The 282,428-nt window shown below is 45.2% G+C and overlaps 3 protein-coding genes across 5 annotated transcripts; 1 reads left to right on the forward strand and 2 right to left on the reverse strand.

The window, feature by feature from the left end:
* Positions 1-32,130: 32,130 nt before the first annotated feature.
* On the reverse strand, positions 32,131-78,103 carry LOC135908953 (endothelin-converting enzyme 2-like). 3 transcript variants are annotated; one of them, XM_065440817.1, is made up of 7 exons: positions 77,955-78,103; positions 69,977-70,251; positions 57,588-57,927; positions 50,738-51,061; positions 37,724-37,973; positions 34,912-35,058; positions 32,131-33,047 (listed from the first exon to the last, which is right to left on the reverse strand). In XM_065440817.1, exons 2-7 carry the CDS (start codon positions 70,237-70,239, stop codon positions 32,248-32,250), a joined length of 2,124 nt encoding a protein of 707 aa, XP_065296889.1. In that variant the 5' UTR covers positions 70,240-70,251; positions 77,955-78,103; the 3' UTR covers positions 32,131-32,247. The 3 variants fall into 3 exon arrangements, with proteins under 3 accessions (XP_065296889.1, XP_065296893.1, XP_065296886.1); XM_065440821.1 differs by lacking the exon at positions 77,955-78,103 and adding an exon at positions 73,380-73,548 and having other exon boundaries at positions 34,912-34,965; XM_065440814.1 differs by lacking the exon at positions 77,955-78,103 and adding an exon at positions 73,380-73,548.
* Positions 78,104-93,500: 15,397 nt separating this feature from the next.
* LOC135909298 (proton-coupled zinc antiporter SLC30A5-like) lies at positions 93,501-143,480 on the reverse strand. The gene is made up of 16 exons (XM_065441240.1): positions 143,330-143,480; positions 142,866-142,966; positions 142,668-142,790; positions 140,075-140,141; positions 138,661-138,831; positions 130,155-130,242; positions 128,504-128,580; positions 125,745-125,918; positions 120,287-120,566; positions 118,686-118,897; positions 118,196-118,353; positions 114,295-114,424; positions 110,779-110,926; positions 105,877-106,106; positions 96,720-96,848; positions 93,501-93,813 (listed from the first exon to the last, which is right to left on the reverse strand). Exons 2-16 carry the CDS (start codon positions 142,934-142,936, stop codon positions 93,628-93,630), a joined length of 2,244 nt encoding a protein of 747 aa, XP_065297312.1. The 5' UTR covers positions 142,937-142,966; positions 143,330-143,480; the 3' UTR covers positions 93,501-93,627.
* A 39-nt stretch (positions 143,481-143,519) lies between these two features.
* Impbeta11 (importin beta11) lies at positions 143,520-241,739 on the forward strand. Its single transcript, XM_065441228.1, has 26 exons — positions 143,520-143,753; positions 145,194-145,294; positions 147,096-147,168; positions 154,672-154,875; positions 162,694-162,823; positions 164,482-164,589; positions 167,073-167,146; positions 167,270-167,369; positions 175,618-175,710; positions 176,879-177,034; positions 183,961-184,001; positions 185,373-185,511; positions 192,519-192,624; positions 196,773-196,936; positions 201,787-201,827; positions 202,360-202,425; positions 209,018-209,173; positions 209,762-209,963; positions 211,798-211,877; positions 213,793-213,873; positions 218,807-218,902; positions 223,246-223,359; positions 223,766-223,887; positions 232,108-232,200; positions 234,554-234,629; positions 239,867-241,739. The coding sequence occupies exons 1-26, from the start codon at positions 143,619-143,621 to the stop codon at positions 240,128-240,130; spliced, it is 3,015 nt and encodes a 1,004-aa protein (XP_065297300.1). The 5' UTR covers positions 143,520-143,618; the 3' UTR covers positions 240,131-241,739.
* Positions 241,740-282,428: the final 40,689 nt, after the last annotated feature.

Raw genomic sequence — 282,428 nt, forward strand, 5'->3', positions numbered from 1 at the left:
ACACTCCCAAAATGGAACTTCAAATTAAAGGCGACAGCTTTTTTCTACCATCTCGCACGTCGAAAAGAAAGACTGTTCCAACGTATTTATCAACTACAAAAAGAGAGAGAGAGAGGATCGTGTCACCACGGCCACTTCCTGAAATTTAAAACCTTTCACCTAGCTGCTTCATAAATGTACTACGCGAATGGAACCTGCTGAGCACTGTGTACCACATTGGAGGCTACGACGCGCGTATACTGTACGCCCGCGGATGAATCTCGCGAGCCATATGAGGCGTGGCGGCACCCGCCGGCGTGAACTTTCAGCCAAACGACCAAAGCACGCGGTGGCGCGGCGCCCTGTTTACTCTCAGACCATGGAGAGCGGCTTCGTTTCACCTCGTATATGGCGCCGCCAGAGCGGCACGGCTGCCCCTAACGAGCCGTCGTTTGGCTTAAAAGTGGCCAGCTCGAAAATCGAATCGGCGTAAATCAAACGCCAGCTCTCCTGTGACCGGCACAGCTCGGGGGCGCGCGCGAGCGGCGCCCCTTCTCGATCGCGAGACCCCGAGCACGAGATACCGCCACGCGTTCTCCACTACCCGAAGAAAGGGAGTGCGAGGGAAGCGTAAAAGTGCATCGCGCGCAACAAAAGGAATAAGGGGCGATGAAGCAGGAGTGAAAGCGATAACGAAAAACAAGAAGAAGAAATGCCGGAAAACACCGCTACGCGCAAGCTGACGTCGTGGTAGTATAGTTTCCCACCACCAGCGGCGGCACCGTGCCGCATGAAGTGGGCAACACCTGCGATATACGCAAGCGACTATGGATGCTCTGCCCGGCCGACACGAGGCTGCTACGGTTTCCTTCCTTTTTTTTTTGTTCTGTATTGCGCAGCCAGACACTAAATCTTTAAAAGCGACGCTTTAAAACTACAATTCACCGTCGCCTTCTTCCCGGAGACATACTCTTCAGCGCCTACCATATAACTCCAGTAGCATAGATATGGGCAAGGTGCGTCTACACGTGGAAATGGCGGGCCATCTCGCTCCCTCACTCTGACATTCCTCAAAGACGTCCTACATAAAAAGCGATGCAACGAATCGCTCAGACTCAGGGATGGGAAGAAGAAAAATAAAAAGAAGGCACTATCCCGCTAGTGGGAATGAAATACATTCAAGAGGGGTGCGGAGGGTGGGAGGGGTAGGGTGGCACATAATATCAAAATCGCCTAGAGATACTTATTTTTCTTCACGTTTGCTTGTTTGTTGCGTTCAGTGTATACTCGTTTATTCGCGTCGTTTCGCTTTCAGCCAGGCGTAGTTTCACCGCTGCAAAGTGCGCGCTTGTTCTTTATCAGAGAGAAGCGTTGCGGAAGTTACTGCCTTCCACCTCCTCCTCTACTTGCAGTGAAATTTCCCTCCGTAATTTTACTTTTCCTGCGTAAATGAAAAGAAAACAGTAAAGCTTACGCACAAAATATATCGTGCGACGTAGCGATATATTATTCAGTGACTTGGGGGAGCTAGAGGGTCCATTCCTTTGTCCTTTTGTGAAATCCGGCAACAGACAGAGTTTTTGATTTCCGGTTCCGGTTTCGCTTCCGCAGCGCTGGCAAGCGCGACGCTCCAAAGCCGGCGTTGCCGGGGATATTGGGGGAAGCGCCTGGCGGGCCCAGCTCCTCTATCGCGAACAAAGCCGTAGCGAATGTTCCGATGCGTCCCGTGCTGTTTACTGAAAACGCGCGCGCTCGGACCCACGAAAACAGGACACGAAGTCCGCCGTTATCGGTCCGACGGAAGCGCGTTTTTGCCAGACGTCCGTTCGGTCACTCTAAGCTAAGCCGATCGAAATCCCATCGCCAGGATCGTAATGCCACGTGGTCTTTGTTGTGTCCGGACAATGTAAATGCCAGACAGTCTTTATCTGGCAATGCTAGCTGGTACCGCCAAAAAAAAATAAAGAAGCAGTCGAGCAACTAATAGGAGAGGCTTCATTCTTTTCTCCACTCTCTCTCTCTCTCTCTCTCTTTTTTTTTATCCGCTTATTGTAGAAGGAGCGCTTTTATTAACTATCAGTGGCACTCGGGGTCAATCTCCTACAATGCGAGTTTAAATACATGCATGCAATAGCTACCATTTCAGGAGGAGGTTTTCGAAAATACAGCTCTATTCAAGTGTTTCACAAGAACGTGCGTCGTATGATGCTCCATATGGCTGAAACGAATGTGCCTTTTATAGGCGCAATCGCAATTTCCACATGTCACGCTGTAACGTTTCGAAAGTCATATGATGGCGTCAACTTGCGTAGATTCACGACAAAAAGTTTTTCTCCTCAAACGCATTCCCAAGCATTATTGAGCATGCACCAACAGAAATTCACCGACGATCAAACACTACCCAAACGCGTAGTTTGACCACAGCTCTATGCGTGCTTTAATTTCGCGATATACTGGCTGGCTCGGATAAGCTGTCTCGTGTGGCACGTTGCAAATGGAGCGAAGTGTTGCGCGAATGTCTCGCTAATCAGGAGATCCAGGAGATCGCGAGAGCCAGCACGTGGGCGCGATTCCCAGAAGCCGTCGCCGACAGACCTCCCAGACCGCGCGCGCTACTCTGGCGACATCGCGTAGCCATCGTCGCCGCAGTATACGCCTTTCCCCTCACGCTTGCGCCATACCTTCCTCCGCATTCCGCCTCGTGCTTCCGCTCCACCCCCCTCTCCGCTTCCCTCCTCGCGTCTTTCAGCCCCCGGTGCACTCCGCGTTCGCTTTTTATCTTTCGCTGTGCTCGTTAGCACGGCTACGCCTGCAACGCTCCTCACAAGAACGGGCACTATAGGAGCTGAGCTCTAAAAAAATGCATATCGCGTAACACCGTGTTTCATGTCTGAAGATTGCAAGCAAAACATGCGAAACGAGCGTCGCTCTGCGTAAACGAGCACCACCCACGGTTGTCGACGGCGACGACATAAGCGATCTAAATTTATCCAGCCACTTTTCCAAGAAAATTATGCGCGCTTCGTTGCTATCCTTCGCAACTGTCTATTAAAAGGTAATGTGAAGCGACTTTTATACAACGCAGCTAGAGAAACGACCAAAAGAAGTAAAATGAAGAAAGGACCGGCCGTATTCATGGCAGCCCCAAAGCGCGCAGTCTTGTCTTTCTTTACACCCACTCAGCTTCCAGTTTAATCAAAAGCGTGGCGTTTATTTATAACACTCACATCTATTAGTGGCTGCGGCGAGGCTTCAGAACGTCAACTTAATTACTGGGATATCTCGGGAGCTTTCTTTCAAAACAGCCCACGCAAGCTTTCTGAAAACCAGGTCCTTTTTCTAGGTCATTGCTTCGTGCGCGAAGCCAAGTGCCCCGTTGCTTTATCACAAGCATGTACAAAACGAAGCGGTCGCCGGTTTCTACACTTACCATGTACGTGGCGACACTTTCAAACGCTGGTTCATTGGCAATCCCCAAGCTGCGTTTGGTGCGAACGGTAGTGCTTAGAACGTGCTACATCAGGCACGACAAAGAGTTGAGCTGAGATAGCTGAACATCGCGCTCCCAACGTGGAATCACGGGATGTCAGAGTTTTATACGAATGAAGCTTGAACAAAATTTGGCGCCAGTGTCTGCATGCGTTTCAAATGTACACGTGCGTTCCCATTCGTTTCTGGAAGAAATGATCTCTCTATTAAAAAAAAAAACAATTTAACATCTAGCCTTCGCAGAAGAAGACCACGCCATGATAATGGCAAAAATTCAATAAAGGAAAGAAGTTAATCCAGTCGACAGTAGCCACGTGGCTACAACAGAATTTTCATACCATTTTCTCGGAAAGCTTCGTAGCGGAAGACACAATAGTCCTGGTCTGGGGGACAGAACTCGGGACTAACGCCTTTTCGAGACCTGCAGAACCTCCCCTCCCCCCCCCTCCCCTACACCACAGTCACTCCCATTCTCATTCTTCAAATACGAAGATTTCCCTTTGAGAAACCTGTGCAGGTTTCCTTTCCAGATTCGTGATACTCACGGCTGTAGCGCCATTTTTCTCTTTCACGCCGCGAAAGAATATGATTAGTAATAACCGAAAGGTTATTACTAATTTTGGTGGACCTAATTAGGCAATGAGCATTTAGCCTCCCCCTTGAAGTGCCGATTTATGCAGTACTAATTTGTCTGTAAAAGTGAAACCCAGTAAGCTAAATTTTTCTTGCAATTACCCGTAAATAAATAAATAAAATTTGTATATATAATGTTTACACCTATTTTTGTTGCCTTTCATTTCATACTACGTGCATGTGCAAGGTATGTATACAGATAACACATCGCTTTTACATCGTATACAGATGACACATCATAACCATTAGCGGACATAACGCGCCAACACCTGAAGAATGCAGCCGTTTCTTTTGTTATAATTGTTTTGTTTTCAATCTTAATAAATATCCCTGGCACGAATAAATGACATCCTGCACCACAAGTCATTTTTCCCTCGATTAGACAACAGAATGGTTGCTGTCTTCTCGACGTTTGCTTCTTTGCCGTCTACCTCTGCATAGCAACACAATGTGTCGACTGTCTGGCGCAGACAACAACGTAGCTGTCTGCGCCGACGACGAAACTTCCCACCCTGCCCCCAAGCGGGAAAGCTGTAGTATGGGTGGTGATGGCAGCATGTAACGTGCGTTCGTCGAAACTTACTCCGAACATGATCCTGGCTTCCGGCGACGTCGTGCATTTTTGCTCGAACCTGACTTTCTTAAAGCGAACTGGTGATCAAAAATTAGTTGTAAGACAATTGTTAGTTTCTTTTAGTAATTTCAAGAGCTACGCTTTTTAGAACACTGCTATAATCAAAAATGATCCTTTTATCAAAAATAAATACAAATAATGGGCTTCATTTTGCAAGCGTACTCTAGATATAGTGGCATGCATAACGGCATCGCAATTTATTTATATACTGAAAATTATGTATTCAAGTAATTTCGCGGCGAACGTAAAGCACTTGACCGATATAAAAAACACGTTTTTATTAACAGACAGCATAACTTAACCATAAAACACCAAAAAAAAGCCTCCTGGGCCTTCTCAACAAAGGTACTGAATATCATATTAAATGACTGCAGGGTCAGATTTTAAATATTGTTACTATGAAATGAAAACCTGGGGCTCCCGATGACTGTGATAAAACGGGGTGACTGCCAACCTTGGAAATGCTGCGTTTGGATCAAGCGCATCGCGATCGATTTCTTGTGCTTGAAGATAGCTTGGACGCTTAAGCGCTATTGTCTATAATAACAATTTATGAGTTAGATAACTGCGTTTTGTTTCGCGACGTCGCACCTTGGCTATGCAGTTTAACAAGGTGTTGACTGGGGCCAATGTGCTTATGAGTGACGCCGTATAGTGCGGTGGCGGCTGTGGACACATTTCTACTGCACGAGGTTTTCGATAAGCACAAAAACGTGAGACGGTGCATTGTACAATCGTTCCTTGCAATCCGTCCAAACTGGAATACAGAGTGGGCAGCCGACAAACGCATCACAAGTATTGTATGCTTCGCTGAAAAATGTAGCGTTAACAGCACTATAGACAACACTTCGACACCTAATAGGAACATTGCATTGAGTGGCTGTGTGCAAACATCCTTATTGAAAACAACCGGCTAATGTAACGACCATAGTTCCAGTTAGCCGTCGGCGGGAGATTTAAACTTGCGTCATCTTCGTGGAGCGTGATGGTGATTGAGGTAAAAAATAAGACACGGCAGGGCAGGGCAGGAGACCGAAACAGTGAAGAGGAATTCCCTTACTTCATCCGCCAAGCTTTCCGGACTTCGACGTTTGCGAGCAATTACAAATTGTAAGTTCCGGTGCTGAGTAATCTCGCCAGGAATGTCGCTCATCCATATAAAGCATTCCTTTGTTGATCATGGTGGCAGCTCCCCGTGAAAAATACGATAAGCAGAAAGCTCCACTCCGGTTTAATACATAAGAAATTGCTAGCGTGCCTACGTGTTCGTAGCGGGCTCGATACAACGGGTGAGGAAACACATGTACACGGATGGAAAGGAGGAACTGAAGAAGCGTATAACATCTAACAAAAAAAGGAACGCGGAAAGACGCCTCGGCGGAATATATTCTTGAGCTACAGCGCACATTCTTACGAGCTTCCGTCGCTTAAAATTGCGCATAAGTTTATATCTTCAGTGTTTTATATAGACAGCTGTTATACACGAACTTTAAAGCTGCATTTATTTCATTGGCTTTGGAGCCTTGTTTTTCTAGGAACGCTGCGACTTCGTTCTCTGAAGCTTGAATGCTGGAAACAATATATCGAAGCTCTTCGTTGTGTTAACGCTTATTCTAATGTGATTTGGTTGTTTTGTTAGCAAAGGTAGGCTGAAATTAAAATTCCGTGGAGTGAATGCTTTGTCGGCGCTAAATAATGTCGGCATTTCACACACCCTTCCTAATATATATACAGCCTTTCAAGTGACGTAAAGGATATGTGAGCACCAACGCTGTTTATGCCGAGGGGTAAAAAGATGCACGATGTTACTAAAACAGTCGGAATTTTGCCACTGTAACCCCTACCGCCTGATAATCTTTCATTACCATCTTTCGGGAAACTTGCTCTATGGCGTGAGGTGCACATATACACGACTGAGACAGTTACATTGAGTATTATTAACAGTGGTCGAACATGAAATGTCACTGGAGCCTACGTTTCGGCTAGGGGGCCTGTCTTAGGGCAGCGACTGCTTTCCTTAGTAGCGTTTCTGTACGCGTAGCTTGCTCTGTTCCATCGTCAGTGTTAGAGGAAAAGGAGGAGGAGGAGCAGGAGGATAAGCTGGTTAGCAGAGCGGGGTGAGGGAAGTAAGATGTTCAAAAAAAGTGGGAATGAAAAGAGAACGATAAACAAATCGGTGGAGAGAAGGTGAAGTTGTCCTGTGTTAAGTTTATTGTAGAACATATTTCTAAACATCGATAGAAGAGCTGAAATTTGGGTGAGTTTGGAGCATGAATACTTGACTTGAAGCGCAAAAAACGCGGGGAGAGATGAAAGGAAGACCAGACAGGGCGAGCGCTATCTGGGTCTTCTTGTTAGCTGTGTGGTCTTCCTTTCATCTGTCCCCGCGTTCTTGTTTTGTTTTGTTTTGTTTTGCTTCAAGTGAAGTATGCATCGAGAGTTTGTTTGGTATTAGGTGATATAAAGACCATTTGAAAGCTACGTTCTATTATTGACACCGCATGTCAGATTTCATCATTTCTTGTACACCATGTGGTATGAATCAAGATTGAAAACAGATAGTATTCTGTGTAAAGAGAGGCATCGGGAGAAAGAAGAAGAGTGGCGGAGAAAAAATAACACTTAAGAATAAAGGAACAGTACCATAATCATCTATAGGTTGTGGGAAAGTTACGGCCTGGAAGTTTGGCTAGCCGACCCCAGGGGTGCGTACAATGTTCATTCTTGCTTCCTGTCCAAAGAGACACTAAAAAGAAAAATAATTTGAGCTCTTTTGTTTCAAAAATTATTTACCAATACTAAAGAAAACTGCCTCTTACCGTCTAAGAGGCTTGGTAAGCCAAAAAGACTTAAGAACGAGATAAGGGTGGCTACGCCTGCTTCCCGCACCAGGACGTTATGATGTCATATATTTTGACAGTGTCTGCTCGGTTTTAGTTAAATTTATATCGGTATAAAATTAAGATATACTACACTGTATTCTAAAAGAGCTAAAAACTAAGCATAGCAAGTTCATTTACTGACCCACAACGACTCAAATTCGAAAGATAACATGCTTCGAAATCCGTGACGTCACGTTGACGCACGTGCGCTGGAGCTTCGGCACGAAATTCAAGTACAAATCTTGGATATTCATTTCTTTACATAATCAACCTATTGCTGCGTAATTCAGGGACGCAGAGTTTTGATAGTTGATAGTTTCGATAATTTTTTCTCAATTGATCTAGCGGTCAATATTCACAAGGGGCAAAAAATAACAGTGCAGAATAAGGTAGTCTTTAGACTTATTTAGAGGAACGCTAAATGACGGGACGAGGAAAAACAACACAAGGGCACGTACCGTCATTAAATGCTCCTCCAAAGCTCAATTTTCAGCCGTATACTGCAAGATATTCTTGCCCTTGTTATTCAAATAAATCTCTCGAAGGAATGAAAAGAGGAAATTTATAGCTTGTCTTTGCCTTAAATTCTAATTCACGACACTTACTCTTTTTCTCCGCGTTACTGGTTCACGGGAAGTTGAGTCTATGCTGTTCAAATCACTCTTCATATAATCCCATGAGCTTGGCGTTCCAATATAATGCATTCTACTGTTTCGAATGCGCAAGACTCGTCACAGTAAAGACTGACATTCATTCCAAAAAGATGCAAGTTTGGGAATGCGCCATTCAGACAACGTCAATCAATCGCACAAGGAGGATGACGTGTAACTGTTTTATTGAAGAGGTTATGAACTCGTATTCAAACCCTCCAATGCATACAAAACATGAAAAAGCTCGTGGAGCATGTTTGCTAGATGTTCGAATCCGTAAGCAACAATCCTTTATTTCCGCGTTGCTCCGCGCATTCAAAATTAGTCAAGAGAAGGATTATTAAAATGTGTCTATCTAATAGCTTGAACAGGTTGCGAGCACAGCAGGCACTCTATCCTTGCGGTTCTGCTTGAACGCCAACAGATATTCGACGAACTGAGGATCGCCATTCGCGCTGTTACCGTACTATTTATCAGGAAGGTTTGGCGCTCTTAGGCCAGAACTGGTCCTTGTGCCACAAAAACCCTAGAGTTATTCAATCGACTTGTCAACAAAGCCTAGAAAATAAGGAATCTGTAAAACAGCGGCAAAAAAAAAGTTGCGGTTATTTCTAATATTCACTGCACATCGCACAAATTGAAAAAGGTCGGCCAGCGAGTGAACTTTGCGGTTTCTATGACTGCCCCTGTAAAGCTGGCATAGTTGTGTAGAAAAAAAAACTGCCTGCCAAGAAAGGCTCTGCTGCTTGCAATCACCGCAAACGGTATACGTTCAATGTACACGCCGCGTTGTTTACCGAATCACACACTCATGCATGCGAGGGTAATTGCATTGGTCACACGGGTCGATACCTAAACGACCGGCTATAGATCACGATAACCTAGACCGCAAGGGAGGCAATAGAGACATCTCGCTCCGCAGAAGAAGTTGTTGGTGGTAGCTGCTTTTTTATAATTGCACCATTTGCCGAAGCAGAGACAAGAGCACGCAAGAAATCATCGATGCAGCAGAAAATCATTCTCAAGGAAAGGGCACCGTCAGCACTCCATCCTGTTGTTTATACGATGAGACCGCACGAAAATAGGCCACCGAAGGGCCAGCCAGCTAAGTCATAAAATACAAACTCCCGCGTCCTCATCGGGTAAGGATAAATAACTTTGATAACTTGCGCATGCGTCGGGAAGGGGAAGAGGGGGGGGGGGGGGGACCACTTGCTTTTGAGATGAGATTATCTGTTGTGTCTGCTCCTTATCTTCGTTTCTGCTAGGTATATATTCTGCCCATTTTTCAACAAACGTCAGTACGAAGTAACGCTGTGTTGGTTGTGCTTGTACTGTCTGCAGCGCCTTTTTGTTAGTTTAGTGCTGAACTGAAAGCCAAATCAGTCGAGTGGAGAAATTGATTCTGATTAAGTAATGTGTGTATGGTACACAGGAGGTACCTTACAGACCGACAATTCCTATGGCGTGGTTGAGTGTGCGCTAAGCCACTACATAAATAAAGCATGGTTTTTTCCCTTCCGGACGCCACAATATGACTATAAGAGGCGCCGCAGAGGGAAACACCGGATTAATGTTGACCACCTGTGTTCATTTTTGTGCACCAAATCTCGGTGCACGAGAGCTTTTGCAATCTGCGCTCATTGAAATCTTGCCTTCGTAGCAGGCAATTGAAACCGCGACCATGTACTCAGATGGAAAACGCCATGACCCGGTGGTTCGCCCATGAATGCCTCTCCGTGAGCCAGAATTGGTCTGACGGCCACGCCCAGTATCTCCAGTGGGCCGTGCCAACACCACCTAGAAGGTGTTGGCTGGGCCTGGGCCCAGGGCACACGACTTGGGCAACCCGGCAAGTACCGAATGCCATTTTGTTTACACGCTATGAAGGTACCAAAGTAGCTCCGTTGCTTTGTGCCAAGCACCCCCTTTCCCCTATACGCAGAGCAGCAGGCCAAAGACAACGGTCCTCCGCCTGACGGCTGTGCTTTCATCACATTAAAATGTTTTTTTTTTCTCCCTGAATTCAGCCTGGCAGCGAAGCGCCGATGGTTCGCGCACGACCACGATTCTGTAGTGTAAATGTATTATGCAGAACTAAAGTATTGCATTGTAAACGGTACTCTGCAAAACAGTGTGCACGGTCCCCTTATCAAACCACCAAGGAAAGCCTTTTGCTCAATGACGAACTCTTGGCAGTCCATCAACTAATGTTTCATGGCAAATTATTGTGACATAACAAATGTACTGGTAATACTGAAAATCGAACTTTGACCCACCACGGTAGCCCAGTGGCCATAGCATTGCGCTGCTGAGGTCGAGGTCACAGGTCCAATCCCGGCCGTGGCGGCTGCATTCCCATGGTGTTGAAATGAAACAAAAAAAAATAAGTAATAGAGAAAAATAAAGAAAAATACAAAAGGTCGTGTACCGTGCATTGGACGCTAAACAACCCCAGGTGGTCAAAATTATTCCCGAGCCACCTACTATGGAGTGCATCATAATTATATCATGGGTTTGGCATGTAAATTCCTAGAATTTATTTAATTGATAATCGCATTAATAATCATATCGAACTCCTGATTTCGCATTCACCGTGGGTGAATACGACGCAGTATAGAGGCTTCTGATCGGCAGGGTTCTTTGGTCACGCAGGCCTAGCATGGTGGAGACCACAATGAGCAAAAGTGGTTCGTCATAGCAGTTCTTAAATGACGCTGGTTGTCTCCAGATGCTCTCATCGTTTGCCTGCATGCCATAGTTTGTCGATCAAAGAAACCTGCTAGCAGCTTCGTTTCCTTACACACCGATGTGCGAGAGACAGGTGAGTTAACTGCAAGTCTAAGCTGATTCTGAAACCTCGTAGCTGCTTCAAGATACGCAGTTACAGCAACACGTGAATGTTCTGCAGAAATACACGCTGTGATAGCTGCAGTACTGGTTTGCACTTACATAATATTACAGCCGCTTGCGCTAGGCACTATTCAAGTTTCCTCAAGGCAGCTTCAATTCCGGCAATTTCGTTCATCGTAGCATAAAAAAAACGCTGAAGTCGGAGATCTCATGAGGGCTACAGGGATGGTATCACCAACGCCACAGCAACAGCTTCATGTTCCATGTCAACAGAGTCATCAGTAAAAAAATTGAAGGTACTCTTTTCCAATTTCTTAAACACGTTACATCTGCCGCAGCTGCAGAGTGCTATGCAGCAGTGTCAGGAATTTTGAGAGGTTAATCAAATTATTCAAAGAGCCGCGGTGGCTCCAGTCGCTCTCTACTTCGAGGGAAATGAAGGTCAAGTACTGCGAGGCATCTCACAAGCATTTATGAGCCAAGCGAAAAGGCGTAGCCGTCGGGAGCAAATGCCGATGACAACAACTTGTCTATTTATTTTCATTTCAATAAATAAAAAAGAGTAACAAAAGCTCGAAACTCGGTTCTTCGAAGGCGCCAGATCATAGCTATCCCGCTTTCACACTTAAACGAAAAAAAGTTGCGTGAGTAGTCTTTGAAAGGCGAGAAGAAGCCGAAGGGGCGATCAGAACTCATAGATGACCTTTTAATTCGCTGCTGCCTCTCGTACCCAAAAGCAATTACTTTCCTGTGCAGTGACTCTAACTGCGTTTCGGACAGTGCGATAAGAGGAAACTGTTAGTGAAACTTGTTGAAAATAAAGGCTTTGCGCACCTTCACCGGGGAAGTGGGGGGGTGCTTCCAACGGTCACCAGCGGTTTTCACCACATTGACACACGGAACAAGCGATGAAACAATGCATCCATAGCATGCCACTATTGCAGTGTTCTGTAGTCAAGCAAGACACCAAGCAGACGCACTTGTCTGATCTGCTTGCTTGTCAATTTTGCAAGGTTCAGTGTGAATTTCGCTGTTCTTATAGACGCGATCCAGGGAACAGAGCAAAGGGCTGTTTCTTTTCCGAGACAACATTTGACCAATTACATAAATCCCTTAATAGGCCTTCCTAACCTGGTGATCCTCGGGTGAAGATAGCCCTGCCGGCTTTCGCCAGTCTTCTATGTCTTTTTTGCCTTGTATATGCCTGAAAAATGAAGAAGACGTAAGGGCACTTGGAATCGAAGACTTTGAGTAAATAAACCTGATGAACAGCATGCAGTTGGATAACTTAAGGATATTCCGCACATGAAACTACTTCCTTACCCGGACAATCGTCAGTAAACAGAGTTGTTTACGCTTGGAAAGTTAAACCTGAAGATATAAAAAGTGGCGATGCTCGGACTCGAGCCAATTTCGCGCCGACAGTAGAACATCTGTCATATTATTCTTACTTCACAGAGTCCATTCTTATAATGTAACGAAGGCGCTACAAGTACCCAGATAAGCTAGAGGCCCCAAATATAATTGGTACAATGCTGCAATGGTACAACTAAATGACAAACGTCGTGTTCTAGCTTTCCGACGACTCCAATGTCACCAAGCAAGCGTACACGCAACATGGACCTCTCGCAATATCCAAGACCTGTTCGCAGATGGGTGAAGAAAAACTGCCCCGCTCCCTCCTCACCAGCTCGACACCCCTTTACACGGAGCAATTCTTCTCGCCTTTTGGCATGACGCTTGCGAGAGAGCCATGTTTCGTCTTCTCGCGTCACGAACCCTGCAACGCATGGGCAGATTCAAACGTGTGAAAGAGAAAAGAAGGTGGAGAGAGAGGACGAGGCATTGTACAACAGCTCTTACGCTTCCGAGGGCGCGAACTTAAGTGTTTATTAGCTTCAATGGCTCCGGAAAACACAATATGTCCGCGAACTAGGGATCTGGGACAAACTAAAACGATCGCGTGAAGCATGCGGGTGAACGGCCGAGAGAGAGAGAGTGCATCGTACGCTCTCAACGCCGGGCAAAGAGGCCTCGTGGCGGCGAGCATGGGACGAACAGCGGCGGCGGGCAGCAAAACGGACGAAAGGGCGACTGGCCAGTGGCAGCGACTGCTCGCATTTGTAAAAATAAATCACCTTAATGATCTCATTAAACTGTCCCACACGGGCTGACCCTGCAGCGGCACGGTGGTCATTTCTATTTTGCGCCGGCGGCGGCGGCGGCCCCGTTGTATTACCGCTACCGAGACAAGCAAGAAAAGGAAACGCAAAAGAATCTACAGGGTCCGCGCCACGAGCTTATTCTTCTTCCTCTTTTCGTCCAAACCAAGCGCGCTCTCTCGCGCACGCTAGAGGGCGCGCCTTCGTATTCGCTTCTGGCTCGGCGACTTTGTGCCGCGGCCGCCGAGGAGAAAGAGCGAACGCGTCCTGAGAAAACCAGGAAACGCCGAGTCATTTGTCAACTGTCTCCATTTCTCGTCGCTGCTTCGGTATTGGTGGGAGGGGAGGTTGGGGGTGCTGCCCGGTTCTTCTTTCGCTTCCTGCACTTGCATTAGGCGCCCCACACCACCACACGCATCGACCTTTTCTTTTCGTTGTCTCCACTCTACCACCTCCTTTCTCCGTGACTTACGCGTCTCTGCGTGCTCTTTCCTCTCGACTAATACAATGGCGAAGGCGAACGAACCCACGGGCGCTTCCGCGCCCCAGTGAGGGTTATTTGGAGAAAAGGCGTGGTTTCCACCCCTGGAGCAAAGAAAAAAAGGAATTGGGGAAAGAAGAATAAGTGACTTGATTCAAATATTGTCTCCTCCTGAGCGCACTCTCCATGCTTCCCACATTTTCTCTCTCCTTTTTTTCTTTGTTGTTTTGTTTTGAAAGATTTCATTTCTTTCTGTCGCGAAGCCGTCACCATTCACCGCCAGACTTCCCAAGCCCCAACTATGCAGGTTTTCTCAGCTCCTCCCTATTCTATAGCGCCGGTGTCTCGAAAGTTAATCATACCCATTTGAGACAGACGGAATCATTAGGGAAGAATAAGGTGGTGATGTTAGAAACACTCTCTTTTGTGTGAATTCCTTTAGGCTGAATTGGTTGTGCATTTACCTAATTTCCTACTGTAATGCAAACTTTTTCTTTCTTCTTTTTTCAAATTTAAGCACACGTGCTCAAACAAGCACACATGTAAACGCGCAAACTAATGCTGAATCAAACCTTCGGCTCAAGCAAGAGTAAAGGCACCTCAAGCAAAAAAAAAAAAGAACATTTGATGGTCAGCAGCTAGGTTCGAATGCGAACCACCTACTTTGCCCCAGCCATAATTTAGCCAGGTATTAATCTTCGTGAACGCCGACCATGTGTCTTCAAGTGCTGTTTAAATGCGCAGCGATTGATGCCATTAACCTTCAACCGAACACGTGATGAGCAATATAAAAGGCTGTTCCTACGCTATTCAGAAGTATGTCACGACGTTAAGGTGGAAATGCGTTGCTATTTCGTCCAAGGCGCCCTGGAAGAATCCTTTCCTAACCAAATCTGAGCATCACTTTCACTACGCGTGATGTCCGACGCCAGTTTCTTTTCAATAAAAAGCTTTTTAGAGCCCTGCAGCCTAAAAATTATTGTACCCTCTGTGGCTTATCTGGCCTCCCCCAGCCCCAAATAATTATTTACGCGCATTTCCTTTCTTTGACGTTGCGCTCACGAAAGACATCGGCGTATCAGTGCCACATAGACTTCCCAGCAGGAAAGAGAGATACCACAATTGTTTGGAAGCAAGATAAGCACAAACTGACGCAAGAAATTTCAGTGTGCATGCTTGAATAAGGAACCCGAAACTATATAGGGTTCTTTTCCTTTTCTTTAGGTTTCGCAGAATTTTTACGTGTTTCCTACAACAGATATCATAGTTCATGTCCTTGAGCTAGATTATTCTAAGCGGCGGGCATTACTAGCACGAGAAATTGAAACAAATATTCAGCTGATTAACCAAATCACTAAACTTCTTAAATAATTATTTAACGGCACATATTGCAATTTACGAATTGTGCTGCACAAGTAGCGAGAGCTGGGCGAGTTGGAATGTGTTTATGATCTGTCAGCCCAACAACTGAACACGGACGAAAAGGAAGAAACGCACTGGCTACGAATAAAAGAAAAGCAAACTAAACGAAATGTATCTGGAGCGTTTGCAAGACGAATCCACTTGAAATTAATATCGACGAGGATACCAGTTTTCATATATAATTTCCCAAAGTGGGGGACAAAATACATGGACATTTGAGGTACTCTAGCGTTTCAATGCATAAAAGTGAGTCATGTCGGAAAAGTAAGTGGAACAACAGCTCCTTATTATGGCGAGTTTGATGGCGCAAATCTCCAAACTGGTGCCATTGTGGAAATTCTTTCCAAGTGAACACACCTTGCAAACTCATCGGCTACAATTCGTAAATTGTAGTATGTGACGTGAAGTAATTAATTAAGAAGTCAGTTACTAATTTTTTTTTAATTAGCTGAATATGTTTTGCTTTCTTGTGCATGTAATCCCCGCCCCTCTGAATGATCCAGCTGGAGGAGTGGATTTATGTAATCGGCAACAGGGCAACAGGCGCTTTTTAAAAATTCCGGAAAACCTAAACATTATCACGCCGTATAGATCACTTAAAGTTGACTGGAGCTTAATTGAAACATTGATCTTGCTTCAGTAAATTTTGACATGCCCAAGTATGTACTGCCTTTTTTTGAGGAAGTTTAGACCGATGCTGTACGGGAGCGGCTTGGGCTTGCTGTAACAGTCGCCGACGACGCCTTCTTGCTCTTGTGCTGTTTAAGGGACTCACGGCTGCCCAGAATGTGTTGTGAGCCGTTGATGGACATGAAATGACCATTATTTAATAATGGTAAAATCCAGCACGCTATTCGTGATTCAAGTAGAAATTAAAGTTTTAGAGCGGCAAAGAAAGTCTCAAGAACCACTAAGTGGCGCGAACTGGCGGTGGCCTTGGACGTAGAATATGAGATTACTATACGTAAGTCGGTCGTTATTAAGTACCACATACATATTGCTTGAATTGCAGTTCGTACATTGTGCCTTTGTGCAGTTCGTACATTGTGCTTTTGTGCTTTTTTCTATGCGTTTAAGAAGTAAATAAAAAGTTCGTGCTAACGAGCGGCGTGCGCGTGACACAATGCTTGTTAATTTAGTTAGTAAGCGAATGCTTGCAAGTTTATAAGGCCGATTAATCTACTATCTTTATTTTTTATAGCTGTATAATATTTGCTATCGCAATCGATGCTTCGCCTTCCGGGCGAAACCGCAACTTTCTTGGATAAATGATACATTTGTCCCATTTTTTTTTGTCATGTTGTAAACATGTCTGAGTAAACTGAAATCAACATTGGGATTGAAATTGTTGTCACAAACATCATCACCGTCGGCATTTATGAATCAAATGAAAGACAAAGGTGTCTTGCAAACATCTCCAAATACTCCTTCGAGCGTCATCCAAGGCAACCATATGATTCCAAATTTATAATTTCAATTTCTAGTTTTACCTGTACTCAGCCACTCTAGATCGCGTTTTTCATCCCTAACACGCGTATTTTTATTTTCTTTACTCTTTTACATAACCGATTACTTCGTTTACGCATTTATTTCTTCTAGTATCAAATGGAACTTCACCTATAAGCCTCTATCCTTAATCCACACCACCGTCTTTCTATCGTTTTAACCTTACGCCTACCATTTTTCTGTCCATCGCTCATTGAACGGGCGTTAACTTTCTTTAAACTTTATTTATTAGCGTCGGCGCTAGGATGCCTACGAATATCAAATGATAAATACCAACGGACAGCTTTTCCGTTCATGGCACATATTTCACAACCCTCCATAGCAACGGGTACCGCATACTTTCAGCGCCGGCAGGGGAAAACCAGCCGGCTGCCAGTGTTACCGACCAGGTTCCGCGCTTGCATTGCGAGGGCAGACTTCGTATGCAAATGCGTAGCCTCTCACGCAATGCTGTTTTCACCGCATGTTGTTGAACACAGTTGCGAGGTCATTACAGCACTGCAGCGCATTGCATTACAGCATGACCGACAAGTGAGTTGCTTTCCCTCACTGGTCTGACTTGCATTTTATGTATAGCAGAACTACCTCCCCTTCTCCACCCGCTTGCACATTACGCCCACGCTTCCTTCATCGCATTTAGGCGCAAGTTGTTTTGCCCGGTGATAGCGTCGACCACAGCAAAGAAGACAATGGCGCAAGACTTGGTATGCTAGCTAACTTATGTAGATACTCTATAGTCGGGAAGAGCTGCTTCCCATCAAAAACAGTAATATATTCAGCTGATTGCATGAAGTACGCTTCGCGCAGCCTCTTTCGTTAGTTTGACATGTATTTGGTAAGTACATGCTGGTAACGAATAGCCGAAGGACATAGCCCATTTGCACGCTGCTAGGTTTATTAACCAAGTTAGGTTGAAGTTCAGTTGGTGAAAGACGAAGTATTGGCGGCGAGGAATTACGGAGTCGCCAACTGTCGGAAGCGCCTCGCTTGCGTAGTATGAGCGATAACGTGGCGTTCTCCTCATAGGTTTGGATGTCGGCGCTCAATAAAAACACCATGTGGTAGCCCTTCCGGACATTTCTGTAAGTATTCTCGAAACGACAGAGGCTTTTTTTTTTTACTGTCAAAATAATAATCTTGGGCAAACAGAAAGTGCAGAATGGTTTAGAGACGCTATCTCTTTACCGAATACGTACAGTGAATGCGACTGCGTGCGGTCGCCGCGATGGAGTCTCCCGAACCGGTTTCTTCCGTGAAACCTAGGCAATCGTTGAGAGCAAACTATGTGAAATATGTTCATACAGTGGGCTGTCTGTATAACCAAATGCCGCATAACAGAATGAAGCCGCAATGCAGCGATCGCGCGGGTTCGCAGCGACCGGCTGCGCCTCTGCATGCATGTCCGCGCACTATGTTTCGCTTTCGCTGCGAGCGCGTTGTCGCACCGTGCCGTGACCTTTAAGCCGCAGCATATGAGTACTTGACCGTGCACAAGCAACCATTGTTGCGTGAACACTATCAGAGGTGTTCAAAAATAATTTCGTTATAATGACTTCGATGTACAGCGACTTGTGGTGTGCCGTTGTGACGATTTTTTTTTCCTTTTCTGCTGTATTCTTGGACGTTTTAACGTCATTATTTTTCAAGTTGCATCACACTGAATGTCTATCGATCTTCTCAGCGACCAACTTCCCGCCGTTTCTTTTTCTAAATCCAGTACATTCATTGTTTGGTGCTAACACAAACTTGATCATATGCCATGCCTTTCTTTCTTTTTAATGTGCTTCTTACCGTTCGCTTTCCATTCCAATGAACTTGTCAGTATCTCGCATCGACAAGTTCATACATCAAATCTTCACGACATTAGACGGCTAGCTCTCGAGTGCGAGCGTCCCATTGCGCGCTTTCTGCTACTCACCGCGAACCTCGGAACCCCGATGTCGTAGCAGAAGTATTCCTCGCGGAAGTTCTTGGGGCACACCCTAGTTGTAGCCGATGGCTGCTTGCCGACTTCACGCGGCTACTTATCCTCTGAGTACGTGTGAAGGCTGACAGCTAGCTCCGTTGCGTACGTCCGGCACTGCGGCATCGAGCAGTAGCGTACCATGTTGGTCGCCTTCAAAGGCAGCCGCTATCTAGTACTATAGTGCCTTCAAGTGGCTCCAAGCCGACACTGGAAGCGGGAAAACCTCCCCACTTAATCAGAACCACAGCGCAGGTGAGACTTTAAAACTTTCGTCTTCAGCTTGCCTCGGCGCTTCCGAAGCAGCCGACGCGGCCGCTGTGTCATACTACGTCACGTCGATGGCGGCGCCAGCTTTTCCAGTGGTGGAGCTCGCCCCTAATAATTTGCACAGAGGAAAACGATCTTTCATTATGACATTACTCCTCCTTTAAAATCACGTACCAGGGTTCTTGAAGCATTGATTATAAAAGAAATAAGGGAGGAGATCAAGGTTTTCATTTTTTTAATTGAAAGCCTTATTATTATTACGTGCCAGATGTTGCATCTCTAGGTCACAAAGCGAACGGTTTGGGATGGTTGAAGTTATTATAACTGTTGTTGCTCAATGACCTGGCGTATATATCCTGCTTTGGAGGATCGGTCACCACTAGAGCGGTGCAAAGATTAAAAATATGTATAATTGTGAAGAATACAATTTCAATAGAAACAGGTAATTTGAACTTGTGAGAATTAGAATTTATGTGATATATGTATATAAACTCCATTGAATCTACTTATGACATAATACAAAATTTGAATTACAAAAGGAAAATGAAACAACTGGGCCCAGGACGCGTTTAGATGCAGCCAGCTGAACATCGTCTTCTTCCTCTGCTCTGCGTCCAGACGGCCATACATGCTTTGTCTGTGTTCTGCATGAGAGCTCGTAATATTTCCTTCTTAGCAGGCGAAGCTACCGGGTGAATCAGTCACTCGGTAGGAAGGCGATTCGCCTCCCATCGGTGTTAGCAGAGCTTCACCCTGTGAGGCGCGCTATGATGTAGTTTACCGCGTCGAGGCGTACGAGAATAACGTAGGGTCTAAGATAGTGAGCCAGTAACTTCGAGCACAAGCCGCGCTTGCGTAAGGCGCAGAAAACTACACGAGCTCGCCAGGATTGCGGATGCAGACGACGGCCGAGTGAAGCAGATGTTCGACTGGTCCAGCAAAGCGAGGTTGTGCAGCCGAGGGAGACTTTGCACTACTCTTGCTCTACGCAAAATCTTGGCAATACAGTAATCTTCATGAACGAAGCATAAAAGTATGGTGTCGAGCATGAAACAAGGCGGACGAGCATCAATAAAGGTAAAATAAACAGTAGCCAGAAATTTCCTGCCTCGCAGTGTTGAAGGGATTAGTGACGAAGTGCAGAACACTATCCAAATTCCTATGCGCACAAGTGACATACGCGTACGTATATTATAAATGATATTGGCAAGGGTCATGTTCGCACGCCCGACCAGACCATTGCTCCATGTGGATAGTGCGCCGTACAATGCCTGAATCTTCACGACAGCAGGCGAAAAGTCTTTTCGACAACATCAGCGGTGAAGTGGCGTCCATTGTCACTCATTATGACACCAGGAGGTCTACGTCGGACAATTACGGAGCGTGGCAGTATGTAAAGCCAGGGACATTGAAGCGCCACTGGTGACAACCGTAGACCCGCTGTCTAAACCGATATCATATCTCTACAACTTTGATAAAATAATTGCGTCTGCAGGAGAACGTAGCAGAAGCGTCTACCTGTGGCGCTCGTTACAAGAGGGGACGTCAGTGGTTATGTTTCTCAAGCACTGCTTCTTGACAAAAATTCCGTCAGGTCATCTTGCCATGAAGCAGCCAAGAGCGCACGTTTCTTCAATGTACGCTCACCAACAGGCTGTAGCCAATGAAGATTATATTTTCAAAGTATTCGCACAAGAAGAAAAAGAAGAAAAAAAAGAAACTAACCATTACCGAGACAAACGCGCGCGCCCATGAACCAAGCGCTGAGTTCAGCGGCTCGGGCTACGTAGCCTTCTTTCTCTACAGTTCCTTTTCTTTTTCGTCATGTTCTCTCCTCATCGGTTCGCTTTCCTCCCCTTTCTTTCCCCCTTTTTCATGCCCGAGTGGGCGCATGAGAGGTCGCAGCAGCCGTTTAGCAAAAGGCGCGCCTTCAGACGCCAGCGGAGCGCTCCTGCGCTAGAGCAATGGAGAGCGAGATGACGTGCTCAACGTATTGTACCCGGGCGATAGTTTTCGGCATATCGAGAGCAGCACCACCCGAAATTGACCAAAAGAAAAGACGACAAGACCCAGCAGACACGCGTGTGTCCCGTTGTCGGGCTTGTGCCGGTCCGCGCTACACCAGCGGGCCCTCGAAAACGCAGCAGGGTTCGACGTGCGCGGCACGTCCACTTTTGCGCGAGCATCCTCTTGTTCCGATTGTTTTCTGACTCTCGGCTCCGGCACCGCTGCCGCCGGGTAACAACGGGGCTTGTTACTCGCCTGTCCCGCCTTTCGCTCTACGCGCGTGTTTCGCTGTGTTGACTCCTTGTCGCTGCGCTCTGCTGCCTCCTCGGCTGCCTTGACGATGTACAAACAGTCGATAGGAGCGAAGAAGTATTTCGATTCCCTCCTCCTCCTCTTCATGACACTTACGTTGTTCGCAGCCCCTCCCTGCTTCTTCTTCTTTTTTCCCATTACTTTGCACCTAGTTTGTATCTTCTCTCATCTTTAAACCCTGGCGATGGGGCACGAAGCGATCACACCCGTATAGCGGAGCATTTTCCCTGCAAACTCTGGCACGCATATCAGAAAGCAAAAGCGAGAAGCGTCTCCCCCGAATGAACTGAATTTACGCAGCCAGTGACAGTTCTGCTTAGAACGACAGAAAGCTGAGCTAGTTGGTAAGGATTCATAATGCAAAAAAGAGGTGAGGCGTGCAGACAGGACACAAGAGTAGACACGGCGTTCGTGTTGTCCACTTCTCTGCTCTTGTGTGCTGTCTGCACGCCTCACCTCTTTTTTGCATTATGACAGTCCTGCTATAGTGCCTTTTCTCTCATACTTTTTAATGCCGTAATCAGCCTTTTCTTTCTTCTCATTGCACGTGCTGGGATCGTTCGAAAGCAAAACCCACGCAGCTGAATTACCACGGCACGTTATTATATTATTTCATTGCTATTCACCTAAACTGCCATTTGCTGTCTCACTTTACAAAGATGAATGCAGTTCACTGGACGTCCCGTGAACGCAAAAGAATGATCTCTGGTCGTTTAGTACGGTTCTCACGACAAATTCACGTGGAAGTGTTTTCCAGCACAATGACGTGGCCGTGATCCCCCACGAAAACGGCTCACTTGATTCTTAAGTAAGGTTCCAAAACAAACAAGTGTAGCAACGCAGCCACTTTAAGTGCAAGTGCAGCGCCGAAAAACAATTGCTGTCTTCGGGTTCTCGGACCAGCCCGCAGCTTCCGCACCCTATGTGCACTACAGCGTGTCCGCCCCCCTCTTCATTCATCCTGACCACTCTCTTATACTTTTTTGATACTTTGACAATAGTTCTGGTCAGGCACGTACCCAGGGGGGGGCCCGGGGGGGCCCGGGCCCCCCCCCCCCGAAATCAAGCGGCATACCCCCCCCCCCCCCCCCCCAATTCCTCCACGCCCACGGCACCACTCCTCACACATTCCTAAAGCGCCGCCAGATCAATGTTGAGACTTGGCAGCTGTTCATCGGTCAGCATTATGCTGCCTTTTTCACTCCTTTTAGATGGCGGTAGTTATCGGCATCTCTTGTAATGTGAAGGACAGTTTTCTCATAGATTCCGCACCCGCGCGATTAACTCGAGATGCGTTCAATTGTCACCATCTATTCAACCGTCACGCGCATAGCTGTTGCTTTTGTTAGTTCAACCTTCTTTGTTTAGGCTGGTCCTGGGACCAGGAGAGGGATGCGGCTGTTACTCAGCTGGTCTGTACTCTCATGAAACGAGTTGCGGCCGGAGAAAACGCCAATTGCGTTTGACTTTTCCCTTTGCTTCATTATTTCCTTGAGTTACGGCTCGCTGCGACGCTGGCAGATGCCCGGAACCATATACACTTGATATGGGTTAGATAAGGTGGGAAATAAAATAATGTGAAAGAGCGTCCATCATGAAACCCTGCAATAACCCTTAAACACATAAGTAAGATGACTGTCACCCGTTACCTCGTCTGTTTTTCCCTAATTGTATAGCACTTTTCGTGCAAAATTGGCAACTGGAAACAAAAATCGCAAGGAGTTGAGAAATTAAGCGATCTACTAAGGGAGAGAGCCAAGGTAACAACCAAACTGCAAGCAAACGCGAATAATAAATAAGTTAACCGTTGTTTATGAGTATATTTATGGATCAACATATTTTTATTTAAAAAGGAAGTAGAGAAAACGCCGCCGGAAGTGGAGAACAATTACTTGTTTGGAACCGCCTCACGTAGCCACTTCTCTGCTGTGCTTATGTGGGTGTTTTTCTAACCTTTCGCGGTGAGCGCAGTACGTCTAGAATCGCAGAGTCCTGCGCTCTACGCGGTTGTATGGGACTGGAGGCCGTACAGCGTTACGCAATTCGCGGAGCTGTCAAAACTGATCAACAAGGCAAAACAAATAACTGATATTCGAAACTATAACATGAGAAAGACTGAAGAAGCCGTAAAAAATGAATGCAGCCTGCAATCAGTAAAAAAGAAACCTGGCATAGGACAAACAATGATGTATGCACTAAAAGATAAGAAGGATAATATCATCAGCAATCTCGAAGATATAGTAAAAGCAGCGGAAAAATTCTAAGCTGACCTGTATACAGCACCCAGAGGAGTCACGATAGCTCACTTAGAAACAGTAATGAACAGGATACAGAAACTCTCCTATAACTAGCGATGAGGTCAGAAGGGCCCTGCAAGACATGAAACGATGAAGAGCGGGAGAAGAAAGTGGAATAACAGTCCATTTAATCAAAGGTGGAGGAGACATAATGCTTGGAAAACTGGCGGCTCTTTATACGAAGTGTCTATCGACTGCAAGGGTCCCAGAAAACTGGAAGAATGCAGATATTATACTAATCCACAAAAAAAAGGAGACGTTAAAGAATTGAACAACTATGGGACCATTAGCTTGCTCCCAGTATTATAAAAAATATTAACCAAAATAATCTCCAATAGAATAAGGGCAACACTGGATTTTGTCAACCAAGGGAACAGGCTGGCTTCAGGAAGAGATACTTTACACTGGATCACATCCATGTCATCAACCAGGTTATCGCGAAATCTGCAGAGTACAATAAGCCTCGCTATGTGGCTTATATAGATTACGAAAAGGCATTTGATTCAGTAGAGATACCAGCAATCGTAGACGCACTACGTAATCAAGGAGTACAGAACGCTTACGTAAAAAGCTTGGAAAATATTGCTACATGCGTGTGGTATTTGCTTGAACGAGGCGCGTAGGCGCCATAACTCCAGAAAAGAGGAGGAAGAACGAACTGGGCTCGCGCTGTGAATCTTACCGGTCAGCGCTGCAACGTTTTTGTAAATATAATCTGTAAATAGTTTCTCGTCTTACTGACTCGTCCTTCGCGAAATAATATCTACAGAGGTTCTACAGCTACCTTAGTTCTACAAAAGAAAAGCAGGGAGATACCTATAGAGAAAGGGGTCAGACAGGGAGACACAATTTCTCCAAAGTTATTCATTGCGCGCTTAGAAGAATTCAAGCTATTAAACTGGGAAGGCTTAGGAGCAAAGATCGACGGCAAATATTTCAGCAACCTTCGGTTTGCCGATGATATTGTTCTATTCAACAACAATGCAGACGAGTTACAACAAATAATTGGAGACCTTAACAGAGAGAGTGTAAGAGTGGGGTTGAATATTAATATGCAGAAGACGAAGATAATGATAAATAGCCGGGCAAAGGAACAAGAGATCAGGATCGCCAGTCGGCCACTAGAGACTGTGAAGGAGTATGTTTACCTATAGGTCAATTAATCACCGGGAACCCTGATCATAGGAAGGAAATTCACAGAAGAATAAAAATAGGTTGGATCGCATACGGCAGACATTGCCAGCTCCTGACTGGAAGCTTTCCATTATTATTGAAAAGTAAGGTGTGCAATCAGTGCATTTTGCCAGTGCTGACATATGGGGCAGAGACTTGAGAGCAAGTTAAGGACCGCGCAAAGAGCGATCGAACGAAGATTGCTAGGCATAACGTTAAGAGAGAAAGAGAGTGGTTTGGATCAGAGAGCGAACGGGTATAGACGATCTTCTAATTGACATAAAGAGGAAAAAACTGTAGCTGGGCAGGTCATGTAATGCGCCGGTTAGATAACCGTTGGACCATTAGGGTTACAGAATGGGTACCAAGAGAAGGGAAACGCAATCGAGGACGACAAAACACTAGGTGGAGCGATGAAATTAGGAAATTCGCGGGCGCTAGTTGGAATCGGTTGGCGCAGGACAGGGGTAATTGGAGATCGCAGGGAGAGGCCTTCGTCCTGCAGTGGACATAAAACAGGCTGATGATGATGATGATGATGACGACGATGACGACGACAATGATGATGATGATGATGATGGAGGTGGTTGGGCCCCCCCCCGAAAAAAAATCCTGGGTACGTGCCTGGTTCTGGTTCTCCTTCAGAAGGACAATAAAAAGAACAACCACTAATCATAAAGTTGCCCAGGAAATGTCTGCTTTCGAGAACTACCACCCGCCCAAATACGGACAGGCAGGTTACAGCCGGAGTCGAGTACGTTTGTATGTTTGAAAACACTTTTCTCGTGTTTTGTACTGGATACTTCCGTTCTGCCGGAAATAACTGGAAAATGTAATGTCAGAGCACGCGTGCCACGTGTGGGTATGTACCAGAATTTGGCCTGCAGGTTATTTATTCTACGTACACCTTAGTTGCAGAAGCGTGTAAACCCGAATATTCGTAGGAAAACAGCAGTGAGTAGCAGATTACGCTCCCGGTAACCAAATGCGCGCAGCGGAGCGACAGCTACAGGTGACGTATTCGCTAACGAAGAACGAGAACCAGAGTTCATATGCATAGTCCTCGGCTAAGCCTTCGAGGCTCGACTTTGATAGGATAAGAGCTAACGCGCTCTCGTCATTGCCTTCATTGTCGTATTCATTCTAATCGTTGTAGTACGGACAGCTATTGCTGTTCTGGGTCGCACTTAAAGCTCTCTGTTGTGCGACCCTCTAACATTCTTTTTTTTTATGCGAAGCATATTACGAGGGCTCAACCCAGCTCCTCAGGCGCGGCGGTGACCATGAAATCACGTGACACCGTGACGTCACGACAGAGGAGAAGTGGCTTTGGCTCAACTCTTGCAAGACGGGCTGGGTGGGAATCGAACCAGGGTCTCCGGAGTGTGGGACGGAGACGCTACCACTGAGCCACGAGTACAACGCTTCAAAGCGGTACAAAAGCGCCTCTAGTGAATGCGGTGTTGCCTTAGAAACGCGCTGTTTCTAAGGCGTGCGTCTCTTGCTCAGGCGCACATTTCGTTGCCGCGCCGAACGCTGCTTTGCTCGACGCTCACCGCGTCCAATGCGGGGCGCGTAGTCGCTGCCCTGTAGCCCATTGTCTTACACCCCTTGGCGGGTCGACGGGAACGCTGTCGCGTTCCACTCTTGAAGGCGAAGAAGTAATGCATGAGTTGTTTCTTCGTCTAGCCGAACCAAATATAGCCAAGCAACAGCAGTTCACCAGGCTAAACAGTGGTTCAACAACTAAAATAAAGGCTAGTATGCTTCGCATCCTGGGCTTAACCTTACCTAAGCCACAGCCATTTTTTTTTTTCAGACTATGTCGTGTTGTTCAAACTTCTTGCATTGTATATATACAATGCAAGAAGTCTGTCCGTGTTACACGATCTCAGGTAAGCAGGTGCGCTGCTGCGATCTTCAGAGGCCTCGGCGCCAAAAAGTGGTGACCTACCTTGCCCCTTTACTCTCCCAGGTGCGCGAACTTTCTCTCACTTTTGCCTCTCTCGCTTCATCGCTGCGCTCGTGTATCGCCCTAACAAGTTTTCATTCCCTTCCACTCTTTTCTAGCCTTTCCCACTCGCCTTCTCGTTCCTCCGGCAACGTCCGGGCAGGAAGCGAACGGCACCATTGCATCCGGCCAGCGACGCCGATTCCATTGGCGAAAGGTCAGGGATGCGGTATTCTGACGCCCCGTACGGGCCAGACGACCGAATTTCATTACTCGAGGCCGCTATCGTCGACGATATAAAGGTTGGCCAATCAACGCGTTGTCTTCTGAGGCTACCGCTCTTGTCTTTCCCTGTGCTTACTTTTTTCATTAAGCTCCAGATCTCTATCTTACTCTCTTTCCCGATGCCCATCTAGCAAGTGAAATTTCGTCATTCGTTGCTTGTTGCCCCGTTCGCAACTGCTCCGTCGACATCGATGGCCAGGGGCTAGGTTGTTACGCAATGTTCGCTGTCTCTTTCTCTCTCTCTCTTCCTCTCTCTCTCTTCCTCTCTCTCTCTTTCTCTTTCTTTTTTTCTTTCTTTCTTTTTGCTGGTTCGTGCGTGTGCGGACCAGTCCGAAATGGCCTGTAGTAGCCAGCTCCTCTCTGCGGCAATTTTTCTATATCTCGGCTCTTCGATATATATTTTTGTTTTCTTGCAATATTACTACCGTCTGCGGAGTCCACACGTGGCCGATATACCACTGGCGAAGACATAACGTTGCATCAGCAAGGCTCTATTCTTTAACTTTCTTTTCCTCTTGGTCTTCCTTTATTTTCTCGCTTGGTAAAATCACGCGGCTTTCTTTGATTGGAAACCGACTTTCTCCGTCGTAAAAGAGCAGCTAGCAGAAGCTGCCAGTATACGCTTCGCTATATTATATAAGCCCCGTCTCTCCCTCAGTAATGCTATGAACGTCGAGACAGCAGGCGCAGGCGCAGGCGCTGCACAAGAAATCCCGAGCACTGAAGAATGTTTATTTCGGAACTGAATCTCACCCGGGCTCGGGAGACAGGGTAGTAACATGCTGTTGGCAAGCATTCGTCGTACTGTGTGCGTAATGGAGTATGCTGCAAGACGTATAACATTGCATCACTGCATGCAGCTTACAAGACAGAATAAGCACGGATCTTGCACAGTGATACTTATGGTTGTTTTTTTTTCTGTTTGCCTGCTTGTTTTACCACTCTGTAAGACAAAAAAAGGTGGAAGTGTGAGGGGCTATCTCCAGTAACTTTTTTCATGCCTATGCTGATAGTGTTAGTGTTTTACTATATATGTTTGAAATAACCATACGAAACTAACCAATCCTTTAAAAGCATGGCAGCTATTCTGCTTCATTTGTGTTTTATGTTTCCGAAGAATGATAAGTGCAACCTGTCTTCGAGATCTCATGACATAGGTAAAAATGCTTGTTGACAAACGTGACGCATTCATTGCTCGCTAAAGTAACTCATTGGAATCTAAATGAGGAGGACTCACGACAAAAGCGCGAAAGTGCTGGTAGAACCAAGATTGTCGTCGACTCGGTATTCACAAGATGAGGGCGCTCAGGTAGGTGACGTCGAAGACTATAAAAATGAAGGCTTTGATTTTGGTATGGGCAGTGAGGCCTGCTACGTGATCAGGCTCTTGTGAGAATTCGACCACTGCCTGCAAAATTACGCGGTGTCGATGCTCACCTCAAAGGCCATGGTACTATAAGGGATATGTGAAAGATCACATACACATACAGTTGACAGCCGAAGTAGGCCAAGGAGTCCTTGGAAGAGAGGGTATTGCCTTAAAGAAGTCAATGGAGACACGTCCAAAGCAAGCGGTGCGCTATGGCTGCAGCTAACTCGTGTCGCAAATGCCAAAGGTTGTGTCCAGCAAATTGTTGAGGCAAGTAGCTCTTAACGTAGGCATGACGGCCGTGCTGGTGCGCAGACGGTGGAGTGCCACAATAAGTGTTACGAGTGGCACGTACATAGTACTTAAAAGGACACTAAAGAGAAAAAAAAAATTTTCTGTATTAGTAAACTACCCTTCTACACTGTCAAAAACACCACTCTTACCACGATGAGACGTTTTGTAAGCCAGAAAAAAAGCGCAATAACAAAAGACGGGTGGCGATGCCTCATTGAAGTTCCCGTACCAGTTCGCTGTGACGTCACGGATTTTGACAGCGTCTTCTAAGACTTAAGTAACTCCTTATCGGTAAAGATAAACTACACTGTGTTCTAAGATAGCCAAAAAGTGAACATGGCGAGCTTCGTGTACTTTTACTGATCCAACTGCTGCAAAATACGCGCGAAATTCAAGAACTGGAACATTGATTCTAATAATCAACCTTTTTCGAAATTAACGACAACAGAGTTTTCAAAGAACGCTTTATGCGTCTAAACTGCATTACTGTTTTGCTTTAGTGTCCCTTTAACACAAGATTCGAACAAGTAGGTACTCACGAAGCTAATTCAGGCGCCTGGCTGAGGCCATTACTTCCAGTAAACATTCGGCGCTCCTTTGAAACCCACGCCGAGTAGACAAATTTGCTCCAATGTCCAGACATGCTCTGCAGCCTATAATGAGATCGCGTCGAGCGCGGGCGTTTGGTGCCTCAACGTGTCCAACGGGAAGCGTGAGAGAGGATCTCAGCTGCAGTAAACGCTTCAGACATGACACCACTCCACGTGCCTCGTTCGGCGAGCCCTTTTACCATCTCTGTGCATCACCCAAAGAAGCTGCTTACCACTCAGCGGTAGGAACAACGCAAGTTTACCGCCCCGCTGAACCCGCTCGCAGCTTGAAGCAAACGCGGGCGACCTACCGCCAATGTCGCGCCGGCAGTGCGGACGATGAAAGATTACATTATTAGTCGCAACAATATAAAATATATCACAAATTACCTACTCATCGTAAGAAAGTTTGCTCATTGCATTACCTTCGCCAATCATCTCTGAAGGTTGGGTGCACCGGCAATTTTTTTTCATTACGACCATTACACTCGACGAGGACCATAGCCAGCATACGTGTAATCCCGGGTAAGAAAACATAAAAAGCTTCGCTTTCGTAAACCAATTTTGTGATTGAAAGCGGTGATTTGCTGCAGCGATAGCACATGCGGACACCGTTTGCTCTGTTGCGTAACTGTGTGGCGAATAGAGCCGGCCAGCGGCACATTATGAGTGCTGTACTGTGCGTGACCTATCACGCAAGAGAGCAGCAGTAGCAGCCAGCAGCATCAATCACAATCAGCGATGTCCGGGAGAGTTCGCAGAAAAAGCTTCGTTTTGAATGTAGAAGGCCAGGAAGTAAATCAGGATACCTTCCAGCTGAGACACGACACTGAGAGAAGGGGGAAGCAGTGTAAAGGTGCAAAACATTATCCAAGAACAGGGATCGCGCACGCTACGCCATCGCAATGTATAAAAGGCAGAGTTAAATCGCGCCCAGCAGTACGCTAAAGTATCCTGCATGGAGGCCTCCTTGGCAATCCTGACGTTAGACCAAATGCGGTGAGGGCATGTGCGGTCGCAACTGTTGAAGCCACGTGCGGTCTACTTTCACTACAGCTGTTCACACACTTTCCCGTCGTCGAGTGCACGCAAAAAAAAAATGAATTAGAAAACAAGCTAAATGATGTCATTGAAAGCATTCGCTCCTTGCACGCCGCAAAGAAAACATAGCACGCTAAATTAAAATAAATGCAAAATATACAACAATTGACCATGACACAAGAGAACGGCACGTAAGCTTCTTCATAACGTGTGCACACAACATTAAAGGAGTACCGCAGACAGTCTTCGGGCGATAGCAAGGGATAGCGCAGCGACAAGGGTGAGGGGAGTAGATGGTCGGGAGCGAACGAGGCTATAGCCCGCAGGCTAGGCAAGCGCCGGCGCTTCTACCGGCCGAGGAGCGGCATCTCAGATGAAGCACCGCGCCGGAAATGAAAGAAACCAAAGGAAGCAGACGGCAAATTCCGTCATGCTCCGGGCCAAGGCAGATGGAAAGGGCCAAATTGATCACGTTAGTGCTGCCGCAATTTGGATGGAAGTCTCCCGGGTTTCCCGCCGCACCGTTGCCGCGCCTGCAGGCCGCTCTTCTGGCCCACGTCACGAGATGCCCAGAAAATAGACCCGCGGGAAAAGGAGCGCCCAAGGCGTCGCGCGGAGCTCGCCGCAGCTTCGGCTGCTCGCATCCTTCCTTTGCTTCCTTCCGAGTCCCCCGTGCAACCCCCGGCGGGGATGGGGCTGAGGTGAGCTGAAAGCGTCGGAGCAAGAGGGAGAAGGCGCGTGCGCGTCATGGCAGCGAGCAGCTAAAATGTTCTAATGCGCCACTACCTCAGAAGGGGGCTTGTCTCGATGGCCTTGCTCCAAGCGCGCGTATACTGGTACTTGCGAGAGTTCACGCACGTCCTGAAGCATTGAACGGACAAGAAAACACCTTATCCCACTTCGTCGTTAGCTGAGCGGCTTGCGCACAGTTTTGCCTCGCGGATCTAATGTCACCTTACTTTCGGCAGCAAGAGTTAATTCTTGGCAGCTTCCCTTTACCTACCTTGGCGTCTCTCGTGCAACACTAAAAAATATACTCGTAAAATCGGATTTCAAGAACAAGAACCTTCTCTTCCAATACAGAATGTACAGAGCAGACGCATTGGCGTTCAATGTCACACAGTCCGATTTCTGACAGCGCGCGCCGAGCTATGAGGCGCGTAGATGAGCTTGCGTATAAACATGCAGAAACCGTGGACCTGAGACATGATCAGCATTCCCGTTGCCCAAAAAAGAAACGTTTGCTTTTTCAAGTATTGCTGAGCTGATGGGGACGGTGCAATGGCTTGTAGCTCAAGCAATATCTAATGAAGAAACAGATGTGTACAGATGTTGGTCTTTCTTTGCTACTTGAAATTTGCCGCTAAACCAGAAATGTCTTCTTGTTACACGTTAAAAATATCGTACATCGTGCTAAATGTACCAGAAGATGTCTTAGATGACCACTAGCCAAATGGAAAGGGGTTATGGAGTACGTTAATGTTATCGCATAAGGTACTTAGTTTCACGGTTCTAATGAGCTGCCCGTCTTGTGTGAGTGCGCGCGTGCGCGCGCGCGTGTGCGTGAGAGAGGGAGAGAGAAAGAGGCTTGATATTAGTTTCCTTTTGGTTTAAGCCACACCACCACAACTGAAAGATCATGACTTAGCGTAGCGCCAATGCTGCTATACTAACGCAAACTGCTGCTTACGAAACCACTAGCGAAGACAAAGGCCAGCACCTTCATAACAAATTTTAAATAAACCAAAATACGCTAGCTTTTACGTAGCGTCCAGTTTTTTTTCTGTTTCTTTTTCTTTTTTTTTGTAAGTTGTGCTTAGCAGCATAATGCGTTACGCGTAGGGTTTATAGTCTGTTTTCAGTTGTGGTGTGTCCATCATTCCATGGCCAGCACGGACTCATATTTTGCGACGCACCTGTGGGCATGTATCTGCGCATTTATTTCTCGTTATTACGGTTAATAATGAGTGAACCTTGGGTCAGTCGGGGTTTAGAAAGGGCGGTCTACAGGGCGTGCCGGAAGCATCCCTTGCGCTGGCGAGCCATCTTCGAATTGGCGCTGCAGTTGAAGGCCGCCAGGAAACCGGGCTCCTCGGCGACGGGCAGATTGCAGCGCTCGCGGTGCGAGCCCACGGTGCCTTCCACCTCGTTGGTATCGAAAGCGCACCACTTGAAACAGGCGCTCAGGTAGAAAAGCTGCGCACTTGTCCAGTTCTGAAACACCGCTGCATTCTTCAGCGGCCTGTAGCTCGGAGTCGCCGCGCGGAGCGCGCGCATCGCCGCTTGCAGACCCACAACGTCCGCGTACACCTCTTCAATTCTTTGGTACGCTAGCGCTCCTACTTGACGGCGCGTCTGAGATGGCGACGACGACGACGACCGGTGGAGGCAAGTGATGGTGTAGGATACCGCCGCAGCGAAACGCCGGTTGACTAAAAGGCCATTGCGATCCGCGTCCGAAGCTGATAGATGCAACGCGGAGACGAGCTCGCGAGCCACGAGGTGACCCAGGGCCGCGTATGTCGCTTCCGGTGATTCGCGCACCACGATTGGTGGCAACATTGACGCGACGGGCACGAACAGCAGGCTGTAGAAAGGAAGCAGCAGTGGTTTCGCTGCCAGCATGGGCAGCCGATGTGACATGCGGCGCGCCGTCGATACCCGACGGTGCAGCGACGCCTTGGCCCGGTCGGCACGCCCCCTGAGCGCGGACAGGTACGAGCGCACGAAGGGCGACCGGAAGACGGGTAGCGACGCGTAGTGCCGCTCGAGGAGAGCCTCGTCGTACAAGTCATCGGGCACCACTGAAAGTGCACGAACGTCGCTAACTGCGTGATCATCGCCGCGACATCTTTCTCGTCTTTGCAAGCGAACTGAGTGTATCGCGTGAATTAACGGCATCTCTCCTAGTCAGCGGCTAGTACGTACATATATAATAAGGCTGGAAGGACAATGTTTGCTTCCAGACTACACAGGGCGTCCCAACTGTCATGCACCAAGATTTAAAAATATGCAAATGCCACGTAGCTGGACAGAACCAAGGTAACGTTGTTTGCCGTCGCTTAGAGATATACAAAAAGTTTTCACTTGCTGACACGCTCACCATACTTCTGGACTATTCAAATTACCAACAGTGCCGCTGGAAATATGCACATGGTGATGCCGCGCAACTTTTCCCCTCGCTAGCTGCATTACATCTTGTTACGGCGACGACGTAAGTATATAGGCACTAGTATCACTGATGACAGCATGCGACACGACAATATGCTGCTTTGTCTCTCTAGTTACGTTGTTGCACATGCTTCTGGCCCGCGAGCGAAGCGGAGAAAGGAAAATCAGCGCGACTCTAATCAGCCTTTGAAGTCTCTCTCCGTCGCACTACCACACATGCACATGCCCTTCACTGCAAGCCCTTAACGCCCGAATGCTGATGAGCACTAGATGACAGTTCGATTCCCTTCGACTTCCATGCAAGTTAGTAAAAACAAGCCAGCGTAATATTTAGAGTTCGTAGTGCCCCCTTTCCACACCTTCGCTTTTCCACTAACATTGTCTCTTACAGGTTTTGTTGCTTAAGATGTCCGTTCAGATAGCGACAGGTTCGCAGCTCAATACAGAGGCATTCGTACTTTAGCGTTGAAGTTTCAAAAAATCTGACTTAAGGTGCACGGGTACCTTGCTTACATAACTGAGTAGCTTGGCGTCATTAAGTCGCTTGACGACACATACCCGCAGTTCCCCATTCCTTTGGTCTGTCCTTTACGCAGCTTTACGCACGTACGTTATACCTCCTTCACATAAAGGGAGTTTTCATTTGTTCCTTCTATTGCACGTGGGCATACCAAAATGTATCTTTTATTCATCGCAACCATATTCACAAAAGATGAAAACGCGACGTTTTGATTAGGATTACGGAACAACTTTCCCGACTAGCATACAATTAGGAAGGTCAATAAAGTCCTGGGCAAAAGTACCAGTTCTTCCGCACATGCACTACGGACTTTTTTTTTTTGTCATCGAAGACAGACAGCTCTGCTTAAAAGAAAGGATTATTTCGAGCCTGATGCGGTTTCTTTCTGCTTAGCGAGTGCCGAAATACGCCATTAAGACGCTGCTGTGCGAACTAGGACTGAATTAGGCAACTTTAATCGAGTGTCTTTGATTAACAATAGAAACCGGGGCACAAAGAAAATTGAGCTGCAGTGTATAATCACATTTAGAAAGAAAAGCTAATGAAGCCCGTTTACGATGACTTCATTCTTGATATGATGCAACTACGTAACAAAATTGGGCGCTTTTTTCCCCTTAATATCATCATTAAAAGAAAAGCTCACGCTTGGGTTAGTGAGACAGAGTGCAGATGTGCTTACCCTCCAACCAGTTCACGCTTCATTATTACGCACACACACACACACACACACACACACACACACACACACACACACACACACACACACACACACACACACACACACACACACACACACACACACACACGCACGCACGCACACACACGCACACACGCGCACGCACGCGCACGCACGCACGCACACGCACACATGCACACGCACACACGCACACCCACACGCACGCACACGCACGCACACGCACGCACACACACACAAAATGTTGATGCATCCACTCGAAATCGTTGTTCAGAACACTTACGAACAACGTCTTCAATCCCATGGAGTTTCGCCGAAGTATTCTTTCTTTCTGCTTCTGGAAGTATAGCAAGACTTGCTTCCAACACCTTGCGTATGTTGCCAATAACGGAATGAACTATATCTATATTTGACATTGGAACGATGCCTTCTGTAAGTGAAGGAAGGAAAGCAAAATTAATAACAGAGAAATTATTACCTTCATGAGAAAATTGTGGGAACTTACTGGACGGCGGAAATAATTGAAATCATTGTAGGATTAAGATAGTAATCGTGTTAGTAGTAAACTAGTGAGCTTTGAACTATGTGTACTTTTTTAGAAAGCTTAAGGCGGCAACAGAGTCATTGAATGGCTCAGAAGACTAGTTATATATTTTTGAACATGGAATTTTTTCGTTCTTAGCAATTTTTTTATATTAAAACAGCTCCGAAGCTAAAATCAAGTTGGAGTAGCCGCCTGCCACGTTACATTACACGGATAATTCGGAAGTGGAGACTAACTTAAAACAAAGGGGAAATGCAACGGAGGTCACAAAATAATTACAAGCTAACGGGAGAAGATATGCATAAAAAAAAAATATATGATCAATGTTGTTTGCCGAGAGAACGTTTCTCTCTTTTCCTTCTTTCTTTTGTTCTTTCTTTTGCATTCGCACTGAACCATGTATTCGAAGAACACAAATTGGTGTCTTAGAACTTACGCTTTCCTAAGCACGTGCTTCAGCGCTGCTTCAGTCTTCTTAAGTGCGCTAGCACATTGGTTGAAACCTTATTGCCTGAGCACAGACGCTTTCCCTCGTCAGTTTCAGCGACTACCAGTGTCAGTGAAAATACTGGATAAAATTAGTGTAGTATAGCACCGAGGGTAAGAAGTTAAATTCGTTTTCGCGGACACGAACATCCCGGCTGGCCTCCTGAAGACCCCCAGTCGTCTTTATGAACTGGCACTTTAGTCCCCAAGGGCTTCCGCCTTTCCCCCCTTTAAACGTGTCCAGTGAGACGGGAATTCAAACGGCTATCTTGCTGTTTAGTAGAAGAGAGTTCGAAGCACTCTACAATAAACTCCGCAGTCTCTCTTAAAGAAAGCTTTCATTGTTATACAACCCAGTGCACCCTTGCTAGAGTACAACACGAACATTTACCAGCCTGCCATATGGAAATGCGTTGCGGCGAAGTCGGTGAGAGCAAATGCCTACATATACGTAAACCAACATCGCCACGATCATCTGGGAGATTCGACACTTAAAGCGCCTCCCCCGGATTCAAAAAATAAAAATAAAAATAATATTTTGCGGCTTATGTTGCCCCCGAGGGACAATCGCCATTAACATTGCGCGCACTTCCTCTCTTGAACGCTCTGCGCTCTCCACCTTTCTGTCAAGGACGCTATGTCGATCACGCCTATAGGCACCTTGCTCTGACGCTTTTCAGAGTAGACAGCAGCGCCAGAACACACAGCCTAACGAGTTGGAGATGCGAAACAGGAGACGCTGTGTACATTTGTCATGGCATTTAAGATAACTTATCGCGAGGCAAGACTATCCTAGTTGTGAAAAAGTCGAAGTGCGCATGCTGCGCATATGATTGCACATGTTTGCGATCGATGTGAGAAGCATGAAAAATCGTGAGCTTGATCTCGTCGAAGCGCAGGGCATAACATTCAGACGAGTGGCAAAAAGTGGCCGCTATCGTTTGGAATGGCGGATGATTTGCATCCGCTATCTAGCGGCCGGTGTCGGCGACGTTGGGGTGAAAAATGAAAACGTCGTGGCGCCCTCTGAACAGTGCCGGGTGCCCATACGCGAACATGCTGTTTGTGCCCTGGAAATACCACGAAAGTGGGACAAAACTGAATTCCTCGTTGCAACCCGTAATGTTTGTTGCACAGTTTATGCCTGTCGCGAACGGTAGTATATCCGTGCCGGCTTCGTTGCTCTGAATAATGGCCGATACGGCTAGTAGAGACTTCCGAGTGGTCAAGATAACAATCTCGCACATGATGGGCGAGCGCCGTGCTTTCGTGTGAGCATCAACTCTTGCGTATTCAAATGAGGCCCTCCATCACGCAGAGTACAAATGTTACCACTTTCACCCTAGCGTATGCAAAGGGCTTCACGCGTGACAGACCAGGGGCACACAAGGCGTACATGTGCAGAATGCTATATGCACATGCGCGCGGTAGGCCTGCAAGCTTGTTGAGTACAAAAGAATTGCGCGCAAGCCGCGGAAAAACGTTCTACTAAAAATACACTGGAGGTTCGCAGAAGCTAGAGCTAAAGCGAAGGAAATACTAATGCGTAGCGAATAACGTGAGGCTCCGTCTATCCTTGTAAACAAAGAATCGAAAGAACTATGAGAAAGAACAGTATGAAAGGCGATTCAAACCTCTTGTTGAATCCGATTAAAAAAATGTGTTCCTGAGCAGCTTGGTGGTGAGAATCTGGTGGAATCAAGGCGCATGGCACTCTATCGCCACACCCCACGCGTGAGTGTAGGAAGAGGGGCATCGGTTGGCTTAGATTTTCTGACTGCGCTGCCTACGGGACCGTCCAACACTTTCGACAACACATACACCCACAGGAACAGTCCACATGTTTAGTCTGCACTAGCTTTGGGATCGGCCCACATTTTGAGACTACACGTATCCGCAAAAACGGCCCGCATCGTTAAGTAGACCACCTTCAGGATTGGCGCAAATTTTTAAACTGCACTATCTTCGGAATCGGCCCACAAAAAAGGCTAGAAACACCAAATAACCCATACGGAAAAGTAGGCGTAACTACCTAAGGAAGGCATTGTCTTCAAAGGTTACCCACCTGCCAGAAACAGAGACATAGCGTGCGGAGCCACGTCTTGCACCAGCTCGAAACACCTGTACTTCGACATCTGCAGCATGGAAGACAGCTTGGCGGAGGAAGGCACGGCAAGATGTCGCAAAAGCAACGTGCTCACGAAGGCTCCAGCAGCCTCGGCGTCATCGGAGGCCACTTCGGCTGCAAACATGGCTGCCAACCGGAACGCCGACTTACCACCGCCAGTAACGTAGACGTCATCCGTCAGGGTAACCTGTCACAGTTAAGCGAGGAACAATGCCACTGAAACTTCAACCTGCACCATGCGTGCATAGTGAAATAAAAAAGAAACGCAGCCCCATCGATAGCATTTTCCATGCAGGTAAAAATGGCCGTCGTGGCAGCCCATCTGCTATGGCGTTGCGCTGCTGAGCTCAAGGTCGCGCGTTAGATCCCGGCCCCGGCGGCTGCATTTCGATCGCGGCGAAATGCGATAACGCTCGCGTACTTAGATTTATACGCACGTCAAAGGGGACTTCAACCACCCCTCGAGCTAGGAGAAAAAGCATATTCCGTAGATAGCATACGCTGCTGTAAACGTATCAGCCAAGTTTTGCACTCATAGGCGGCGCGTGGGGCTCACAAGCAGAGCGCGAAGTATTCTGAAACACTCTTTTTTCAGCTGAAGCCTCCGCCTCACCGTTTTGGGGCTGCCATATTTCGCCATATAGCAAATTCTCATACACGGCTGCTATTGGCCAATTGCTGACATCGATCAAGAAGCGTAAGCCCACTGTCGTTTTCTCACGCTCGGCCGCGCCCGCCCTCGTATGAATGAAACTTTGGTCGCAATGCTTATGGGACTGTCGTAGCCGTCGGATCTCGCTAATTTCTGTAAGTCCGAAATACTCAACTAGTTTCGGACTACGCGAAACTTAAGCCCAGACCACACGTACGCTACGCTCACGGCGCCTCTCCGTGAATGGCGTTTGGCATCGACAAGAGACGCCACCGCCACTGCGCTCTCACTCCCGGCAGCTGCTGGCTAGATGTGCGTCATATCGCACTCGGTATTGGGCACTACAAAGTGCACTATTTGCCTACTATCTGTGCAGGGCAAAGCCGGTCCGCACCACGTAGCACGGTCAGGCTGGCGCACGAGAGCGCACAATCCAGCCCTGCAATTGCATAATCCTGTTCTATTAGAGTTTGCGCATAGCCACACGTAGCTGCGTCTGCTGCGTAACGTAGATACCGCGGCCGCCACGAGTTGCCGCGACGAGCCCGCTCACCGTAACGCCGTAGGCGAGGTATACTTCGAGAGTGGCCATTAAAGGTACACACAGTGCTTGAAGTATCTACGCTCGCACCAGTTTTGTTTTTCTTCAACTTTATTTCGTTAATATATTTCTAGGAGATACCATACTCGTTCAAAGATGTATTTGTGGTTTCAAAGAAATGTGTTCAGGGCCTCTTTAAAGATCTCCAGGTGCCCAAAATTAATCTTAATTTCCTCACTACAGCATGCCTCAAACTACATCGTTGTTTTAGCACGTAGAACCATAGAACTGTTTTTTTTTTATGTAAGGATGGCGTGATGTAAAACTGCATTTTTTTCGTCATGCGCACAAGGGGCGTATTGTCATGATGCAAATGAGTATGACGATCAGAAATATGCAGAAGCGCCTAGGTATTAAAAGGGGGGTCCACCAAGTGTCGATGCTAAAGATGACAAGGTCGACGTAGTACATGGTGGTTCAAATAATTCGATGATTAAATGCTCATCAGATCACTCTATTCTTTCTCTTTCTGCCTCTTTTTCATCTTTATTATTCCCTCATTTCTTATCTTATTCGTATTGTATTTCACACGCAATTGCGTCGATCTTGTCTTTTTAGCGACGACCCTTAGTTGACCCTCCTTTCTTCCTTTTTATTTTCTTGAAGTTGTTGCAAGATAGCCAGATCCCTATTAAGCCAAACCCTTGTGAAGTCAGCAAAGACTATGTTGTCTTCAAAATATGCAGAGTCAGTGCTCATGTTGCCATCTATGTGAAGTGAAGCTTTGAATTGGATTGAATTATGTGGTTACCTGTGCCAAAACCACAATTTGATTATGAGGCACGCCATAATGGGGACTAATTTTGGCCACCAGGAGATCTTCAACGTGCCCCCAATGCACGGGTCACTGGCGTTTTTGCATTTCGCCCCCACCGAAATGCGGTCGCCGCGGCCTGGATTTGATCCTGGGACATCGCGCTTGGCAGCGCAACACCATTGCCGCTAAGGCACCGCGGCAGGTGAAACGAAGCTTTAGTAAAGCTCGATCTGATTTTTTTTAAGAGACAAAGGACACACATGGCGCCAGTGTGTGTCCTGTGTGTCTTCTTGTGTCCATTCTTAACTCAGATCAAGTTGCCATACCAACAAGCCCACATTACTAGTAAGGTCAACATTAGTAAAACGGCTAAATAAATGTTTTGCAACCAACGGCAATGCGTAAATTTTTGTTTACTTTCATCCTCCGCAAAGTGTAATCGCATGTAATGTTTAAATACATCCGCCACAAATGTCACAGCTTTACTGGCGTGGAATTTTTACGTTTATGCACTGCACCGTTCATAAGATTTACTGAAACGCAACTCCAGTTCAGACGAGTGCTCAGTGTGAGACGTATACGCTGCAATATCACAAGAACGAAAGCGACGTATAGTGCTAGCTGAGCAAAGAATGGTGATGACAGGTGTATGCACAGAAAAGTACGACACGTCTCAAGCAACATCTAAGGATTCTGCACATCATGTGTCACAGTGGTACATATACGTTATGGAGGATTGGCAAAGGACGGGCATTCCCCCACTTGCACATACCGAAAGGCACAAAAAAAATAATAAATAAATAACTTCTATAACATAATTCACCATTCTATTAGCATTTTTTTTATTTACACGATACTGCAGACCTCACGTAGACCAAGCAAGAAGGGCGAAACTGAAACGTACATTATTCGGAACACCAAGAAACTGTAGTGCAAGTAAATAAGATACAGGAACTATCACTAAACAGCAGACAGGCAGAGTATGCAGAACAATTATACAACGTTGGCAACGGCATTTCTAAAGTTTTGCTTTTTAAATACTTCTGATAATAAATACCATTCTGTGAAGGAATTCCAATCGGTGTGCTTTAAAGATATCAGTGAGCTGACTTTATACGTTCAGGTTTTATGTATGAATTGTATTGGGAGATGCCCATCCGGGGGAATTGGTCGAGAAAGGGCACTTACTGAGTGGCTAAATGAAAGAAAATAAAGTAAATCAAAGAATCCGTTAAATATAATTCACCAATTCATTAACAGATGAGTGCCATTCAGAGATGCCAGCGCGCCGACATTGTATGTTCAGGCTTTATGTTCGAAGTTCTTTGTTACGCAGAACAGAGGTACCAGTACTTGGTTAGCATACAAAGTTTGTATAAGCCACTTCGCGGCTAGTTACAAATAACCTTTGCATATATATTCACAAATATTTCCATTGAGACTGCGACCGGTCCAACAGCACCCAGGTAGCCACGCGAATCCCGGGAAAAAAGCGAAAATAGCTTCACTTTGAGAAATTACCAAGCACGCGTGCACCCTCTCCCACACTGTGGGGCACTGTACCCGATTCAGGCTCTTCTTGAGTTCAAAATATTACGAGCACGACGCTCCCTGCCTTTTGCTGCACTTTCTTTGTGTTGCTTGTGGCACTGTCTCCAAAAAGCAACATCGCTAAACGCATATATCAGATTATCATTGCTCAGTTCCTGTGAAGAGCGATTATGAACGAGAGAAAAAGTGTGGGAGCGAGGCAATGTTTTCATCTAAGAGTGGAAGCTCACAACGAAATGCTACTAATAGCGACCAAAAAACAACGCACTGCAAACGTTTGCCATAGGCGTGTACATTCGGCGTATGTACCTGAAAAGTGTGTAAAGTTTCAAGGAATACTGATAAGCAGAAAATAAACTTCCCGTTACGGCCACCGCAATATTTCGCTAATTAACACCAGAAAGTTTTGGTATCGTGTGCATACCCAATTTTCGCGAGAGTAGGTGATCTCTCGAAGTGTTCTATGACGTTTAGAGTGCGCAAGAAAAGGGCGGCGGGCGGTGCCACAGAGAAAGGTGGTGACTATAAATAATGATAGATAATCGCAGAAGGAATTCTTACAAGGTAATTGCTTGTTAACTCCAAGTACAGAAACGATTATCGTTCTAGAAGAGCAACTTTGAACACGGCCCGATAACTAATAAGTTATGACCAATGGCTAACCGATAACTGATGTTTTGTTAATGAGCCAATTAGTCATTACATATCCGTTGACAAGTTTTGTTTTTTTCCCACATTAATCAACCACGAAGACAAAATGGCGCTATGTACCAAAAGCAATCCATTTCAACAAGTGATAAAATATTTTTTAAGGAAAGAAAACAACCAGCGTGCTTACAAAAAAGATCGCACGTCTCTGAATAGTGCATGGCAAACGTGAAGCATATGAGATACCCCAGCAGAAAATTAAGGCGCTGCTTCCTCAAGTTTGGAATATTTTCGAACGATTACAGTTCCCGTAGGTATCTTAAGTCAGCGTAGCTTTGACCAAAGGAGCGAAAAGCTAGATCAAGCAGACGTGAAGCACCAGTTACATTACACCAAAGCATGGACAAAACGAGTTGCACTTAGCTCGAGTAAATGACGGTAAGTTACATGCTATCCATTGGTCATGACACACTTTCTAAAATATAGCTCGCTGTACTTCCATGTCGTGATTATTTTGACCTAGTGCGAAACCTTGAATTCATGTAAAGGGTGCTCTGCCTCAATAACGCTTACTATGCAACAAAACAAGCTTTAGCAAACGCCATTATTACACGCATCACATCCAACAACGGGATGTACACGAAATGATACGTGGTGTTCTGGTGTTGATGTGCATAATTCGCGCAATCATTTGGCGATTTCTTAGACAAGAGCTATCGCAGTTATCCAAGAGAGGCATGGAAACCAGATGGGCCAAAGCAGTCATTAATACACAAAGCAATGTGTAGGAAAGACAGGCCGCACACAAACCAACTCGCTGAATCGCAGTTTTCGAAATTGTATTATTTAGGTCATTTGAAAACTCGCCTGATCCGACCATCAAATGTTCTGTAAGTCACTTTGGGAATCTTTGTTCAAACTATCCGCAACAAACATTGCCACCCAGTTTGCACGCCTGTAAAGCGTGCACCTTGGCAAGCTTAAAACGCATGCAGCAAAGCCACATTTGCTTTTCATAAGACAAGACAATGGTATGCAAATGGAATGTTCTCCACGATGTGACTTCTACTGCCGTCTTCAGTAAAGGTACAAGTTAGAATTCAGTGTTAAAGAACTAAACTTAAAGTTCATCACAAAATAGTTCGAAGGAAATGTAACAGGAAAGTCATTCAGGTCTAAAAGGTATGTCTCTACCAACACACACATTCCTGCATAAATATATATGCGTGCAAGCGCTATAGAAAGCGCAATTGTATTACTAGGCTCACATTCTTGGCCTCGTGTGCTTATCTTTCGCAAGAAACGTGGTGTAAATAGCTGCCATTAGAGTAGATGCCAAAAGAAAACGAGCCCGCTTTGAGTCATCGCTTAGTAGCGATTGCTTGAGGTGGAGTTATCAAATATGTTGTCAAAATACACCACGTTTCATAAGAAGAGTATAAAGAAGTTGTAAAAAGGTGTCGAGCATGCTTTAGAAACCCATTTAGTTCTAAATCATAGTCCATGTCTTTTTTTTTCTTTTCATGATTTATTTAATCTTCTGTCGATAATGCAAAAAACGGTCAGCGATCAACTGCTCGACGTAGCATCATTCGCTGATGAATATACGTGGCAGTCGTGCTTGAGAATACGGACCGCGTATTGCTTTTTTATTGTTTGCAAATATAGGGTACATATAACGCTCTCGAAAGTAAATCAGTAGTTTTCTGTGCTAGTTGGCCTTGTACATCACAGAGAGAAAGAAATGTGGGATCCCACACACTGATTGAGCAGAGGTGTGGAGCACATCATTGCACAAAACGTGGAGTACACAAGCAACATAGCAACTAAGGAGTGTGATGCGAAGCGCCTGTCTTCCGCAAGATCAAATACGGCAGTAGCACAGGTTCGGCATAACAGAAAGTTTGTCTCGTTAAAAGCAACACACTCATGAGCTGCGCACATTACCACCATTGAACCCCGTTTTATTCGCACAAATTCTTACTAGTCAAATATGAAAAATTGGCGAGTTGATATGGACGCATGGCTAAATTCAGAGAGCGAACCACTAGTACACAAGCTAATGAACAAGAAAAGACATGCGCCGTGCCCTGTCTTTTCTTGTTCCTTAGCTTGTGTCCCAGTAGTTCGCGCTCTGAATTTAGCCATGCAAAATTCTCACCATGCAAGTGCATTTAGCTGAGTACAGAACCGGGGAAGGCAATCAAACAAAGTGAAGGCATCATCGTCCCTAACACTGAACAGTCCAGAGACCGTATAATTTTTCACTCATGACAAAACTGAAATGTTCAGTTTTCCACGCCGACTAAAAATTTAGGATCACGGATAAGGAACGCGGCACTGGAATAACTCCGAAGCACTTAAACCATGCTACGTTTCTTAAGCAAGTTAGCAAACTTTAAGTCTGCGGCTTTCCCGTTGGGTTATCCATACGGAGATAAACGACCGTGTTTCAGAGCTGAAACATCTATGCCATGTTCGGCAGCAAAAGTTCTTTATCATCTCGGTACAACGGTGGGTAGAAGACTAGCTAACAATATGATGGAACGGAACCGTTTTATCCCATCCTTTTCATAATATGGCATACGATGTCTACGATGTCATAATATTATAGTTAGGGCAGCGACGGCAGCAACACTATTTAAAAAAATTTGTCCAGAACTGTCAAATTAGGTGTGAAAAAGCGTACGCATGATTAGATGACAAGATAACATGTGTAGGCGTCTAAAGAAAAGGTGCTTGCGTTTTCTTTTGTTCTTTTTATTATCATAGGGCCAAAAACTGCTTGTTAATTTGAGGCATTTACATACGTGGAAGTAAACAAAAGGGCACACCACATTTAGATTTTACCTCCAATGCTGTTGTTGTTGTTGTTGTTGTTTTCTTTCTTGCTTTAGGTCGGCAAATAATAAGCCAGTCCTGTTAACACCACGTACTTTTCTCGCTAGTTCTGCAGCCATTTCCTTTGAAGGGAGACTCATATTGTTCATTGCTCTTCGTCTAACGGCCAAACATTGGTAAGAATACACAAATATCTGCTGATTCACAAAAGTTCAAATGTAGAATGAATCCAAGATCAGCCGGCCTCTTGTACTTTGTTCGGCAGTGATCGCTGCTAAGCTCGTATATATGCTTTTTTATACATTTACAAATAGGTTACAATAGATTTATAGATTGATGTATACATTATGTATAGATTATGTATAGATTTATACATTATAGATTAGATAAATAGATTTATATATTTATAAATAAATAGATTTATGGATTACAAATTTCACGCATACTTAAAATATAAGTCCAAAAACAAGAAAGGGGCTGGCAGATGGAATGGCACACTGTGGTATAAACTTTTTTAAAACAGGGTTGAAGTGCCTCAGACAGGCTGGCCAACGTTTCGATAGGTGGACCTATCTTCGTCAAAGGCGGCCTCGTCATCCTCGGCGTGTTAGTTTTAAAGGGTTAGTGCAGTGACGTCACGTGCGGGTGTTGTTGCTGGCGGCTGGTTTTAAAGAGAGAGATTACAAGAGGGAACAGGCGTTGTCGTCCGACGTCTGTGAGCCTCATTCTCAAGACGAAGGGACAAGAGCGTGAGAGTGGGCACGCGGGGAGGAAAGAAAAGAAATAGAAGCAGAAAAAAGGGGAAAAAAAAAAGCAGGGGGGAGCCATGGCCGTACCAAGACACAACAAAGGGGGGGGGGGGTGAAAGAAAAAGAAAGAGAAAAATGAAATCTTTTAAGAAAGTCCGTCATTCGGAGCGAGAGCACGAGTTCTAGGCATCCGAAAACCCACATCAAGCCAATATATGCCTAGTACTTGATGACGCTTCGAAGAAGCTCAGATCTACGAATAGGAGCAGAAAGCCGTTCGCCATCCTTCGTATGAATCTGCCTGTAGCGTTAACTTGCGCGCCGAATTCCTTTACCTACTGCTATTCATAGATCCGAGCTTCCTTCACCAAAGATGTACCAACTAACTCCAGGAGATATCCTAGTCAAGAAAAACTGTGGCAGAACCTATCTCACGATGACTGTGAATGGTAATGCGTTAGCATTGAACCAATATATAGATACAACGTGTCGCCACCACTGAAACGAGTTGCAGCGGGACTTCTCTTTCGTGCTTTCCTAATAACAATCGGCGCCATCTAGCGCCTGTACCAACTAACTCCAGGAGATATCCTAGTCAAGAAAAACTGTGGCAGAACCTATCTCACGATGACTGTGAATGGTAATGCGTTAGCATTGAACCAATATATAGATACAACGTGTCGCCACCACTGAAACGAGTTGCAGCGGGACTTCTCTTTCGTGCTTTCCTAATAACAATCGGCGCCATCTAGCGCCTGTACCAACTAACTCCAGGAGATATCCTAGTCAAGAAAAACTGTGGCAGAACCTATCTCACGATGACTGTGAATGGTAATGCGTTAGCATTGAACCAATATATAGATACAACGTGTCGCCACCACTGAAACGAGTTGCAGCGGGACTTCTCTTTCGTGCTTTCCTAATAACAATCGGCGCCATCTAGCGCCTGTACCAACTAACTCCAGGAGATATCCTAGTCAAGAAAAACTGTGGCAGAACCTATCTCACGATGACTGTGAATGGTAATGCGTTAGCATTGAACCAATATATAGATACAACGTGTCGCCACCACTGAAACGAGTTGCAGCGGGACTTCTCTTTCGTGCTTTCCTAATAACAATCGGCGCCATCTAGCGCCGCCCCCACAAAGCTTGCGCGTGGCCTCTGAAATGCATGGTGCGCCGGCGAGTTCGAATGCTAAGAAACGCGTCGTGCGGCAACCGGGCTTCTCTCTCGTGCTTCTTTCTGGATATGCTGCGCCATCTATTGGCACTGCCAAAAGTCCGCGCGTGTCCTCCGAGAAAAGAAGCGTGGCGCCCCGGTGCCTGTGAACGCTGGGAATTGTTCCCTCTCTTGCCACCCACTCAGGGGCACATACTTAGCTACCCAAGTTGGCGAGAGGTTCATTCAAGAGAAGCGCATACCCAGTGCATGTGGCGCAGGCTGCTGAAGCATCGGGTCGCTGTCTTGGTTGATCACCGTACTCGCGCAGCGTTCGGGGCGAGCGCTTCACAAATAATCTGGGGATTTGGCACTCTGACAGATGTTGCATGCATATTCGACGTCACCATCCCGCTTATTGTGTTGGTTAGGCGCTTGTCTCTAACAACAGGAAGCAGTGTTTAACGACCAGATGCGAATAATAAATTGTACTCTGCCAAAAAAAAAAGATGACTACAAAGCTGCCGTTGAGATGTTAGACATTCCGATCCGAGGCGGGCGAGATTTCCTAAGTGCCGAGTAAATGCTTACTTTTACAAAAGGCTGGCGCCTTCTTTGATCGCTTTGAAGCGTACACAGCTTTTAAGGATAGTTTCCTTTCTTTTTTTGCTTTTTTTTCAATAGGCGACCATTAACTTTCCTGCTAACTAATGAAAGTTCGGGGACTGGTAAGTAAAGGTATCCTTAGCTGCTACCATCTTGAGGCACATACATACAAGCGCAGTGAACAGAAATTTGAAAGACTGGATGTTTCTTTTGATATAGTATGAACGTCAAGCAACAAAGCAGTTCAAAACGGCAATCACAAGAATTCATATGTGCCGGCACATTCACGTAACGTGATAAAGCTTCAAAAAGCGCATTCATTACCGTGTGCATTCTCTTGCCTTGTGTTCTGCTATTGCGAGGAAATGCAGCCTTGGCATTGCATAGAACGCTGTTAGTGATTTCTTACGATTGTCGTGCGCAACCAACTGGACTAAATCGATTTCTTGTCAGCGCACAGATCAACTCCAATATGCCAGTAGGTGAATTTGTTGAAGCTGAAGCTGTACGTAAACGAGTCTTTCACGCCTGTGATAAATGTCTGCAGTTCATCAGATGGGTGAAGTGCTCCTCCCCTGTCTACTTGCTTAAAAGGGCCCTCACCAGGTCTGGCCATTTTGAGCTGACAAGCGCAGAGCATACATTGCGCGATAACGATCGTGTCTGCAAAGTATTACAACGCTACGCGCCATGGAAAGGTCTGAAATTCCAAACCGAACGCCGTTTTCCCTTCTCCTCGCGGCCGCCGCGCTCCAAGCCTGAGGATGACGGACACGTGCTAGTGCGCCTGCGTGCACGTGTTCGCGCTGTGACGTCGCTCGTGGCGACACGTGACTTCGAGAATTATTCAAGGCAACATATGTTATTTGTGTAATATGTTGCTGGAATAGACGAACTAAAGCTTGGGTAAATAATAAACACACAAACCGAATGTCTGCGTGTTTTTGTTTTACTTTGCACCGCAGCAAGAGAGATGTACTTCCGTTTCGTCTGCTTGTTCCCACGTCGTGTAGTCGCGCGCGCAGAGACCGAAACTATGTCATTTTCTACCGTGTTTTAGAGCGGGATCATGCTCTGCGATCCGCTTGTGTCTGCCTCAGTGTTCGTGTTGCACAGACTTATACCACCAATGAAGTGTCCTCGTGCACAACGTGCAAAATCGTGCGCTGCGCAAAACGATCACAACAGCTCGCGCACGACGTCGTCATCGGAAGTGTGTCACACCGCAAAAAAGTAAGGAGAAAAAAAGAATGAAGGCGGGGACAGTGAGGTATGCGTCACGCGATCCTCGAGGTCCGGTATGGGAGAACGTACGGAAGGAATTTCACTTGTGGAGGCTAGACGGGGCAAGTGGAGATAGTGTATCGCTTGACAGTGGAGCTCGCCTCCTGAAATCATGGCTTCGCGGCAATGAAATATTCCTATCTCCTCTTTTAATAAGCTTATTTGAAAATTTTTGTGGCATAACGCTCCCTGGAGGACACGTGACAACTTCCAGCTTGAAACCGAAGTTTGCAGTGTGCCCTGGCGAGAAACCCTTTAAGCAGGCATCCGCAGGTATTCTAAAACAGTGCTCTCGAGTTCTCGTCAAAAAAGTGAGTGCTCTCTGAAAATGAGTGCTCTCGAGCACTCGTCACGTTTGTGTCTGCTGGTCGTTTCTCGGGTTCACAGCCTGTTACGTGATAAATAATTATTAAATACTTACTACATGACAATTACAAAATTACTAATTATTAATTAGTAACTTAGAATTATTGAACTATTCGAATCCAGCAAGTCAAAAAGAAACCTTCCCCAGGTTATCAGGCATGCGCATATTGAAGACCCTAAATGCGTTCAAACAGAGGTGTCATTGATGACACACATAACCATCCCGACGAATAAAGTAAACCTCTCGCAGCCCGTGTGCGTCATTACTTTTTCTGAGCACCTTAACAGACCTGAACAATGGCTTGCACGAGCTTACACCTAGGTCCAACGCAATGTGTTTGCCGTTTTAATAATTTATCCATTACCGCTTCTGTCTCGAAGGCGCATCGAGGTTGTTCTAAACAAACTGACACGACGGAAGAAGCTACGGAGAACATGAGAGTGTGGCAACGAGACGTTGTTCCAGCACCGGAGCTCAAACTCAATATTTTATTTCCTCGGTTCCCAGCCAACCAAGCTCCCGCGCCGCTCGTAGTATCACCCGACCTCGTCTTCTTTCTTAGGGCGATCGCGTCGATGTCTACGGAGCTACAACGCCAAGGAAGTAGCAGACTCCACGTCGCAACAGCCGGCTACTGCGGTGCCACCCGAAAGAGGCATCTGTTGATGGCTAGGAGGGTAATCCGCTTTGAAATGGGGCGGTGTATTGTGCCATCGAACTCAAGTCTTTTGTTTAAATGTTTATTTTAATATCAGATGTTTATTATTTCCACTTCTTTCTGGATATAATGGCTCGATCTATTCAGCGATTACATACATATTTATATTCCACGTCACTCTTTCTATTTATGCACCACCAATCATTCTATCGTCTCTTACTTACATTTGCAGTGCCAACGTTTATCCCTTCAGTCTTTAAACCCCAGAGCTTCCTGAAGATTGACCCCATTTCTATTTACTATGAGATTTACTACTACTATTTACCGTGGAATTCCAGTGAGATATGTGTAATGGTTTCCAAAGTTTTTCCGCATGCCACACACATCATTTTCTTGGGTAAATCTCATATTGTAACTTCGATTTCTCAGACAGCGCGACCTAGCCTCAAAAAGAAGTGCACTGCCTCCTGAGTTCCTCTATAACCAATGCTCCCATTCCGCCTTTATCTTTAAGCTTTAAATTTTATGTTCTCAACCGGCCCTGTTGTGATCCCGAATCATTACCACATTCAGTGCCGCGCGCTGCCCCCCCCCCTCTCCCCTCCCGTCATACTCCTACCTCCCCTTGTAGCCACGACAGTACGGGCAGACACCCATGACGCATATAACGGTGCGAGCCGCTAGCATCTGCTGTGCCAACACCGTTCGCCCACATCCTAGTGTGCTATTATGGGCGCTATAAACTTTCAGCATATTGTTTGACCCGCCATCTTGTCAGTTTTGATTGGCTCAAGGTGCTGCCACGGCCTCTCTGATTGGCTGAAAACGCCTACATGGCGGAATTTGACTGTCCAGAATTTGCACGCCCCGACTTGAGCTCGCCATGCGTCTGTTATAGTCACTGCCCAATAAATAGTCGCTGCACTTGCGCTGCTCTTATAGCTCCAATTGAGAAGGTAATTCTTGCCGATGTTGACATACATAATTTGACACTTTCTACTGCAGGACGGCGCACCGTATAGCGTCAACGAGCATGCCTCCGTGGAACCTCGTCCAGGGAATGCTGCAATCGTTACCTGGTTCTTTTTCCGGAAGTTGAGATTGATCATGGCCAGCAGAACTTTGGCAGACGGCAGGTGCCTGCTGAAGCTGCCCACGCCTTCCACCGTGGTGTAAAAAGGCGCCTGGTGCTGCGAGCTCTGGTGGAGGGCTGCCGCGGCCAGCGCCACGCGCTGGTACACGCGCTCGAGCCGCTGAGACAGGTCGTCGCGGCCGTATACAGCGGCGAGGAACAACGCACTGGAGACGCTCCGTTTGTCGGCCAGTGACGCCGGCAGCCAGCCCGGCGACAGCGTCAGCACCGTCCGGTTGGGACGTCGAAGGTCCAGCTCGGGAAGAAACTGCGTGTGTGCAGAACCAAGAAAGACGCGTTTAGTCGGAAACGGATGAAGTGCACTGGGCATGCAGCTCTATAACCAGACTGCAACAGGACTACCAGGTAAATCTAGCCTGGCAAATGACCAGGCCACCCAAGTAGGCGACACGACTTGCGTTGCTCTTACGTTTCCATAAGAAAAAAAATAAAAGAATAATTCTGTGACAGTCGGAATATTATATGCTAACAATATGTTCCAAAGCACGGCTCGTCTTAGCAAAGTACATGTTGTACTACATATCATTATTATACCCATTTTGAGTGGAGGATGAATTGACTAAAGCTTTGGGGGAAAATACGATCCCAATCTGGTTGCCGTAATACCAGTATAACGCTACCTTGCGCTAAGCAACTACGGGGATCTGTTTGAGAGTGCGGCTCTCACTTCTGAAGAAATATACAAGTTCAAATACTTCATTTCAGGCCACCTAGAAATTTGGTCTGCTAAGCCACTTGTAAGTGCGAAAATTTGGATCAAATTAATTTTTTATCCGTTGATTTCTTTTAACCGAGAAATAACTAACGCTACATAGCACGAACAACCACGGCAAGTGGCTGAATAATTTATATAAATAAGTAAGGAGTCAAAATCCGCTCACAATAAGTAGAACTGATTGCTCTGGAGCGTACGTTAAACAAGGTAATTCTACAGTAGCAAGAATATATCTAAGGAATGCCTAAAGATGTGCAATTGTTAAGTTTTATGTTCAGGACATTGGTGTGGAAGCCGAAGATGCAGCTATCTCAACGCAGCTGCTGGAAAAATAACTTACTTATACTCTAGTAATAACCACTACTTTAATAACCACTCCCACTACTCATCAATGAGTAGTGGTTAATACTGAGCTTAACGCAAAAAATAAAGGGAACAAGGGCAAAAGCAAAAGAACACGGAGAGCACGGCTTACGCCCTTGTTTTATTTCGCACCGTAGGTATACGCGATATAACCCACCAAACAACCTGAACGTAGCTACAGTTGTAACCGGTATATAAGTCCACAATAAGCGGGATGTTAGAGGGGACCTAAAGTTTTTCTACGAAAGGAATACTGATTAGAGCTCTCATTGTGTTCATGACAACGGTTGGGATGTCCAAGATCCAGTTGAAGAGGAGATTAAGTGAGGGAGATCGCTGGAAGAACGACGGGCTATGTTTCGCAGCAAAAACGGAGTCAGAAAATGTTAGTTTTTCGCTATTTTCAGTGTGTTTACAGAAGTGCCAAAAATTTTTCTCGGGAAGGAACTGAATGCAAAGGTAGCGAGGGGATATAGTCGCTTTAACTCGTCGCTCTGGACATAACTTACTTTGCGTGCTTGCCAGGCCTGATTGGCGTATTTTCCAATTTATGGCTTACAGATCTATCATTGTATGCGTGACTGCGAACTCTGACGGGTCGTGTAACGCGTACCTTGTGGCATTCCCGATAATCGCAAGCTGTCGCGAGATAATCGCAAAAATTAAACCAGGAAAAGTGGGCAATATGACTGACAATCGGGCTAGTTAGTATTGAATCACTTAAAGTATGGTAGTCCAAGACAAGGCGAGGCCAAGGATGCAAGCAGGACTGGCGCTTGTCCTGTTTCCTTCCTTGTCCTTGTCTTGCGCCACTGTACTCATGGTCGTAAAATGTTGCACAGGTTCGCTCAGCAACAGCAACCAAAACCGTTCTTTTGAAGTTGAATAGCATGTCGGCGTGATGCACATGATGCAGATGAAGCACCCACCTTGGTGGCTTCACGGCCTTCATTCACCATTACCACAGTCAATGCCGAATATTATTTGCCACCCGACCGAAAAGTGTATTGTGTCAGTTAATAATGAACTCGCCTTTAGGAAGAGCTGCGGTGTTTCGGTTAATGTAAAGCTTTGCAAGACATTTTGTGAACGTTCTTTAGCGTAATCAATTCTATGTAGTCGCCTTACTGCTTATTTCTTTACGGAATGCAACTTTAGTCATCATTTCTGCATGCGGACTATAAACGCACAATGGTATTTCTCTACTTTCTTTTTTGCTTGATTGCTTGCTTGCTTGCACGGCAAGTTAATACTGGCGTCTCAGGGCCATAGACCGCCCATGCAACTTGAAAAGAAGGACTCCAACTCCTCTCTGACGCTACAGAGTGGGTTGGCTGGAATAGAAGAACTGTATGGCACGGAGTGCAAAATATTCACATCGCACCTTGTGTTCATTTGCATAAGCCACAGGGGTGCCAAAAATAATAAAGGAAATGAAGAAAAAGATGTACCTTCGCGGCTGCAAAGCTTAGGTTTTGCATTTCGTAATGCTCAAATTTGCATTTGCGGCTGGCAGGTTTAGACGTAGTAGCGGAATGCACAAGCCAGCACGGCGCTTTCTTTGTGCGCGGTACAGGTTCATCATGTGAAATCTCCATCCCAATTTTGAGAAAACCAATTGGTATCAAATTTATGCATTCGCTGACCACTCCTCAAAGGTTTCGTAAGTGCCGCGTTGGAGCACAAAGTGCCCTTCCCAGAAATAAAAGCAAAAAATCAAAACCGAGCAAAGTATTACGCTGATAGTCGATCCACAGAGTAGAACGTCTCAGAACCTTAGCAGCGAGGGACGGCCTGTGTATAGAATAGGTTAATTTTGACCAACTCGGTTTTATTAATGCGCAGTGAAGTACCAACACAGTCGAGGCCGTTTCGCGTCATTCCATTCGCATATAAATGCCAGTGGGAATAAACCCTGCAATCACAAATTTTAGCAGAAAACATAGCTACCGGGTCACTATGGCAAGCACACAAATTATTGTGGGGAATTTCGGACCCGTGCGTTTGTTATTAAATGGTGACTAAAAAACGTTGTCATCTCCAGACAATGCTGCCGGGAACACGCGAACCAAATATTGGTCCACTGTTTGCAGCAGGGTTCACGCCGCACTAGCCCACAGTGGTTACAGCGTTGCACTGCAGAGCTCGAGGTCGCGGGTGCGGCCGCAGCAGCTGCATCACGGTGGCAACGAAAACGCTCGCGTACTTAGAGTGGGGTGCACGTTAAATAACATTAAATGGTCAGAATTATTCAGTAGTCCCACACCACGGCGTGCATCCTAACCATATTGTGGTTTTGGCACGTAAAACCCAATCTTTTACTTTAATTTTTTTGCACAATGGAACCGATACATTCGCATAATTTATCGCTTGATCTCTCTTGCGGCTTTTAAAAAGCCCCCACCCCCTTCCTTCTCGCCTAATACAATGTCAGCGATGACGGTACACGGAGCGCCATGGTGCATAGACGCTAGCTACTGACCCCACGCATGCCCTCCTTTCCAAATTTTCAATGGTGAGGGGGAGCGGCAGCTTCTAACGCGTCTCGCCCGTGTGCTCATCGCTCCTTTGCCGCACCCAAGCATTTTTGTCAGACGCGAACCTACACGAGTTACACCGCTAAATCAAGAAAAACAAAAGAAAGCAGTGGTAGACATGACACTGCTACGAGATGGTGCCAATAAGTATTGAGTCTTACCCTAAAAAGCTTCAGCTAAGTAGCTGTAAATGGCATGGCGTAATGACCAATTTAGCTGCATTCAACGGTGCGAAACTAAGCTACCCAAAATACCAGCTTTTTTTTTAGGTCTAAAGTGAACATGACGTCACCTCCATAAAAGTTTCTTGTGGAAGAGCATAGAGCCATATTTTAGCTCCTGCTTCGCCAAGAGAAAGGTGCGAAGCAGATTCCAAATCAAGTGTCACAAACTTTGAGCAACAGTGGCCCTACATAGGCTACCATTAAATGTTGGGTTCTCAATTTTACAACTGGAGATCTCGTTATTGAAAGCATTAAACCCAGTAATAGGCATGTTTCTGATCTGGGCGGGTCGCTAAATATGAACCAAAATTACTGCTACATATCTGGGAAAATCACGTGAGAGAGTTGGTGCCCTTATTCCTGACGACATATATAAATGAGAGAGGTTGCGGCTGAGCGGATCCCAAAACTTTTGACATTTGAACAAAAGTGAAATTCACAGGATCTCTTACGTTATTTCTAAGACGACTTGAAGGCGAAAACCCAAGTGCCGATGGATTAAACGTATATCTGTCTGGGGAGATGGCGTGTAGGCGGGACAAGTGCGTGTATGTGCTTGTTTGCAGGCGGCGCCAGTCCCTAGCCTGGAGTTTATTGAGAGCTTTGTGCGGATTGTGTTCTTTAGAGACGTTGGTCCTGCAGTATTTGTTGACTTGTGGCGAATAGTTATACCTGCAGCTGGAAGAATTTTACTTGCAGAGACTTAAGAAGCTGCAGGACAGATGCCACAAGCGAAATGACTTCCCGGGGAAAGATGTAGCATAATGCGGCAGTTAGTTTCCTAGCTCAATTTTTTTTTTCTGGGTAAGGCTCAATACTTAGTATCAACGCGTATCGACGACGCCTCAGCTGAAAATTACTGATAGGTTGAGAGGCTATTTGATGTTATGTAAACATCGCACTTCTAATATCTTCCTCCCTATTAAGTCCTTTTCCAAAATTCATATGGGAACACATTTACCGAAAAGCATCGCTTTTATTCCAACGTGTTGCTTTGATTGAAGTAAAGGCGTTTCAAGGCCACTTTAATATAACACATGCGAACGGAACAAAAGACGTGTCTCAGTTAAAGATCAGTGCTTTTATGAAACATTATGTTAGATTAGATGAGTAGAAAAAAAGCGTATGCCGCGAGAGAATTCCCAGCGCGGAAACAAAACTTTAGTGCATCTTCGCTTGCATAATGTTCCCACTTAACGGCACAAGGATCCACTTCAGAAGTTCCTTTTTTTTTTAAACCTTGCCGCACTAGACCCTCCAGAAATTGAGAAGAAACTATCTTTTTTAACTTTTGGATCGTAACAATGAAAATGGGTATTCAAAAGAGAATAAGAAAAGCAAGAACGAATTCAAGGTGTGTGGGTGAACGTTCCTAATTTCGCAATGGCCGAGTGCAACACGCGCGAATAATCAGACGCGGCATTTCATTTCCGTTAAAGTTTTAAGCTTGGATGCGTCGTCATGGTCGGGGGGCAAATGGAGAAAGAGGTGAAGTCCGCACAGCTTTCGCCGCAGAAACGCACTACCGCGGTTAATAACTGATTAGCATACAATATTAATTTCAAGCTTGGTGCTTGCGCCTTACGCATGAACGCTCCTCAAGAGCAAGCGAGATACAAAAAATCGAAAGATTCAAGATTAATATTCACCCTTTTCTCTCCTTGATTCTGTTCTCAGACGCTCAACGTCTGTTAGCAGTGAATTTCTTCATCCAATTTATTTTTGGACTCTTGTGGGCTTATTTGCCGATAATTTTTAGTCTGATACCTGCCGTTATTTATCCGAGTTCGGTTTTACCATTCAATGAAGTTTTAATGAGGTGAAGAAATTATCACAAGAGTTATTATTTAATCTAAACGCCACGCAAAATTTATTTTAAATATTTTTGCCTTCGATTAGTTGTAATTTGAAACTTCATCGCATATCTACCAAGGTATCTGGGGAGAGCAGAAAGAAACGATGCTGAGTTCTAACAAAAACAAGCTAGGGCTGTTTCGGCGTGCACGATGTATATACTCCTTCAGAGTCGAAGACGGACATTTTGTAGATATGCACGCATGAGTGACATTCAACCTTATGATGCAGTTTGTGTTCTTCAGTCAAACACGAGAACTCTTTCGCCGTGGGCTTCTTTTGCCCCAGCTTTAGGAGGAACTTTGAGAGCTCACTGAATAACCTAAATCACTTCCATTTAATCTCAAGTCACAGCTGCATAGGTTTTAGAAGACGTTACATGTAGCAGACACAGGCGTATTAGTGCCCCCAAGGTTGGAACTAGCAACTTTGCGAATGCGCAGGGCCTATATGCCCGCTAAATTTACTGCTATTTCTGAAACTGACTGCGCGCTCTCGGACAACGTAAGCCGGAACATTCCTCCATATGGGATCCTATTACACCCTCTGCAAATTCAAGGAAGAGGCGCAATCATCAACGGCGGCAACAGTTAACTGCTTTCTCCTTGCGCATCTTCTAAACAGATGAATTTCATCACTCTAATAGCTCTTTCACTGCCTAGGCTACAGTTTGCCTTGCGGTGAGGTTCAAGCTTGCTCCAAAAGCACGAAGTTTAGGCAAATCCATGCATGTACTTCCCCTAATTCCCATGCTGGTACAACCGCTCTCATTGCAGCTCCCGTAGACACTAGCGCCAGAGTTCCCTCTAGTAATTATTGTATGAAACTCCATGCACGCGGTAGGCATCTAGTAAAAGAGGCATTGCTCGGTGCTACTTGTGGCGCATGCGCAGTAGTGACTAAGGAGCGAGAGAGAGAGAGAAATATCCGCTGCGAGGCGCGCGTTGTGACGTCGTGTGCCTCCTCGGAGCACCGCCACGCCGAAATCGCAAGTTCGCGGCCAGTAAAGCTTTCCCTACAAAATTGTGCCCAGAACGGACGGCAGCACCCGCGAGGCTGCGACGAGCAGCGCACTCCCACCTGGAAGAAGAGGGGCAGACCCATGTTCTGCGACAGCGTGAGGAAGACCTGGAGGAAGTTGAAGGTGCGCGTCCGGTCGGCAACCAGCCTCAGCGAAGGCCAGTCGATGCCCAGCGAGTGCAGCAGCTGTGCCACCACGTTGCTGTGGTCGTGCTCGGACTCGTGCTCGCCCAGGCAGGTGACCAGAGCGCGGCCCACCTTCTCGGTCACCGTCATGTTGACGGCGCCCCAAGCGAGCGCCGCGACGCGCCTCAGCGCCGCCACCCTGACGCGGTTGTCGAGCAGGTGGAACTGGTGCGCCAGCCTCGGGAACGCACGGGGCCAATGGCCGCATACGAACCTGCACGACCATTCAGCAGCCGCGCAGCCGCGCGGTTGTCAATATAAAGGGCAAGACTAACATTTTTTTGCAGTGTGTAGCCGCGTGTCTGCCCTCCCATACACTTTTCCATGTCCGTGCCTCACAGCTCCCGCACCCTCTATGAGAAGGCAAAGCAAACCAGTAAGGCATGCGCTGACACCTTACGTAGCAAGAGGAAAGATAAAAAACCCGCCAATACATACTTCTTTACAATAATTATTATAGGGAGCTCTGGCGCTAGTAGTTCCTACGGGAGCTGCAGCCAGTGCGGTTCAGCTGCCATGGGAGTTATGGGAAGTGCATGCGTTTGCCTAAAGTTCGTCCTTCTGGCTTTAAACGTCTCTTCAACTTTGTAAATTCGTCATTATCAACAAAGTAATGTGTAATAAATAATTAATAAACATTAGCAAAATCATCCGCCGGCAGGATTCGAACAAGGGAGTTCTAGCACAGAAGCCCGCCATTGAAACCATTACGCCAGGGATGCTTTTTTTTTAATTGCCTCGCATGGCACACAGTTTATGAGCCCAGAAGAACAGAATAACAAGATCGTAGTACGGAGAACCGTCAGCTGTTTGCTGGCTACTAGTCAGTATTTCGCATGTGCAACAAAATTTCCAATCTTCGAACACACTCCGGTACATACGTCTGCACCTTCTGCACTTCGACAAAATGGGGCACAGATTGGCAAAAGTGTTCGCGAACGGGTCCAACATCAATATCTGCGTTGTGTAAGCTGTCCGAGTTCGCCATATGCTGCTCAGGCCCAGGAGCATAACAAGAACAAAAGGCACGCCATCGCCGTTTTTAACCTTGAGATATAACGGATTCCATGTGGACCTAATGGCAACTCTGTTTTCAGAGTTCTCTGTTAGATGTCCCAGAAAAACACCCCCTTCGAGCAATCTAAACACAGATTCCCAATGGTCTCTGGTTTTAGAGCGCAGCTCTTAAGCGCCCGTTCCTGCGTTGAGCGTCGTGCCTCGTCGGTGGCATTATACCTCGTAACCGAGCGAACCAGCACAGGTGCAAATTGAAAGCGAACGCGGAGGAAATAACGAAAGAAGAGCTCGCAAGGAGGAAAGTGGAGGAAGAGGCTACAGTGAGAGAGAGAGAGAGAGATAGTGATCTAAGGAAAGGAAGGACGCTTGATCGCATGAGCCAAAAAGTGCAAGAGGAGCGGTGGGGAAACGGCCTGCGCATGTGCTGAGTTGGTGGCCGCGCCATCCGCCGCCGCGAGGGCGCTTCCGAGGGGGAGGGGGGGCTACGCTAGTCGCGGCAGCGCCTCCATGCGCCTTCTATATCTTTCTTCAAAGCTAGCCAGATGCGGTCGATCCGCCCGTTCAACGTCCTCTCTTATGGTTCTTCATACTCTCCCCCGTCAACGGTCGCGGGCGAGAGTACCATCTGCGTGACGCCTCACAACGGAAGTCTGAGGAAGACTGACAGACGCATGATACCATGATAACCTTACAGATGCAGGGACGGAGCACCTACCGCTTCTCCGCCGGAACGGCAGCGACGCGCACTCAGACGCACGCGTGACGCAAGCAGTCGTACCATCTGGGTAGCGTCGCATCGTGGCAACTCTCTGAGCTAAGGCGCACCAACGGCTCCCATTGGGGAGTGAGCGATTGAACTGGCATTGAAAATATAGAGGCGATAACCGCGGCCTCAGCTTCTAAGGTCAGTACGCGGTGCCAGCGCGTGTGACGTGTATCACTGCTCCCGCAAGGGGCGATGGCGAGCGGCTACGAGTAAGGCCCAAACAATGAAACGTTCCTTTCCTTCGAGCGCTTCCTAACCTTACGTGAGGCCTCCTTACAGCGAAGGAGCGATGGAGGAAGCAAGCATACTCTGAAAGCTCCCTTCACCCGTCCTCACGTAAGGAGCGGTTGCCGCCATGCCTGGGTTCGAGATTATCTCTTAAAAGCTTTAGGCGAACACCAGAACACCACTATTCAATAAAAAACGTTGTATCGTCGCACAATCTCTAAGTTGATGAGCTAATATAGAGAAGCGTGGACGCTATTTTTTAGTTTTGTTTACTAAATCTAAAGAAGCAGTGCATTACAGTGCGAAACTTGATGTGCTCCAGCAACGCTGGCACGCCGGCGTCGTGCAACGCCTAGCAACGCCTAGCAACGCTTCCATGCCGCACGCGTGACTGAAACGAACGTGCCTGGCAAAACGTACCGTGCTCGCGCTTCTCCGAAGGTGGGCGACAGCACGCACGCGCAAGCAAACGTCTCGTGGTTAAGCAGTGAGGCGAAGCGCTTGTTCAGGGCCAGGAGCGGCGTAAGGACGCATGAAGGTAGCTTGGCCCAAACAATAAAACGTTCCTTTTAGGGGTGTGCGAATATTGAAATTTTCGATTACGAATCGAATACGAATTAGGCGAAGAACTCTCTTCGAATATCGAATCGAATATTGAATACATGTGTAGTATTAAAAAATTGCAAGAGAGGTAACAATAGCTTTATTACCCTTTTAAAAATAACATTGCATTTTACAAGGTTGCTTCAAATTAAAGAGGTACTCAATTATAGATAACGGACTCAGGTAATGCCCTCAGTCAGGTAAAACGCTTGTTACAGATTGTCGGGAAGGAAAATTAACTGCTCAATATGGCCAGAAAGTGAACGCTCTCTATGCACTGTCACATTTCTACCGGTACAAAAGACTCTTTCACTAGGAACTGAAGTGGCAGGGATCGCCAAGTACTTCCGGGCGAGTGCACTTAAAAGCGGGTACCTGAAGCGGCCAATGGACTGCCACCACTCACAAGGATTCATGCCCCTTTCCAGAAGAGGCTTTTGCGCGTAGTCTATGACTTCCCTCTCAGGGGCAGATGCCAAATGTGTCTTCTCTTTGTTCATCACTAGATCGTCAAAAGCATTCCATACAGTCGATGCCACCAGTGGACACGAAGTCGACGCTGGCACGGCGGTGTCCCCACGGTGTTCCACGATGGCTTCCTGGAGCTCCCTTGTCACAAGGTTCTTCAGCCAGATCATCTGACCAGATGCCTGATGAACTGTGGCCATAAAGCGTGGATCAAGAAACATGCCTAGGCTGGCCACTTCATCAAATTTCCACTCCGCACAAAGAGCCTTGATACATTTTGCAACAATGTTAGCAAACCCTGAGTTGCCTTTGCAACCTTCAAGGCAATGGGGCATTCCAAAAATAATTGGAATTATAAAGCTTGGTGAAAATGAAACCGAAACTGATCATGTCTCAAATGCCTGAAGCAGATAGACTGAAACAGAGCATACAGATAATGAGCGGATCATGCGAAGTTCTCAGTTAATAAACATGTTCTTAGGAGAATGCGGAGCAAGCATACAATTGGTTAATTGCTCAATTATTCGCAGTCTATCCGAATATTCGCCGTTTCCACCGTTATTCGGCCATCCTCGGATATTCGTGAATTTCCGAACATGCATTTCTCGAATCGAATACGCTTTGAATATGGAAAATATTCGATTCGTATTCGAAATTCCGAATATTCGCACACCCCTAGTTCCTTTCCTTCGAGCGCTTCTTACCTTACGTGAGGCCTCCTTACAGCGTAGGACCGATGGAGGAAGCAAGCGTACTCTGAAAGCTCCCTTCACCCGTCCTCACCTAAGGAGCGGTTGCCGCGTGCCTGGGTTCGAGATTATCTCTTCAAATCTTTCCGCGAACACCATTATTCTATTAAAAAATGTTGTATCGTCGCACAATCTTTAAATTGAATAGCTAATATAGAGAAGCGTGGACGCTTTCTTCTAGTTTCGTTTACTAAAGTTAAAAAAAAGTTGCGCATTACAGTGCAAAACTTGATGTGCTCCAGCAACGCTGGCACGCCGGCGTCTTGCAACGCCTAGCAACGCCTAGCAATGCTTGCATGCCGCACGCGTGACTGAAATGAACATGCCTGGCAAGACGTACCGTGCTCGCGCTTCTCCGCAGGTGGGCGACAGTGCGCATGCGCAAGCGAATGCCACGTGGTTAAGCAGTGAGGTGAAGCGCTCGTTCAGGGCCAGGAGCGGCGTAAGGACGCATGAAGGTAGCTTTGGAGCTACCTTATGCTGAGGAAGCACCAAGGAAGCCTTCACCGAGGGCCCCTCAGTAAGGAAGCTTTCAGAGTGACATAAGGTAGCCTCACCCCAATGAAGGCTTCCTTAGTGAGGTAAGGAAGATTTCATTGTTTGGCTTCTTATGCTGAGGAAGTACCAAGGAAGCACCAAGGAAGCCTTCACCGAGGGCGCCTCAGTAAGGAACCTTTCAGAGTGACATAAGGTAGCCTCACTGCAATGAAGGCTTCCTTACTGAGGTAAGGAAGATTTCATTGTCTGGCCCTAAGGCTCGATGTGACGCTCCCTGGCGTGTTGTCGCCGCTGACGCTGGTGGCACGATTTCCCAGCGACGAAGGGCCGCTCTAGTCGTTGGTGGGACGAAAGCGTGAGAAGAAAAGCGCAGTGCTGCGCAAGACGGGCTGTGCAGAGACGATGGCTACGATAGGGCGCCAGAGTAGCAGGCGTCGTCTTTACGGAAACAAAGCGCGCTACTCACAGTGTTCTCTTCCTAATATAAGCCTATATAAACATAATACAAAATATTGGCGCACGAAATGAAAACATGTATAGAGCTGCGCTCAAATTCCGCATTAGGGAGTATCGCAATCGCCGGTGCATGTTTTTCATAATAAACCACGAGTAACCCACGGAGCACATAAACACCCATCCTCTATCTATATTTTGACGGGTAAGGTTCCTGCGTGCACCTTTTAAAAAAAAAAGTTTTAATCCCTGGTGTGACGAGCATTCTCATAACTCGTTTCAAAACATAATTTCCTTGGCCTACTTAGTATAATTTGCTGTACAATGGCACAGTAAACAACATATCAACGAGGTCTTTGTAAAGTTTTTACGTGATAGCTCGGTCAAGTATTGTAAAGAAAAACGCACTGATAAGAAACAGAAAGATGAAACCATTTCCTTTAGATATCCGCGCACTGGTCTTTGCTGACACGCCGCAGACACAACAAATTCCGGTAGCACTTTGCCCAGCTTCAGTTGAATCACAGTTCTAAGAAACGTGTCATCTACACCTCTGAGAAAAACAAATCGACTGACGAAGTGCCTTACTTAAATATGCACTAAACCAAGCCCACCATCACGCTCTTTTAAAAACATTTGTTCGGCTCGTTTTTACAGCGAAGCTGTATATGGCTAGCTGATTTGTCCATCCGCCTGTCTGTCACCTGTACGCTGAAAACTCCTCCGGCGCAACCCCATGCGTATGCGTGGAAAAAAAAAAGAAAGAGAGGCACGCGATTGGCTGCACCAGTAGTGACGTCGTTGATATCCGTTGCAGCCGAGCTCGCGCGCTCCGGCTCTGAAATGGGTAGGCCACGCGTCATACGTGCTCCTGAAGAGCAAGCAGCTTTTAGATCAGCAATGCCGTGAGCAGAACCGGGAACGAGTTCGTCTAACCCGTGCCGATGCTGCAGCCCGAGCCCACGAACAGGCTCGTGCAGCCAAGCGTAAGCAGCAACTGCGAACCAATGATCCGAGAGCCTACCAGGCCGTCGTTTAATGAACCGTCGGGATTAACCTAATGATGAACGCCGTGGCAGCACGTTTCAGCTTCGCTGGTTAACCATCTGTACGCAGTGCTTGGGCGGTGATTTTTTCCCATGCAGAGCTCCAAATAAAAACCGCGACCACTCTGTGCATTTCTTTGTACGTTTCTCCTGCTGCAAAACCTACATTACATACTATAGCTTGCTTACGAGAAATAAGTTGCAAGTCGTGGCCCGCGTGCAAACTGACTTATCCCAGCCTTTCCATTTTTGAACATTTTCACGCAACGCCTGTTTTTTTTTTTTTCAATAAGGCTCGTTTTCATCGTAGTATTGCAGGGACACTCCAACGCATTTTGTTGGTGTTTATTGCCATTTCATGTGTTCATAAACGCTCTTGGTGTGACGTTCCATTACCCCTGCCAAAGCCCAAGACACTTGTCCCAGTTTACTGCACTGCCACTTGCCTGACAAAAGCGTTTGACAGTATTGACAGTATGCATTACACTTTCGTGATAACACATAAAAGTGTGATGCCATCAGCGTAAGCAAGAAGGCTGACCTCGGCTTAATATAATTTAAATCCTCGTATCGCGTTGTTCCTAATTACAAGTAAACAAAAAGTACAGCATATACACAAAGAATCGGTGATAACGGGCACCCATTCCGGACTGAGCGCTGCACTAGTATGCATTCACCTGGTTTGTTTATTATCAGTCTCGTTGTACATCCGGCGTAAGCTATACACACACCTTCGCTGATCACATTGCCTACATTGACATATTCAATTATAGAGAGAAGTAAATCGTGCGGCACGCGGTCGAATGCCTTCTCGAGATCAACTTGCCACATGACGACATCGAGTTGCATTGCGTCACAGCATTAAAGGATTGAGCGTGCTATGTGTATATTTGTAAAAATTTCCCTTCTTTTTATTCCGCGCGTTTGATGTGAACCGACTGCAACCTGTCAGCCAATACTTTCATTAATATTTTATAGTCTATGTTTGTCAGTCTAATCGGTCTATACAATGTAACATTACATAATTTGATTGGGTCTGCAGTTTTTGGTTTAAGACCATGTGTGCTGACAAAAAGGACGGTGGAAGATGTTTTTTTCTCGCAAGTCTCGTTGTATGCTTGTCAAAACAGGTGCGACAGAACCTTTAACGCTTTGTGCAATGGAGTGACGAAGCCATCCGGCCCCAGTGACTTGCCATTATTTAAATGATCAATCGCCTTCTTAACCTCCTCTACTGTTATGGGCACTTCTAATGTTTCCTTGGTTTCATTGTCTAATGTTGGCATCAATGAAATGAAGTCATATTTAAATCGAGCAGTGTCAACTTAACCATGAGAAAACAATACTTTGTAATATTTGAAAAAAAAAGAACTTGATGTTGTTTCTTTGTTGGTAGACAATGACCATTAGGTTATATATCTGTTATTTTATTTTGGGAAGCATACTTTTTTTTCTCACTCTAAAGCAACTTTTGTTGGTATTTCTCCTGTGCACAAGTTCTCAGCTTTGGCTCTAATCAATGCTACCTTGTATCGCTCTTGGTGTATCAACTCATGATTTTGTTTTATACGTCTTCTAAGAAGTAGCCGGTTTGTGTACTTTTAATTTTCTTTTTCATTTCCTTCAGATACCATTTAAGACGGGACTCGAGTTCTTTTTTTTTCTTTTTTTTTTGTCTCAAAACACTGGCCCTTCAAGTGCTTTCAATTTATATGGCTGCTTATAGCTTCCCATTTAGGTCCCCATCTACCTAAGTTTTGAATTACTGTTATATCTATAGTCTTGAAAAACCACTTACAGAACTCATCTTTCAGCAAGTTTGCAGTAAGTTTCCAGAGATCCCTTGAATAGTTTTTTTTATTCCTTCTTTGTTTTCCAACACAGAAAGGAACCAAACAACGGTCACTAAACGCAACAGGTGTGACTGCAATCCCGACACGAAAGAATTAGCTCAGCCGATATGTTTACTCTGTGAAGTCTATCACGGCTTGTACCTTGAAACTGGGTAAAGATGACTGCTTTTCCGCCACAACGACATTCACCTACATCTTCTAGATGAAATTCTGTAATCATATCTTTCAAAACAGCGGTAATTGCGTCATTATGTTCTTTCCCACTAGTTCTGTCACGCCCCGCACAGACACAATTGAAATCTTCCATTAAGATTCGTCTACGCTCACATTTCACGTACGTCTACATTTATTCGAAAAATTCCCTTCGCCTTTGAGCGTTAGCTGGTGCGTGCAGAGAAATTACTTGCCAATTTTCTGATAACAGTGAAAAGTCACATACAATGAAACTGCCGAACAAGTAGTCACCAAGTGCACTACAGCACCGAGGCTCTGCCAAATTAACGAAATGCACCACGAAGACACCTCCATACACGTCATAAAGTCTCGCGAAAGTACGCACCATACGCTCTGTCTGCTCTTCTCCCTCCACTTTGGTCTCCTGAATGGCTACAATATCGATGTCGTACTCTGTTACGAGGCGGTAAAGTTGGTTTTGACGCCTCTTGGCACTAAGCCACCAGACGTTCAGCGTTGCCATTTCTATCGCCCTTTCTAAGGAATTCATATTGGTGAGTGATACCAGACCGAGCCTACGGCGTTCCCCTCGTAAACCTTGCCGTATAGCATCCCACAGTCCAGTCGACGCACAGAGCGTCAACTTGCCGCCACCGCATGTAGGCGACGCTGACTGCTGTTGGCTGGCCACACGAGGCTTCTTGGTCCCAGGCACGTTCCCGCGCCTCTCCGTTGCTCGTAGCCTCGTGTCTTGAGAGGCCGCGTCTGTTTCGTTGAGTCGATGCTTCGAAGGTGTTGCCTCGGCACCCATTGCAGAGTCGTCCGTCGAATCACTGTCTTCCAGCGGCGCGACAACTTCGCTTACTGCGGTCTTGAGTGCATCCATTTTATCATCAGTCCCGGACACGCTTGTTGGCAGCTTTTGCTTTGAAAAGTGTGTTTCAGAAGTGCGTGCCGTCCACCGGTGGTTCTGGCCAAGCTTCTTCCTCTTCGTGCTATCCTGCCGAAGCGTCTGCCACCGTGGCACCTCCTGCCCCCGAACGTCTGTAGCCGTGTTCTCTTGCGAGGCTGCATCGCTATAGTGGACGCCGCCCCTGTGGCCGCGTCGCTAATGGTCGCCACCATTGTAGCCACGCTCCTCATTTCGTCCTCGACCACGAGCATCTCGGTCCAGTCCGCGTCTCCGCCTGTGCTTGCAACTATGGCGTACGAGCGAGTGCAATAGCCTGCTCGTTCCCGAACGCTCGGTAAGCTGCGCACCTGGGCACTCGGCATTCACGTCGGATGTGTCCAGTATTGTGGCAACGAAGGCATAACGGAGCACATCCAGGCACAACCACGAGCACAGCGCCGCTACCAAGACGCATCTTATGCGGGACGCGGTCTGGTGTGACACACTCACGCAGCAAAAGACGTACGAGACGAGTCATTGACTCGGCGCCGTAGAAGTCCTCGGCCTTCCACCGATCACTGATGACCTCCTTTACCTCGACATACTCTCGAAAGGCTCTTCGTATGGTCTCAGAAGTGACGTCGAACGCGACCCACTGTAGCTTATTCCTCTGAGCCCTTTCCGCGCCGGGTCAATAATGGGGCACGGCCGGTTCTTCACCAATAGCAGTTCGGCGTCTAGCAGCGTCTGCTTTGCCTCATTTGTCCTCATGTTCAGCAGCCACACGTGATAAATTTTGTATCCCCCAATGTCCCATACCTGCTGAATTACTCCAGCATCGTTCAAGGGCTTCGGGAAATCGCCGATTCTATACGGGCGTCCAATGACGTCGCAGTGCAATACAACTGCGTGCCTTTGTCCTTCACCTGTTGGTAACGGAGGAAAGATTAGACGGTAACTCTTGGGCACCTCAGAGCACGGGACACCACGGCCAACATAGGGCCCTATCGCAGCTCTCAAGGAGTCCTCCATTCTGTGTGCCGAAGTTTCCACGGCGTCCAGAAACAAAATACTACGCCACAGACGCATGCATCGACAAGCGGCGTAGAATGCCCTTATGAATTTCTTGCGGGCAAGCCTCTATGGGCTAGCCAGCATCTTAGACGCTGGGCGCGTTTCAATTTGGACACCTCGACAGGTTGAGCCGCTATTAGCAGCGATTGTGTGTGTTCGCAAAGTATTCTACAGACGTGGAAAGGAAAAACCCCAAAATAAACTTTTACGTTCAGTGGTGTGCTTTCTCTTTTTTTTTATGCGAAGCATATTACGAGAGCTCAACCCAGCTCCTCAGGCGCGGCGGTGTCGCCATGAAACCACGTGACACCGTGACGTCACGACAAAGGAGAAGTGGCTTTGGCTCAACTCTTGCAAGACGGGCTGGGTGGGAATCGAACCAGGGTCTCCGGAGTGTGGGACGGAGACGCTACCACTGAGCCACGAGTTTTTTTTTTTTTTTTTGTCTTTATTCACAAAATGACATACATAAAAACACGTTGGACTACTTGGACCAACGTGACAAGCTAGAATTTCTTGAAATTCACTAATTCATCAAGATTACCCAACCAGTCAGGCGGATCTGCCTGTACACGATATATCTCACGTATGAAAATAATGCTTTCAACAAAATTTTCTCGCGCTGGGCGCGCATTCACATCGGCGTGCGTTACCGCCATCCGTGTCTTCCAAAGACTATGGAGGCCCAGGAGCATTATCATGTCATACGGAAAGCCCTGATGGCTGTCTACCGGCAGGAAACGTATACCCTGTGCTGTTATCGGCAGTTCCTTTTTAAGCACTGAACAGCTCGTTTCTAAGGCAACACCGCATTCACTAGAGGCGCTTTTGTACCGCTTTGAAGCATCGCACTGAGCCACGAGTACGATGCTTCAAAGCGGTACAAAAGCGCCTCTAGTGAATGCGGTGTTGCCTTAGAAACGAGCTGTTTCTAAGGCGTGCGTCTCTTGCTCAGACGCACATTTCGTTGCCGCGCCGAACGCTGCTTTGCTCGACGCTCACCGCGTCCAATGCGGGGCGCGTAGTCGCTGCCCTGTAGCCCATTGTCTTACACCCTTTGGCGGGTCGACGGGAACGCTGTCGCGTTCCACTCTTGAAGGCGAAGCAGTAATGCATGAGTTGTTTCTTCGTCTAGCCGAACCAAATATAGCCAAGCAACAGCAGTTCACCAGGCTAAACAGTGGTTCAACAACTAAAATAAAGGCTAGTATGCTTCGCATCCTGGGCTTAACCTTACCTAAGCCACAGCCATTTTTAATTTTTTTTATTTTTTTGCTAATTAAAGCTAAAGAAAAGGCAAATCCTGCGGCATTTCCAGACGAATACCGCAACAAAATCGATTACTTTGCTACTCAGTGCGCATTGCAGTAAACTATCGTGCAATAAGGTCCCCCTTGAAAATATCATGTCATTGACGTAAAGGCAGATCCTTGCAGCTCAGCAATAGAGCTGTATCACATTGTAGATGGTCGCGAACACGCCCATGACAATGAAGAACTTCAGCAAAGTGGAGGCGTACTGTAAGGTATACGAAAAGTGTACACGGAAGGCAGTAGCTCCAGTGTAGGCGTCTTGCACCGTTGTGATCCACCATAATGCTTTATGTAAGTATGTTCTTGTGCTGCGCGAACAAGACACAAGGATAGCATTTATGATGACGACGCCGTTCCCAACATGTTTGCGTCAGCAGATTAGTGGAATACAGTTGGACCTTGCAATAAAGCCTCTCTGAGCTTCGGTCAAATGCTGTGTCACAAGTTGCTGTTACCAGCCCTAATGGTCACTTGCACGCAATCCGGTTTTGCGACACAGATATGTGCTAACAAATCACCCCTATAGTATGCAAGTGTGACGCATGCGTGTTGCCGTTACTCTGAAATCGAAGGGGTAGACAGAAACGGCAACGCTAATTGTTAATAAATAATTTAATTACAATCTCAACTAGACCTCACTGGTGATATAGCCCACATTAGGCAAAATACGCCTCTTCTCGTAAGCTAGCAGAAGTTAAACAACAATACGCTTGGTAGGTCTTTCAGAAGGATAACATGAGGATACCACCTAGAGGGCTCTTAGCCTTGGAATGGTTCAAGTGCCCGCCTTCAACGAGATGCGGTGTCTTCTGCAAAACATTGTCCTCGACGTGTTGTAATCAGTTCATCATACATCTGGCCACTAAGCCATGTCATTTCATACTTCGACGCTCGCTCGCTCGCTCGCTCGCTCGCTCACTCACTCACTCACTCACTCACTCACTCACTCACTCACTCACTCACTCACTCACTCACTCACTCACTCACTCACTCACTCACTCACTCACTCACTCACTCACTCAAGCTTGTGCTCAATCGCTTACAGTGGACGCTTAGAAATCTTCAGAAATGCAATTCTCAACCTCTCGGCGTCCGCTACACGCTCAGCTTATAGCTCAGCTATACGTACGCGTAAAAGTCGTCGCAGGGCTTGGCGGCCGCGTAGTCGAGTGAGCGACGCAGCCCATTGCCGAACGAGGAGTTCGTGTCACCGGCGTCAGCGGGCGCGTACCAGGACTCTTCCGACCGGTGACCTGTGGTACGCACCAGCAGCGGGAAGATGACCAGCAGCAGCACGAAGGAGCCCGCCGAAGCCAGCGACAGCGTGACAAGCTTGTACAGCTGGTGCCGGTCACCCGAATAGTCACCGACAAGCGGAGACATGACGGCCATACCGTCCTGGATCTGCATGAAAGTTGCCAGTTGTTCGCTTAGACAGAGAAGTGCTAAGTGAGTGCGAACGACGAAACATTTTCTATCGACACAGCCATTTTCTTAGCTGCGTCATCGGTGAATGTATCCACTCCGATATCTAGACTCGCACGGAAAAGTCGCTCATGTCCTCTACGGTAGGGACGCAGCCTGAAAATGGCACTTTGGTTTTTGAAGCGCGAGCTTGCGCCTTTCCAGACGCCACCGGCGGTCATAAGCAGGGCTGCTATTCTTGGCATTGTCGAATTCAGCCATACTGTCTGTATTCTGTAATGATGGCATTTTGTTCCAATCAAAGAGGCCGTGGGTGGAATCTGGACCATATCAGGGCTGACAAGTTGATGAATTTGACAATATGGAGAAATTTGACAACGTCCGCGATTGCACACCAGGCTGAGAGAACGGCATCGTCAAGCACACGTTAGCGTAAGCTTTCACTTCCTTTCACAATTCTTATCGCGCCCGCCGCGGTTGCTTAGTGGCTATGGTGCTGGGCTGCTAAGCACCATGTCGTGGGATCGAATCCTGGACACGGCAGCCGCATTTCGATGAGGTCAAAATGCTAAAACGCTCGTGTAAGATTTAGGTACACGTTAAAGAACCCCGGGTGGTCCAAATTTCCAGAGTCCCCCACTACGGCGTACGTCATAACCAGATCGTGGTTTTGGCACGTAAAACCCCATAATTTACTTTTAATTTCTTTCACTTGATTATATTTCTTTGTTATCATCTACCAGTCATGGCTGGCCGCGACACCGATGATAAAGAAGACGGAGGGCCGTCTTAGCTGGTGTCGCTGCCATCAGAGATAAAGAACTAGTCGCTGAGCCATATATCCACCAAACTAGCCGCAATAATGAAAAAATGAAAACAAGGTGGCGTTGGTCTTGTCCTGCACCCCTCTGAAATCTTATAGCCTGTGCGCGAAATAAAATAACGTTGCACATTATTTGGCTGTAGTAAACGACGTGGCTGCAACAGAAAGCACCACGACCAGTTTGTGTCATACAAAGGAGTATTTTACTGTAACGCTTTACCTTGCGAGAAAAATAAATATATTGGGCAGACAGGCACATACCTCAATGATCGGGTTACGGGAACAGTGCAACAATGTTAACTGGCAACGATCGGTCATCTAGCCCACTGCGTGCGCTGTGGCTGTAAGTGTTGGTTAGATAGGGCGAAAGTGCTATTCGAGGACACGAATCAGCTGACTGCGGAGATCATAGAGGCATTTGAGGTAGACGGTAATGCGAAAATTGCATGAGCTGCTCATTTGCGTGTGAAAAAAAAAATCCTGCACCTTTCGCGGTAGTATTAGTTAGCAGAGCTGTTTCTTCGTCTTCTCTATCGTTTTGCGTATCCCGCTTGTGCTATTTCACACAGCTATGTGTTCTCTGTTGCCAGAACACAGAACTTTATTATGCTTTTATAGCCGGTGTGCGATGGGTTACAAAATTTTTGGCAGCACAACGTCGAATATTGCGCATACATTATTATGCCTATGCCCCAACTTCATCTACAAAGTTTCATAATTTCACAGGCTGTTTAGTTTACTCATCCTCCACACTATTCGATGAAGGGGTTCCACTATGTGCAACGCGAAAGATAAGCCGGTCTGTCGACATAAAATTTCTCTGCTCCTCCGGCCATGTACTAAATATAGATTTTCCAATATACAGAAGTGTCGTTCTCTACTGCTTCACGCGTTCATTAACAGGAACATCGACCGCCACAGGAAAAAGCAGATTTCCAAATGCTGCATAACTATTTTAATACAAATTCAGCAACCAAAAGAAAAGAAAACAGGTGGTGAAATTCCGTGGCTCTGATTGCAGCGTTGCTACATGAGAAGCACTCACTCAGGCTATTAGCAAATAATGGCAACTGTATGATAGGCAAAAATTTCAAGATTAAATCTGTAACGAAAAATCCATGTTTTTTTCGTACACCCATTATTTGCAAGTTGGTAGTGTACAGGCGCCGTAGACTGGTAAACCTTGGACACAACCTCCTTAAAATTCGCCTTCGAATCAATGACGCTTCACAGTGAAAGAGTGAAATAAGAGGGGTGCAAACGAAAAGAAATGAAGTTAGAGAATTCAAGAAGACTTAGTGCAAATACTGGCGCAATTCTGCGAAGAGTGGCTCTGCGCGGAGTTGCCCCTACGTATGTTAATCGACCATAGCAAGGGCCAATGTTGTATCTCATGAGAACCGTGGGGTGTCGAAAAACGAAGATAACGTCAAACAGAATTCGATACCGAAGGATGGTCGCCATGCAGGTGCATCGGCGATCGTTATCCCATCGTTTGGTAACTCGGTCGCGCATGCATTTGTAATTGGGTTTCTTTGCCGTTTAGTCTGTCGTTGTCGTTTGCTTTTGTAGCAGCGTAGCAGTGAAGAAGATTCCCTAAGGAGGAACGAGTTGCTCTCAAAATCTGTACGTTCCGCGAAAAATCTTTGCATACTGATGTCAAAAAATATATATTAAAAAAAGTTCTTATGCCAGGTGTACACTTCGCACATCACGAGCACACGTGCACAGACGGTCGAATACGTTATCCGTCTTCTTGTGTCGCAACAGTTACCCGCACACGACCTCGCACCCTCCTTGCGCAGTTCCCTCGTGATCGAAAAAAAAAGAAGGTCAGAGAAATGAAGTTTGTGGTTCTCCCAAGGCAACAGCAGGCGAGGTATACGCGACTCGATAGGCTCCTAGGACTTGCGCAAGAAACCTGAGAAGCGATAAGCAAACCTTGCGAGCAATAGCGATCCAGTCTATTTCGACATCGTGCGAGGCAAAGGAGGTAAAGCGGCACGGCACATTGGACGGACAAGTTACGAAAGTTGCGGTATAACGTGGGGTCAAGAGAGCTTTTCACTTTTGCAAGCCGGTCTCGTGGTCGATGAGCAAAATACCCACTTGAATATATATATAGTGTGTCAGGCAAAGTTAAGAGGTGAAGAAATCTTGACGTCGTTACGTTGAGCCAGCAAAGCATTGGCGAGGTTTTGTTAGATGCCCTGGAGTAACATGGCTCAGCCGCATTATCTACGAAGCAGAACTGTGCCACATGCGGCGGGCGCAGATTGCTTACCTGCATTATCTCCGAATCGGTGAGCTTTCGCATCTTCCACGTCGAATGCGCTGAAAACGGGCGTACGCAATATTTCGCCTTTTCGAAGCTTACAGCGCGCACCCGCTCCGATATCCAAGCCTGTGCCGGCTGTACGATATTGAAACATCCACCGAATGCCCCCGCGCGTGACACGTGCGTCTTCTTTCTCAGCTGTCAAGCACCGCTCTTGCGTGTGCGCGCCCCTGTTACTCGATCGCGCGCATTCAGCGACATCGTCGAGTAATAAACCGTAAAGCTTATCAGCTTCAAATGTATTTGCCACTCATTGGGTTCTTTTTTTTTCAGCGTTCGATTGGTGTTTTATCAGCCCCTACGACGGAGTAAGATAGGAGTTCCGGCTCGCCCAGTAAGGTCATCTAACTAGTTTCCTATTCATTCAAAATTGTGGAGCAACACATAGGTGACTTTGCAATTTACTACTGCATGCCTATCGATGGGGGCGAAATGCGAAAACACCCGTGTGCTTAGATTTAGGTGCACGTTAAAGAACCCCAGGTGGTCAAAATTTCCGGAGTCCTCCACTACGGCGTGGCTCATAATCAGAAAGTGGTTTTGGCACGTAAAACCCCAAATATTATTATTACTGCATGCCTAGAGTTACCGTATAAGATTCTGTAGGGAAGATAAGAACACTAACAGCAGCCGCGCAGCGCGGCGCCTGTGCCTCCTCGTAACGCTGACCACACTGTGAGCTCCCAGCGCTACATGTGCTAATTCGGCTTCTTTAAAACGAAGCTTTGTTGCCTACCTCCTCGGAGTACGGCGTGTTGTCCACCGTGCGTCTCGCTGAATAAAGTGAGCCAATCTTGGATAAGGTGCAATCAAAATTTGGCCGATCCCGGAGACTGTGTCTTGAAAGCAGTTGGACCAGTGTATGATATGTGCCCTCGCGCGAGGTTTAATAGTTTGTAACGCAAGACAATCCTGGAGGCAAAGCGCAAAGGTGTGAGTGGATCTATCCTGATAAGGATATTCTATTAAAGGCAATCATGTGTAGAATCAGTTGCCTCTTCTCTGTGTTTGGCGTCGGTTTCTGGCCGAGTAGACGCAGCGAGGAGCCTTTCACAAAGCTGAGGCTCGGAGAGGAAAAACACGAAGAACAGCTCCGACGTTAGCATGGATGAGTTTGGAGAGAAATCAACTTCATTATACAAACGGCTCTTTACTCGAGCCGTCGTTGCTGGTAATACATCACGTGTTCCTTTAGAATTGGGAAATTTCCTGGGTGTGATGGATGTCGCTGCACAAGCAGTCGCCAGAGCATGGGACGGAAGTGTTTGGCGGAGTGGCCCAGCTCACCCACGAGTGAGAAGGAGAGAGGTAGCACTTGCGTAATGGAGCTGGTTTATATGTCTCAAAGGAAGTAAGTATATAGTTTAGTGCAATCCTAAAGATAATTTACTAACTGCTCAACTGGAAGGTGCAATTGATCATGCCTTTGCAATGGGTGTAGACGCGAGATGTCACGCGTTAGTTTTCGTACTTCCCGGTACACATGCCTGGACTTGCAATTATACCTGATCAGTGAGACGAACAGCACATCATTATTAAGATAGCGATGGAAGCAATCGAGCCATCGAAGCCACAGAGCGTGGGAGCCATATTAGTAGAGCACTGCTTCGATGTCACACTTTGACGACGTAAGGCTCACATAATCATCGCCGGGTTTCGCCAACGCCTCCTAGATAGCAGGCCTGTGCACTCCGTCTAATGACGTCATGCTACTTGGAACGACATTTTCATTGCCAAGCCTGCGTGACGAAATCAGTGACGCCAAAATCACCGCGTCGCACTTAGGAGCATCCCCATTAGGTTCTACGACACAGGGTAAACGTAGCATGACGTCATGAATCGAAGTGCACAGGCCTTATGCTATCTAGGAAGCGTTGCTTTCGCCCTGTCCGCACGGGCCCTGTCACCAATGGGCACCTGTCATTTTTGCAGGCAGGTCGTTCTTACTTGCGGCGCGCATATTTGGCGCTAACCCTCCAACCCGCCTTCTATAGGGCGCTGTAGCTTCTCACGACTGCATTCTTATCGGCAACCGTAAACGGCTTCCGGGGCTCACTTTTATAGAGCCTATGGTCACGCGAACGGGCACCACTGCGACTGACGCATTCGGGCTAGCGCGCGTAATACAGAAACGTCGACGTTCCCGTCAATCCACGCAACGCCCGTGACCGTACTGCGTACCACTGGGGGATTCCCAAAATTGCAATCTCCTGATCTTCGGCGAAATCCCCCACGCTTTGTTGCCCCGAGGAGAACCCCAGTGATATCTGTCTGTCCTCACTTCTTTGCCTTGTTCTCGCAAAGCGAGAGAGGAACTTTAGAAACCGGAGCAGCAAAGGCAAGTTATATAGACAGATGAAGTCATGGAGAGAGAGAAAGGAGGACAAAAAGAAGGAGACTCGTCTATATGGATGGGGGCTGGCGATGTGGTGCAGAGCACAACGTCAAATAAACAAATAGAGAGAGAGAGTCAAGCTGGCATCGCATATACCCCGGATTTTCTTTTATGTACACCCACCACAGCAACTTGATAAATGACCAGGACGCCGTGTGTCGATGGCGCCCGCGCCTCCTCTCCCTCCCACGCGCACGTTCGCCACACCAAAGGCGGTCGTGCATGGAGGCCCTCCGTACGGACGCCGTTGCGCCTGTGTCCTCCTCTCCTAAGCTAGATAGCCAGAGAAGGGGCCTTTCCCCAACACACATGATCCCACGCCCACCATGGGCATATGGTGTCAGCTGATAATTTTCCGCGCCCTTGGTCGGTGCGCTACTGCACACAAAAACGACTGTACGACGCCTGATGGGCTCCGTAACGCCGTGTCGCTTACAGCGTGCAGCGCTGCGGAAACGAGGGCTTGCTCCAGCAATCCAAGATAGCGATCTTACCGGTGTTCCGTGCTCTTACGCAGCGTACATTCACTTACCCGCGGCTGTGTCATCTGCTCTCAAAAAATGTCAATGGCACAAGGCGCGCAACGAGATACTGGAGTGTTTTTACCAGTGCGTGCGCCTCGAAGAGCCACAATACCGTGCACGGAAACTGCGCCGCGGAGCGCGTTAAAGCGAACACCAGTGCGCAGAAGGCAATAACACCACGTGCTTCTAGAAATTTCCACTCCATAACGTTGTAAAAACACGACAATGCTTTCTTCTACGCATCGATAGGTGTCTTTAGCCAGCTCCGTGGCTTCCTTAGGGTTGCACGGTTTTGCTCAAACAGAGTCTGGGCACCCGATCCCGCGCCACCTCGACTCGTGTGGAGAATTGTTTGCTCCTCTCCATCCTCTCTCATTCATGGCTTCTAGCTGCATTGGTTTTTCTTCTGTTCTAGAAGACCGAAGCACTTACTTAGCACGTCGGGTTCTTTATTCGGCACGAGGCGGGAGCCCACCACGCTTGTCGGCAGGAACAAGTGATTGTCCCGAAACGCGGCCGTGCCGCGGTATATTGGTCGGGTGGAGGAGAACCCACAACTGCTTCATGAACCCTTCCCCCTCCCTCTTTCACCCCGCAGGCTGCCCTTCATTGGGCTCCCGAAGCACGGCCCGGTGGCGATTGTTTCTCTGCACTCACGCACACACGCACGCACACACGCACAGTACACGAACAAACGTCTAAGCCGCGCTCGCGTCGCTGGGAAAGAACGGGGGTGGCTCAGTGGGCCGAACTAAACTGCACGCCGTCGATTTGTCTCCCAGGCAGCTTCCACGCGACAAGACTAGCAACGTACACCCTTCCCTTTTCTCCACCTGCTCGAGGTGCTACTGCCGTGTAGAGTTCTTTGAGCGCGGTCTGCGGCTGTAACGGCGGCCTATAAGCACGGTTGTTTACAAGGTGGGAGACAAAGGGGCATGCCAAGACAAAAACGGAAATTTTCACCTGTGCCAAAACATCGCACAACAGGCAGCGTTTCTGTAGCTGTGAATTCCCCAACGGTAAATCTACAGAGACACGGGCTGTACTGGACATTCGGCGCACGAGGACTCCGTGATCCGGCTGTGGCAGAGCTGGCAGTTTTCTCTCGCTCATCGTCATAGAGCGATAGAGCGAAGCAGTGCACATCCGCCTAAAATGGAATTTGCGTTTGGGCGTGACTTCTGAACTCTGTAGTTCGATGAGCATTTGGCGGGGCAGAATGACGACACAACAAACCAGCTTATATAGCACGCTAGAAACTAATTCAACCTTCACGAAAAAACGCTGCAAATGCTAAATGTAGCGAAAACAACATGCCAGTCGCAAATAAAAGCATAACGACTATCGTAGCGATAACCATATTACATTTATTCGAAATACAGTCTAATGAAATCCATAAAACAGTCGAACTGCAATCATAGCGACAGCCATAGGGCACTACAAAAATAATCGCAACGACGATCCCAGCGACCGCTCATTCATCGCATACCACTTAGCGAACGCTTTGTTTTTATGTGGATTACAGCATCTGCTTTTGCATGCAGCATGCAGATCTTCATTTTTTTTTTCTTTCTTTTACCGGCGACAGCTCCGAAGACTCACCGTTTTCTTTCTTTTCCAGTCGATGTTGCCGTCATGCTCGTGTGCCGTTATTACTGCCGTCAATATCGTGCTGCATTGCCCTCTATATCATCTTTCTATGGGACACTGCGTTCCTTTGTTCACCCACTAATAACGCAACCTAGTCCTCTCGATGAAGCAGCGTCCATTCAAAGCGCGATATGCCCTGCTATTTTGAAACAGCCTGATAAGACGAGGCACAGCCCGGACCTGTATTGCACACGTAACCACTTGGGCGTAAAACGATGACGTTTGACTATTCGTATGGCTGAAGTTCTGCTCAGTATATACTGCGCAACAAAATCAATTTATGTCAATTTGTCGCGGCGGAATCGGAAACAGTGGCGCAACTGCGCACTATTTCACTCCCTACATCAAGAACCCAAGACACGCGCATATTGCCCCGTCATGGCACACATCAAAAAAAAAAAAAAAATGCGTTGCAGAAGTTTTACGTGTTCGTAACCTGTAGGCAGCTCGTGCTCGCACTAACGTCAAGCAAAGAATGCGCTCTCACTACGTACGGCGGTGCGCACCGAACGTTTTTTTTTTCTTTTTGGAAAGAGAACTCTGAGATCTGTGTACTGTACAGCGCGTGTCCAACAAACGTGCTATATAACCTTACAAAAATATATATAGATCATTAATTAGCCTTTATTTGATTCCTTGCTAAATGTATAGCAAACATTTAAAGGTGTTGCTAAGAACAGCTGCATTTCAGCTGCGGGAAAAATGCATTTCATCACATTTTGGGGGGAACGGATATCTCGAAAGCACTAAGATTTCTCCTAAATAGACAAGACTTAAGCACTGTCCGGCCTTAACTCTGTCTGTACTTCCAAATTGCAGCCATGAATAAAATAGTTAAGCAAATCTAGTAAGTGAAATTTCGTTAGTCAATTCTGCGTTGCGACTTATTGTACATTTGCGCCCTTTCCCGTAATAGAGCTAAAGTGATGGCATTGCTCTGTTTCTCACGAGCAATTACTCCCAGATCTATGTAGCTATAGAAAAAAAAGAAAGAAAGGCGCACCTGTTTTGTACATTAAACAGTTCTGTGCATATGTGTGTGTGTGTTGGGGAGGGGGGCTTCGCGCTACTTGCTCTAAGAGACCCAAAGCTAACGGGGTCCGTTGATTATATATATATATATATATATATATATATATATATATATATATATATATATCATTGGCACAGTATGCAAATTCTATCTGGGAGTTCCAATTAACGCGTTTCCTGCTCGATAAATCAGATTTTTCCCGTTCTCCCTCTCACCTTCAACGACCGCCTTAGTCCCAGCGGCGTATTTGCCTCTCCGCTTTTCTTCGCTGATAAGAGGAGCTTGTTTGCGCAAGTGATTTGAGAGGCGACAGACTCGGGAGCGAGGCAGATTCAACAATGGAGCAACAGGTAGAAGAAGGAATTTTCATTTCTTCATTGCGCTTTTATTCGTTCAACGTTGCCCCATCGGGAAATTTTATTCTTTCGAACTGCTTTCAAGCGCTTTTTTGCCGCGTGAATAGCAATGGGGACCAACATAGAGGTACAGATCTCGCGAGTACCACATACATCGGCGAGAAGGTTCTGCTGCTGAAAACGAAGTCGTGGGTTCGGTTTACAGGTCGCGACGTCCGTATTTCAATGAGGGTGGAAAAGAAATACGCTCGTGGGCTTATATGTAAGTGCATGTCGAAGAATCCAGGCGGATAAAATTAGGTCGCAGTCTTCTCAACACGACACACAATATAGCCACGCCGCTGCCTTTTGGATGCAAAACTCATTCATTTTACTCGTAACTAACGTTCCTTTCCAGAGCAGCGGAATCAGACTATATTTGATAAGCGTGCAATATGTTGGAATTACGGTAATGCTGTATTACTGTGCTAAGCAGTTATGAGCTAGGTGAAATGCCTGCAATATCACGGTTCTTTCGAGTGGCCTATTGGAAAGACTGTCATTCTCATGGACGTTCACGACCTTCCCTACATTTTTCATTTTTATGCGAAGCATATTACTAGAGCTCAACCCAGCTCCTCAGGCGCGGCGGTATCGCCTTCAATACCACGTGACACCATGACGTCACGACAGAGGAGAAACGGGGCTCCAACTCGCGCCGTCGCTCGCGGCGTCGCCTTCAAGGCTGACCACGTGACACCGTGACGTCACGACAGAGGAGAAACGGGGCTCCAACTCGCGCCGTCGCTCGCGGCGTCGCGGCGGTATATAAGTAGCTGCGCTTGCCTCTGCTAGACACTCACGAGGTGAGATGCCTCCTGGAGACAGAGCTGCTCGTTGGAATGAGAAGCGAAGGTTGCGGCGTGCTACAGAGACTGTTTCTAGGTGGCTTTGCTACGGCGCAGCGACTACGCGCCCCGCATCGGACCCGGTGAGCGTCGAGCAACGCAGCGTTCGGCGCGACAACGAAATGTGCGCCTGTGCAAGCGCCGCACGCCTGAGCCGACGCCGACGACACCGGCTTTTCTGCGACACCAGCTCCTTAACGCTGTCGCGTTAAAATAAAGGCTAGTATGCTTCGCATCCTGGGCTTAACCTTAGCTAAGCAACAGCCAGTTTTTTACAGCGAAGCTGTTAAGGGCTAATTCCCCCCAGGATTGTCTCCATGTGTAGACACAAAATCCCAAAGATAATGCAATGCGGCCCAACCCATGGTGAAGGTGAAGCGGGCGTTAAGCACTGGCCATACGTGGGCCGATCCCGAAGATAGTGCAATGCCGGGCCTCTGTTAAGGGCTAGTTAACCCAGGATCATGCCCGTCTGTATACACAAAATCCCGAAGATGGTGCAATGCCGGGCCGACCCGCGGCGGAGGTGCAGTTCGAGATTAAGGGGCCCACATAGACAGCTTCGCTGGTCATCCTTCTTCACAGAGTGGAAGGGCACTGTGCTTTTTCTTTTCGTTTGTTCGCTTTTTCTCTCCGATGTTCTTCCGTCTTTCATTTCCCTTACCCTTTCTTCAATGCAGGGTAGCAAACCAGAATCTGATCTGTTAACCTTCCTGCCTTAATTTCCCATCCCGTTTCTCTCTCTCTCTCTCGCACGGTTCGGGGTAACATAACGGTTGATTGTAACATCACAGCTCATTTTAGCATCATGGTTACTTCTAACATATCACACTCGAAGCTCCGGAAACGAAAATAAAGCTTAGGGCGAATTTGCCCTCTTGCAGGGGCACAATGTGACAGCAGTACACAGTGCCGTTCAAGTGGTGGCAAATCTTGAGCGTTGCTTATGTAAGCATTCATTGGGCAGTATTACTAGGGGGGTACAGTGAAGCTGCTAGCTTAATTAGTGCAGTCACTGACTCGTGGCAGCTGTTTGCATTCTTGAGGTACTTCACGCACTTTCCGGGGGCTGTGTATGTATGTGTCAAACTATTTTCCCGCCTAACTGGGTCGCTGGGTGGCCTGGCGTCGAATGGAGCTGCTGTTGAGGGAACAGAGTTCGAAACCAACCATAGGTCCACTTTGGGTCACTGAGTATGTGGCATTGTATACATATATGCCGCTCTTCAACGAACATCTTTCACGCCGACTTGGAGCTCTGGATATGGGCCACTCGGTCTGTGCTGGTCTTCAATGAGCCTCTTTGATGGCAGCTTGGTATGTGCCACTGCAAATGTGCCGCTCTACAATGACAAATAAGATCATTTAAATTTGTCCCATGGTGAGCGGAATAGAACCAACGTCGCAAGGATTCCTCAAAGACAGCAACCCGACGCTTTAGCAGACTGCGCCATAAATGCACTGGGTATGTGCAGCACCGGCGCGTCCCGCTTGTTGTCTCGGAGGCCATGTGCGGACTTCTCGGCAGCGCCACTAGATGGCGCTGCGTGCGCAGAAAGAACGACGAAACAAGAGCACGGTTACTGCGTGACACGTTCACACGCGCCCGCGCGCTATGCATTTTGGAGGCCACGCACAGGCTTCGCGGATGCAGGGCTAAATGGTGCCGAGTGCTCTTAAGGAAGCGCGAAAGAGGAGTCCGCTGCCATACCCGCCTCATACAGAACTCGTTTCAACGGGGGTAACACGTTGTGTCGCTATACTGATGTAATGCTAGGTGCATTACTGTCGATAGTCATCATGATATGGGTTCTACCGAATTTTTTTTCTTTTTTTGTACGCATCTACATTAGTCGCAAACCGTTCTAAGTCTAGCAGACTTATAACGTTTTAAACTGGAGCGCGCAGGAAATATCAGAACCATTGGATAAGCTTCGTCTCCTTTTTTTTACATATTTTCTTCAGGCTATTAAAGCAATTTTGGGAAGCGGTAATAGACATTTGTCTACATAGTTGGATTTGCATATTTAATCGCTATTCAGGAAATGATCATACACAAAGTTAAATTCTGATAACCAGAAAATAATCTCTAATCTATTATTCTCTACAGCGTAGTGTATACGCTGTTTTCTAGCGCACTCTGCTGAGCATTAGGGTAAAACCTCGCGACGGAGGATTAATTGTGCTCGCGGACGAATCATCGCAGACGAATCAAACAAATCACCGCACTGACTGCTGGGGGCATATTGACGACGGTACTTAGAGGGACATTAATTAATGGCAACACTAAATGACTTTAAACAGGTAGAGTACAATTTCAAAACTATTGTCATTTCAATAGGTGGGATATGGTTGATTGCTATAGTTGTATATTTCTGGACCGTTGTGAGCTGTCATTCAAAATGTTGCGAAACCTGCTTTAAGCTAGCATAAAAGGAAACTGTAGTAGCGATCACAGAATCGCAGCCAGAACTCGGAGGGTACGAGATTCGATGTCTCAACCACTTAACATTGTTGCGCAAAAATGTACCAAGTTTTCGTTGCGACCGCAGCAGTAAGAGGGCGATTGAATGCATGACCACTGATTTATTATACTCCAGCGAAGAAACCACACAGCCTGTTCCGTTGTGACTTGGGCCGAATCCGAATAAGGCGGTGCGGTGTGGGAGAAACTCGCGCTCTCTCGTTTTTTTACAGAATTTTGCTGCTATGCGGCATGACGCACGCAAATGACAGTGGTGGCTGAGATTTGCTGCGTCTGTGACGCGCGCTCACACGCTCTTGACTTTATAGCGATATCAATTATAGCGGCGCTCGAAGCACGTTTCCGCCATCGCGTTAGTGTTGTCGTGCTGTCCTGCTATCGATTACGCATGCGCCGCTCGCACACGGAAGCAATTGACCGAGCTCCTGAGACATAGAGCGCATTTTGCTGTAAAAGCGACGAAACGAAGTGGACGCATCGTCAGCGCTCCGCTAAATTGCCTCGGTGGCGGACACTGGACAGCGTTACATCTGAACTCCACTGCTCTCGTGAGCTTCTTCCAAGCACTCGTGACATTCTTCGACAACAGCGGGAGGAACGCAGAGAGTATGGTCATTCACACAAAACCCTTAACAGCCAGCAGAGTAGGGACTGGCGACAGCTTCCCCAACCTGCATCAACTCAGTAAAATAAACCCAACTATATTTCTGGACGTCTGTCCATGGTGTTCTAACAAACCCACACTACGACATATCACATGGGAGTGCCTGGAAAGGCCTTCACATATTACTAGCCCTTACATCATTGCACATCCACTTATGTTAAATAGGCAGAGGGATCAAGGCATGGCTTGCGGACGAGGGAAAGGAGAGCCAAGTGGCTCTCCTGGACCAAGCCCAGCGAGCCGCTCGCGCCAGTGGAGCACTGGACTAAGGGCCCAACCACGCTCGCCTACCTTTTTAAAAATAAAGTTTCTTTCCTTCCTTCCCTCGTGAGCGTTGTGCTCGCGGCTCGCTAGTGTTTTTGCTGAGCTGCTATGTGGATGCACTGGTTGGAGCGGAACGGGATTGGCTAATATTTCACTCGGCGCAGACCAACAAGACCGATGGTTTCCCGTCGCCGATCTCACGTCGTACGCACTGCACCACCGATGCACGTAGAGTTGTGACGTCCGCATAGACAAGAACGGCACCGAGAGCGGCGCTGCTGCGCCGGCGTTGAGAGCGCCGCATGCGGAGCAAAATTCTATTAGCCGGTGGTACCCCTCTCCCATCTCTCGTTCGCGCCGCCTTGATTGCCTCCTGCACTGCTCGTGTTTGGGCACGTTTCGCGCCGCGCGCGGTGTGTGCGCGTGGACATTTCCTTCGAAGGGCGGTGTACAGTCTCTCTCACATTTAGGGGAAAACTCGAAGCGCAGCAGCTCGCGCAGATGCTCGAGGGGCGGGATCTTGAACGGCGTCGTCTGCTACGGCGGCGCACGCTGGCCGCATTGTCGAGAAACGTTCTACTGTCAGGTGCAGGGCGCTGATCACATCGTTACTGCGTGAAAGGAGCCGGTATTCTTTGCTAAGCGTTGCGCGACGCCCACTGATACGCCTCGAATGTAAGTTCATCGCTGCATGGCAGTCATATACGACGTACTGATTCCATACATTCGTGACGGCCCGTTTCTGGAAGGCGACTATATATTCTAACGCGATAGGACGCCGATCCACACTGCTCGTGCTGTGCAAGAACTGCTAGAAGAGCGCGCAGTCACTCTCTTGGAGCGGCCGCCTCAATCCCCGGGCGCCAACATCATTTAAAATGTCTGGGGCTCGTTGAAAGTATCGCTGGCGCAACATCCCCTCTATCAGTCGCCCGAGGATAGGCTTCGATCCACCATCGTCAGTGACTGAGACGTGCAGCGAATGAACACATCCCTGATCAAGTCATTCTACACTTTTTTGCCTTCCAGGATGAGCGCTGTCATCGCTGCCGCTGGGGACATGACGAAATACTAACTGAAGTTCCGAGCGTGACGTGTCCAATTCCCCACCGGCGGGCAGGGTCTGTCTGGTGTAGCGAATGATTATCGAGAAAAATCACTTCCAGCTCATTGTCTGAACCTAAAACGTTCATTTAATCGTGTCCGTTTGTTTCACCGTGTTCGACTCCCATTGTTGAGTGCTTTGTTTTCCTTTCGAGTCAAACAAAGACTGAGCACGTTGCGCGCACATCTTGGTGCGTTTTGTCGCTGCTCATTACGGTAGCACACACAGTGAAGAAATATACGTGCACACGCTCAGTACTCCGGCCCTTCGAAAGAACAAATGAACCATGTTGTCAAAAGAAGTTTGTGGAACTCCATTAGCGCCAATGAAGGATCAGAGTGTGGCGACGCACAACGTTTAGTAAAGAATATCAGCTCAGTTCCCGCAGTACCGATGAAATCGGTGCACTGCCCCTGACAGTACCACGCTTCCCGAAAATGCGGCCAGCGCGCGCCGCCGTAGCAGACGACGCAGATCACGACACCGCCCCTCAAGCGTGTGCGCCTGCTCGAGCTGCTGCCGCCGCACGACTCCATTGCTTGCCGCATCGCGATGCAATACATTCCGAGTTTTCCCCTTAGTGTGAAACAAACTGCACACGCTATATTTGCCTTTAAGAAGATCGGTACGCTTGACGATTATTTTTATATGGCTGCAATGCGGCGAAAGGGCAGCGTCTGCTTAACCATGTAAGGGACGCTGAGCAGGTAATTGGAAACGACATCGTATGTGCCGCCGGAAAAATCGTCAGCACATACGATGCGGCACATACATACGGCACCTACGAGCTAAAGTCATTTTTGCAGTTTCTCACATTATGTTTGCTACAAATCCGTGTTGTCTCTGATGGCGACAACGGACTTCTATCGACACTGTGCGGAAATAAACAAGATATATCGCTGCATAGCACAAGTACGACATGCGCACACAACTTTAACTAGTACGTCCCCTACAATATGGAATAGAGGCAGCAATGTAGACAGCTTGGTCATTTTTTAACAGTACTCAAGAGACGGAAGTTGAAAGTATTATTAATCATTCCTGATTCAGCAATGCCGGCGCGACCAAGACGCGGGTGTGTATCGTCCAGTAACCCGATCGATCGGTGCGATGGTGAAGCGGGAATGAACTCCGGTTATGTTCAATGCATCATGCACATATTCAATTTCTCGGCACGCGTGAACTTCGGCCACTGCTAGCGCATACAACAGACGTGGTTTCCATTCTTAGACAGCGCACACACAAACGAAACACGAGAAAGAAGACAGGACAAGCACTCGTTGAACTTAAAGTTTTTGTATGAATAAAAGGATTATGTACCGAGTAATTATTAATTTCACGTGGGTTAGATATAGAAACCGTCATACACTCAGGAGTGATCAATAAACGATCTCGCTTCGTTTGCCAGATGTTTACTTCGCTCGGCGCACCGCAGTAATCCATGTCTGTCGTCTGCTTCTTCCGTACCATTTTCTTGTGAATCGGTATAATTTCACTGGTGGCATCAACCTTTTCATGTTTACATTGCTGTCGTGACAGTTAACAACACAATAATAATTTCCGGTCATCCGAAGAGGCGCCGTCGCAAACAAGAGACGTTTCGCGCGCAGCGCGAACTGAACGCGGGCGCGACCGCGAAGGGAAGCGGCGACGGAAACCTACACCTTCTCGCGTGCAGCGCGCGTGAGAAAGCCTTCTCGCGTGCAGCGCGCGCTCAGCCTGGCCTCCTCTGGCTCAGCGCGAGCGAAGGGAACCGGCGGAAGCAAACCCCCGGGGGATTGGAAACCGTGCCGCCAGGGGAGAAACGAGCGCTGGCGTCTCGGGCGAAACTTGGCGTGCGCTCGTCTATAGCCACTAGCGGCTCTCATCAAGTCAGCAAGTGCCCCCCCCCCCCCCTTCCCCGACGCACTCTTGAAGAAGGGCACTATCGGCTGCACGCTGTAAAATTCAACAAAACAATGGCTGAGGGCAAAGTTTTTTCCTGAATATATTGCCAACGTAAGTGAAGCTTTTCTTTATTCCTCTGCTTTGGCAGGGGAAGTTGTCTTTCGTGCCTCGGCACGATGTAGCGGACGATGCGCGGAATGCCCCATACGAGAAGTTTCAACTTGCGTTTGTCCTATTACGCCCAGTTATTTTGCACCGCCTATTCATATCTAAAAAAACAAGATCAGATCGCTAAATTTAACGTAAGGGTAACTGGAGGAATCCGGTTAAAGTATATTATAATCAGCCGTGCCGAACAATTGCATGCCTTAAACGGAATTAAATTGTTGAATTATCAAATACCAGAACTATTTAATCTCTGTCCAGAGATTGTTCACATAGCATCGCAGTCTCAGTCTCTTTTCACCATAAAAGAAAAGCATATGATAGGTCTGACTGTCGAATTTCATTGTGTAATCATGAGTTATATATCCTAGATATGTTGGTAAAATGACCTGCTCATGGTCAAATGTGCAGAGCCATTGTAATACCATAACAGCACTGACTTCAATTTTTTATATTGGCATGTGTAACTCGTAACGTCGTCTGTAAATTTCATTTTCAGGCTTTTTCTACATAAAAAGTAACACTCGCACATGTTTCGTGGCAGAAGCAAGAACAGCAGAGACACAGAACTTGCTTTCGAATTCAACACTGTGCATGCCTCGCATATAATTTACTGAAAAAAACCGGGAAAAATTTGGAAAAGCGACCAAATAATTTCACTAACGTATAAAAACTGGGAGAGAGCGAGTATTTAGTAATTATTTTCAAAGCACATAAGTAAGCTACGCAGTTCGATCTTTCGGTATGCATCATCCAAAAAATGACCCCACTTTCTAAATATGCCCATATTTAGAATATGGGGGCTATTATTTGGCCACTAGTGGTACAGAGGATTATTAGTGTTTTGCGAGAGGCGTAAAGCTTAGACGGTGGCCCTGGCATAATTACAACGACAATCAAGGTCAAATTTTGCAAACATAAGGGGTATGCTACGCTAATCTTGTGTGTGACACTAAATGTGTGTTGATCACATATAACTTCTAAAAAAAAAAAGAAAACTTAAGCAAGTGTTGTAGAGAGTCGCGTTTCTTTTATCAGCTACGTTTCAAGAATTCCTAAGAGAACTCGGAATTTCAGAAACCTTATACTTGGGAGAAATGGCTGCATCTTAAATCCAATGTGTCGCGAAGATTTGTTTCTGGTTTAGTTAGAAGCGTTACAAGTAATTACTGAAACCTGGCTCTATTTTTTATGTGATATATTGAGTTCGCCTGGTGCCCTCAATGAACTTGGCAGCATCTTTATGTTTGGTGACAGGAAAGACGAGGTAATGGGTGACATATGTGCTGGAAAGTTAACCGGGTAAGTAAATGGTGCTTTGGCAACACATTGAGTATGAAAGTGCCTTAAATCGTTATGCGAATGTATGACAAGAGGTGAAGAATTTATCGTGCTGCCCTGGCAAAGCTATATGTCACCGAGATCAAATTTAGCGAAAATTGATGGAATGCCATTAGCGCAAAGCAAGATGTGTGTGAATGTATTAGTACTGTCTTTTTAGAAATTCCTAACAAGTGGTCGAAAACATTACATGCAGGCAAGGTTTAAAACAAAGCAATCAAATACGGGCAACTTATGAAAGGATGCAATATAATTACAGGAAACTGAAACTTATTGCAGCTCCGTGGATGAAACAGCTTCGCTGGAAATGGGTTGAAATTCTGCGAGGTTGCGCACATCTGTGGTCGTTCTTTCTTAGGAATATCACAAGTATTTTACATTGACTGTAGTTTGTTGTGTATAACCTCGGCAGTATACTATTGCCTTAACTATAGTGATAAATTTCTGCTATTCGTTGTTTAATTATTAAAATTATTTGTAGCAAATGTGTATCTTCAGATGTGCTAAACTACTTGTTTACTGTGCGGCATCAGGGACCTCTGTTCGGCACTCATCACCTTTTGTCCCTTTATCATCTTGAGATTTTATATAATTTAATGCAATAAATTCAAATTCAAACAATTGTCTGGTCTCCCATAGATCACCATGTCTAGGTGATAATGAGGTCCATGTTTGTTTAATTGTAAAAATTATTGACAGACGCACTATATATACATATACGTATATATAGGTTGGTCCACCAACTGAAACTGATGGGCATATAAACTGTAGACAATCGCGAAAGTGTGCGTCTCATCACAAAGAGTGTGCATGTGTGAGAGAGAGAGAGAGGGGAGGTAGACAGATGGTTTGCAGTTTGGCATCCCCCCGCCCCACACACACACTCCATAAATAGTTGGTACGCCACCGAGTATCTCCACTCATGCCAGGCTTTTCGTATGCTGCTCTCCGTGACATAAAAAAAATTTAATGGCCCCCTTTGAGTTAAACAAACGTCGTTCTGCAAAAACGTGCACTAATTAGTAAAGTGAGAGCCATGGAGCTAGCTAAACGGAAGCAAAGCAGGTACGTCCGACATATGTTTAGCCTGGCATGAGCGAAGATACTGCTCCAGGAGCGCAGGCCCAATCTCTATACTATGGCCCCTACTGCTCTGCTCCCCCGGGAAATTCAGTGATGTTATTTTGAAGGTAGAGCGCCGTTAGGCACAGGAAAGGTATAATCCCAGCATGAGCAACTCAGCACAGGCACTGCACGCACAAGAAAGTCTGTCCGACCTACCTTTAGCTTCTGGGTTTTGCATAAGTCCGATGTACATTCAGGCACAGCGATCACTAAACGAGGCGTCAGTGCCCACTGCTTCACCTGGTTCACCGTACATGCAGCCATTGCCGGAGCGTAAAGAAACTCGAGCACCGGCATGGCCAGCGTGTGACGTCACTCCACAATGCCAGCACGCAGGGACTAACACATAGAAAACGAGCAAAGAAACTTCTCCTCCGTAGTACCTAGGCAAACTTGGGTACTCAGGAAGCAAAAGCGTGCTGGATCTGCTCTGTCGCACCCGCTTTTACTCGAGCCTGGGCATAAGCGTCGGGCTATTCCTGAAATGTCCGTCTCGTGTGCTTTCCCGGCAGTTGCTGTGGCTAGGTAGCGGGTCAGATAAGACTGGAAGTAAAAATAGTCTCCAATCAACGCTGTGAAGGTGGTTGGATAGCGAAGCTGTAAACGACAACTATAGAATGAATACCCATTGCGATGTAGGTTGAAATTATTCATGTGGCAACATCCACAATTGTACCTCTCCTAATTATTAGCCTAAGACATTTGAACAGCCTGCGACTTGGCCTGCACTATTACTTCGTGTACCTACAAAGAGTGAACCAGGGAGAAGGGGAATTTGCTGCGCCTCATATGCACGCTGCTCTTCAGGAGTCCTCACTATACGTGGCCTTCCCATATATAGGACTGTCGCAACACAAATCACTTGCTTGGTGCGTTCTTCTTTTATGTACGAAAGTGCAGTTACGTCACTCCTTTTCATATGCTACAGTCAAACTGCCGCCGCCTTGGCAGCTTGTGAATCTTTACCAGGAAACGTATGTGGGGAGTGCTGCAAGCTTCACATTGCATGTAGGTGCAGGAGCGCCTTATCATCAATTATGTGGTTCGGATGCTTGTTTTGAGCTTGTTCTTTATTGAAACGTGTGCTATTCTGTATGTTGTAAATGTGCATGGTTCCAAAAAATGCATGCACTGTTCGCTTCACTGATTGCTTGTAGCCTCTCCCTTATGAGGGTATCAGCCATTGCATTTGGGGGTATGAGCCATTAATTATGATCGTTTTCTATCGACGTTACACAACGTATAATTCCCAGGATTCTAGCCATAGACAGCTTCGCTGTAAAAGCTAGTGTGACCTCAGTGTGCATTGATATGATCTCGACTGGTTGGGGTGGGCCTTCCCTTCAAGAATCAGGTGACGAAGGTGGGAATCGTGCTGAAAGAAAAAAAAATGTATTCACTTCATTAGTACGTGGTTGTGACTGAGTCTCAAGCGGTTCTACCTAACATGGAGGCCAGGATGGTAAATATGTAACCCCTCGAGGTTCTGTGGTAGTAGATGTCTCCTTGGGAAACTTGTGGAAGTGTCAGTGTCTTTGTGAAGTTGTGGAGTCTACGACTTCCTCCCCTTCGTGTCCTCTCCTTGGGTCCTCCCCTTTGTGTCTGCCGAGGGTGTAGAGGGGCGACGCTTTTTCGGCGTTGAGGGCAATTACCTCGACATGGGGAAGCATGCTGGAATGGTTCCCACACTTGAGAAGTCGAATTCAAAGCGTATCATAGCCTCTCGGAAATGAGGGCAATTACCTTGACAGCAGAAAGCGTGCTGGAATGTTTCCCACCATTGAAAGGCTGATCATAACAGCATGCAATGCTGTACACCACATACTACACCACAGACAAAGGACAATCTGGGAATTAGCAATCTTCGGTGGATTCATGCTAACGTGTCATCACACATTGAAACCGCTGTGCTTCAGCATATGTATGATAAACGCCTTGCAGGTCAGTGACAGCTGTGCAGTGTTCCTGCTTTTGGCAGCGGACAATATATTTGTGGCACATAAAACAGCCATGTGGATGGATAAGAAAGAATTGGCTGCTGCAATTAAGGAACGAACCCTCCTTATCACATATATATAGTGTGTGATCAAGGAATGCAGGGAAGTGAGAGAGAAAAATAAACTTTATAGAAAACAAAATTTGAGGTTCTAGTCCAGGGTTCCACTGGTGCGAGCAGCTCATTCGGCTAGGTCTAGCAGGGAAGTGAAGGCTGGTGGATGCGGTGCAAGAGTGAACAAGGCTCGACAGAAGGACACAGGCCTGCGCGCGCATCAAACGGCTGATGGTCACACGTAGGCCCGGTAACGCGGTATTCGCCCACATAGGCGATTGCTGTTTGGCACTGTGCAGACCATACCACAGAATGTTGTTGCCGTTAAGCTTTACTTACCATGATAATAATATGCCTCAGGCTGCAGTCAGTGTATTTAAATGTCTCGCAACGTTCTCCTCTGCTGGCCTCTTAGTCGACGCGCTACGGCTTGCAACATATTCACGAAGTGCAGCCACCCCAATCTCGTTCAATAAAGTAAAATGATTTCTATAAAGGCACGACCAGCATACGTGTTTGTATTCATAAGCTGCTGATGGGCTAGCTAAAGCTCGTTATGTGCGCAAAGTGTGCTGCCGGTCATCACTTCTGCATTTCTGCAGTGCAGTGAGAATGCCACTTTATTTTAAGAAAATCTGGCTAAAGTAGCGGGGGACCGGCCTCACAGTCTAACTTGCGGAGTTCATTATGAACTCCTTTCAATGCTTGAGCACATTACTCGAACAAAATGATTTAGGAAATGTTATCACAATTGTATACACCGCTATTAGATTCGTTGGTCGGATCCAATTTACGGCGAGCACAAGTCCGTGTAGCTCGACGTGATTGCACACCAAAAGTGAGAAGTGTAAAGAAGAGAGGAGAATCTGCCCCGAGAAGATGGCGGAGTAACGCCAACTTCAGGCGTCACTGAGCTTCACAAAGTGTGACGTCAGGGCTTCTACTTAGTTTTTCCTTCCTCCATGCTGATGTGGTAGGAGGCTGTTGGTTTTTAGGAAAGTTGTTGCTGTGCGACGTGATGCACATGCCAACGTCTCAAGGCTATAGTTAATGTTGGCATGAGAGAGAGAGAGAGAGATGGGATGGGAAAGGCAGGGAGGTAAGATTCTGGTTTGATACCCTGCCCTGGGAGAAGGGCAGGGGGAAATGAAAGACGGGAGGAACAGCGGAGAGAGAAAGTAAACTAATGGAAAAAATATATAGCGAAGGTCATGAATGTCCATGAGAATTACAGTCGAGAGCAATGCATGCATCTATGGCTTAATGAATTAAGGAAAAAAAGGCCTCTGCTACCTAATGGGTAGTGCACCAGGCTTGTATACTGTGGAACAATGGTTTGATTCCACCACAGAACAGGCATGTTAAAATTTCTTGAAAAGACTGTAAATGAGGCAAGATAGGAATCTACCTACCTATCGCAATGTACCTGGTATATAGAATATGTTTGCGAGACGGGAACCTGTCTACCTACTGCTTTGCACCTGATACTATAAAGAATTTGTTTTGCATTAAAAAAATGTCATAGTAATATTGACACGGGATCCAAAAGTGGAAATGCAGCGCCTTTCAACTGCGCCGCCTGCTGTCATGTATAGCGGCCTTTTACAGATCACTCCAGTAACACGCTCGAGCAACAAGTGTAATGCCGGAAGATGCAACTCATTCCAGTACCGTCACCCCTTCCCAACAGAGGCCCAAAAACCAGACTTTATAACAAATATGGCCAATAAACATACGAGCCTGTTCGAGCTACTATTGTATATGTAATGCCGACGAGACGTGCGACATGGTCTTTCACGACGCAAATTTGCTATATCTAAGATTTCTGTCTACAAGCATGCCCACGTGTTTTTTTTTTTCTTTTTTTCAGAGCAGAGCAGAGCCGTGCAACAAGCCCAGCTCTGCTCTGTGTGTTATTTCCCTGCACAACACTCCGGGCACTACAGCGCTCATGTAGTGCCTGTATGCACACAACGGTCGCTTTGTCACGTACACAGCATGTCTATATTTTTACATGCTTCTCTAAAGCACAAATTAGAAGTATGGCATCTAAATATGCAATTCCCATGCACTGCACCAACATAATTTCACGAACTGTGCAAATGTAGTTTGCTACAATGGACGTTAAAGCTCAGCTACAGTATTACAACATAATTTTATTAGGCGATCACTATGCACCAGTTCCACTGTACAAAACAATAGGGTCCATAGGGTCCATTAGGCACACGCTGCTTAAGTTGCGATGTGGGTCCCCTGCATGGAATTATATCGACTTCACAATACACAGAGACAAGGCACCATTGGAGGCCTGATGCGCCGCTGACCTAAGGAGCGCATTGCTGTAGTAGTTTGTACTAGCGCGAAGGCCGGACATATGCTGGAAGAATTCTTCCTTTTCCACTTGAACTGTGAAGTGCTGCATACCCAGTTCCTTGAACAGCGATGTCACCTGTGTGAAGAGCGAGATAAAGTCACCACAAGGGAAACAATTAATTTCACTCTTTTCTTCAGGCACATTCACTTGACTTTTTTCCATTTGCAAGGCAATGGCATGATACAGAGAGAGTAGCATAGAGCCAAAGGAGCTCCCATGACGGTGCAAGTCATGTGCATTCCTTTAGCTCTGTAGTATATAGTGTTTTCAAGCGTGGTGTTCCCACAATATAAAGCTTTGCATTATCCATAAAGTTATTAGTGTTAACAGATTACTGCAGCCGTAGAAGGCAGTAGCAACGCTGGCAGTGACATCTCCTAATGCTTTGTCAAACTACAATGCGTTTGAAATGCTCTTGTGTTGCAAGAATGCCCTTGTTGAATAAGCATCATAAAATGACTGCACATTAACGATTACAGTGAAACCTCGTTAAACCGTAGTTGGCTGGAGCTCGGAAAATGTATGTACTAAACGGTAGTACTGCTTAACCGAAATAGCATGAGATCGCTCACTTAAAAACGGAACTCGGAGAGAGTGTGATGAAAGGGCGAAAAAACATGCAGTATTTATTTACTTCGCGCGACAAAAGTGGTATTTTCGTTTGATGCCACGGCGGCCTAGCAGTGACGACGGCAGCCTCAAACTTACTGAAGCTGCGAGCCAGCTTTTCAACCAGCCCCCTCTTCTCGGCAAACACTCGCATTGCAGATTCCTCGTTGGCATTGCATATGCTCCGTGTGTGGGCGCAATAGCGTTGAGAAAGTCGCGCGGCACCTTTTCATTGTGGGGTGCTGTTCTTATCACGACGATTGCATTGGTGCAGCTTCTGGCACTATTGGGCCTGAATTGCCCGTGCTGTCGCTTTCCGTGTCATCCTTATCACTGTCACTAGGCGACACTTCGGCAAAACAGAGGCAACGATGGCGAAGAGCGAACCTCGCAGACAACATCTCTTCGCGGTCACAGCAGCGCTGCCAAGCAAATTCTTCACATCCGAAATACCACACACCGTAGTCAACAGCGGACCCACGTCGCGTGCCAGCGCCGACTTCTTGTCACTTTCGGCAGCACGAATGATGTCTCATTTTTCTTCTATGCTGAGCACTCGGCGCCTTTTTTATCCGAGCTTCAGCATGACGCGGGTCCTCGCTTGCACGACGCCACAACACTCTCTGGGATGGCACCGAAATGATGTTGATGTTGATTTGGCTTCACACCACATCAACCGTTGGAGGCTGTTGTTCAGATCCCTGAGGCTTGTTGTTCTGCCGGGCTGCCCGATGGATACGACGCACCGCCATGCTTGCGCGACAAAAAGTGGAAACACTACGTGTTAACCAGCACATACGCAATTACCTGGTACGGTTTAAGCGGATACAAAACACATTATGCTCAATGGCCACTGAGTCGGGGATTTGACTCTACTACTTTTAAAACGAAACTACAGTTTAAGCGGGTATGGGTTAACGAGGTTTTACTGTACGTTGCTACCGACGCTTTACACCAGCACTTATGTAGAATATGGTAGGTCACTGTACTATTAGCTTTGCGTGCTCTCTGGTTAAACTCTGTGCCCTTGAGATGTCGCTACCAGTGCCGTTTTCGGTAACCCGGTAATTATCAAATGGTAATACGTTAACAACAAGTTGAAACAATAATATATTATGTAAGGAAGCTTCCGCAAGCTGTTGGGACTGCCAATCTGTCTCTGTGAGGCATTCATCACACTGACTCGAAGAAATATTAAAAAGGCGGGAAACAAACAAACAAAAAGGCCTTGGTTGCAATCTGATAGCTAAAGATCTCGTAACATTTGCGTGTCTTCCAGTAACTCTTCAATCCAAACTTCCCACAGCCTGCCGCATTTCAGACTTTGAAGCAAATAACTTTTACTTCCATCACCATTCCCATATGCACCGACGTCACACAAGCTGCTTCTGTCACCGTTCTCTCCATCGGCCTTGTCTATAAGTTGTTTCCACCAGCCACGGCAATGCAAGTAGTCCTTGTATAATGACAAGAGTGGTGAGTCGGCAAAAAGCAGCACGTAGGCGTGCCCTGACCGTGGGTATTTAACCTAATGTGCACCAAATGTCTGATAAACCGAATAGTACTTATAAAAAATTTGACTTACTTGAATATTCGAACCTCAAACCTAACTGCTCAAAGAGTTATTCAATTTGCATTTGCATGTTCTAGTATTCCCACAGCCCTGGTAAAAAGCACTCGGTGCATTATGACAGAGTTATATGATGACAGGCTTTTCCACACAAGTCTTTGTTCTCACAAAAGCCTACCATCATGGAATGCTACCAACTCGCCAAAACCAGTACCCTGCAAAGTTACAGTTGGGCTTTTCAAAACAGCACAGGAAAGTGACACCATGGGCGTGATCGAGAGTTCGCTGTTCGGAGCATGCGTTCAGTTTCGTTGCACGCATGATTGGCCTAGGCCATGCCGAATGCCGAATGTGGACAAAGTTGGTGCAGCATAGGCCAATCCCAAGTGGTGAGACTCAATGTGCGCTCTGAACAACGATCTCTGACTGTACTCTACATGTTGTGCTTATAGTGAGAAAGAGAGAGCGAGAGCGAAAAAAATTAAATTATGGGGTTTTACATGCCAAAACCACAATTTCATCATGTGGCACACAGTAGTGGAGGACTCCGGAATAATTTGGACTACCAGGGGTTCTTTAATGTGCACCTAAATCTAAGTACACGGGTGTTTTCGCATTTCACCTCCACTGAAATGCAGCTGCTGTGGCCGGGATTTGATCCTATGACTTCATTCTCAGCAGCCCAACACCCGAGCCAAAGAAAGAGAGAGATTACTTCTTTAGCAATGATATGACTTAAGGTTGTTACATACAATGAACAGTACATATACAGGACCGACACATACGAAACAGATGTGGCTACCTGACTGAGCACTTTCTGGGAGCTGGCATCCTTGGCAATTTGTACATGCAGGGAGCCAGCCAGCACATCACCGGTGTGGTACCAGAAGTGCTCGTTGCGATATGACAAGACACCTTCAATCTTCAAGACCTGGAAAAAATATATATATAGTCACAAATATGCGATTAAGAAGAAACCACTTTTATGCACGTTCGACAGCTAACAGTGCTTCAAGATACTGATACCCCAGCTCTATGAGATAAAAGTGTAAATGCTGTCCCTAACAGAAACCTCTGGAGAAAGACTTCATCAACCAAGGTTAGCGAGAAGGGAAAAGACATGAGGGAAAGGTTAAAGAGCCCTGAGGGACTGTTATGATGCGCATGCTTCAGGATGGGTGCTTGAGCTAAACAGTAAAGCAACATGAAAGACATGAATGAAAGGAGGACCTAAAACACGTAGGCACTGTCTCCTCAAAGAACATAATTTTAAGGCTGGAACAAAAGAGTGAATACACAAAGAAGGAAAACACCAATTGGCTGGCTGATAAAAAAGAAAGTATATAAAAAAATTCACCAATGATCACGATACTCCCTAATGCGAATTTTGGTGCAGCTGATTAGGTGTTTGGAATTTGCGATATATTGTGGGAAAGAATTTGATTCTGAACATCTGGGGTGCGATCTTGTACGCGTTCCAAAATAGAACGGAGGCGGTCCGTTCCCCCGAGCCGCACACGACTGGTCAATTTGAACCGTGACGAACGACATGACGTCAATTGTGACGTGATATCTGCTGTCAATCAGTCCGTGTCCTCTGCTATCGGACGAACGCTACGGAACGGCCCGCCTTTTTCGTGACATAAAGAACGGACCGCCTCCGTTCGACTTTGGAACGCGTACAAGATCGCACCCCTGGCTACTCTCAGCGGTAGGGCCGAGTCTCTGCTCAGGCAGCTCGTTTAACGGCAGCGGCAGATGAAGCATTCCCACCAGTTGCATCGCTCATTGTTCAGAAAGAAAGCGTGAACACACAAAGCGTATTCTCTAATGGCGATGGCACATGTGAAGTAGCACATATGCAGTGGGCCTGAAGCTGACACCAACGCTTTGTTTCCCCATATACGGTGGACGCGCTCGCTGCAAGCCTGGTTACCACCGTGAAGCACGTCTCGTGTGACACTCTGCTTTCCTCCTCATCCTTTTACCATACTCTCCTCCTCCACTTTCCTCCTCATGCTTCCGCTGCACCCTCCTCCTCCGCTTTCCTCCTCGCTCTCACCGTCTTTCATCCCCCGCAGCGCTTCGCATACGCTCTTTCATCCTTCACTGTGCTTGTGTACTTGGTAATGCCAAGCGACATCAATACAGAGTTTCACACAATAATTTCTAGAGGGAACTCTGGTGCTAGTGTTTATGGGAGCTGCAGTCGGGGTGGTTCAGCCAGCATGGGAATTGTGGGAAGTACATGGATTTGTCTAAACTTTGTCCTTCTGGCTTCAAACGGCTTCGTAACTTTGTAAACTCATAATTTTCAATAAAGTACTGTGTAATAAATAAAGAAACATTATTAAAACTGCCCGACGGCATGATTTGACAGCCATTTACTGTTACCACCAGGCTAAAGAAGGAGACGACCCCCGCGGCCCCTTTGCACCCGCTTGTTCACGTAACCTCCAAACTAGGTGCGCGGGAAGACGGCGTGCATCAAACCACCATTCTTCTTGGTTCATCTTTGTATGCTTTCCCTTGAATCCACAGCACATGGCGCACAGGACATGACAGGCTCTTGTACTTGGATTTTATACGAGATCCTGCGGCGACGGCGGAAATTTGCCTGAGTAACAGGACCCTGTTGCGATGAAAAGTTGCTGAAAATGCAATGGGAATACATGAGCGCATGTCACCGCTCACCAGCAGGGTAAGCTCAAGTGCGAGTTGAGGCGTGCGCACTTTCATCATGACAAAGCAGTTTTGCGGCATGTGCACTAGCATGGGCACACAGACATTTAGCCCTATATACACTCTCTTGTTTCCTGATATTCACCTACCTAAAGTGAGCTAACCTGGCCACAAAATAATTTCTCGATATCATGCTCATGCGAAGCGCTGGTGGCACACTTACTTGTACTAGAAAAACTAGTTAATATGTCAAATTCAGGAGTTTCAGTTGCCAAAACCTTGATATGATCACGAGGTACGCCATAGTAAGGGAGTCTGGATTAATTTTGACGATGCAGGTTTAATGCGTACCCAATGCACGACACACGGACGTTTTTGCATGTGGCCCCTATCGAAATGTGGCCTGCTAACGCTAAAAGCGAAGATCATGTGGCCTGCTAACGCTAGACTTCATCACAGCTCTGCAGTTGGTTGCAGGAGCTCGAGACTGTGGCTTTCTTCTCACTCTTTCGACATACCCTCCTCCTCCAGTTTTCACCTCTTGGTTACACAGTGCCCTCATCCTCTGCTTTCCTCCTCGTGTCTTTCATCCCCTGCAGCACTCTACACTTGCTTTCATCTGTTGTGGCGCTCGTTTGCTCGGTTACACCAACGCTGACACTTGCCGTAGGAATGGGCGCCGAAGAGCTGCGCTCTAAACCTTGCCTGTACCCAGATCCCTCTTTACTGAAAAAGTGCAGTGCTTTGCCACACAACTGTGTCACAATAACTTTTGTTTGTAGCCGTGGCTGGGTTTCAAGATATAAGATGCAATACAACTAAACCACAAAGCTTGTTTCCGAAGAAGGTGCAGCGGCAGACAGAAACAGTGCAGAAGACCGGGCTGGATTCCAGTGAATTTTTTGCGACAGACTTCTTGAAGCCTCTTCCCACATAAAAACGTTTTTTTGTTTTTACATGTTTCACATGTAAACAGACTGTTTTTACATGTTTCACGTAAACAGACACATGTAAACATGTTTCAAGTCATCTCTCAGGCAGGTAAGTGCGTATTTCTGGCATTCAGGTAAGCCGTAGTACTGCATAGCACAGACTTTCTTTGTGTCCCCATCAAGTACGTTTTAACAAAGTTCCACTGTAATACACAATATAGTTTGTTGCTTTCTTCAACAAGAACAGTAAGAGTGCTATATAGGAATTCCTGGTATCATATTTTTTAGAAATGAAAAGCACGAATAATGAGGAGGAGGAATAAACTTTATTAGTAGAAATGAGCCGACGGTAAAATCGTCCGAGGTGGGCGGCTTCCCTAGTCCAGGATGCCGTGGGCCTGAGCTGATAACTTGGCCCTGCTCACCAGGCGATGCTGGTCTTCAGGGCTCGAGCTTGTCAGCTGGGCCTCCCACTGCTCGACGGTTGGTCCGGTGATGGGCGGTGTCGATGGGTTTTGCTGACATTCCCATACCATGTGGTAGAGGGTATTGGGCCTAGAGCAGAAAGCGCATTTGTGGGTATAGCTCGTAGGGTACATCGCGTGTAGCAGGGTGCCGTGCGGGAATGTGCCGGTCTGTAGTTTTCGGAACATCACCGCCTCTTCTCTTGTCAGCTGGGGATGCGGGGGTGGATAGATCCTCCTACTCAGCCTGTAGTGGCTCAGGATATCGGCGTATCTTTTCGGGACGCTATCTTGTTGGTCTACCGGTGCTCGTGAACCTGGTGGGATAGCCCGGAGAATGTGATCTCGGGCAGCGGCATTAGCCGCTACATTACCCGCCAGGGACTCGTGTCCCGGGGCCCAGACAATGTACAGTTCAGGAAAATTGTCTCGTTTTTCGAGGATGCTCAGGGCTTGTTTGGAAATGCGGCCCTTTTGGTAATTTCTACATGCTGTTTGCGAGTCGGTGATGATTGTGATTAGTTCTTCCTCTCGCTGGCCCGTAGTGGCCGCCAGGGCTATCGCCGTTTCTTCCGCGCAGTCGATGTCTGTAGTGTTTACCGAGGCCGCAGCTACCTCTTGTCCTTGGCCGTTGATCACGCTGATAGCGTGGGCCGCTCTGTTCTTGTACTTTGCCGCGTCGGTGTATCGTACTTCTCCTTGTTTTGGTCCTTCGTAGGCCTTACGTAGAGCTTTCACTCTCGCTCGCCTCCTTTCTCTGTGGTATTCAGGGTGCATGTTTCTCGGGATGCTGGCCACCGTGATCTTCTCCCTCAGGGGTAGAGGAACCCGCTGTTTTGTAGACTCATATTCGACTGGGTAGCCCAGTCTTATTAGCATGTCCCTACCCGTGCTGGTGAGCTTGAGTCGCTCTATCTGGCTGGTCTTGTGGGCCTCTACAAGTTCCTCCCAAGTATTGTGTATGCCCAGGCTGAGCAGCTTCTCCGTCGACGTCGTCGGTGGAAGCCCCAGGGCCAGCTTGTAGGTTTTTCGTATTAGGGTGTTCAATCTGTCTCTCTCGCTGTTCTTGAGACCCAGGTACGGGGTGCCGTAAGTGACTCTGCTGATTATCAGGGCTTGTATTAATCTGATTGTGTCCTGCTCTTTCAGGCCGTGCTTTTTGTTTGTCACTCTTCGCACCAAGTGCGCGACTTGGATAACTGTCGCTTGCAGTTTTTTAATGGCGGCGAGACCGGCACCGTCCTTCTGGAAAGTGAGGCCCAGAATACGAAGAGTGTCCACCTTGGGTATGTTGACTCCATTTAGTGTCAACGTTGGGTCAGGTGTGTCCTGCGGAGGCCGCCCTCTTGTCCTCTTTTTGAGGATCAGGAGCTCCGACTTTTCCGGCGCGCATGAAAGACCGCAGTGGTGTAGATAATGCTCGGTCCTGTCGATGGCTTCCTGCAGGGCGTCTTGTTGTTCGCCCGCCGATCCCGTGCACGTCCACATGGTCAGGTCGTCTGCATACATTGCGTGACGGATACCCCTGATGTTCTCCAAGAGGTTCGGCAATCCCCTCATCGCTATATTGAACAGCAACGGGGAGATCACCGACCCCTGGGGGGTTCCTTTCTGCGGTACTGGGAACTTCTCGGTCCTGAGATTCCCCAGGCCTATGGTCGCCGTTCTACCCGTCAGGAAGTCCCGGACGTAGTTGTATGTCCGCCGTCCGCAGTTGGTATGTTGTAGGCTGTTTAGCACTGCTTCGTGTGAGACGTTGTCGAAGGCTCCCTTCACGTCGAGTGCCAGGATGGCACTCTTGTGGCATGTGCTGAGGCCATCGATGACTTCTTCTTTAAGCTGAAGTAGAATGTCCTGGGTGGAGAGGTTAGGCCGGAAACCGAACATAGTGTTCGGCAGGTGCCCACCTTCTTCCAGGTAGGGCGAGAGACGATTGTGGACCATGTGCTCGAAGAGTTTTCCCGCGCATGACGTAAGAGAGATCGGACGCAGGTTCTGTAGGTTGATGGGCTTGCCGGGTTTCGGGATCATCGTTACGTCCGCGTGCTTCCAGGAAGCCGGTATACTGCCCGTCTCCCAGCTTTCATTGATATACTTTAACAAACTCTCCGTCGCCCCGTCGTCCAGGTTACGGAGGGTCTTGTTGTTAATTTTATCCCTGCCGGGCGTCGTGTTTCTTGTGAGATTTCTTATGGCTGCCACGATCTCCGACTTGGTGAAAGGCTGGTCTAAATCCGGATTGGGTTCCCCCTCGTACTCCGGGTGAATGACTGGCTGCGTCTTCCGTTGTTGCTCGTCTCCGATGTATTTCGCAGTGATGGCTTCGAGCGCTTCTTCTTCGGTTCCCTGGAAGTTGTGTATAAGTCTTTGTATGTGTTGCCCCGTGACAGTTTTTGATTCCGTCTTCGCCAGAAGGGTCTTTAAAATGGCCCAGGTCTTTCGGTTGCTGAGGGTTCCCTGTAACTGGTCGCACACTTGATTCCAGTTCTGACGTCCGAGTTTTTCAGCATACTCCTCCGCCTGCCGCGAGATTGCGGCAATGCGGATCTTGAGTTTGCGGTTTCTCTTCTGCTTCTTCCATCTCTTCAAAAGTCCTCGCCTGGCCTCCCAGAGGTGAAGTAGGTGTGGGTCGACTTCGGGATTGTCCGCAGTGAGTTGGATGGTCTTTGTGTACTTGGTAACCAAGTCCATCACGTTCTTGGTCCACTCCTCGATGTTCTCTAGGCTGCTGGGGTGTTCATCTTTGCGGAAAGCAGGCCAGTCTGTAATTTTGGCTTGACCTAATCTCACAGGGGTTTTGTGGTGCATGATTTCGGTCTGGATGATATGATGGTCGCTGCCCAGAGTCTCGTCCAGTCTCGACCACTCGACTTGCCTGAAGCCAGTGGAGAAGGTCAGGTCTGGGCTGGTGTCTCTGGAGACACTGTTGCCGATTCTAGTTGGTATTAGAGGATCGGTCCACAACGTCAGCTGGTGGTGTTGTGCCGCGTTGTGCACGTCCATACCCTTCTTGTTGGTTGATCGGTAGCCCCAAGCCACGTGTGGAGCGTTAAAGTCGCCCACCACGAGAAGTTTCTGACCGTCGGTGACTTTCTTCACTTCTCTCAGTAACTTGTCCAAGTCCTTTAGTGTGTCGCGCGGAGGACTGTATACATTCAGGATGTAGAGGCTCTGCAGGGTTTTCTTGGGAGGAACCAGCTCAATCAGAGTGTGCTCGATTCTGTGGTTGATTTCGTGCTGCTGCGTCGTGTAGTGCTTCTTGATGAGGACGGCGGTCCTGGTCCTTCCTTGGGCAATGTGCGTTTTGTAGCCACGCATCGTAATATTATTTGTCTCTGTTTCCTGTAACGCGATGACGTCAGGTTGGTGTAGGGTGCATAGGTGAAGTAAATTTTGCCGTTTCCGATTTATTCCTCTGCAATTCCACTGCCAAATTTTGAGGGTTTCGGTCGCTTCTTTCTTCTTTGCTATTTTATTCGCCATCTTGGCTTCCCAGAGTCTCGTTCATCTGGGCTTCTCTGATGGGATATTTTGGCTTTTTCCTTGCCTGCTCTTTTTCCCTTTCTAGGATGGAGATGCGTTGGTTGAGCTCGTTGCCCATCTGGGTGATCTCCTGGCGGAGCGTTTGTAAGGCTGCTTGGACGGTGGCTGCCACAGACTTGCTTATGGTGTCGACGGCCTGAGCCAGTTCGGCTCGGAATTCATTTCTCAGTTCGGTCTTGTCTTCGGTTCGGGCCTTGTTCACCTTGTACTCTATTCCCGATTCTAGGTCCTCTATCGGGGGAGTATGTTCCCTCGGCGGCGTTGGCGTTATGGTCGATGTCTGCTGTTTTTGCAATTGCTCAATGAGATGTTGGAGCTTCCTCTCCAGGGCTTGTTCCCTGGCCTGAGCTCTTTTGTCCCGTTCCTCCTGACGTCCTTCTTGCTCTTCTAGACGCTTCATGAGATCTTCATTCCGCTTCATCAGGTCGGCGTTTTGCCTTCTGAGGGAGGCGATGGTTTCCTCGTATCTCGAATTTCGCTCTTGTGTCGGCAGTGAGGGAAATTGGTCGGTTGTCGACTTGGAACTGGCTATCACTTCCGCCCAGCTGATCTTCTGCTGTTCTTGCTGTGGCTTACTTGTTCGATATTCCGAGGAGCTTGAACTTGTCTCCCTTGTTATAGGTGGTTGTCGGCCTCTTGATTTACTTCTCTCCCTCACGTACAGGGGTGGGGGTCTTGGCTTGAGCCTTTTCTCGCACTCCTTGCTTGCCGTCTCGTGAGGTAGCCCACATAGTTTGCACTGCAACTGGCAATCATGATCTGTTTGTGGGTTCTCCACCCCGCACCTGTTGCAAATGTGTTTGTCTGGGTTGGGGCATACGTCCTGCCGGTGGCCGATTTCTCCGCAGGCCTTGCAATACTGTACCGATCTGCGGTATGGGCGGCAACGTGTGTACGAGCCGGCCACCTTCACATAGAAAGGGATGTGCGGACCTTCGAAGGTGATAACTGCTGAGGTGGATTTGCCGAGCATCCTCGCATGCAGGATGCCACAGTTGTTGGCTGCCAGCAGTTCCGCAAGTCGTTTCTCCGTCGTACACGCAGTGATGCCGTGCACGACTCCACGTACTGTTCCTGGGAGCGGTTTGATGTACGGCGTCATCTCGTATGTGGCCGCCCCAAGTTCGATGCCGTTGATGGAACCGAGTTTCAGTGCGTAGTCCTCGTCTGCGGTGCTGGCAATTATCAGGTTCTGCTTCCACTGCGTTTGGATGGTTACGTTCGCGCAAAATTCTTTGAAAGGGGAACCACTTGCCCTTGCAAGTCCTTCGGTGATCTTCTCGTCCGGCCAGCTTGACAGTTTCATGCCGGTTCTTGGTCGGTATACCACCTTGTAATCATTCTCTGGCAGCGGCGGCGTCACGCGTCGCGGCGGTGGCTTGCCGTTGGTTCGGCTTCCCTGATCTTGCTGCCGTTGGTGGTTGCTGGTGGCTTGCATGCTTGCTTCTACTCTCGGGTTGCTCCTCGCGCTCAGTCCTCCTTGCTGGTTCTGGGGGTTTCCTTGCTTTCCTCTCTCTTGTATGCGGTCCTCGTTCGGCGCCTTCTTGTTTTTTCTTGCCTTGATTGCTTGGAACCATGGGCCAGCTTGACTCAGCGTCTTGCCGCTGTTCTCATCGAATTCCATGTTGCTCTGGACCGCTGTGGAGTCTTGGCTATTGTTCTCTATGTCCATTTCGTGAGCGCTGCCGTTCGTTTCCCCTGCCATTCTCGGTGCTCGCGAGGCCTCGCGGGCCCGCTCCTGGGGCGCGTGCGGCGTTCGGAGAACGGTGTTCGAATATGCCGAGGTGCTCGTTGCTCGGTGCGTCAAGGTAAACAAATCCACTCACCGTGGTAATTCTGGCGACTTTCGATGCCGATTGCCTTGTTGAGTTCAGTGGCACAAAATCGTGAAGGTTGGTTAAGGTTAACCGCAATAACTCACGATAAAAGCAGCAGCCCATGCGAAGCGCGTCCGCTCCACTCGGCCCCCTGGTGCTTTAATGAGCTTTAAAAATATATGTACTTTTAATTTTTGGGAATATTTAATGATAGTTAGGGGTTAAACTCATTAGAATCTGCATTTGTACAATGGCCATAGCACTCATGCCAATGCTGTTTCACGCAAACAACACCTTGACCGAAGCCACTGGCATTTGTACACTACATTGCCTAATACTAAACTACAATGCACCCAAGTCAGTGCTAGACGGCACAATGAATGAATGCACACTCTGTACATGCTCTTTCATTTGAAAAGCCCTTTTAACTGTGTACTACTGTGACCCGAGGAGTACTGTCTAAGAACAAGCAGTTTATACTGAAGACTACATACAACAAAACAATGGTGACTGCTTCTTACTTTGCTTAGTACAGACGGCAGCTTCTTGCCTTCAAGCTGACAGGGCGTCCTCAGCACTAAGATCATGGAGGAATGCTTGAGAAGAGGCAGCACGCTGACAAAGATGAGCACGGCGATAAACACAGAACACAAGGGGTCCGCCACGAGCAATCCAAACTGGTCAATAAGCAGAGATGATACAATCACACCAACACTGCCTAAAGTGTCAGCTAGAATGTGGAGGAAAACGCCTGCAAACAGACAAATAAGAACATAAGATGTGGTAACTGATGACTGGGTGCAACGTTTACGAGCTCCAAAAATCTGCATATGTCCTGCATGAGCGTGAGTATCCGCAATGTTGCACTGGCAGAGAAAGCAAAGGGCCAGTACTGGTCTGCCCAATAACTGACAATTTGGACCACTTCTTATAGTGACACTAAAGGCAAATATTAAGTACAAGTGGACTGTTAAAATAGCATTCCAGAAATCTTGCAGTGCTTATTTCATGCCAGGAAAAGACTTAGTTTAAGAGAAAATTGAATTTGAAGGGTTCGCATACCTCTAGTGCAAATCAAATGCCCTACCCCGAGTGGGAAGTAGTAACATTGCATATGCCTTCACTGCCCTTTACTGCTGTCGGTAAGTAAAACGGTGCCTGAGAGATGGCGCTATGGTTTCTTGCACAAAACGCAAAAGCAAGGCCAGAAACTGAGCCAAGACTGGGCTGACAGGGCTGAAAGTGTGAAAGAGGAAGGGAAAGCACGTGCCAAACCATAACACTATTTACGATGTTCACTGTCATGGGCCTCATTCTCTGCTACTTGTAGTTTGTGTAAGTTTCATGAGCCAGCAAAACCAGGGCAGCACTATGTGATAACAAACCGCTGAGATGTGAAAGTGCAGATGGCAGAGGGTTGAGTGAAAGCAAAACCTGTTGACTGGCCGCATCACTGTCAAAGGTAATTTCAATTTTTTCTAGGATCGAATAGAACTAGGCAAGTAGCATTTTCTTTGATATTATAATGCAATGGAATGATATATTGCTATGAGTGATTGAGTAATTGTGACAGAATTAAAATGAGGAGTCGCTACATCATCAGGCTAGTACTAAATGTCCCGGTGGAATCTCAAATCGTGTCTTGCATTTACGTCAATTTATCAATTTATAAAGCTCTGTTCTGGATAATATTGATGCCTTAGATGTCCTCAAGCATTAAAGGGACCTTGAAACGATTCTGACGATATTGTACAAACGTACTGAGTTGTTAGAGTAGGTCCTTCTGATCATTAATTGATGCATCTAAGTGCTCTGCATAAAGCACATAATTTATTATAGGGTTTTAAATTTGTACATCATTGCCGATCGCAGCACACTGCTCGGCAGAATTTTCAGCCGCCCCTACTCATAAGACGTAAATCACCCAATTGACGTCAGTAGGGAGAGCTATCCGATTGGCTGCCCAGGGCGCATCATCGATAATTTTTTCACCTTTATGGTGAACAAATGATGTTCGTAATAGTTGGAATGTTAGTTAATTTGTTTCTATAAAAAGAAAATAGCAGAAAGAGAGTGCACAAGAACAATTTCTCACTACTGTTAAGCACTTCCGGCGCACAGCAAGCGTCATCTGCTAGTGTTACAACATGCTCCATTTTGACGAGAGCTCCTTGGTCAGAGTTGGTCTCAGCCTATAAGCGAGCACAATGATTTGACTTTGTTGCGTTGTGGGCTGCAAACGTAGCGACTGGCAATATGTCAAGCTGCTACATTGCATCCCTCTGCAAGGCAGCAGATGAGCAGACTGGCTGCAGCGCATCGGACTGCTGCTATCCGATCGGCACCAGGATTCGCGCGTTTGTGGCCGTCACTTTACACCGGAGGATTACTACCTGAATAGTGTTTCGTGAATCGGTATTTGAGTAAACACAAGCATAAGGGGACAGGGCCTGGCCGTTTGACCGTGCTGTTTAACAGGATGAGCAGAAGCACAAATGTGAATGGTCTGCACAGTACAGCCACCTGATGGCACAGAGCTCAGCCATACACAGTAACAGTAACGAAATGTATTCTTCTTTGCTGCTGGTGTAAATTTTTCGTAGGAGTGTAATTATCAACACATTGTTTCTGTAAATGTTTAAAATGTTTTACACTTGGTTAGAGCAATATCAGCGCTTTGTTTGGCTTGTTGAGCTCTGCACCAACAAGTGGCTGGACCGTGCTGACTGAGCAGGCCGCTCACGTACACCCGGCCATAAAAGTTTAATGACCATGAGATCTCAGAAAACATTTAATTCCAAGGCAGTCTGTCTGTAGCAGTAGCTAGTAAAACTGTATATGATAATGTTGTTAGCATATTACAGTGAAGGCCTGAAATGCGAATACCAGGCTGCGTTGTAAGGCTGCAGAGGTATTCAGCATTTTCTCAGACTTCATGGTCCATAGTATTTTGCGGCCGGGTGTACGTCTACGCTAAAGTTCCTTTATCGGCTTGAGTTTATGCCTCCAGCCATCTGTCGAAACACCCAGCTTGCCTGTGGTTACCGGAATACCAGACACATTCAGCGCTGCGACAAAATGCTCGCAACGCACACTGCTTTGATAGCTCTCGCTTAGGGTCGACTGCCAAGCAGCTGGCGGAGAGTTTGGAGAGGCTTTGCAAGTCGCTCCTAGAGAACCAGAAGTTGACGACACGATGTGCCATCATGACGCTGAGCCAGTGAAGACGGAGCTTAGCCTCGATCACTTGGCGAACAAGATGAGGAGAAAATGCATGACTATGGAGGCGGGTAACTTGTAACCGTCCGCAGTTCTCTTAATATTAGACGCTTCACACAAATTGTGGTGCGAATGATTAACTTTAGCTGTACCCTACACATCTACAAAATTTGTCCGAGCTGCTTCAGGGGCCCTCTAATCTACCACTTTGACTTGACTTAATATTTGCCTTCACTGCCCTTTTAAGTCATGACACATTGCCAAACCACGAAATGAGTTTTACAGTGAAAGCTCGTTAATTTGAACTTCAATAATTCGAATTTATGGATAATTCGAACTGTACCATTTGGTCCGGCCAAGCTCCACAGAAGTCTATGTATAAAAAAGTCCGTTAATTCGAACGCGAGAAGGTTTCTTCACGGATAATTCGAACTACGCTCGCCTGGCACACGGCCAGAGAAACGCGCCTACTGCCTACACACAAGGCTGTATTGCCTCCGAAACGGAGAGAACGGCGAGAGAAGGCAAAATCGGAAAAAAAATCTAACCGACGCGGGGTCAGCCAGAAGGCAGCGGCGGCTGCCGCCTCTCCATTCTACGTAACCACCGAGACTTCTTGCCCGTTGCGAATCTCGGAGGCTTTGCAAATCTTGTACAGCTGCTAATGTTGTGCGGAGATGGCACGGCAAGCGCCAAAACACAGCGAACCAAGTACATCGCAGCTGCGCTTGCAATCAAGAACCAACGAATCAGGGCCTTCGCCACCTTCACATGTTCAGCGTCTTTGTCTTGGCAGTCTTCATCGGTTGTGCACCTCTGTTTTCAGCTTAGGAGGTATCGGCCGTCGCGATACATTGTGATGGTGTTAAGCCTCGGCTAACGTTCGTTTTGGTGGACATCGGTGGTGTGGCACAGTCGGACCCAGAGCTTCTACTTCAAGATGGCGTGTGCCCGCGGCACACGCCATCACTTTTTGACACGGCAAATTTCTGACATGCCCTACTGCTTCCAAATCGCAGTGTACTGTTGCTCTCCTTCACTTTCGTTAGTTCGAACTTTCGTTAATTCGAACTGAAGCGGCTTCCCCTTGCGGTTCGAATTAATGAGCTTTTACTGTAATGAGAAATTTGAAGCATGTGCATATGCGAAATTGTGAAGAAATAGAGACAGTAAATGTGATACCTGTACATCTTTATAGGCAGCCTAGTGCAACAATGTTGCAAAGATTTATCGTCTTCATCATTGCTTCTGTATTTTTGACATCGCTGCATATATACACCTGACCACAAAGCTTTGGAACACAGAAGGTATGAAAAAGTGTCATATCCTCGCAGCTTCAGCATTCATGCTGGATTTGATTGGCGCAATGTGAGTTTCGCTTGATGAAGCACACAGTGTGCCTTTTCATCTTGGTATGTATGCACTAGCTATGCTGAAACAATATGCAATTTTTTTTCAGAGTCAGTGCTCCAAAATCTTCTGTAGATAGTAGTACCTCCAGCTCTTTAAAAGTTTCCTTGGTATAGTATTACTATATACAACAATGTCATCTTCTTTACGTGTTGTGCAGGTTGTTTACTAAATTCTAGAAAAGTATGCCTCCAGTCTGACTGTGTCATCAAATTAACCTTCCAGCAACTACACACTAGTACTGGCAAGAAATGTGGCACTTTACAAAGGCAGCATTAAAAAAAGAAAGATAAACATATCCACAGCAATGGCTCTGAATCACGTATTATGGTACTGAAAGGTCTAGTCAGCATTTGTATCTATGACATTCGAGCACTACACTATGCTCCTGAACATTGCATCTGAACAAGCAAGCTCACAGGATAAATTTTTCCTAAATGGCTCTCAGGATAAAATAAAAAATTGCAGTAATTTGCACAACGACAAATGTAAATTGAGGCCAGCTTCAAATCAACGCTTTCGATTCAATCACTACCAATTATGAATGTGCCTTCCACCACCATTGAATATTTTCGCCACCTCATTATTCGCATGCCCAATTATACAGCTTGCTTCATTGAAGTTCCACATGAATCCTCCATCTGTGCAGTATCAATGTCGAGCTACATCACTCTCTAAGAACTTGTGCCTGTTGCTAAGAGATTTAAGCAGTATAAGTGTAGCAATAAGTGACTGCATTTCAAACTTAGTCTCATTCAATGCAAAGATGAAATGAACAAAGTGATGCAGCTTACCTTGCAAATTTGTATTGGCACCCATATGACTATGTCCATGACTCTGAGCATGACTATGGCTGTGGCTAGCACCATGACTGTGTGAGTGAGTGTGACGAAAGACAATGATTCCTATGAGGTTCACAATGAGACCAGCAATGGAAACAGTCTGAAAAAAAGTAAGGGTAGGGGCCGGGAAACTCTTAATAACAGTATACATCTACTACTAAAACACAGGGAATGTACAGACACACTCAATTACATCGAAGTTCTAACTTATATATAGAACAATTTCTAAATGTGGAAAGGCTGCAACAAGAATACATAAAACACACAGCTACAGTGAGGTGGAGTAGATTTTAATGAAGAGAAAGGAGGAGAGGTCGGCCTGGAGGGCATGTCTCTAGCCTGCTACACCTCACTGGGGAAACGGGAAATACAGGGAAAGGTAGGTGGCGGGTGATTATGCTATGGTACAATGAGACACTATATACACGTTGTCAAATATGCAGATGCGCACTGTAGACGCAATACACGCAAGAGTAATATTGTCCATGCAAAAAGTAATCTTAATTGTCACAAAAAGTTATTGCGCAAACACATTTCGCACTGACTGCACATCTCACAGGCTCTAGAGGCGACCGCCTAAACCACTCTCACTTAGAAAGTTCAAAAGTGATTTTATGGCACGTTGAGCACAGTCAACACTCCATCACGTGCCCAAAAGCTTTTCTTCCGAAAAGGGGTGGGAGTCCAAGCAGTCAACAGTAGACTTGAGTGTTCTTTGTTCGGCCGCATATTGAGGGCACACGCAAAGTACGTGAGCTATTGTTTCGGGAGTGTGACAGAGGCTACAGTCAGGGTCCTGTGCTTCTCCAATCTTGTAAAGGTATCGGTGGGTGTATGCCACACCCAGCCATTGTTGAGCCCAACACTCGTTTTCAAGGAATTCAAGGAGCATATTTATTTTCAAGGAGTTTTAAAACCCTTTGAATCTATTTTTCCAGATTCAAGGGTTTTGAAGGATTTCAAGGAGGTGTATGAGCCCTGCAGCTACATCGAATGAATATAGTACCCGCACACACTGTAATTAACTCCTTACACTGCCAAACACTTTTGTAAGTTGGCTTCTCTGCCCTGATAACCATTTACCACGCCAACCACAGAGGCAAAAGCAAAGAAACTTCTTCTTTCTATAACGATGTGCACTGAGCCCAAATTTCCAGCACAGCAGTTGAGCAACAAGCCATGCCATGTCAACAGCCCCTAAAAAAAAATGTTTCATTCATCGACCAGAGTGCAAGTGTTCATACTCACTGGCCCACTGATACACAAGATGGCATCAGAATTCTCACCTAACATTCAATCAGCAATTCCCCTGAAAATGCAACTTCTATCCAAAAAGGAGAAAAGGCATTAGATTAACTCATTACTGATGCTACTAGGTGCACTGTCTCACAGTGTAGTACTCTCCACCAAGGAAGGGCAGCACGTTTTCAGGAGCTTTCAGACCAATTTTCATGTGACGACATGAATTGAAATTGGGCTTCTACATTTCCGAGCTTTCTTCAGATGAGTCTATGCTTAAAAAGTTAGGAAATCATGCAGATGCAATGTATATGATGAAATCTATGTGAAGCGATGCTTTAGTGAAACCGTTAATTAAATACTATATATTTAAATGCAATAAGCAAAATTCTATTTATTTTCATTGTATGCACTAATGTGCAATCTCACACAATGTCTAAGTTTGTACACTGCACAGGTCACAACTTTATTATCATGCAAAGTTTGTGTTTACTCACTACACCATTCGCAAGCTGTGCCAAAATGCAAACACCAATTCTGGAGGTTGCACACTGTGAGATGTTGACACAGCGATGTCACGAAGTCAAAGGCAATATATAATGCTTGTTGAGGAAAGAATGGTGATGAGTGGTGTGTGTATGGAGAAGTATGACATGTAGATAAATACATTTAAAGAGGCCCTGAAAAAAAAAAACAAGGCATACGAATAGTGTTGGATAAGAGGCGCGATGAGCTTCAATGCAGCTTCAACACGTACAGCCATCACCCTAACTAGTACATGTGACCTGTACAACCACATTAACAGAAAGCATTCCATGATGGTTTGTGGCCCATTACTACATTAGCCAGGGGCAAATTTTCGTCACGGCCACACCATGCACACTGCCTTGGTCATTAGGCCTAATCGGTGCACAATTGATGCTGCTTTGTCAGGTGACGGCAACTACAATTGTTCGCTAAAATTGCTTTTGATTTACACAGTGGGTGCGAAAGTGTCATGTGAGAAGATTGCTGATTGCACGGCTGCATTCATTCATATGGGTGGACGGTGGACTGGTGAAGAAAGGCCGAGAGGGCATCGCGCAAGCTTCCTGTGACCCTCTCAATGTTAAAATATTTGACAGGAGGCAAATCACACTGAACCTGACAATTAAAAGGCCCCTGCTCTACCGCTGGTGCTGACTGTGGCCAACCTGCACAGTACCAATGATAGCTACATGCGAAGCGGTGATTGAGTCAGGTGATGTGCGGTCTGCACTTTCGTCTGTCATGAAGATTGCCTTATGATAACCCACCTGCCATAAAGATTGCAAAGCCCTTCTGTATATTGAAGGACAAGCGGAAAGAAAAACTTTCTATGTAATAAAAGATTGCCATAATACACAGGTTCACTGTTGAACTAAAAGCCTGACTGGTATTCAGTACAACATTACATCACTACTTCTTTAGTTTCAGAGGTTAAAAAGAAAGACATCACTTCATTCTATTCAACTAACATTCTAGTATTGATAAAAAAATATTTCCAAGACCTTTATACTAGAACTGAGCTGTAATCAGTGCTGGTATACTAATTTACATTTATATACCCAAATTACTGATAGCTTGCTACATTCTTGTTATGTAATGCTAGGAGATCATTATGTTTTTTTGCCCAAAGTTTGTCAGCATTATAGTTCGTGATACATTTTTCTGATGTTCAATATTTGGCCTTTTTTAATTGATTAGATTCAATATTCTATTTGAAATTTACTATTCGGTATTTGCAAACCCCTAATGATTAGTTAGAAAAGTGTTTTAGGGCCCCTTTAATGATTCTGTACCCCTTGCATTACAGTGGCCCATGCCCAGTGGTCCAAGAACGGGGTGGTCCAAATAAGAAAATTAGGAAAATCAAAGAAGATATTCATTATCATGCACTACTATATTATTAGACATGCAGGCTGCACAGACAGATACCTATGAGCATACATTATACGTACAAATCTTATGTCATGATTTATGGTATCATTGCTCAGAGCAGAGATGTGTTTACTGGCACTACTTCATCGGTCCCATATACACAACCTACATGGGATAACACAACAGCTACATGGAAAACCCATGGGAAGAAGCCAAGCAAGGTTTGCTTTAAAAAGTATGAAATATTTCCAAAGAAGCATGCTAAAATTTGTGAAATAGATGCCCAGAGTAACATTAACATAGGTTAATATAGCCGATAGAACAACATACCAGGAGACGTTCAGTCTTGATTTGTGGAGGGTCAAAAAGCCTTGTTATGGCTTCGCTGAACACCATAAAAGCAATGACAACAAGAAACAGGCCATTCATAAAACCTGACAGGACCTCCACACGGCCGTACCTGGAAGCATAAAATTAAACCAATGTAAGTCAGTTTCAGCCAAACAGTATAAAATGACTGCCAAGTCCAGAGCATAGAAATAAATGGAGATATTGATACAGGCCTTTCTATTTGTTTAGTAAATAAAAGATTGCTTATCAGGTCAGAAAATAAAAGCAAGAAGCAAAAAAAGAATTACATTCATACATATACAGAGGCCACAAATAAACTTTTGCAAAAGTGAATTTCAGTGCATAAAAATATATATCATGATAACACATGTAAGACAGTGAAGACAATCACCAAATTAGTTTACATTCATAAAGTAAATTCTCGACACCCTATTTTAATTAATTTTGTGGCAATAGGTCAATGCTAATTAGAATGGAAAATGAAGGTCTAATAGATTTTAAAAAATTGAATTCGAAGCTTCATAGCAACACAAGTGGCTGGGAAAATATATGCTGCACAAGGACATCAAGAGTAGCACTGACTGAAAGAGTAGAAAATTTAATGATGTATTGGCTCCCATACGGGAGCTTTGGCAACAACAAAACCAGGGATACAGACAGTATTCAAGTATGCTTCAGCATGTTTCTTTCATTTACGTACAATGCGTGCATCATGCTCAGGATGTACAGGGATTCCAGATGCAGGCATGATGAAAGCTCTTTCCCATTATCCACGAAAAATTGGCCCGACAGACAATCAACTAGTATGATCAAGTTCCGAATTTTCCAGTATTAGGACTCTGACAGGAGTGATAAAGTTGATCCAAATATCTGTCGAACTGTATTAAAAAAGAAGTAGAAAAAATAGCAAAACACCCGTAGCTTATTTTTGCAGTATATTGCCCGATTTTAAATCACCTTCAACTCGAACACATGGTTACTTTTTACGAGCTCAAATAAATAAAACTGATGCAAGTTATGCAAGAAATTACGCCAGAGCTCCTAAACAAAGCAGAAATATAACACACATTCGTGTTTTTCTTATTAGCGAAAGAAATCTAGCATGTCTCTGATTCTGAAAATAAGAAAAATAGAAAGCAAGCAAACCTTAACTTCACAAAATGGAAATTTATTTGCCCTTAATCATCATGACTCTCAGAAAGCACTCTATTGCTGTCATCAACTACAACATGTCATCCTTGATGCCGTACATTGTGCACTTGATAATCTACATTTATCAAACGACTCCGCAACAATTGTAAATAGGATGGTAGCCCGCGCCTAGACGAACCCTTCGCCAATTTGTCCTCCAATGCGTGCAATTCATGGGAACGCCAAAAACATGAGGTGCAACTTGTTGCCGCCAGCTTAGCATGTAAAATAAATTATCTTTTGAATTAGTTTTTGCAATCAGACTGAAAGCAGCATGTCATCATCATCATCATAGAGTTTCTCACAATACTATGTAGAGGGAAATCTGGCGCTGCTGCACTTTTGTATGCATGCGAATGCCGGGATGTGGTGGCTTCGGATTGGCATCATTCTCGGAGAGCCAGTACACTGTCAAGACGTGTCTGGCTAGCACTTATTCATATGCCACAATAGTTCATTATGTACTAAAACAGCATAGAAAAAGCTGTTCTGACTTTATTGCTACAAAAAAATTTGTTTAATTTAGTCAGAGGGACTTGTGCTCGGATGTACAATTAATATGAAACTTAAAAAAGTATTGGCAGGCTGGAAATGTTGGAGGACACACGACAAGGTCCACACTTACATTGCAACAGTTTGTTGTCTGCTCTTGCTTCTCTTTGCTTGATTATACATTAAAGGAGAGTAAACTGCATTGAAAGATTTAATATGGGAGAATGAAAACCTTCTATGAAGATTTTACTTGAAGAACGCATTATCTGTGCATCCGTATCTACGTTTTAGACGAAGCCTTGCTCAACACCAGCCAACACAAGCCTCGCACACCCATATATCGTCATTCCCATGATGGCACAGCAGCAGTTAGGAAACTCTCACAGACTGTGGTGCCAGATTTCTCTCTAAGTAAAATTGTGAGAAACTCTATGACCGTTGTGATGCTACACAAGAACTTGCTTTGTGATGGCAATGGCAATGAAGCTGGCTATACTGGCCCTGACTGCAGGCTGTTGTAAAAGCCGCGAACATGGGCTTTGTTTTTCATGCCATTGCACTACACAGGCAATTTTGGGAACAATTTTCTTCGAAAAGGTAGTGCTCATAGGAATCCATTAAATACTGTAATCATTCATCGATATCGTCTTTGCTGAAAAATTTTCGTAGGGCGGGCCAAAAATAGGCATTTTCAGAAAAAGACAATGTGTGTTTGATGTGTCTTAAGCACTGCCAAGACAGAAGTGGCCACCATTGGGGTCTGGGGTCAGGCATGCGTGTGCTTACCAGTAAAGTTTGAATTATTTGGCAAAGGTCAATTTGGGGATCAAAATAATGGAATTTCGGGCCCATAGAAATGTATATAAGGGTGTTGGCCCGGACTTAGTCAGGACAAACTTAAACAAAAGATTGAATTAAACAGATACAAATTAACGAAAACCTACTGTTGTATGAATTCATCCTTTCTTCATTACATATAACTGGCTTAAGATGAGCAAATTTTATAATTATACAAACTGCTGCTGTTAAAATAAATGATTAACTACCCCCAGATCCTCACCACTTTATGCCGTACATAAAAAGCAAATGCTTTTGCCAAGAAAATGTGTCAATTCAGGACGGTCTACGCTCGCATAGGAAAGTACCTGCACTACTATCCTGCAAAAACTCACATTAACTTTAGCACTTCCACTTGATGTGCATCTAAATTTGAAAAGTGAACTTGTTGCATGACCGAACTCCTTTTATGATTGAACTGAATGGCATGTATAATTTCTATCCTTGACATGTCTGCATTGTGAAATTAATGTCTACCAAGTCTGACATATTGATATTGATAAGCTATTGATAGTGCATTTTGAAGTGCTATAAATATTTGAAGTGCATGCTGGCAAGAATACGTGCGGTCTTACCTCAAGTTTCCTGTGGTTCAAGGGTACTTGAGTTCAAAACTAATCGAAATTAGTGAGAACCAACAGCTAGGACACCAATAAGCAATGTGGCTAAAGTTTCATTACTACGTGGGCAGGTACAGCTGAGCGTGAGTGAGCAGATGGTGGTAGGTTTTCTATGGAAGTGTGCACATAATTCTTATTGAAATTTCAAATGCAGATTTTTGCTTAGTTTAGCCTGTTTAGTAAACTCCATCAATAAATATACAGTGACAATAGGAAGAACCACACTGATCCAAACAACCTTCTTGATTGATGTCAGTATCGACCAACAGCAGTCGTCTAAGGGAATTTTGCATCCACCGATATATGCAAGCTGCTGGCAGCTTCAGAATGGGTGAAGAGAAGGCCTCGTTTGAAAGGAAAGTGTTTTAGAAAAAGAGGACCTTGTGCTCTGCTTGTGAGCTGCTCCACACACTGCACACGAATACAAAATTTGGCTGAGAAGTTTACAGCTGTGTATGCTAGCCGTAGACTGGGTTTCTTCACTAAAGCCAAGGAGTGGTTCAGGACCCTTTAAAAGTAAATGTACCTGCTGCGGTTTTATCAGCTTTTTTCTCTGCATTGCGTAATGTCCACACTGTTTTAAGGTGTTTACTGGCACGCTATTTCTTAGGTTTTGCGTTTTCACTATATCTAGTAACATTCAGTGCTGCCTATGGGGCCTCCAAGTGTCCACAAGTTTTCTGTGTAAAGTTTTTTTCCATTGGGAGACCCCACCTAATGACTTAAAGACAAAGTCTCACCCAAATGGGAATGTCCGTGTGGCACTGCGTCTTGCCAGCAAGGCAGCTGCAAGGCCCATAACCAGGGCAGAACAGTCAAAAAGCATGTGGAAACCGTCTGAGATGAGCCCGAGGGAGTTTGTCCACATGCCATACAACAGCTCCACACCCGTGAACATCTGGCATGAAACATGGGGACGCACAAGGGGTAATCAAGAAGAACAGAAACACACATCCATGCAAAACAAGTGTAAACAGGTAAGGTAGCTGCTAACTATGAGACCAGAAATAATTAGGCAGGGAAGTGTGTTACAGATTGAATCTGTGGATTCCAAGTTATCATAACTCCACCGCATGCTCTTTGGTCTGGGACTTTGGCTCAAAGAATAAAAAAGGAGTTTAACTCTGCCTGATCTTAATTTCCAAGAGTAAATTATATTGCAATTGTAAGGAAACATGTGTAACACGTGCCCCCTTATCTATGATGATTGCAAGAAAAAGGTGAAGTTACTAGATTGATGCAGAGGAAGTAGAATATCCGCCTTGAGTCCGACTCCTTCATGATCTGCATCAATCCAGACCGGAGCACAGATAGCATGGAGTAGCCTGGCCCCATGTGAAAAGCATCCCCATTGAAATGGTAGAGGGGGTCGCCATCACTGGAGTAGCCTACCAAGGTACCCTTGGTGCCCTTCAGGTCGGGTGAACTCAGAATCAGTGTGGCTGTTAGGAAAGAAAGAATGGTAAAAAGCTAATTACCAGTTGCAGAGCAGTTGAAAGAAGTAGACGCCAGTCAAGGTGAGAGATTAAAAAGGCTTAAAACATATGCTAAGCAAACAGATATGTCAGTACAACAGCTATTTCAATGAACTGAACAGTTTGATTTCCTAGGTCATATGGAAAGTAACTAAAACAATGACACTTTTATTAAAGGCAACCTTTTTACTTTTTTCTGGTTGGCATGAGGAGCAAACTATTATGCCTGGTAGGTACTATTTGAGAATGGTCCTGAGCCTATGAGAGAGTGCCCTGCGCAACCCATTTCCTCATTTGTGAGTGTTGGTTATGTGCTACATCTTCTGCTCTCCCAGCAAGGCCATTACATCGTTGCGAGTTTCTAAAGATGCTTGTTACTAGTTTCCTTACTTCGCATCTTACCCGCCATGCTAGATCAGTGGCTATAGCGCTGCACTGCTGAGCTTGAGGCCGTGGGTCCAATCATAGCCGCAGCAGCTGCATTTTGACGGGGGCGAAGAGCAAGAATGCGTGCGCACTTAGATTTAGGTGCACGTTAAAGAAGCCCAAATGGTCAAAATTAATCCAGAGACTACCACTATGGGGTGCCTCATAATCAAACCATTTCGGGCATTAAAATCTCAGAACTTAATTAGTCAATTTTTTGTTTGCAGCTTATGCATAAAGCTAATCTTGTTCATACACATTCAGTCCCCTTCAGAATGCAGCTACTGCCACCAAGAATTGTACCCATTATCTCACGCTCACAGCAAAACAGCCTGGCCACTGACGCAGCCCAGTGGGTATGAGGCATACTAAATACCAGCCACTGTGGCCTGAATGCAAAGTAAGATTCAACTCACTGAGAAACTATAAGCCTCACAGCTAACTGCAGATTTCAGTTCACTGTCTCGTGAGTCCCCCAGTCAAGCATAATAAATTTCACAGCAACACCTGAAAGTGCCAAATCTGCAATAATTAACGCAATGTTGATTCTATGGCACAATTAGGCAAAGGACATCTCGAAACTTTGGCTAGTCTTGTGATTTATGCCACATAGATATGAGATCAAACGAAATCAGCCTCAATTCAAGAGGTACCTAATATTATTAATAAAAGTTATTTAGTGGAACCTTGTGACTTGGCTATCCACAGACTGTGATTAGTCATGCAAACAGTGTGTCTTTTCGAGTAAACCACCTTACAAGGCTGAATTATGCCATCTTTCACAAGTGATTTATAACAAATATCATTAGTGTAAAAAGGCATAATTGTGCAGTCTGCACAAGAGTACTCTCTGCACAGAATGCTGCAGACATTCTCCCACTGCTTCAACAGATTTCATAACACAGCCATTACTAGCTTCATGGCACTCACCAAGCACAAACATGATCCAGCCAAAGATGAGACCACCAGAGAGCGAGTGCTGCCCTGAGGTCAAGCCTGTCCACGAGTGGCTTGTGTGGCTGTTTGTGCCCCACGAGAAGGCCAGAAGCAAGGCAGCCGTAAACACAGTCAGCGAACCCAGCCTAGCAGTGATGTACGAGTCAAGACGAAGCATGCACACAGATTCCACGTAGTAGTCCAGCACAAAGACAGCCAGGCCAGAGAAGACAAGTGGTAGCACAAAAAAGGGCACCTGCAAAACCTCCTCATTCTGCAAACAGACATGAGAAACCAATGACAAAAAGAAAAAGAGACATAGGCTCAAAATATGCATTTAGACCGTGCAGTCTTAGTAATATTACGTTTGAAATCGTATAGCTTAACTTCCTACAAAATTGTACCAATTAAATTTTTCAATAGAAAACTATTAAAATTGGAAAGATTAGGCATTTACTTTGCTCATCCTGATAATAATCACGCGCACTAGAAAAGCGCTGCCATATTTATTTATTTAAGTGTTGCCAGCCTGTGGTTCAGGTCTTAGGCAGGAGTGGGTATTAAATACAACTCACAGTAGTAGTTCAAAACATGCTCAGAACTACGTAACAGAACAAGTGTGAAAATCCAATACAAGCATAAGAATACAAGAATTTGCCGCCATGTACACTGTGAGGAATATACATGTTATATACAAGAAAGGGCAGCACAAGCTTTAAAATACAATCTTTGAAGAATGATGATCATACATTTGAGTAAAAGTTTTACAACACAAAACCTGAAAAATGCTAATTGCTGTAATAATATTGACTGGATTATGTAGGTAAAATGAAAGTACAGGTATGAACAACATGAGTACCACATATAGGAATGCTCAACTGAAGTAACTCAAGAACATTTGGAAGAACATGAAGATTTGTAGCAAAAGATCTTACTTGACGCCATGTGAAAAAGTATTAGCAGAAAGTTCACAGTCCAACATTTCTAAGTGCACTCAATATTACATCAATTGTTGGACTCGTGACCACATCTGCAGGCAGTGCATTCTAATTGGAGACAGTATGAGGGAGGGAATGAGCTTTTAAAGAGTTTTGTTTTGCATGAGTACTCGGCGATTGTTTCGGGTTGGTAAGAACGAGTAGTGCGACAGGTTCCATGTTAAATGAGCGTGTTTTGGTCAATTTGTAACATGCTATTGTATAACAGGTAGAGAAGTTCTGGCCCTTTGTGATACTGCTGCGTTTTGAGTAGCTCTATCAGGGCAGTTTCCAAAAGTGCAGATGGTGACATCTGCCAACTGTAGTGACTGAATATAAAAATATGTGTAATATTGCGAATTTTCAGAGTTTAAGTTTCAGAAATTCTCTTTTTGCAGGTATTCATCCTTAATGAAGGTGAAAAAAATTCCCCCTTGTGAAGTATGTTAAAAACTCCTTTAACATGCATCCTACGCTGGCAGCAAGAATATGTTTATTGAATGAATTACCTGCTGATACAATGGAGGCATTGTTGTTTAATACTGTGATTACTATGTGAACAGCTGCCTAATAAAGCAAAAGCAAAAGAAAAGTTTAGACAAAAACTTTGCATCATAACTCGTAGCTGCTGAACAAACTAAAGCAGCCAGGGGAAGTTACATGTACTAAAATTTTGCTATGGCATTTTAAGGCAAAGGGAGCTAGAGATGGGAAAATACAAGAAACAGGGCCCTCAGTGAAGACAAAATAGTGCCCGCAAACATGCTAACAGGATAATGCTATTGCAATGGGGAGAATGGTGAATTAGCAATAAATAAAATTGTTACGGGGATGTTGCGAGTGTAGAAAGACTATATTTACAATATATATACAGGCTGAGTCAGAGTAGTTAAGATGGCTGACCACCAACAACACGCAGCAGCCAGCGTCTCCGATCATTCTTCGTCCTCTCTCTTCTTTCATCCTTTCATAACAGGACCCCCGGGTGGCGAAGCGCCGTCTCGGCGCACGGTAGGCGAAAAATTGAGAGCGAAGTATGGCTTCAGCCGTGAAACGTGCATGATGTCAAGAGGCGTCTGACTTGAGGATGTATCAAAGTGTAGCGACGAAATCTCGTAATTTACGCCGTTAACTTGGCGTAAGACTTTATAAGGCCCAGTGTAGCGAGAGAGAAGCTTCTGGGAGAGGCCAACCCGACGACATACTGAGCAGAGGAGCACCCAAGCACCTGGCTCGAACTTAACGTCGCGATGGCAGCAGTTGTAACACTCTTTTTGCATATGTTGTGAGGCTAATAAATGAGATTGGGCGACTTGACGTGCCATGTGAGAGCGATCAATGACTTCACGAGCGTACTCAGTTGCAACACACGGCACAGAAGGGACGATAGTGTCAAACGGCAATGTGGGGTCGCGACCATACATGAGATAAAAGGGCGAATATCCTGCGGTGTCATCTTGGGATGAGTTATACGTGAACGTCATGAAAGCTAGCGCAGCGTTCCAGTCGCGATGATCGTTAGAGACGTACATCGACAGCATCTCTGTGATTGTTCTGTTGAGACGTTTCATAAGACCGTTCATTTGTGTGTGCTAGGCAGTGGACAGCTTGTGCTCAGTGGCACAAAAGTGGAAGTGGTCGTCATCAACTCGAGACAAGAACGGCCGCGGTCTGTAAGTAATTGTTGAGGTGCACCATGGTGGAGAATGACGTCGTGGAGGAGAAAATTGCCGACTTGTGTTGCGCAACTAGTCGGCAACACCTTTGTTATCGCATAGCGTGTCGCGTAATCAGTAGCGACGGCGATCCACTTATTCCCTCTAGTCGTCGTCGGAAAAGGGCCAAGCAGGTCAAGGCCTGCGCGAATGAACAGTTCAGAAGGAACTTCAATTGGAAGGAGTCGTCTGACAGGTGCCAGGGGAGGTTTCTTCCGGCACTGACACAATTCACAAGTTGCGACATAATGACACATATAGCGGTAGAGACCCGGCCAGAAAAAGTGGCGTCGTACGCGCCTGTATGTAGGCAAAATTCTAAGGTGTCCCGCCGTCAGTGCAGCGTGAAGTTGTTCAAGAAAGACGGATCACAGATGATGAGGAAGGACAAGGAGCAACTCACGGCCGTCAGGATTGATATTGCGGTGGTAGAGGACGCCATCATGCAGCCCGAACATGCGGCACGTGCCGTTGGTGCGGCCAGATTGCACTCCGGCGATGATTAACTGTAAGGATGTGTCGCGTTTTTGTTCAGCGCGCATGTCAGTCAGGTCAGTCAAAGCCATCACGCAGGTCACCGGATCATGTGCAACAGGATCGGGAGGATCCACAGGGTGTCGCAAGAGGTAGTCAGTGTCCTTGTGGAGGCTGAGGAATGGACACTAAGTGGTCTTGTAATGGACACTAAATGAAAATTACTGGAGCTGCAAAGCTCAGCAACCAAGCCGTCCAGTTGGGTCCCAGAGGGAAGACAGCCAGCAGAGTGCGCGGTGGTCTGTGTCTGTGACGACCGAAAACGTGCCGTCATACAAATATGGCCGTAACTTGGCCACAGCCCAAACTAAAGCCAAGCACTTTAGCATTGTGATGGAGTAATTTCTCACAGCAGGTGACAGCAAGTGGCTGGTGTAAGCTATCACGCACTCGGTATCATTCTGTTGTTGGGCGTGAACAGCGACGATGCTATGGCCGCTAGCACCAGTGTGCGGTGCAGATGGATCAAAGTGGGCAAGTATGGGAGGGGTGGTCAGAAACCTGATGAGAGCGGCGAATGCGTGAGCCTGCTCCGGGCCCCATGAGAATGGCGTGTTCTTCTTTAGAAGATGTGTCAAAGGCCGAGCAACGTTGGCGAAGTTTTTGAGGAAACGGCGAAAGTAAGAACACATGCCAACGAAGCAGCACACATCAGAAGCAGAACGAGGCACAGGGAAATTGTGTACGGCGTGAACTTTTTTCGGATCTGGTTGATCACCGGATGTGTCAACGAGGTGCCCCAACACGGTAATCTGACGGTGCCTGTATTGACACTTTGTGGAGTTCAGTTGAAGGCCGGCTTTTCGGAAGACCGCAAGAATTGCAGCAAGTCGGGTAAGGTGGCTGCCGAACCTGGGAGAAAGAACAATAACGTCGTCAAGGTAACAAAGACAGGTGGTCCATTTGTAGCCTCACAGAAGAGAGTCCATCATACGTTCAAATGTTGCAGGAGCATTGCATAGGCCAAAGGGCATGACTTCGAATTGATATAAGCCATCTGGCGTGATGAAGGCTGTCTTCTCGCGATCCATTTCATCAACTGAAATCTGCCAGTAGCAGCATCAAAAATCGATGGACGAGAAGTACTTAGCTCCGTGCAAGCATTCAAAGGCATCATCGATGCATGGTAGTGGGTACATGTCTTTTCGCATGATCTTGTTTAAGTGGTGATAATCTATGGAAGAACGCCAGGTACCATCTTTCTTTTTCACGAGGACAACAGACTAAGCCCAAGGGCTGCCTGATGGCTAGATGATCCCTAAGCGGAGCATTTTGTCCACTTCTGATTGGATGACTTGACGTTCAGCATGCGATACTCGATAGGGACGCCGACGAATAGGATTCTTGTCTCCAGTGTTTATACAGTGGTGAACAACAGATGTTTGAACTAATGGCTTGTCGCCGAAATCAAAGGTGTCACTGTACGATTCAAGCAGGTGACGCATGTCCATAGCCTGTGCAGAGGTGAGGCCAGGTGCAATCATTTTCGTTAAGTCATACGTTAAGGAACCAGAGCTGTGAGCTGCAATTGGCACTAATAAGCCACTCTCGGCATTTAGACTCTCAATGTCAAATTCAGAACCACTAGAAACGCTGGCCAAGAACATGCCAGCCGGAATCACTTGAGGGCACAAGCTGAAATTCAGAAGCGGTGTAACGACGTCGTTATTAGTAACTTTCACCAACATATGCAGAACAGCAACATTCCGGATCAAGAGCACGTCGATGATGGGGCGAAGCACATATTCACCGTCAGGAACCTGTGGCTGGGCGGTCAAAGTGACGTAAGTAACTGCCTCTGGTGACAGTTGCACATCGTGATAAAACACCATAAAACTCCTAAAACACTTAACAGCCACATTCACAAATAAGCATGGCCATTTTAGTGACATTTCACTATTTAATTTCCTGTGCAAAATTAAAAATAGAGAGTGTTCAGAAGGCTATGATTTCACTGCTGTATTTCATACGTGATAGATACAGTGGCATCCTAATATGCTGTTTCAATTGAAGGAAGGGGGTAGGGTGCCACATCAAATTTGGCACGCATGACATGTCATGAATGTCACGACATGTCATGCATGTCATGACATGCATGAATGACGGGTGATCATTATAAGCACCATCTTGTTGTATAACTGTTGTTGTAACTGGTGTACTGCATTTCATATAAAAAAAAAATTACACAGAAGGATCAAAGGTATCAGTCAGAAAAGGAGTGCTCACCATAGAAGCCGGTACTTTAACAAAAAGCAGGAGAGGCGCTAAAAGCAAGGTGGACAGAACACTCGACAGTGCATTTAATCGCTTGGCTCCACCAACGTCGACAGCTAGTGTGCGAGAGATAGTTCGGAAACCCGTCTGGAGGCACAAGGTAAGGGCAAGAAGTAGCACACCACCCTGAAAAGCAAAAGCAAAATTATAAGTCGGCTTGTTGACAAGCTTTTACTAAACGTGCTCCATACACTTGCCCAATCACTTGCCCAGTAGGCAAGTGATTACACTTGCCCATTAGGCTTTTGACTTTCAAGCATTTAGTATATTTAGCAAAAAATAAGATGCTTCTTTAAAAAGTTCATTAGCCTTCTAAAACTAGTGCTTTGCCTGTGAAAGTGCTTTGACCTGGAAAAAAAATGCAGAAAAGCAACAATTGTTGATGACAACAAAAACATTTGAAAATCAAATAAATAAACAACTCGCTCTAAATAATATAAACACAAGATGATGTGAATTGGGCTGTCAGAACTGTTTGAAAATGCAATAATTCTGCAACCAAATGTGCAAATATACACATGGTTACTGGAGCAGACCAGCTATTTATTATGTGCAAGGAAGTTAATGGCCAGGTATGATTAAGCATTCTCATTGTACAAGCAACATCCTGTTTATTATCAGCAAACTTCTGTAGTGTCTGAGATAGGCATAAATGCACACAACAAAAATGTAATACTGTCTAAGTGCCCGCTGGACTAATGCGGGTAGTAAACTACATGGCTACTAAGTAAAGCATAACAAGCGCAACATAGCACCAGCACATGTGCTCCTAGCATAAAGAAGATAGCTAATGACAGTTCCCACTTTATTCTTCCTGTTTTCTGCTAGTTTACTTAAAAACTGGAATTGCAAACTCCTCCGAGATGGTAATTCTGCCTATTTATGAATCCCTTTTGACAGAGTCCAGATGTTTTTCTGTTGGCAATTAAACAAATGCATTAAAGGGACACTAAAGACAAATATTAAGTCAAGCTAAAGTGATAGATTAGTGCTCGAGAATCTCTAAGGCATCAATGATATTGCGAACAGAGCCTTAATAAAAGAGAAATTGAGGTAAATGCAGGACTTGATTAGAGACTCCCCTGGGACACTGTAGTACTTGCCCAATGATGATAGCACACCTCAGTTAAATTATGTCACTAGTACTCAACCACTTGGTGCAAAAAACATTCTTATATTGTATTATAAGACGAAATAAACTGCTACTTACCCAGTTCTATTCAATTTCTAGAAAAAGGTACTCATTGAAATTACCCTTGACAACGATGCAGGTGGTTGAAAGGCTTTGTTTTTGCTTGACTCTCTGCTTTCGCATTTCAGTAGTTTCGTTATCGCGTAGTGCTGTGCTGGTTTTGCTGGCTTGCAAAACTTGTACAAATTGCAAGTAGCAGAGAATTCAACTTCCATGTCGCACAATGGCCTAACGGTCTATGCCACTTGACCAAAAAGCAGCTGCATCGGCGAATCCACCGCTCTTTCTTGGCTCGGTGCCGCCGTCTGTTGGCCGCCGTTTTACTCACCGACAGCAGCAAAGGGTGGTGATGGTGTATGCAACATCTCCACTCACTCGGTTGGGTGGCGGGAGATTTGAATTTCAAAAAGAATATTTGGACCCTTCAGATGCAATTTTCTTGTAAACTAAGTCTTTTCTGGGCATGAAACAAGCATTGCGAGATTTCTGGAATGGTACTTAAACAGTCCACGTCAACTTAGTATTAGCCTTTAGTGTCCCTTTAATGATGTGCTATCACACTCTTGAAGAAGGGAGACCATTAAGGTTTTGGTAATGAGAGGGAGATTGTGAATTTATTAACGATGCGTTTCGCCAGGCCATAAGCCAAGCACGTGACACACACACAACACAGAGAGAGAGCATCCACAAGCATCTCCAACAGTTTTGGCAGCAAATGAAGCACTGGCAGTACCATTACAAGTATACTTCTCGACTCAATGGGGAAAAATGGTGCAGGTACATTTAAGAATTTAGGGTCTCTTTGGAAAATTCAAAGACCTCACAGTGATGTAGGTCATTGCACACAGTGCACACTGGTGACCATGTTCACTACAATCTGAAAAATTGGCTTAATGTCACTTATACAGTTGTTCGTATAACTGACATTAAGTTAAATATGAGGTGGGCAAATATACTGCTGTGACCATCAAGGCTACGCTAAGTAGAGAAGTGAGTTTTGAAGTTAAGAAGAAAGTGAAGTCATACAAATAACGTAGATGCAATAACTCTCGGACATCACACAGTTCCCAATGGTCATTCAATACACAAAACTCCGTCTTGCACTCATTTAAATAACCAGCTCCAAGTATTCCGTTTCTGAACCGAAATGTATGGCGGCAGCAACGCCAGGATTGCACAACTACCAACTACACCTATGAAATCCACAACAGCCTGAGGGGTAAAAAAATCTGAGTTATTCAGCTTTAATTGATCTGGCAATTGGGACATGCGGCTGGGTTACTTGGTGCTTGCTGATGCATATAATATAGCACAATGACATAACCACACCAAAGGAAACATAGATACACATCACAGGAGCTAATGTGTGTCCGTGATGTGTGTCTATGCTTCCTTTTTCATAGTTATGGTGTTGCACATTATGATTTCGCAAGGTTTTACTGGAGGATGTTTTCAGAATTTCTTGGTTACAAATGGGTAATTAGAACCCACTTCTTAATGACAAAGAAAACCATCTTACCTTGTGATCTGGAAGACCAAGAAATGAAACTAGGTAATAAAAGATGTGGCTCAACCCATGGTGTTGATAGCCCTCAGCTGAGTATTTGTCAAGGAGTGACAAATGCGGTACTCCCGCTGATGCATCTAATTCTCATGTTGTATGATGTGTTCCTGCTTGTTTGAGGATGCCGGCAAAAGAAAGTAACATTCATGTACATGCCTTATTTTAGCTCCTGCAGTCACTAGGGAATATCCTGTTAGAAACTGCTGCCGAGTCCCTTTATGATCAACATAAAGAGATCCTGAGAATGTGCCCATCTCATCATAAGTTAATTTTAACATAAATGCACGGGCTGTGCCTAGTACATTCTGAATAACACTTGTCTAGAGTGGTCAAGTGTAGCCACCCAGTCAATTTGACCATTGTCCTTTGCAAAAAGAAAAAAAAAAGCACAGGATGATGTCGCATTAACACCATGCATGGTCCGGCCACACGTTAGGTTCATGCACTAAAGGACAAACATAAGTAAAACCTAGCAGCTATCGCAAGGTAGCAGCTGTGGATGCTGGTGCAGTCCACAGCTGGCCACTAGACCACTCTAGACAAGTGTGATTCAGATTGCACTTGTAGGTCAAAATACAACAAAATGCTAAAATAGTTCCATGGTGACCACGTGAGTAAAGTAAAGTAATTTTATAGGATACTGTGGATGCCCTTTGCCAGTCACAGATGGCAATTTGCACATGATAAGTCACTGCATGTGCTATGACCGTCAGAAGAAATGTTACCACTTAGCGATACAAACTGAATACCTTCGGTCTTTCCTTGCACAAATGCTCCAGTTGAACACAAAGCAGCATATTGTGTGTCATGTCTACACTGCTATGCCGCAGGTATGTTTACATTTTTATTCTAGCACTACTAATATTTAGAAACCCAATGCTCTTTCCAACATTAGAAACACATTAGGGCAGATTCATCATTCTAACACCTTTATGAAACCAGGAACTTGGTACCCATCAAATCACACCAATCTTCATTTTGTTGCCATGAATGTAGGAGACTAACATCAGTCAATATGGTATAACAATATGTGGAAAGTTATTCTTTGTTTCACCAACACTAAAGAATCTTGTCGATTTTAGTGGGTGGGTTTACAAGTGACGCACACATCCCTTTACCACATATGAGTGGATGCAACTGCATAAATGCAATTCAAGGTGAAACTAACTGCTCGTTACCTGAATGCACTGCTAACAGCTACGCTATTATGTTTTCACATCTCGTTTAATAAAATATGAATTACTCTGTCTATGTCACACATAAAACATTTGGTGACACAAAAAAGTGACACACATAAAACATTTAGTCTCAAAAAAAATTCCATGACACTACACTCTCGTAAGACTCGGTTGACTATTAATATTTACTGTAATGCGGTGTGTCACGTACGCAGGCAGTGCACTGGGTTGATACCAAAGGCAATGAGAATCTCTGGATGTGGGCAGTCAGCGAGAAGGGTACAAGCAACTCCACTAACATGCTACAATTAAAATCATGTAAAATGATGAGTAAACCTACATTGCCAATCCTACATTCATTATTATTTACCTGTACAATCAAGGTCAGTGCTGCTACCTTCTATCAAACGTATATAAGATAAGGATACGGTGCTCCGTCGGCAAAGCCTCCTTGTCGTCGAAGTCAAGAAACAGCAACGACAACACCGCCAATATAAAACACACTGCTCCTCTAAACTGTAATGAGAGAAAGAGAAGGCAAAATGACAAACAACTGTAGCATAAAAGCAAGCATTTGAAAATGCTGGCTTTTATATTTAGAAAGGCCCTCATGAAGAAAATTATTGTAACCTCCTGAAATTACATGCAGCATTCTCTAAGCCATGAGTTCTCAAAGTGGGTTCTGCAGAACCCCTGTATTCTGCAGGTCCTTCCTCAGGGTTCTGTGAGCCAATGATAAATTTTCCCTGGTTCCGCATTCGCCAAGTGGCTAAGACAGTGAACACGAGGTGCGCTCGATTCAAGGAACCTCGATTATCCAAGCCTGAGTGTCAAAAAGCACATCACAATGTGTTTCAGAAACGCACAAACTGCACAATAAATTCGCCAGCAACTTGTAGCCACCCAGCCTCCGAAAAGGGGCCGTACATCTAAGCTTTTGCACTTGAATCTCAGAGGCCATAACTTCACATCATGTGCATTCTCCCATGTGCAGGCAGATGCCGCTAGCATGAGCACTGACATATACGTAGGAGGATTAAAGAAAGTTGCAGTTTCCCCTGAAAGGTGAAGGACCAATTGCGATAGCAAATTAGTCAACAGCTATAGGAATTAAGGATGGTAGTTTCATCGGCCATACAAACTTTTAAACATAGGCATAGCAACCACATTAAAGAGCAACTCCAGAATTTTTTTAACCATATTAGGACACTGTCATTTTCAAATGGCACTGACAGTCCTGTCACCTGCAGGGTGGTTCAATTTGCTTACAATTTCATCCATAACTTTGAATAACCAGTAAATGAGATACCAAAACCGAAACAAGTAGCTGCTTGGTGTGACATCACGATGGGTCGATGTCGTCAGATCCTACACTACTATAATGTAAATATTCAGAATGCATGCTGAAGACACAGTACACATGGCGCTAACACTAAAAAAGCGAAGCTGACAATGTCTCCTAACGATACAGGGAGCATTTACAGATTTTCGAAACTAGACAGCAGCGATTTCAGCGACTATGTTCAGCGACAGTGGAAATGTAGTCTCTGATGTCACAAACACAGGGTGGCCAGTAAAAAGTCACGAGTCTGAAATACAACCATTCTTTAAAATTCATTTTCAGGAAAATTAGATGACTTGCAGCCATATTATTTGGCACAGATAATCAGGAAAGGAGGAAGGAAAGAGAAAAGCAGAAGGCAGGGAAGTTAACCAGAACAACGTCCGGCTGGCTACCCTACACCGAGGGAATGGGAAAGGGGAAACAAATATGAAAGGGAGAGAGAGGAGCGAAGAAAAGAAGGAAATTAGCGGTGAGTTCGCTGACGCATGTGGTCTAATAGTGATTGCACTAACAGAGTGCAAAATAGAATGTATATTCATATTAAGATCAGTGGACATAGAAAAATCGCCGGAGTTGCCCCTTAACAAGCATGGTGTCACAAATGCACAAGCAAACATAAACACATCTCACTTGATGACCACGGACACTCGCTGTCAGACCGCTGGCGTGAGGAAGCGTGGCAGCAGCAGCGAGCAAACTGACCTTCATGCTGCCTCTCATATCAACGTGAGCTAAGCCAGGAAAACACAGCACAAGGCGGATTATAGGAACCGAGCGGCCGTCGTAAGGTACCAATGGCACTGACTAACAGCCCTGGAAATGGCAGCAGCAAGAGCACTGGCATGTGAAGCGGACGAAGGGGCGAAGGCACACATGGTGCTTCCAGTCGTTTTGCACTGTGATTTTTAAGGCCTGATGTACCGGAAAATGAATTTTTGTTTGTCTGCTCTTGAGAAAGGTCACCGCTTGTACGTGGTTGGTCCCATTCACAGTATCCAGCAGTACATAAATCGGAAGTCGAATGCAAACTGTGATGCAAATACGCCCTGCAAAGAGTGCTCACCGAGGCAAGCTAAGACGTGAAACTCTAGCAGTTATGTTCCAGATATTATTTTGCTGTAAACATTTCTGTTGTCGCATATTTAATCATGTAAATTGGCGATGCAGCACAAGAATTGCAGACAAAAAAGGGAGACGTATGCCTCTCTTTTCTGTTTCTTGTGCTGCTTCACTGATTGTGCATGTGTCGGGAAGTTTCCGTTCTCAGTCCTTTGTAATTCTTTTTGTTATTGCGCTGCTTTGTCAATCTTAATGTCTTATAAACTAGCCTAATGTTCAGGCTTAGTCTATTTCACACAGCTTAGTGCTATGAGAACCATCGGTTGTGGTCGGTGCACATGTAAGGCCAGCGTTTACAGCAAGTGTGAACACCTTGTTCTGCTTGCGTTTGCCGTCGATGCGCAGCAAGCAGAGTTGTGCACGAGACACAACCATAATAGGGAAGTGCAAGGAAGGAAATAGTCTACGTTTGTTACAATGGACCCACGTACAATAGACTTTCGAACATAATGGACCATATTTCAGCCTTAGTTTGTTCTACCTATTTTATTATTGCAACAAAGTTCACTTTTGACGCACAGCGCTACAACGGACTATTGGCTACAGCGGACAAAATTAGTGGCAATTTTGTCAAAATCGGGTGTATAAAACGGACTTTGCCACGGTCTGGCAACTGACTTGCAAGAATCAGCTGACGATTGCGGCTCAATATCTTGCGCGCGAGGGAGGGAGGAAAGTGGGGCGGAAGTGCGCCGTCTTTCGCGTGTGAGGCATGTTGGCGGCAGGCGAGGAAAAGAATTGCGGTTCTACTCCAATGGCTGCTGTTAACGGTGCAGCGGCCGTATCTTGAGCGCAATCTGCGACATGGACAAAGTGCGCGTCCACCGTATCTTGAAAGTGATCTGCGATGTAGACAAAGTGCGCCCAGAGCTGCCAACTTTATATGTGCTGTGCTTTTAACGTTTAGTTCGTGTTGAAGCGATAGAGCACGAAGGTCAAATCGGTGGCTGCAGCTGCCGCACTTATCTTGCATAATTTACTATCGCAATCGATGATTCACCGTTTGGGCAAAACTGTGACTTTTTGTTTGTTTTTTACTTTAGACTTTCGTCAATCACTCTTTGCAATAAAGTTGTTAGACATCGCGACAAAAGTTTCAAAAGCGAAGTGTTTCGGATATTACGGACTTCGGAAAAAACGGATGTTTTTGTTGGATTATCAGGGTTCGTTGTAATGAGAGTCGACTATATCCTAAAAGAAAAGGACTAAGATACTTCAACGATGGCAAAATGATGACTACAAATCTGAGTACTTGCCCTTCCATAGGCACCGACTAGGGGGGGGGGCTCCGGTGCCCGAGCCCCGTCTGGAATTTTCCGAGGGAGGGGGGAAGGAAGCGCCTTCCCCCGGCGATGCCAAAGCGTAGCGCCCTCTCCCCCCCCTACCTAAAGTGTCATTACCAGAGTTTTGTCACCCACATCATTTGAGGTTTCTTTTGACTTGCCTCTACCCTTTCACTTAAAATTTTATTGGGGCTAATAGCTTACTGGATCATTGTTGGCACGGACGTGAACAGCTTTTAATTCATGGCCCATATTCTGAAACGTTCGCCTCCCGCAAAACTTATCGCCTTGGCCACGCCTCCACCAATGGCATGTACGGATTGGCTGTTTCAGCAAAACCAGAAAATAAACAACGCCATCTAGTAGTTCCCGCCTTATCATTTTAATGTCATGTCGATGAGTACTCTCAACATGTATTGAATAGACGAATATGTCTTTTGGTGTTTTGTTGGTGGTGGAGTGTAGTAGATATGAGAGGTGGTAGTGTATAGTAGTTTTTTTGGTGGGATCTTACACGCATTGTTTTGCGGTGATATTGGTTGATTCATTTAAAATAAAACATTTCACACTTCCTTTTTCAATTTATTTTACCTAAAGCGGCTGTAGCCAACCATAGTCAGTACGCAGAGCCTGTACTGCGGCCGCAACACTCGAAAACAACACACCCGAGCCGCTCTGCACTCGCATGCTGTGCTCTCTCATGCGATGTGAAGCGTTCGAGAGCACATGTTGGTAGTGCATGCTGACGTCACAAGTAAGCAGCCACTTGATTTATTGAATGTGACTATCGTAGTGGCGAAAGTAAAGCGGATGGTGAGCGTTTCAGAATACGGCCCCATAATTTCACTTTATTTCTTCAAATCCTGACAATAGGATGACAAGTGCATTAGAAGCATCAGTGACGGCTGCCTCATCCATATTTTCTCACCTTAACATTGTTTTAAATTTTCACTGTAAACACCATGTACACACACAATATATTTAAATATATACACAGGACAAAGTTCATGATATTTTTTAAACAGAAGGAGGTGGCCAATTAGCATTTCTAAAGGTAAGTAAGGATAGCCTGTGCCTAGCGAATGATTACGTTGCAGTATGTTCACCTCGCTTCAAACTGCTTTGCATGCTTTTTCGCGAATGAAAGAAACCTGCAGACTTCAGTGACCCTTTCAGCAGAGTCTTTTATCAACGGCGTGTGAAATGCACGTGAGTAATATGTGTTTCAGTATTGCTTCTCTTTCCAGTAAGCAATGCAAACGACTCACAGAAAAAAAATGAGAGAGAGAAACTCTTCCAATAAGTTGCAACATTTATTAGGGATGGAAACATTGTCACTTGCATGCGGAGGTCATAAACATATACAAGGTCTCCCAATTACCTATGATGCACAAAGATTTTTAAAAAGTGCAATCGCATTACTCGAAGAAAACCTAGTGCATATTGTTTCCAGCACAGTGGAGCAGCTGCCAGTAACTTTTTTATTACTGAGATTCATTTTAGTAATTGTAGTTGATTGTATAACTTGAGACGTGCTATCCTAATTATCGAAGTGTCACTAAGGCACGTGTACGCACAGCCAAGGGACGTCTATCTGCAGCATATTCAGTGATGTGCTAATTGCATACAAATTTTTTCCCACTGATAAATAAGACCTGTGAAATATGAAAAATAGCACTTGACTGCGCTCCCACCCATATCATAAAGCAAGCGCCCTTGAACAGGCTCCCTTTTAGTTAGCCTGAATGAAATAAAGGGAATAAAGGATAACGTCGTGATCGAGCTAGCGCCTTATCTGCCCCGCCTCGGCCGAAGTAACATGTCGCGTTTGGTGCTAGTTGGAAACAGGATGTGATACCTGTTGCCTTAGCACAGATAAAGTGCACGAGCGGTTCTTGTTTTTTCACCACGAAACCAATCACTACAAAAGTGAATTGACAACGTATGTGCAAAGGTTTAAAGGTGCATTTTGTTTTGTCCCATTTGTCATATCTTTCTCTAATGAGCAGAAGGAAAACATAATCCTTGACTTGGGAGCTGCAAATGGCAACAAGAGGAAGGCCCCAAATATATATCAGTCATGGAAGTGTTGCGGTAGACCAAACGCATAGACTATCATAAAAAAATATGAAAATCTTAGGCAAACCGGCAGCTTCCAGAAACAGTGATGGAGGACTCCGTCTTTGAGTCCTAGCCTACGCACGGATATTCTAGCATTTATGCCCTCAAACCCTCATGCTAGCATGAGGGACGTGGCCTCCCAGGTACCACTTTCCAAGTCATCAGTTTGGAGGATTTCAAATCGCTCGGCCTTTCATTCGTACTACCTTAACAGCACCAATACTTGGAAGATAGGGACCTGCAGAATTGTTTAGATTTCCTGAATTGGGTCCTCACAAAAGCCAATGAGTCACTGGACTTTTTGAGCAACATCATGTACACAGATGAAGCCAATCTTTGCAGAAGCACTCAGGTAAATCTGCATATTACAGACTATTGGAGTGACTCCAATCCACACTGGGATTGGAGTCATGCCAAGCGCTCAGCACCAGTACCAGGGGTTGTTCAATGTGTGGTGCAGAATTTATGTCAGTGCTATAATCCGTCCCAACTTTTTCGATCACAAACGTTGCGTGGACGAAATCCTTGGAATGGTGGATGAGTTTCTCAGCGAAGTCCTGCTGTCACGTCTTCCACGTCTGTGGTATCAGCAAGATGGAACACCAGCCCACAGCAGCAGCCAAGCACAAAACTGGCTGGACGGGACTTATTATGCGCAACAGAGTGGAAGGCACCAGCCTATAAATTGGCCGGCTAGGTCACCTGATCTCTCTCCACTCAATTTCTTTCTTTGGGGTTGTGTGAAACATCGTGTTTACATTATAAAGACAACGACATCAGTTGAGCTCAAGGCAAGTATAATGGATGTCTGCCATAGAATTCCAGCTTTGGTCATCAAGAAAGCTACTGAAGATGTGATAAAGCAGACTCACTACTGTGTAGCTACAGAAGGACACCTATTCGAACACGTCCTCTAGGCAGCAGCTGGTGTTCAAGAGCGCTTACAAGTTCACAGATAATAAGGGCACACTGAAATCTGATGGTTTTCTTTTTCTGTTGTTTTTTGTGGAGACATCCTGATTGACAATTCGGCTTATTTAGAAGTGGCACATTTACTTTCTTGAACACATCGATCTTGCCTTTTCTCTACACGAGGATCACTTCTAAGTCTCATTATTTCGTTTTTCTTTTTAGCCACGAGCTTGCTTTTGCAACAGGTATACACTCTCATGGAAAATTAAACCATCCCTCTAATGTGGCTTTGGTCCAAACCAAGTTTCAGGCGCAAAATATAGCTGCATGTGCACTCTTTCAATGCAGTGTGAGCAAAGCTGGGATTTTGAAAAATTCTATGCCTATTCAATTGCTTTTCGCATTTCATGCGTGGTCAGAGCGGCACTTTGGCCACGTTATCAAGGGGATTTTGTTATCAATGCGATCAATCAGCCTTGAGAGACGGACAATAACTGTGACATAGAAATGAGAGGAAGGAATAGCTGTGAAGCCGCGAAACCTGCTGTTGGTGCTCCTTTCGTGCTATTATAAATTGGGTGATGTGCTGTCTCTTCGGGTTTCAGACAGGCAAAGCACTTGCTTTCAATCAGCTTATTTGAGGACGCTGCTTCAAAGGGCCCCTCACCAGGCCCCATAGCAAATTTTGGTTATATGCTGGAAGTTGTTACGTGTGCTCTAGGGAGCATTCTGCTGCAAAAATTTGTCAAATCAGCTCATTAATAGCCGAGAGAGAAATATTTCAGTGCCGCGAACCCATGATTTCAGCAGGTGGGCTCCACTGCCAAGCAAGCCGCTCTCTCCACTCACCCCGTCTAGCCTTCGGAAGCGAAATTCCTTCCCTGCATTCTCCCAAACCAGATCTCGAGGATTGCATGACGCATACGTCACAGGCCCCGCCTTCATTTTTTTTTTCTCCTGGCATTTTTTTTCTGTGCTACGCATTTCCGCTGACCGCACGCGAGTTGTTGTCTTGTTTGCACAGCACATGATTTTGTGTGCTGTGCACAAAGAAACATGACTAGCGGTATAATTCAGTGCTACACGAATAGTGAGGCAGAACAAGCAGATTGTAGAGCGTGATCACATGCTGGGGCACGGTAGAAAATGGCATAGTTTCGGTGCCTGTGCACGTGACCGTATGACCGTGGAAACAAGCAGACGAAGCGGATGTACATCTCTCTTGCTTCTGTGTGAAGTAAAACAAAAAACACGCAGACATTCCGTTTGTGTGTTTTATTGTTTCTCTAAGCTTCAACTTGTCAATTCAAGCAACAGATCGCACAGACAACAGGTGTTGTCTTGAATAATTCTCGAAGTCACGTGTCGCCACGAGCGACGTCACACTGCGGACACGGTTACATAGGCGCAGAGGCACGATTACATCACCGTCTGGCTTGGAGCGTGGCGGCCGCGAGTGAAGAGGGAAACAGCGTTTGGATTGAAATTTCAGATCTTTCCATGGCGCATAGCGGTGTAATACCTTGCAGACACGATTGTTACCGCACAATGTGTGTCAGCTTTGCACTTGTCAGCTCAAAATGGCCAAACCTGGTGAGGGGCCCTTTATTATGTGGGTGGGAGTGCAGTCACATGGCATTTCTCATATTTGGTGAGGCTTCTTTTCTAGTCGGAAGAAATTAGTATGCATTAGTTTGTCGCTTAAAACACCAGAGTTAGATGTCATTCGTGGATGCCTACAAATGCTTCATTGACACTTTGATAAATATGACAGTACTCCTAGAGTTAGATAGTCAATTACAATGAAGTTTACAAAGTCTGCACACTTTCCGGACAAGCCTTGTGTAAGTTGCATATTCCCTATTCCCTATTCATATCCACAATTTTACACATCACAGGATAATGACAGTTTTGTATTGTTTTGCATCCACAGAACTTAGGAGAAAAATTTGAATCTGTAAACAGCACTGCCTATAAGCACTCTGGGGTTCACTGCACTAACATTTGTGTCACACCAGCATCCGAAATACCACCTGAATGGATTATTTGTTTACACAGTTTCAAGGGACAAAGGCTGCAAAGCCAATATCATCTACTCTTGCTCCTTCAAGCCTCCCACCCTACTAAATTTTCACTGTTCATAATCTGACTCACCTTGGAGTGACCGCCAGCACTTGTGAAGAGCGCCTTTATGCCGACTATGACCACAAGGTCTTTGTGTTGGGTGAGCAGAATTGTCCGTAAAGGCCCACACAGCGTGAGACCAAAGAGCTCCAAAAGTGTGAGAGAAGAATTGATCACAGCGTGACGAAGAACCCGCAGCCACTACAGATAGGGGAAAAAAAAAACACATGCACGCACAAGCGTGATGGGAAAGACCCACAAGAAAGCTGGTCAGTGCTCAAAACACGTCTGCTCAATAGGAACCCTGTAACTAGTACTTGTTTCCAGATATTCCTTTCCTAAATCGCCAGATAAGTTGGTGCTTTATGTAGTCCCACATGGCTTTGAGATGCGGTGATCTGACAGGTTTCCCTCTCACAAGTACATCTTGTGCACTAAACTTACTAATTAAAAGATCAATAAGTGATATTCAGTTGAGTTATGACTTTATAACTAAGCCATAGCTCAATTGATAGAGCATGTGGGTTCGGCTCCCATTGGCAGCAAGTTGTCTTTTTGTCCATTTTTATTTCCCTGTTTCTTGCTGTTTCTACATTTTTACTAAAACCATAGTTACTTTCCCCTAAGCACTTCTTGGCTTTATATGGTTGTGACTAACAAAAACAGCCCCCCTCACTTCCTCTGTTTCTTGTTCAGTAGTTAAATAGTGGCAGACAGTGCAAAATTTGCTGTATGCCACTGCTATGTAACATGGCCAGCAAAGATTATAATTTCCTCTTGAATTTCCTATTTTTAACACTTGGAGACAGTATTCACTGAATCACAACTATTTGATTGCAGGATTTCTGCAGCAGCAGTACGGTTATGAAAATCGTTGATAACTTGTGTGCATTAACAAAAACAGAAAAATGAAAATGCTTTGTATACACAAAACTCAAATAATCAAATTGAATCAACAGATATGTTGAATAAAAAATACAATAGACTACTGTGAATCAGTTACAGCAGTTTCATAATGCAACCAGGAAGCTAGCAAGCTGCCAGCTACTGTTATATGAGGGTTTTCATTTTTTTTCTCCTTCTGCTGCAACATGAATGCCTACTTCTGGTTCTCTTCAGCAACATAAATGTGTAAACTATATTGTGGTAAAAATGCAGTCAGCACAATAACACACACAAAAAAATGTTCACACTGGGATCTCACTTTGGTCACCAACGCTTTGCTTTAAATTTTTGTGAACCAGATTTTTAGCAGGGTGAGTGAGCACTGCCCATTTCTCGCTGTTCAGCAAATGAATAGCAACCTTAGAAGCACAGTGGATTATGAAAGACAACAAAATCAGCTTTCAGGCAAAGAAATGCATGACAATTGTTCGGGGGTAATTTGGCTTCAATGGTAATAAAACATGACCCTAAATATGCGCTGCAAAGAACAAGCACTTACTTGTGAGCGTGTTAGTTTCGACCCACTGGAGAAGGGCTTTTGTATAATTACAAGTGCAGTTGAGGCACTGTAACAGAGAAGGAAGCATTCAAACCCAGTTCGAATAATACTGATTCAGACGTAGCATGGTTTCCTGGAAAGCTTATTAAAGGAAGCAGTTAACTATGGTTAAAGAACTGAGGAACATTCAAGATGGGATGCATTCGAATCAATTCTGCCCACATTTCTAATCAATTCTGCCCCCATTTCTAATCAGAAAGAAATTGTATATTATGAAGTATGGAGAAGTCAGCTAGGTTGAATAAGAATTTCTCAGCAGCCTTCCTCTTGTGCACACGGTCTTTGGACACAGTATTGTGAAATGCTGGATGCAATGCCATTTGCTTTTATTTCTTTACTGATGTCAACAGCATTTGGCATCTGCGTTTTGGCAACACTGTGAGCTTAGCCTAAATGGCTAAGCTCACAATGTAGAAGGAACAGAAGGCTAGATGATAATTTATTTGTTATAACACAGTGCATAGAGATAGCGACAGCCAGGCAGAAACCGCTATGGATAGCTTTTTTAGACATTAGAGGAGCCTATGATAATGTAAACCGAGAAAAGTTATGGAGCCAGTTGAGGGAATATAGTCTAGATAGAAAGATGATTGAGTTTCTACAACAAGTTTATACAGATAATGAGGTAGAGATAACATGGGAGGGGGAAACTACAAAGCCAGCTAAAATAAGAAGAGGTCTCAGGCAGGGCTGTCCATTGTCGCCTCTGCTTTTTATGATTTACATGAGCCAAATGGAAAAGAGACTAGAACAGAGCACAATAGGAACTGACATAAGCTATATGCTGGAAGGGCAGAAGGTAGCTCAAGTACTAGCCGGACTGATATATGCAGATGATATTGTACTACTTGCTGACATCCGAGTAGGGCTACAGGAACTAATGAGCATATGTGGAGAGGAGGGAGAAAAATTGGGACTGCAATTCAGTAGAGAGAAGTCTGGGATAATAGTATACAATGAAGAAAGGGGGGAACCATTGGAAATACAAAGCAATAAGATTGAACATGTTGAAAAATACAAGTATTTGGGCATATGGCTAAACGAGGGCAAAAAGTACTTGGAAGAACAGGAAAAAATTATGATTGAAAAAGTGAAAAGGACTCAGCTGTAATGAAACACAAGGCACTATGGAACTATAATAGGTACGAGGTGGTTAGGGGCGTATGGAAAGGGGTTATGGTACCTGGCCTCACATTCGGAAATTCAGTACTGTGCATGAAATCGGAAGTTCAGGCATGCATGGAAATGAGACAGAGATGTGTAGGCAGGTTGGCCTTAGGAGCACACGGGAACACCCCTAATGAGGGAGTGCAAGGGGACATGGAATGGACGTCATTCGAAGGTAGAGAGGCAATAAGCAAGCTAAAATATGAACAGAGACTCCCAGCACTGGAGGAAAAAAGGTGGGCAGGAAAAGTGTACAAATATCTATACATGAAAAGTTTTAACACGAAGTGGACACTCAGAACGAGGAAGCTGAGGAATAGATACCTACAGCTGAGGGAGGGGGTTTAACGTGGTTCTAGTGTGGGAAAGGAGGTGAAGGAGACGGAAAGAAAAATGTGGGCAGAAAGAATGCTCAAAAAGCCAGCGCTATCTATGTATAGGTCACAAAAACAGGAGATTAAGAGAGAGCTCTTATTTGATAACTCGCGGGGCAGCTCACCATTATTCGAAGCTAGGACGGGGGTTTTGAGAACGAAAACATACAGGGCTAAATTTGAAAACGTGGACCTTTGGTGCACAGCTTGCGGAGCCGCAACGGAGACCACTGAGCATATAGTGCTGAGATGCACAGACCTTCGCCCGACTCTGGCAGAGGGAACACAGGCATATATGGAAGGAGCATTGGGATTTTCCGGGGAACGAGGGCAAATAGACGAGAAAAGAGTGGCAGTAACAAAGGGGAGGCTAGAGGATTGGTGGAGGAAGTCAAGGGAGAGATAATACCTTAAATTGGGGAGATAATGTTTCCTCTACTTTTTAGATAGTTATTTTGAGGGGAGGAGGGGAGTGAAAACTAGGTTAAGGAAAAGAGGATATAAAGGAAGGGAAAAAATAATAAAATAGGAGGGGGAGCAAAAGGCTAGGTGGCGCCAGCCGCCGCCCGTTACAAAGGGTATAGCCGCCATCCATCCATCCCTCCATCCATCCATGAAAGTTCTCTTACACGTAACTAAACACACCCCCCAACTCTATTTAAGCAGAGTCCATTACGTTTTCCTTGGCAGTCATTCTGATGCCTTGGTTCAGCTAGTTTAGTGTGATTTCTTGAACTTAATCGTAAGCAAAAGTCAAGAGCGCCAAGTTCACTGAGGCTGTGCCTGTCCAAATAAATGCGTGCAATTCAATCTGAGTATTTTGTTTGCTTCAGCTTTTCACCTACTGCGAATAAAGCTGATTACGCACCGCACTGGGAAACGTGGCTACAGCTTAACGTGCTCTAACGAAAACTGATGAAGACCATAAATGCATACAAATAAACATGAATCATTCTAGATGAAGATTAACCAACATCATAAAATGTACTTACACAAGGCGAGCGATGAAGAGGAACTGTACAACGTGGAGATAATTTAAGATATTATACGAGAGGAAGTATGCGTATGCCAGGATGCATTTACAGAGAACAAGGCTGGCGACGTATCCTTTGAACCTGCGTACAGGCAATGATCACGGTCAAACGGGAAAAGGGGTGCGACAGCAGCACGACAAAATGACACTTGCTTACCTCGGCGAGTGATATATTACTTGGGATCGTTGCTGTCCCTGACGGCCGTAGTGGGTTGGTAGTCCGTCCATGGTTAATCTATACAGCTGGGCACATGGCACCTGTACATAAGGGTGCGTAATGGCCCCTTGTGCTCTTTCCATTTAGCCGTCTTAAAAGGCGTTTTGGGAAACATCATTGCGTGTGCCAGGCCCACCCGACACCTCACACGATGACGGAGTCATAGTACGCTCATTGCGTTCGATAAAAGGGCCGATCACTTGTGTTTAATATTAGATTCAAATTCAGTAAGAAGGCTGGAAGGCAGAACGCAAGGTTAATACATCATGCTAGCCTTATAGCAGCTGTTTTCCACTGATCAAAGCCGGCTAATCGTAAGGCACTCGACAGATGGATATCGTTTCAGTGACGACAACGTCGCCAACAGTAGATAGTTCACTTTGTCGTTACGTAAGAACACTTGCCTGAGTATGCTTCTCGAATTCATTCGGCGAAATGTCTAACTGAGGGCTAGTTGCAAAGGTAAAAACGTTGCAGTCATGCCTGAAACTCCCTTATGAACCTTCAGAAATAGGCAGACGCCGTGGCCGTCGCCATTAGTGAAAACGGAACCGGAAATGCCACAATGTTTCGTTTGTTTCTGTTTCCGCATCTCGTTTTGATGGGTTGTAGCTGTAATGGCGGCCTCCACGAGTGACGTGAATGCGGACCTCTTGTAAATAGTGAACGAAATTGCCGAATGATAGTGACAAGATGAACCAGGAGAACTGTGGCGTTGTTTTAGAAACACTTCGCAAAGCGGCCAGTCAGGACGCCGAACAGCTAAAGCCTGCCGAACAGCAGCTCAAGCGTTGGGAAACTGAAAAGTGGTTTTACTCGGCTTTGTTGGTAAGCTGTTGTTGTCTGTCGTAAGTTTGTCTGGCCAGTGTGCACGCGAAGATTTCCTATATCGCGATTAAGTTTAAAGTTCTCAGTGATGTAACAGTATCGGGAGCCGATGGTTAACGTCGTAAGTTTTGAAGCGCGGGCACTGCTATGGTTAGGCAAATTGCGGGAGCTTCATGATCAGTACGCACTGCGGCGTTCATTTTCTTCGTATTGTCATATTAAAGAGGTCCACGCACGCTATATAAAAAGGTCGCACACAAGGCTATGTAGTGGTTGATCACATAGCACATTTACTACCTCTTCATAATGTTCAACCAAAATTATCTGCTGCTTACCAGCTGGAAGTGACACTGCGAAAGCGCCCTTGTTGTTCTAGGCGCTCAATCTTCTGATAAGCGATTGTAGATAATACAAGCTGTACCCATGGAATTCCGATTACGATAAACAAAGTTTACTCTGAACCTTGTATGTGATCTTTATACGTGTATCTGAGTGTAAGCAAGGCAGCACAGACGAAGACTTATGCTTCAAAGTGTTGTTTTCACTGGCTTTACTTAACGAAAAATAACAAAAACATAGACGTTTCGCCACCTATGCGGGTGGCATCGTCAGTACACAATGGCAACAAATGAGAAATACATCCTATTTTGTAAATAGGATGTAAATAGGACGAAGACTTATTGCAGAGTTCACTGTCATTGATTAACGTACAAGAATTAAACGTGCAGCATCAAAAAGGTTTTTGTGCCCAGGCCATAGTTGGTCGTGTATTAACTACCCATTCTTTTGCGAAGTGTATGATATATGATTTTTTTACACATCCTCTCCAGTATTAAAAAGGTTTCTTGTGCTCAGACTATACTTAGTAGTGTAGTAAATACTCATTCTTTTGAGGAGTGTATGATGGATAACCTCTTTACGCATCTTTTGAAGACATCTTCAGCTTAACTCTATCAAATGTAGGACATATTTTTCCACAAAAAAATTATGAGATGTCAGTTTCTACAGTGAGTATTGTGGGAATTGAGGAATGCCCTGGCACAATTGTGCAGGCATTCTCCTGTTCTGACCCTAAGACCCTGCAGTGTTCACTAAACATTTAGTTGTTGACTACGCAAGCTTGGTGCAACAACATATTACAGTTAGCGAGTCATGATGCAGCTGTACATACAGACGTTTTTAGACGATTATACATGACAGACCATTTTATGTGCAGGTCAACTAAGTGTGTGTTCTGTGAGTCCCTATAATGAACCACTGTAGTGTCACATCCGCTCAATCCTACATGCACAGTGTTTTGATCGAGCAGTCATGGTTGTGTGATGGAACTACTGCCGGTCACTTACATTACATAATTTCCCTGTATGCACTACATGGCTTATGTTGGTTTTTGTTCTTTTCATAGTTGACATCTAATTCCATTTTATTTGCTCCTTCCAGTCCATCTTTTCAGATCACACTGTAGAAGTTAATGTGCGGTGGTTGGCAGTCCTGTACATAAAGAATGGCATTGAGCGGTACTGGAGGAAAACAGCAACTAAGTAAGTATATGGCATTAACTACTTTTGTAGTAATTCATTGTGAAAATGTTTTCACAAAAATGTTCATTGTATATATTGTTCACAGTTGCAGATGAGTATTTGATGTATGTTGGTCACAGTTTTTTAAAGTGTGCTATGCTAAGCATGTCATTTGTGTTGACCAGTCATACTTGCACTCCAGGAACTCCCACATACACAGTCTCTGACATCCCTCTTAAATGCGCTACATCACTGCCTACCCTCATTGTCACTTTTACCTCTGACCTGTCCTCCGTGCATTTTGCCAATGCAGTCACGGAGGCCAGATGTCTCCTGGGATTTGTGTCACAGGTGTCAAAATAGGCGGTCAGACCATTTTCTGCACTTTATACACTGCACTCATGCTCCCACACCTTGAGTATTGCTATGCAATATCGAGACCGTACCAGAGCCACTTAATTGACAGCCTTAAAATGTTCAGTGGCATGCTATTTGAATTTTATTTGCTCGCCAACATTTCTCTATGGCACTTGGCTGAAGTGCCTCAGATGGCAACCCTTACCATCAGAGAAGGGTTGCCATAGTGAATTGCACTTGTCTCCTTGATAGCTCACTAAAGAGTACCAACCTTGCATCTCTTTCATAGCTGAACAGAGTCTGGTCAGCCTCAGCCCACTGGGGCAGGAACTCATTGTCACAGCGCCTAACCCTTTTTGGCAGGAATAAACAATTTCCGGCTGCATGTCTCTCTCTCCTACTATCTTTTTCTAAATGACCATTCTGCCATTTTAAATTGTAAATTAGTTCACCAATTTTGCACTTTGGAAGCATTAATGAACATGTGAGCCAGTGACATATCCTACGGCGATCGTCAAACATCATCAGGACACAAAAATGCACAGCTCGCCGATGTCAAAATATGTGTGAAATGCACGCTGGCAACACAAATCTGTATCAGCCAATAGGAGCGCTTCCTATGTCCATGTGGCAGCAATAACAAATCGCGACGCTAGCTTTTTTATTTTTCGTTTGCTTTTTTTTACTGTATTTCTGCATGGCGAAATGCAGCGCTATGGCCATTTGAAGGCCCGATCTCATTAGGATTGTTCCAAAATGGCGGCTTTGCATGGACTGAATGTCGCGCTCAGCAATGTGACCGCACCTCTTGACAACCAATTTGCTACCAGATTTTTATTGACAGCGGACTAGAAAAGTGAGATTTTCTCAATTGCTATGTCACTTTTCTGATATTTCTCCATGTGATGAATGAACACCTGAGGATCGCGAAAAAAAAGAAAGGATTGGAAATTCAGACTGGTCAATCGAAGTGGTGGGTGGTGGGGCACCACCCACCATCGAGAGAACCCTGGCTTAGCAGTATCAGCAGTGGCCTTTAAGAAGGATAAGTACTTAGTGGACGGTATGCAAAACAAACAGTGTAATCAATCTAATATGAATCTCCTCGACATAGTTTAGTTTGCAGTAAATACACGCATGAGATTAGTATTGTATTTAGTTTTGTCTAACAATTTGGTTTTATCGGACTCCCTCTCCTGTTAAGTGGCCTTTAGCAATTTTTTATGTCGGCTTCTGCTGCTTAATATCAGATGCTACAACACTTTACACTTGTTTGTGTGCCGCCACCATTGCCCAAAACAGATTTTATCCTCACATGGAGGCATCTTGGCTGAAAAGACTAAAATGCATCTACTCAGTATGTTTACACTAATTGCATGGCCAAATATTGACCTTCAACTTTGTGTCTCTTCCACGGTGTCATGCTGACACTTTTTTAATACCACACTTTATCCCTTTCTTGCAGTGCAATATCTGAAGACGAGAAAAAAGTTCTGAGGCAGAAGATGATATCAAATTTCCATGAGCCAGTCAACCAGGCAAGTTGCACATTATACTTAAACCAAGGACAGGCATGTCTATGAACTGCTAAAGGTACCCTGAACCAACTTTGACGATTTTGTACAAACTTACTGAGTCGTTAGAGTAGGTCCTTCTGATCATTAATTGATGCATCTAAGTGCTCCACGTAAAGCTTGTAATTTATTATACGGTCTTAAAAATGTGCATCGCTGCCGATCGCAGCACACTGCTCAGCTAAATTTTCATCCCCCCTTACCCATGAAATATAAATTGCCCTAATGACGTTAGTAGGGCAAGCTGTCCGATTGGCTGCCCAGGGTAATTGATAATTTTTCCAACTATAAAGTGAACAAATGTTGTTTGTAATAGTTGGAATCTTAGTTGATTTGTTCCGATAAAAAGAAATAAGAAAAGAAGAACAATTTCCCACTACACTTAAACACCTCTGGCACACAGTAAGTGTCGTCTGCTTGTGTTACAACGTGTTCCGTTTTGACGAGAGCTCTCAGTCTTTTCATGAGCACCATGATTCGGCTTTGTTGCATTCCGGACTGCAAACGTTGCGACTGGCAATATGTCAAGCTGCTACATCGTGTCTCTCTGCAAGGTAGCAGACGAGCGGAGTGGCGTAAGAGCATCGGACTGTCACTAACCGATTGGCGCCAGGATTTGCGCGTTTATGGCCGTCACTTTACACCCGTGGATAGCGTTTTGCGAGTATGGTATTCGGAGAGGAGACTGGGCCTGGCTGTTTGATTGTGCCGTTTCACAGGATGAGCAGAAGCGCAAATGTGAATGGTCTAGGGTGCCTCAATGAGCTTTCGCAGAGGGTGGAGTCATTCTGTGAAGGGGTCAGTGCCGCCTTCCGACCGCCGGCCGCCATTGTGCTCCCCACATTTCATTCTGGTCGGTCGAGAGAGACACGTGCACAGCGTTTTATGGTCCGAAATGCCCGGGTGTTGCGTGCCCCAGTGCACGAACCACTCACGGAATGACTTGAAGAAGCACTGACCAGTTGAGTGCAGCATTTTCTACCATATTGGTGGCTTTCTTCTGAAAGGAATTTCAAAAAAAAAACTGCGAGCAGTGCAGGGCTGCAATGCTAGGCTCGACAAGCCATGAGCATGCATATTTAACTGCACTAAAAGAGTATGTTCGTTATAGTAAGAACTTATGTTATCGGAGCGGTGAAGTTATGAGCTTGCTCACATCCTGCGAAAAGCACTTTAAAAGAATCACATCCTGGACTGACAACCTGTTCACCCTGAAGTCTACATGCTGTGGTTGCTCAGTGGCTATGGTGTTGGGCTGCTGAGCATGAGGTTGCGGGATCGAATCCCGACCACGGCGGCTGCATTTCGATGGAGGCGAAATGCGAAAACGCCCGTGGACTCAGATTTAGGTGCATGTTAACGAACCCCAGGTGGTCAAAATTTCCGGAGTCCTACACTACGGCGTGCCTCATAATCAGAAAGTGGTTTTGGCACGTAAAACCCCATAATGTAACCCTTAAGTCTCCTCTAAAAGCTGTGACAGAATATTTAATCAAAAGGGCTCAGTGCAGTCTGGAGGCATGCCAGCGGCACAAGGATTCTCTGGAACACATGCTGATATCAAGTTATGCAAGAGTAAGACTACGCATTCACCTGCGCCAGCTCGAAGCTGCGAGAACTAGTGGGCATGGAAGCAAGACATGCGCTGCAGTTAATTTGCAATGAGTTGTAGCGCTTGTTGTTTTTGAAATCCTTAAAGTTCCTGACCAAATAAACAACCTATCACATCGGGAATTGCTGTCTATTGAATGCACTTTTTCTCATTATTGAGAAGCCGTATGGCCACTTTATTTTAGCAGCATCTATGACCGGTCTATAGCAATTACCAGTTGACAATATATTCGTGCAGAAAATATGCTAAACAGGGCTTTATAGTCAATTGCTACGTGAGCGTCATGATTTAGTGCTATATAAGCCACATGTAAGGCACGAAATAATCGAGTATGCATTCAATATTTTGTTTACCCTCATCTGCATATTTACAGTAAGGTAAAAGAATTCAAAACAAAATTAAGAATAACTATGGAAGCACTGCTAAACAGAATACGGCTTCAAAATAAAACGCTCAATGAAAGCGCATGCTACATACTCAAGCTAAACAAATAATGTGTCAGAAATGGTTCATTCCGTAGTATTAGTGTGTAATATCCCACAGAACAAATATAAATTACGTTTCGAACTACAATGAAGCAATAAAAGTGGCCCGGATGTATAGGCTCCGTAGTTATCGCGCTCGACTGCTGATCCTGAGGACGTGGGAGTCACCCAGCCACGGCGGCCGAGTTTCTTTGGAGATTAAATGCATGCTGCTGTGTACTAGTTTGGTATCGGTGCATGTTAATAAAACCTCAGGTGGTCGAAATTTCCGATGCCCTCTACCACGGATCTATCACACGCGATGCTATGAAATCACAAAGAAAGGCCGTGGATGTGATATTGGTTGAAATATGCGACGTTCAAAAATTCGCAAATGTCAGCACAGGTAACACAGACACAAATTAAATGCTGCCACATTCACTGCAGTTTCTGTGACCCCGAAACAACCATTCAACATTGGTAGCACATCACTTACACATGGCCTCGTTTCAACAGCAGAGTGGTTATTTGACTGTTACGATGCAGCGTTGCAGCATTCCGCCCGTAATTGGGCTAACTAATGACTAATTCGAAAACAAGATTTGGAAGTAGGGTGTGCGATGACAATTATTCTTTTGTCCCGTGGCGGCAAGCAGTTTGTTAAACAAATTCAGGTGTCAGCTGGCAGCCAAACAGTCTTTACGCTTTGGTTAAAGGCACGAAACTCATACACAGACACAGTAAAAGACGGCGGGACTCATGTCTGCGTATGTTTCGTGCCTTTATCCAAGGTGAACAGTCACCAGCTAGCCCAACAAGACGTTCTTTTAAGCTCTGCGCGGCTGGCGTGGACGGCAGTTTTCTGCTGCTAGCAAGTCCAATTGGAAATTCCGCTTTAAAAATAAAAAATGACAGAATAATAAATTGATACCTTCACACTGCTGATGCGAAAATTTCGTGTTCTCGACATATCATTAAAGCAGCACACGCTATCAAAGCGAACTGTACATGCAGCTGCGCGACGCCCGTTGACTGCCTACGGAGCGGGCATCATAATGGCGGACGCCATAGCAGAGGACGCGGTTGTCTTCACCCTCCACGGCGGCGGACGCTGCTTCGATAGCTCTCGCTTGGGGTCCATTACCAAGCAGCTGGCAGAAAAGTTGGAGAGGCTTCGCGCACTTGCTCCTGGAAAACCAGAAGTAGACGACACAATGTGCCATCATGACGCAGAGCCAGTGAAAGTGGAGCTTAGCCCTGATCTCTCGGCAAACAAGTTGAGAAAATGCATGCCTATGCAGGAGGGTAACTTGTAATCGTCTGTGGCTCTCTTAATATGAGATGCTTCGCACAAATTGTGGTGCAAATGATTAGCTTTAGCTGTGCTTTAGCTTAGCTTTAGCTTTAGCTTAGCTTTAGTTGTACAGGTCTACAAAGTTTGTCCGAACCGTTTCAGAGGCCCTTTAATATCTGTGTCGAGGCTTTTCATGTTTAAAATTTTCTCACTGACAGCACACATTTAGTGCCCCCATAAACTAGCCTCACAACACTTTCCACGCATAGTGCATAAATTGGCTTAGTCACCAGGTAGTGTTGTCCGGAACATCTGAGCAAAGCCAGATGTCACTCTTGTACATGCAGCAGGGAGCCTACAGTTTTGCTAAGGCTGCTTGGCCTTTCCTTTAACATCTTGAAATTACTGTCACTTTTCTTGTTGTTTTGTACCTGTAAACAGAATAGCTATTGGCTGAATTTCTTTTAACTTCAGAACTGAACAGTTCCTCCAGCAGCAGGAAAACCAGAACAATAGGTGATGTCCACAACTCGACGTCTATGACGTGTTTCTGGCTCTCACAATCACTTTTACTGCATGCACCCAGCTAAAGCATAGCCTTTAAGAGCTGCAGTTTTAACCCAGAGGGCACCACCACTGGAGCGTAGATTTCGACACTGCCTATTCAACACTGGTATGGCATTTGCTGTATCTGGTAGTGAAGAATAATAACACTGTGTAAATACTTTGCCCTCATAGATTCGAGGATACCACAGAACATTGTGTCCCCTGGGACTTATCAAACTGGTTAGGGGAAAGATTATTAGGATGTTTTCTCATGAGATTCAGTGGCTCTGCTAGTAATACCTGCCATGCCAAATGGCCCACGGTGTCTAAAGGAGCATTAAGTGGCGTAAGAGTTGGGGCTGGGCATGTCAAGAGGGGTAGCTGGCCCACACGATTGTCCGATTCATCCACGCTAAGGACGCTGTTGAAGCGAGGAACTTATTCTCATTGAGAATGAGGAGTACTGGGCTTATTTACAATATTTATATGAGGAGTGGAGAACGTTATGTCTCAACAGTCTAGCATGACTGAATTAAAACCCTTTGAGGAGCCAAAAAATTTTGTTTAGACTCCCCTCTGTCCTCACTAGATCCCTAGGCCAGGTAAAACTTCTGCCATCCTTCATCCAATTGGAGCATCCAAAGTCATCGAAGGACCCATGTTGAGGGCGAGGGTTCACACAATCACTCCCCCCACCTTTTTACATTCAACATGAGGCTGGTACATGCAAACAAATATGCAGCCTTAGAACAGAGTGATGATGATGACATAGAGCTAATGAATGAAACCCTAACTAGGTTGGCTTCAGAGGCAGCAATTGAAGTGGGAGGCAAGGCAACCAGTAGGCAAGCTCTCCCAAGTAACAAAGGACCTAGTAAAAAAATGAAAAAATGAGTGTCCAACTCAAGAGATAAGATAGAATTCGCGGAATTGTCAAAACTGATCAACAAAGTGAAAATAACTGATATTCGAAAATGTAATGTGAAAAAAACTGAAGAAGCCTTAAAAAATGGATGCAGCCTGAAATCAGTGAGAAAGAAACTTGGCACAGGACAAACCAACATGTATGCATTGAAAGATAAGGAGGTTAATATCATCAGCAATCTAGAAGATATAGTAAGTGAAGCAGAATTCTATACTGACCTGTACAGTGCCCAGAGAAGTCAGGATATCTCAATTAGAAACAGTAATGAACAGGATACAGAAACTCCTCCTATAACTAGCGAAGAGGTCGGAAGGGCCTTGCAAAACATGAAACAAGGAAGATCGGCAGGAGAAGATGGAATAACAGCCGATTTAATCGAAGATGGAGGAGACATAATGCTTGGAAAACTGGCGGCTCTTTATACGAAGTGTCTATCGACTGCAAGGGTCCCAGAAAACTGGAAGAATGCATACGTTATACTAATCCACAGAAAGGGAGACATTAAAGAACTGAAAAAAATGGGCCCATTAGCTTACTCCCAGTATTATATAAAATATTTACCAAAATAAACTCCAATAGAATAAGGGAAACACTGGACTTTAGTCAACCAAGGGAACAGGCTGTCTTCAGGAAGGGATACTCTACAATGGATCACATCCATGTCACCAATCAGGTAATCGAGAAATCCACAGAGTACAATCAGCCTCTCTGTATGGCTTTCATATATCATGAAAAGGCATTTGATTCATAGAGATACCAGCTGTCAGAGGCATTACGTAATCAAGGAGTACAGAACACTTACGTAAATACCTTGGAAAATATCTACGGAGGTTCTACAGCTACCTTAATTCTAAACAAGAAAAGCAGGAAGATACCTATTAAGAAAGGGGTCAGACAAGGAGACACAATATCTCAAGTGCTATTCTATGCGTGCTTGGAAGAAGTATTCAAGCTATTAAACTGGGAAGGCTTAGGAATAAAGATCAACGGCGAATATCTCGGCAACCTTCGGTTTGCCGATGACATTGTTCTATTCAGCAACAATCCAGACAAGTTGCAACAAATGATTGAGGACCTTAACAGAGAGAGTGTAAGAGTGGGATTAAAGATTAATAGGCAGAAGGCAAAGATAATGATAAATAGCCGGGCAAAAGAACAAGAATTCAGGATCGCCAGTCGGCCTCTAGAGTCTGTGAAGGAGTACACTTACCTAGGTCAATTAATCACAGGGAACCCTGATCATCAGAAGGAAATTCACAGAAGAATAAAAATTGGTTGGATCACATACCGGAGACATCGCCAGCTCCTGAGTGGAAGCTTACCATTATCATTGAAAAGGAAGGTTTGCAATCAGTGCCTTTTACCAGTGCTGACATATGGGACAGAAACTTGGGAGACTGACAAAGAAGCTTAGGAGAAAGTTAAGGACCGTGCAAAAAGCCATGGAGTGAAGATTGCTAGGCGTAACGTTAAGAGGCAGAAAGAGGGTTGTTTGGATCAAAAAGCAAACGGGTATAGACAATATTCTAATTGACATCAAGAGAAAAAAAATGGAGCTGAGCAGGTCATGTAATGCGCCGGTTAGATAACCGTTGGACCACTAGGGTTACAGAATGGGTACTGAGAGAAGGGAAACGCAATCGAGGACGACAGAAGACTAGGTGGAGCGATGAAATTAGGAAATTCACGGCCACTAGTTGGAATCAGTTGGCGCAGGACCGGGGTATAATTGGAGATCGCAGGGAGAGGCCTTCGTCCTGCAGTGGACATAAAACAGGTTGATGATTATAATACAGAAAGGAGGGGAGCTTCGTAGATGGGGATTGCGATGCTTGACTCAAGCTGGGGTACCTTGGTTCCTGGTATGACCCTGCAGTTAGCTGGAGCATCTGTCAAACGATCATGGTGGTTACTGGAGTCCGTGAGGGAATGCCTTTGAACGCCCTTTTCCAGGAGTTTCCTTGCTCCCATTGGTCTGTGAAGGCGACAGTGAACAAACAGTACTTGGTCTGCCAAACGTGTCTTGCTTTGTGTGTGCCACCAGCCTGTTCAAGGATGGCGCATTGTTAGCTTCCCAAAGGGATTCGTCACACTGGGTTGGGAGAGGCTAGAAAATCACTACCCCTGCTGGTCAATCGTAACAATGGTCAAACGTTTCTTGCTTTGTGTGTGCCACCGGCCTGTCCAAGGATGACGCATTGTTAGCTTCCCAAAGGGATTCGTCGCAGTGGGGTGGGAGAGGCTAGAAAATCACTACCCCTGCTTGTCAATCGTAACAATGAAGGAGGGGACTCAGAAGCTATCAGATTGGGCAACAGGGGTAGCCTCATGCTGGAGCCAATCAATGTTTCGACAAAGGCTACCCATGCCACCAGAAGGACAAGTCCTCTTGATGAAATGTTGACTCTAGTGCGGAGCTTCTCTTATTCACCCGCTGTTGATCAAGTAGTACAGCATTGTCACTTAGTGGATTCGCCTCACAGTTCAAGCAATATGCTAGCACCCCCTCAGGCTTTGTGATTTTATTCAGACAAAATATTGCAAAATATGAGTGACTTGCTAAATTGGTTGACACACTCAACGTTTGAGCAAAATTTAACATACTGCAACTCTGGCTTTCTTGCAGCTTGCCTTACAACTTGCCGTATTGGTGTCAAAAGTCGCCCGTTTTGACTGCCCGGCTGAGTGGCCCGAGCTTGTGCCAACCTTGCTACAAGTTGTCCGAAACCCGGATGATCTTCCACAACAGAGGAGCCTGCTCGTGCTTCATCATGTCACAAAATCGCTGGCATCGAAACGCCTTGCTGGGGACCGAAGGGTGTTTCAAGAGGTCAGTTCTAAACTATGTCACCTTGTTATGTGTCAACAATTGCAGGGTCTCGCCATACACATTTGTGGCTTAGCCCATTGTTTCCACAGATAGTGATAATCAGTAGGTCTAGTGAATTTTTTTCAAATTTTTATGGATTCAATGATAAATATTCAGAATCTACTGATTTTATGCGTTGCATATTGCAATTACTCAGTTCAGCCCTTGGGCGCGGCCGGGCAGCCACCATTGAGGGTATGAGCCATTGTTCATTGCTGCGCGTCTCATATGTGGGTCTATCCTCTTTTAAGTTTGCTATGCTTGTTATTAAGTTGCTTCTATTTTTATGCGTTGCATATTGCAATCACTCAGTTCAGCCCTTGGGCGCGGCCGGGCAGCCACCATTGACCTTTAGCGCAACCACGTGACGTGACGTCACGACAGCCGGAGGAAAAGCTGGGCCTCAACTCGCACAATATGCAACGCATTCTTGGCTTAACCAAGCTAAGCCTGGCCATTTTTGGTGACTTCCAGAAAAACTAGCGAAATCTACTACTTAAAGAAAATTCTACTTTTTCTACTACTTTCTACGAAATCTACAACATCTTTAATAAATAACTGTTAAGGGGACAGGGTAGGTCCTATTCTAGCCATGCATTTTAGGCTATGTTCGTGACCCTTTTTCTCGTGATCTGCTGGGGTTAGAACATTAATCTTGGTGGCATTGTAATCAGCAATGCTAGGTAGTGTTACTGAACTAGGATTATTTCTTTTTAGAGATTAGATTTTTTTGTTTTCATTTTTTTACAGGACCCACCTAATTTTAGAGCCAAAATCTGCAGTAAATAGCCTGTAAACAAAAATCCCCTACAAGAATATTTAAAATCCTAGTTCAGTAGACTTTCTGTAATGTTTGCTCAATATCTGGGAAATGTTATCGCCCTAGCGCTTGTAGTTTCTGAAAAAAAGGGTCAAATGCAGCAAAATTTGGTGTTCTGAGATAATTGGCTTTGAAGTGGAAGAAAAAGCTTTATTGCAATGTAGGACTATAGAAACGAATTCTGGCGCATTTTTTCAATAGCCACCAGCCTGGTAGTCCCCTCCATCGTCAACACTTCTTTTCTGTGCTAGCTGCCTTGTTTTCTGGGCCTCCTTAGTTACCAGTCGTGTAGCCCTCTCTGCAAAGTACAGTCGCCGCCGGTCAACTTCGCGCAACCACTGGACTGTGAACCGTCCTGGAGAAACTCCGTATGACCTCAAAATGTCGCCTCGAGCAATGCTACGGTCATTAAAATTTAGCACAGCATCCATTGTCACTATTTTCAGCGTCTTGAGGCCAAGAGAGACATTCTTCGGAGCCCGCTCCCATACAACCTTGTTGAACGCCTCATTCGCGTTCTGAGTTTTTCCATGGAGACATTTCTGGAGAAGCTCAGGCTTTCAGAGCTGCTGAAACACCGGCGTTCTGCTTCGAGCGTTCCACCGAGCGCGAAAGCTTCGATGCAGACGCTCACGTGGTGGCCGCAGCGCCCACTCCTGGATTGTGTTGCGGAGAATTGGCGTCATTGGAGGTCGACTTATGCCGGTTTCCGTGGAAGAGAGGTTTTTCAAAGTACTTCTTTGGCTTCGTCATTGCATTAACGCTAAATAACCAGCACCAAAGTTTAAATAAATTCGATTATCCGAGAAAACACGCAAAAGCACGAGCAAAACGCCCCGCGTTGCGAGTAATCCAGCTGCGTCTTAGGATTCGTTTGGCTAAGTGAAATATGCTAGCTAGGTTTTCACTGTTGGTAGATGAGTGACAGCCATTCCGCTAAACGTGACAAAAAATAGGCGGTGAAAAAAAATTTTTTTTTTCAGTTTAGGAGAGGCATGGATCCCGAGCATGTGTCAAAGGGGGCGTGGCTGGATGCTGCCTAGGTTTCGAAAAATGTTGATTTTGAGGTAAATATTTCGCGTACTGGCAAATGAAACACTTGGCCATGTTAAGGAGAGAATAGAGATTTTAAATTACACAAAAACAAAAAATTGATTTTTTTCGGAAAATTTGCCTACCCTGTTCCCTTAAGCATGGTCAGCTTTTACTGCGCATGAGCAATGAGCAATATGTGCTTCTTCAATTTTTTAGCTTAAACATAGTTCAAAACACACACAACACTTCAGACTTCGAGGTACCAAACCTTCAACCACTACTAGCAAAAAAATTCATACTGAGAAAACGGGCCTTAAAGTTGAACACACGCTTTTTATTAGGAAGCTCCTGCAGAGCTTCTAATTAGCTCTTGCAGCTCCAGACACACTCAATATGTCCGATTTTTTACTGGTGACAGCCGACAGCACAGTTCCGCCGCTGAAAGCATCTATGCAGTCGGCACTCACTGCGGAAGATTGGAAGTTCAATGCTCGCACAAGCCGCACATCGCGCTTCCGCTCACCCGACATCTGCACTGTCGTGGTTTTCGTTGCCGGCATCACATGCAGCAATGAACTAGTGAAAAAAAAAAAAAGCTGAGACAATAATCTAAAAGATAGCGCAAGGCGATGAGCAGCTCGCAAGCAGGCGTCTGTTGAGGCGGTCGGAGCAAGGGGCAACAACGACGCGAGGGCGGCGGGCGCGGCATCAAAGGGAGCAGCAGCCGCCGTCGCTCGCACAGCAGCCAATGGCAAGTGCACTTTAGCGCGCTGGATTTGAACATGCTGCTCCGGCCAGTCAATGCTCCGTATCGCAGGAAAACGCCAGTAGAGAGATTTAGTTTAGAGGACGCAAGCGGCTTGCATACGCAAGAACTAGGGACAACGGTACTGCGCATGCGCAGACCGCTACGTTTACTTGTGTCCTTGGGGCAGCCGAAAACATCGCTGCCCCTAAGCGGTCACATTACCCACATGACTCTCTTGGTGTATGAGAACTTATGAGTAGCTAGCGGGTAGATAATCTTAAAAGTCTTTCGCCAAGTGTCTACAGTCGTCGTTTTGATATATTTTAGAGAGGTTTAGCGTGTCCTGTATTTGGGTAAATGCAGGAGGACGTGGCATTGGGGCGGGGGTGTAAACGGGACCGGCCGGCATGGTGCATCCACCTGGTGGCACAAAGCTCAAACGGACAAAAGCAGCTAATATTGCTGTGACCAAGTCTATTTGATTTCGCTGCTAGTGTAAATTTTTGGCAATGGCGTAATCATGTTGCTGCCAAAAATTTACACCCACAGCAAAGTAAAATACACTTGGTTACTGCAATATTAGCTGTCTTTGTTCGTTTGAGCTTTGTGCCACCAGGCTGCTGCACCATGCAGGCTGCTCCCGTTTATGGCTCCGTCCCAAAGCGCCAACGCAGGTGAACGGGGCGTTCGTCTGCGTTTACCCAAATACCGGACACGCTAAACCTCTCTATTAACTGCTTTTAATAAGAATAGTTTTATGTGCTTTAATTCATATGCTTAATATTATATCTTAAAAAATTATAGCGCAGCGAAGATCAGACGTTGATGGCGCTGCAAGTGCATGCGACCTCACTGCGGCTTGCGTTTGGGGCCGCTAACATATAACGTGTTCCTGCTTGCGTACTCAAATGCACCCAAACACTAGGGGCCCCAACGCCTTGCGTCTCCTAAACTAAAGCTCTCTAATAGCACCTCAACCGCACCGATGTTGCCATTTTGCAAGGCGGCAAAACAGAGACAAAGAATTCACGGTGAAAATGAAACCAAGATGGCGCAGGCAGGCCACATGGGCCGGGAATGGCGCACGTGCCAAGTTTGACTTCATTTTGGCATTTGCATGTGTTTTGTGTGCCGCGGTGGCCTCAAAAGTAGCGTTTTTTTTTTACTTTGTGGTTGAATTAGATGCTGATAATTACAGAACAGGTCGTTTATGAGACATACAACCCAATAATATTGTTTCTCAAAAATCGACTTTTTCACGATTTTTCGGTTTTCGAGCACCGTGACCCTCCTTAAATAGTTATTGTATTCTGGAGTCACTGTATGTCATGTGATTGTTCAAACCATGCACTGCACCAAGAATTTTGGAAGTCACTGTATTATGTTGCTGCTTCTCAGGTAGCACATTGTAGAAATAACAATAAGCACTGGATTCTATCCTGCAAAAGCTACATTTAATATCGCTCTTTTGCCAAATAAAGAGTCTACTGACTTCTACTTCACAGAGATGGCAACACTGCCATGACCTGGGTTTGACTGAAAATTTACAGCCCATGTACCAAGTGTGTGAGGTCACGTAATCTCCTTTGGGTGTGAGAGGGAGTGAGCATATGAGTGCGACAGCGAGGACAAGCATTTAACTTGGGAAGGCTGGTGCCTTAATGTGCACTGTCTTCCCATGCACCCTTTATGGGTGGTCGCACGATCTGCCGTGCTTTGAAGGCACAGAACAGGCGAAATAAAAAATATCTTGGAATCACAATAACCAGTGACCTCAGCTGGAATAGCCACATTTCTAAAGTATGTAACTCGTCTTTCAGGAAGCTTTGTCTCGTCAGGCGCAAACTAAAGCATGCGCCCTCTGGTACTAGATTACTGGCTTACACTTCACTCATCCGACCGAAACTAGAATATGCACGCATTCTGCGGCATCCCTATAAGAAAATTAACATTAACGCTTTAGAGATGGTCCAACGTAAAGCTGTAAGGTTTATTTTTTTTAAGTATAGACTGAGTTACTCTCTTACTAGCCTAATGAATCAGCATTATATTCAAACGCTACAACTACGCAGGAAAATACGAGTGAAATTTCTTCTCTTGCTTAAAAACAACTGTTTGTCCCCCCCCCCCACCCACCCACAGGCTTATGTTAAACCACTGACAGCACGCCGAACACAGCATCGTCACGCTGATTCTTTAACTTATAACACCCGAACTGACCTCTTTAAGTTTTCCTTCTTCCCGCGCACCGTAACAGATTAGAACAGCCTGCCATTATCACAATTGATAAACACTGATTCTATTGAACGCATGTGTCTTTAATACTAGGGGTATTGCAATGTCGGCAACCCTTGTTACTGTTTTCTTCTTCCTTTTTTTTTTACACGTGAATTTTGTTTGAGTTTGATACTTTCCACATCTTCCTTATTCTATTATTTTCAGTATTTTGCAATGGTCGCTCGTTCAACTTCTGGTACTTGTTCTTTTTTTTCCCTCTCTCGATAGTGGTTGCAAGTGCTCATATATATGCGTGATACTGTTCTAATGTTTGTCAAGTTGTCTTCCTTCAGTGTACCTTCTCTTAATCTTATTAGTCATCGCTTTCATTTTTGTTTTCTTCTGATATTTACATATGTTGCATTCCTTTTGTATTTTCTTTTCATGTGTGCGTGCGTATATATATATATATATATATATATATATACACGCGAAATGCGAAGGTTGTGGGTTCGGTTCCCACCTGCGGCAAGTTGTTTTTTCATCCACTTTAATTTCCATTACTTTATCCTTTCTTTATTTCATTTATTAAGCACAAGTAATTTCCCCTATGTTGTCTTTGGTGTCAGTGTTTGTTGGCTTCTTATGATATGACTATATATATATACACAGTCAAACCTCGATATATCGAACACGGATATATCGAATTATTGCGTATATTGAACACTTTCTATATCACGTGGAAAATCACATGCATTTTTAATTTTTTATTTCGAACGGGGCCGGATGTAAAATAAATATATCGAACTCCGCCGCCCCAGACCAAGTGCGCTCTGTTGACAGGAGGCGAGCTTTCCCGCAACACTCTCGAAGATAGCGGCGGCGCGATGGGCGTTGCAGACTGCTGCGTACGACAGCTCCCACATCGGTTGCGCCGAGGGCGCCATTTGAACGTAGCGGCGTACACACGCGGCGACTTGGAGCCAGCCACGGCCGGTCTTGAGGGGAGCGCGCGCTTCGCGCGCTTCTCTAAAGCGCGCGCGCCCCGGTCGTAAGCCAGCCCGGCCGCCTCAATCACGCGCGCCCGCGCCCCCGCCGTGCGCACGTGATCGAGGCGGCCGTGGAGCCAGTTGGAGCGCTTTGTCGGTGCTGAGCCACACAGCATGTGCATTGAGGACTTCGTTGGCGGTGAGGACAGCACCGGAACAGTGGCGGAGTCAACAGACGTGGAGATTGCGGCAGAAGTGACTGCTGAGCGGCCAAACGAAGACGCTGCCGAGGCTGATCCAGCAAGCGCTGATGTTGCCCCGCTCCCGACTGCAACTGAGGCTGTAGCTGCTTTGGCCGTTGTACGCCGCTACTGCCGCGCAATAGAAGGCACTGGACCGTCTCTTGTGGACCGTTTGGACTATGTTGAGGACGCCGTGGTCAAGCACGCGGTTGCCAATATGAAGCAGGCTACGCTGCTTCAGTGCTTTCAGCGAACGAAATAAATACTTTGTTTGAAACTTCATGCAAGTATCTATTGCGCCACGATTGGTTCATTGATTGATTTGTGCTAGTTTTTGACGCGTTTTCTACGTGATTTTATATATCGAATTCTGGCTATATCGAACTATTTTGCGATCACCGCGCTGTTCGATATATCGAGGTTCGACTGTATATATATATATAATATACGTGCATACGTAAATATTTATGTATTCTGCCCCTTCTGCTAGGGCCCCCATTTGGGTCTGCAGTATTGCATAAATAAATAAATAAATAAAATAAATAAAGGAACGGCAGCATAAAATGTTCCCCGTTGCTAGCTTTCCTTACCATACCAGCACTGTGACTACAAGTGCTCACTGTCATGCAGTCAACTCTGTGTGTCTCTGGGAGTGGGGTACTACAATGTTAGTTATTCAATGAATGCTTACCGCAGTTTATAGTGCCAATAAAACTATGAGCCTTTCTAATACCCTGCTATAGCTGTCAATGCTTCGTCCTTCATGGGAAACAGACTTTGACAGCCAAATCAGTCTGAATAATTCGAGGAAGCACTGAGCTTTTTCCATTAATGTGTCTGTACTGCTTGGGTCACGAGAATCCAAACTGCAAAGATCAAGTATTTTCTACAATGTACGGGTGACCACACAAGCTTTTGGTGTATATTTAGTCACCAGGCAAGTAAATCTTCACGTAGCTCTGAAAGACAAAGGTTCCAAGTAAAATGCCGGCTTCAAGGGAATAACAGTGATAGAAGGAATGTCACTATAGCCAAGGTTTCGACAAGGGTACTTGCCTGACAAAGACAAGTTCACTTGTCAAAACACTGGCTCCAGCCACATTCCTTGTTCGACCACCGTAGATAACTTCACATGGCTTCCTCACTGAGCCAGCAGTTCAGGGGTGTGGTGTGGAGGTGGTCGGAGGAGTATGCACCATGTCTTTCGTATTTAGGCTGCTGTAGTTGGCTAGAATAGAATCGTTTCTTCACAGACGTCTTTCCACAAATAACATGTAATTACGGTTATGTGGTCATACATAAAAGGGACATTTCAAGTGTAGCAGTAAAGGTTTTTTCCAAAATTCACAAGATTGCTGCTGCTGCGTATTTTTAGCTTTATTGAGTTAGCACATAATTCTCTTTCTTTTCTTTGAGTTCACTGAGCTACTTGATTAGAGGTGCTGGGCTTTTATGTTTGATATGCTCATTCACTTGGAAAATCAAACAATTATTTCTTCAAAGAGCCACTGAGCTACAAGACTTGTAGTTATTCTGTACTCTATTCCTAATGTATAAGACATGCAGCATACAACAATGTCCAGCATCTTAAAGGGGTGATTGGCACAGTATTTCAAATTTGGGTTGTTTGTGTTCAATTCATCTGTATATGTAGATATCTCCAGCCAAGTGTTAATAGTGAAAGTTGCTGGCATCTTTATCACAAAATGACACGATTTGTTTTTGCAGCTTGCCAGCAATATCTTTGGATTTATATTGCAACTGTGGACAAACCAAACAGAAGCCTTCCTTAACCAAATGGCAAACAACCCGAACAGTGTGGGCATTATGCTTGAAAAATCATATCTCTGCCTCAAAGGTAACGACTCTTTATTACCTTTATACTTATTTTTCCTGTACCATCATCTTTCATTCATTGATTATATTTAGGGGTGTGCGAATAGTTGTATACTCAATTTCTCAAATCTCTCAAATACTCAAATCTCTCTATTAAAATGGGAAGGCTTAGGAGTAAGGATCAACGGCGAATATCTCAGCAACCTTAGATTTGCGGATGACATTGTTTTATTCAGCAACACTGGGGATGAGTTACAACAAATGATTGAGGGCCTTAACAGAGAGAGTGTAACAGTGGTGTTGAAGATTAACATGCCGAAGATAAAGATAATGATCAATAGCTGGGCAAGGAAACAAGAGTTCAGGGTCGCCAGTCAGCCTCTAGAGTCTATGAAGGAGTATGTTTACCTAGGCTAATTACTCACAGGGGACCCTGATCATGAGAAGAAAATTTACAGAAGAATAAAAATGGGTTGGAGCGCATTTGGGAGACATTGTCAGATCCGGACTGGAAGCTTACCATTATTATTAAAGATAAAGGTCTGCAGTCAATGCATTCTACTGGTGCTGGTATATGGGGCAGAAACTTGGAGGCTGACAAAGAAGCTTGAAAACAAGTTAAGGATCGCGCAAAGAGCGATGGAACGAAGAATGCTAGGCATAATTTTAACAGACAGAAAGAGAGCGGTTTGGATCAGAGAGCAAACGGGTTTAGCCGATATTCTAATTGACATTAAGAGAAAGAAATGAAGCTGGGCAGGTCATGTAATGTGTAGGTTAGATAACCGTTGGACCATTAGGGTTGCAGAATGGGTACAAAGAGGGGAAGCGCAGTCAAGGACGGCAGAAGACTAGGTGGGGTGATGAAATTAAGAAATTCACAGGCGCTAGTTGGAATCGAATGGTGCAAGACAGGGGTAATTGGAGGTCGCAGAGAGAGGCCTTCGTCCTGCAGTGGACATAAAATAGGCTGCTGCAGCAGCAATATTGCAAAATATTATGCACTTAGAAAAGAATGTTTGTTGACTAGTCTCCAACCACAGCCTTAAAAGTCTTCTGGCAGTGAAGAGACACCAGAACGATACCCACTTCAAGCAGGTTTATTTGGAGAAGTTCCTGCAAGCAAAACTAGCAACAACAAAGTTGCTAAAAAAGCTACTCTGATGTAAAAACAATGTGTGTGCATGTCAGTCTCTTGTTCCAAGTTCTCTGCATCTAAATGTAAATCATCATTAGTAAAGTGCAAATGTATCCAATGAAAGGTGTGTACTGAGGGAATGTTTATTAAGTATGCACCCTTCCACCATTATGTCCATGAGGTTTTTATGTTCACAGGTTGACAGACATGCATGCGTAATGTAAATTTTATTGGCAAAGGCATATTGCCATCGATACTAAATTTGACCTGTACTCTATTCTCATTGCCAAGCATTGTTGCGACTTTTCTTTTGTTATTGTATTCTTCCTGTATTGTCAGACTGACCTATTAGCAATTTCACAAGTATAATCTACCTGTCTGGTTCCACTAAATGTAGAATGAAACCCAAACAAAGAAATGTCAATTTTTCACGAGGATTTTTTTTATCCTGTCACTAATGCCCTCCCGCAGCTTTTCGACGGGAAGCTTGTGATTACAAATGTTGGCAGGTAATATCATCTTGTTATAACCTTCCTTGCCAGTGCTTCGGAAGTTGGTAGTGCATGGGTTCAAGGAGCCAGCACGAGTACCCGAAGCAACAATGTTCCTCACACTCGTATTCCAATGGATGAAGCCTATGCTGGAATGTCGTGAGTCTCCCTTATTCTTTCATCTGTTATGATGACATAACAAGAAACTTCCCTTTTTTTGTTATTAAATGTGTGTGCAAGCTGTTTGAATAATCTATTGTAAAAATATAACTGTAATGAATTCAGTATTGTCTGTCAGTGACCCTTCCCTTGTTTCTCAACTTTTGTTAACGAAACTTCTTTGTGTTATCCATTACAATAATGGGCTATGGTGGTCTGCTCCTGAGCATGATGCCTTGGGTTCAGTTTACAGAACGCTGTGCCGGGCCACGTTTGGATGGGAAAGGAATGAAAAACATTATGTACTAAGCTTCTAGTGTGTAATAAAGAAGTTTAGGAAGTCAAAATTAATGTGTAGCCCGACACTACAGCATGTCATAACCACTGTGTTGCTTTTGGGCTGTTAAAATGAGTCGGTTAATTTTATCATTTATTCTTTTCAATTGTAGTTGCCATCTCTCTGTGTGAACATAAAGGAACCATAGAATTCCTGAGAGGTCCTTACAGTGAAACTGCGTTAAAGTAAAGTTGGCTGGAGCTGAGAAAAATTATGCACTAAACGGTAGTACTGCTTAACCGAAATAGCGTGACATCGCCCACTTACCTGTCAAAAATAGAACTTGGAGAGAGTGCGATGAAAGGGCAAAAAAGATGCAGTATTTATTCATCTCGCGCCACAAAAGTCTGTTTATTTTGTTTGATGCCGCAGCAGCCTAGCAGTAACGACAGTGGCCTCAAACTCCCCTAAGTTGCCAGTCAGCTTTCCCGCCAGCCCCTCTTCTCAGCAAACACTCGCATGAGGCTGACGTAACACGCAGATTCTGCCACTGTTGAACTTGAATCGCCCATGCTGTCGCTTTTCATGTTTCCTCATCACTGTCGTTAGGCGACACTTCGGCAATAAAAGAGGCAATGATGGTCAAAAGTTGAACCTCGTAGCCGACATATTTTCGCGGTCCCAGCAGCACTGTCGAGCATCTTCTCCTTTGCATTCCAAATATCACGCGCCGTAGTCAATGGTAGATCCCTCTCCCGTGCCAGCGCCGACTTCGGGCCACATTCCATAGCATGAATGATGTCCAATTTTTCTTTTATGCTGAGCACCCAGTTTTCCTTCGAGCTTAAGGAAGACGCGAGTCCTAGCTTGCACGACGCCACAACACAGGCCACCCTCACGCTTTCTGGCTAGGTGCTGAAATGATACTTATTTTAATGTGGCTTCGCCCTTCCAAGCACCCTCTGCGTTTGCACTTAGAGGCCGTTCTGATCTATGAGGCTCGTTCTTCTGCCTAGTTGACTTACCGCCATGATTGCGCTATGAAAAGTGCAAATACTATGCGTTAACCCATATGTACACAATAAGCTAGTGTGGTTTCCGTAGATACAAAACGCATTATGTTCAATGGCCGCTGAGTCAGTGATTTGACTTTACTACTTTTAAAATGAAATTACTATTTAAGTGGGTACTGTTTAATGAAGTTTTGCAGTTCTATGTAAAGTTGGTGAAAGACTTGCTTTGTGAAACTTGCAACAGATGATTTTCTCACAAAAATTTTGTATTTTATTTGCGATGCAGAAGTAAATAAATTTTTAATCAATCTATTAACTCCCTGTTTTCTGTTCAGAATCTCAAGCACTAAAACTAGATGTGGGTACCTAAAATCAAACCATCCACACATTGAGTCACATATTATTTTTCTGAAATACAATCATCTGAAGAGTGTAGGGTGCTCAGAATAGTTTACATGTATGCTAACATGGTAGGTTCTGAAAAAAAAAGTATTTCTGCACTACATGTATTTAAACTTTGATGGCAGGTACACCAATTGAAAGTTGTGTGCTTTAGTTTTGCTCGTACAACTCGCAACAAAAATGCAAAAAAATTTTAACAGTATAAAGTCAGAATATGGGTCAAATGCGAATTTCACCTTGAAGTGGGGCTTAATGGTTGCCCGAGATGCGAATTTCGCCTTTAAGTCTGGCTTCAGGCAGTTACTTCCACAAGTTATATGCACAGATATTCTATGTTTTTCCCCCCCGAGCTGTTGTAATTGCGTGTGCTCAATACATGCGATGGCGAGTTATAAGCAGAAAAATGTGGTATGTCTTTATGCAGCACTAAACCACTCATGCAATTGTCATCATGTCAGGGTCCTCACTAATACAATATGTGTTAGCAAGAAAGGTGGAATTATTAAGAAATGAAAACATCTCGAGCTAATTCAACTGATCATGATGTGAATGACAACACAGTCCAAACAATCAGATGCTCTAGAAGTATAGGACAGTAATATTTACTATGTAAGCATTGATGCAAAGAAAATAATAAATTGGAAAGAAAGGTATCCCTAATGGACCACGTCTCATGGCAGATTAATCTAGAAACATTTCTTTCTACAAGTGTGGCAAGTTGTACCATGTTAAGCAGGAACACATTACATGCACATGTGTTTATTACAATCAAAACTTTCCTTGCATTGCAGGTAAGACCTTGAAGTGTATCAACCCAAATCTTCGGCTAATTTGTGAGAAGTATGTAGTGCTCTTTACCAAAGTGGTAAGTTTCAGTGCTGTCATTTAAATGAGTATAAGTGGTGCAATACATGTTTGACCATGTTGTGAGGGTCAGTAGAGTAAGCTGTATTTACATTGTGCTCTCCTTGCACATTATCTCACTCAGCTGCATGATGTTTTGGAGCTGCATCCATTCTCATACATCCCTTTCATCAAGCCTTCATTGGAGACTGCAGTTTCCTTGTGCTTCACAGAAGCCGGAGAAGGTTGGTATTTTTGCAGTATTTGAAGTGGCATGCTTGAAAGGAATCCGCTGGGGCACTTTTTACAGCAAACATGGCTTTTTAGTTTTGTGTGCGTGTGTGACTCTTATCACTACTTCTCGTAGTTGCTGTGTGTACAGTTAATGTCCAATTTTTTAGACTCCCTAGAGGCTGCAAAAACGTTCAAGAAATTGAGCAGTTCAAAAAAAGGAATGCATGTCTTTTATTGCCCCCAAGGGCTCCGGTTGCCACAGGCACATCGAGAAACAGCTTTGAAGGCTTGCCAGTACACTTATTAGAGGCATTGTTCCTCGTACTGGGACAGGAGACAGTGGGTGTACGCGTGTATAATTGAGGAATATATATTATGTTTCATTAGAGTGGCCCCTTTCCAATCTTAATATACTTCACCATAGTATATTGCATATGCTTCACTGTGTAACTCTGATGTATTGCGGCGAAGCTGACAATCGAGAACCGTCATTTTGCCGCACTTTATCCTTGCTGGGCTTTCAGTGCTTAGAAGCCATCAGTGCAAGTGACAAAGGTAGAGTCGGTGCCATTGCTGACAGTGAAAAATTCTTTCAATGAGAGTCATGTTACTGAACAGCAGAAAGTAGCAAACGCCGAAGCAGCTAGGCCTAGCATTGCTGCGGTGGTAGCTGTGGCTGCCAGTAGATCGGCATGCGCAAGCACCTATACTCCATTCTATATATAGCAGTCAACGCTGTGGAAGCTACGCAAGAATTTCAGTCAAGAAAAGTAATCGCTCCGCACGTTCCGTCCACGCTTCGCTGTGCGCCAACAGCGTTTGCCCGCGCAAGCGTTTACGGGAGGCTCCTTGCGACAGGTTACAAATAAAAAACCGGAAAACAACAACAAAAATAAAAATTATCTACAACAACGCATTAGCAGCCGTATGCCACAGTGTATTTGTTTCTAAGGATAAAAACTTGTTTCATTCAGTACTGAGCCTACATGAAAAAACAGTTGTGCACAATTGCAGTAAAAAAACATTGAACTATATCCAAGTGCAAACGAAGCCACTGAAAAAAGCCTCTCTAGCCTCCACAGCATTGACTGCTATGTATGTAATGGAGTATACTAGCCAACGTCAAAGCAGCTAGGTCTAACGTTGCTGTGGTGGCTACAGCTGCCTGTAGGTCGGTATTCAAGAGCAGTTAGTCGCAAGCGTCAAAGCAGCTAGGCACAGCGTTTCCACAGGGGTGGCTACAGCTGCGAGCGGATTGACATGCTAGAGCACTGGTTCTAGACTGCGAGATGATAAAAATGGCAACGGTGGTGGCTTTGATTAAGGCCATTTCAGAGCTGTGGTCGTGGTAAAAATTACATAAAATCGGATGGCAAAGAATTTTAGTGTTCAAAATTTCAGATGTTCTTATACGTTGGCGCTATGGGGTATGTGGCACTGCAGAGAAGGTGTACAAATTATCGGGCATGTATGAGAAATAGGGCGTCTGAAAAATCAGTCGTTGACTGTACACTGACTTTGTTATTACGAGATGGGATATAATGAAGTAATAAATATAACGAAGTAAATGCGATGACCCTTGAAAGCGCTATATATGTATCCTTGTATTTAACACCTTGTTCTAACAAAGTAAAATTGTTCTGCTAATGAATATATAATGAACTAGATTATTCTCCGATACCAAAAATACCAACCATTGCCCACCGAGCATATTGCTTTCTGCAGGGTTCCACACTCAGTCGGCGGCGCAGTTCAAGATTCCCACATCGAATACGCCATAGACTGTTCTTTTTTACCACTGCACGCATGATGGCCATACACAAGCAGCACTTCTTATCTTATTGCTCCTCTCTCTTGCTGCATCATGTAGCTGCTGAAGTTATGCCACTAGCCTCCAAGATTGCAATCTTGGAGGTCATGCGTAGCTGTGCTGTGCCACATATCGATGATGGCAGGCTGCGGAGCCATAGTCTTCTTTGCACGTTTGCACTTGTGCACACCATTGGGCATATACGGCAGTAAAGGGCAATAGTTGATATAACAAAGTCATTTTGTCTTCCCCTTCAACTTTGTTGCATGAAGGTTTGAGTGTATTAGTACTAAAATTTACTTCTTTGCATACTCATACAGTTGAACCCACTTACAACATTAATCAAGTGCCAGGAAAATCCCATTGTTATAATCGATAACTGTTATAACTAGGGTGCACGAAAAAAGCAGATAGGACAAACAACCAAACATTTTAATTAGAAGTAGTCGAACCCACCTACAGTCACCGACCGATTTCTGGACGTCGCTGGGACCGAAAAATAGTCCGAAAAACATAAGCGTTCGAAAAACTTGTTCAGCCAATAAAATAAAATTCATTAGGCTTCGAACGGCTTTAAAAAAATCTATAGTAATGCCCTGCCTCATACTACGCTTGGAGGAAATCAGATTTGCTTGGATTTGTGCAAGAGCAGCGCCTTCTCCATATGCAGTCTGACAAGAACGTCACCGCATTAGTGATCTGCGATCTCCGTTAGATTGAAGAAATGAGCCACATTTCTTTTGCACCCCTTGGCTCTCGCGAAGGCACATGAGGTGGCGTCGCTCACACAAACGTGAAGCCGCACAAACACACACAAAGATGCAACGTCGTTTTCAAGACACCTGCTGTACGGATGCACCACGTGCAAATAGCAACCAATACTTCAAAAATAAATGAATAAAAATGGATCCCGCATTAAGTGATTGTGATGACAGTGCTGACTGAAAAAAGAAACAAGAAAAAATGCCGTCCCCTAGAGTGTTTTGTCAGCCAAGGAAGAGCGGGCATGGCCTCCAAGACTGGAGTATGTCGTGCACTCTATTGAAAGCGTGCATGTCCCGAACTTGGATGCTTTAGAGCGGGCCACTGGAAGTCAAGCCAGCGGAAAGTACAACATGGCAGCCCCCAAAATCTTGTTGCATGGCTCGGAACGAGCGATTTAGTCAAGAAAATCGAACTTTGGGGCCTAAATTTATCCAAAATATCGGCCGCAAAAATGCATTAGCTCTATGGGAACCCTGACGGTGCATCTATAAAGCCCGGAATATCCATCAAGTCTGAATTTTTGGAGTCTGAAAAGTCTGTCGGCGACTATATAGCATTACCGGATTTATCAGTACTCGGATGTAACAACAAGCAGCCTACTACAATATCCCCATGGCGCATTATTGGCTATAACAATGAAACCTGATAACCGGGTGTCTTCGCTGAAAAGAAAAGAAGCATGAAACCCAGAATAAGAATCTCACAGGCGAAGCATTGATAGCAATAGCAATAGTCCTTCTGCCCCTCCAACATGAAAGGGAGTCACGAGAGAGGTGAGCGAGGCAAGCGATACGTAGGGCGACACAATGAAGGCATGCTGCGTGGGGTGCATGGCACAAAGCAGATGGGGCAAAGGTGTAGGGCATGCAGGCAGATGTGACAGTTGGCACTCTTATTTTATTGAAGTAGCAGTTACAGTAGACTTCCAAAGTTTTGGCTCTGGTTAATTTGATATATGGTTAAAGGGACCCTGAAAGGATTTTCAAGATTTTGTACATACATACTGAGTCATTAGAGTAGGTCCTTCTGATCATTAATTGACACATCTAAGTGCTCCACGTAAAGCATGTAACTTAGTATAAGGTATTAAAAATGTATATCACTGCCGATCGCAGCACACTGCTCGGCTGAATTTCCAGCCGCCCCTGCCCATTAGACTTAAATTTACCTAATGACGTCAGTAGGATGAGCTATCCAATTGGCTGCCCAGGGCGCATCATCGATACTTTTTTGAGCTTAATGGTGAACAAATTTTATTCGTATTAGTTGTAATGTTAGTTAATTTGTTTCTAATAAAAGAAAGTAACAGAAATAGAATGCAGAAGATCAATTTCTCAGTACACTTAAGCACTTCCGGCACACAGCAAGTGTCGTCTGCTTGTGTTACAACGTGCACCATTTTGACAAGAGCTCCACGGTCAGTGTCACTCTGTCTTTTCATGAGCACCATGAATCGCCTTTGTTGCATTGTGGGCTGCAAACGTAGCGACTGGCAATATGTCAAGCTGCGACATCGTGTCCCTCTGCAAGGCAGCAGATGAGCGGAGTGTCTGCAGCCCATCGGACTATCGGTATCTTCTGATCGGCGCCACGATTTGCGTGTTTGCAGCGGCCATTTTACACCGGAGGATTACTACCACAAGAGCGTTTTAGTCCAGTATTTGGGTAAACGCAAGCAAGGCGACAGGTCCTGGCCTCTTGACCGTGTTGTTTCACGGGATAAGCAGAATGAAGAAAGCGCGAACGTGAATGATCAGCACGGTGCAGCCACCTGGTTGCACAAAGCTCAAGCAAACACAGTAGCAGTAGCGAAGTGTATTCTTTGCTACTAGTGTAAATCTGTCGCAGGAGTGTAATCATTAACATGGTGTTTTTGTAAATGTTTAACATATTTTACACTTGGTTTAAGCAATATTTGCTCTTTGTTTGGTTGGTTAAGCTCTGCGCCAACAAGTGGTTGGACCACGCAGACTGATCAGGCCGCTCACATACGTCTATGCTAAAGTTGCTTCATCAGCTTGAGTTTATGCCTCCGCCCATCCGTTAAAACACCCAGCTAGCCTATGGTTACCAGAATACCAGACACATTCAGCGCTGCGACAGAATGCTCACAACGCACGCTGCTTTGATAGCTCTCGCTTGGGGTCAACTGCCAAGCAGCTGCCAGAGAAGTTGGAGAGGCTTCATGTGCTCACTCCTAGAGGACTGGAAGTAGATGACATGACGTGCCATCATGAAGCAGAGCTAGTGAATGCAGAGCTTAGCCCCGATCACTCGGTGAACGAGTTGAGGAAGAAATGCATGACTACGGAGGCGGGTAACTTGTAATCGTCCATAGCTTTCTTAATATGAGATGCTTCACATAACTTGTGGTGCGAATGATTAACTTTAGCTGTACCCTATGCGTCTACCAAATTTGTCCGAACCGTTTCAGGGGCCCTTTAATTCATTCTTGACTGTAGGTTCTGGCCAGTGCCCATAATTTCTAGGACCTGAACTTTCGTTATTTCGATCCTAAAATTTGCCTTTGCAGGATAACTTGAACTCGACAAGCCAGCACGCTTGTGCCTGATGCTTATGGCGACCCCTTTGGTGGCAGCGTCTGTCTTGGCAAAGCTTAGGGACAGGGAATGAGTTGAACTTATGTCATCTCCCAGCGAAAATGCTCATTTTTAACCTGCCCTAGGAAGATTTTTAAGCAATAAAACTGTAGCTCACAATGTCTGATCACGGTATTTTAACGTATTCTAACACATGCCACTTTTATTTTTTTAATTGGACTGAAGATTGCTTGCACAGGGCAATCGGACACAAAACCAAAACTGCCTTTATGGTGTTTGTGTAGTTTACTGCATAACCAGCTTGAGTTATGCAGCACGTATTACGCCCTTGCCTATTTTTCTTGCTAAAAATTGGGTGCATGTTAGATTTATAGTCTGTTTAAGAGCTTCAATGTCATTTCTGCATTTATTATCTACTGTGGACACATAGAAAGTTCGTGCACATTTGCTCCGGGGCCATGTTTGAATTAGCCAAATACTGACAAATGAACCGGTGGTGTGTTCTGACCCTTTTTTTTATATTGTTTAATACTACACGCCGAATAATTTGATAAATTTCGTTGGCGCCGTCAAGGTCCAATTAACAGAAGTCGGTTGTGTATGGTTCAAATCCCGGTCACGGTGGCTGCATTTCGATTGGAGGGAAATGCGAAAACGCTTATGTACTTAGATTCAGGTGAACATTAAAGAACCACAGGGGGTCCCCCACTGCGGCATGCCTAATAATCAGAAAGTGGTTCTGGCATTTAAAACTGCATAATTAAAATTTTTTTTTTTTCGATTTTGTATGGATTCGCTGTGCGAACTTCCACTGTTGCTGTGAGGTTCCGTATAAAGTGAAAGTGCGATTTAATTGCGACCACATGCTGTATGCTGTAGGTGCGAGGGAAAGCATGCAAAGGTGAAATGAAAAGGATGGTGACTTGGTGTGGCGGCTTCTTCATGCATGTACAAGGGAGAATGGAGAAAGAGTGCACGTCGACCTTCCGCGAAAACAAAGGGAGCAGGGAGGTGTGGGTGCTAGGAGGGGGAGCGCGGTAGCGTGCGTCTTCGCTTTGACTCTAGCCTTGCACACCTATTCTGGAGGTACTCTGTGGGGAACTCAAAGGCCCACTGACCCAAGATAGCTGGTGGCTTCATGTGCACCTGGTTTGCATTGAATCCAGAAGCAACATAAAGGGGAATTCACTCGCAGCTGCTGGGCCACTCTTCATCATGCCAGCGTTCTGATAGCGAGTGTCCGTGGTCATCAACTGAGATATGTTCATGTTTTCTTGTGTGTGCATGACACTGTGCCTGTTGATTTAGTTAGTAATGTAAAAGTACTGACCTTACTGCATCGCAGTCGGTGGTTCTTCTTTTGTGCAAAACTACGTCATTTTGAAAAATGCATGAGTTCTTTTTCTTTCGGCACACACACCAAGCAGATAGCGCTGCATATGAGTACTGTAGTAAACGGTTTATGTTGCCATATAACACATACAAATGTTGATAGAGCATCGGCTGTTTATTGTTGCAGTGAAACCTCGTTAAGCCGTAGTTGGCTGAAGCTCAGAAAAACTGTAATAAATGGTAGTACTGCTTAACCAAAATAGCATGAGATCATCCACCTAACTGCCAAAAACAGAACTCGGAGAGAATGCTATGAAAGGGCAAAAAACATGCAGTATTTACTCACTTCACGCGAGAAAAGGGTTATTTTCCTTTGATGCTGCAGTGGCCTAGCAGCGACAGCGGCAGCCTCAAACATACTTTTAAGCTGTGAGCCAGCCTTTCTGCCAGCGCCCTCTTCTTGGCAAGCACCCACATGAGGCTGACATAACGCACAGCTTCTGCCACTGTCAGGCCTGAATCGCCCGTGCTGTTGCTTTCCGTGTTGTCCTCATCACTGTCGTTGGGCAACACTTTGGCAATGACAGGCAGCGATGGCAAAAAGCCGAACCTAGAAATATCAAACCTCATAGCCGACGTGTTCTCGCAATCGTAGCATCCCTGCTGAGCTGCTTCTCTTTCACATTCCAAATGCCACACACCATAGTCAATGGTAATTCTCTCACGTGCCAGCACTCACTTTTTTGTGCCACTTTTGATAGCACGAACTATGTCCAGTCTTTATTTTATTCTGAGCACCCGGTTTTCGTCCGAGCTTCGGCATGATGTGAGCTCTAGCTTGCACGATGAACGCAGGCCACAATGCTCTCTGACTCTGGCCAATGCCTCTTCTACAACATGTCTGCTGCATTGCTCATTTCCCCATTGGAGTGGATGTTCCCATGGTTCAGGCTAGTCGCGGAGAGACTACGCTCACTGCCGACCCTAATTCCTGTTGAGGAGGAAGTGACAATAATGAGACTGGCACGCGCTTGACCAATGGCTTGACGGGGGACCATGGGTCCTGCCTCCGGGATCGCAACAGATGCCACTATAATATTGGTGGAAGAGGAATGTGATTCAAGTTTAGAGCAGCCACTGCAACTAGCACTCGCAGCTGACCCTGTTGGAGAGGAGGGAAAAGGAGAGGGGCTGGAACCAGCTTCTCGGCTCACACGTGGCAGGCATCCTTTAAAAGGACGCATTGCTCTGGCACGGCGCTGAAATTATGTTAATGTTGATGTGGCTTCACCTTTTCAAGCGCCCTCTGCATTTGCACTTGGAGGCCTTTCCTATCTCTGAGGCTCGTTGTTCTGCCAGGCCGAAGTACCGTCGTGATTGCGCAATGAAAAGGTGAAAACATTACGGGTTAACCAATACGTATGCAGTAAGCTGCTACAGTCTATGCGAATAAAAAATGTATTGTGTTCAATGGCTGCAAAGTCAGGGTTTGACTTTACTACTTTTAAAGCAAAACTACTGTTTGAGCAGGTATGTTTAAATGAGGTTTTATTGTATATCCAATATGTATATTCTTAAAACCGGTGTCATTATAAGTGGGTTCAACTGTATAGGAGAACCAGAAACATGTACAACGTTGGTGGTGCAGCAGGTTCAGTGTACCTAAATAAACGTGTATTATAGTTTATGCATTGCAGTTTATTTTACCTAGGAACCTTACTTTTGGGTATCATAGCAGTCGTTCTTGTTACTGTTGCTTTTACACATTCCAGCATCTCTTTGTTGTCGCAGGTCTTCTTTTTGAAAGGTTCATTGTCCAGTCCCTCAACTTGATCAAGGCCATTGTTTTGTGCGCAGAGTACTCTCCTTCAAAAATTCCTGACGGTTAGTCGGCAATTTTTGTCCATAACTGACCAGTGTTACTGCTTAAAAGATACTGATCGGCTAGTTGGTAAGTCATGATATTGAAGCAGCGCACTTACACATACATACACAGTACATACACAAGTACATAAGTACACACACAGGCGCTGGACTGCAACTAGTAGTTGCAGTCCAGCACCTGTCCATGTCTTTTTTATGTGTACGTGTAAGATATAAGTGCGCTGCTTGAATATGAATGTTACTGCTTGTCTTCAACAAACAAATTTGTGGTGTAATTTTATCACATGACTGTCATCAGATTTTTTTGCCCTTTTCCTTTTTTTATGCTGTGTACCTGTTATTGTTCTATTAGGAATGCTATGAGACATTCAGACATGCATTGTGTTCTTTAGGGAAAGTACCATCTGCGCAGCATTAAAGACAGGAAACGCACGAAATATTGATGACGACCGTGGTTATGTAACAAAATTGCACTCTAAATGATGCAACATGTTAAGAGTAAAACATTTTTCATACCTTGTAGAATCTCATTGTAAGTTGTGCAGTTGCTCATGCAGTACCAAGTACCAAAGATGTGCTCTGTCATAGTTGTATATGTTGCTTCTGCTTTGTTGCTATTAGATGTTATAACAATGCGGGTGGCCCCAAATTGATGGTTCTAACTTTTAATATTAGCAAAATTGGTTTCTTCTTAATTCTGATGGGATGTTGTCATTTCCCAAAGAATACTAGCTTTGGGCTCTATAGTACAGAAAGAAGTAGTACTCATTAATAGCCCTGGTACCGAGGAATATGCCATATATTTGCTAAAATGTTAGTACTATTTGCTTTGAATTAGTGATTTTAGCAACATCTTGAGAATCCTGGTAATGTTCCTTCTTGGGGCTGGCGTACAGTAATTTGCACGCACCTCTTCATACTTTTTTTTTCTACTGCTGCTGCCTGAACAAAAAAGGAGAGGAGAGAGAAACGTTCTGTGGTTCTGTAGAGAGCGTCTACACTGCATATTGCAAGCTGTTCATTATGCACTAAGTTAGACATTTCCAGCGTTTCTTCCAGGCAGAAAACATTTAAGCAACCTTAAAACGTAGAAGTTTAATTTGCTTGTGTCATGCAAATTCCACAGTTGTTCTAGTCTCTTGCCTTGCTTATTGAATGTTTTCTACAGACGTACAAGATCCTGCCACAATGGAAGCTGCTCAGATAAAAATGACCTTCTTCACATACTCTACGATTACGGAAATGTGCCGACGGCTAGTGCTGCACTATTTTTTGCTCACGGAGGAAGAATTGTCTACATGGGATAACGATCCTGAGGGATTTGGTGAGAACAGCTGAAGCAAAGCATTCTTTCTTCTGGAGTTAATGCTGAACTGAAAACTGAACTGCATCTGGGAGAAGCTAGCCATGATGCTTGGTATCGACTGACCATTGATTTAACTACACTTACTTGTGTTTTTAGTCTGACAACACTTTAAATGAGTCGTACCTAACTCTGCTTTATTAATACTCAAATTTTGCAAAAAGATTTCGCTTATTTGTAGCGGTGTGTGAATACCAATAGTAGATTTCGAATTGAATATTGAATCCAGAAAAAAAGGCCAAATATAGAATAGAATGTAGAAAATTAGAATACTTATCCCAAAAATGTACACAAATTTTGTGCAAGAAATGACGATGCTGCATATTATAGTCGAACCTCGATATACTGAACAGCTCGGTGATCACGAAATAGTTCGATATAGCCAAAATTCAGTATATAAAATCGTGTAAAAAACTTGTGCATGTCAATCACAGAACCACGGGCACGATCGGGGATCAGCCAGGAGCGCGCGTTCGATTGCGCCACACGCAATTATCGTAGGCCGCGCCTATCTCGACAGCCGCACGAAGTCAGCGCGGTCTAGGCCAATCGCGCGTGGCGCAACCGAATGTGCGCTCCGAACAATGATCCCTGATCGCGCCATGATCGTGGCGCAGTAAATACTCACTTGAAGCTTCACACAAAGTATTTGTTTGTCTGAAAGTGCTGTAGCAGCTTCTTATTGGCAGCTGCATGCTTAAACACGGAGAGCCTCAACATAGTCTAAAGGATCCGCAAGCAATAGGCCGGTAGCGATGTAGATGGGCCAAAGCAACTGCAGCCTCAGTTGAAGTCGGCAGTGGGGCAACATCAGCGCCTGCGTAATCAACTTCGGCAGCGTCTTCGTTTGGCCGCTACTTCTGCTGCAATTTCCACATCCGTCAATCTAGCATTTTGAAACACTGTCAATAAACACGTTTTGGCATGTATGTCTGCCACACAACCATAATCATCATCTGTCTTGCTTGCGTTTCCTTTATTGAAAACGCTGCGCTTGATACTTTCCTGTCGAGAATGGTCTGTCATGCTGATAACGGGTATGCCGTTCGTGACTTGGAGGTACCGGGCTCGCAGCGTTCTAGAAAGGAAATGCGGGCAAGACAGGTGACGATTATCGTTGTGTGGCAAATATACATCCCAAAGGATGTGAATGTTTTTTAGCGGGAAGTATAAAGTGGCGTCTGCCCAGGCGTCTATGAGGAAGCCCATTGAGCAGGCGCTGTCGCACGCTTTTGTGGTTGCAAACCGTTATTCCTCGCGAAGCGCGGCATGCGCAGAGCGCAGCACGAATAAGTTGGTGCGACAAATGCAATGCGTCGTTGACAAACATGTTGACAAATGTCGTTGATGTCAACGTTACTAGTAGCGATCGTTGACGTCTCGTGTGTTCGCCACTATGTTCAAATAGCACCCTCAGCACGATCGATGTGTGCAGCTATAGTTCGCAGCAATCGGGAACGCCCATCGTGCCCCCGTTATCATTTGAAGGTGTTGCGGGAAAGCTCAACGCCCGTCAACAGAGCGCACGTGGTCTAGGGTGGCGGAGTTTAATATATCCATTTTACGTCCGACCCCGTTCGCATTAAAAAATTAAAAATACATGCGATTTTTCAGGTGATATAGAAAGTGTTCGATATATGCAATAATTCGATATATCCGTGTTCGATATATCGAATTTTGACTGTATCAGGGGTCCCGTAACATTATGGAACAAAAATGTAGGAAGCTACCAGCAACTTAAGTACATAGAAATCAAGTTGTATAGTACAGTGTACTCTTAATAAAGGGAACTCCAAATTAGTATGCCAGCATTGACAACAGCTCAGTTCTAGTACAGTCAACGGCGGATTTTTTGGGCATGCCTGGTAGTTCGGACGCCTTTGCGGCACCGCCACAAAGACGTCTGAATAGCCCATAGAGTGAGTGTATAAAGATGTCAGAAATTTCGGACTCTGAAAACTTTCACCATTCGATTTTTGCTGATGGTTTATTGTTGATTGATTGGCATCAATTCTAGGAATGCTAGAGGAGAGATGCTGGTAGAATTCACAGAAAGGAAAAAGCTGAGAATAATGAACACCTTTTTCAAGAACCATAGCAACAGAAAGCGGACCTGGAAAAGCCCTAATGGTGAAACAAGAAATGGAATTGACTTCATTCTTTCTGCTGATCCCAGCATAGTGCAGGATGTAGAAGTTGTAGGTAGGTAAAGAGCAATGATCATAGGTTAGTGAGGGCTAGGATTCAGCTCAATTTGAAGAGAGAAAGAGCAAAATATGTCAAGAAGAAACAGGTCAACCTAGAGGCAATAAGTGTAAAAGCAGACAAATTCAGGCTGGTACTTGCCAACAAATGTGCAGCTATAGAACAGAGAGATGATGATGACACAGAGCTAATTAATGGTACCGTAACCACGTTGGCGTCAGATGCAGCAATTGAAGTGGGAGGCAAGGCACCAAGGCAACCAGTAGATGCTCTCCCTAGTAACAAAGGACCTAATAAAGAAATGACAAAGAATGAAAGTGTCCAACTCAAGAGATAAGATAGAATTCGCGGAATTGTCAAAACTGATCAACAAAGTGAAAATAACTGATATTCGAAAATATAATGTGAAAAAAACTGAAGAAGCCGTAAAAAATGGATGCAGCCTGAAATCAGTGAAAAAGAAACTTGGCACAGGACAAATCAACATGTATGCATTGAAAGATAAGCAGGTTAATATCATAAGCAATCTAGAAGATATAGTAAGTGAAGCAGAAGAATTCTATACTGACCTGTACAGTGCCCAGAGGAATCAGGATATCTCAATTAGAAAGAGTAATGAACAGGATACAGAAACTCCTCCTATAACTAGCGAAGAGGTCGGAAGGGCCTTGCAAGACATGAAACAAGGGAGATCGGCAGGAGAAGATGGAATAACAGCCGATTTAATCGAAGATGGAGGAGACATAATGCTTGGAAAACTGGCGGCTCTTTATACGAAGTGTCTATCGACTGCAAGGGTCCCAGAAAACTGGAAGAATGCATACATTATACTAATCCACAAAAAGGGAGATGTTAAAGAATTGAAAAATCATAGGCCCATTAGCTTACTCTCAGTATTATATAAAATATTTACCAAAATAATCGCCAATAGTATAAGGGAAACACTATACTTTATTCAACCAAGGAAACAGGCTGGCTTCAGGAAGGGATACTCTACAATGGATCACATCCATGTCACCAATCAGGTAATCGAGAAATCCGCAGAGTACAATCAGCCTCTGTTATGGCTTTCATAGATTACGAAAAGGCATTTGATTCAGTAGAGATACCAGCTGTCATAGAGGCATTACGTAATCAAGGAGTACGGAACGCTTACGTAAATACCTTGGAAGATATCTACAGAGGTTCTACAGCTACCTTAATTCTAAACAAGAAAAGCAGGAAGATACCTATTAAGAAAGGGGTCAGACAAGGAGACACAATATCTCAAGTGCTATTCACTACGTGCTTGGAAGAAGTATTCAAGCTATTAAACTGGGAAGGCTTAGGAGTAAAGATTGACGGCGAATACCTCGGCAACCTTAGGTTTGCCGTTGACATTCTATTCAGAAACAATCAAGACAAGTTGCAACAAATGATTGAGGAGCTTAACAGAGAGAGTGTAAGAGTGGGATTAAAGATTAATAGGCAAAAGACAAAGATAATGATAAATACCTGGGCAAAAGAACAAGAATTCAGGATCGCCAGTGGGCCTCTAGAGTCTGTGAAGGAGTATGTTTACCTAGGTCAGTTAATCACAGGGAACCCTGATCATGAGAAGGAAATTCACAGAAGAATAAAAATGGGTTGGATCACATACGGCAGGCATTGCCAGTTCCTGAGTGGAAGCTTACCATTATCATTGAAAAGGAAGGTTTACAATCAGTGCCTTTTACCAGTGGTGATATATGGGGCAGAAACTTGGAGACTGACAAAGAAGCTTAGGAAAAAGTTAAGGACGGTGCAAAAAGCCATGGAACAAAGATTGCTGGAGTGAAGTCGGCGTCGTTTGTGCGGACAGCTGCATGCAATTGTCGCGCGGGGTGGTCAAAGGAGACGAGTGGTTCGACACCAAGACGGCGGCGACTTATAGCATCGTGGGTGGGGGACCCTCGGGCTACGAAGAGCGCGTAGGAGGGGTGACTGTGTGTCGGGCTTCCGCCACCCGGTTCGCGGAAGCAATGCCCAGGCCTTGAAATCAGCCCCTCGTCGCTTAACCGCACTGTGCCGAGACATTCGCAAGCTGTCCAGATGCCCGAACAGAACGCGGAAGTGCTTTCTTCGGGAAGTGTGTTTTTTTTGCGAGGTTGTGAGACAAAAGGGGACTCGTTGCACTGCAAGGGATTTGTGGCAACGACCTGGACGTATTGGAACTCCCGATAGTGTCACCTTGGAGCCCCGTTGTGTGCACACTGCGCGCACCGCAGTGTGATTGGACGAACGATGGGGCGAGGGGGTTGCTGGGAATGCTTTTAGGTGCATGCGGGGCCGTTGGTGGGGATTCGGTGGAGATTCGGCTGAGAAAGAAGACCAAAATTCTAACATGTTACTCGTAGTGATGTCCGTGTAAATACTTTCCTTTCTATCGCTTGCATATTCTATCTTAATAAACAGTTAACCCCATTGCAATCAGCGTCACTGGCTTGCCTACTGTAACGTGACTTCGCGACATCCATAATATCTTCAAGTTTCCCTCACTGACATCGAGGCGAACATCAACTGCTGGGCACAACGTTAAGAGAAAGAAAGGGAGCAGTTTGGATCAGAGAGCAAACGGGTATAGACGATATTCTAACTGACATCAAGAGAAAATAACGGAGCTGGGCAGGCCATGTAATGCGCAGGTTAGATAACTGTTGGACCATTAGGGTTTGCAGAATGGTTATCAAGAGAAGGGAAACGCAATCAAGGACGACAGAAGACTAGGTGGAGTGATGAAATTAGGAAATTCTCGGGCTCTAGTTGGAATCGCTTGGCGCAGGACATGGTAATTGGAGATCGCAGCGAGAAGCCTTCATCCTGTAGTGGACATAAAACAGGCTGATGATGATGATGATGATGATGATGATGATGACAGCCTAAAGATTAGAGAAGCATTTTAGTGACATACAGCTGTGTATCAGTACAATAAAAAAGAACTTGATAAGTTTATAATAAACGTATTACAGTGCAAGGAAAACGTAGGAAAATTCAAACCAACCAGGGAGTATGACAGCAATGGTTAACGAGGATTAAACAAGTTGAATGAGTGCCTGAATTTTTCATGGTCAGTGTCCGCAACTTTATCGAGGAGGTTGTTCCAGAGATGAATGGCACATGGAATTGCAGGCGAGCTAACTGGTTCACTTTTACCGTAGATACACATGAAGCTAAGATGATTGTGCAATCTGTATGACGGGTGCGATGATGTTTCTAAGTGTGGGGATCGTATGTTAGTGTGGTGGGCGTACTTTTGAAATAATGACAAAAGCACTATGTTGAACTATGCAATGTATTGCGGCGAAGCACACGAAAAGTTCAAAGGGGCCAGTGTCACGGTACATAAAATGTGTTCCTTAAATATACACGCGTGCACCCGCAGTCTCCTGTCACAGTATGAGCACCGAGGCACCTAGTAATTGTACTGAAAGGTCTTGAAAGCTATTCAGGATGTGCTTGTGCCAGTGTTAGCCCTTCAGGGCTGTTAAGGCATGCATTCATTTTTTCAGACTGCCTGATCTTTCTGACCTTTTCACGGTCACTAGGGGGTCAGAAAAATCCGTCGATAACTGTTTATGAAGATCTGGAAAATATTTTTTTTATTAATAGAAAGGCTGGTAAATAGAATCAAGTACTGTTTTTCCACTAAAACAAGAATTAGTGACGTTGTCTTGTGCTGACTACTAATTTGGTTCTCTGTTTAATAGCAGACCTGTGTTTCATGGCAATCTTTTATTGAATGGAAAGTTTTGCTTTCCAGCTTTCCGCCAAAATACAGAAGCGCTTTGCCATCTTTATGACAGGTGGGTTATCGTAAGGCCAATTTGCGTGACAAGCATGGGTCCTTGGGCACTCTCAAGATGTCTGCGACATCTTTTCGCCCAATAACCTCCGACTCGGTGTTGGAAATAAACTTCACTTCACTTCACTGATTTTATCATCGTTCCCATGCGTAGCCATCATTGGAGCTGTGTGGGTCGACTGCAGTTGACATTGACAGTAAAGAGCTGGCGCCTTTTCATTGTTAGGTTCGGCGTGATCTCCCATCTGTCAAAGGTTCTGAAATCGGGAGAGTAATGGCAATTCTTTCACAGTTTCTGAAATATGCGTGCTTTTTCCTCTCTTTTTTTTTTCTGTTGCCTCTGTTTGCGTTGTGTTATCATTTCGATCAGTCTTGTATGTATGGACAAAGGCATTCCCGCATGATGCTTGCCCCGTGCAATCCCCACATTGGGCCGACATTGGGAAGTGCATGCAGTAAAGCAGAAGCACTTGCTGAGGCTAAGTCCACTGCTATGTCAGCCAGAGCAGCATGCCCTCTGCATTCTTTTTACGCTGAAAACAGTGAAGGGAAACACTCACTTGTGTGACATCGAGCATGAGCCTCTCATGTTCACTATTCGATTCGATGATATTTGGGTATACGCACACCATTACTTATTTGTAATCAGCATGCTTTGTCGTTTTGTTTTATAAGTGTCGTATGTGTCTGTTGGTACCGCGTCTGTTGCTACCACCTTGTTAAGCCACTGAGATCTGTAGTTTTTGGTGACAACTCCCTCCAACAAAGAAAATAACCTAATTTGATTGGAATGGCATACCCCTATGTTTTCTCTTGTGAAGTTGCTTCAGACCTGATTTGATTGTCATTTGTTCACTTGCAGCCTCAGATGGAGGTGGAGAAGCATGGAAATTTTGCCTAAGGGTAGGTATACTCATATCTCTGCATATATTAACTGTCAGCTTTCTTTTATTTGTGTCTTGACACTTGCAATGCTTGAGCAAGTGCCCAAGCACCAGATAATATATGGTGTTGCATCTGCATGTTACACCTCTTATTTTGAATAGCAGTAATGAGTCAAACCTGCTCATTCTACTTTAAAACTACTGTCCATGTCCTTCTTGGCCGGTATGGTAGGTGGCACCTAAATCAGTTATCTTAATTTGGTACCAAGTTATCCATTGTACATGTGTGAGGTCTTTTTCTTTCTTTTCCTTTCTTTTTTTTTGACGTCCTAGAAATTCGTGCTCTCACATTTGACATACACTGAACTTCTGTTAATTCGACCCCAGTTGATGTTTCAGCTAAGTTGATTCTAACCGAAGGTCCCGGCCAGGGCCTGTGCATTTCTATGGGCCAGACTTTTGTTAATTTGATCTTAAAATTGGTCTTTGCTGGATAATTTGAACTTTACTAGTCAGCACGCACGTACGTGACCCTTATGGCAAAACCAATAGTGACTATTTTAGTGCCAGCACGTCTCAACAGAGCTTAAGAAATAGTGAATTCGTTGAACACACGTGATAATCTCCCATTGAAAATTCATATTTTAAGCTTGCCCTAGGAACATCTTCAAGTAATAACGGTAGCTCATGATGTTTGATTACGATATTTACCTGATTCTTACTTACCTGAACTTTCTTTTTTAAAGGAAATTGGGCTGTAAGTCGCGTGCACAATGCAGTCGGATAGGAAACCAAAACCGTGTTCGTGGTGCTCATATGCTTTACCACATAATATGGCTGTATTGTAATGAAGCTGACTTTTAAGAAACTCATGGGCCCATTTTTTTTTCACTGAAGAAGATCGGTTGTGAATTAGATTGCTCTTTTGTTTAGGAGCTTTAATGAAATTGCAACATTGTTTTTCTACCTTGGACATTTAGGAGCGGGTGCCCATTTGATTTGAGGCAGGTTAGAATGGGGGCAAATACTGCCAAATGAATTAGTGGTGTGTTTTAGCATTCTTTTTTTTTGCCTCTTGTTTAATTTTGATTTGCTAGGTAAATTGATCAATTTTGTTAGTTCCATCAGGTTTGAATTAACAGAAGTTGACTGCACGTGGATTGCAGTTTAGGCTTTAAGGAAGGAAGTTTGGCTTTCATTTTCTTCTGCTGTTACTTGATTCTTGACAGTAAAAGTCGCTACTATTCTGAAAAAGAAACTTTATCACTGTTAGCAAATTTGTTGATGTTCTTAGGTGTCCTTTTTAAAGGTTTGACTGTTAGTCTTTAGTGTTGTTATGTGCTGAGTGTAGGTCAACCCATGTGATCTTTGTTATGTATTCCATCTGCAGCAATGCAGTGAAGTCCTGTTCCTGACGATTTTTCATGAGTTTCGGGAGACTCTGGCTCCACTGCTTCTTGAGATGATCCAAGGGATCCAGCCAGCTGATGGCTCCATCAGCTTTCAGGCTATGCTCAACAGGGATGCAGGTAGGAGGCTACTACTATATGTGTGCTAATGCCAGGGTTCATAACAGTCCTTTAGAACAACTGCCATTTTCAAGCTAGTCCTTGAGAACCCTTAAACTTGGTGCGGTGCTTAGCCCTTTGCGGTCGTGTCTCGGGTCCGTCCCAACATGCAAAAACATTGCTTCCGATCAGATGGCGTGAAGCACTTGACACGCATAAACACTTGTGTGTGCCATTGTTTGTTACTGCACTTTTCTGAAACTTCTTCAACTGTTCATACTTGCACTTTGTAGCATATGTGTGCAAGGACAGTGTCTTTTTTAGCAGCACACTCGACGGAATTCATACATCCTTTTCATGGCGTGCAGTGCTGCAAGTGGCAGCATTTTTTTTTTTTGTCATTTAAGAAAAAAGACTCGCATAGTTTAGCGAGTCTGAAGGTGATTTTAATTCTGAGGGGGAATGTATTCCGCCTTCAGGTGGCTAGCAAACCTCCTCAAATTAGAGCACTACAGAGGAAAGCAACGAATAAAAACCCTAGATAAATGATGCAGGTTAGAGACTGTATACTGTGCGAGAGCCCCGGGAGTAGAGGGAACTTTTTAACATAATTAACTTTCTATGCTTTTGTTTACACAAGATCTCTTTTGGCTTGGATTACAAAACAAGTGAAATATCTCCTGACTAGAACAAACACGAAGTGGGTAAATGTGCATGACTGGAAAGAGTCAAAGAAACCTTCAATTTTACTTTTGGCTAGCTTTAGCAGAATTTCTTCAGACACCTAGTCCCAAACTCAGTTCTGTAACCCAAGTTCAAACTGATCTAATCTGTCTAGTATACCTTTGTAGTTGCCATGTTTGTGGATGTTGGCGGCATTTTGGTTGCTAAAGATTTTTCATGCATGTTTTATGCTTGCATGCGGTTAAAATATTTGCTAGTTGTTAAAGACAATCTCTTGTTTTTGAGCTGTTCACATAGCATTGGCATAGACCTTGTATGACATTGTTGGGCCCTTGGAAGTCAATAAAAATCTAAAACTTTTTTTCCGCGGGAACTGCTACGACTTTTGTAGTGACATGGCATAAGCCAAACTCACTGCAAAGTTTATTTCCTAAGCAATTTTGTATGTTATGATACATTGTCATGTACTACTCCACTCCAGCTAATCTGTATTGTACTCGTGAAATGTGGACCTTCTTTTTTTTGTGTGTGTTTACCTTACAATGCATATTCCTTACATGTGCACATTCCTGTATTCTGTAAGTGGTGGTCTTTCTGCCTTTGTGTTAGTGTCTTAGATTTTTCTGCTTTGTTAAAAGCTTAACTAGTGTTAGCAGCCACTCTCACCCTGCTAGTAACTATCATTAAAGGCACAGGGATCCTGTCAAGCTGCTGACCAACAAAATTTTTTGTCTCTGTTCCCTGTATTTCTCATGTATGAAAGGTAGATATAACAATTGAACTAATTTATCTAAGCAGCCTGGCAGTGCAGCTGGATCATGACACATATTTTCTCTCCCTCCATTCCAATGATTAATTTTACATGTATTGGTTTGTTGCCTTCCATCGTATCAAAAAATCAGCTGCTGATGGAAGTGCATTGCCAAAATGGTTCTAACTTGTGATGAGAAATGACAGTGGCTAGCTTGGAGCTGCAGTTAAAGCAATTACGATCAATTTTTACAGTGAGAAGAAACAGGGTTGGCTTTTGAAGGGATGGCAAGATGCTGTTGAGGTAGATTCCAAGGACAAAATGCTACAAAAGGAGTGTATGCCAGGTTATACGATCAAATAGCATCCTTACACTAAAGAGCTTTCAAGTCGCTAACAGAGTGTTGCTCAGTAAAATCCCAGTGGCCTATCTCTTGTTTTGTTTTTTCAGACACAATAATGTTATCCTGGTTAGTTCAGATGGTAGAGCGGCTACCCCGGAAAGGCGGTGGTCCTGGGTCTTGAGTCCCAGAGCAGGATGAATTTTCCTCTAACTGTGAGGCTTTTCTTTTGAGGAACCCGTATGGGTTTCCTTTGTAGCAGTTAGCTACGTTTAGGTGGATGTCTTATTTTCCCTTTATTGAATTCGAATAATGTTATCCTACATGCCTGAAAAATCGGTAGGAAATAACAGGGTTTATGGGCGCGGCATTTTACAATGTTGGGCTTATTATATATATATTATAGGCATCTTGGGAATTCTATTGCTACTAATTTTTTTATGCTCTATGAGCAGGAAATGACTTATGCTACATTCAGAACTACCTTAATAATACGTTCTATACTGGCGTAGGTTGTACATGCACCACTGTCTTTTACATTTCTGCTTATATGCTCAGAACATACTAAACAATAATGAAAAGTGACTTTGTACTCTTTTTGGCTTATTTACTCATTTCCACTGGATTTTGACTGTGAAATGTCTTGAGACAAAATAATTACTCAAGCAACTTTCATGTGAATATTCAGACCTATTTCCACTTACAGTCAAACTTCGTTATAGTGAAATCACATAGCCACAAAAATACTTTTGTTAAATGTGGTATTTGTTATAACTGATAAACAAGCACAGATGTTCGCAAGAACAAGTGCGATCAGGTCTATGCAATAGGAATGCAAGCAGGGCGCTTCCAAAAGGCCAGCAAAAGGTCTCCTGCAGATTTCGATGGTCTGTCATCACCTTACCGTACCAGTATGAGACACAGGAACAACAATACATTTATTAAATATATGTGATCTGCACCGCCATGAAGACATAACCATGCCATCGGTGTTATTACATGGTATCAGTTCGTTGACTTGCCAACTGTCGTTCAACTGGACCATGCCACTGCTGCAGACAGGCTTTTTTTGATGCGGAGAGGACCACTCATAGATTTTTACTCTGTTATTAAGGCACCTGATCGCTACAAAGGCATGCAGTACATCTGATCCCCGGCTCGATTTTGAATAATGTCCATTAGAGCAAACATAATGACGGCTTGTTTTATTGTCGCCAGCCACTCCACCAGCTACACTGTTTAGGTCACTAGGCCTAACCTGTGCTGCTTCATAGGGAGTCTGTATAGGCCCTTTCACTGTTCATAAACATAAGCCCTGGACGGTTTCCGGTTTCGCTCCTTGACATAGCCCGCTAAATTTAGCCAGCAAGAAAGGCATTGGCTGCAATATTGACTAGCAAGAGTGCATTAAAATCTATGCCCGCAGATTTTTAACATTTTTTCTCGGTACATAGAAGAATTTTACAAGTGAATGTTGCCCCAAGTTACACAATTGTCTTGAGGCTTAATGCGGATTTATTCTATCTGAAAACCTAAAGATAGACTTTCTGCCAGTAAAACAACTTAAAAATGTGCTTTGTGTTCTGGCACAGTAGACTGATAAGGCTTGTGACCGGAAGCTTCTTGGGGGCGCACTGTCGCTGCAGTTATCATGCAAATGGAACCATCTATATTGTTCATGGCTGTTGTGTTTATGGCATTGCACACATAGTTTATGCCTGAAACACCGTGTGGCACCCAAAATTTCTAATATTGTCGTACAGGTCTGAAAAATGTGTCATCTGAAAAATTAGTCGTAGACTTGTGTTCGAAATTTTTGCTACCAGAATATACAATAAAACCTCGCTAATTCGAAGTCATCGGGACCGCAAAAAATCTTCGAATTAAGCGGGTTTTCGAATTAACCAAACACACAAAAAAATGCAACCCAGGCAAAAAATTTCGCTATAGGAATGCGCTACCTTTATTCAGCGATCTTTGGATTACTTAAAGAAATCAGAGATGCTGGTTTGCCGCGTCCTGTAGTTCGAGACTCCAAGGGTCATGTTTTCTAGTTGGCCAACATGCAGCATTTGAGAATTTCCACCGTGGCACTCAACAAAACTGCGGATAACGTTCAGCGATCTGATAACTTCCCCGAGAGCGGGTGCTCAGGAGGGCTCGTTAGTATCGTCGTCATCGTCGCTGTCATCGCACATGGTCGCATGAGCGGTAGCTTCACCCTCCAAGTCTGAGTAGCCTGTTTGTTGATCATTTTCAAAGTTCAGATACTTGGCAAAGCTGACTGCACCGGATTCGCTATCCTCTGCACACAGTGCATTGATGCAGTCGCAATACTCGGCTCGTTCTTCATCAAGCGCACGTGAATAGTCAGCATCAGCATTGGCAGTACTTTCCTTCGAGAAGCCAGCATGTTCAAAACACCAAATGATCAAAGTGGGTTCCACTTGCTTCTGTGCATACACAATAAGACATAAGGCCCCGAGGAGGTCGATGGAGTACTCCTTGCCGTTGTCGTAGCACAGGAGCATGCCCTTGAGCTGGTGGTGGGGGTGGTAAATCTTTCTCATGTGGTGGATGACGCCTTGGTCCATTGGCTGCAAGATCGATGTGGTGTTCGGAGGAAGAAATACCATCCTTATAGCTTTCAGGTGTGGAATGTCACCATGCGCAGGGCAATTATCAACAACGAAGTGTACATTCCTGTCCGCCATCACGAACTTGCAGTAAAGCTGCTGAATGTAATCTTCAAGTATTGCGCCTGTGAACCAGGTTTTCTTGTTGTGCCGGTAGATAAGCTCATCCCTTGGTGGTAGCCGTGCATTATTAAAGAAGCAAGGCTTCCCATTCTTTCCAACTACAAGTAGCAGCAGCTTGTGTTTACCGCACATGTTCACGGCGAACAGAACGGTAATTCTTTCCTTGCCCTGCTTTCGACACTTGATCGCAGTGACCTTCGCTGCGAAAGTTTTTGTGGGCAGCATCTTGTAAACAAGGGCTACCTCGTCAAGGTTGTACACATCGTCTGCACCGTACTCGCTAAGCAACTAAGCCAACATGAGTTTCTTCCAGTCGTCAACGAAGCTCTCGTTTGCGCTGCCGCTCTCGCCACAGACGGCTATGAAAGTCAAATTATTGCGCTCTTTAAAACAGCTGAACCATCCATTGCTACACTTGAACTCTTCGTGCCCAAGTTGTAGAGCCAAGTTGTTGGCCTTCTCCCGCAGTATCGTTCCATTGACAGGAACGTGGGCTGTGTTCGATTTCTGCTGCCAGCGAAGTAAAGCTGATTCCACATCTTGGTATGTTGGAGCCCGTACTTGCGACCACTTCGAAGAATATCTCTTGCTGTAGGCCTCCAGTACCTTCGACTTGTTTTTCAATATTGTGGACGTCGAGAGGGCCACGCTGTGCCTTGCAGCCAACTCAGTCTTGGAACACATGTTCTTACCCGCTTCTTGGATCCAGCAGGACTTCTACTGCAGCTTTAAAGCCTTATACTTTGGCATCTTCGCTCACTGGCATTTCTGCACAGCTCAGAAAAAAGAAAATAACACCACGCTAGCTGCTACACCCCTAACCACAGCACATAAACAGCACGGACCGGCGTTGCGCGCACACACGTCGCCGCAGGCGCGGAGAGAGAATGGGCGAATGGCAGCCAGTGGCAGTGGCACAGAACACATGCTGATGCTGCGACCGCTGTGATTGCGAGGAGTGTACGAAGTGGGGGACGAGATCACATGACAAAAACCGGTATGCCCGCTGCGTTGCAGTGAAGCACGTCTTCTCTACAGGGGCGCGTTTCGGCAGTGTGCGAGGCATATCGTAGAATGATTTTTGTGCTAGCAGTACTACGGGTCGGGCACTTCATCTATAAATAATCGTGATTGCTATGTGGCATCGCCTCGTGGCTCCAAATGGTTGTCGTTTCATCGGGTTTGCAGTGAAATGGGGATCAGGAATTGCCGCATAGCACCCCAAATCTTCGAATTAACTGGGTTGGCCTAGGCCGCCGGTTCGAATTATCCGGTCAGATTTACATTGGAAAATATGGGACCGCAGAAAACCTTTGAATTTTATTTTCAAATACTGCAGGCCCTATTCGGGCCCAAGCAGGAGTGGTTACATCAATAGTAACAAACAAGGCTGGAAATAATAAAAAAAAAACATAGGATACAGAACAACAATAAAGATATATAAAATCCTGGATCTCAAATTAACCGGGTTTGAATTAATGAGGTTTTGCTGTATGTATTTTGAGCCATACGCAAAGAAAAATTTGTTTCACTATAAGCAATACCGTGTCAGATCCTATGTTTTCGATTTTGTTATAGCAGGAGTATACTGCACTGAATTAAAGCATGGTCTACTTAATTTCCGATTTGCTTCGTTATATCTGTGTTCGTTATATCAAAGTTCAACTTACGGTTTTAGGCAAACCATTCTTGTTCCCCTTATGGCTTATTTTAGTGGACAGTGTTTAAAACTTAATTGGATGTGCCATACACCAGGTGTTTCTGTGAAGACATTAAACAGTTTGTTAAAAATCACCTGTGGCAGATAGCACAGTTCTAATCCTTAAGTTGAATTGCTCAAAGGGCGACATTATTCACACGAAAAACCAAAATGTCTAACTGGCTAACTTCCAAAAAAATAACTCATTAACTCTTTTACGAATTACCTTATGGCACATATTGCAATTTACAAATTGTAGCCGGGGAGTTCGTAACGTGGATCTACTTGGAATTAATTCTCAGGATGACTCCAGTTATGATATATCAATTCTCAAACTTCTTCAAGAAATGCTTTGGTGGTCCAGTTACTTTTGTACTTCAATGTATAAAATGGCATTTTGTTTAACAAGTAAATGGAAGAACAGTGCATTTTATGGCAAGTTGGTGGCACAAATTTCGAAAATGGTGTCATCCACAGAATTCATTCAAGTGGATATGCCTTGCAGTCTCACTGGCTACAGTTTGTAAATTGTGATGTGTCGTAAGGGAATTAGTTCAAAAATGAATGAGCGAATTTCTTTTAGTCAATTACAAATTTCAATTTCTTGTGCAAGTAATGTTCATCTCTTCAAGGAGATCAGCTCAAGGGCTATAATTGTGCTATCTGCCACAGGCCTTTCTCATTTTTTTTTTAATTGCTTTAGGTTCTTGCAGAAACACCTGGTATGTGTTAGTGTCATTGTTTTAGATGTTGTGCATCATATATTGCACCTTTGCACTTGCCTTCTTATTGCAGTGTACACAGCTGTTGGACTCGCCGCCTTTGACTTACATGATGAATTGGACTTTGACAATTGGTTTCTTCACGTCCTTATTCCGGAATTGAAGGTTTCTGAGCCGAGGTAATGCTCAGCAGTGTTGCTTCATTCTGAAATTCTGTGACTTTGGTGGTTGCAAGTTGGAGGAATCAATTTGCTCTGCAGTTCTGTTAATATTGCAGGAACGAAATCAGAAATTGTGTTGCACAGGTCACATAATATGTAGAACAGATAAGTGAGTGTTCTGTTAGAGTAACAGAAGGGATGCCAAGGAAATGCAAACTCAGTTGACTTAGGCTGTGGATTAGATGCAGGGTTGAGGATTTGAAATTCACACATGTAGGGTGGGTTCACTTGAGAAAGAATGTGGGTAATGCAAGAGGCCTCTGTTCTGTGGTGGACTTATAAATGCAGCAGCCTATTTTAGGCCAACACTGATGACAATTATGAAATCTTCATTTGATTCAGCATTGTTCAAGTGTGTTCATCTGTTTATGTTTTACTGTGCTGCGAAAGTTTAGTTAGTTTGATTTCAAATTTTAGATTTCACTTGCAGGACTTCACTTGCAGATTCAGAGTGCGAGCATTCCTTTTGAGTGTAATACAATGCTCTTAAACCCGTTATTTCCACACTGGCTCCTGTTCCAAAGCAAGGAGTTGAGTAATGCATATGCTAATCCACTGTCAAAGTTATAGGGGTGTGCAAATAGTGATTTCTGAGACTGAATTGAATACGAATCGAATAGTGCCAGACGGTAATCGAATCGAATATCGAATACTTTTCTAGTAGATTTTGAATAGTGAACAGCCATTACCACAAATAATATGAATCAATATTCACATCCCAATATTGTTAAAGTTAGCAAGTTTCTTTCATTACATAGTATGTTATGAAGAGCTGTTAATTAGAAGCCCAAATGGAGCATTAGGAGCAAGCAGGTAGTTTCTTCACATGCACAGGGCTCTTCAGAGAGTGCGAATGATTGCTGTACAGCCTGTAAAGTGGGCTACCTAAGTGACGTGACCTGCTCTACTGTGCAAGTTTTCGTGTTTTATGTCTATACTATCTCTGTAGGGGTGAAAATTTACCATACTTCTGTACCAATCCTATGTTTATTTGGATGCAGTTGACGTTTTGAAATATTCACAAAGTACTGTATTTACTTGCATAATGATCGCACCCCTGAGTTTTGTCGTCAAAATTTGATTTTTTAAAATTTCTTGCGTAATGATTGCACCCTGAACTTGCTGCAGCAATATGTTGTGTGCCAAGTCTAGCTAATAATGATCGCGCTTACCATCTGTCGAATGCTACGCGAACGACTCTTCAAGACAAACCAAGCGGTGTGCACGCACCAAACATTCTTAAGCGGATGCCTCATGTCATTACTTTCATCACTTTCCGCACTTCCATGACTAAAATAAAGCTGCAACCAAACTTGCCTTTATTATGTGTAGGCTTTATAATGGTTGCAATCAACAACAACAAAAAAGGTGCCTTTCGATTCTTCTTATCTGCACTTGTGGGCACGGAACAAATCGCGAGCGGCAACGATAGTAGCCACATTTACATTGATATGTTAGAAGTGTACCCTATTCATACGCCGACGCTTGTAATACACCTAAGATATTCGCCCACCCTTAGCGGAAACGTGCCGTATTAGGATAGTAGTGAAGACAGATGACGCAGTTTCCGCAGCATGCCGGCCATGTGTTTCTATGTCACTGGTAGCTAAGCGCGCCCATCTGTTTCTGTCCCTTCAAAGTGGACATGGCTACATTATTGGCGCAAACTTGCCGATATTAACTATATTATTCATTACTGATACGGAAGAAACTATTTCAATGCACGTTATGTACTCGCGAGAAGAAAAAAAAAATTGCGTTCGGCTAGCTCCGCCGGCCGCCTTTTTTGTTTTGGTGTCCCTCACTACACACAGCGGCAGCCGCCTATTTGTTGACCTGTTGTCATCCTGCTGCAGCAAACGCGGGATGAAAAAAACTTTTTTTCTTACCGCGGGAAATTTAACCCGCGTAATGATCGCACCTCTGAATTTGTGTCAGTCTTTTCGACAAAAAAGTGCGATCATTATGCAAGTAAATATGGTATTCAAAAAAATATACACGTTTACAAATTCTGACAATTCAGCTCAAAAACAATATTGAATAGGGCACTATTCGATTCATTATTTAAAAATTTCGAATATTCGCCTACTCCTACAAAGTCATTCATGACAACAGCGCGCAATTCCAACCTATACAATTTGCCATCCTTGTACAGTTGTTCAATGTCCCTGTCATGGAGAAAGAAGTACATGCTTTAGGAGGGGAATCTGCTGTGTGGTGCCATAGCGTCACAGTTTGGCAAGGATTAAATGCAGTTTCCTTCACAGCATGACAGATGATGCTGCAGGCGCATTCCTGTCGTTTACATGCTCTCCTGTGGGTGTGACTCACAAAAATTGCGACATCATCCCATATTTTGTAAATGTTCGTGGATTTCAATCAATAATGCCAAGAAACAGAAGCGACGGTCATTTTAGCAACAGTAATTGCTCAGTTTACATACTACGCTGCCCCTGAAACAAGCTACCCTACAGTATTTCTGAGCAGATATCTGCCACCCTGCATGCATGTGTGTGCAGGTGACCTTGGGAGACAAAGCTTGAATTAGTGAGGGTGCGATGTGCTCCGATAAGTAAACTGTAGTGGTCTTCTTTGCGGTTTGCAGGCTTTGTGTCTTTCTTGTTCTCGCGGACTTCCGCATTGCGCCAGCGGCGCCGGTTACTCAGACATGCGTGTATGCTTTTGATATTGCTACAAAGATTTCCATTCATACCATTTGAGAATGGGGTGGAAATGTGTTATACTGAACTGCAGCAGTGGCTACGCGTCCTGCAAGGAAAAGGTAATTACCTTCAAGGTTCCGAGTAACTTGGTATGGTTGCAAATGTGGGTTCGTGCAATCCCAAGGAAAGATTTAAAGCTAGTGTCTTGTGACTATGCGTGCGAGAAGCACTTATCAGTAAATGACATAAAGAGGAGGCCTTGTTATGGCAAACCATAGGCTGAAGTCTTTCTAGACAAGTGAAAACAGCCTATTTTGTTTCCGGGAGCCATGCCATCAGTAATTCCGGACTATCCCATCTGCTTGTCGTTCGTTTGCAAAATAAAGAAAGCCAACTGAATGTGACATTAATTATATGAAGCATGCTTAGACGGAGACTGGTGGGTCCAGGTACAAGGATGCATAGGGCTTGCAATGGTGAGCAAGATGAGATAGGACATCTTGCTTCCTCCAATATTTGCCTTGAGTCCAGAGACTGCGCCTGCAGACAAGCCTAAAATTTCTGCCACTCTTTCAAAATTTGGGGAAATAAGCACTGGTATTAGAAACGAGCGCATCCATTTACACATAGAAGCAGCTAGCGGTAGATGGTCTTAGGTGGCCTTGAACTAATGAGCTTCTGCAGCAAGTGCACTGCATGCGTCCTGCCATTCTCCACTTGCAGACTTAAGCGACAGAGGGCACGTCAGCACTGTCCCCTCCGCTGTGACTTTATTGGGACATTGGAGGGAGCACTGTCTCCTCCTGAAGAATTCTTGCTCTGTGCTCCCTGTGTTCCCGCCCTCTTTGCTGCTTTCCAAGAAGAGGAAAGACTAATGCTTCAGAACTGCTCTGAATCAGCCATTGATATTGACTGCAACTGCAAAATATTGATTCTGCCATATAAGAATCTGGCGGCTACTCCTTTAAACACACTGGCTCCCCCAGGTGCACTATCACTGAGCCTCATTTGGAACCTCCTAAGTGAAAAAAGCACAGTAACATACCTTAGCATAGAAGGCAAATTTTTTAGTTGTGCAGTATCACAGCAGTTGACTGATCCACACCACTTAAATGAGTAAGTCGTCTCGCCTGTGGTTACTCAATCTTCCAAGAAGCAACAGTGCACTGATACAAGTGCAGATGCAGGACGCAGATGCATCGTTAGCGAATGAACTTAAAGGTGCAATTTGACAGAAATTTTGAAGGTATTACTTAAGTTTCTCTAGCGCAGCGGGTTGAATTAGCAGAAGTTGAGTGTTTTATATGTGTTGTCTGTTTCATCTTGTCAGTTAAATTGGTTGAGAATGTGGAAAGTGAATGAATCAGTCATCTGTCATTCTTATTGCATGGTGGTAGTGTTGAATGGTGCAGTAGTCATTTTCTCACATGCATTTGCTTGCAGGTACCGCATTGTGCGTCGTCGTGTAGCCTGGCTAATTGGCCAGTGGGTTGGTGTAAAAATGTCCCCTGAGCTGAGGCCTGTCCTGTACAAGACTCTGATTGAGTCCCTCGAACCATCTGAAGATCTTGTTGTTCGTCTCACAGCAGCCGGAGCTGTCAAAGCTGATATCCTTTGCATTTGCATTCCCTATTCTGAAACATATATAAGTAGATTTCATAAACGAGTAGGTTTCTCGTGAGGGTTGTGTAGCTCAACCCCAGAAGAAAAAGATGTATCTTAGCAAAGTGTGTTGTTAAGGCATATTCTATATACAGGGTGTCTCACGTAGATTTAGCCAAACTTTAAAAATATGCAAATGCCATGTAGCTGGACAGAACCATGGTAATGTTGTTTGCCGTCGCTTGAAGAAGCTCAGATTATTATTTTTTTCATTCTGCCTAATTACCTAATTGGTCCTAATTAATTAATCAGCTTCTCAAATACTATAACTATGCGAAAAGTGTCAGTTAGAAAATTGTGACATTCAATGAAAAACTCTTGGTACAGCTTTCTGTAGCTCATTACGTGCTACATAAAAGTGTTTTTTCGAGCGCGAAAGAAGCCTGCACGACTTGCCGTGCAGATAGCCACTCGAGGCACTTTGCATGTATTTGCGGGCTTCTTTTATGCTTGGAAAAACATATTATGTAGCATGTATTCAGCAATAGATAGCTATATCGGGAGTTTTTCATGTTGCTCAATTTTCTCATTGACACTTTTCATCTAAATATAATATTTGATAAGTTGATTAATTATTTAAGATTAATTATGTATTTAAGCAGAATGATAAAGAAATATGTGTATCTCCAAGCGACGGCAAACAACATTACCTTAGTTCTGTCAAGCTAAGTGACATATTCATATTTTTAACTATCGGTAATGTTACGTGGGACGCCCTGTGTATTGCGGCCAGAAATGAGCATGAAGATAAATAACCTGGGTGAATAACAAAATAACTGGGCCCTATGACCTTCCTTGTCCCTGCTACTTCATGCTTGTTTCTAACGTCCTAGCAAAATTCGGGCTGTTGACTTGCAGAACTGATAAAGGGTGCATGACATCACTCATGGAGTGAATACAGTAAACTTCCTTTACTTCGACGTGGGCAATTAGATTTTTTGTTTAATTCGATCCCAAACGAAGGTCCTGGCCAGCACTTAAGAATTTCTATAGGCCCAAACTTTCGTTACTTTGATCTTAAAATTGGTCTTTGCTGGATAATTAGAACTTCACCAGACAGCATACATGAGCATGACCCTATGGTGACCCAAATAGCAACCCCTTTATAATAGCAGCATGTCTTGGCTGAGTTTAGTGGACTGTGAGTGCATTGAGCACATCACTACCCATCGAAAACGCCTCATTTAGGCCTGCTCTAGAAGATTTTTGAACATTAATAGTAGCTCACAATGTTATTGTGGTATTTACCCGATTCTAATGCGCACTTGCTTTTTTTTTTTTTAATAACAACCGAAAATTGCCTGCACTGTGCAGTCAGATGTGAAACCAATCCGTGTTCGTGGCATTCGTATGCTTTACCGCAGAACACGGCTGACTTTAGAAAATCGACCGCCCTTGGACCCTTGCCCACCTTTATGGCTGAAAAATCAGATGTGTGTTAGATTTTATACTTTAAAAGCTCTAATGGCATAATCATCATCAGCAGCTTACTTTATGCCCACTGCAGCACGAAGCCCTCTCACTGCGATCTCCAATTACCCCTGTCCTGCGCCAACAGATTCCAACTAGTGCTTGTGAATTTCTTAATTTCATCACCCCACGGAGTCTTCTGCGGTCCTCAACTGCGCTTTCGTCCTCTTGGCACCCATACTACAGTAAAAACTTGTTAATTCGGATCTCACGGGACCGGGAAAAATGTCCGAATGATCCGAATGCCGAATTAACGAATCAACAGGAAAAACAACATTAAAATCAAGTTGGAGAAGCATAACTTTATTTACTGAAGTATTTTGCAATAGTCATCTGCTTTTTCGCGCAGATTCCGGCTGACATCAAAATTTTTCTTAACTCTATCAAGTGGCCAACAGTCCCCGAACTGTCTGAAGTGTTCTGGTAAATGTCCTCCAATATCAAAAGCACCTCCGTGACTTCTCGTAAGGTGCGATGAGGTCGTGGCTGCACCTCCTCGCATGGCTCTTCGTCTGAATCATGGTCTTCCCGTGCTCCCGTGGCATCATTAATAATTTCTTCATTGGATAGGAGACCAGTCATGGCGATGCAATCATCAATCGCGATGTAGTCCTGAAGGGTCACATCTGTAGGAAGGACAGCATCGAAGGTCGGGGAGTCGACTGACACCTCGTCGGAACACTTGTTCCCTTGCCGGGCTATTGATCATTATCTTGGTCTTCTGCATAATAATTTTCAACCCCACTCTTGCACTCTCTCTGTTTGTTGTAATCATTTGTTGTAACTCGTCTCCAGTGTTGCTGAACAGGACATCATCTGCAAGTCAAAGTTTGTTGAGATATTTGCCATTGATCCTTACTCCTAAGCCTTCCCAGTTTAATAGCTTGAATACTTCTTCCAAGCACGCAGTGAATAGCATTAAAGAGGTTGTGTCTCCTTGTCTGACCCTTTTTTTATAGGTATCTTCCCACATTTCTTGTGGAGAATTAAGGTAGCTGTGGAATCTCTGTAGATACTTTCCAAAATATTTAAGTAAGCATCCTGTGCTTCTTTATTACGTAATGCCTCTATGACTGATGGTATCTCTACTGAATCGAATCCTTTTCATGATCTATGAAAGCCATATAGAGAGGCTGATTGTACTCTGCAGATTTCTTGATTACCTGATTGATGACATTGATGTGATAAATTGTAGAGTATCCCTTCTTAAAACCTGCCTGTTCCCATGGCTGACTAAAGTCTGGTGTTGCCCTTATTCCACTGGAGATTATCTTTGTGAATATTTTATATAATACTGGAAGTAAGCTAAGGGGCCTATAATTTGTCAATTCTTTAGCGTCTCCCTTTTCGTAGATTAGTATAATGTTAGCATTCTTCCAGTTCTCTGGGACCCTTGAAGTCGATAGGCAGTTTGTATAAAGGGCCGCTAGTTTTTCAAGCATTATGTCTCCATCTTTGATTGAATTGACTGGTAGTCCATCTACTCCTGCCGCTTTCCTCGTTTCATGTCTTGCAAGACGCTTCTAACTTCATCGCTAGTTATAGAAGGAACCTCTGTAACCTGTTCATTGCTACTTTGAATTGAGGTTTCGTGGCTGCTTTGGGTACTGTACAGGTCAGTATAGAATTCTTCTGCTGCTTTTACTATATCTTTGAGATTGCTGATATTGCCTTGCTTATCTTTCAGTCCATACATCTTGGTTTTTCCTATGTCAAGTTTCCTTCTCGCTGATTTCAATATGTGTCCATTTTTTACTGCTTCCTCACGCTATAATTTTGAATATCCCTTATTTTCTTGTTTTTGATTAGTTTTGACAGTTCTGCGAATTCCATCTGATCTCTTGAGTTGGACACTTTCATTCTTTGTCGTTTCTTCATTATGTGCTTTGTTACATGGGAAAGCTTACCTACTGGTAGCCTTGGTGCGTTACTTCCCACTTTAATTGCTGCTTCTGAAGCCAGCCTAGTTGCGGTTTCATTAATTGCCTCTATGTCATCTTCATCCCTCTGTTCTAACGCTACATATTTGTTTGCAAATGCCAACCTTCAGGTCTACATTAATTTTCTGCTTTGGACACTTATGAAGCAGGCATGCATTTGATTTGGGGATGTGTTAGGATTAGGCAAATACTGCCAAATGAATCAGTGGTGAGTTTTGTATTTTTTTCTGCACCTTGTTTAATTTGACCCACTGGATAATTTGATCAATTTTGTCAGTCCTGTTAAGGTTGAGTTAATGGAAGTTTACTACACTATGAAAGGACAAGAAGGGAGAGGTTGGTTGCTGGAAGTTAGAATTTGCCTTTATCTTTCTGTGGAGATCATACGGTTGCCAGTGACGATGACGTTAGAGCATGGTCTCATTTTTAACAAACAGTTAGTAATTCCAGAAAAGTCTCCTCTTTGGCCTTGGAAATTGATGACTTATTATGGGCGACATCTGCCCTGCCACTTTGCATTCAGCCAGTATGTTCAGGAAGGGACGGGCTTGTGTTCTCACTAATACATCTATAAATGTTGGCAATCTTTTATAAACTGCCCTAGTTTTAGACGGCCAAGCAAAAAGCTGTTGTGCTTTCTGTGCCTGAAATGGCGTTTTCAAATCCAAGCTACTGCAGCATTTAGCAGAACAAAAGCTCAATAAAGTGTAGTTTTGCTGTAAGCACTACTTTTCATTCTTTCTTTCTTTTCTTTTTTGTATAAGGATGCAATGCCAGCAGTTCTCAACACAGTATGAGATTTGTCCTTCTTGAGTTGATGCTCCTACCTTAGGAGTAACTTTTCAAAGATTTAACATTCTTCTTTGGCAATTTACTGAGAAATTAAATTTACTCAAAACTCTTAATATAGCTACTTGCAATAGAGTGCAACCTGTTTCTCCCACTTAGTGATCAGCGGAAATACGACAGAGATAATGGCATGGCCTAGTTATCATCTCATACCCAAGAAAATTGTGGGAAAATTACGTGCAAACAAAGGAGCATCTATTTTCTCTGTTATATGTCATTGCCTTTGTATTGTGCTGTTTTCAAAATCTAATGTTGGTATTTTTTACCTTTGCTTAGCTATCCCCTGAAAATTTTCACCGTTGCAGCACTTGCACTTCTATTCCTGAGCTGAATCGACAATGTGCAGCTCTTGTGATTCCCACTTTACTATCTGAAATTTTTATTTGTGTAGCGCAGGCAAAATAACACACGATAGTGTCATCATTATGTTATGTTAGAGCTCATGTTCATTGTTGAAATGACCCATGGCCATGCAAACCTGATAGCTGGAAATTTACTGACGTCTTTGTTGACTAGTCCTTGACTTCAACATCCACCTGTTGATGATTTCGAGTTCAACACAGAACAGTTTCTTCCTGTAAGTATTGTTTGCTGTTTAGTTATTACTTTAAATTTACTCATTTCATTCTGGTCACAGTTTTGCCTGTAACAACAATACTAATAGCAGCTAAAAAATTCTCATATGCTGCCAGTGTGCATTCAAGAGTGTGACTCAAATTGGTTGAATGCCCTCTGCTTTTTTTCTGTCATAACTGAAGTGCACCTTTGAGACCTGCAGCATTTAGGCATGAAGATCAATCAAACCACTGAAATTAGAGAAATTCTTAGCGGAAATGGAACCCTTGGGACCTGTATACATAAAACTTCGCTTGCATAGAGCCACTGTTTTGGTACCCATCCCTTGTGGTATCAATCAGTGCGATACCCATACTATCACCCTGGCAGTTGCCCATAGCATAAGGCACTTACAGAATAGAAGCTTTATGAGTACAGATCCTGGTTCTTCTAGCACAGTAATGGTCGCTGAAAGTGCTAATTTTCCTAAATTAATTTTTGGCTCCTTTGTTTATTTCAAGTGACGTAACAGTACTGCTTCCTTGCTTTTTCAGTACCTAGAATCCTATGTGTCACTCCTATACAAGTTGTTGCAGCAAGTGACAGAGTGTGATACAAAGGTAAGGCAACTGTCAGAAGCATGTAGTAAGTGGCATCTAATTTCATTGTATCCTTCGATAACATAAGTGATATTGAGTCCTAAGGGGATGTCCATATTGAGTAGTGTAGAGCCTGTTATTTACAGTATGTTTTTTTTGTGTGTGTGTGTGCACAAATGGAGGGTTTCTCGCTGGAAATATTGTTTTTGCATGACAATATCGTAACTGCTGTGATCACGTGAATCCAGGCTATATAGTGAATGACCCCCTCAAACAAGCCCAAATAAGGGGTGCAGCTTGTTCCCAAAATTGTCCAAGGGAAATGGATTAGGTAGTTCAGCCAATTAAAGACTATTAAAATGTGGCTCATCTGAAATAAATGGCAACATCATCCATATATTTCCATGTTTGTTTAAGGTAAAAACGTAATGAAAAAACAGGAACTTTTCACTATCATTTATTGCCTTGGCTTGCTTCAATGATTAATTACAGTGGTTTCAGTGTTAAGGCAGTATCAGTGACATGGCTGATGACTATGTGTGCCATTGTGTCAAAATGAAATTATTTCCATTTCTGCTCGACTCGGTGGTCGAATTAGCACTTGGTCATGCAGTCAGTCTGAATGATCGCATGATGCACTGTAAGGTTTCTGGAATTTTGGTTGTCCTTACGCATTATGGCGCCAGTGGGGGTGCCACGAAGCTGTCCGAATTATCAGTCAGTGATTGTACTAGTTTGGACTGTGTCAAAATTTGGCTGTGTAAGATGGCTCATAAATACGATAATGTACATCAAATGACCTGTTTTTGAAACAAACTGGCATGGGTATCACTAATTTAAAAAAAAAACCTTTAGGAGTATACAACGAAGTAACCAAAGCCCAAATTCACTTATGCTGATCATGGTCCATATTTTTGGCTGTTCACTTTTCTGAATACCTTCCCTTTTGTGTCACATCATGCCCAGTGCAGTGTCTCACTGGGGTGACTGGCCTGCTGTCAATAGTATAGCCAGTCAGTTTACACTAAAGGTGATATGTTGCCGGAAGTGATCTGTCATGAATTCAGCCCTAAGCCCCTCTTATAGGTGCAGGGTGTCTACCAACCGGGAAAACCGGGAATTCTTGGAGATTTTCAATAGCCTGGAAAAGCTCAGGGAAAACTCGGGGAATTCGCGCTTCTATCAGGCAAAATTAGCTGTAATTTCATTGAAAGGGAAAGAAAGTCGCGGTAAAGCTGGCTTGAGTAGGAAGAGTTGCCAGTGTTTAGTCAACGACCGACTTTCCGGACGCCCGATAATTTGGACGGCTTCGCGGCACCACCATGTACCCCATAGAGCCTATGTATAATAACGTCTGAAATTTCGGATGCAAGAACCCTTCACCATCCGATTTTCCGGACTTTTTGCCGTCATGGCAGGTCCGAAACGGCATTAATAAAACCACCACCGCCGCCGCCGTTTTGATTACCTCGTCGCTCCTCGAACCGGCGCTCGCACGCAGATCCGCTGGCAGCCGTGGCCATCACTGCAGCAACGTTAGGCCTAGCTGCTTCTGCGTTCGCTATTAAGCTTCTTGCCGTTCTGTGCCGTGTTTTTCATTGAAAGAATTCGCCGCTGTCAGCATTGGCACCGACTCCGCCTTTGTGGTCCTCGCGATTGGCTTCGAAGCTCAGAAAGCTCGACGCGTTGCATAATGCCGGTTGCCGAAAACCAGCTTCGCCTCACTACAGCAATATAACGCGGTGAAGCGTGCGCACATAATTGCGGTGAAGCTCAACAAGCGTAGGAAGGGGCAATTGTCACGGGACACAGTATGTATTCCTTAATTAAACGCGCGTGCACCTGCTGCCTCCTGTCACAGGATGAGCGCCAGTGTGCCTAATAAGTGTACTAGCAGGCCTTTCAGAGCTTTTTCTGATGTGCTGCGGCAGTAAAAGACATGCAGTGGCGTACCAACTATTTCTAGAGTGTGTGTGTTGGGGGGGCGGGGGGGCAAACCGCAGACGGTCTGACCTCTCTCTCTCTCTCTCTCTCTGTGTGTGTCATCATCATCATAAGCCTATTCATGTCCACTGCAGGACGAAGGCCTCTCCCTGCTATCTCCAATACCCCTGTTCTGCGCCAACCGATTCCAAATAGCACCCGCAAATTTCCTAATTTTGTCACTCCATCTAGTCTTCTGCCATCCTCTACTTCACTTCCCTTCTCTTGGTACGATAGCAGTAGCTACGATAGCAGTAGCCACGATAGCAGTAGCGTGAATTCAGGGTGTCTACCAACCGGAAAAACTGGGAATTCTCAGGGATTTTGAGTAGTCTGGAAAAACTCGGGGGAAACTCGGGGAATTTGTGCCTCTATCAGGGAAAATTAGCCGTAAATTTATTGAAAGGGTTGAAAGTCGCGGTAATGCTGGCTCAAGTAACAAACAGGAATCGTAATGAATTGTCTTTGACGTCCTGTCGTCGGCTGGAGAAGTTGCCAGTGTACAGTCGATGTCCGACTTTCCGGATTCCCTATAATTTGGACGGCTTCGCGACACCGCCACGTGCCCCATAGAGTCAATGTATCATAACGTCTGAAATTTCGGACGCAAGAACTCTTCGCCGTCTGATTTTTCAGATGTTTTGCCGTGACCCCAGGTCCGAAACGGCATTAACGCCACGACTGCTGCCATTTTGATTACCTCGCCGCCTCAAATCGGCACTCTCGCACGCAGATCCACGGGCAGCCGTAGCCACTATTGCGGCAACGTTAGGCCTAGCTGCTTCGGCGTTCGATATGAAGCTTCTTGCCGTTGGGTGCCGTGTTTTTTATTGAAAGAATTCGCTGCTGCCAGCAGTGGCACGTACTCCGCCTTTGCCATCCTCGCGATTAGCTTAGAAGCTTGGAAAGCACGGTGCGTTGCATGATGCCAGTTCCCGAAAGTCAGCTTTGCCTTCATACAGATATGTTACTTGGTGAAGCATACGCAAAAGTATTGCAGTGAAGCATAACAAGCATGGGAAGGGGCTATTGCCACGGGACACAGTATATATTCCTTAAAAGGACACTAAAGCGAAACAATGAATCAGTTTAGACTAATGAAGCATTGTTTGAGAACCCTGCAGGCAGTCATTTCAAAAAACAGTTTGATTATTAGATGAGAAAATGAAGGCCCAAGTATCAGTATTTGAATTTCGCGCTGAAACCCCAGCGCTGGTGCGTCAGCGTGATGTCAGGGATTCCAAAGTATGTTTTCGCATTTGGCCCACTTTGGCTGAATAAAGGGTCCCGAAACTTGCCATGTTTAATATTTGGTTCCTTTAGAACACAAAGTAGTCAATCTGTACTGCTATATATATTTAGTAGGCCCTAGAAGATGCCATCAAAAGCCAAGACGTCACAACCCCCAAGTGCGGGAACTTAAGTAGGCATTGCCACCCGTATTTCATTCTTTCGCTTTTTCTGGCTTACCAAACGTCTTATCGTTGTAAGAGTGGTGTTCTTGGTGTTGTAGAATGGTAATTTACTGATGCAGAAGAAATCATTTTTCACTTCAGTGTCCCTTTAATTATACACGCGTGCACCCAGTATTTCCTGTCACAGTACGAGCACCAATATGCCTAATACGTGTACCGACAGGCCTTCAAAGTGTTTTCGAATGTGCTTTTGGCAGTTTGAGTCCTTAAGTGCGGTAAATGACATGCATTTCTTTTTTTTCAACTGGCCAATTTTTTTGCCGTTTTCGCGGCCCCTAAGGAGTTCAAAAACTCGGACGTGGACTGTGCAGCTGACCCAGACAATGCTTCAAATGGTCCGTGGTGCAAACGAGAGGCGGAAGGAGTACAAGAACAGAAAGGACCAACGCATTAAGGAATGAATGGGAAAGGAAGCGTGCTGCCGCCATTTCGAAGGAGGTTTAGCTCAAAAAACAAAGTGTTGGCTGATGCCGGGATGCAAGTGTCCCTCATCCAAACCAAAATAAACTCTTTAAAGCAGTGAAACACAACACTGAGGCGTCATGCACTGGCTGAGAGTATGTCAGGACAGTTGAGGTCGACTTAGGAGCTGTTGAGAGAAAATCTCAATTGTGGCAAAGTTCGGGCCTCATACCACTGAGCTTGCTATCAGTTGATAGAAATAGCTCATATTCGAAAATATTTGCTTTTGTATGCATCTCCTTTTTTATTCGTATTTGAGAATGTCCGACTCGATTTGCAATTTTTTTCGAAGACATTTTATTTGCTGTGCATTTTACTAGCCCCCTCCCTTCTATTCTCTTTTTGAATAACATGAACACTACTCCTTGGTATTCAAATTGGATTAAGCCGGGTTAAAAAAATTTTTTTCATATGTTTTCTAGAGAGACAGCATCGGGCGATATAGTTTCAGCTCGTCTTGACAAAAAACAAAATTCTGCACCACTCAGGAAATTTTGCAGAGGCACTCAGTGAAAACCTGGAAAACTCAGGGAATTTGGAAATGTCAACTTGGTAGACACCCTGCTGCTCATCTTGCCGCTTCACAGCCTTAATTCAGGCTTCATAGCACTGTCGATCGCGTTTTACTGACGAAAATCGGAAAAACCGCACTGTCCTGCTAGGATAGTCAGGGGAGGTTCAGCTGTAAGCGACATACGACATTGGCATCGCGCCAAATTTCGATGGCAATAATGTTCGAAAGGCGTTTCGTGCACATGGCAGCGAGAATGGCGAGGCTGACAAGTTGGTGAAAGAACTTTATTGGAGGTCCGGTGAGGACGTGAACTCGTCGCACACCCGGCTAGTCCTCGGTGCACCCGGCTATTCGGGACTGGCAGGTCTAGCCCACTGGCCCAGTCCAGTCGCGGGCACGCTGGACAGCCAGGATTTGCTTGTCTAGAGCGGGGCTACGCAGAAGCAAGTCGCACTCCTCCTTGCTGAACTTGGGGTGTCTCGGCCCACACTGCCAGAACATGTTTGCTACAGTGGAGGTCTGCCGCAGTATGGGCAGGTGTTGTTGCAATATATGTTGGGGTAAACTTAATGTAGAACGGCCAGACACGGATATGTACCGGTCTGTAAGAGTTTAAGAGAACCATCTTGCGTCCTATTCAACTGACAAGTGCAGCACCTGCCACGACCGGACTCGACTCACTCGGAGGAGAAAGTCAAGTCCGGCTATGCGCCTGCCAAATCGCTTTGATCCTCAGCCGCTAGTGTGCTGCGCATGCACAGTTCGGCATCACAAAAGGCGGATTGTATCAAACATTGCATTTTCCATCTCAGTCTACTCCTGTATAGTGCCTTTTTTTTTTTTTCAAAACCTGAGCTTTATTTAAACAATTCAAGGAATGCGTACAAAAATAATTGGACTAATAGCCTATGTGGCTAGCAGCTGGTCCAATACACAAATATATGTATACAGGTCAACCAAGTACATATCTGCTCAAGGAGTAAGAACATTATTTACATGAACAAGTACTTTTTTTCTTAAGGAAGAGTTATTACGTTTGGCTAGACAAGAAGAAGCGTTTACATGCAAGATCAAAATTTCTGGTTACGTTTATTTCCACAGGCACACTGTTCCAAGTTATAGTGCCAAAGAACTCCAACAATCGCTCACCATATACATTGCTGCAATAAGGAAGGTTTAAGTTAAAGTTAGTTGCTTGCCTGATGTTTGCACGCGGGAAGTTAAATATAGTGTCGGGTAAGGGAAAGTTGGTGTTGAGTATTTTGTGAACTAAACAAGTGATCTCATAATTTCTTAACGCCGTGAAAGAAAGAATACGAAGGTCAATAAACAGAACGCTACTAGGGTGATGAACTGAGAAAAATTTTATTATTCTTAAGGTGTGTTTTTGCAACTGCAGTATAGGTGTTGAGTAAGTTTTATATGTTAGGCCCCATATCTCACAACAGTAGCTCATGTAGGTATGCCTTCCTAGTAAATTACCTCGATTACATGAGATGCAATACACTTGAAAGTTGATACAATAGACTTCTGTCGCATTCATGTAAATGCAGCTACTGCCTTAATAATTTATTACAGTACTTGTTTCTATGAACCAATTTCGGGTTCAGTAGCCAGGAGGTGTTTGCATCATGACATTGTGATACGGCATTGCCTCTCTTTGTTCCTGCCAATGCTGTAGCTGCCATGTGCGAGTGCAGCCAGAAGAAATCCGTGCAGTGCTCTTGTTTATTTATTTATGAGAAATATTATACCTAGCCTTTTTGCCGCATGAAATCAGCAAATTTTGCTCTGTGTCATTACGTCTCAATGATGTTGATGACACCATGTCCACCATTTCAAGACCAGCCTTCATATCAAATTAAAATTGATATTGGTGTTTCCCAAATACAGTTGCTAAGCGTCATTCATTTGCATATGAGAAGTGTTTTGTAGTTTGTCTACAACTTAAATAATGCATGACAGTGCACTGTTTTAAGCTGTCGTCTTGACAGCAAATGGAAGTACTATCTTCGCTTGCCTACACTGTAACTGTAACTGAAATACTTTATTTTTAGCTTGGTATTATAAGGATTTTGTTGCTTCAGTTTTGTGCTTTGCTCATTAAGAATTTTTTTGCTTCAGTTTTGTGCTTTGCTCATTTCGCTTACGTGTTTGCATTTCTCTGTGTGTGGTGCAGATTAGTATTCTGCACGTGACATCGTTCATCATAGAACGAGTGGGAAGCCAGATAATGCCGTTTGCGGGCGACCTGGTTCAGTACCTGCCCCTCCTCTGGGAAACGTGCGGCGAGCATCACATGCTACGTTGTGCCATTGTCACTACGCTTGTCCAGGTTTGGTTGCTCTCCTTGCAATGTACCGTCTGCATGAGTGTCGGCTCTTGCAAAAAATTGGCCAAATGGTGCTAACTTTCCTTGTCTTGCTACTTACTCCACCATGCAGATTAATGCAGAACTAACTCACCTTTAATCACTATTCTTGCACTTTGAGTTGTCAGTCAGTTTGCTCTTTTTCTACCACCTACTAGACCCCTGGTCAGCTCACCTGGTAAAACAAATGCTTCTGAAAGCCATTTGATGCAGGGTGCAATCCTTCAAGATGAAATTTTTTCAACTATGACACCTTCTTTTTGAGGAACTTGCACGGTTTTCCCTTCTAGCTTTTAGCTATGTTCAGGTGAATGAATGCCTACCCATTTATGAAACTTCCACTGCCTTAAAGATCTCTGTAGAATTCATTTGCTTGTGTGCTGTGATGCTGTGCCATACCATAACATGCCATAGACGGTTTGAGGTGAAGGGCCAGATAGATGTCGCTTGTAAGAAATCTCTTAAGTGGTGGGAAAAGTCAAGTGTTGCATGCGAACTGTGGAGTTTTTTTCCCCAAAATGTAGATATTCACAAGAAGCACGTTCCTGACAGGTGGTGAATGGCCTCGGCGCACAGTCTGAACGATTGCATCCATTCCTGCTGCCAGTGGTGGCGTTCGGGGTAGATGTGCGCCAGTCCCCACATGTCTACCTGCACGAGGATTGTCTCGACTTGTGGTGGGCACTTTTGGCAAACACACGCTCCACTTCAGTTGAGCTGCTGCAATTGGCCCAGTATCTCTTTCCTCTCTTTGGTGAGTTCTTCATTGTGCCTCGTTCACCTTACAGAATGACACTTTTCATTGGCTGAAACAAAACAGAGGAATCAGTGAAAGATGGAAACTACCGTATTTACTCAAATCTAGGCCAGCCCCAATTCTAAGCCGACTCCCGCATGTTCAAAGCCAGAAAAAATTTTAAAAAACTTACCTCAACTGTAAATCGAACAAAAAAGTGAGGACAGTGCTCACAAAATGAAAACAGTATTTATTTAATATGAACATGCCTAGTTCACTTTATGGCATCATCCCTGCTAGCCTCGTATGGTTATGAATGCGTGCAAGCTCGCGTCCATGCGCCCACGAATGCGCAGACTGTGTGGCACGGCTTATATGCATCGAAACGCGGAACGATTTTGGTGAAAAGCTCCTCTCTGTTATCGCGCGCTTATCTTTCTTATCCCTATCATCTTCTCGTTGAGGCACAAGCAAAAGGCGCATCCCTTTGCCCCCTCCAATGACGGACGTTTTCCTCATCGATGCTGAAGTCCCGTCTGGCTTGGAACGTTTCACGATGCCTCTGTGGCTAGCAAAACTTTTCGTTTGTGGAATCGCCTGTTTGGTGCCATTACGATAACGCCACGCCGCACGCCAATACTTAGCCACTATACCGATACGACGCAGGCCAAAATGGCGACATCGCTCGTGTACTTCGGTTGGTTACTGGCCCAGCTAGTAGCGGCTGCGATACTGACTTTTGTAGATGGTGCTAGCTATGCACCATATTTATCATGTTCAATTACAAACTACGTCATTTTTTTAAATTCTCAAATCTAAGCCGACCCTAGAGTTTGGTATGTGATTATTTAAAGAAAACTATCAGTCTAGATTTGAACAAATACGGTAAACTGATCTCTAAGGGGTGAACAAATGAAGCATCACCACAGAGCTGTTTCGAAGGGGGAATTTTTATTTTTCTATGTCAACAGCCTTTATAAAGACTAGTCTCTGGCAGCAAAGGATCTGGGCTGATTATTCGTTTGTTCACTTACTGTTCATCACATGTAACTGATAAACTTTTGTTTAGACCTGCGCTATAGTGTTTCGTTAATGTGCCAGAAGCCTTCTCCATCAGTGGTCGTGTTACCACAGGGGTGTTCACAAAGAAAACAACAGCACATAACCCGCCGTGGTTGCTCAGTGGCTATGGTGTTGGGCTGCTGAGCACGAGGTCGCGCGATCGAATCCCGGCCACGGGGGCCGCATTTCGATGGGGGCGAAATGCGAAAACACCCGTGTACTTAGATTTAGGTGCACGTTAAAGAACCCCAGGTAGTCAAAATTTCCGGAGTCCTCCACTACGGTGTGCCTCGTAATCAGAAAGTGGTTTTGGCACGTAAAACCCCATAATTTAATTTTTTACAACAGCACATAGACTTTGTGGTGTCACCTTTGAGGTGTCACTGCACTGAAACACTACTTCCATCCAGTCTCATTGCATCTAAGGAAATGTGATTGCTTTGTATATTGTATTGGTTGTGTGCAAAAAGTTGAACAGACAAATGTGAGGGAAATGTGGCATGGCACCATTTCAGATATGCAAACAGGCTGACTTGTTTACTCTCGGTATGTCCACGCAACAACAGTGCATGCTTTGTGTAAGGGGGCTCACGCATCATTGTGCGCCCACTTCATCTGCTCAGGAAAAGGATTTGCTAAGCAAATTCAGTAAAGCTGTCTTCTTTTGATTGGTGCCAGGGAGCACTTGAAAGCAGTGAACAAGCCACTATTGTACAATGCTAGCACTGTACTGCTTCACTATGCCCCTCTTCAAATGGTAACAGCTAAAACTTCTGATGTTTGTTCACAGAGCTTGGCTCTGAAAACATGAAGATGTGCCTGCAAGTGGTACAAGCCTACATCCTTCTTTTTCCTAAAGAGTTCCTACAAGTAAGTTATGTCAGTAATAGCTGTTACCCATACAGGGTCAATCTCTTGCTGAATTGTGCCTTTGTGTCAAACCACTATGACCTTCAAATGTGGTGCATTAAAAAAAAAAATTTAGTGCTGTGTTGCACTGGTTTGAGATCAAACTCTGGATATGTGTATAATATGACACCAACATACTTGTGGATCCGAGTCCAAAGTGTGCAGGAAGCAGCATGATCTTTGAGAAACTGTTATACAGTCAACTTCTGTAAATTTGACCTTCGTGGGACCAACAGAATGGCTCAATGTATCCAACAGATAGAATTAAAAGAGGCAAAAGAAAATGTCTGAACTCACTGCTGCCTTCACTTGGTAGTACTTACTCAATTCTTATTCACTGCCGAACACAGCAAGTTCATATAAATTCATGTATACAACAATAAGTGCCCAAATCTAACAGTTAAATGACTCTATAGTCCAAATATTGTATGCTGGCATGCCTCTGACTCTGACTGTTGCAAATAAAATTGAAACTTTAAAGTTTACCTCACAGAATAGAAATCTGTTAACACTTATGCTCATTGTCGTTAATCTCAGCTTTTTATTGTTGTCCGCGGATGACATGTGGCCCTTATTGTAGTTTATTGCACTTGATAGTCTTCATCATTTTTTGAGCCACTTCACTGCAACCACAAGCATGATGGTGAGCCACATCTAGACTGAATCATTTTGCCAGTTCATCCTGCAAAGCATGTAATTCTCCTGGACACCGAAAACATTTAATGCAACTCTGTCGCCGTTAGCTTAGCACCTATAGCGACTTAATTTTAACAAAGACAGGCTGCGAAAAGCAAACATCAAATGCTGCGGAAGGAAGAAGAACTGTGTTTACTCAAGTCTAGGCTGGCCCTGATTCTAAGCCAACCCCTAATGTCCAAAGCCAGAAAAAATAAAACAACTTATCTCAAATGTAGGCTGAACAAAAAAGTGAGGACACCTTTCGCAAAATGAAAACGCCATTTATTTAATATGAACATGCTGAGCTCACTTTACATTATCATCGCTGCTACCTCGTCGCCATAGCCCAGACCACATGCACGATTGCAGGTGTGCGCAATCTCGCCTCTGCATGCCCGTGCATGCGCGGACAGTGCGTCACAGCTTGCACACATCGAAATGCGGTGCAATCTCGGTGAACAGCTCCCCTCTGTTATCGTGCACTTATTTTCCTTATCGCCGTCATCTCCTCGTTGCAGCACATACAAAAAGCATCCTCTTTGCTCCCTCCAATAACGGGCATTTTTCTCATCGATGCTGAAGTCCCGTCCGGCTTAAACATTTGACGATGCCTCTGCGGATAGCACAACTCTTCATTTGAAAGCAGCACAATCCCTTGTCTATGGCGGCAATATATAGTGGCATCGCCTGTTTGGTGCCATTGCGATAATGCCACGCTATGCGCTACGCCCCACGGCGATACGACACAGGTCAAAATAGTGACGTTGCTCATGTACTTCTGTTGGATACTGGCGCGACTAATAGTGGCTGTGATATTGACTTTTCTACATGGCACTAGCTATGGACCATGTTTATAATCTTCAATTACAAACTGGCACGTTTTTTAAAATCCTTGAATCTAAGCCGACCCTAGAGTTTGGTATGTGATTATCTGAAAAAAAAAAAAAACTATCGGCCTAGGTTCGAATAAATGCGGTATTAAGCTAGTCCATTCAAGGCACCCCAACCAGGAATTTACAGCACCCTCCACAGGAGAAGCAAAAGGGTGCTTAAAGTGTGTTCAGGATAAGTATAATGATGTCTGTATTTAGTCTTTTATTATGTATGTTGCTTGCATTACAGTGATTTGGGAACATAACATGTTATCTTGAGTGAATTTGTGTATTCTCATCACCTTTTCACTTCCGCTTATCTTTAGACATATGGTGACCGGCTGCTGAAGTCAACCACAGATCTCGTGAATGATCTGAACCGTGAAGGCATGCTGTTTGTCATGAGGGTGAGCATGACTATTTTAACTTTATTTTTAATACCGGAAGTAAATGATTGCCGGACTCCAGCAACTCCTTCATTTGCTTAACTCAATTACTGTGAACAGCAGTTACAAGTCCCAGTCTTCATATTCCTGGAAAATATTGAGCACCCACAAAAAAAAAACTTCTGTACAGTAGCACTTAAAAGGCTCCCTGCACATGGAAGACGTTTGTAGCAGCAGAGGCATACTGTCTGCAATGCCATCACAGTGCAAGTAGGACATGTAAGACGCACCCAGTAGTGAGCCCTCCATGTGGTCACCTCTGCTCAGTAAAGTAGAGCCTCGTTGATACGTTCCCATTACGTATGTTTTCCTGGCGCCAACGTTCGCAATCGAGAACATAAAAAATGTCTTAATAGAATTGTGCTGATTTTTTACCAGTTCATACATTCCTGGAAAACATGATTTTCCGGCACCAATGTTCAGTACGTCGACAAACTTCGATCATATACCGTATTTACTCGCATAATGATCGCACCCCTGAGTTTTGGCGTCAAAATTCGATTTTTTTAATTTCCCATGTAATGATTGCACCTCGAACTTGCCGCAGTGATATGTTGTGTGCCAAGTCTAGCTAATAATGATCGCGCTTACCATCTGTCGAATGCTACGGGAACAACTCTTCAAGACAAACCAACGGTCTGCACGCACCAAACATTCTTAAGTAGATGCCCCATTTCATTACTTTCATCACTTTCCGCACTTCCATGACACAAAGAAGTACAACCAAAATTGCCTTTATTATGTGTAGACATTATAATGGTTGCAGTCAACAACAACAAAAAAGGCGCCTTTCAATTCTTCTTATCTGCACTCGTGGGCACGCAACAAATCGCGAGCGACGATAGTAGCCATGTTTACATTGATACGTTAGAAGTGTACCCTATTCACACGCCGACGCTTGTAACACACCTAAGATATTCGCCCACCCTTAGCGGAAATGTGCCGTATTAGGATAGTAGTGAAGACAGATGCCAGAGTTCCCGCAGCATGCCGGCCATGTGTTTCTATGTCACTGGCAGCTAAGCGCACCCATCTGTTTCTGTCCACGTGGCTACATTATTGCTGCAAACTTGCCGATATTAATGATATTATTCATTGCTAATACGGAAGAAACTGTTTCAATGCACGTAATGTAATCACAAGAAAAAAAAATCTTGTTCGATGTGTTTGGCTTACTCTGCCGGCCTCCATTTTTGTTTTGGTGTCCCGCACTACACACAGCGGCAGCCGCCTATTTGTTGACGTGTTGTCATCCCGCAGCAAACGCGAGATGAAAAAAAATTTTGTTCTTGTCGCGGGCAATTTAACCTGCGTAATGATTGCACTCCTGAATTTGCGTAAATTTTTGTTACAAAAAAGTGCGATCATTATGCGAGTAAATATGGTAACATGTTTTCTGGCCTCTAAATCTCATGTAAATAAGAAAATGCGTGAGGCGCGTGCGATCGAGAACAGTACAGTCGAAACCCGCAATAACAAAATCCCGCAACAACGGAATTCTCGCGACAATGAAAAATTTTCGTATCCCCGGCGAACGGCCATAGGATTCAATGCATTTCGTACCTCTCGGCAACGAAATGTTGCTGTACTGCAATCCCGCATCAATGAAATTTGCTGGAATGTAACTCTGCATATTACGTACTCGCGTAAGGCTAGGAGGCTCCAAAGTGTGCCCAAATGCGATTGTTTTGCTCTAAAATTGTGTAAAATACCACCACATTACACTTGTGTAGGCATCGCCATTTTTGTTGACAAAAACAACCAAGTGCCAGAAGCAGTCAGTGTGCTGAAAACACGTCATGGCCGCCATCTTGTTTGTTGATCAGCCGTTTGAAGCTGCACGCATGTTGCTACCGACATGTGACGACTGTTTTTGCATGCCTACTAGGCGAGATCGTAGATTGTTGTTCGAAACGCACATTCAATTTGCGTTCCCCATTGCTGACGATTCGGCGAGGCCTAGGCCAATTGCATGAGGCGAAACTGAGCTCAAAATGAATGCGCGTTGCGAAAAACAATCGCCGATCACGGCAGTGCGCTGCATAATGTGCGCCTCAGTGAGAAAAATGCAGCAAAAACAAGGAAATCGACATCCCGCCGACATGGAGTTGTTTATGGCACTTGAGATGGTGGTAGCAGCATATGGAATGTCACGCATCAAGCCATGATTGAGCGACTGTCCGGGAATACGCATCCCTTGCTTCAAGAACACTGGTTTCGGTGCCACCCGACAGGCATCGCGTGTGGATTCGGCGCCAGCCGTAGATCTGCGTGAAAAGGCTGTTATCTCCATTGTTTGCGTTCGGGTACACGAGATACGATCACTTTTGTGCTCGGCACCCGACGCGTTGGCATCTACGCGCAATAGCGTGCACTGGAGAAATGCTGCTGCATGTGCCATTTGTTGCTCTATGCCCGGTTGGGTTATGCAAAATCTCGCAAAAGTGATCGCATCTCCGAAAGCAATTGACCGAGAGTACTGCGCGATGGCACTGCTGGTCGACTCATGCGGTGCACTTTGTACTGTCGGCAGTGTGGTTCTATACCCTCGAGCAAAGCTTGCAAAGTAGGCTAACGGAATTCTCACTGTAAAATTTTGTTTTGCGATGCATTACCTATCTATGCTGTCTCTTTTTGCAACAACGAAATTCTCACGAAAGCAAATTTTTTTTCGTTCCCCGCTGATTTTGTTATTGCGAGGTTCAACTTTATATACCATATTTACTGGCATAATAGTCGCACTTGCGTAATAATCGCCCCCTTGAATTTTGTCGTCAAAATTTGATTTTTTTTTTTTCTTTTCCATGTAATGATCGCATCCCGAACTTGCCACAGTAATGTGTTGTATTGTCGGTTGGTTGGTTTTGTATTCATGCATTTTGTATTCAGCTTTGTCTCTCAGTAAATGGAACTCCTGATAAATGGAAACAATTTCCCTGGTCCCTTGGGGTTCCGTTTAAAGAGAGTCCACTGTACATCTTACTTGCTGCGGTGCAGAGTAAAACAAAAATGTGCAGACATTTGGTTTGTGTGTTTTATTATTTTTCTAAACATTAATTCATCTATTGCAGCAATAAATTACACAAATAACAGATTCTGCCTTGAATAATTTTTGAAATTACATGCCACAATGAGCGACGGCACAGCGCTGCCATGTACATAGCGATGTACATGGCACTGTACATCACTGTATAGCACTGCCAGCACGTAGCGATGTAATACTTAGCAGACACAATTATTAGTGTGCATTGTATGCACGGTGCTTGTCGGCACAAAATGGCCAGACCTGGTGAGGGCCCCTTTAAAGAACGGCTGTTGAGCACAGCTCATTGTGATCCGAGTTCTGCTGGCACCTTGTGCACTGTTCACTAGCTACTAAATGCAAGATAGTGACCTGTAGAGAGGAGGAGAATGGGTAACCATGGAGGGGAGAATGGAGCTTCAACAAGCAGGGGTGAGGAGAGGTTGGGGTTCCCTAGGAGATAACGAGACATTTAAGACCGGGAAACCTTGCCTTAAGATATGGTTTCACAACAGTGCAGCACGTACTGCTGTGAAACCTTAAAGTCAAATTCGTGTAAAACCTGCACCCTTACTTTAGTTTTAAAATTTTATAATTTTTTGTGCAGGTAACCAGTAATGGTAATAGGGTAACAGATTTTTTGAAATATCATTGTTTAAGCTAACAAGGGTTTACTGTAGTGGGTGTGTGCAGGTCTTAGAGGAGAAATTGGATCACTTCGTCTCAGTAAATGTACAGTGCCTGGATGGGCACAGCTGGAAACTGGTTAATAGAAACTTGTGGCTGCTTGCGCACAGTGGCCATGGCGTAGTGGTTAGAATGCTCAGCTTGTAAATGTATGACTTGGTTTGATCTCAGTCAGATACATTGTTAGGTTACATTCCATGTGTCAACCATTCTAATAAATTAATTAATTAATGAATTAGTGAATGATTGAATGCAATAACATATATGATTGGCACATTTCCTAGCTCCACTGAGCATTAATGGAAATAATATATCTGGTTGTACATTGCTCAAGGTAGGGCACCAGTTTCTGTCAATCTCACTCTCATGCTGCCTCACCACCGCACAAATAAGAAATCAGAACATGATGTTGCATATACACATGTTAGTACTATGCATATTTATTGGACTTCCTTTGAACACTGACCATGACCCTTGAAGCTCCTAGTGAGACTCTTTAGTGTTAATTTGATGGTTGAGCAAGTGCTTTGCAATAACATTACCGTGTAAAGGCTGTTCACCCAAGTTCTTATTAATGTTGTTTCTGCTGCCAGATCTCATACATAGCACATGGATGCACATATTGCCTCACTGTTTGTGTCTTGACACCTCACCATGACATCCTGAATTCCAGTTGGGACTTCTGCCATGAAGTTTCAGTTGGAATTTCGTGTAGTAAGAAGGCCACAGGTAAAGTTGGAAGGGGCAGTTCATTGTCTGAAGGGAAGGAGTCAAGATTTTCAATGACGTTTGCCCCCACACTTGCCTTCTCTTGTGTGCCTCAGGCCTCAAGTGAATGATTGACTGCAATTTTCACCAGAGGTAGTGTGAATTGACAAAGAATGTGTGAAGGCTTGCTTATTACTGATAAAGCTGGGTAATGAAAATGCTTCTACAAAGAAGCAAAAAATGAGCACTATGTATCAGATGTTCGTGGTTTGTTTAGTATATGACATCTAGCAAAACACTGCAAACTTGTTTGCTAAAGTACTATGTAATATGCTTGGTGTGTTTCTGAAGTGATTTCATTACACTTTTTGCCAAATACACTGTGCTGGATGCAGAGCTCCTTTCATCACACATAATCTCTATAATGGTCAAAACGCTGCATAATGGGCTCTAATATTATTATTATTTTTTTTCTAGATGGTGGAACTCGTAATTCGGGTATTTCCAGAACAGGGCCCACAGCTTTTCTACCCACTTCTGGTTCATGCATTGGAGGAGTGCCTGGAAGGGGAGGTGAGCATTTGTGCTTATTATGAACATTATCAGGTATCATTGAGCAAACGAGCTCAGATGCTGTGATAGTAGTTGAGATATGTGATAAAACAACAGTAAAGGAGTTGTATGAAGGTGTTGTGAGAGATATCTTAAACCTCTTCCTATTTTATAAAACATCTGTTTTGGGGAAAACATAAGTGCTAACATTATGTGACAGTATGGTGACCTTCTGGTAATTCAGCATCAGTAAATTCAGCTCACCTTTTGATGAAAGTTGTTTAAATGTCACAAAATAATGCATGCACTTGTGCAAATATAAATTTTTTGGTTTGAAGCAAATTTGAAGTTAATAGTAATGTAGTGCCAAGTACAGTAGAACCTCATTCATACATTTTGGAAAAAAATGCAAGAAAGGACTTACTAACCAGGAAAACGTACGATCTGAAGTAGTTAAAAAAATTTGACAGACTCAATTATTGTTGACATCAACGTAATGTGAAGCATCGCGTAGATTGTTGCGGCACGAGACGCCGACGTGTGTCAAGCTGGGGTTGCTCCGGCAGCCAGAGACATGTTTTGTTGTTTTCCTATTGCGCGGTGTTTTAAGAGTGTGACAGGAGAATGAAATAATATCGAGCTAGTGGGTGACGCTGGATGCTGCCGAAGCAAAACATGATGCCCATTATTTTTCGCATAATTAATTAATTAATAATTATTAATATACTAGTAAAGAAAAACTAATTAGTCTTTAATTAAATAATAAACTTTTCAAATACTATCCTACATCACTCCTCCTGCAGCAGGGAACGGCGGTGCATTTGGATTATCGCCTACTAAAGGCATGCAGTACGCTACCAATGGCACTACGCACCACGCGCTGTAAAACAAATATGTGAAGATGCTTGTCGCAATAGGTATGGTGGCAATAGCTGTGAATACAGCTATTATGTATTGTGTAATATACGCGGTAGGGCAGGCTGCCTCAACGTTGTCCTCACAGGAGGCCCGGCAGGTGATTCGGTCCCTCCAGGGCTTGTTTTTGGCCAGCCGGCCGGCCAGCCAAAAAATCAGACGAGCTCGTCTGCTAGGCCTGGCAGTGGGTTGCTTTGACAACTGCTGGCCCGCCATTTCTTTGTTCATCGTATTGCGAGCGTAAGCGGCAAATCAACCCTCTTAAAAAAAAAAGTTTGAAATCGAACGCGTCCACGAAAAGTGAAGCGCAAGCCACTGTGTTGTATCTCAACACAAGGAACAGATGGAACAAAATTTTTTTTTGCAAAAAAAAAAAGATAAATTCAATCTGTTCTATCTGTTCTTCGTGTTGAGATATCGAGGCCTCAAAGCCACGATATCGAGCCATATACAGGCCACAATGTTGTAGCGATGATTTCCGTTAAATTGTTGGCCATGCTTATTACGTACTGTTCATGACCGACTTATGCCCTCCATAACCAATCCAGAGCATAGCTGCTCTGGCCACCGTCCAAGCGTGAAAAGTAGCATAAAAGGCATTAGAAAATTGTGGCCATGGAATGTCTAGGCCAAGGGCAAGCGTTTGTTCGCGCAGCAACACACGTTGGTGAACTTAGCCCTTATTATAGATGATCACTTTCAAAGGATATTTTCATTTTTGCTATATTTCGTGTGACTAATGCTGGACATACGGACAGGCAGCAGCATTTCCGCACTTGGATAGCACACTTGTTGCTGTGCCAAGAATGACGTCGCTTGTAGATGCCGACGCATCTTACACTAGTCACACAAGAGATGCTGTCGTTCCCCCAAAAATGACAATCTGAGAATGTGGCACACTTTTCTTTTGCCCACTTGTGGAATAAAGTAATTTATTTTGGGGCGAATTTAGTATTTCAGACTTCCAATAATTTGGATGTTTTGTTAGTCTCCATCGAGTCTGGATTATGTTAACGCTTGGTGACTGTATACACATACAGTCAATGTCCAAATTTTTGGACTCCCAAGGGGCCGCGAAAACGTACGAAAAATTGGGCAGTCCTGAAAACTGAATGCAACTGAAGTGCCAGGCAGGCCTTTAGAGCTATTTCGGACGTGCCTGACGATTTGAGCGTTTGGGGCAAACGCTCAAATCGTCAGGCACGTCTGAAATAGCTCTAAAGGCCTGCCTGGCACTTATTGAGTGTATCGGTGTAAGTGCTGTGACAGAAGACTGCGGGTGCACGTGTGTATAATTGAGGAATACATACCCTGCCCAGTGACAATTGCCGTTCCCACTCTTGGTACGCTTCCCCGCGTAGCATTTCTGTATTGAGGTGAAGCTGACTTTCAGAAACCAGCGTTACACAACGCGGTGTGCTTTTCGAGCTTCGCAGCCATTGGCGAAGATTAGAGAGGCTTAGTCGATGCCATTGCTGGCAGCAGCAAATTGTTTCAATGAAAAAACACGACACCTAACAGCAAGAAGCTTGGCAGGGAATGTCAAAGTACCTAGGCCTAGCGTTGCCGTGGTGGTGGCTATGGCTGCCTGTGGATCTGCGTGCGAGAGAGCCGGTACAAGGCGACAAGATAATCAACATGGCGGTGGTGGTTGCTTCAAATAATGCCGTTTTGGACCTGCAGTCACAGCAACAAGTCTGGAAAATTGGACGGCAAAGGGTTCTTGCGTCCAAACTTTCAGCCGTTCTTATACATTGACTTTATGGAGTACAGTGAAACCTCGTTAAACTGTAGTTGGCCGGAGCTCGGAATAACTACGTACTAAACAGCAGTACTGTTTAACCGAAATTGCATGAGATCGCCCACTTACCTGTCGAAAACGGAACTCAGTGAGAGTGCAATGAAAGGGGAAAAAAACATGCAGTATTTATTCACTTCGCACAACAAAAGTATCATTTTCGTTTGATGCCGCAGCGGCCTAGCACGACGACAGCGGCCTCAAACTTACTGAAGCTGCGTGCCAGCTTTTCAGCCAGCCCCCTCTTCTCGGCAAACACTCGCATGGCAGATTCCTCGTTGGCGTTACGTATTCTCCGTGCACACGCACAGTAGTGCTGCAGAAGTCCCTTGGGCGCATTTTCATCGCTGGGTGCCGGAGTTTGGAATACTTTTCGTTTGGAATAGAGTTACGTTCTCGCGCCCCTGTTCTCGTCGCGACGATTGCATTCATTAGGCTGACGTAACGCATAGTTCTGCCACTGTCGGGCCTGAATCGCCCGTGCTGTCGCTTTCCGTGGCGTCCTTATTACTGTCACTAGGCGACACTTCGGCAACAACAGAGGCAACGATGGCGAAAAGTCGAACCTCGTCGCCGACATGTCTTCGTGATCGCAGCAGCGCTGCCGAGCAACTTCTTCGCATTCCAAATGTGATACACCGTAGTCAACAGCAGATCCTTGTCGCATGCCAGCACCGACTTTTTCGTGTCACGTTCGATAGCACGGACAATGTCTAATTTTTCTTCTATGCTGAGCACCCGGCGTCTTTTTTATCCGAGCTTCCAAATGACGCGAGTCCTCACTTGCACGATGCCATAATGCTCTCTGGCACCGCTTCGAAATGATGCTGATGTTGATGTGGCTTCATGCACAAATGCACAGGGCGCTTGGAGGCCGTTGTTCCGATCTCTGAGGCTTGTTGTTCTGCCGGGCCGCTTGATGGAAACGATGCACCGCCGTGTTTGCACGACGAAAAGTTGAAACGCTACATTTTAACTGATGCATACGAAATAAGCTGGTACGGTTTATGCGGATACAAAACACATTATGTTCAGTGGCCGCTGAGTAGAGGATTTGACTTTACTACTTTTAAAACGAAACTACTGTTTAAGCGGGTACGGTTTAACGAGGTTTTACTGTATATGGCAGTGCCGTAAAGGTGTCTGGAAAATCAATTGTTGACAGTATATATATACGCAGGAAAGAGACGACAAACTTTTTGGAAGACTTATTTACTTAACGTTTTCGGCTGGTGGACCAGCCTTCATCAGCCTCCACCATCCGAAAACGTAAGTAAATAAGTCTTCCAAAAAGTTTGTCGTCTCTTTCCTGCGTATGTTATGTCGGGTCCTGTGAGCTGAACCTTGAAGAAACCCCTTTATATATATATATAGTGCTCCAAGCCACCATCAGTTGCACTTTTCTAGAAGAGGCAGCAGGTGTGTTGAGCGAGCTCCTGAACAGTACTTTGCAATGTGGTGAACATGGTTGGTTAAATCATGGATCCGAGAGCTCAAAGAGGTGCGATGTAATGCCAATGCATTTCTCTCCCATTTACCACCAAATCGCTACTGTTCTTTCTTTTTTGTTTTTGTTTATAGTGTTTCTTTTTGTGTGCTGCTTGCTTTGTTTACGCTGACTCGTGTGGATGCCCTTGATTTTCTTTTTTAGAAAGCTTCCATGCTGACGTCAGTCTGCCTGTCCATCATTTCTCGAGTCATTTTACATTGCAAGTCCTGCTTTACAAAACTTCTTCAAGAAGAAGCACAAGGCAAGGGTTGTGATGTGAGTTCTTGCAGCAGTTTTCGTTGCTTTTTTTTTGCTGATAATATAGATCTGCTTTTTAAGCCATAGTCTTAAAGCGTCACTACAATTTTCACTGCTTCTTAGGCATTGGCTTCCCTTGCTCACTAACATTTTGATCAACTACTCACTGATGTAACATGCAGTTCTATAGTTCACTGCAGCAAAGGAGGTTCTTCTACTGTTTGTCCATTTGATGCATTAACAATGGCTCAGCATCAATATAAACACCAATGGGAAATACTCAAAAGTTTGTTTCAACATGTGCTTTTTCACTGATTTGTCTAATTGGTGCACACTCTTATGTGACACAGTTGTGTGGCGAAAATGTAGTCATTCTAGAACTCACAGTGTTCGCTTGCAATAAAAGCCTATGCCATACATGCAGGCAGAGGAAGTCTTTGGGAACCTGCTGGACAAGTGGATTGAAAAGATGCCTCTTGTTAACCCAGTTGAGAGGGAGAAGCTTCTGGCCCTTACCCTCACTTCTATACTGACATCTAATTCTAAGTAAGTGACTGGTCCTTTTTTTTTTCTTGAATGATAGCAGTCACCTGCCTGTGCTATTTACCACAATATAATCAAACCCACTTACGACAATACCTGTTTTAACAATATGTTGAAAATAACAATCAGCAGCCACAGCATTGTGAACTCTTGTGAAACAAACCACTTATTGTAATGTTCCCATGCTGCGTTATTGGTTATAACAATTGAATCTGGGTACTGGGTGTCTACGCCAAAAGAAGAAGGAACACAAGATTCTTGAAAAAATATTGCAAGCCACTGCATCTGCCTGTGTGCCGCACATGCTGTGCACGTTCACCGCATCACCAGCTTCATGTGCCTGTCTCCAGTCTTCCTTCCAGCCCTCTTAAACACCAGTCAACTATGCTAACACCTGTCAGCAGAGTCGGCTCATGTTTTGAAGGGATCAAAGGGAGACGGGAGAGAGGATTGCGAGGCTAGCAATGCGACGAAGGGGCACGGCAACGTGGTTGGGCGTGTCAGCTTGCTTTTCTTTTCTTTTCCAGGTTTTCCTACTCCTTTTGCTTTCAATGCAGACACTAGCTAGGTTTAATTGTTATAACCAATAACGCAGCATGCTGGGTTTAGTTGTTATAAACAATAATGCAGCATGCGAACATTTAGTAAGCAGCAGTAAGCCGCATCTGCTCATTGTTACATCTGAGTACTGTAAAACCAAATTGTTATAAGTGGGCCTGACTGTACTTTTTTCTGTCTAATTAAGGGGGGACCCTGCGCCTGAAAACTTTTTTTTTAATTCTTAGTCGATTTTGATGAAGTTTGCTGAGGTTATGTATTTCAATGTGGCTAGCTTTAAATATATATATATATATCCAGTCTTCTTGCAGAGTAAATAACTTTCCGGAAATTGAAGAAATTCAGCTTTATTGTATAATTTGCTTGGAGGTGAGCTATCCTCCAAACTATACATGGCATGATAAATATCAACATACAAAAATCATGTGGAACTAACAAAGAGTGCAGATAAGCAAGTATGGCGTTCTAACCCAATTTTATGTCAAATGAGAACATTGCAAACTTCAGTGAGAAAAATTCATCTAACTGCTAAAGAAAGAAACATTTTTAAAAATTTTTCTAAAAATGCAACAACATTATCTCGTATATTTGCACTCTACACAGCTTTGCTTTTCTGGAAAAAGAAAGAATTAGTGATAGCACAAGCAGAAGCAGAGCTAATGCATCTGCAATATGGCATCATCATTAAAATTGTGGTTTTGAGAAAACAAAAAAGATTTCACAACTGATACAGTCAACGACCGATTTTTCGAGCCCTCTAGGGAACGTAAAAACGTCCGAAAATTCAGGCAGTCCGAAAAAATGAATGCATGCAAAAAAACTCACCTTTTTTCTTTTTTTCTCGGATCTAGAGGTAAAGGGCGAAGTACCAGGCTTCCAAACTCTGCCAAAGCATCAGTGAAGTGGCTGTAGAAAGAGGCATTCAAAAACTCTGTATGCAGCCGACTGCCGGTTTATTATATACATATGCATCGTCAGGCAGCCGGTGTTATTGCTGCAGTGGCTTGAAGAACTTGCCGATTGTTGTTTGGACGGCGTTCCGGTTGCATGCGATAATATTCGCCTCGATCTGAGCAAGGATCATGTCAGCACTGTACACCGATGAAAGAGTCAACAGTGCTCGCGTCAACTCGGCGCTTATAGGCAGTGCGGGCATTGGCTCCTCATATTCAACATCGGAGTCTTCCAAATCCCCCACAACCTGACGAACTATTTCCTCGTCAGTCAGTTCTGTGCAGAAGTCAAGCTCATTTTCAGCATCAACAAACTGTTCAAAAGTTATTTCCGTGGGTATGGAAACCCTAGCAGAGCGGAAGTCGTTGATCACGTCGTCCATGGGCGGGCACACATCAATCGTGTTGTTGCTTTCAAGCAAGTCTGGTTCCTCTGTGGCAAGTACGAAGCCCATGTGGCGAAAACAGTTGCGAATTGTGTCTTGCCTCACTGCCTACCATGCGTCCGCAAGCATTCCAACAGCAGACCGAAGATCAACGTTGTAGCCTTTGCCATTTTCCGCACACAGCACCATGCGGTTTAGTACCCGCAAACGGTACAAAAGTTTCAGATTGCGGATGACGCCTTCGTCCATTGGTTGGAGGACTGCAGTCGTGTTGGGCGGCATAAATTCCAGCTGGACAGCCTTCAAATTCTTGATGTGACCATGACCGGTGCAGTTGTCAATGAAGAGCACGACACGTCTGTTCTGAAGCTCAAACTTTCTGAGTCACCCTGCCTGAACTGCTGAGTCACCCATGCCTTTTTGTTGGCTTCGTACAGCACTGGCAGCGTTGCCCCTTCAAAGCATCTCAGGTTCTTTGACTTCCCGATTACTAACAAGGGAAGCTTCTCACTGCCAGACATGTTGCTGCCGACGAGAACGGTCAGCCATTCTTTACTGTGCTTGCCACCATGGCATGGGTCACCAGCAAAAGTGAGCGTTCTTTCTGGCAACATCTTATAAAACAAACCAGTTTCGTCGCAGTTGAATACGTTGTCAGTAGAGAACTGCTGCAACAAAGACTGAAGTTTTCCGTTGCGGTACTGCTCAATAACTGCACTGTCGACGGCGCCACTGTCACCGCACATCTTCTTGAACTTGAGGTCATTCCAATGTTTGAGGTTCCTCAACCATCCATCACTAAATTTGAAATCCTCAATGTCCATTTGAACCGCGGGAGCTTCCGCTTTTTCTTTCAAGATGCAGCCCAAGACCGGCAACCGCTTTGATATCGTCAAATTAAGCCACACGACGACAGCTTCCTCAAGCTTTAGATGAACACCTTGGCTTGCATTATTTTGGAAGGGGGGGGGGGGGGCACCAGATGGTTTTTCGGCCCCTTCCAAAATCTTGCCCTTGTTCTTGACGAAATCTGAAACTGTTTGCTTAGAAATGCCGAACTCCTTGCTCACGTCAGCCTGCGATCGGCCGCTCACGACTTGCATAATAATGGCGGCTTTCTTCTTCATCGTTAACCGACGGTACTGCTTTCCGCACTTCGATGCCATCGGCGAGGACGACGAAGACGGAGTAGGGGCCATCGAAGGCAAGTGAAATCCTCAAGTTGCGAACAGTGGAGTTCGCTGACGAGCCTTGAAGCACCTAGGCCTAGCGTCGCAGAGCACAGCAGCACAACCACACACCACGCTAGCCGAAACATGGCCTGCGCAAACAAACAAAATGGCGCCGCTCCGGAAACGCCACCGAGGGTGGAAGTGCGGCGATGAACATAGCCAGCATGGCCAGACCAAATCGGTGTGTGACAGCTGGATTCGACTAGTTGTGGTTCAAAGTGGTGATATGCTTAGGCTGCAAGTCGATTTCCTTCGCAAGGGTGCTGCGCAAGAAGCCAAAGGACCTTCCGTCGCATCAGAGAGTCCGGAAAATTGGACAGCGGGGGGTTCGAGCGTCCAAAACTTCAGATGTCCTTATACATTGATTCTATGGGGCTCGTGGTGGTGCCACAAAGACGTCCTAAATAGCAGGCATGTCCGAAAATTTGGGCGTCCCAAAATTCAGTTGTTGACTGTATTTTGAAAGAAAGTTTGAAAAAACGGCACCAAAGGCCATCTGTAGGCTCTAGGTATAATTCATGGTTGTTTGGCCGTTGCCAGTTGACGACATAGCATGTACTAAGAGTATGTTCACTCCAAAAGGATTGGACATTTTCGGGCCCTCCATTCCCCGCGAGCTCCATCTTGACACAACTTCACTGCAGATCTCGCAAACAACAGTCAGTTTAGTAGCGAGACCGTAATCCTGATTGCTCCGCACCAGCTACGCAGAACCACCGCAAGTATTACACGACAAACCGCAAGAACATGGTTCATTGCTGCAAGCCCGATGACAACGTATGGTGTAGCGGGCTTCGCAACTGAAGCTGTTGCACTGTCGGCGGTCGGATGTTCAACAAAACGCTGAATCTTTCTCTCCGTGGCCGTCGTAGATGCAATCTTGTCAAGCTTAGCTTTCTCATGTGCTCTCATCTTATCCACTTCCTCTTCACTTACGACAGCCGTGTTCAATTCTTGTGTGAGTGTAACCAGCGTGTGGATATGTATGGTCCAGCAAAGCAGCTGAAGTGTCGACGTTTGGTGGCAGTACGACTTCAACGGCGAGCTGCCGGGTATCCCGTGCCGACTGCGATGACGAAATCGCTTTCGGAAGTTTATTGCATCTCGTACATTTCTGCCCGTAATGATTCACAGAACGAAACTTTGTCAAACCTCCAGCATATCCAGCGTCGTAGTCTCGAGAAAGACAAAATGGCAGCTGTTTCGTCGTTTGAGTGCTCGTGGTCCTTGGAGCCAGTCATGACTCGCCATCTTGGCCACATCCTCAAGCTGGCCAATAATAGCGTGCGCTGCAAATTTCATTTCCTGTTTATTTTTTCGTGACCGCAGCACCAGCAATATTGCCGACCAACGAATGAAGAAAGCCAGAGACATGAGCTTTTGAATGATACTAAAATGGCACTGGCAGAGCGCGTAGTTATAGAGTTATGTGCCACAAAAATCGGGCGCGATTTGTCCCCAATTTAGAGGGCAACGCTTACAGATTCGCATTCCTAAATCACTATCACAGAAGAACTATTCGGTATTCTGTAACCAAATTTTGGAGATAGGTGCTGAAACGCGTTAGGAATGTGGAAAATAAAAATATTAAATTCGAATTTTAGGTAGATTTTCGTTCCCAAAGACCCGATTCCCCCCTTAAAGGGACCCTGACATGGTTCGGACAAATTTTCTAGACGCGTAGGTACAGCTAAAGTTAATCAATCGCACCATAAGTTGTGTGAAACGTCTCATATTAAGAGAGCTATGGACGATTACAAGTTACCCTCCTCCATAGTCATGCATTTTCTCCTCAACTCGTTCGCCGAGTAATCGGGGCTAAGCTCCACCTTAACTGGCTCTGCGTCATGATGGCATGTCGTGTCGTCGACTTCCAGTTCTCTAGGAGCGAGCGCACGAAGCCTCTGCAAACTCTTCGCCAGCTGCTTGGCATTCGACCCCAAGCGAGAGCCATCGAAGCAGCATGCGTTGCGAGCATTCTGTCACAGCGCCGAATGTCTCTGGTATTCCTGTAACCACAGGCTAGGCGTTTTGACGGATGGCTGCAGGCATAAACTCAAGCTGACGAAGGAACTTTAGCGTAGACGTACATGAGCGGCCTGATCGGTCTCCATGGTCCAGCCACCTGTTGGCGCAGAGCTTAACCAGCCAAACAAAGCGCTAAAGTTGCTGTAACCAAGTGTAAGACATTTTACACATTTACAAAACAACATGTTAACGATTACATTCCTGCAAAAAATTTGCGCCAGCATCAAAGAAGAATACATTTCGTTAGCACTACTGTGTGCGGTTGAGCTTTGTACCACCAGGTGGCTGCACCGTGCTGACCATTCACATTTGCACTTCTGCTCATCCCGTGAAACGACACGGTCAAACGGCCAGGCCCTGTCCCCTTGTGCTTGCGTTTATACCGGACTCGCGAAACGCTATTGCATTAGTAATCTTCCAGTGCACAGTAATGGCTGCAAATGTGCAAATCCTGGTGCCGATCGGCTAGCGACAGTCCGATGCGCTGCAGCCAGTCTGCTCATCTGCTGCCTTACAGAGGGACACGATGTCGCAGCTTGACGTAATGCCATGAGATGACGTGTCCAGAGCACTCATTCACTGTGCCCTAAGCTCTGTCAAGACAGATGTCAGTAAGAAAGTCACTATTGGGGTCACGATAGGGGTCAGGTGCATGCATCCTGACTGGTCAAGTTCGAATAATCCTGCGAAGGCTAATTTTAGCATATAAATAACTGAAGTTCTGGCCCATAGATATGCAGGGGTGCCAGCCAGGACCTGCGGTCAGGATTGAGAAATTAATGGGAAAACCCAATTAACCAAAGTTAAATTGCCGGAATTCTACCGTAGAAGTTAACTAGGCCTGAGCAAATGCTGTCAAAATTGGTGACATCAGAGCAAGCTGGTGCGTGAAGCATTGACACTCACTCTACACGTGTTCGGTGACATTGGTGCACCGTTAACTCGCACTCAAGAAAGCACATGCCCAACATAGCTAGCAGTCATGCCTTTGGGTGAGGCCTAAAGCTGGTCTGGATGAACCCTTCCTTGCCCTGAAGATATTGTCATCATGTTTTCCAAGAGCTTGCCCCAAGTTGGGTGCCAGATGTCTGTGTAAGGGGGCGGATCCCAGTGATTCGGCACACTGAGCCACGTAGTTGGCACACGCCTGCCCATCAACAGTGGTCCGATACAAGCTAGAGGAAACTGTAGATGACAACCACGTGTACACTCAGAACGCATTTATATTCAGTTGCAACTAACATCTTGAACAGGCCAGCTAGCTATAGTTGACAACACTGAGGGTTCCCTCGAAAAGAATAATACGTTGGGTAAAGAAGGGCTTCGGAATTACCAGCTGGAGATACAGGAGGCTACGGTGATTGCCACAGCAAATGCATGGTTGATTAACCACGTGCAGGAAAATGGGAGCAGCGGTAAAGACCTTCATACTTGCCACTTGCTGGTGACCAAAGAGGCTCGAGCGATGCCAGAGGGATCTCACGCACCAGGGAATTGACAATGCTTGCTATTCCCGTGCATGTTCACGAACAGAAGGTTTCCCCTTTCCCCACCCTGCTTGGCGCCTGATGCAACGTTCGCCGTACATGCGACGGACATGGGACCCGTCACCCAAAGATTCCCACAAGCCTCAGTATTCAAGTCCCATTTCACAATTAGGCTTCTTTTTTACCATTATAGTATTCCCTGAAAATGCTATCTTTCGGCACTAACCTTCAGTGCATCACCAGATGGCAATCATATCATACGTTTTCTGGTCGTTAGATGCCATGTGAACAAGAGAAGGTATGAGACATGCCCAATCAAGAGTAGTGGGTGCCTGCTACTGCAGCTTCCTTGTAGTACTTGCCTGCTCATGTTGCATGAAAATGTCGGCATGGACTAAGTTTCATCTTTCGGTACCAGTACATCTCCTCGTGGGTCATCCCACTTTGCATTCACAGCTATCACTGCCAACCTTATTCATAAGCATCTTCACCTATCTGTTTCACAGCGCATGTGGCATAGTGCCATTAGAAGCATACTGCATGCTTTTAATGGGTGATAATTCAAATGTGCCGCATTTCTCTGCTACAGGCAGCACGATGGAAGGGTCATGTTTCGTGCCGGTGGCACCCTGTTACAGTGTTGCACAACAGCTCAATTTCTTTTCGGTTTACCATCGCTGTCTTAATACATTATGCGATCAAAAACAACAAAACGCATCTTGGGCCACTGGGGCCCTACCAGCTCAATAGGCATTGGCATCTCATGCCACAACGATTCTCTTTGAGTGTGCTCATCAAAACTTCCTGCCAAAATGCTCCTCCCAAAGAAGCTGATTGTGGATGCGGCAAAGGCGACAGTGCGCATCTCGAGTCTCTCGAGCCCCACCCAGCTTGGCACATATCGTCGTCCCATGCTGCAACAATTCGTGCAACACTTTGCATTGTGTAGATGTCACTTGCAATTGAGTGTGTTAAATTTTGTGTGACTTTGGATCATATGTTTTCCCAGTTAGTATGTTTTTCTTGCATTTTTTTTTCAAAATGTTGTGATTAGATTTTACTGTAACTAATGGATCTCATTTTTTTTAAAATAAACTTCTAATCATAGGTCGTTGTATGTGATGAACCCTAACTATTGCTGTTACCCATTCATCTGCACTGTGCTTAGTATACCCATCCATGAAATTCTATGTGACAGCCTCAGTTCACTTGGCACCTACAGTGGAGAAAGCTTTTCAATAGTATTTTATGTACCGTTATAAGCAATTTATAGGGAACAGCCAAATTTCCATTCAGTAGGCCTGTTCGTATTGGCTCAATACCTATATGTAGTAGGTACCACTGAACGTACAACTATTCCACAATATGAGATGTTCAGAGATAAAGCTGGCTGTTACATACTGACATAAGATGTTCATAGCCACATGTTATGGGTCATTGTTGCTTGAGGACAAATTATGTGCTCCCACTCATGCTTCTGTGCCACTCATGCTTCATGGGGTGCAGTCTATGAGTCTATGAGTCTGTTATATCTCTTTTTACCGGTGTGCTTTCTTCCTTGTGCTTTTTCTTTCTCCAGTGCTGTGTATGAACGAATATGTGGAATTCTTCTGGCCATTGTGGAAGTGTTGAATGATGTCACAAAGTGTGACAATCTGGGAGCCCAAGTAGAGTGAGTATGCACTTACATTAATGCTTTACATGATCACAGCTAAGATATGTGCAAGATGCTGTGATAGGGCTGCATGTGGGCTACTTAGTGGGCAAGAAAAGAGTGATTGTAATGCAAGAATAAAAGAATAAATAATGTAAATCTAGTATTTCATCATTCAGTGTTTTTATGAAAGCCTAGTGCATCTCCTGGTCACAGTGATTTTTTTTTTAAGGCTGTTCGATGCTTTTTAGGGGTGTGTGAATATTCGAAACTTTAGAATAACAAATCAAATAGTGTCCTATTCAGTCTTCAAATCAAATAGTCATTCATAAGTGTGAATATTTTTCAAATACTTTTAGACTATTTCAAAACGTCAACTGCACCCAATGAAACCTGAAATTAGAGCAAAAGTTGGGTAAATTTTCACCCCATGGGCATAGTATAGACATAAAACATGAGAACTTGTGTAGTGGAGCAAGCTTCGTCGTTAATGTAACCATACTTTACAGGCTATACAGCAATCATTCCCACTCCCTGAAAAGTCTTGTGCATGCAGAGGAACTACTTGTTTCCTCCTAATGCTGCATTTGTGCTTTTAATAGACAGTGCTTTATGATGTACTCTGTAGTTATAGAAACTTGCTAACTTTAAGAATACTAGGATGTGAACATCATTGTGTATTAATTGTGATAATGTCTGTTCATTATTCAAAAGCTAATCAATATTCAATTCAATTTACTTCTAGCACTACTTGATGCATGTTTGATGTGTTATCAAAAATCACTATTCACACATCCCTATTGCTTTTATAATAAAAATGGAATGTGACGGAAGAGAGACCCAAAGAATATACGATAACACAAGTGCTTACTGACAGTAGTACAGTAGAATCTCAGTGTACAGTGTGTGCAGTAGAATCTCAGTAATACTATCATGCCTATATGAATTTCTGGATGATACGAATTTTTTGGGAGTCCCGGACCTAGTCAATTAGCTTATAACATCCTAAATTTTAGATGTTGCCAATCTGTGTGCCCCCCACCCAAAGCAAAGCATTTGCTTTGTGCAGTATCGGGCAACTTTTCATCCATTTTTAAACACCTTGCTTATCAAGAGCCAGCAGTTGCACCCAACCCAGTTTTGGCGCATCACAAGATTGGCAGTATTCGCTTCGATGGTTATCCTTATCTCTGTATTCCATATCTTCTGTTGTCTTTGATGCCCCATGACAATTCAAAGGTTTTCTAGCTTTATGCCCGTCAAATTGAGTGATATGAAGTACATTTAAATCATGTTTACGGCTTATCTTGTTCCACAACAATAATTGTCATCTCCCATGCTTGCGTTTCCTTTCTTGAAAACTCTGCGCTCGCTACCTTTCTGTCAAGAATGCAATCTCACATTGTTAATGCACATGCTGTTGGGACCTAGAAGTATTGGCACATAATGTTAAAGAAAGGAAAGGCGCAATATAAGTGAGGATTATAGTTGTGGGACAATACAAGCCCCAAAGGGTTGCAAACTTTCTGAGTGTAGCTTCGCCACTGCAAAGAAACACGACAGATTCCTTTATCTTGCACAAATCATGACCTCATCACCATAAGGCAGCAGCTTGGACGCAGCAACAAAAGAAATTTTATATAACCAGGCAGCAGACGTATTCTCGGGCAGTACTATTGCTTTCACGTGACATAGTCCTCAACCAGCCATTCAGCTCATCTGGTTTTGCTCAACCAGCCAATAAGTGCACACTGAAGGCTATATAGCTGAAAGTGACTGTCCAAGAATAGGTCCCCACATCTTGAAATTGTATCGGAACTTGTGAGGTATGCAGCTCACTGCAGCCAAAATATGCACAAAACAAGCATGCCACTGGTTAAAATTCAAATTTGTGTCAGCCATTAGGAGTGCTCCCTATGTGCCACGTGACTGTACTAACAAATTGCAGCACTAGTTTTCCCTTGCCGCACTCGTTCTTGTTTCATTTATTTCTGCATAGAGGCATATAGAGCTGCAGCTATATGAATCTCCAATCACTGTTATGGAGATACTAAGATAGCTGGCGATATGTCAACGGAACACTTCCCGAAGCCTGATTTTCTTTGTGATTTCAGAGACAACACACTAACAAAATGCAATTTCTCAAGTTATGCTGCATATTTCTTCCCAATATTTCATCATGAGATAAAGGTCTTAGTATTAAGAAAGTCTGAAATGTCTCTCCCCCCCCTCCCCCCCCCACACACATACCTTTTAATTTGCCGATTTTTAAATGTTTTTAGTGGATGCAAATTTCAGATCTCTGTTGTATATTTGTCAAAAATATAGCTCACAAGTGTGTTCTTAATTGCCATCTTTTTCATGTGTGCAGTTCACTGGTTATTATGGACAATGAACCCATTCCACCGAATGAAGAAGAAAGTGAACATGATCGCCGTAAGATAGAGGTAACAATAATTTGCACATTTAAAGCGCGAATTCTGTGGAAATTATGGACATCACATTTGTTTTTTCAAGAGTTAACTTTCAAGGTCATTTAGCTGGCTAATCTTATTGCCAGTGGCAGGTTTCCTTGGCAGGAAGATTGGAGCAGTGCACAAGCCTCATATTGAAGTCCATGCTCGACCCTTGCCCACCATAGACCTTTATGTATGTGCCTTGAAAATATCATTGCTTAGTTGACAGCAGTGACAATAAAACATTGCAAAAGTACTTTTTCCAACATAGTAAGCGTACAGCTAACAAAACCCGAAGTAAAGGCTAAGTTAAACTGGCAAGGCACCTTGTTTAAAACTTTTGTATACACTTAATGGTGACAATAAATTATACACATTGTAAAAAAAGTATCAGTTCCGCGAAGGCAAAGTATTGACAGCAATAACAAGATTTAGCGTTGTGCTCAAGCGTCTCTCGCATTGTTGTAACACTACGCAGAGTCGACCTGGTTTAACATGGCACGTGAGACAACTGCTGCTGCACCGCAGGTATAACGCGCTAGCATGTACGAGGTGTGTCATAAGGCTGACAACAATGTTACTGCTGTTGCACCTTGGCGGTGCATGAGATGAGACCAACGGAAAACTGAGAAAGCTATCAGAGTTTGTATGTGCTAGATTTAACTTGACCTGTACTGTCCTTTCCAATCAGACTAGTGTGTACACCACAGTGTAGTAATTACACAGTTGCTCAACAGAAATGTTTATGTGTGTGCGAATGACGCTCATGCCAGCAGTGGAAGCCATAACTCTGCTCTGGCTCCGCTGGCTATTGAGCAGAGCATAAGGATAATCTATCTTGTTATGCGGCATGGAATAAGATGGAGCTACAGCTATGCCAGTTTCATACACTGCGGGAGGGTAACTTGGCATGACTTGGCTTCGATGCTTTTGCAACTAAACACACTCCACATCTCTATATACCCCTTCTAACCCACTACGCATAGGCCGCCCAAGCACATCAACACTGTAACAGCATGACAGTACCATGGTTATAACAGCAGCAACGTGCCTTAATGACCTACTTTTTATTGCAATAAAATGGCTCTTGTAGATAGTTCTTACAGCAAGAAAAGTCTTGAAATTATATTTGGTCAAAAGCAGCTAGAAGTTTTTAACATGCACATTCTTATTGGGGCAAGAAAATAATGAAGATGGAAAGCGTAGAGCCACGCCAACCCTGTTGAGCCCATGATGTAGCACTTCTCATGTATAAATTTAAGGTCCACGAAAAGCACTGTGAATTTGTTTAAGGTGGAAGTCGTCCTTATGTACAGTAGCAACCATAAAGCAATTGTCAAAAGGGTGCAGTAAATAAAAAGGTGCAAAGTGATGAAATTGCAATAAAATAATTGTATAGAGAGTGATAAAAATGTGCATTTGCAGAAGTGGTAACATTCAGCATGTACCAAAAGCATATTTTTTTTAGTAAGTGGGAGTGAATATTTGCATTCGAAATTGAACTGTTTGATATTTTTGAATATTCAAAGTAACCAAATGTCTCAACAAGCAACTTTTAAATGTCGGATTACTGGTCTCCACCTAGTAAACAAATTATTGTAAATTATGAGAAGTGAAAGAACCACTAAAGTTGTTGAAACAATGCAAAAACAAAATGAGTAATGGAGGCCTGCATGACGAACTGTGTTTTTTTTTTTTGTCTGTCACTCAATGTTTCTTGCAGTAACACATCTGCCATTCATTCTTTCTTTCTTTCTTTTTTTATTAGAATGTTTGCTTTGTGGCATAAAACATGTGATTCATTCCAGTTATATGTACATGCATAGCCTCCTATATTTTTTCTTGTCTGCTAAATGGTGATGGGAACAAAGTGCGCCATCCATTCCACCTGGGTAATGCGCTTGCCACCACAGCCTGCAGCCTAATCGCGCCATTTCAAAAGAGATGCCAATAAACACCATCATCATTATCAGTCCCAGAGCAGACGGCATAACGCCACTGCTTGTGTGCACACTCGCTGTGATATGTATAGCGTTAGTATTGAATTTCGAACTACAAGTTCTACCCAACTGAGGGCAATATACACGAGATCGCCGGCTCTAACTTTTTAATTAAGTTTATTCCATCCTCATTATCACAAGTTAAATTAATGTTTGTACACCATGTGGATCAAAGGTGAACAACACACAACATCATGTGGACAAGTGGGCCTTCACTCAAAGGTGCCAAACTGGGACATCGAGCTCATATATGTCTTTTCTGACCACAATTTCAAGAACTTTGGCAATGTCATGTTTGTCTGTCGCCCTCGTCACAAAATTTGTAAATATTGGGGAAAAATAAATATTTCTCTTCGAAGACCTAGAGCACAGAAAAGACGAGACACATAGAAGGTGACACCTAACACGATCACTGGTTTTTTACGAAAATGCTGCACTGTCTAGCCCACCTATTACACGAAATGAACTTTGTCAGCAACAGTTGCAGCAAGATCTCCTGATTTCCCTGCATTGAAAACATGAAAAATTTGCGTTGCAAGGTACTGCACAGCTTTGAGTACTCAGCATGATCCAGTGCTGCTCATGCGGTTGGTGTCCATGAATTTACCCATCGGTCTGACACCTACAAAACTTGCGTCACATGTGTGGCCTGTTATCTTTTGCAGTAGCTTCAGTGCAGTTGCCATCACAGGAGACAAAATTTTAATACCTCCTCTCCCACTAATTTTTAGAAATAATTTTGGTCAAAATGTTTTCTGGTTAGAAAACATACTGGCTTTACAAGGCTGCTTTGCTGCATTTTGTAAAAGTTCTTTCTGCAGTTCAAAATTTTTTCGCCATTATTCCTTATTGTCATGCAAAAAAAAACTGCAATTGTGCAATGTTGGAAGACAGGGTCTTCTTTGATGTCTTCACGCGGCTTCGGCGCAAGTGGAATCTTGGTATAAAGAACAGCCCGTTCACACCTATAGGGTCGTAGTGAATCGCAAACAATATCAAATGTAGGTCTCAGCAGGACAAGAAGCCGGAATCAGTCGCAGAGCAAGTAAAATTAACAGTATGGCCGTAATTATAGCCAACATAGACCCTTTTCATGGTGCTTCTGTGGTCGCCACCATGTTTGATCACGTGATGTGCGTCCATTGCTGGCCTCTGCTGCTTCTGCTGCTTCCATATTTACAATGAATGTCCATGATGCTGGTGTGGCTCAGCAAACCTCTGTATCGGTGGATATCATAGACAGTGACTGTGTGGAGGACACAAAGCTTTTGCCACAGCTTCGAAGGACATATACTATATCTATTTGGAGCTTGTTACACCTTGTCCAAATGGTGCAAACAGCGTATACGGTGCTTGTACTAAAAGCATGGCTGCATATATAGTCCAAGCTGGCCAAGCTTTCTGCTTGTGAATTAAATCTATATCAGTGTGTTTTGATCTTCGTTCTTTATCTGGCAAACACTTTAAAGCAATGGCTTGCCATACTCAGTAAAGTTTCTTGGTGTCATCGCTATCTGTTGTTTATTTTCTGCCTAATCGCTCGTGGGTGTTCTCAGTTGCAATAGATTTGTTCTTGCTGTGAACACAGGGCTTGGAACGTTGATGTTCTGTACTCTTTAATAGCTTGTAGCAATAATGTATTATCGCTGGTCACTCACTCACTCTGTGGACCATCATACAACCTTCAGCTTCGATCATTCATTTGCTGTCGATGTAGTCGCTGTCACGCATGTTTTTGCACGTTGATTCAAGTGTGGGCCCATTCACTTACTGGGGATACGTGGGCAATAAAGTGGGTGTAAATTCACACGTGAGTTGGGGTGGATGTGGGTAGATAATGTGGGAGAAACCTGCTATGCCAGGAAGCGGCACTACTCCCTTTGTCACTGTGTAATCAGCAGTACTCACACTTGTTGATGTTACAGGGTTGAAGTCCTTTCTTTGGAGGTTAGGTGATACAATGCCATTGGATGATCGAATTTTTTTAATCCTCGAGGAAAGCCATGCATTACAAAGGGCCTGCAACACAAGCAATCCCCTGAACTTGGTCCCACAGATTCATTTCGTTCCTTAATATGCCAGCGACTATTATTGTAGCCACTTACTGCACAGGTCTTCTCTTTGCCATTCCATATTTTGCAGTATGAATAGAAAACAGTGTGTTTGCGATCACCCAGTTGTATTTCCGACAGCTGATCGCACAGTAGCACTCTAGAAATGGTAATGGTTTCACATTCAAGTGCTTTCACTTGAGGCAATGTGCAATGATGAGATGATGCTTTGTTTGCATCAGATCAAAATTTAGCATTAAAAACCTTTACTGGAAAAAGACTGAAGGAAATTTTCCTAGTAACACAGTCACAGTACCCAATGAAATCCAAATGCAGCTAATCAAACAGCTGGGTCCAAAGAGCGAGGCACTGCTGACTAAAGCCATAGAGTAAGGGATTAAAGTGAAGATTCTTTTTAGGTGACGGGAGAGCAATATGAACATCATCTACAAAGGCAATAGTGGTAAGGGTAAGATGAGCTTTTACAGGCCAGTTAAAGTAACACCAGTGACATACAGAATGGCAATGCAGGCCATAAAATTTGAACTGTCGAAGTAGGTGGAGAAAAATAATATCCTGGAGGAACTACAGAATGTGTCCAGACCAGGCAGACACTTAGAGCATAATATATTTGTACTACCTCAATGCATAGAAATTTCAATAGCTCAGAAAAGACCTTTATGGATAGTATTTTTTAGATATTAAGGGAGCCTACGACAATGTAGGCAGGGAATTTTTATTGGACATTCGCAAGCACGAAGGCATAGAGGACAATATCATGGAGCTGCTGAGGGAGATATAAAGGGACAGCCGAGTACAAATTGAATGGGAAGGTCAGAAATGCAGTGAAGTAGTGGAAATTTTATTTAAGGTCTTCAGTTTGAAATGATTGATCAATTCATGCAGTGCTTGCGTACCATAAATTGGGAGTTCTTTGCTTAATAGTGACAGTGTAACACAAGAGTGAATGTCTCTTGCTAGATTATAGAAACCACTATGTCATTCATTTTAGCGGCACCGTTAGTGTCATTGCATTCCTTTAGAGGAAGCTACTCCGCAAAAAGTGTCTATAGTCGGCCATGTTGCCCCAAATAAGTGTGGACGGTGCATAGAAATAATAATCTGCGAAACTAAACTAGTTTCTATTTTAGTAACGCTCTCTGATGCACTTCTGCAGCTTTCCAGACAGGACCCAGTGCACACAGTAGCGCTGCGGGACTACCTATGCTCGCAGATGCGCAGCCTGCGTGAGTCCCTTGGTGAACGTAACTTCGAGGAGCTCATGGGCCAGGTCGATGTGGAGACCATGCAGCAGCTCAAGACCTACCTGGAAGGAGGCAGCCAGACCAACACGGGTAGCGCAGCGTACACTGCTCTCTTCAGCTCTGGCAACCACAACATCATGGCCACCCTCCAGACTCCTAACACTCACCCGACCTGATGGACTGCCATCACTCTGTTGCCCCCACTTCCACTGTTGCTCCACAACCTTTTCTTTCCCCTAATAATGAAAGAAGAAATGAAAGAGTGGTTGTGTGTAAAAAGATGTGTTTGGTTGCATGGTGGTGCGCTGTGGAGAAGGACAAATGCTGGCTAGAGTTTGACATTGTGTACACTGTTAGTGCTATAAAAAAGAAAGTCGCAGCATTCTTTTTTAACAATCTGTAGCTGAGAAAGAACGAGGAGAAACATGTTCCTGCTGTGATTGGTGTGGGCAGGACATTAACAAAATTACTGACTTTGGTTAATTGTCCATTTAAGCCGTTCAGCCCACGTTTTTATTGCTTTATACTTTGCTCTGTGGCTGATTTAGAGCATCTCTGACCTTTAAGGCTGACACTTGGGTGGCATGCTTCATGGTTACTTTGTGGTAAACTTGCAAATGTTTGAGGCTATCGCACTGCGAATTACCTGGATGCTGCCTAAATGTAAGTGATTGGATGTGTGTTGAGAGACGTTACTTTTTTGATAATGAAATGCTTTCAAGCTGCTTTAATGTGTGCTGTGTGAAAGAAACTAGCAAGGTTTTTATGTTCTTTAAGCTTTTTTTTCTTCACTGTAAGATCAATTGAACAAAGGCAACTTTTTTTTTTTCACTAATAATGAAATGAACATATGCTATTGCATTGCATGTTTTTTGCTCTTTGAGCAGTAATTTCATTGGGGAACAAGAAATGCGCACAAATGCATCACTGTTTAAAAATATTTTAAGTTGTCTGTTGTCTAGTTAGTTTCTTTTTTCCCCTTGTTTTAGCTTGAATAGTGTAGACAGTAAAGGTAGCACTTTTCTATTTTTGCTAGGTCCAAATTCATCTGAAGTAGTATGACTAATCTGCTTGTTCAAACACTTTGTCACAGTTGTATAGCCTGTCTTTTTTCTGAAGTTTCTATGGTACTTTTACACTGCCTGCTCAAAGAGGCACAAACATTGAAACTTATGTCAAACAGACACTATTTTTAGGTGTTTAAGAACATATGGCTTAAAGTCATGTGCATTTTTCTGTTGCTTTAACTTCGTGCTGCTTATTGATGTGATTACTTTTTTTTATATATAGTCTTCAGCTTGAAATGATTATCAATACATGCAGCGCTTCTATAGCATAAATTGCAAGTTCCTTGCTTTAATATCGACAAAGTCTCGCACACGAGTGAGCATCTACTAGCTGGAGCATGGAGGGCATGACAACATTCTACGACAAAGCTGGAATAAAAGAAAATACAGGCATTGTACCATGCAGTGTGAGGAGCTATATACTTAAAATTCTTGCAGCAACACTGCACTGGAAAATGACTCCTGATGCCTCATTTGGCTCATATTTTCTTTTTTTTTGTGAAGGTAGTCATTGTATGATGAATTTGCTTGTTTGGAGGAATGACCTGTACTGGCGTTGGTGCAACCACATCCTGATTTACACTGTCTGTTCTCAGTACATCTGAGTAAAAGCTACGCATTTTTTTATTTGCACTCTTGTTTATATTGCCAATGACAGAAATGCTTGTTTTTGTTACATAAAAACAGAGGTTGTTAATAAATGTTTCCCATGCCAACACTCCTTGTATATGTCTGCATGACGATAGCACATGGTGAATGCATCGCACAAGTTCATGTTTACATTGCAAGAGCAGCATTAAAGGCCAATGATATTTTTGCACTTTGCCAGTGGTCCGAGTAGCACACCACCTACTTTATCACCTGGATCATCCAGTTGGAGTGGTGGATGATAAAAAAAAGGAATAGAAGGAAGCTAAAGCAATCTTTACGTTGCATTATACCAGATCTGATGTCTCACTTGTGGCAGCTCGTAACATACTGTATTTGCTCATAAATAATGCGACCATTACTATAACACGAAAGGGGGGAGGACTTTCGGTCTCTCATAAAAAGAAAACAATATATATACAGCTAGAGCTTGATATAATGAGCTTGGACATAATGAAATTCTCGATATAACAAAGTATTTAACATTTAATACCTTTTGTCCATAGAACATGTATTTAGAACATATGTATGTATGTAACTGTATGTAACTGCAGCATAGCCATGGCGTGCTCACAGTAACGCCAGACCGGTGAAACATCAGCATAGTCAGAACAAAATGAACGTTTATTCAAAGTTGTAGAGCATATTTATAAGTAGCCGAGTGGCAGGAAGATAGGAAGGAGCACGTGTTAGCAGTGATAGTCCGAACTCAGAAGGATCGCCAGATGAGGCGATAAAAGGTGCGCGCACTTCGAAAACGCACATGAAGTTGCAACAATAATGAATTGTGTTAGTGCACGATTCCAGTATAACGAAATTTCACTGCCGCCTCGAAGGAATGCCGAGAAAATAAATGGAAGCTTCCGCGTACGGTCAGATAATTGAATTACAAGCTGTTGCTTGCAAACACACCTCTCAAATAACGCGCTGCTCGACAAAAAAAGATCGCCGAAGTGGGGCCGCATCATGTTCCGTAAAAGTACAGGTGCGATAAGATCCTATTGCGCCCGCGCACTGTGTGTTTAGGTGCGAGTGAAAGTGCGCGAGGGTGAGATGAGAAAGATGATGGCTTCGCGAGTTCCACCTTCCCGTGCCAGCAAAGGGAAAGATGGGGAGGGGAGCGAGCTCACAGTAGCGCAATCAAGCACGCGCGAGTGGGCGGATTGGGGGGTAAGTTGGTGCGAGTTTCGGTCGTGGCTGCGCATGGCTGTAAAAACGCAGCTGAGCTCACACACAGCCACGCACCCTGCTGTAGAGGTACTCTGCCGCATGTGCAACGAGTGGGCGTGCCGAGGCGGCGTGGCACCACGTAAGCCGTCTTACGGCGCATTTAGTATTAGAGGTTGCGTAATCTCGAGTTTCGGTGACCCATTGGAGCTAGAAGCAGACGAAGCATTCGCTCCCCGCTACCGGCACCTTTCCTGACGCTGTCAGCCACGGGAGCGGAATCCACGCGAAAGCGTGACTGGCATCGCTTAATTCGTACCGCCGACAAGATATGGTTGACTTATGTGGCACGAAACCGTATCATTCGTCAATGACTGCCAAGTTTATCAAAATGAATTGTTTTCTCGTTCAAACTTTTTTTTTCTATTGCCCGATAACTCAGAAAATTCTGCGGCCCCTTTCTGTGTAAAAAAAAAAAAAATCCATCGGCGGCTCTACTTATTTGCTTAGAAGGTCGAATTTCAGTACAACGAAATTTCAATATAATGAAGCAAATTGCTGATTTTGCTATTGATTGCTGAAATTGATGATCAGAGTTTGACTGTATTATGATTATAATGAGGAGTGATGCCTCAGAAAAACGGGAAACGAAGCATAAATTGGATGGCCTGCAGGCCTTTATTCACTGTTAGTGCCATTGAAAAAAAAAAAGTGAAAGGATGATTGCTGACGCCTTTTTCACTGTCGGCAAGTACGGCGTTGTCCTCTGGGAAGCGAACTAAGGTTATCGGACAAACAGCCTTTCAGAAATGCCTAAGACATAATGGAACATGGCAAAACCTTTAATGGATCATGTGGTGATTCACTGCCTGACATTCCAGATCGTTCGCTTGATGCACCTGCACAGCAGCGACGATCTTAAGGTTGTGATTAGCACGCTGTAACCACATTAATGCGGCACTAACAAACTTCCAAATCGGAAGGAGAAAGCCTGCGCGTAATGCACAGTGGGAATTCCCAGCTCGCCGTTCTTGCAGGACACGTTGTAGCAGTGGACAAGGAGAGGACAGCGAGCAGGCGAAATTACAAGAAAAGACATACCGCATTATATTCGTTTCGCAAACCAGTATATATGAGGAACTTTCCGAGGCCTGAAATTCATTTTAAGAATGCTCATGCAAATAGGGTACTTTTGCAGTCATGGCAAAACTGCATGCTTAAGCGCGTCCACATGTGTGCATTTCTATAGACATGCATCCACACACATGCCCTTTAAATTTCCCATTTTATACATTTTAGCTTGGTGGAGTGCCCTGTTTGAAAGCCCACTGCATACAAACTAGCTATTCCCATGTAATGTGCCTGATTGGCCCTATAATTCTGATGCGTTGCATGTCTCAATATGGCTGCTACAATATTGCAGCTGTTGCGTTTGCCTGATGCAGAAAACTGAGTTCCTGGTAACTTAACCATCACAGATTGTTTATCACCATCACATAAACTCAACCCGGACAAGATTTGCCCTTGCAGCAATTTAGTAGCCACATGATAATTAAATGGCTCATCAGTATTTACAACCACAGGATTAGGCAAAGAGCATGTTCATTCACAGCTTGACAGAGCAGCACTACAGTGGCCCGCAAGCGGGAGGCCACGTCAACCTTTAAAGGGACAATAAATGGAAAATTATTTCTTCTGTATTAGCAATTTACCCTTCTACAATACAAAATATGTCGCTTTTACCACAAGAGGCTTGGTAGGCGAAAAAAGGTATAAAAAAAACTGGTGGCAACGATGCCTTGAAATTTCTGCACCTGCTCGCCATGACGTCATTGATTTTGGCGGTGTCGGGTTGGGCCTACCTGAAGCCCCTCCATACACGTTTCCGCTGACCAGGTTAAGTACCGCCAAATTGCCCTCCTCCTCCACGCTCCTCTCCCACTCACCCCCTTAGCTTCCGGCGCCAAGCGGAACTTACGTAGCTGCATCTTCCTGTTCCGAGTGGAAGTGATGTTTTGTTTTTTAGCGTTGTTTACTTTCGCGTCGCTGGAGAGGCTCTAATTGCACCAGCTGCGGTTGAAACTGTGAATGCGATTCCATCCAAGAACCACCGCCTATTGTAACCAGCGATCTGCTCGTGTTCGCTGCTTCGCGTCAACCTGCGACCGGTTGTGGCACGAGCGACAACGTACAGTGGAATGTAGTGTCTGGGCGCTTGGAGACTGCCGTTTTTCGTGCATTGGAAAACAGTGACCGCGAACTACTACTTCAGCGGAATACAACAGCTTGTCCCCTTTGCATTCTTCTTATGGTGACTGCCACAGCTCTGCTAAACACGCGCGGGCGTCTCACCATCGTCTAACAGCAGTCAAAGCGGAAATTCCCGCAGCGCAACTCCAGGAAGCGGAAACGCCGGAACCGGAAATACCGGAACCGGATTTGGTATGAGGGTTAAAGGCGGCGCGCAACAAAGGTTGTCGCTACTTAAGAAAGCGGCGGTGGCGCGTGGATGCAGGGGTTTTAGGCCTACCTAATTGCTTATCGGTAAAAATTGACTACATTGAGTCGTTAAGGAGCCAAAGGTTTAATACGGTAAGTAATGGGAATGTTTAGTGAGCCAACGTGGCTCAAGTATGAAATAACACTTTTTGAAATCCATGACATCAACCTGGCTCACTGGCGCTGGGATTTCGGTACGAAATTCAAGAACTGAAGCTTTGACCTTCACTTTCTCTTCTAATAACGTACGTTCACGACATGTATGAAAACAGTTTTGAAAGAATACTTTAGCTGTTCACATTGTTTTAGCATTTCTTTATGTCCCTTAATTTATATGCAATAGTTTCTTTGTGTATCCTTGCTGACCCTCCTGAATATGCTCCTCCGGCCTAGGAGCTATACTAACATAACCTTCAAAATGGACCCATTAGAATTCACCTCTATACTCGGCCCCATGCAAATGTGTGGGATGATGGCTCCAAAAAGGAAGCAGGCTGGTGTCCGCGGATGTGGCACGCATGCTCAACGCCCGGGCCGGGGACTTCGGATCCGGCACGATTACAAACAAGTCCCTCAAGTGGTTCCCCGCGCACGTCGGGGAGCTTGGCAGTAACAACAACAACAGCCTTGACAATAATGACACCAACAATGCTAACGGCCGAAGACGCAACGACATTCCACCCAACCACAACGAGCGCGCCCACCTCGTCGCGAGGCAGCTTACCCGCCGCGACGCGGTCACCCAGAGGGCAGCCGCTGCCGTTGTTGTGCGGGATCCCAGCGGAGGAGTGACGGCGACGGCGGCTGCCACCCCGTCTGGCGCGGCCGCTGTTGTTACCAATACAACACAAATCGCGGCGGACGGAGCTGGGGATCACGAGGATGCTGACTGCGATGCCAAGGAGTTTCCGGCAACGTACCGGGAGGTGCTTGGTCACTATAGGAAAGAACGAAGAAAATATCCAGTACCCCACGGGCGCCTAGACAGGTAGGCGGTCGACCTGAGACGGTTGCTGACGGGCACTTTCACCAACCCCTACCACCTGCACCGCCTGTGGCCCGCGCTGCACCCGTCGCCCGGCTGCCCGTGGTGTGAGCACGAACGGGCCGATATGGCCCATGTGCTTTGGGAATGCCGACGCCACGTGGAACAAGGACAAAGAGGAAGGGGGAATACAACAGCAGAACCCTCTGAAGCGGGGCGCCTCGCTGAGAGATGGCAAGCCGCCCTCCTCAGCGAGGCACCCGAAGACCAGGAGTGGGCCGTCCAGCGGGCCAGGGCCGTTGCCGAGGATCTCGAAAGATTTTCCTCGGGCGATGGACCCCTGGCAGCCTAGCCCCGGGCACCAACATCAACAACCGTTGGACAAATAAAGTTTATTGCTACCCTATCCTATCCCATGGCAGAACTGATTGCAGGGTGAAAAAAACGAGCCACTGCCTGGACGCTGTTGTTACACTGCCATCATGGTGACTGTCATTAAGCATAATGGAGTGCACAGTGCTCAAGGCAGTGTGCCCAAGTCCGGGTGCCACGTATTGAAATCAAATGCATGAGTTCATTTCTGTAAGCTCCGTGACTTGCACTCTGAATGCAGTGCTTCAGTACTATGATAGCTCGAGATATGACTTCATTCACATGATAGTGACTAGGACTTCGACACTAATAAATTCCTGCAACCTACTGCTTCCCTCATTTCACGAGAGTCCTTCGGGTATGGTCGACTCGGACGTAATACCAACCACTAGAGCGGAGATGCATAATTGATCGCATATTCGAAAAGAGGTGCACAAAATTAAAAATTTTGAACATCTACTCATTATCATGGACTCGGAAGCATCGGAGCGCCAGACTTCTGCAACAAGACACTGGAAAATGTAGTCAGCCGCGCTCACAACAATAATCGTGTAACAAAAATTATAGTGATGTTTCACTTCGTGAACGCGGGTTATGTGCAAGCGTGTGGATGCTATTCCTGGGTTATGCCGTCCTGCCTGACACCCGCATTGTCGCAAGCTGCCTAGAACGTTGTTCGGGAGTCCCTGAGCATGCCTAGCCCGCGCCTTGTGGCGATCTTGTGTCGCCTTGTGCCGATCGGCAGGCCGAGCGCGGTCGGTCGACTCGCGCTCGGCCTGCCGCCGCTTGCGTTGCTGCTCCCTCCACCTCGCTTGGCGCTCGGCCTCTTGATCGCCAGACGAACTGGCTACATCCATGGCACACACAGAACCCGCAGCAAGTGCCAGACGATGCTCCACCTCCTTTCTCCCTCCCTCCGCCGTGCGCTCCTGCTCTCACCTTCAGGCGCCCTCCTCCTCCGGCGCTTGCTTCCCCCTCCCAGCTCGGTTAATTAATCTCGCCGATTTCGCAGTTCGGGCATGAACGCTTGCGCGTAAAATTATAACGTTTTATTACGCGCTAAGACTCGAATGCTATCACATTAATGACATTGGAAGAATTTTACTTGGATGGTGGTGAGAGGGCCACTTGCAGGTATGGAAAAATAGTGACATGAAATGTGCACAGCAAACAGCTGAAAGTTGTGTTTCCGAATGTACTCGAGAAACCTGGTACCTGAAACGCCGATTTAGGGAAATCCGCGATAAAATGAACATCTCTCATTTCCTGATCTCAGTTTACTTGTACACAAGGTATATCCCCACAATTTAGCGAAACAGCTCTGCCCCTCTGGTTCTATTTGCGCTCACATGCACCGCATATGCACCGCATACACCTGGAGCCTTTGTGACGAGGGAAAGACAATGTCTTATTGCCCTTAAATTATCTGCACACGTCTTATCGCGGCACAAACCTTTCCAGCAAAAGTGGCAGGGAAAATGACGCAGGTCGCGCGCCCTGTGGAAACTGATGCAAGCGAAGCATTGTTCACATCCACGCTAAATCTTTTGTTGCTTTAGCGCAAGTTTCAATTGTCTCAAAGTGCTGGATGCCACGAGCGGAGAATAGCATTTGGTGACAATCAAGTGCCTTCTGACGCGTTCGCGCGTTTCTAGGCGCTTCAATAGTCTCGAAGTGCTGGCGTTCGCGAGCAAGTAGTGGTAGATTAAGATAAAAAGTTATGAGCCGTTTAAGTTCCCGCACAACATGGTCGTTTCCTTTATTTCCGCAAGGTGCTGTCACATACAGCTGTCGCCTTTTGATTCTTCAGCGTACGTTCACGAGTCGAGATTCTGTGTAGAAGCGTTTTATACAAGTTCGCGTGAGGTGGTGCGAGAAATTTGGATGATGCCCTCGCTAACGTTCGCAAATGCCATTTCGTGCTTAAAATCAGAGATCTTATTGGGTTCGGAAGTAAAGCAAAGGTTGCTGGGCCGAGTAGCATCGGGGGCCCACGCTAAAGCCGCAAATAAGGTAGGCAGTTCATGGTAATATATGCGTTGGACCGGCCTCTTCTGAAGTCAGAGAAGCGCAGATCAAAATTTGTTTTCAAGGGAGACCCGGTAACGTGGATTATAATTAAGGGTGGAGACATGAAAATTTTCGCTCATGCGTTCTGCGATTCAAGCGTTGCGTATTGCTTCAGCAAGCGCGATACACACCGCGGGATTCATATACACCCAATAAATAATTTAATAATATCATTATTAATTAATATAATAATATAATATATAATTATATATGTTATATATAATTTATTTATTATATTAATATAATAATATATTTAATAGCATTCCTGTGGAATAATAGCACAGGAAACGGAGGGCCTGTTAGGCCAAGTGTGTATGGAGGTGGCAAGTTCGGCCAGCCTGCCAGAAAAAGCACAATAAACGGTGGGCCCGTTAAGCCAAGTGTGCACTGCGGTTGCAAAGTTGGGACAGCCTGCCAGAAAAAGCACAAGGAACGGAGGGCCCGTTAGGCCAAGTGTGCACTGCGGTGCAAGTTGGGTCAGCATGCCAGAAAAAGCACAATAAACGGAGGGCCCGTTAGGCCAAGTGTGCACTGCGGTGCAAGTTGGGCCAGCCTGCCAGAAAAAGCACAAGAAACGGAGGGCCCGTTAAGCCAAGTGTGCACTGCGGTTGCAAGTTGGGCCAACCTGCCAGAAAAAAGCACAATAAACGGAGGGCCCGTTAGGCCAAGTGTGCACTGTGGTGCAAGTTGGGCCAGCCTGCCAGAAAAAGCACAAGAAACGGAGGGCCCGTTAGCCCAAGTGTGCCCTGCGGTGCAAGTTGGGCCAGCCTGCCAGAAAAAGCACAATAAACGGAGGGCCCGTTAGGCCAAGTGTGCACTGCGGTGCAAGTTGGGCCAGCCTGCCAGAAAAAGCACAATAAACGGAGGGCCCGTTAGGCCAAGTGTGCACTGCGGTGCAAGTTGGGCCAGCCTGCCAGAAAAAGCACAAGAAACGGAGGGCCCGTTCGAGGCCCCTTCCCACGCACCATTCCTGACGTCAGCCCCGAGTTCTGCGAAGACCGTCTGACCTCTGTTGAGGACCGTGAACCTGTGCGGAAGTGTGTGTGTGTGTAATCCCTCGTGCTGAGAGGTGGCTCGTCGACGGTGCCTGGTCGGCCGTTTCCCTCACCTTGGGATCGAGGGGGGACCGTGTGTTTATAAACCGCTGTTGGGCGGCTGCTCAGTGTAATTTCTCTCGCAGTCATGCTAGACTGATGAACTGCAACGTCCTTGCGTAGATACTGTAAATAAACCCATATTCCTCGTTCTAGATGAAAAACAGTTCTTCCCTTCAACAATGTCCTCAGCGTGGATAAGTTGGACGACAGCATGGGTCAGTTACCATCAAATTCATGCCCGACTCCAATCTTGACAACGTGTTACGAGCGATGGGATTGACCCCCCAATCCTCACAAGGCCAAGTGTGTAAGGGGGTGGCAAATTCGGCCAGCCTGCCAGAAAAAAAGCACAAGAAACGAAGGGCCCGTTAGGCCAAGTGTGTACGGAGGTGCAGCTTGCCAGAAAAGCACAAGAAATGGAGGGGCAGTTAGGCCAAGTATGTACTGAGGTGGCAAGTTCGGCCAGCCTGCCGGAAAAAGCACAAGAAGCGGAGGGCCCGTTAGGCCAAGTGTGTACAGACGGGGTAAATTCGGCCAGCCTGCCAGAAAATGCACAAGAAATGCAGGGCCTGTTAGGCAAATTGTGTACGGAGGCGGCAAGTTCGACCAGCCGGCCATTAGTCACCTATGGCTGTTCGAATAGGTCAGACCAGAGGTGAAGAAAAGTTGTAGGCCCAAAATGAGAAAACCGGACGTGGTCGAATTGTCTACAATCAAACGTGCGAAGCGCCAAGGCAACAGATAAAATGCATGAAGGTGGGGATCCAGCCGGAGACTGAAAAAGCGAAGGAAGGTAAATCCAAAGCTTAGGCATTTGCGGAGATCGGGGATCCGGGTGACGCATGTCACGAAAAGAAGAGTTTCGCGAAGATTCAAGCGTAGTAACCGTCGCCTAACTGCATTGCGTGCATCTCATTGAAAGTAGAGGGACAAAGGAAAACAAAGGACAACAGGTCCTGTAGGCTGCTACAAGAGCCGGTCATTCGCGGGGGAAAGAAAGGCATCTGCCTAGCACATAAGGGGACAGTGCGCGCGCGGGTCTGTGAATGTAGCCCTCTCCCAGTAGTTGGAGGCTGCTGTCATAAAGTTTCTGTTACGAGCTGCGTCACATAGATTAGCGGTTTTTGTCTTCTTCAATACACCTCGCAAAAACCCTGGAATGCGTGACTCTCTCGAGCTCGTCTGAAAGGGTACATTTGGAGCCCGAGAATAAAGTTGTCAGAAAGACTGGTTACAAATAGTTTTGTATTAATTCTGTAGTCAGCTTAGTTGCGCATTGAACGCTTGAGAGGCGTTAGGAATAGTACAAAATTTTGTTAGGTTATTAGCATTTTTGGCTCAGTTTAGATCCCTAATTTCAAGTTGAAAGTTCACGTGACGACACGTGTATTGTAAAACAAACAGGGTCAGTGTTGCATAAAATTTGGAAGGTCACGCACAAGTTGGGGAAATGGATAAGTTATGCCAGAATCTTTGGTTATGCTTTTACGGGAGTTCATAAGGAGTCGTCTTTTACTTGGCAGGAGTGCTTTTTTGGAAGCATGTTTTGTAGATAGCGTTCATGAGCTTTCATTTCTTCGACGATATTATTTTTTTTTTTGAACGTTTAAGGTTTAGGAGCTTTTGTCAGACAGAGGGCATCGCTGGTCCCTTGTTCTTGTGGGATGGTAGATATTGTTGAGTTAGTTTAATGTTTACGTTCATGAAAACGCGACAGCGGTACGCTCGAGAAACTAAGGTGTCAGTGCTTTCGTTTTCTTCAGTTACACAGAAATGTGTGCTGAAGATAAAAATATCAGTGTAATTTTGATTAGCCAGTTCGGGCGATATTTTTAGCTTTTATATTGTTTGTCAGGCTTGGTAATTTATTCTAATCTGATAGGACTTAATAATCGAATTAAAGAAATGATTGATTCGTGGAAATGAAAGTGGATTAAAAAGATTGGAGGATGCTTAAGCTTCGCCTTCAAGAGTGGAACGCGATAGCGTTATCGCACCCCGTTCGCACCGCCCACTCAGTCGCTCGGCATGCTGTTGAGTAACACAAAGGCGAAACGTGCGCCTGAGCAAGCGAAACGAACCAAAGAACCCGGTGTCTCGGAGGGAGATACGATCTACGCGAGCCAAACGTCGCACAGCCGGGGCGCGCCGTGCCATGAAGGCAGACGCGATCATGGGGCTGACGCCTCGATGGGATCGTCCTCTATCTCGCTTGGAAGCACACATTGCAGGGGACGCTTTCCCACCAGACGCGCTACGGCGCAGCGATCACGTCAGAGGCGTCTCGCATCGGACGCTGCACTTAGCAATCGCCCTGTGAGCGGGAAGAGGAGCCTCGTAGCGCGGGCGAGTGGCGCACCAACTGCCGGGGCAGCGCCGTACATAGCGAGGAGGGGGTCTTCTGTGTTTGCCGCAAGATGGCTCTGCGTGCACGCCAAGCGCAGAAAAAATGTAGTTGAAACGTGCTTCGCTACGCGAAGTACGTTTCAACTGCGACTTCTGTAATATGATAATGTAATGATATACACCGCAGTATAACTTCCTACGGCCCGTTTCTAAGGTAACACCGCATTCACCAGAGGCGCTTTTGTCCCACTTTGAAGCGTCGAACTCATGGTTAAGTGTTAGCGTCTCCGTTTCACACTCCGGAGACGCTGGTTCAATTCCCACCCAGCCCATCATGCAAGTTGTTTTATGCGAAGCATATTACGAGCGCTCAACCCAGCTCCTCAGGCGCGGCGGTGTCGCCTTCAATACCACGTGACACCGTGACGTCACGGCAGAGGAGAAACGGGGCTCCAACTCGCGCCGTCGCTTGCGGCGTCGCGGCGGTATATAAGCAGCTGCACTTGCCTCTGCTAGACACTCACGAGGTGAGATGCCTCCTGGAGACAGAGCTGCTCGTTGGAATGAGAAGAGAAGGTTGCGGCGTGCTACAGAGACTGATTTTCTAGGTGGCTTTGGCTCAACTCTTGCAAGATGGGCTGGGTGGGAATCGAACCAGGGTCTCCGGAGTGTGAGACGGAGAAGCTACCACTGAGCCACGAGTACGATGCTTCAAAGCGGTACAAAAGCGCCTCTAGTGAATGCGGTGTTGCCTTAGAAACGAGCTGTTTCTAAGGCTCAGGCGTGCGTCGCTTGCTCAGGCGCACATTTCGTTGCCGCGCCGAACGCTGCGTTGCTCGACGCTCACCGCGTCCAATGCGGGGCGCGTAGTCGCTGCGCCGTATCCCCCCATTGTCTTACACCCCTTGGCGGGTCGACGGGAACGTTGTCGCGTTCCACTCTTGAAGGCGAAGCAGAGTAACGCATGAGTTGTTTCTTCGTCTAGCCGAACCAAATATAGCCAAGCAACAGCAGTTCACCAGGCTAAACAGTGGTTCAACAACTAAACTAAAGGCTAGTATGCTTCGCATCCTGGGCTTAACCTTAGCTAAGCCACAGCCATTTTTTATTTATGAATTGCCTTGCGCCATTTTTCGCTCACGGCCAATGCCGCCGACGACGCCGGCTTTTCTGCGACACTAGCTCCTTAATGCTATCGCGTTAAAACAACCTGCAGCAGCTGGGGAACAAACGCACGTCTTCGCATTACGCATGTGATGCTCGACCAATTGAGCTACCGCGGTGCCATTTTGCCATCCACTTTTTGGGTTATTTATGTGTTATGCTAGAACTAACCCTCGGAGTTCTGGCAGTAATACATAGCAGAAAGGGGACCTAGTGGCTGTGGCGTTGCGTTGCTATAGACACGAGGTCGTAGGTTCAATTTCCAGCCACGGCGGCGGCATTTCGATGAGGTAGAAATGCAAGAACGCTCGCGTGCGTAAATTTAGTTGCATGCACGGTAAAATATCTCAGGTGGTCAAAATGAATCAGGAGCCCTCCACTACCGCTGGCCTCACAATCATATTGTGGTTTCGGTGCGTGAAACTCCAGAATGTAATTTTTAATTTCTGCCCTCGCATTTCGGGCGCTGGCAGTGCAGCTTGATCAGCGTTTTTAAACAGGGATGATCAGATCATGCTTTGCGCGCAAACGAGGAGCCCTTAGCGTTCCCCCAGTGGTAACAAAATTGATCAACACTCTTGTGACTTGTGTTATTTATGCTACTTGCTATATTCGTACTTTACAGCTAGATGAAGCAAGCTCCAAGGCGCGGACGAGTGGGAGGAAACGGCGCGCTGTCTGATCGATCAAGTGCACTGATAGTAGCTCACATATAAGCTTCACTCATAAAATGCTAGCTAGTAATGCTTCATGCCCAAAAAATGATGCCTAGACAAACCCTGCCCGTGGGCCGAATTTAAGCCTTCGGGTCTGTGCACCGCTAGCGTAGCCAGAAAGTTTTTTCGGGGCAGGGGGGCACGTGCACAGCGTGCCACCTTCTAGATACGCCACTCCTATATGCACATGTCTAGCTCCAGAGGCAGTTTCGTGCTGTATTCGGGTGGATTACAGTTTTGCCTTTCATGAACCTTCCTCCAACTAATGGGCTTCCACAAAACTGACTTGCCGTATTAAGCCTGTATCACAATGCAGAAGTGCAAAGGCTTGTTGTTGTTTTCGTGACATATTTTGAGACTAACAGGATGTCAAAATTTACCTTATGCTCCCTTCGTATTTTAAGTAATGTTTGAACACAACTGTTTCTAAGCTGACCTGAAAACGTTAATCGAAACTTGTGTGGCTACCTTTCGTTTGGTTAACCCCGGTTGTCAGTTAAGGGAAAGCTGAGCGGCGACACTTCGACACTTCGCTATGTGCCGGAAGCGCGTTATGTTTCGAAACTAGCGGATTCTATGCATGCACATTACTTTCTGAGCCCACTTCACTGTGTTACCCGTATTGACATGCATCTGCTCACAAGTGGCAGTATTTAATATTAGTACATGCAAAAGTACAAAGGAAACGTTGTAAGCTTATCTGCATTACTTATCGAGAGTAGCAAACCAAAATACCTATCTTGGAGCATTAAGTATGCAACGTGAAAGGTTCAACGTAAAAGGTTGAAAGTGAAGAGACACTAAAATGCGCACACGCGCAAATGGTGTTCCAGCTCAGATGAAGAAAGCCTTGAGAGGAGAAGGTTTCTCTCCAGATGCAATGAAATCAGTGGAGCAACCAGGCGCGCGACTGGTCGCTCGAGGCACTTCACGTGTTTTCGTGGGCTTCTTTCACGCTCGGAAAAACACTTATGTATCACGTATTGAGCAACAAAAAACTGTATCGCGAGTTTTTCATGTCGCTCTAGTATTTTCTCATTGACAATTTTGATCTAATCATGATATTTTAGAAGCTCATTAATAAATAAGACTAATTATCTAATTAGACGGGATGGAAAAAAATAATTTGTGTATGTAAAATCGACGGCAAACACTACATTGGTTCTGTCCAGCTCGTGGCATTCGCATAATTTTAAACTCTGGCTAAAGTTAGCTGGGACACCCTGTATAGCTTCGGTAACTGGGAAGGACAAATGCGATGCATGATGTTTGACAAGAGAAGAGTAGGGACGAGAGATGTGCGCACAAATAAGTACTATGTAAACACATATCAAAATACTTTTGAGCATTTTCTTACCATCTGTGTCACAGTGGCACGTACACACACGATGGCACATACACAATGGGCCAAGAATGGGCAGCCCAAGTATAGGTATCTTAAGAAGATCAATAGTGGCGTTGAATATCATGCGCTATTTCATTTAAAGGTTCATGTGTACTTCACAGGTACTCATTAGCTAACACCATATGTAGAATACAGCATTTATGCTTTGATTTATTATTTTATTAGGTTGAACAGAAGTCAAAATTCAATATTGAGTGGCTTTTTCGTAATTTGTTGCGCGCTTGATTTCCTGCCGCCGCGGCCGCGTTTCCGTTGAGGTGAAACGCAAAAAATATCGCGTGTTTGTTTATTTATTTGTTTGTTTTTGTTATTTATTTATTTATTCAAGTTACCCCTAAAGGCCCTCTGATTTGGGGTATAACGAAGAGGGGGCAGGCCTACTAAATAAAAACACTGCAGGTGATGAAAATTAACCCTGAGTGCTCCGCTACGGTGTTCCTCATAGCTATGGGTTTGTGTGTTTTCGGAAACTTAATAGGGACTGAGCGCGAGCTATATATTGTACTATACCTTCATGGTGAAACAACGCTAAAATAACACGGACTAGAGAAGAACATTCAAACGAACCACTCTCGATAATTAAGCAACTATAGAAGTTGAGCGTATATATATTCAGAATGATGTGCGCAGCCTCTATGCCATGCGCCTAAAGTCGCCAACTCGATAGAATGAGGCATCCGCGACAACCTTTGCGCTGACGTTGACTTCAGCTCTCGTCCTTGTATTCTTCCCTCGTCCGTGTTTTTCTAGCGCTGCTTCACCATGAAGGTTTTCACGAGTTTATTTTGGGGCAAAATCGGAGTGTGTACATCTCAATTATTACTTTCTGCGATAAGTTTGTCGGCATTTTCTTCTACGGTGCAGTGGAATTCGTAGTAAGCATGCAGTCGTGAGCATGCTGTCGAAGTCAGCTCAAAGGATGTCGCGGATGCGTCATTCCATCGACTTAGCGGCAACTGCAGTCGCATGACGTATATGCTATCCGCATCGTGGTGAAAATATACGCTCAGATTCTATAGTTCCTTAATTATTAAGAATGGATCGTTTGACTTTTTCTCAAATTGGGAAGATCAGTTTGATGAGCAAGTTAAATGAGGAACTTTTTGCCACGGCGATCGCCTTCAGCTTCTCACACTTTCTCCCTCGAATGTAGTTAGGGCGAGTTAACGAGATTAAGGCTTAATACCAAGGAATTCTGAGCTTTCGGATAAATCTAAATCATCATTTTTATTAGTCGTTTCTATTTTCTTTTTTGTTTTTCTTTTTTCTTTCTATATTTTCTTTTTCTATATCGCATTATTCAGAAAACTCAGAACGCTGATAACCCATTGCACAGTTTCGGGATATTAAAGCGTGCAACTTAACCTTTACTTTTCGTTGCAGTGTCTTACTGCCCAACGGACACGAGGTAGCCGTCTCTAGCAGTCGCTTTCGGTCTGGTCTGTTTAAACGGCAGATGTATGCAGTGAAAAGGCGGTGTGCCTTTTCACTTCCAACGTTACTTTTTGTTGAGAGGAAGCGAAGTCGCGTGCGCTTTCTACGCTGATACAGGAATGAGCGCAGCGACAACTGTCGTGAAGGGGCTCTCAAGCAGTAATCATCACCCATGCAGAAAAGTTGAAACAACTCCTGGCATCTATATGAAAGAAGTGTGTTGGTGGTGCGGTTGCGAACGCACGTCAATGACATAAGTTGCAAGTAATTGTTTCCTTTACTTCCATGTCGGATAAGTATACTCTCGACTGCAGCGGTGCGCCGTTACATACGTTGTTTTGGCGAAGTCGGCAGTGTCAGTGGGCCTGTTCGATCACTCGTTCCTGACAGTGCCGGACTGACCGGTGAGGGGGACACTCTCAGCCGATGAACGTTGTGTATGCACCGTCTCGGGCACTCATGGACAGGCCGGGACGACAAATCGAAGAGGTCCACATGTGTTAACCCATTCTAGCGCGCCGCGTGGCTCTTTACTAATTCCACACATGCCTGCCTGATTCGTCTCTGCGTATTTGTCTGCCTAGAGCGAGTGATGACTAAGGAAGCAGCACCACCTCATGCAACTTGCCTGCAAGATAAAAAATTGCCCTGAGAAGATGGGTTGGGGGGGGGATGCAAAAGATCTGTGCTGAAGCTACGCTGCTCGGGCCTGCTGCGCCCCTTGCAAGCGCGGCACAGGCGCCCTCTGATCCTTCTCTTGTACGCGGCGAAATGAAATTTGCAGTCATTTGCAGAAATATCGCAATCTTCCGCAACGCCGAGTGGACCCGTGCGAGCAAGTACACAGGCGAACATCGCTCGAGACAGAGTGCCGATAGCTCCGTTGTTCTTTCTTTTTCCGTCTGCCGAAGGGAACTGCGCGGCGGGCGGGTCAAAGTAAGAGGGTTATTCGGATGATTGTATTTTTGCCGCCGCCTCCGCCACCGCTTTTGTTCGCCGCGCGGCGAGCCTTCGTCCGAAGAAGTGGTGGCGGTGGCCGAGACCGGGCGGCGTATTATGATCTGCCGACGGCCTGCTGCTGTGCTGCCTCCGCAATTGCTGTTCCCGGCCACACGCCGCCGCCCGAGCAGGATGGAAAACTGAGTCAAGGAAACTTAGTCTGTATTCAACGCCTTCGCCTGGCTTCCGAGAGGCGAGGCAGAGAAGGAGGACGTGGGAGAGGCAGGGCGGCTGTCGAGAGCTTGCCTTATTTCCCAAGTGGCCCCCGACTCCCCTCTGGCACCGCTGGCGCGGCGGCAGCCAGCCAGCGAGCGGCTCGGCCCTGCCGCAGACGCCGCGGCCTGCTCCTTTCTTTCACGGCGTTCCGAGCGCTGGCGTTGGCGTTTGAACGAGTGCGTGCGATCTGGTCGCGTAGCAGCATTTGGAAGTACGTTCATCCGCCAACCCAACGGGCGGATTCGAGCAGCGCCTGCAGCACAATATGGAGAGCGAGCATTCGTCTCTGCGTTGGCAGGCCGGCTGACCGGAGAGTTCGTCTCCACCAAGACGCGCGATCGGCCGCAAGGCAGTGTTATACAGCCTATAGTTACGATAACTGCAATGTGCACTGGTGCATCCTTGCCTGCACTATACCTGCTTTCTCGCGGGTTTGCTTTGGCTGTAGCTTTACCGGACTTGACCGAACAAGGACTGGGACAGCCAGAAAATTATGGACGCCACGGATGTTTCTCTTTACGTACCTTATTTCGCCCATCAAGCTCGACATCTTTCAATTGTTTTGTTCATTTTTTAAATCTCGCAACACACGGCGAAAAACAACTGCTGTTTCTTCCCGGTTGTTCTACATCAACCGATGCTTCCATAATCGTGAAGATCAGAGGCGCCGGGGTATATTAGTGGTTTGACAGTCTTGTTGCTATCCGTAGAGACTTCAGCTGAGCAACAGCTAAAAAGATTATATTGCTACACTCACGGACAGCTTTCTGTAGCAATGAAGGGAAAGCTATGGCAGCACAGCAGACATGTGAGAGCGCTCCTGAATATAGGACCGCAGTTTCGGTTGCATTTATTTAAGTTGGATAACAAAGAACATAAACGTGTTACCACTGGCTTAGCCAGAAATTTTTTTCTTCGGCGAGGTTGGGAGGGGGGGGGGGAGGAGTCGTTTAGGGGGGGGGGGGACCCACTTGACGGGTACCGGGACGGGAACAGCGAGGAAGAGGGTAGGGGTGCTGAGAAGGTCGCATTCTAACACAGATGTTTAAAGGGGGAGGGCGGGAGCAGCACGTGTCCGGTGTACCATCCTCTATAGCTACGCCACTGCTTCTTACTTACAACAGCATTTATAATAAAATAAGGCATAACATACAGTATCCCAGTGTTATATTCTTCCTTTTTTACATTACGCTCGTCCGCGTTTTGGCAAATCTGAAACCGTCGCAAATAACAAGCTGCGTTGATTGAATATCTGCTTTTAGAGAACAAAGAAACCAAAGTAAGACAATATGAATATTGTCTTAAATAAATCAGAGAATAAGGAAATAAATAAATAAATAAATAAATAAATAAATAAATAAATAAATAAATAAATAAATAAATAAATAAATAAATAAATAAAGTGCCCTTTACTGTCCTGTATTTGTCACTATTCTTCGTATTGTATACCTTGATTCAGCGTTCTTTGGGAAGCAATGGAACAGGAAGCCCTGTCAAACTCTACCGAACTATTTGGCCCAGTGACACATGGGCAGGAGCTCCGCCCCTGTAGCTTTCCATTCATTGCAAACTAAATATTGTACGTGAGTAAACGTGCCTTCTAGTGATTCTTTTGAAAGATGAGCCGAGTCACTCCAACAAAAAAGACGACGAATTTGCCTTCTCGCTCAATTTGTCAGTCACACTGGCCAGCGCCGCAGTCGCTTTTGTCAATATACCTTGCGAATGTTCTTCAGTTTAGTTACTGCCTAATTTGCGTTACACTATTGAGCAAGACGACGTACATGTATGCTCCTTAATAAAAACAGCTTTAATGGTACACACGAGAGGGTCATTGCTTCAGAGAAATCAAATACCACTATGCCAATGCCGAAATTGCCGCGCGACTGGCCACTCGAGGCACCTTGAGTGCATTCGCGGGATGCTTTTGCGCTCGGAAGAGAGAGAGGAAGAAAGAAATAACAATTATTTCCACCAGTCAATTAACATCGCAGAATACGTGCTTCCTCCGCAGCCCCTCTATCCATCGGCCAGGATCACGCTCGGAAAAACACTTTTATGTAACAGGTATTGAGCAAAAGAAAGCTATATAAGAAAGTTTCATGTTGCTGTACAATTTTTTCACTGACAATTTTCATCGAATGATTATATTTGACAAGTTAATTAGGACTGATTACGTCATTAGGGGGAATGCAGAAAGAAAGTACTCTGCATATCTTCAAGCGACGGCAAACAATATTACCTTGCTTCTGTCCAGCCATGTGGCATTTCCACATTTTTAAATATTGGTGCATGATAGTTGGGAAACCCTGTACATTTAGAGCTGTCGCGTGTCAGTGTTGGTCTTAACATCGTTGAGTGCATGAAAGCTGTTTCCCGTCATGTAACAGCTGTAGTTTTTCTCACTACATTTGCTAAAACCTTTAAAAGGGGAAATCCACGTCGGAGCTTAGAAGTTCGGGTTTAGCAACTTTCATTTAATCGCATCATCATCATCATCATCATCATCATCATCATCATCATTGTCGTCGTCGTCGTCATCGTCGTCACCACAACAACGACAACAACCAGGGGAGATAGAGGAATAAACACATCACCGCACATCACTTCGCACACAAAAAGAGGAGGATCACTACAGACATGAGCTGAGCCCGTCAATGGCTGAAAAGAATTTTGCAAAAGCTTTTGTGGGGCCTGGGAATGACACGAGGACCTGCCTTTTGCGAATAGGAAGTCGATGAACGAAGATCGTGAAAGAACAACCTGCTGAGCTGCAACACAGCATTTGCCGACAGTCCAGGAACATCCAACGTGCTCTACGAAAACAATAAACCAACTGTAATTTTCGCAGCCTTATCTGACATTTCTCAGGCGCTGCGAAAATGTATTGACTCTCCACGACTCTGCCGATACGTTCGTGACTCCCATAACGCATATTTGTAGTGAAAATCACGGGTCACTGCTAATGGAGGCGTAAACAACCGCGATCCTATGCCCTGACAATCGCTTCAAACTCGTGCCGACGCTTTAAATATTCGGTTTAAGCGAGTACATGATGCGCGGCTGCCTGGGAAATCGCGATTTATTTTCAGAAATGTGCAGATTATTTAGGTTCACTTTTTGTGTTTTTTATTCCTTGCATGTCCGCATGGCTTTTTCTTTTTAAACGTTGCTTTTTCCCTCCCTCTTTCACGATGCAGATCATCTTCGATCGTCCGCCATTAGGCCGGTTAAAGGATAACTCAATTAATGAGAAAAAAAAGAGAGAAAAAAAAACAGGGCCCTGTCCTTCCTCGCTTCTATGTTTGCAGCTAACAAGCCGGTTAATATTCATAAACCGCAATTCGCAGAGATCTCCATGTTTGCCCGCGGTCGGCTGTGTTTCTATTTGTACGTAGATTATAAGAGAATTCGTCTTTATTATTCAGTTTTACGTGTTTTTTTTAATGCTTTCCTCTTGTGGTGCCTAAGGGAGGTCAAAGAGAGATGATGGAGAGCTGCTTAGCGGAACGTCGCATCAGGGGCTAATCAGCATTTTTTTTTCTTCGTGGGATAAAAGAGCTCAAACATAAAAAAAGGAAATACAAATAATTGGTGTTTAACCTTGTTTTTCTCAGCGCTCTGGAACTTTTCACAAGAAAGAACCTGTGTATGAGCGCCTCTTCTGAGCGGCCGGTTAGGTTGCCCATTTCAGTGAGTACAGGGTGAGAAAATATTATAAGGAAAACTAAGAGCAGAAAAGGTATGTTGTAACTACTGCAACAGTCCTTTTTTTTTAGTGATCAAATAATCTTTATGCATATGGGACCATTCACTTTTCGTGTCAGTTTGGTAGGTTGGAGAACGTAACTTAGCGGGTGGCTGATTTGGCAAGTTAGTGATTTATAGTCGTAAGTGTACAGCGGGAAGGTTAAACGTAGCCAAGTGACAAGGACAAGCGCGGTGACACGTTCATCACACTTGGGATTTGGAAAACGCGTTCTGTTTGTTTTTCGGGAGCACATTTGCTTTCTTAAGCCTAACTGCCAGTCGGCCTAGTTGGAACAGATTCATTTTTTAAAAACTTTTTGTGCGCAAACAAGCAGGGACGAAGAAGAGGAGCAACACAGGGACGAACGCTTTCTATCAACTGGTTTTATTTGCGAAGAACCACCTGCTTAAATACCCACAGGTCTGCGCGATCTAGTCTACAGAGCACGCGTATAGCGCATATAACACTTGTGATAAAATGCCGTGGACCAAAGCCACCCGGTCAACATAAAAACAGCAATTAAGGCGCATGAAACAAGCACTTACGATAAAAATGCATTGAAGATGTGATGACAGGAGAGAATTTTCTTTATCCAGCAATGAAACAGAAGGATGGCTGATGCATTTTTCCTTTTGTTTTTCAATCCAGTGCCTTTTACAATTTCTCTCGCGGTTTGATTCCTATGCCTATACAAAGTGTCGGTGCTACTAATACAAGGTGAGCAATCATGTTCTTATCATCGCCGCTTCCCTGGTACGCATTGCCACATGCGCACCAGGGCGACCTGCCAGACTAGATAAGTGTTCCCTTAGCCTCGTGTTAATGCAGCTCGAAGTCTGCCCTACGTACACATGACCATACGTCATAGGAATCTGATAAATCGGAATCTGATAAATAGGAATCTGATGTTCTTCGCGCAATCAACAAATTGGTTGTTACGCGGATGTTTAACACTACATTCTTTCTTTGCATCACCCTTTCTTTCGAATTTATTTTTCACCTTAGAACACACACTATCTATTTTGTTTTTTGCCGAAAACACCACTTTTACTTCGTAACTCCCAGCCACCTTTTTAAGTCAGTGTGAAAGGCTGGGAACATAAGGAATCACTGAAACCTTGGAAGCTAAATCCTTCTGCCTTTGATTTCTTGTGCATTGTTCTTTATCCTATTTGAGTTTTTTCATTAGTCTAGAACATGACGCCAGCATTACAGCGAGCGGGTTCCCAGCCTTTCTCAACCGATCGACTTGCTCAAAAAATGCAATGTTTACATTGTGGGGACATGACTTCATCAACGCTGGCCGGAAACACGAAATGACTATCCCATTCTTCACAAACCTGGAACAGTTTGAGGTATAGTTCATTAGCGGTTTTCCAGCCCGGGGCGAGAATGACCAACACACATTTTCCGGTAGAAATTCTAACTTGACATCAAAAAGCTAGCTTATTATCTACCGGTACTTCCGAAGTAAGTGTCAAGCCCTTGCCCCGAGATTTAAAGGCTTCTACTACCCTTTTCCTGAAAGCACCATTGTCTACATGACAGCCTAAAATCAAGCAGTCATCGACATATCTGTATACAGTATATATTACACCTTCTAAATCTTTTGCCAGCTCTCTGTCTATGCTTCCCCCAAAAATGCTGCTAAGGATGGGAGCTACCCTTTACCCGATGCACACACCCCTTGCCTGTAGGGGTGTGTGCATCGGGTAAAATCACAATCACCGCTGGACCCAAACTAATGTCGGAACCAGTTTCCGGAAGTGGTCAGCTACCAATCAAGACCAGTCCCCATGCCAGGGACCCAGGACAAGGATTTCTACGACCACAAGATTGCTAAACCTAACAATATCTTCATCTGCTCCGTCTGGCCGAGAAACAGGCGCGCCGCAGCTACGAAGGTGCGCGGCGTCGCTGTCGCAGTCCCGGCTCCCGAGGACTGCGTCCAACGACTCGCATCCCCGTGAGATCAAGTAAGCGCAGCTGCTCCCCTCATTATGGAGGTAGTAGAGGTTGAAGGCACGGAAATAGCCCCCGAAGAAGTTACCGTTGAAGCAGGGCGGCTTGTCAGCCACCGCAAGGAACGACAGACTATACGCAGGCATCATTCCTACTCATACACGGATCCCTCCGTGCAACAGCAAGCGCACGCACCGAGAGTACCCAGCAGTCCGCACTACGCCCACGCGACCACGGGAACCACGACTTCAGAAGAACGATATCAAGATCGTCATACGCCCAAGAGATGGTTTCAACGTGTCCAAACTAGGAGACGCACAGATACGCGACTCAATACTACAGATCACGGGCATTACAACCAAAGAAGCAGAGGACGACATTTACCGCTCATGCACGGATAATAACGTCATTGTAGTTAGCACGCCAATCATGTATAACGCCAAAATATCCTGCCGCATCCGCAGTCTCCCCATCAGAGCAGACCGCTACGCTGCCGCACCATACGTCACATCACCGGAGGACACAGCCAAAGGAGTCATACATAACATCCCTTCATGTGACACGGAAGAAGACATTACCAACAGTCTCGTTTACAAGAAGATTCGTATGATCCTGCAGGCCCGACGCATGGGCAATACTAATTCAGTGCTCATCGTATTCGACAGAAAGCAAGTACATGTACCGTACCATGACTACTACCGCGGATCAGTATACAAATGCTATCTACATAAGAAGCGCATAAAGGTCTGCGACATCTGCGGGACCGTCGGCCACAGGGCCGATGTATGCCCCACTCCAACCCAGAAGAAATGCAAGAGCTGTGACACAGTAAACCCGCAGGCTGATTACCCCTGTCACCCTTGCTGCGCGCTCTGCGGCAAAGACCACCCGAGTGGTGATAAGTCCTGCCATCGCCGCTTCCAGACATCACACCTCCTACTCCAACGACGATGGGAACGCCTACGACTTGGACAGCAAGGAGCGGACCAGGAGACGGGGCCATCGACTTCTGCAAATGGAGACTCAGCTCTGCCAACACCGAAGTCGACACCACACCCGCAGGCTCCCGAACGCAGCAACTCACGAGGACGCAGTCAGTCTCGTGGATGCAGCCGCTCCCGAGGTCGCAGTCAGTCACAAGGACGCAGTCACTCCCGGAGTGAACCGGATTCAACACCGCCGCAGCAGTAAGGAAACGCAAGCCTTAGAACGACCACAGTTAAAGTGCAAGACACCCCCCCCCAAGGTAAGCTGCGCCAGTATTGTCTCCCACACAGGTCACACCACACAACCTATAGCAACCCCAGTGAACACAGTTAGCGACGCTACCATGCACAGCTTCATGCAGGAGCTCCGATCCTTACGTGTGGAGATACAAGACCTCAAGACAGAAAACGGTAAGCTCAAATCACAACTTGCAGACACACAACCCAAACACTTACCATCAAATGCAGACATCCTTCCTGTCCCTGCATTAGATTGCCCGCAAACCACCCAACAACCAGCCCCGCACAAACGCAAAGCTCTCGAACTAATCTCAAAAGCGGCAACACCAGCATACACTTCAGAAGGAAATGTCAACTGTGAGGCCCTCACTGAGCTGCAACAGCGGATAGAACGCAACCTCAACGAAGCATTATACTGTAAGCTTACCACATTGCTCGACGCCTCCATTGCGAAGGCTCTCGAACGCGCAATGGACAACCTCCTTATTGCGAAACTAGAAACGCTACTACTGCCCAGAATGGAGCAAGCCTTTGTGGCAAGAGAACAACAGCGACAGGAAAACACGAACGACACGCACAAAGTGCTTCAAGACATGGTCGCGACTCTGGCTCAAAATCACAACACCCGTTTGGCAGAATTGGAAAACCCCCAACTCAGTCCCAGAGCAGGCCCCCTAAAGAAGCCGTACTCGCGTCCCGACAAAGATGGCTGCGAGTAATCCAGAACGCGTTACCTACTGCATTTGGCAGTGTAATTGCCGGGGCTTCCGGCTAAAACGAGCACGCTTAGAGCAATACATTACCTCTCTCGCACCACATACTTCCCCCGATGTCATCCCATTACAAGAGACCGGAGAAGCGGCTAAGCTGTCGGGATACGCGGCATACACCGCAGTTTGCGATGACAGCCGCAGGCCCCAAGTAACCACACTAGTTAAGCAAAACATTCCGGTTATGCAGCATCACACAGGCATTGATAGCGCAGCCCACATTTTCCTGGAGATCATCCCGTCTGCAAGGCGCAAGCAACAGAGCCTCTTCATCCTCAATGTGTACAGCAGCCCCAACAACAACATAGGTTTCTACGGCTTTTCACCAAAGGAGATCAAGTAGCTAGGGGAGCCCCCCTGCTCATCGTAGGGGACCTAAACGCCCCTGCGATGGCATGGGGATACCCAATGGACCACCGAAAGGGAAGACAACTATGGCTTGACGGACAGAATCTAGGTCTTACTCTTGTCACGGATCCAACTTGTCCCACTCGTATGGGAAACAGCGTTAGCAGACACTACTCCGGACTTGACATTCGCAAAATGAATTCCACAAGCAGACTAGATCAACACACAAGACAACTTGGGCAGTGACCACTATTTAATCCAAACAACAGTTCGAGCGGCCCCGCGAAAGCCTAAGGGCCGTCAACTCCGCATAACGAACTGGGACGCTTTCCCGCAGGCCAGAGCCCTCACCTCTTTCTCGGGTACCCAACCTCCTTTCGAAGATTGGGTCGCATCCTTGCTGCAAGATGCGAGCGAAGCTACTAAATTGGTGCCTGAGGAAGCCAATCTGCAGGAGGCAGATAGCAAGTTACTGCATATGTGGGAATCCCTCGCCAGTCTGCAACGTAGATACAAACACAACAAGCTCAACCGAATGCTCAGGAAACGTATTAGTACTCTCACCCTTCACATAGAAGACTATGCACAATAACTTACTCGTCAAAATTGGCACAGCACATGCGACAGCATGGAGCGGCAACCAAACTTGCCCAAAACGTGGAATATCCTCCGTTGCCTCCTCGATCCGGCCAACAGCAAGAACACACAACAGCACAACTTGCAAAAAATTATTCACACCCATCCGGGCATGGACGCACAAGTTCTTCAAGAGCTGATAGACCGATACATAGGACCTCAACCTACTACACCCGCTCCAGCATACACAGGCACCGCTAACGACCACCTGGACGCGCCCATACAAACAGCAGAAGCACGAGAAGCCATCCTCGCTCGGGACCTGAGCCATCCCGGAGCCATCCTCGGCCCCGGGACCTGATGGCATTACTAATAAAATGCTTCGAAACCTAGATGAGGATTCTATACTAGCCCTCACAGCTTATTTTAACGCATACTGGGAAACTGGAAACCTCCCCTCACAATGGAAAGAAGCCAAAATTATTATGATTCCCAAACCCGGGAAGCGCCTCCTACTCGAAATCCTCCGCCCTATCTCCCTCCCTTCATGTGTCGGAAAGGTCCTCGAACACGTAATCCTCACATGCTTACACAGACATATGAACGACAACGACCTCTTCCCCAATACCATGGTTGACTTCCGCCCGAAACTTTCTGCTCAAGGTGTCATGATTCAGCTCAAGCACCAAATTATCGATGGCGACAAGAGCTCCAGGCTAGACACAAGAGCCATCTTGGGGTAGAGCTAACCAAGGCCTTCGATAACGCCACGCATGAGGCCATACTGAACCAACTGGCACAGCTCCAGGTTGGACATCGAACATATAACTACGTGAAGAATTTTCTTACAGGTCCCCAAACAAAACGCCATGGCGGTCGTCGCAGTCGCGGGTTCGCAGTACCGCCTCGCCGCGGCCGCATCAATATTCACCACGCAACCCGAAGTAGGAGAAGAAACGGCCATCGCTTTGGCCTGCGCGGCTACCAATGTACACTGCATCACCAGCGATTCAAAAACGGCCATTCGTAACTACACGAGAGGACTGATAGCACCCTAAGCGCAGAAGATTCTCTCTGGCACTCCTCCCTCAAGGCAACGCCGCGTGCAGATAATCTGGGCTCCTGGTCACTCGGGTCTCGCTGGAAACGAAGCCGCCCACGATGCCGCCCGAGCTCTCGCACACCGGGTGCATCATCCCTCTCCTGCGTCTTCCGATCCCTACCAGCCCTCTGTTCTGCATCGCGGTCACGCGCGGGACCGAATGGTCACGTTCAGAGAAATTCTCCTGCACTACCGCAGGGAGCGGTTACGCTACCCCCCAGCACACAAAACACTGAATAAGTCTCAATCCACCACTTGGCGACTCCTTCAGACACGAACTTTTCCGAACCCCGCGCTTTACAACTGCATGTACCCCGACGCATACCCCCCACTCTGCAAAGCGTGTGAGGCCCGCGCTGACCTCGATCATACTATCTGGCAATGCCCCAAAGCCTCATCCACCAACACCTCCCGCATTAACACACGCATCATAACTACGGCCGAGCAGTGGGAGACATTGCTGCTCAGCTTGGACCCAGAGGAGCAGCTCTGGGCCGTCCGGGTGGCCGAAGACGCCGCCAGAAAGCAAGGACTGGCCGCCGTCTGAGGAAGGGGGGGATTGGGGGTCAGTCTCCCGACCCCCGCCACCACTGAACCCCATCAAGGACATAAGTTTTATCTCTCTCTCTCTCTTGCCTGTAGATACGTTTCACCACAGAATCCTACATGTGTATTCGCTAAATAAAAATGGGTTCTTCGAAAATAAAACCAGTTAGAAAGCGCTCGTCCTTGTGTTGCTCCTCTTCTTCATCCCTGTTTGTTTGCGCACAAAAAGTAAAAAAACACCAACATGAATTTGTTTTCTTGTCGCCGCCATGGCTGACAAAACATATGTTAATGCGATTAGCATTCTTTGGGAACTTACCCAGTTTGCGTTATGTTTGTTTGTCCTCCGTTAACCTCTTTCAAGCCTACTTGGGTCTCTGGGTACTCTATGGTCTAATCAAGCTGCTGTGCCTAGGAAACCGGGGTCGAAACCAACCATTGGGCCAACTTGGTTCACTGGGTATGTGACACCTGCCGTGGTGGCTTGGTGGCTATGGTGTTGCGCTGCTGAGCCGATGTTGCGGGATCGAATCCCGGCCGCGGCAGCCACATTTCGGTGGGTTCGAAATGCAAGACCGCCCGTGTCCCGTGCACTGAGGGTGCGTTAAAGATCTCCAGGTGGTTAAAATTAACCCGTGCTTCATAATGATATCGTGGGCTTTGGCACGTAAAACATCAGAATTAGATTTTTGGGCATACGACACTGGGTATGCGCTACTGGTTATGTGCCGCTCTGCAATGAATCTATCTGGCGACAACTTGGTTCACTGGGAATGTGCCACTGAGCATACACCACTGACTATGTGCCTCTGCTAATGCCATACGTAGCCAGTGCACCATTACACCAAATACCCACCCATCATAAAATAGATAGCTAATCGATTTGACGCCTCCAATCATCCACAAAAGATGGATGCGCCGGCAATTTTTATTTAGCGTGAAACATTGCCGTCCTCTAAAAGGATATTGTAGTCGTGCAAGCTGACATATTACCTTGGCGTTAGAGCTTTTCTCTCTCTCTCTCGTTTCCTTTTTATTTACGAAACATTGCGACCTTAAACACTTTGGCTGAAAGAAATCTGACACCTAAAATAGGCAGTCTCTAGCGTTCGCGCGCAGGGAGTGATAGGTGCCTCAAAGAGGGATTTAATTTGTAGTGACTGTTGCACGGCTGCCGAGAAGTACATGTGACCGAGAGTAGAGCGACTGCAAGAACAAACCGTCGTCCTCCTTTTTCCTGTGCTTTCCAACGTGTTCTATCTCTGCGATAACGCCCACGGCAATAGGAATGCGAGATTAACGGCTTGTTTTATCCCTTTCAATCCTAGAAAGCTGAAGCTTTCTTACAAAAATATGCCTGATTAATTGATTGATATGGATCAAATTGGAAAATTTTGACACCATTGTGTCCTTGCCGCCTCCACGAATAATAATATGATTAAACAATGACAAGACAATCTCAAGCGAACGTTTTGTGGCAATAAAGTAGTTTCAGGAACGTGCTCGGGAAGTCAATTTCTCAAACGAGGAACAAACCCCCCCAAGGAATATCGTTTAATGCACTTCTGCTATTGCACGCAGGTGGAGAAAACACTGCTATAGGGAATACGAGGTAGTTAATTGAGCAAGAAAAATATGCTTGGACAGGTCTTGATGTTGGCCTTGTTGGTGTGTAGTGGTTTATCTTAGATGTTGGAAATGTGACGAAACATACACACAAGAAATACGAAAGTTGTTGTTGCCATTTAAATATGGGCACGTACTTATCAGGAGGCATTGGCCAAGGTTACCGGGGGCAACTTACGATGCCTAACTTCCCGCTAACTTGATTGTAAGCTACACCAATATTAAAGCAAAAAAAATTGGCTGAATGCTTAGCTTGGTTAAGCCTGGAAGATTGCGAAAGCAATACCCTTGGCTGCACCTTGGTTCGGCTGATGGTGTGGACATGGTTGCTCTTTGTTAAACTTATGGCTATACATCATCCGACATAGCGCAAGGCAGCGCGCCGATCACTGCGAGGAGCCGAGCTGTAGCCCCATTTATCCTCCTAGCGTGACGTTACACCAGCGAGCGCCCTCTCTCGGTAGTGCCGCAGCAGCGGCGCGCAAGGCTTTGCCTCCACCATCGATGCCGCGAGCTGGGGCCCCGTCTTTCGGTCTGGCGTGACGTCACATCGGTGAGCGCCCTCTCTCGGTAGCGCCGTAGCAGCGGTGCGCAAGGCTTCGCCTCCACCATCGATGCCGCGAGCTGGGGCCCCGTCTCTCAGTCTGGCGTGACGTCACACGCTCACGTGACGCGCAGCTGTGTAAGGAGGCGCCACGACCACCGATGGGCCGAAAGTGCGAACAGTATTGCTTTCGCAAAAAAAATGAAGTATCAACCGAAGGGTGACAGTGCCGATACATTACACTGGGCACTGGTTATCTCCGACGGTTTCCCATCAGTTTCATCTTGTGCACCATCGAAGTGCGACGCCAGCAACTCTACATGACGCCAGCGTTCTGAGGCACTTGGTGGTGCCTATCCATCGGCGCAGCAGCAGTTGCCTTGCGTGCTGCGTCGCACTAATATGTCGCACCCGCGTTTGCAGGCGACCTTCCCGTCGAGTTTCCAAACGTTCTGCTCAGCCGCCATCTTGTTTGGACAGGGAAGTAGCCTGTATCGTTTTTGACTTCATGCTGTCTTCGCGAAGCTGTCAACTTTGGCGTCTTCGTTAGAATTGGAACGAGATGGCTGCTGCCCGTTTAGCTGTCTACTTTGCCGTCTATGGTAACGATTGGAACACTGCTATTGATAGCGGTAACTAAGTGGCTGTTGTCGACTAAAGAGTGGGAGTAGTGGGAGTAGAGTGGGAGTCTCAATACCATCTTCTCGGATACGAAGATATGGATGTTACAATATCTCCATTGCGGTCACCGATCAATATTGTGAAAATTCTGTTCTAATGAATGGGCATCAGGAAATGAATGAATGAATGAATGAATGAATGAATGAATGAATGAATGAATGAATGAATGAATGAATGTACTTTTTCGAGCTCTCAATTAAAGCATGACCCAACTCATCTCTGTGTACATGTGCGGCTATATGGAATGACCTTTCCATTGTTATCAAGATATACACCAGATTCGCGACACTGTATCTTGCGAAAGCACCTGTTTTATGCACGAGAGTCCGCCCACTGCCGCATGTGAAAGACACCGGTCGAATGCGTCTGTTTCCTGCCGCGTAGGATAATGCGACTGGGCGTCTCACCGAGCGCGAAGAGAGACGAGACACCGCATTTTCCTTTCCCGCGCGGTGTTCCGCGATTTTCTCTGAGAATTGCGGTTGTGTTGTGATCTTTATCCGCCCGGCCCGTCATAGATTGCGGATTTAATATTTATGGTTACGGGTGAGCTTTCCGTGTCCTTCGTTGCGAATGCGAAACTTTCGTTGCTGTTCTATAGTTTGTTTTCTTTTTCGTTTTTTATTACCGAGACCACCTCGTCTTGTGCTCCTAACTTGCCTCACCGTCTACAGCGTTTCCCGTGTTGCGGAACGACTTTTGTTGCTTCTTTCCGAGTTCGCTGCTCTGGCCTATCTAGTTACTCTTTTTTTTCTCGACTGACGGATGAAAAAATTGGACTGTACAGGACAACAGAAGAAGTTTTTAGTCTTGATCTGCGGGAAGGTTTTCACACTTTGTACGTTGCCTCTGGACTACGCACCGTAATTCTGAAATCTGCAGCTGTCTAACGCAAACCGACGAACAGGCTGACTAGATGAGCTGTGTCGAGACTAACGCGGAAATGTTTAAAAATGCGAGTGGTATTTTTTTGTGCTACCGTGTACTTTCTTTCTTACATTTTATGACTGTTACCTGAACTTTAACTTCAGTTGAATATAAAATATTACTTTTCTTCGTGTTCCTTAAACTGCGACATTCCGCGCACTTGAAGGGAATACGATTCGAGCGCCTTTTTTGTGCTGCAAACGGTGACAATGACATACGCGTGTCAGCTAGGTTCATCCGCTTTCTCAACTCTTTGAGTTCTGCTATTCGCGGCCAGATCATAGCTATGAACTCCGATACAGTTTGCTCTTCATCGTTGACGGAGCAGATGCGCTACGTTTACAGATAGCTTAGACGGGCTCACAGACTGTCTCTCTTGCACAGCGCCGCTGGAAACCACTCTTGCTTGTTCGAGTAAAGTTTGTGAATGAATGCACACAAGTACCGCAGCGACACCTTTACTCTCTGTGCTCTCCGAGGAGAACGTTACTCAATGTAGGAAGTGACGACGCCTAACGTGTTAGGTGCTGTATGGATAAATAAAAAAAGTTAGCACAGTGGAGACGAGATGCTGAAGTTTCCTTTATTTCCGTTTGTATATGTAACGTGAGAAACGTAAACTATGCCTTTGTAGCCATCCACACGAACGTGGTAAAGTTTACGATTACGCCCTCCCAAAATGAACGACATCGCAAAGCTGGATTCTGCGCCAACCCTGGAAATTTAGTGAAACATACTGTATCTATACACGAGGTAATATCTATCGCTAGAGTGATCCGCTCAATATGGCCTAATACAAGAGACTCATTCGCATGTCTCGTCTTGGTATCCTGCAAGGTGAAATCAGTCAGCTCAATCTTCGCCTGCTTCTTGCTCGTCTCTCAGTTTGAAAACTCCATCTCTCAGACATGCAGACAATCGGAGCTATCAATTCGGAAAAGGTTGGGCCTATGAAATGTGTGACGCCCGCCTGGGGCATCAGCTTCCAAAAACAGTACCTCACTCGGGAACACTTGCCCTAACAAGGTTGTGGCAGTCCGGTCCCGTTCGTTCACTGAACGCGGAGGCACCGGACCAGGTCCACAGCATGCGCGACGACGCGGTAACAAGGGCATTGTCATTGTCTCCGGTGCAGCGGTGGCTCGCGGATGGGAGTGAAGTCACTTAGCGCCAGCGGGCAGCAGCCTTTCCCTTCGGTCGTTACCGCGACACATCTCCCGGGAGTCTCGGTAGAGGTCGTCCCGATGCGACCCCGTCACAGCCTTTCCTTCCATTGGTCCTCACTGCCACCACAGTGCGGCTATGTCTACAAGAAGGCGAGAGCCGATGGAATCGTGTCTGGGAAGGTGAGAGGATAGGGAGAAGGTGTGGCAACGGCAGCGTTCGCAATTGATTATTTATTAATCACTTTGCGGGTACTGCAGCGGCCTCCCCCCTCATGTCGCACTCTATGTTCACGCTGCATTATTAAGCTCGGTGTCCGGGGGAGCTCGAGAAGGATTGGAGGAGCTGCGGTAGATACAGCCAGCCTGCTATAGCTGGCACCGTGTTGAGTAAGGGCAACAAAAAAAAAATGCCCATGCGGTCTGGTCGCGCTTGGTCCTGTGTGTGACACGCGCAGGCATCTTCGCGGAGAACTTGTGAGGAGTTTGTGTGCGTTGAATTCTCATGCGGATGTGTGACGCGAGCAGAAACATTGCCGCCAACTTTTCCTGTCGTACTTCAATTTCTTTCGTGCTAATCCACCATCGTGGCCCGAATAACTTTTGTAGTGCAGACGCGAGGCTACAGTCTAATAATCGTGAAAAGCGCAACGACGGTATCTAGGTCCTTCGGGCTTTTAACCTAGATAGGCAAATGTCTCGCTAGCCGAAGTATTGTTCGATGAGAACTAATCATAAATTGTTGTTTAATGTATTAGTAGTTAATTATTTTTTCTTATCAGGTGCATGCTTATAGGCGAAAAAACAAGCATCCGTTGGTGTGCGGTTTAAAGTTTTGTGGCGATAGTTTCCAACTTCGCTTGTTGTTCGTATGCTGCAGCGTTAGAAGATTATGCGTTGAAGAGATGCCACAAGCCTGCAGGCCCGAATTGGCTAATTGAGCAATTCTATATGAAAAAGTCATGTCGCGTTTGAACTTCCGTTATTTTCTATCCATTCTCCTATTTTCAATCTGAACTTGTTTACTTACACGCAACAGTGTATATTGTATAGTAGAGCGATAAAAATGAATTATCTCATGGAAGAAGGTGGAAGCTAGTGCGTAACAGTTCATCTGAGCTTACACAGAAGCTTGCCATTAAAGGCACGTACACGTGTTCGGGTGTCACAGGCACTAAACCGCGGGTTTTTCTTTTGCGCTCTTTATATATGTGCACGTATTGCTGCAGGGCGGAGTAGACACTCAGTAGCTGAAAGTGGTACCAAAGTTAAGATCAACATCTCAAATGAAAAAAATAATGTCTGTCAGAGCCCATTTCATGATGACTGTCGACGTCATACATACAAGCAATGCAGCGACACAAGCATACAAGCAATGCAGCGACACATTGTATTACTGAAGGCACCCATGTTTAGAATCTGTAGTGGTGAAGCTAAGAGCTTCAATGCTTCTACTATATGCGACATACATTGTCTCCGGGATCGGCTTACATTGCCATGACACTTGTCCGCCAGGTTTTGTCATAACCGTGACGGCATGACGACGGCTGTATAAAGACGTTGATGTGACGACGACGGATTGACTCAAAAGGAATGACGCCGGTGGAACGACGAAGGTGGTATGACGACAGCGGGATGGCGATTCACCAATAATGGCGACGGTATAACGAAGGCAGCGTCATGAGGACAATTGGTTGACGGCGAGTGTATGACGACGACGACGTGACCATGATTGTATGACAACTGCATGGCGACAGTGGCGTACATACCAGGAGCACATACTTAGTGATCCACGATGCTAGACAAAGTAGGCCATTTGGTGGACGTATGGTGTACCGTTTGGGAATGGCCGAGAGCCCGATGTGCGACTGCTGTGGCTGCGAGGAGACCATCGAGCACCTATTGTGCACCTGCCCTCGCTACGATGTCCAACGCCTCTCTCTGCGGGCAACTTTACGCAGACTAGACTCTAGACCGTTCACCGAGTCAAAGATACTCGGACCGTGGCCACACCCGTCACTGGCTCGAAAAGCGATTCGTGCACTAGTGAGGTACTTGAAATGCACGGGCTTAAGAGGCCGCTTATAGTGTCATTGCGTACGGTGTCCCTCCCACACGTACTCAGTTCCTACTCTCTCCCTTTCTTCCTCTGTCTATTCCCCTTTCCCCCACCCCCAGTGTAGGGTAGCAAACCGGATGCTGTTCTGGTTGACCTCCCTGCCTTTCCTACCCTTGCTTTCTCTCTCTCTTGGTGGACGTAAGAGGATAGATAGATAGATAGATAGATAGATAGATAGATAGATAGATAGATAGATAGATAGATAGATAGATAGATAGATAGATAGATAGATAGATAGATAGATAGATAGATAGATAGATAGATAGATAGATAGATAGATAGATAGATAGATAGATAGATAGATAGATAGATAGATAGATAGATTCAAAATTTTTGAAGTAGGCAAAGAATGCTAACCGAACTTAACAGAAAGCAACATAAGGCAATTCATTGCGTGTTTTTATTGACAAATCTGTATCTCCACGTTGCCACCAAATGCAATCCTGGGTTGAGTAAGTTTCCTTTTGCATAGAGCAGAACTCGTTCTGTAGCCGCTTCGCTACGTGCCTCCAATACGTCAGGCGTGGCTGCTGCAGGTTCGCATGCGCAGGATTTGGTTGATCTTGTTTCTGGGTGTGTAACTGAATCTTGCACAAAGTTCGGTACTACTTAGCAGCGGCGCAGCGACGGAGTACAAATGCTGGTGCGCATAACCGCGCTGGCTATAGCGCACCCTGTTCGAACAACGCATTACGATGGCGGTGACGGACTCGACGCGAGCACGAACTGTAACCATCGCCGTCAGCAGCTATGCAATGGACCGGTCTGGTCGCCGGCTTCGCGCAGGTCGCTCTATTCAGGCACTGCAAGCGCAGTCACTGCCACGGCGCATACTAATCGAGCTTTTATGTCGCTAGCTCGTCGCTACATATTAGGAATTCAACCCGCGGCAGACTTTTTTTCATTATTCTTTATTTTTTTGGCAAACGGCGCTTCTTGGTTGAGGCTTTTTGCCTTGCGCTCTCCTCACCCTTTTTCTGACCACCCCGTTCTTGCGCACGTCAGTCAGTGTCCTCCCGTAACTCCGGTAGGGAGTCGCTCCCAGCGCTTTGTCTGTATGCGCAGCCGCTTTTCTATTCCGCGAGCGCCGGCGCCCGACTACGTGCAGCAACGCCCTTGCACCTCGAAGCCACCCAGCGCCAGGCGGAATGCCTAATGAAAGCTAATGACCGCTCGCGCGGGCCCGCGGCGGCATGATGGCGATCGCGGCGCGCTATCGATAGATGATGGCCGAACAGCGCGTTCTTTCTTATTTCTTGCGAAAATTTGATGGCCGTGCCGCGAACATGCGCAGGTGAGAGAACGAGTGCGCGTTCGGGGCTACACTCAAAGCAGCGCGTGTAAATTTGTCGTTGCTGCCAAACTGTGAGATCATAAAACCATAAGCGAGAGTGACACCGCTGTTGTAGAAGTTGACTTACAGTTGTAAATCACAGTGAGTCGCCCGATTTCCTGTTTTGTTACTCTGGTATTTGAAGTGCAGTCCACGGATACGGAGGAAACGGATCATTAGCCCTACATACCATAAACATTCGAAGTTCAAAGAAAAATACTAATATGATGCCTTAGACGGTCACCCACTGAACAAAAATTTAGCATATGCAAGCCTCCACATCAAATACGAGCAGTAAACTATCCCAGTATATTGTTGTTTTTTTCTGAACCATGCGTGGTCTACAGTCTTTAGGTCACTTGTTGGCAGCGACGTTTTATTTCGTTGCATCTGTAGAAACGTGGTAAAGCTAACTGATAACAGGCAGAGGTGATGCACCATGGCGACCCAATGAACCATTGCTTGTACAAAGCTAAGAGCGGTTAGAATTGTCCGGCACGTCGCAAGAAACACGCGCTCCATTGACTTCGGAGCGTTGTATGACAAATTCGTCCTCCCGTCTGGGTCGGGCTTTATTTTCACTCTCTCCTTTCGACGCGATCATTGATGAAAAAAAAAAGCAGACCAATCAAACCGACAAAAACAAAGGGGGCGCCGAGTGGATTTTCGCATTTGTGACGTACGCGGTTCGCAGTTCGAGCCCTTCGAGCAGCACACACGACGACACCAGCGGCGGCGGCCTCGCCAAAATGCGAGCAGGCCGCATTTATTTTCATTTTCCGAGTTTCCACGCTACCTGGTGGCGAGGGGAAAGACCCGCACGAGCCACTGATTCCGAACGCAAGGTAGAAAAACGGACGCCAACGGGAACAAAGTTGCCGCAAGCAGAACAGCGAGCGTCGCTGCATCGTCTGGCGTTATCGGTTATTTCCCCGCCGTATAGCGCCGCGTGTCGTGGAACTGAAGCTCTCCCCAACTGCGGTGGCTCTTTGCGTAGTACGTGTCCATTGAGCTATGGCGCGACGTGCGCAGTCAAAACGCCCGGCCGTGCGATACGCAAGACGCGCGATTGCGTTCCCTGCAGCATTTCGCTTTACCGCCTACTTTCCTTTCCAATATTTTTACTTCGTCATATCCATCCCTCGCTTCCTCGCGGTGTGCCGTTTGTAGTATTTCTCGCAAAAGAAAAAAAAATCGAAAATCATCGCACATTCACCGCCCCTCTCCCTTCTCACCCCACATTTTCCTTTTCTTTCTTTTTTTTTTCTCATAGCGTGTCTTTAGCTTTTAGCAGCGAATCCGCCCCGCCGCCCGGACCGTAGTGCGCCCAAGTTCAGTTATTTATTGCCCGACGTGATTTCGAATGGCGCTGAGGAGTTGGCATGCGGAACATGACCCCGAATTCAGCGCGTAGATGTTGCGCGCGCGGTTTCGTAGTCGGCTTCGACACGGTGTGCTTCTTAGCAGGGATTTGCGGTCTCCGCTCTGCGTCTAAGAATTTCGCCGAAGAGAATTTTCACTTCTCTCTTATTTGCTCGGGCCTCAAACTTTTGCGGACGCAAACGAATAACATTTGGGGTTTAATACTTTAAAACTTAGTGTTGGAATACCGGCCCACGCAAGTGGTCAGAGGCGAGTAAATATTGTAAGAAAGTATTTAATGACCTACAACCGGGGTGTCACAGCCTAGTGTTCAAATACAGGTAGCACAACTCATTCTTCAGATGAGACTCATAGTGGCTGCGCATACCGATGTAAGGTTTCAGAGAGAGATGGCGGCGGTGAAATAGCCACACACTTCGCATCAAGAAGGAAAACTGGGAGAAGTGTGCGTAGAAATTGACAGTGTGAAGGCCGCACCATTAATATCGAACTGATTCAAGCTGTATTATCTATTATTGCGATAGCAATTACATCGACACTCCAGGCATATCTTCGCCATCACCGTATGATGTTCCGGATATATGGAAACATAAATAAGGTTGTCAGAGGGCGGGATTCGAGCAAAGGACCTCGAGAGCAGAAGCCCGATACCGCTACCTTTAGTCCGCGGCGGCTTGTTTTCTTTTTGTTACAGGAAAGCAAATTCGAAGCACTGCAGTACAAGTGGTTCAGATACTTGCACTCCCAGAGAAAGCTTGCAAGCCAGGTGCGCTTAGCCTTTCCCATGGACATTAGCTTCGGTCTGACGCATTATCCACTCGTTACTGTGTTTGCCTATGTGTGCCGCGTGCGTGTGTACTATGTATGAATGTGCCATTTCGTATGTCACCCTCGTCATTTGAAGTAGCGTGCTTGGCGTATGGCCAGGTAAACATCTCCAGTATTAGTTGAAAAGCGTTGCTCTCTCTACGTCACACATGATCACTCATGAAGCAATCACACATAATCACGTGATCAGGCGTGAGTGCGTCTTTCTGTGAAATGTAGTTTCCTCTGCTCTGGACCATCCGGCAAGCCGAAGATGCCTCACGAGTCCAAGGACTTCGAATCGCCACATGAGGCCACAACAACCAAAACTGCCGGACCGTTCTTTTTAATAAAGTTTATTTTCGCCTTCTTCCTTTGCGCATATGACGTCTACGGCCCTGCTATTTTGTTTCATTCTCCCCATTTTTTTTCTTATTTTTTCTTCCCCATTGAAAGGTTGCTCCTTTCGCTGGGGAAGAAAAACCAAAGAGCGAACTGTATGCTCCTTTGGTTGACCACCATACCATCTTTCTTATTTATTCTGGTCTTTTTTCTGCCGCATATGGCTTTTAATGTCTCCTGCTTTGACATTTTGTTGAACGTATTTATTCGGGATGCTATATATCTTTGTTATGCAATATAGTGGGGTGATGTGGTAAAGAACAACAAAAAGGAAAGCGTGCGTTCGCTATAGTTTGCTTTAGTCACTCTATTTCGAATTGACGATTCTATCTAACGCACTATTACGTTTATTAAAGATATACAATACCGATAAAAACCTAGTAAATATTTGCAGTAAGGGAAACGTCATAAACATATATATGTATAGCTAGCAGAGGTGATATTTCTTTAATAACGTAAGTGTTACGCCCTAAATCCAGCAAGACTAGTACTTTTCCGTTGGTTTTTGTAATATAATTATTATACTTATTTGAATGTTGTAAAGCTTTTTTCCCCCAAATGATGCGACGTGCTACTAATTCCATCGATGGAATACTTGGTCACGTCTTGGCATGTTTTGTCTTTAATACATAGAGAAGACACGTAATTGCGTAATGATACCTTTGTTACTCCCAGATGTCTGAATTATTAATAATTTGAGGCGATGACCCAAGGTAGAAGAGATTCCTCTTCTGCAAACAATGTAGTTGTTCTTGTTTTTAACACATGATAAACGATTTCACATTTTGCCGTTAGCCACAGTGTACGTACATACAAAACAGAGGTACCGAAAGCCGTCTCGTTATATCGTAACATATTTTCTCACGTGTGCCTGCTGCACATATTGATATTAATGGAGTGTGAATTCTATGCCTCGCGTGAGCTCACTGATCGTTGCTACAATGAATTGGTCTGAATACTTCTCACTTTTGGTTTTGCACAGTCCAGTCCTGTCCCCTCACCAAATAATAAGGTAGCTGTGCAAAAGCGACTTCTTAAAAAATTCCTCTAGCAAGAGATAGATAGATAGATAGATAGATAGATAGATAGATAGATAGATAGATAGATAGATAGATAGATAGATAGATAGATAGATCGATAGATAGATAGATAGATAAGATAGATAGATAGATAGATAGATAGATAGATAGATAGATAGATAGATAGATAGATAGATAGATAGATAGATAGATAGATAGATAGATAGATAGATAGATAGATAGAGCAGCTGTAGTGTAGTGTAGTAGAGAGGGAGGGGAGGACAGAGGCCCTCGCGGGAGACCCGCCTCAAAACCAACGCCCATCGGCGTCAACGGTAGAAACCCAGTGTTTTTAACGCATCAGCCGACTGGTCTTTCGATGTCCTTCGACTCAAAGTTGCGGCACCGTCGTAACCGACGCAACAACGCGTCCTATGATATCCGAGATGGGGCAGCGGACCGTGATCAGGGATGCCTAGCTTCTGCACCTACTGCGTGACCTTCTGCTACCGAACGAGGCTCCGTTACGCAGATTCATCATAGTTTCGCGGGAGCTATGGCTTTGAAATAATGCAATAAAACAATTTTTTTCGCTTGTGAGCAATATAAATCCATAGAGTTTATTTTAACAAAGCGTATTATCTGTTTATAAAACCTTTCGTGACAGCAATGTGGGTCAACCACTCACGCAGCTTTCACTAGAAGGAAAGTGGTGCAGCCCAATGATGAGTTGTTAGCGATGGTAAGAGATGGTAAGGGGGATTGATACGTGACGGAAGCGGCTGGATTTTGATGGGGGCGATATGCATCGCTTGTGTACCGTGTTTTTAGGGGATGTTTAAGAATTGCTGATGGGGTGGCGCAAACGCCTTTATTTTAAAAATCATATACTGACTGCGGGACTCAGGTTGGTCTCGCATCTACTATATCAGGAGATAAAGGCTGGCGTCAATGATATATGAGAAGAGCGAATTAAAGGGGGGGGGGGGCATACTATTTACATTACGTTTACATTAGCTATATTACATTTCACGATTTTAACAAGGCTGATGATACGTCTATCACTGATACTCTGGCAGACAACTTTGACTATCTTTTGTCACTCAGTACTGAATCTCATGTCGACAGACTTGTTGATTGTTTTGAGTCGTTAGTGAAATCTTGAATCCATAATTACGTTCTATTAAAAACAAAAGGGATAAGCGATAAACGTCCTTGGATTAACCGGGATATCTTGCACCTGTCACACCGTGTCGGTAGACTACGTAAATCAAAGCATTCTAATCCTGCGCTTCGCGTTCTTTATGAAAAAGACCAGGAGGAAATTCGTACTCGGACTAAAAACGATAAAAATTTCTGTTTTTCAGCGCAACTCCTTATACTATTTAAACCGAATCCTCGCAGGTTCTGGACATCAATTTTACCTAGATAAACCTGCAGTATCTATTTCAAGATTGACCACCCTATTACTAACGACCTCATTGTAGTTTAGAATGCTTTTAACTCGTAGTTCCAATCTGTTTTCACCCTCGATAACCATGTAGTTCCAAAGTTTAGTTATCATGCACAAAATAATAAACTAGGCGATATTGTAATAAGTTCTGATGGTGTCTTAAACCTAATCTTAAATCTCGACACTAAAAAATGTGACGATTCTGATGGTACCCTGAGTACCTTTCTTTGTAAAATATTCCGTGTGGACAGTTCAGTACTTTACTGTAATCTTTCAGAAATCCTTAGACTCTGGTGACATGCCAACTAAATGAGAAACAGCCAAAGTCCTGCCTTTGTATACATCAGGTGATAAACAACTTCTCTCCAACTACAGGCCGATATCTCTCGCACCCCAGTCATTCTCTCACATCCCAGTCATGGAAGATGCTACGAGCACAATATTCACAAGCACATAATTGAATTCCTTGACTCCAATGACGTTCTAACATCTACCCAGCAAGGTTCCCGTCGTGATTATAGCACTGTAACGCAATTAGTTGGGTTTCTTCT

Source organism: Dermacentor albipictus, chromosome 1, assembly GCF_038994185.2.
Source record: "Dermacentor albipictus isolate Rhodes 1998 colony chromosome 1, USDA_Dalb.pri_finalv2, whole genome shotgun sequence".
NCBI lineage: Eukaryota > Metazoa > Arthropoda > Arachnida > Ixodida > Ixodidae > Dermacentor > Dermacentor albipictus.

Coding starts and splice junctions, on each gene's coding strand:
- Impbeta11 (XM_065441228.1), top strand. CDS start 143,619: ATGAACCAGGAGAACTGTGGCGTTGTTTTAGAAACACTTCGCAAAGCG. Junction 209,174..209,761: donor TTGTCACTACGCTTGTCCAG/GTTTGGTTGCTC, acceptor CGTTCCTGACAG/GTGGTGAATGGCCTCGGCGC. Junction 211,878..213,792: donor TTCCTAAAGAGTTCCTACAA/GTAAGTTATGTC, acceptor GCTTATCTTTAG/ACATATGGTGACCGGCTGCT.
- LOC135909298 (XM_065441240.1), bottom strand. CDS start 142,936: ATGGACGGACTACCAACCCACTACGGCCGTCAGGGACAGCAACGATCC. Junction 130,243..138,660: donor GTGCTGGCGGTCACTCCAAG/GTGAGTCAGATT, acceptor CTCTCATTACAG/TTTAGAGGAGCAGTGTGTTT. Junction 114,425..118,195: donor ACACGGACATTCCCATTTGG/GTGAGACTTTGT, acceptor TTATGCTTCCAG/GTACGGCCGTGTGGAGGTCC.
- LOC135908953 (XM_065440814.1), bottom strand. CDS start 73,412: ATGCGAAAGCTCACCGATTCGGAGATAATGCAG. Junction 57,928..69,976: donor CCCTGCGACGACTTTTACGC/GTACGTATAGCT, acceptor ATGGTCGTGCAG/GTTCGTATGCGGCCATTGGC. Junction 37,974..50,737: donor ACTTCCGGAAAAAGAACCAG/GTAACGATTGCA, acceptor TAACTGTGACAG/GTTACCCTGACGGATGACGT.